At 41.3% G+C, this 248,325-nt stretch overlaps 6 protein-coding genes across 19 annotated transcripts; 3 read left to right on the top strand and 3 right to left on the bottom strand.

Annotated features, from left to right (window-relative positions):
* Nucleotides 1-33,815: 33,815 nt before the first annotated feature.
* Nucleotides 33,816-40,011, bottom strand: MSTN (myostatin). Its single transcript, XM_051787818.1, has 3 exons — nt 39,530-40,011; nt 37,322-37,695; nt 33,816-35,236 (listed from the first exon to the last, which is right to left on the bottom strand). Exons 1-3 carry the CDS (start codon nt 39,900-39,902, stop codon nt 34,856-34,858), a joined length of 1,128 nt encoding a protein of 375 aa, XP_051643778.1. The 5' UTR covers nt 39,903-40,011; the 3' UTR covers nt 33,816-34,855.
* A 19,329-nt stretch (nt 40,012-59,340) lies between these two features.
* CUNH2orf88 (chromosome unknown C2orf88 homolog) lies at nt 59,341-78,474 on the top strand. Of its 2 annotated transcripts, none has more exons than XM_051787826.1 (5): nt 59,341-59,434; nt 65,103-65,248; nt 70,427-70,500; nt 71,093-71,168; nt 74,571-78,474. In XM_051787826.1, exon 5 carries the CDS (start codon nt 74,727-74,729, stop codon nt 74,988-74,990), a length of 264 nt encoding a protein of 87 aa, XP_051643786.1. In that variant the 5' UTR covers nt 59,341-59,434; nt 65,103-65,248; nt 70,427-70,500; nt 71,093-71,168; nt 74,571-74,726; the 3' UTR covers nt 74,991-78,474. The 2 variants fall into 2 exon arrangements, with proteins under 2 accessions (XP_051643786.1, XP_051643784.1); XM_051787824.1 differs by having other exon boundaries at nt 71,090-71,168.
* On the bottom strand, nt 78,461-125,973 carry HIBCH (3-hydroxyisobutyryl-CoA hydrolase). 5 transcript variants are annotated; one of them, XM_051787810.1, is made up of 15 exons: nt 125,903-125,973; nt 121,300-121,392; nt 120,089-120,131; nt 119,174-119,314; nt 117,654-117,738; nt 116,594-116,674; nt 114,511-114,563; nt 99,522-99,600; nt 95,224-95,369; nt 94,239-94,325; nt 92,252-92,310; nt 91,390-91,471; nt 86,574-86,693; nt 85,382-85,415; nt 78,461-80,478 (listed from the first exon to the last, which is right to left on the bottom strand). In XM_051787810.1, the coding sequence occupies exons 1-15, from the start codon at nt 125,956-125,958 to the stop codon at nt 80,363-80,365; spliced, it is 1,275 nt and encodes a 424-aa protein (XP_051643770.1). In that variant the 5' UTR covers nt 125,959-125,973; the 3' UTR covers nt 78,461-80,362. The 5 variants fall into 5 exon arrangements, with proteins under 5 accessions (XP_051643770.1, XP_051643772.1, XP_051643773.1 ...); XM_051787812.1 differs by lacking the exons at nt 121,300-121,392; nt 125,903-125,973 and adding an exon at nt 120,990-121,133; XM_051787813.1 differs by lacking the exons at nt 121,300-121,392; nt 125,903-125,973 and adding an exon at nt 120,580-120,933.
* Nucleotides 125,974-139,710: 13,737 nt separating this feature from the next.
* On the top strand, nt 139,711-168,152 carry MFSD6 (major facilitator superfamily domain containing 6). 6 transcript variants are annotated; one of them, XM_051787800.1, is made up of 8 exons: nt 140,024-140,143; nt 144,827-144,929; nt 148,213-149,808; nt 154,855-154,952; nt 160,329-160,490; nt 161,058-161,156; nt 163,263-163,543; nt 165,944-168,152. In XM_051787800.1, exons 3-8 carry the CDS (start codon nt 148,265-148,267, stop codon nt 166,124-166,126), a joined length of 2,367 nt encoding a protein of 788 aa, XP_051643760.1. In that variant the 5' UTR covers nt 140,024-140,143; nt 144,827-144,929; nt 148,213-148,264; the 3' UTR covers nt 166,127-168,152. The 6 variants fall into 6 exon arrangements, with proteins under 6 accessions (XP_051643759.1, XP_051643761.1, XP_051643757.1 ...); XM_051787798.1 differs by lacking the exon at nt 140,024-140,143 and adding an exon at nt 146,179-146,324; XM_051787803.1 differs by lacking the exon at nt 140,024-140,143 and adding an exon at nt 165,708-165,726 and having other exon boundaries at nt 165,944-166,085.
* A 2,742-nt stretch (nt 168,153-170,894) lies between these two features.
* On the bottom strand, nt 170,895-183,279 carry NEMP2 (nuclear envelope integral membrane protein 2). Its single transcript, XM_051787805.1, has 9 exons — nt 182,303-183,279; nt 179,873-179,988; nt 179,054-179,282; nt 178,807-178,879; nt 177,723-177,816; nt 176,907-177,021; nt 176,049-176,274; nt 173,707-173,883; nt 170,895-171,633 (listed from the first exon to the last, which is right to left on the bottom strand). Exons 1-9 carry the CDS (start codon nt 182,565-182,567, stop codon nt 171,411-171,413), a joined length of 1,518 nt encoding a protein of 505 aa, XP_051643765.1. The 5' UTR covers nt 182,568-183,279; the 3' UTR covers nt 170,895-171,410.
* A 23,567-nt stretch (nt 183,280-206,846) lies between these two features.
* NAB1 (NGFI-A binding protein 1) lies at nt 206,847-231,237 on the top strand. Of its 4 annotated transcripts, none has more exons than XM_051787806.1 (8): nt 206,847-206,966; nt 212,187-213,020; nt 218,602-218,735; nt 219,720-219,771; nt 225,215-225,325; nt 227,658-227,799; nt 228,988-229,137; nt 230,243-231,237. In XM_051787806.1, the coding sequence occupies exons 2-8, from the start codon at nt 212,202-212,204 to the stop codon at nt 230,332-230,334; spliced, it is 1,500 nt and encodes a 499-aa protein (XP_051643766.1). In that variant the 5' UTR covers nt 206,847-206,966; nt 212,187-212,201; the 3' UTR covers nt 230,335-231,237. The 4 variants fall into 4 exon arrangements, with proteins under 4 accessions (XP_051643766.1, XP_051643767.1, XP_051643768.1 ...); XM_051787807.1 differs by having other exon boundaries at nt 206,859-206,970; XM_051787808.1 differs by lacking the exon at nt 206,847-206,966 and adding an exon at nt 207,223-207,553.
* The last annotated feature ends 17,088 nt before the right edge of the window (nt 231,238-248,325 follow it).

The following is a 248,325-nucleotide window of genomic DNA, read 5'->3' as shown; positions in this document are numbered from 1 at the left end:
ATGGTGGTGAAACACTGGAAGAAATTGCCCAGAGAGGTGGTGGATGCCCCATCCCTGGAAATATTCAAAGTCTGGTTGGATGGGGCTCTGAGCAACCTGATCTAGTTGAAGATGTTCCTGCTCACTGCAGGGGGGTTGGATTAGGTGACCTTTGAAAGGTCCAACTCAAACTATTCTGTGATTCTATGATTATGTCTTTATGCCATTAAAGTAGGTTTATCCTTTTCATAAAGAGCAAGGGCACAAGCAAGATATCTTTCCAAGCTCAACAGTGAGCAAGGCACAAGATGAGAATGTCACTGACAAACTGAACACTTGTTGGCTGTAAATGTCACTCAGTGCAGAAGATGTGAATTTTTAGAATCGAAGTGAGAAGGTGGATGGAGACAGAGGAAGGAGGACGTGACTCTTGGCTCCGATGGGGAAACAGGATCCCAGCCGTGCAGTGGATACAGAAGGTTATAGTTTGTTTATTTTTATTCTTGTTGGAATATAAACTGTTAGAGTTTAGAGAGTAGCCATTACAGTGAGAAAAGCCAAAGGCAAGCTGGAGAAGTGAAATTTATCTCTAGTCTAATTTTGCCGGAACTTAAAAGAATATGTGCACCAATTCTAGTCAGTTGGGAATATAACATGTATAATAATGATTGCTGATTCCTTTCCAAAATATAGGTAAGATAGATGTATCCTAATTATACTGATGCAAATGCTAGTATCTTTGATAACACGTGGGTCTACATCAAGTCCCTTCATGTAATGGTAGCATCGCAGAGGACAAGTTGTTTTAACAGGTTTTCAGGCCATAGATTGAGGACAAAGTGATTGGGAAATGAGTATTCACAGGTGCCATGGTGGGTTTAGTTGCTGTGAAATCAAATTAGCATCAGGATTTTCAGTAGGTACAGGTGTGCCAGGTTAGATAATTGGGAGGTGGGTCTTCCCTAACTTCCTTCTTTCCTGGGTGCGTTTGCTGTCCTTTACCTCAAGAGAGTTGCTGTGGATTTCTCCCTTAGGTAGGTGTACATACAGTTTGTTTCTGTCTCTGTGGGGTCAGATGGATTGTTGTGTGGCTGGGTATCAGCAGTGAGTGCTGTAACATGGCTTGGGAATGGTAGGTTGGGGTGTCTTCCCCACCATGGTACATGTGGTTGGGAGTGCCAGCTGAAATTGTGAGATAAACAGGTACTCTGCTGATGGGAGATGGCTTTAGAGATGATGGGTCTCTCCTCACTTTATTCAGTGTTGACAAAAAGAAATGTTACTATTTCCAGAGGTGCTCTCACTGATGCCTCTGCTGATGCATCTGTTTTATGTTCCTTGTTTAAATAATAGAAGTACCCCAGTTCTAGGTTTACAAGCTTAAGTCAAGTGATGCATCTGCTGTAACATTTCTCAAAAGAAAGGCACATCAACTTCCTGCCCCTGAATCAGCACGGGGTGCTACTGGGATGTGTCATTAGGTGGTGAACCCCACGAGGCTCCCAGGGGAGCACACAGAGGCTGCCTGTCCCTGCAGACAGAGAGTCAGTCTGTCCCCAGCTCCGTGGGCTGTTTGAAAGGAAGAGGAAAACCTGAAAAGTTCAATGCTCAGTGGACTGGATTATTGTGGTAGTTGACCTTTTTTCCTTAGAGGAAGGAGCAGCAGGGTAGGCCGTGGTGGGTGCGTTCCCAGCGATGAGTGAGTGGCAGCCACCTCGTTGTGCCCCACGCTGTGCACCCACGCTGCTGCTCCCCCACGAGGGGCCGGGCCGGGGCATTTCAGGGACTTCTCGTATTTGCGCTGCCCTCTGCTGGCATTTCAGTTTTGTACGATTTTGACTAAAATGAGGGTAGACGGGTCTGAGTCTGACGGTAGATGAGCATCCTTCTTTCCTCCCTTTGCGTCACCAGCAGGCCAAAGTGTTATTATTTACGATGCTTCTCGTGGAAGCATGTTCGCTTTCCTAAACTGTGCCTGCTGCAGGTATGAGTGTTCCCTAGGGGGGAATCTGGAGCTTTCCAACTAAAGCATGATCTCATCATAAAACTTACAAAACCTTTTGGTTGTATGTAGCTTTGCCTTTTTCAGAGGGTTGATTGTATGGCAGGTTCAGTTCTGGTGGTGTGTTTGCAGCTCTGGTGTCTGTCTCGCCCAAAGTCTGAAAAGTTGCATATTATTTTAATGGGAAACCATTGAGTATCAATTTTGTTTAAAAATACAGGAAATTCTCATTGAAAAAATATTTTTCTTTAAGTACAATACGAGTATAAACATGAAATAGAGGTAGCACCTCTTATGTTTCTTTTCTGAGTGTAGTAGGAATTTAAATAATCAAGTTTCTGTTTCCTCTCAGTTAAGAAGTGGTGTGTGTAAAGGGATTTGGAGTATTTGTTTGTTTGTTTTTTCCCTTTAGTATGAGTAATAGCAGTTCAGAAAATAATAATAAAACTAGAGAAACACTTAACTTATTTCAGGAGCACTTAGCAGTCATTGGCAACACTAAAATCTATATGATGTAATTTTTAATTTGTTAAAATGGATTCTTCTTCTCCATTTCCATATTCTGGTGTGGGCTATATAAAATATCTAGCAATAGCATCAATACTCATAAGCAAAACTCTCTTTAGTTATAAAAGCACACGTTCCTTGATCTCAAGGGATCACTGCTTTTTTTTTTTTTTTTCCTACAAACATTCTGGTATTACTTTTGTGAAAATAAGCATCAATTTTTGAAAGGGTTATAATATTTGGTCTTCAGGGTTTGTTTTATTTTCTGTAAGGCAGGTCAGGTTTTTATTTTGTAATGGGGTTTGGTTTCTTTTGTTAAATGAACTTCTAGTTCTGATTCAGTTATTTGGCTGCAATAGCAATATGGAAGGATTCTTGAGAGTTTTGTTTGTTTTGTACCCAGCATCTTAACAGGCTGGGTTAGCAATTCCAAAAAACCTAAGATACATTCATTTAATTTTGCAAATGGAAAGCTACCAGAACTTGCTCTTATTCCCCCCCCCCCATAAGTATGGAGTATCATATCTGAAATTATGGAGAGTATAAATGTGGAAATGTTAAATCTTTTGTTAATGGCTTCGAATTAAGCACACATTGTTGCAGATGATTTGGAGGACTTATTTAAAGTAAATATACAATTTCAAGCTCAATTATCATTCATAGTTTAACTGAACATAGTGAGATATTAGGTCTGTGAATTTGATACAGTGTTGCTTCGTAATTATGATGCTTTTTTACAGTAAATTTGATATAGAACAGTTGCTAAAGGAAAGCTGCTGAATAGTGTGACCAACCGTTTTATGGGACACATCTGGTGCATTAGTTCAGGATGTGCAGTGCAGGAGAACAGAGCCTTTTGCCCAGAGTGAGAAGGAAGCTAACTCCACATGTATACGTTTTGTGGACATGCAGAGAGGTTGAACAATTATGAGTTAATTGTGTAAGCTAATAGGAGGGGTGTTTGTAATGTCATTTCAGAATAGCTAAGGAGGAAACGGAGGAGAATTATTGTTTTAAAATCTCAAATGAACGGTTTACACCTGTTAATGTTACATTTAGAACAGCTGTTTCTTTTATTATCAGTAAACAGATGCAGAAAGTAATGGAATGTTTTAAAGCAATATGTTAATCCTGTCTTCCACTACCTAACATTTCCCAATATCATGATTAACTGTAATGCTGCTGTCATCTGCAGCTAAAGATTATTTACTTATTATTTTAATCACATTTTTATCTGAAGTCATAAATGTTTATCTCAAGTTACTGTAATTTTTCATCAACCCAGGCTAAGTCTTTTTGCACATCAGTAATTTTATTGATGATTTCACTGGGCTGAATTACTCAGCAAAGCAACCCCCAACTTTGGTTTTGCCCAAAGGTTGTTCTTGTGTTTATAATTTCACCCCGAAATGAAACAAGCTATGTTTTTAAAGGGAGAAAAAAATTGCTCTTGAGGGCCCAGGGGAACGTGCATTTTAGATGAACTCCATATGAAGTTGATTACAGGTGAAGCTTTGCCAGAACATGCTCAGTTAGGTCAAGCATAGTAATTGGGATAGTGCCAATCAGGTGGTATAGAAGAGGTTCTTCTTTAGTGCACTTTGTGAGAAAGCAGTTTTAGTTCACTTATTTTCTTATGAGAAATGTGTTGTGCTACCAAGGCTTTGAAATAAAGAACAACTATGAGTCTGACAGCCTTGTGGAAAAAAAATCTCAAAACTGCAGATACAATCCCATGTGTGCTTAGGAAAAGACCCCAAAACTAGTATTTAAAGATATTTAAAAATTACTGCCTAAACAGACATGAAGTTTTCTAGAAACCTGTACCTGCCACTCAGATGCTCGAAGGTAGTTTTTCAACTGAGAAATATGTCTGCCTTAATTTTACAGTTAGAGTATTTGTAAATGTTATAAAACATGTAGCATTTCAGCGAGGTGACGTGCGATTCTGGAGCGTTACTGACTCACACTCCAGGAACGGAAGCGCAGAAGATTAATACTGTATAACTGGTTTGGCAGATTAGTTTTCAGGAAATGTAGAGACCAGTAAATATGGCAGCTGCATTATTAAAATACTGTATTCAAGCCCAGGTTAAATTGTTCAGTCATGCATGGAGTAACTCAGCATTAATTGAATCATTACATTTTTTAGATATTTTAGATCACCAATATTCTTTGCTTCAGCTCTTGAAATGCCTGATAAATTACAATATTCACAAGGAGCAAGCATTTTGACAGAGGAATGCTTTATAAAGTATTTATATATGAGTGTTCACTTGTCAGGTCAATGCAGTAATAAAATTGCACTGGTAGAACTAAGATCCTGTCTTAATTCTAATGTCAGGCAACCTGTTTGTGCAGGATTTTAAAGATGCTTAGTCAGGTAAAACTATCTAAAATGATATAAAATAATAAAGAGGTTATGTCTTTTTTTTGTTCTTGTTAGTCTGGTACTTCTTATGTTAGATAAATGAGAGATGTTCACAATGAAAGGTAAGAGAGTTTATTAAAAAGGAGGAAAGGGAGAAACCTGCTCATATCCATTAAGTAGCATTACAAGAGTCCCGTCATCTCAAGAGAAGGGAAATAATTTTTGAAATAATTTGAATTTTTCATACAAAATGGTTTTTGAAAGGCAAATAGTTCCAGCTGTGAGGAGGGAATTGAGGTGTGATTCTTGTTAGAGTTGGGCAAAACAGACTAGTAGTAAATTGATTATTTCAAAGGAATATGCTGTTGGATTTCTGTTCTTCACTTAAGCAGACAGAGTTTGACTATTTAGTGGGTTAACATTCCTGACATTCCCTGACACCTTAGGTGTGCATAATTTAGAAACCTGTTAATAATTACTAAGACAATGAAACTGCAGAAAACTGTTCCCTCATCAGAGAAATTCATATAGTTGCTTCTCCCACAAGGTAGCCTTCTCTGTTGCAGAACCTTTTCATAAAGCTTCACATTCAGCTTCAAAATGCCCTTTTCCAAAGTGGCTTGCCCCAGATCCCATTGCCATTTAGGAGAGCCATACCTCTATGCTTTATTTACAATGACCTTTGAACAACTGAAAATGCTGCCAACTCCTTTAGGAAGTGTGGCTTTGAAACTTCAGTTTTGATCTATGTCTGCAGATAAGTAAATGTGATTATGCATCAATTATAACAGCAATAAAATGGATACTGACCTTTTAGAATAATTGTGTTTTATACTCTTAGTGAGCTTCACTGTAGAACCTGAAAACTCACCACCTGAAAGTGCACCAGCCACTTGTAGATTATAGAAACTGAAGAAACAGCTCAATCAGCCTTAAACTGGATGCAGAGTTTACAGGGGGGAAAAACCCCAATTCTGCAATTCAGCTTACACTGTTGTATTTTTACTGTGATGAGCATGAATCTAATGGTTAATGGTTGTGTGCAGTTCATTCTTGTCTAATTGTGAACTTCTTGTGGAGTCCTCAGGACTGTATAATTTCTGACTGTATTACTCCAAATCATCAGCATTTCATTATTTTCATTATTGTTGTGTCCTGCTTCTTATGAGTTTATTTAGGTACCATGTAGCAACAAACTGTTGTGTTGAATTCTTTAGTCAGAGAAAGTAATGAGGGTTTCAAGCACAACTGGATTTTTTTTGTTGTTTTTTTTTTAAACCTGTGTGGATGCAGGTTTAAAATCAAGTCCATCTAAGGAAAGGCTTAAATGATAAAATATGTTGCAATAATGGTCTTGCCAGTCTTCTGGTTGCCTGTCTAAGTCTTTTCGCTGAAAAATCTGGAGCAAGTATTTTGGCATAGCAGTTTGTTGTAAGGAAGATTTAATAGCTTGTTATGTCCTATTTCTATAAACAGAAGTCATTTAGAGTTCAGCAGATATATTTAGAATCAGCATTTGTGCTGGTAGTTGCAAGCTAAATAAAATAATCTTTGAAAAGATCAATATACAAAAGGGAATATGCAGGTTCAATTTTACCTCACAGCTAATGCTCTTTTAAGAGACTTAGACATTTTCACAAATAGGAACCCACAATATTTGGTACAAATCTTTTTAATAATGAGTTTGTGTTGTGTGCAAATGTTAATAGGTTTAAGAGAACTCTGTGGTTACTGCTGTACAATAGGTCTGTTCCTGCTCTCTTTACTTTGGCAAAATTCCCTCATCTTCATGGAGGGAGATTTCACTGACTCAAGGAGTGCAATATAAGGCCCAATGAAATGGACAGCCAGAAGCTCTGGAGAGGTCTTCTCTACTTTCACCTGGTTGGAGACAAAATATCAGTAGAAGTTTACATTGAGTGATTTGTAATCTAATCTCTGATTTGTTGACTTCAAGGTATGTGTGATATCTGAGAAACATGCACCAAGTCAGTTTAAGTTATGAGTTTTATAGCAAATAGTAAATGAAAACCATAGTGACCTTTTAGTCTTGCTGATCATGTGTAACATCATGAAGATGTTCATCTGTTGACCTGTACTAATCACAGTAACAGGGCTTTTGCTCAGGGAATAGCAGGCACAAACTCTTGTATATTTGTTCTTCTACTCTGTCTTTTTATTGAAAAATATCTGCAATATAGTGCAATTTTTGCATATTCTGTTTTGGAAAAGATAAAAGTTCTTTTCTTACAAGAAAGGTTTTACTTAGTGGTACAAATAGACATCAGTACCCTAGTTCAAGTTTCAGTTGTTTTTGTGGCCCTGATCACTGGCTCTGACCATGTTTGGTGTGAAGTCTAATAATTTTTGTTATATGATATCTGGTATAGATTTTCCCAAACACTCAGGAGTTTGAAATCTACTAAATAAAACCATAGTAGATGTTGCACTTAAATATATTTTTCCTCCTGTAATTTAACTGTTGTAATTTCTTTTATATTGAGTGTCCATGCTTTCAGCATCACAAAAAAAAGTCATCCAATCACGTGATCACACCACCCTTAAAGAAGTATCTTGCAAAGATTGTTTTGCAAATGACTAAAACCTTTGTTTTCTCTTCTCATGTCTAACCAGATCATTATTCAGTTTTTACCATGTTTGAATTCTGATTGTTTCAGTGACCCTAAGAGAAGTTTCCATGTAGGTATGTTTTTTTAAAATGTCAGTAGTGAAAAGGGAAAACATGAGCACATTTTTTTTTCTCATTACTTACAGAGATCATAAAATCATACTTTACAGTGTTGGTACCTGTTCATCCAAGTGTGTGAAGCATGAAGTTTTATACACAAATGAGTCCTGTGATGCCCCTTTGTCCCCTCATCAAACTGGAGTGTTGAAAAGAGGGCTGGCCATGTGGCTGGCTGTTGGCAAATCTGGGAGCAGAACCGAACATGCTGATAGAGTTTCCCCACTTTAACTGCACTGGGACTCTACTTGTGGAGAAAATGATATGCTGGTACCAACTGATGCATATGATGTGCAACACAAAAGTTTTCCTGTTTTCATTTTATATGACATGACCTGTGGGCTAAGTGAAGAAAACATCTCTGAGAAAGTGCTACATCTACAGATACAAGTGTTCCTATTGATACGTTATTTTTCTAAGATTTTGCTGAGTAAAGCTATTTCCATACATAAGCTTGTTGGCCATCTGCAACTGCTTGTCAGTGAGCCTGGTTTGAGAACACTGGCCGTAATTGTAACCTCAGGAATGTGTGACCAGCTCGCGGCCAGCTGTGCATGCCCTGACTTTTCCCAGGTGTTAAGATACATGGCCACTTTTGTTCGCCTTAACCAAAGGGGAAAATACAGCCCTTGTTTTTCCCCACCTTGTATTAAGCACAAAAACTGCTGGGTTTTGTTATTTTTTAATAGGTCATAGCAAACAACTACGTCAAGTTGTCCATGCTGTTTAATTATTGGACATATGTGACGCAGGACGTTGCATCTGTATGATAGCATGTATTTAGAGAAATACAAAAAGGGTACTCAGAGCACCATGGCCTGGCTATAAATTAACAGGGCTGACCCTGCAAATCATGTAACTGCTCTTTTTTTTTATTGTTGTTGTTTGAAAAAGATTTTACTTCTGTTTCGATAGCATAGATATTTCTGCAGTTCTCACTCTTTGACCAGAGTGAGTTTTGCTGCGTTTTCTTATTGATTTTATTTTAATGTTCCATTTCATGTTCATAGGAACACTTACTAGCTGCCTTTGCATGGGAACTCCTCCTAAAACCAAAGCAGAGTTGTCTGCATAGGGTGTTCTGCATTTTGTCTTTATCTGTGAAGCACTTTCCTTACTTGTGTAGCATTTTCTGTATTCAAGGTGAGGAATGAATAGCTTGAAAGCAATATGTATGAGCACATACATAATGCTCTCCCACTCCTTAGAGGTGCTGGAGTGGGAAAGCATTTCTAGTAATCACGAGGACAAAATTTGCTCCATGGCCTGTGACACTTGTTTAATCAAGTAAAAAGCAAAAACATGGCAATAAGTTATGGACATGATTTGCGCAGTGTCAATGTTCTAGAGGAATAAATACATGTCTCAAGTCACTGGTGTTGGCTCTAATTTGCCAACAAGTTGACATGATCTCCACATGGTAGATATGGAAAAGGAGTTAGTTTTTAACTCAGACCAATTCTTTATATGGTCAAAATGACACAGGTTATCCCTAAAAGTAACCTACCTCTGGGGATCAGTTTCTATGTCCGTGGAATGAATTCAAGCCTCAGAGCAGGTCTGTCTTCTGCAACACATTCTAAGTTTTTGAAGTATGAATTTCTGCCTTTTATGGCTGTTCAAAGCCTGCACTATTGGATTTGATCATCTTTGAACAAAGGAAAGGTACACATATTCTAAACCAATGCTGGGCTTTTCCTAAATACTCAGAAGTCAGGAAGGAGCACGTGTGAAAACTTTGCATGTGCCTAAATGCTTTTAAGAATCTAGTTCTTTAGAGACTCAAAAACACTCGTTGCTTAAGCCTTGAGAAATGTGCCAGAACTGTTTGGGGAGGAGGTGAGGAACATGCCAATCCAGTGCTGGGACCTGCTTAAACGTGAACTTTTAACAAAGCAAGTTCTCCCTTACAAATGCAGTGCTGTGGATCAATCTTGTGTGATGGTCTTGCATGAAAGACTGAATTATGTGCTTTTTCAAGGGTGTTTTTGCAGTTAAAGTCCTGGTCTGTGAATCCTCTTTAGAAAGCAGAGACTGTCCACTCTTCCCCAGAGCACATGGAAGAGCTGATAAGTCCTGGAATAAAACTACATGATACAAATCACTCATGATTTGTGCCTCTGACTGACGTCTCTCCAGTGAGGACTCCCAGATATGTACCAGCATTGTGAGATTCCTGTAACCACTGGTCTTCGGTATTTCCTGTGAAACTTAAAACTAATGTTCAAAATCTGCATCAGCACTGAACTATTCTGTCCTTTGTTTTCTGTTCGTCAAGGTGGCTTTTCTCATTAGCATAAATCACAGAGCTCCTGCAGCAGGAGTGTTGTCCACTGCTGTGGCCAAGGAGTATTTACAGCCAAAAGATACTGCTTTGCTTCAATTGGTGAAGCCTTTCCTTGCTTCTCCTTTCAGTTTCTCATTATAAGATGAAAGAAACAAGGGGCTTTAAGAGAAAATAATGTACAATACCATGATACTTTTACTATAATGCATGTCAAAGGCAAATTAAATGCATCCCTATGGACATTCAGAAGTTAAAAAACAATGGAGGAACAATATCTCTGGTGCATTACATTAGACTATAATAAAGAGCCTAAATGACTCTAAATTGTGTGTAACCTAATTGAAGAAATAAGACAATTTTGTGGGGTATGGATAGATAAGGTAAACAATTTCAAAGAGTATTTGGCAGTCTCCTGGAATTTGCTCCAAATGCTTTTGGTTCAATGGGAGTGAAAAGCTATGCTCCACTATGGCCTCACTTGGTATTTTATTTTGGAGGAAGGAGACTTGGAAACAAGTCTACTTTTTTCTTTTTTAAGCTGCTTAAAGCTAACAGTGGAAAAAAAAAAAAGTAAGATGAGCTGCATGCTTATGTTTCTTCTTCCTACTCATCTTTCTTATATTCATTGTTGCCTTGAATTTGGTTTTACTTAAGCCAAAAGAATTAAAATGCACATGCATATATATATATATATATATCTACTATCATAAGATATATTAGTAAGAGTAATTGGTGACAACTGCTCACTTCATGAATGAAACAAGTGCTGTAGTTTCCTGCTCTTTCTCAGAGCCTGATGCTGGAGAAGCAATAGGTATTTCTGATGTCTTCCTGTCTGTGTATCCTTATAGTATTTATTGTTAGACTGGCTGAGATGACCTTGAGCACTTTTGTGTGAGGACTTTCCTACTCACTGGAGCAGGAAACATTTTCTTCCTCTGTGGCTTTTGAAAGATCAGTAAGAATTGCTCCGATTCTGTGCAGCTTTCAATCATGTTGCCTTGTGCAATGTTTTCATCAGAAGTTGCAGACTAAGTATTATTAATCTGCTTAGTAGTTGGGTGGAAGCAGGGAACAACTAGGAGCTGATTTTTCCCCTCTTCCCGCAGCAGCGTACAGGCCAGTTGAGTGGAGCAGTTAGCCTTGCTCCTCAGGGCTAATATAAATTAAAGGTCCTGAGCACTAGGGGTTGTTAAAATTCTCAGAGGGCTCTTTATAACATGTTAACCCCCGTGGTCTGGCCAGGCTCCAAATGGGGTAATTACATTCTTCCTACCTAAATTCCCCCTGCAATTGCAATTTGATGTGCTGGTATTCCTCACTTCCTCTCCTATGCCATGCCCCGTGGAACAGTTGTTGCATTTCATCCCAGAGGTACTTGCTTTCGGTGACTGATGGAGTGGATAGAGCCCATAAAGCATTTTAAAAGCCTTTTGGATGAAATGTAATTTATGATGCTTAATTTTTTTTTTTTAATTATCTGCTGTTTAAAATGAACTGGGTTAATCTGAGCCCTGAATGCGTGTGAACTGCGTGCAACAGACCTGGAATGAGAGAGTCTCAACAACTGTTCTCATTCCTTGTTGAAGTTCTTCCCAGGATTTTTTTAGCCTGAAGGAGTAACAGATCAAGCTAAAAATATAGGAAGGTTTTCTAAAGGGTTCATTACAAAGTAGGAAGAATATGAGCTATATAATAAGGTAATGTGATTTTTGCCTCAATTGAAGTACAAATTGAAGTGAATATATAACATCCCTTCTGCTTAGGGATTCTGTTGTAGGCTTAAGAGCAGTGTCTAAAAACTTATGTTTTAGAAGTTACTTTTTTTCTACCCCTTTTTGTACCAGAGAAGCTTTTTATTATAAAGACACTATAATTTTTACTAAGGTATTACATCCTAGTTTTAAGTAGAGTCACTGTGTATAAATTGAAATGTTGCCTATAAGGAGACAGACATGTAGTTAGCACTCAATGTTTAACAAAACAGTAGGGAATATCTGGATGTGCCAAATAGATGGAGACTTCAAATACAGTCTTCTCTAAATATGGGATCTACTTGTCGTGTATCTTCAATGTAAATAGGATAAAACCGTGCTGGGGGACATCTTTCTGTTTAATTTAACATTAAATCTCTTCACTCTTGGAGTGTTTCATGCTAAGCCTGACTGTACTACATAGGAAATCTTTGTACAGACACTAGTCTGAAGGAGCTAAACTCTTGTTTCATGAGGTCACTTAGTCTGGTCTGTTGTGTATGACAGGCCATAGCATTTCACATGGTATTAGTATCAAGCCTGAACAGTTGCTTATGTCAGATATTTCTCTCCTAGAACATCAACAAAGAAGCTACAGGTAGAAACAAAAGATCACTGTTGATCTGTGCCATAATGTCCTCACTAATTAAGGTGAGCTACTCATTGTACTGCAGGGGAAGTTGAAGATTTTGAAGGTGACTTGTCCCTAGCACAAGAAGTGTATTTCCAGTCCCAGATGGGAAAAATCAATGTATGACCCTGTGCAGGTGAATGTGATGCACTGAGCTCCTTGAGGGGATTCTTTGTGTTACCTTCTGAGTCAGTGCAGATCTCCAAGCATCCTGAGCCCTGTATCAGCTGGTCATTTTCTGGTGCTTCTGAGCAAAATTAAAAAAGTAAAAATAATCAATAAACAAACTGAAAAAAACTTTTTTACATTAAAGAAAAAAATATATGTCTAATACCTAATATATGTCTAATACAGGAAGTTTGAAAGCCTGAAGCTTAAAATGTCCTTGCAGGGTCTTCCATTGTGTGTCAGTGAAAAACTACACTATTACAAACATAAGGTATCTTTCTCTCTGATCTGTGATGGAAGCTGGAATAAATTTAAATATTTGACACCAAATTTAACTTGATGTGCTCTACTGTTTGTTGCTTATAAAGAAGCCTACACCACCTACATAGCCAGATGTTCATATGAGCTATACCTATATAATTCTGCTTAGTGTGGCTTTGGTGGATTTTAACTTGGAATGAGAAATTTTCTCTCACCTATGATCAATTCAGACATATTCTTACTTAAAAATGGTTTGCCATTTAGAATTGAAATAAACCACTTATATAGTTTTAGTACTGTAACCTTTAAGAATGCTCATTTTTAATTGCAATGCTTGATAGTAAATATCTGCATAAAATGCAGCTGGGCTCAGAAGCATTTCTCTTATGATCATTTACAGTTACCAGTACCAATGCAGTTTAAAAGTACATTTAATTTGTAATTGTATTGCAGAAGGAAACTTGTTATTTTTAATTAGTTTCTGTGTAAATAGGTAATCTGATAGAATAAAGCAGTAAAGACTTTATTTAAATGGAAGATGATTAATAGCTAGATATTGTAGAGATGCATACCCCGTAATTTTGTGCATCTGTGATCTTTCTAGCTCTTCTTGTTTGCATATTTTCTCCTTGCCTGACACAGTGATGTAACTTTTTAGGCATCTGTTTTCCATTAGTTTAAGTATCAAATTTAATTTTTCAGAAATTAATGTCAAAATCCAATGTATTAAATTTGTCTGTATTTTGAACTATTTTTATTCCTGATTTTCTCTTCTTTCAGCAGATAGTCTCTGCTGTTTGTGCTTTCCCCCCTCAAAGCTATCACACTTTATTCTTCTCCAGTAAATTCTCTCCTTTCCTTCCTTGCATCCTGCTTCTTGCATCTTCTCCCTCTGAAAAGGAGGAATGTGTTCTTTTCTTGTACTCATTCATAACTTTCTCACTGTCTCTTGCTCTTTCTTTTTGTTACCCACAACTGTTTGGGTGTTCTTTTTAATCTCTCGATTTACAGCTTCTTTCCCCTGTAGCACTCTCTGCTTTAATGTACTTTAATTAGAAATGCCTTTTGTTGGACTATGAATTCAATTTAGAAGAACTTTTTGTATGTAAGATTGAAAGAAAAAGGTTTTTTCCTATTTCACCAGTTTCCTACCTATTTCTTCTCTTTTTTTCCCTCATTGATACCATTTTCTTCCTCAACTTGTCTCTTTAGTACTCCAAACTCAAAGATAGCCTTCTATGGCTGTATGTAATTAAAGATATATTCTTAAAGATATATTCTAATGATAATATTCTAATAATATGTACAGAATTCAGTGAATTTATATTAAGTTTTTTTTAAATAATTTTCAGTACTAGTGTCCTGTTCATTGTGGGAAACATGCTCCAGAAATTTCAAAAAAAGCATTAAAGCGACTTTTCTCAGAGCCCCATCTCCTCATATATAGGAGATTGTGTTGTCTCTCCAGGATAATAAATTATTATTGCAATTCATTGGAGTGAAACTGTAGTAGTATCTGTACCTTCTCCAAAAATTGGTCATTATGGGATATTGTCTTTAATGACTGCTCTAAATTCCTTTTCTTTACAAGTATTTGTTTAACTTGGTTGTGGAGACAGGTGGATATTTACACAAAAATTTTGTTGTGCTCTATGGGAAACCAGCCATACCAGGAATAGTCACTTGAACTGAAATTGGGAGAAATAATTTGAGGGTGACTTACTTAAGGTTTGAAACAGTTAACGCTCTCTTAGGAGTAGATGAGGAGTAGATAAATGGTGAACAACTGGGAAGCTGGCTCTGAAGGACATGCTCGTGAATTTGGACACCGACTAATCTGTTTTGGCTGTTGCTGGCACAGCAAATAACAGCATAATGCAAAACCTTCCTGTTTCTTCCCACTCTTGTTTTAACTTTCCACCGAGGGCAAGCAGCGGCCACGGGCCGAGCCCTCAGCGGCAGAAGTGGGAGCAGCAGCCTCCCTCTCTTCCCTGTGGCTCTTCTGGCTCTTGTGCTGACTGATGCACAACAAGAACACAGATTTGGGAGGTTTTATCACCTCCTGGCCAGCCTGGGGTCAGTCTGTGACATCAGATGGAGCATATGACCCGTGAAGGGATGTAAGCTACAGCCACAGGGCTCGTGTGTGCCCAGGAGCAAAACCTGTAACTGTGTTAGGTTGTACCATCGTCCCTGTTTGCCTTGGCAGAGCTGTTGGACTAATAAAATTCCCTAAAGAGAATTGCTAATGTGGAGGTGTTACTATTCAGGATTGTCTCCTGCTCTTTTCCTACTAGCTTTTCACGCTATTAAGTGCTGTCAGATTTGGGGTTTTTTTTCCTACCTTTTGATTATGTATAAAGATGATGAGCTATATATGTGACTTCCTCAAAATGTTCTAAATGACCTTTAAATTACTTATGTTGGTTCTCTTAGAAACCTGACCCTTTGCTTTGTTTTGGAAAGAAACCACACTCCTCAGAACTTGCCATGAATTTAGTGATACCAAGTAAAACTTAGCCTACAGTTTCATCATCTGGTTCAAAAGTTATTCTAGCACTCTATCTCCTTTGAAGTATCTTTTTTTCTTAACTGATCTAAAGTGAGTTAAATGTAGCCTTGACTTCTTCTTTTTTTTTTTTTTTGAAGGCATCAATAAAGAGGAATTTATCCTCTACTTGCTCCTCTCAGATGTCCCAGTTGTCCATTTTACTGTAGGTTGTAAATATGTGGTAAATCACTCAGTTGCTGAAGTATTTTATTTGCTCTCTATTTGGTTCCTGAAACTAAAGTGTGGTTTGTTGTTGAGGTGTATATTTGAAAGGTAATACCACCCTGTTCCTTGCATCTTCTTGAGATTCCAGTTTATGTGTGGCTTCAAGGTGATGTGGCAAGTCTGTGACTCAAGAGTGTGTTGTGATGCTCTTGGAAAATATGAAATAAGTAAAAAATATGCAGAGAACTTAATAAATATAATGTATATAATATAACAACACACACTTCATCCTGGAAATATGGAATTTCTTGTGTTAGTGTATGTGCTAATATAATTTTGGGTGTGTGAGTCCTGCAGATGTAGGGTGTAATGCTGCCACCACCTGCCCTGTGGGTACCCTCTTCACTTCTGTAGCTGAAGAACTAAAGGTAAGTAGGATCAATGCCATCATCTTCCCCTCCTCCAAACCACTTTTGAGTATTTCATGTTCCAGACTAGAAAGAATATTATAGCTGCCTTGCCCTCAGGTCTGGTCATCTCCTTAACAGTCCCATTCTTGCATTCATCGGCTGTTCTGGCTCCAAATCCCTTTTTAGCATTTCTAACTCTCTTGGCTCTGTCCCACAAAGCATCTGAAGGAAATGTTCCCTCAACAGCATCTTGTCTTCCATTCAGCCTGATGTGGTGGGGTTTTTCCTGTTCTGTTCAGTGTAGGTATAGGACAGAGTCCCTGCTGTCCATGTCCTTTCTGGGTGCTTTGGCAGTGCACCATCCTGTGCTTCCCATGGCTACCCTCTGGGAAGCCACAGCTCCACCTGAGTGGAGCCTCTCTTGTCTGTTGTATCCTTGGACCCACAATGAGGAAACACCTGCTCAGTACTGGGAATTGTAAATCAATAAAGCCTTTTGTATGGCTATTGCTTCAACTGGAAGAGGTCATATGGAAAGGATCTTGTGGAGAGTACCTTGTATCCTATGTTGCAGTAAGATTTAGGTATGTTCTTGAGTTTCTGTAAAAGGTGATTTTAGACTTTCAGTGTAACCAAATGATTTATTTTGTTTTTCTCCTCAAAGCCCATGTTTTATTCTGAACCATGCTAAATTTCACACTGTATGGAAGGATATTTGTGGTTCAATGTAGAGAAAAATGAATTGTTTTCATTGTTTCCTAGAACTTTTTCATACCCTCCATGTCTTTGTGCCTGCTTCATAAAAGTTTTAGGTTTTAGCAATCCTGCCTTAATAAATTCAGCCTTCATCTATTTCAGACTCTTCTAACTATATTAAGACTAGCTATCAAATAACGAGGAACATGTTGAAGACCTGTTCCTCTGAGGCTCAGACAGTCTATGCTGCTTCCCTGGGACCTTTTAGCAGTTCCTTGGGGTTTTTTGGGTGTTGATATTTAGAGTTAGGTTTGTGCATCAGTTTTTTATGTCTTGATGCAGAACTGTAGAAGGGATTGGTAGTCTGCTTTCCTCAGTCTTCAAATAGCACTTTTCTATCTAAAGCTCAACACAGATTACTTTTGAATGCCACAGATGAGAGTTTTTGGGCAATTATTTGGGGAATAAAATTAATTTATGCTGAAACATGTATGTACCTTCTAAAGTAAATTTATGTATAGTTGCAATGATTGTTATTCTGTCACTCTTCCTGCTCCCCACCATCCCAATTAGCTGAAGAAATACAAATTAAAACTAAAGTCTAAAAAAAGTCTGTCTTGTTAAAAACCAACCAACCCTGCTGACACGCAGTTAAGGCTCTGCTACCCTTATAAAGTAATAAGGAGAGCAAACAATGTACAGTCACACCTAAAGGAACATACCTGCCAAGAAAATCCAGTTGCATATAGCAAATATGCAACTTACTCAGATGACTGTGGGCTAAACATTTTCAAGATATATTTCTCTGTAAGTATTTTTTTATCACATTCCCTAAGAACAGGAGACAGTCTGATAAGGGAAAATAGATTAACCATAGCTGGTAATTGGTCACTGAAATTAATCAGTCTTGGGCTGAAATTCATACATTTTCCTTATGGTCCTATTTGCTTCTCAAACAACCTCCTGTATTTTTTTGTTTTAGCAGTGATGTCCAAGATTCTGGCAAAGTTTAACGAAAGAACTGTAATAATTTTAAATTTTCCCAGTAGTTCCTTACATCATATTATGGCTCTAAAATAACTAAATATTGTCATCATGTTTGGTTTGTGCTTTTGATTTCAATTCCCATGTTGCATAACTCTCAAAATGGTTCAAGCCTGACTCAAACTCCTGGAGCAACTGGAATACAAAAAAATGACAAGAGGGATTGGTGAGTGTTTTCATAAATAAAAATGCCCTTTGCTTCCACTGCTGTACTTGGAAGGATGCTTGTGTAAGTTACTGAAGCTGAGGAGTAAGATCAGAAGCAAAAGACAGTCTTCAGTGATGAGGTGTCTGTTGGAAAGGGGCATCTAAGAGGAGTTTGCTTATGTCTGTTTGGTGCAGGTCAGCAGATGGGTGGCTTCAGAGATCTTCAAGGAAATGTTGAATGAAGGATTTCTTTAAATCACAGAAGATTTGGTTTGCATGGCAAGGTTTTGGTAGTGGGGGTGCTACAGGGGTGGCTTCTGTGAGAAGCTGGTGAGACCTTCCCCTGTGTCTGAGAAAGCCAAGATGGACCCACCGCTGGCCAAGGCTGAGCCCATCAGCAGAGGTGGTGGCACTGCTGGGATAAAGTATTTAAGAAAGGGAGGAAAAAAACCTGTGCAATTGTAGCTGGAGAAGAGCAGAGTGAGAATGTGTGAGAGAAACAACTCTGCAGACACCAGGTCAGTGAGGGAGGAGGAGGTGTTCCAGGTGCCTGAGCAGAGATTCCCTGCAGCCCATGGCGAAGACCATGGTGAGGCAGGATGTTGAAGTTGAGCCCTGGAAAGAAGGGAGGGCTGAGAAAAGGTGGTTTTAGGATTTGATTTTATTTCTCATTATCCTGCTCTGATGTGATTGGTAATAAATTAAACTCATTTCCCCAGGTCCAGCCTGTTTTGCTGGTTACAGTAATGGATGAGTGGTAGCTCCCTGTCCTTATTCCAACCCATGAACCTTTCATTACGTTTTCCCTCCCATGTCCAGTTGAGGGAGGGGAGTGATAGGGTGGCTTTGGTGGGCATCTGGCATCCAGCCAGGGTCAGCCTTCCACACTGATGCAGGAAGGCAAAATGGCAAGTGCCTTTGGAGTTCCCTGTCATTTACAAAGTAAAGACTTAGAGTGTAAGAGGGCACTGAAGCAGGCATAAAGTCTTGCATGAATGTATTTAGTCAGATGTAGAATCAAGGTAATGATGGATAATGACTAAATACATTTGTAAACAGGTGCAAAACACTTTTTTCCCCTGCCTGGAGAGCTGCCACTGTTATGTGATAGCTTAATATTTCAGCTAGAGCTGCAGCTGGAAAGGCAATGATATTGAATGATTTTCATTATCCATTCTGTGCTGCTGAAATGAGCATAGCCATGTAAAATAATACTAAAATAAACTCATCAAATAGACTTTGCAAAAAGCTTTACAAAACTGGATTTTTGTTTTTCTGTAAGTAACTGTATATTTGTGGAAACCCTTCGAAAGAGCTGTGGGCTGCTGACTGAATTTTCAGGTAGTTTTTTTAAACCTGTGTTACTTAAGACTGAGCTACAGCTATAAAAGACCTTACCCCTGACTTTGTCACTGCTGCTGCTCTCTCATGTGTTGAGTGATGTTTGAAAGCGGATCCCACTTGGACAGTCTGGTAGCAGCTTCTGATAGTGTTCCAGTATTACTGTTACAGCACTAGGACTCTGGAGATGCTGCATGAACTTGCAGCAGAGCTGCTATCCCTAATCCAGGACAGCTAGTGACAGTTGCTAGACTAACAGTAATTAGAAAACTAGCAGTAATTTGTTTTCAAACTGCATTTCTTGGCTTCACTGGGTTCATGCTATAGATGTTCGATTTTGGTGCAATCATAATGTGACTTGATTTTTTTAATGTACTGCCTTATATTCAGAGCATTTATGTTTATGCATCTAGCATCTATATGTCTTATAAAAACCTGCACAGCAAAGATTGTAATATTCCTTAGGCTACAAGGAGAGCAAGAAAGGAAAGGATCACTGGCTAACTGATGGTTGTTATTTTAAATTCAGTATGGCTTGCATAAGCAAACTCGAACAGGACCATTTGGCTTAAAAGTCTAAGTAAAGAAAGGTTCTTAGTAATAAACATTTCTTCTAGCCTTGGACTTTTGGACTTGCAAAAGAGATGAATGTGCAGCTGCTAAATACATAATGTAGTTTAACTTTCCACCAATTTTTTTGTTTCCTAGCTGTTTCTAAATGTTTGGCTCAACATGTTATAGTGTGAACATATCAAACGTAAACAGCATCTTTAAAGTGCAGTATATTATCTTGCCTTAACTGTGTTGTCTTTCTACTTGAGTAGTATAATAATACAGAGAAAGCAGGATACCAAAATGCAACTGACCAATTATCCAAGTATTTAGAAAGCTCTAAATTTTGTAACAAAAAATGTATCCAAAAAGCTTGTGTCAATAACAGCCATAATTTATTAGAAAACCCTAAATTTTGTAACAAAAAATGTATCCAAAAAGCTTGTGTCAATAACAGCCATAATTTATTAGAAAACCCTAAATTTTGTAACAAAAAATGTATCCAAAAAGCTTGTGTCAATAACAGCCATAATTTATTACCTTGGAAAATCCATTCTGTATTTTAAATGGGATTACCACTGGATTCAGAAGGATGAAAACCACTGCTGAAATGTATCACATTATTCATGGCCCATAAGAGAGCTGTGCACTATGGAAAAGCAGGTGTCTCCTTTCACTAGGAAGGCTTCCCATTACAGGAATAGGATTCAGAAGGACACATGGATGCCTGCAGAATCCTAAAAATTTCTGCTTCCTTCCTCAACAACCATTTGGCAAGATGAGGCAAATTTGTGTTTACCTGAGTTTTGTACTTGCATAGCAAAATTGCATTCTCTTTCAAGCAATTTTATTTGGGGAGGCTGCCCCTTACCATTGGCAACTTAAAAACTAATGCGTTTTGTTTTTTTTTTTACTATCACTTCATTAATGCACAGAGTGTAGTGATAAAACCAGGCAAATTCTTCCAAGTTAACCATATTCAAATAATTTCTGCAACCACTGTAGGTATTATATGAAAAAAAGCTAAAAGCAGCACATCACTGTTGAGTGCCCATCGGTGCTCAACATAAAACAAATTGCAGGTGTCTTTATGGAAAGGCAGGAATTACCAAAATCTGAAGGTCCTGGAGGAAGGCTAAGAACCTGGCAGCTGTCCAAATCATACCTCGTGTTGCACGGCTGCTCTTCGTGAAGGTCATGGGGGTCATGGCATATTATCCATCCTTGTCTCATCAAGGAATGATTCATATTTTCTAAATATTTTCCCCTTTCTTCTTTTTTTCTGTTTCAGAATTAACGTGCATTTTGCCCTAAATGCAAGTGTTCACCTGCAGAGCATAGCTCTTTGCTAATGTTTTGTTCTGAAGTGTTTGCAGTTGGTGTTCTTGATGAGCACCACTAAGTCTCTGCTATTAGTAGGCCACTGGTGACAGTGTCCTTCAAACAGTGGGTTGCTTTTTATCACCTGGTAGGTTTTTAGCTCTAGGGGTGGAAATTGAATTTCCAGTTGAATGTAGGATGGTGATCACCTGGTGACAAAGAGCTGCAGAAAACAGGATAGATTGTAAAATGTTTGGCACTCTGTGCTATAAGATTAGGTGTTGACAGCATTCTTTTGAGGTGATGTGGAGTCTCAGTGAAAACACCCTGGCAGCTTTTTATCCAGATCACAAAGGAGTGAAAATCCTGGAGGAATCTTTGCCACAGTATGCTCAGAGTAGATGTATCACTTCAAGGTATGGTATTGGGCTTGCCCCTGCTGTGATTTAGTTACTTGTTTTGGAAGTTGGACTTCCACAGCTGGGGTTCCTATTGCACACCAGTACATTGGCACTACAGAATAGGCTGTTGTAAACCATATTGATGGTGGAGAAAGGAGGGTGGGGGAAAAAAAAAAGAAAAAAAAAGAAATGTTTTAGAGTACTGCAGTTTCCTACTGCTTCTCGAGTCAGTTCACCTTCTGGAATAGTACTTTCAAAAGCAAACACTGTATTCCCATCACTGATGTATCCTCACTGAAACACTTAAGATATTCTAAGTTTCTCATTCAGTAGGGATTTTTTTTTCTCAAAGGCATTCAGTGATGTAGGATCCTTCTGCTATAGCAGTGTGTGCATCCAGTAGAATGAACCTAATTTAGTGAAGTAGAGAGCTAGTCAAAGCTCACAAATCTTAAATATTCTCGAAGTGCACATAGGAGTTGGAGAAATTATTTAATTTTTATTTCTCTAGAGTTGTATAAATTTTGTGGTATTATTAAGTTATACTGTGTGAGTGTGGTGGGTTGACCCTGGCTGGACACCAGGTGCCCATCAAAGCTGCTCTATCACTGCCCTCCTCAGCTGGATAGGGGAGAGAAAATATAACAAAAGGCTCGTGGACCAAGATAAGGACAGGGAGAGATCACTCACCTGTTATTGCAAACCAGATTGGACTTGAGGAAATGAGGTTTTAATTTATGACCAATCAAATCAAAGTAGGATAATGAGAAATTAGAATCAAATCCTACAAACACCTTCCCCCAGCCCTCCCTTCTTCCCAGGCTTAGCTTCTCTCATGATTTTATGTCCCTCCTCCCCCTGGCAGTGCAGGGAACGGGGGTTATAATCAGTTCATCACCTGTTGTCTCAGGGAAACACTGAGTGTGTTACCACAAAATGCGGGAAGATGAGAGGCTGCTTGTGTATGCCCAGTGTCACAGTCACCCAAAAAGAGCAAGTCTGGAGCATGGATTATCTTCTAACCTACCTTTCACCATCCTATGGTCACGACAATTTCAAATGTTTTTGTGATTTAGTCTTGAAGGAAGACTTTTGCATAGTTTTGTTTTAAAAGTTAGCTAGGAATCAAAGTGTGAATTAGGGTAACACAAAGGTTGCTGCTTCAAATTTCATAACTCCACTGGTGGGGTTAAGAACAGCTGCCATAGCCAGAGGTACATTTCCAGATCTCAGCATTTCGTGCTGGGTTTCCTGAAAAGAGTGATGGAAAAATCTGTCGGTGACTGTACCATTAGTATAGGGTTGTCCTAATTTCATTGTGAAATCTTCAGCTGGATACAGGAGCTCTTTTACACTTCACTTTTTCATTAAGGTTATTTTTGTTAGTGCCATCTTGTCATGGTGATGCATACTTGTATCTACAGTACACATTTAGTGAGGATGGACTTTCTAATTTCTGTATATGAACCAAAATCTATGTATCTAATATTTTTTGTTTTCAGCGGGGAAATGGATTATTATTGTCAAATCAACTCTTTTAAATTATGTTTATATTTCTTTGTACAGTACTTTGTGTGGCTCTACTGTCATTAGTACAAACCATCCTTTAGCATCTGGCAACAATCTGGAGCTTTTGAGCAGTGGCACAGAAGATAACAGGGTATCCCTTTGTCAGAGTGCATGTGTATCCCAGTCTGTGGCAGTCAGAGTTCATGCTCACAATGATCTGAAAAATATATCCTTGAAATACACAACTAATTATGGTTTTGATTAAGGAGTAATCATTCTGCTATGTGATAGACAGTTTTAGTGCAAACGAGAGTTGTGAGTGACAAATGCACATTATCCTAATTTTCTCACAATGTTTATTTAAGCTGATAAGATGTGTCTTTCTCATTTCTTTGTTTGTGTAGCACTAGTTAGGGTAACAGGAACATGGGTTTGTTGTGCTGCCCTTTTGAGAGCAAGCCTGCCCTGCACTGCTGAGTGAGGCCATGCATTAGCTGAGAAAAATCTGCTGTACTTCTCAAAGGTGCCAGGTCAACAGCCTCATGATAAGGTCACTTAGTGCATTGAACAACACAGGAGTAAAACTGTCAGAATTCTGTAGTCTTAAGTGTGATTTACTACAAATTATAGCCTGCTCTGTTGAACTCTTAAGCAGGAATGAGGCCATAGAATAATGCTGAAGTCAAAGTTTTATGTTAAAGCCACTTCCTCACCTAAAGGTTTATGCGCAGTCAGATTGTCCTTTAATCACAAATATGTGAAATATAAGAGTATTAAAAATTTCTAACTAAAAATTTGAACTTCGAGCAGCCAAATTCCACTCTCTTCCTAAGAGTGAGAGGGAAACTTCTGTTGTTAACACATATAGCCAAAGTCAAAGGAAAAATGGGTAAGAACATGTATACAAAGAACTCAAACCAGAAATCTAGACTTCAGGTTTCTGAATAGCAGTTCAAATAAATGTTTGTGTTTCCATCCATTTGCTCATGTAGGTTTCCTGGTATTCCTAACTAAATTCCTGGGATAAAATACATCTATTTGTAGTAATCTCTGTAGTGTGTTAAAGCAAACCATCATAATGGCAATATTCTCTTACATTCTTTCCACATGTATAGAATAAAGATGGCTTTGAGTATTTTAGCACAACTGAAATCTGGAATTGAAGACTTCTGTCTCACTTACAAAATAATGGTCATGAAATTCAGATTCCAGTCCAGGATTTTGTTATTGAGTCCAACGGGATTTTATTCATTGTTTTATTCTTTGCTTATATATGACCATCTGGGCAGAGGGGAAAAAAGATAATATTTCTGTGACTTTTTTTTAGAATAATAATGCCAATAATTCTTCCAGTTATTCATGCTGGTCAACCAGTATTGTAAAAGGTTAAATATTTTTTAAAAAACCAGCAACAACCAAAGAAAAAATGATTGAAGAACATAGTTAAGACTTCAAAAAATTCACTGAAACATTTCAGTGGGGTTTAAAAAAAAAAAATTACATAACTTTCTTTATTGTCTGAAGTCCACACAGCTCACAGAGTTGGGGGACTTGTTGGGAATCTCATGACTTGCATCACTGATGAATGGTGAGAGAAGACTTAAAAATTAACTTGAACAAAAGATGAAAATAAGATTCCTCCTGCTAGCTGGTGAATGAGGTTGTACCATTCTCTCATTACCCCAATTAGTATGTAATTATTTATTCATATTAGGTAGTAGTACTTTATCAGGAGAGTTATCCCATAGCTTGAGAGTGCATTCTTCCAGGAGAAAAGAAATACAGAATTTAGAAGGCTTCCCCATTTTTTTTTTTAAATAACAAAAATGCAAACACATGCAAAAGAAAAATCAATCAAACAAACAAAAGCCCCAAACCAAAACAAAAACCAGCAGTACAGCATAGTTAAGTAAAAGGGAAGAAGGACCAAGAGAATTTTGTGTTGGGTAGTTATTCCTTTGTAGAACAGATTTGATGTTGTGGTTTCTGACACAGAGATGTAGTTGCTTCTGACTGGCATCTATGTGTTAGACTTAACTATCTAAACTGTCTGTTTTCAGTTTATTCAACATTTGGGTTGAAGAGGGTGCTTTCATGGGTGCCTTTTTGAAAACATTAATGCACTGTACCTCTTTCCTGTAGTTTACAGTAGAGAGTATTAATGCCAGGAGAGTTTAAAAGATGCTGTTCCATCCATATGTCACCTTCTCAAGTCCCAGAGGAAAAGTTACCAAGTTATTGGTGTTAGTCTTCAAAATATCATCCTGTTGGAGATAGTATGTACCTGATTTTAGAGAAATAATAATTTTAGGTGCAAGGTGGAGATTGGTTTTCCCATTGATTGATTATACTTTTTTCATATGACCTTCTGGATATTATCTGTAGGATGCTTACAAACTTACATTTTGTGTAGAATGTAAAATGTATTTCTCTATTGAATACAAGTTTAAAGCCAGATGCTTCAGTGCAGTAGGAGAACCAGTGGAACAGGGGCTTTTCAGATCCAGTAAAAACTTATTTTTCTGTCATCATTGCAGTAATAATCAAAAACATTGGCAATTCAAGGTGCCTGATTCTGATTTCCATCTTAATGCTACATAACCTTGATTTTTGCCAAAGCTCTACAACCCTTTAGGAAAGCAAGGGTTGATTATGCTGTGCTTTGATTTGGGTGTTGATGTGGGTTGGGATTTTTTTTCCCCCTTGTTGTTATGGTGTTTTTCAATTACAGAAGAAAAATTCACCTTTATTTTTCCACAAAACTGGCTATAAGTGTCTACATACCTTGTGATTTGTGAAATAAAAGGTCTGATGGTGGTGAAGGTTATAAAGGCAATACTGTGAAGTTGAAGGGATGCTTTCATGGAATGAGAACTGTGGGATTTGGTGTTCTGATATCATCCTGTCATACTTGCATGGATGGATGGGAACTGCTCTAGACATGAAAACTTCATGCTTTGGCTCAAGGAAGGGACAGAAGGTTGTCCTTGAAATTATTCCCTTTGAACTTATCTGTTTCTAGCTGAATTTTCCAGTTTCATTCTTGTTTCAATTTGTATAGCACTCTTGAACAGGTGAAGCACATACAAAACAATACTCTAACAGAAAAGTTTTAAAATCATTTCACTGACTTCAAACATCAGTTTTGCCTCCTTGAGTTTGCAAGAAAGAACCCAGAAATTTTGCAACCAAAGAAACAGCTGTCAAAATATCAAGTTGCCTTGTTTGTTATGTGGTTAATTTCTGTTTTGCTGTCCAACACTGATAGTAGTAACTCTTACCTAATAGAAAATTCCCTTTGTGCAAACTAGGTGGGATAATTTGCAGGTTGTGCAGAGATTGTCCTCAGGGATCAGTGAGTTCTCTTGGGTCCCTTCCCCTATGAGGGCACCGTTACACCATGATCCCACCAGTCCATTGATGAAACAAGCCCAAAGCCCAGGGCTGCTTTTCTCTGTTATTTTGCTTCCCACATTCCCCTTGCCCTACTGTCTCATAGCCATAGGATCATAGAATGGTTTGGGTTAGAACAAAACAGTTATGCTGGGTCATCCCACTCCTATCCAGGTGTGAGTAGCAGAGCCAGCAAAAGTCTCTTATGTTGCACATCCCACCCCTGCCTCTGCCGTCGTCCAGAAATCTCTAGGATTGCTGGTGCCCTTCTAGCAGGTGCTGGGGGTGGTTAAAGTCCCCATAACAACCTGGAATTGTGAGGTTTCATCTAGTTCTTTAAACAAGGCTTCCTCATTTTTTGGTTCTCTGTTCCATAACAGATACCCACCATGATGACTCCCTTAGTGGGAGACATCAGTTTCATCCCAGTGGCTTTGCAAATGCCTGGAGAATCCTAATTCCTCCTGCATGTTTTGCACTAGATATGGCTTTGTGTTGAGGCACTTTTTATTGTGAAAATGCAGTATCAGGTATAGTTGCAAGAACTGTCCCAAGTGGCACAGCATCCCACCCTCCCTGACATTGTAAAGAGCAGGATCTAATATGGATAACTCGCAAACTGTGGTATAAGCAAGCTGTGGGTGAGCCAGAGACATTGGTGTTTGCTGTAAGCTGGTGGAGAATGTGTTGCTAAATCTCTGAGTGAGATCCATGGCAACACTGCCAAGGAACAATTGGCTTCCAAACCAGAATTAGGGTCCGTGGGAGCGGATCTGGAAAAGCCTCGCGAAGGCTGCGTAGCCAAAACTGAGTAATTGCATTTTGTTGTAACTAAGCTCCTTCTTAATCACAGTCAAGAGAAATTCGTGGAACCAATTTTTGGTTGTTTTTCAGCTAAAGGTCCGAAGTTTAGCCATATCTAATCCAGACAAAGGATGCTGAGGATTGTACTGTACCTTCTATAGGCATAATTTTTTTTGGAGATGCACTCAAAATGAGGGGGGGGAAAAAAAGATGATTGTCATCTGTGTTCATGTGGTAGTAACAATTACTGCAGCTCTAGTCAGATGAGATGTTGTACAAGTGCAGTGGGAGATGTAAAGAAGGGGGCAGTCAAGGACAGCTACAGATTTCTGAAGCGTTTTATAAGGACCAGTGGTCTTCACACAAGCCCACTAAAAGAAATGAGGTATGAGGAATCTCAGTGTGGTGAGAAGAAAGTTGTGGTAAAAGGCAGCAGTTGGTGTGGGATCTGTTCACAGACCAATACCTTGCTAAAAATTGTGGTTAAGATGGAAAAATTCTTTTACTGAAAAATACCTTTTCAGATTTTTTATAAAATGTTCCTAAGACTGCTATTTTAATATATGAATCAGTAAATCCCTTCAGAAGTTATTTTTTATGAGGATAAAGTACTAAAACACTATGTTTTTTTTCATGAATACTCTTTTCCTTGGAATCCAAAAATCTCTGTGCACTATTTTAACTTTATCGTCAAAGTTTTCATGAAAAAAAGTAGGAGCTTTTAAACTCTTTTTCCTTCTTTTTTTTTTCTTTTTTTTTTCTAAATAACAGAAGTAATTTCTGACAAGCACAGAAACCTAAGGTGATAGTCACCTTTGGGCTTAGTATTTGGTGGCAACTAGAGCTTGAGTCTGAGTTGATAAGGAAAGTTGAGACAGTTGTTTGGGAACAAGAAGAGTAAGATGCTCTTAGAAACCAAAGGAGTTCTGTGAGGATGCTTTAATAATATTTTCAGTTTTGATAAGGTATTGTAGAACTGAAAATACATCAGTATGAAATAGTGGATTAATAAATGAATAAACCATAAGATATACATTAAAGGTAACAAAGAAAAAGTGAGGTGAGTATCCTGAGATTATGTCAAAGACAACACAGTGGCCTCAGAAGAAAATATTTTGGGTAGCTGCCTTTTCTATCTCCCTAGGAAAATGGTGTAACTGTAAATGGGATGTGCTGTCTGAATGGGTGCCAGGTAGCAAAAACCAGGTTAAATAAATATTATTAGTTTGATGTATCAAGTTTGTTGGCAGCTGCTGATATATAGTGTTGTGAGGACTCAGATCTGTGAGATCTGACTGCAGGTATGTGTATAAAACTCCGATGCTGTGGCTGCAGGTTGTGATGTGGTGAGAGGGAGGCTTCTGCATTGGGGAAAAGCCCAGTTTTGATGTGTTCTGAGAATAATCTCTCTCTAGAAGACTCAACTATGATCAGTTTATGCTCCTGTCAGTTGGAATAACCCATGCTCTTGGTACCTCTGGGCACACAGTGGTATGAGATTGTTGTCCCGCCCTGTGATGGGTGAGCAGCACATCAAAACAGAAACCTGTGGCCAACCAGCAACAAACTGTGGTAGGTGTCACCTACAGCAGTGAAGCGATGGGCGTTTTTCCCTGGGCTAGTACCTAGACTGTGCCCTGCACATGCAGCACATCCAGTGGGCAGCTGAGCTCAGCCTGAAGGCATGTGTGTGACGTGCCTTCCGCTCCTCCGACCACCTGGCGCTGGGCGCGAGGCGAAGCTGCAACCTGATGCCATAATGTGTGACAGCCAGGTGTTCAGCTTTGCTCTTTCCTATGTCAGCGTGGCCAAATTGGATGAATAACAAAACATGAAAAGTCATGATGATGATGATGATGGAAATGCTAGTAGGAGAGCAGATTGCTGTTTGACTGAAATCAGAAAAATCTCTTAGTCGAGTGCACTGATGCTAAAGCCTAATGAAAGTCTTTGCTCTTTATGCTCTGGTGTGTGATCCTTAAGAAAGAGCATTATTTCAGGGTGCTTTATGGCATTGAATTGGCAGTGCTATCTCCCTAGTACTGTTGCTTGGTTGGGAAGATAATTGCTTCTCTCCTAGATGAAAAGTTGATAAGGATTTCTACAGAAGGAGTTCATGAATCATGAACCTTAACTGCAACCTATTAGCCAAATCATGAGCAATTATATTTTGGATTGCTACATATTCAGATTATGATGCAATATCTTATGCTTAAATTAGGTTTACTTTAAAACATCTTTTAATTTTGGCAAAGAGCAGAATTTTAAGTTTAAGCATTCTGAAGGTAGAGAAAGTAAAAGTTCAGCAAATGCCTCCAGTATCATCCTGGGTTTGGGAAGATAAAATCTTTCTTGCTGCCTTGGTTTCATCCTATCAATTATTTAACTCCTTTAAGTTTTAATTTTTATATTATACTGGTCTCCTTGGAACACATAGAAGCAGACCATCCTTTGCATAACTACTTTAAAATGAATGTTATACCTTACATGATTTCACTATATTTCACCCTCTTGAAGAGGGTTTGGCTTTACTTTTACAGGCTCATGGTAGTATGATAAATATAAAAGAAAAGCAACAGGTTTGAAATTAAACTTGGTTATTGACTTGTAAGTGAAAGACATTTCTAGAGGGAGAAAAGGTAATAGCTTTAAGGGTTGCTGGTTACTTTTGATGCATAATTAGATACAGAGCTTGGAGAGCCTCTAGGTTAAGAACTGATGCATCACAGGTTGACTCATGGACACTAAGCTATTTTACTTTCTCTGAAAAGTATTATATTGAAAGCATATGCAGTGTGAATTATGTTGACTTCTGAAGAAAAGGAACAGTCTTTTCTGTAGCCTCAGAAAGCCTTAGTGGCTAATGCTGGTGAAAATCACCCAGATTTACGCCAACTGTGAAGCTTGTTGCTGATCTTGACACCTCATCTACAGAGAGCTTCAAGGTTTGTTCTCATCTATACTTCTAGAGCACTGAGAACAGACAGTAGAATACCCCCTGTAGTAGTTCTTCATCCCTTAAGTTCACCCTGTCCAGCCACCGAAGAGATTGATTCTGCTTAATTTATCAGTACACCTAGTGATTAATTGGAGTAGTTCACTGTTGAATCAACTGCATGTTTGCACTTCTCCATTTCTTTTTTCTGGAAGATTGCTACAACAGATGTTAGCACTATCACTTGTTTTGATTATTTAGAAGGAGCCAAGAGTGAACAGAGCTGTACTTCTTGCCTATTCAAATTCAGAAGTTGGCCTGCAGACTTAAGTTTTTCTTTTGTATCTCATCAGGGCTTTTATAAACTAGATAGGAGAGAGAATTTGTGCTTTAGTGTTTCTAGAGCTTGTTAACATCTTATTTTTATGAATTTAAACGTGTTACACTTGCATTTCAAGGGAGAGTTATGGTCTTAGTTCTTACAGGGGAGGACTGCACAGAAAAGCAAATGCATTTGCATTATAATTTACTGAGTGACTCTTTGCCAAGATCAATGTATAGGTATCTACTTTCTGTAGATAACATAGTTGGGAGAAAGCTAAAGTGCAAACACGCAGCTAACTTAGGTCAATTAAAGCAGATAACTAAGGTTTTTCATTACATTTTTGCTGAATTACATAGGTAAATTGTTGTTTTGAAAGACACTTGTTATGTAAAGCTTCTAATTAGTGCCTTCTGTAATATGCTTATTATTAACTTTTTTTTTAATTAATATTCACTGAATTTATAAGTTGAGGTGGGATAATTTGGTTATTAAGTTTGTCCATCCAGCACTTCAGATTATACTACTCTGCTTTGTTTTGCTGTAGCTTTAACAAAATATCTCTGCCTGGACTGAACTGTCCAAGCCTAGTCTCAGGGAGATTTATTTTTTGAGACATTTAGCCAAAAGAGATCATTCAGATCCAAGAATGAGTCAATTCAATAACCCTTCTGATTAAAAAAGAAACCACCCGAAAAACCCTTCAAAAAAACCCCAAACCCCTGAAGAACAACCACAAACCCCAAACCTAGACTCTACAGAATTGAGGAAAAGCTACCTACAGCTATGAATGAATTTGGCCTTTGGTTCTTCCTTTTGAAATCTGTTCATGTTTAGCAAAGCAGTACATCTGTGAAAAATTGCAGTGCACTTAAGCTTAGTGGTGATGACTTCTGTGTTCTGCTGTTAAATTCCCCAAAGGCAGCATTGAGCATATTGGAAGGTTTCCCCTTTAACCACAGCATCCAGCAGAAGCAGGATGCTTTGGATCTAATTAAAGGGCAGGAGAGCAATGCTGCAGGGGGGCTGTGGGGCGGAGCATGGAGCGTGCTGGGGATGGACATTGGCTGGGATGGGGTGGGATGGGATGGGAAATGCTGTGAAAAATGGGAGGGAAATGCTGCTTGAACCACAGTGTAACTGGGACTGGGTAAGAGATAGGGGTAGAAGAGCACTGGAAAAGAATTGGCTTATGTTGGGAGGGAATGAACTGCGCAGTAGAGACAAGAGGAAGAGCATAAGCAAAATCGAGATGAGGGACTGCCCTGCTGCAGGTGTGCATATGCATCCTGGGGCAGTTGAACACTACCTTGAAAAGCTGGATTCTACCTGGTTCATTCCTGTGGGATTCTTAGGATGCCAGGCAGGGAAATGATGCTGTTTATTACTCAGAAATTATCCTTATTGCCTACTTTCATTATTCTGAATACAGAACCTAACAGTGAGATTTGAAAGCCAGATGCTGCTGAAGTCTCTGGGACCAGAGCCTTGGAAATATTAGGATGCAATCATAAGAGTAGGATGAATCATTGACATCTCAAATTGATTGTCAATAGGCACCTATGTAATTCAGCAAAAATGTAATGAAAAACCTTAGTTATCTGCTTTAATTGACCTAAGTTAGCTGCGTGTTTGCACTTTAGCTTTCTCCCAACTATGTTATCTACAGAAAGTAGATACCTATACACTGATCTTGGCACGTAAAATCAATAAGATCAAAGCCCAGTACGTGTTTTGTGAGTAGCCACTTGTATGTGAGGTCCATATTAAAAACATGGGAGCCAGGACTGCTATATGGTAATTTCAAATTTGGCAAAATATAAAGGACACATACTGCGTAAAATTTCCATGGAATAAAATTGGTCTGTACATCGTGATGGAATGCTGGTTGGAGTAGATGCTTTTTGGAATTCACACTACTTATTTTCTTGGGTTTGGTTTAATTTTTTTTTTTTCCCACTGATTCCAGAAAAAAAAATAATTCCATCTTTTATGCACTGCTTTTGTGTGGGGCACAGTTATTACTAGGCAGCCAGTGATGTCACTTATATGGGGGTAATTGAATTTGCATTAGCTTCACTTTAGCTATCATGAGTAAAAATAATCCTGCAGGTGTTGTAAGAGGACTGTGGTGCAGACTGGGAATACATTTTGTTCGCTATCAACTCCAAAATTCATGCTGCTGCACCTCTGCAGCTGTTGCTATATGAACTGACCCAATTAAAGCTAATGAATGTCCTGCTACAGGGTATACCATGGAAGTTAATTTGAAGTCTCTGAATGGTTGAAGAGCCTCGTGTAAGGAGATGCTATTGATAGTTCATGTGGCCAGGATGGGACTACTTGGTGCCTGAATGTCACGAGTTAAAAGTCAAAGGGTAAAATGCTGGTCTCCCTTTAAAGCCAGTGGAAGTTTTGCCATTAACTTCAGCAAACGTAGCATTTCTCCCTTAATTCTGTGACTTTGTCTTATGGAGAGGGGAATTGTGTTGTACTTTTACTTCTTGTGGCTTCACCAAGAGTGTTCATTCTACGAGTTTTTAGATTTTTGTTTAAATTGATGGTGTTTTGTGGGAAACTAAATTGAAAGTGTATTTAAGGGCCCCAGAGACCTGCTCTGATGAACTGCATCAGGAGAAGTTGAACATCTGCTTCATGCTCGGACACAGCTTTAGCAGAACTCCTAATCATTCAAAAGAAATTGCAGAAAATCTGTTTGCTTTCAAGTTTCAAACCTCATCGCTCAAACTTTGTTTTAATGTCCTTACATACAAATTAAAAAAAAGTAAAAAAAAAATCAATACAAAATATTTACGACCTAGGCAGAAAATATGTAAAAGAGGAAGGGAAAGAAAATCAAGCTTTTTTGCAACTTTAGGGTGGTTTTACACAAAGGAAAATTCAAAACTGAATTTTGGAATATAACAAAAACGTGCATCACACTAACATGAAGATGTTTTAACAGTGGTTGTGTTTTCTTAACAAACACCTGGTTTATCAGTTCTATTTCATATGTAAAATGAAATGGAATTTATGGGAAATAGATTTTTTTTTTTAATTTCAATTAACTATTTTTTACTATAAGGAAAATATACAGAATTTCTGTGGAAGTCCATATACTATTTTTAGTCAAATACAGAAAATACTTTGCTGCAAACTTTTAAATATAATAAAATGCATTTAATAGCAATCTTTTGTGGTATCATCATTATTTATGAACATAACATTCAAAGTATGGAAATTCAGTTGTGGATCAAAATGACCATAAAAACAGTAACCCAAAGAACCTTATAAACGTGTCAACACCCATCATTTATCACAGATGGCTCATACCAAAGTAAAAAAATTTATAAAATGTAGTAATTCTCAGCATATGGTTTACTTTACTGCATTGTTCCTACATATTATTTGTGTTAAAATCCAGAAAATTATATTATGAAAAGAATATTGGGTTTTTTATTAAACTAAAGTACAGGTTAAAGTCATTCTTTTCTTGTGATGAACATATACCAACAGTGATTAAAAAATAAAAATTTATTTACAAAATATTGATGCATACATATTACACAAGTCAGTTATATCAAAGTGGTTTTTTTAAACAATATCTGTAGCAACCAAATATTTGCATTGGTTTACCATAGTGCAAATGGTAATGTTGCAAAGGCAGGTTAAAATGTGGGATTGCAATTTGAATGTTGGACTTCTCTGCTGCCTTCTGTTTTACTACATCTAGAAAACTATTCCTTTTCATTTAAAAAATATCTATTTCTTGCGAATGTTGAGTAGTGTACCTGAGGATAGGGCAAATTCATTATTAAGCCTAAATCCTTTCAGTTGTATACCTATCTTTCTATTTACTCAGCCTGCTTATGTAGCACCATTGCCATTGATTACTAACATACTAATGAGAAAAAGGAATGGAAACACACTAAATACACTATGCCATCCCTAATTTCAGGATTTGTCCATTTATGTGGAATTTCATCTGATACATTTCACGAGTCTGCACTATATATTCAAGTGTTTAAGGATGATTCTGGTGGTATTGTGTAGTGGTGTATAGGTTACCAGTATATATTTTCCTGTAAATACGATATTAAGTGAAGCTGTGAAGAAATGAACTTAAAAGCCCACTCCTTCCGTCCTCAGATGAGAAGGAGCTTGCTTTTGATTACCAACGTGTACTGAAACCTGCATATAAATTTGCATCCGAATAACTGAATATTGATTCCCTCATAATGTAAGAACTTCCTGCATTAAATCCGGTGATTTTGATTGTAGCTTTTCTCTTTTGCTGGCTCAAAACCGGCCGTCAGGTAACTCTATAGTCCTTCAGTTCACGTTCTGTAGCTGGTGCTGCACTAAATCTGTACGATAGCCTATCATACAGCACGCAGGAGGTCGGCAATGCCTGGTGTACGTAACTTCACAGTTTGAAAGACTGCTGAGGGGGGGTATAACTTTTTTCCTTTTTTTCTTTCTTTCTTTCTTTCTTTTTTTTTTTTTTTTTTTTTTTTTGGGGGGTAGCTTCCACGATTTCTGAGGGTCTGACGAGGATCTCATGAGCACCCGCAGCGATCTACAACCATGGCCGGGATCTTGCCGTATATGATTTGTTCTTTCCCGTTGAAGTACAGCATGTTTATGGGGGACATCTTGGTGGGCGTGCAGCAAGGGCCTGCCGAACCTCTGGGGTTCGCTTGGTGTACCAGGTGGGTGTGGGGGTATTTTTGTAAAAACACAAATTCGCATTCTCCGGAGCAGTAATTCGCTTTGTATCTCTTAGGGGCAATAATCCAATCCCACCCGAAAGCTTCGAAATCCACGGTCAGCGGGTAGCGACAACATCGGGATTCCGTGGAGTGCTCATCACAGTCGAGACCGAAATCTCGGCGGGACCGTTTCGGTGTGTCTGTAACTCTGACCTCTAAAAATGGGTTCTGTGAGGAGAGGAGAAGGAATTGGAATCATTACCGAGGTAAACATGAGTTCAGTAAAAACACGCAAATAAATAGGATTTCAGGTGCAGGCGTATCAAATTAATATTCTGAAATCAAGTCTGCAAACAAAACTTGGACCTCCTGCAAATGTGTTACACTTATCTCTGCATTTTCCTGCTATTTCTTTATAAAGAACTTTAAGACATATTTGTTCCTGAAATCACTATTATCTCAGTACCAAATCACTTCTGTTACCTGCTGTAGGAACATTTCAGAAATTTGGAGGATGCTGGATTTTTTACATTTAATGCTGGTTTTGTTTGTTTGTTTTAAATTTCATAATAAGAGTTTTAGTGAGTCCTTCTGAAATTCTCTCCATTAAAATCATATTGAATTCAGGCTTTCTGGATATCAAGGAAGGTTTCTTGTTGAGATCACAGAAGACAAAGTTTACTCCTTAATTACTGGCATGCTTGAATGACTGAATGAATTTGGAGGGGCACCTAATATTTTGACTCCTGGAAGAGTCCTGTGGCCAGGAATGTGCTTTTGGCAGATCTCTATGCCACATGCTTCCTACTGGAGGTGTGTTTCCACAGGCACCAACTGAGACTATATGGAAATTGCAACCTTCACAATCACAAGTTTGAAAATTTTCCCAAAGTTCCTCCCTTCCACACACTGATTCCAGCCCCATGTGTTGGTTTGGCACGAACCAGGCCATCCCACGAAGACCATTCCTTAGTGGTACTTAATGGCCCAGCTAACTTTGTTACACAGGTTTCTCTCTTCCAAAATACCTGCCCTTACAGCTGCAAACTGTGAAACGGCTGGAGACACTCCTCCCAAAGGGAAATGATACGGGGAGGTGGTTGGTGAGAGGAACATCCCTGTAGCAGGACCTGGAGGAAGGAGAAGAAAAATTTCCTCTCCTGTTATCAGCTGTGCTTTTAACCCTGCTCTGCCACTGAAATGCTGTTTTATAGATGATGGTAGCCATGGGTTACCCACAGGTATCATCATTTGAATGGATGGACGTGGTGAGGACATTCCTCATCATGATATCCACCTGGTCTCTCTCTAGTGTAGGAGATCCACATCTATACTGGATGTACGATTAAGATATCACAGAATTTTTCTTTTAAGTTCTTTTTAATTGCATTATACTGCTGTGAAGTTAAACATTACACAGCTACATAAATACGGATGCAATGGTCTTAAAGGTCTTTTCCAACCTAAATAGTTTTATATTTCTGTGATCAACAGATTCATCCATTGCACAGAAGTAAAAGTAAAATAATATTCTTTATGTTTTATTCAAAAGGAGAAATTACTTGGTTGTGGTAAGTTTAGGAATTTTTATATGTTGTAGATGATTAGTGATTTGCAGGAACAAATAGCAAGGAAAATGCTGTAGTTTAACTGGCACACTTCAGGTTTAGTTTGTTCATCTGTACTTAGAAAAAGAAACCCACTTAGTTCTTTTAGGCTTTGTCATCACTGTTTATTATATCAAGCAGAATTTATCCATTCAAATATTTCTAATAGGTGGAATGATGCGATCTATCACGTACTGAAAGGTACAGAACTTAACATTATGAAGATCTATTCTCACCTTCAAAAACATATAGTTCTTGCTGTTATTAATATAAAATACAAGCATAGACAGTAGGGAGAAACTGCCTTGCTTTCTTAGCAGTATTGGAGGCATCTTTCTTATCAGTGAAAGAATACAATGACTGTTCTTTTAGCTTTATATAAAGTAACTGCTTATTAAGCAGTACTTGCTCTCAAATTTGAAAACAATGTTGTTTGTTAGTACCATCCACCAGTTATTACCAAAACCTTTTCTAGTTAATGCCTCTCAACATCCCTCTGAAATACTGCAATTTCTCTCAATTTTTTTAAATAAGGAAACAGAGGCAGAGGAACACTATTGATTTTGGCATGATCAGAGAGCAAAGAATGAAAGAATTGGATATACAGAACTTTTATCTTCCATTCCATAATCAATGCATCCATTTTATCCTTAAAACATTGCTTAAATGCTTTTCAATAAAATGAGATTTTTCTAAACAAACTTACCAATCCATCTTCACCCGGTCCTGGGAAAGTTACAGCAAGATTTCGTCCATTCTCATCAAAAGCTTTTATTTCAATGCCTAAATTGGATTCAGGCTGTTTGAGCCAATTTTGCAACACTGTCTTCACATCAATACTCTGCCAAATACCGGTGCCTGGATTCATGTCGAGTTTCAGAGATCGAATTCCAGTATATCTTGTACCATCTTTCATGGGTTTAATAAGTCTCAGGATCTGCACAAACACCGTTGTAGGTTTTTGGACTTGCCTCAAGTATATCCACAATTGTGCCTTTACTACTTTGTTATATTGTATTTTAGAGCTAAACTTAAAGAAGCAACATTTTGGTTTTCCCTCCATTTGTACAAGAAAATCAGCTATAAATGAATGGAAAGAACAGATTACTGAACAGGGAACAAGAAAAAAATGCATAAATAAACCTGACTAATTTCTTCCAAACTGTAGAGGAAATATTACAATATGTTGTAAAGAGTACCAGTAACAAAGTGGATTTAACTTAATTCATTTTCTATGGTTTACACTCTACAGCAACTTTAATGAATGTCAACAAAATTATTATGCTATCACCTCCCACCTACTCACTTCTGCTAGTCACATCTTGAGGACCTTCATAAAGCATGCAGAAGAGCAACTTTGCATAAGCTGACTCAACACGTGTGTGGTGATCCAGCTATTTCTGATTTACCACATAGCCTCAGTGTGCTGCACAGCATACAGCACTGGGCAAACTGCACAGACACTTAAATTTCGTTTCTCAATGGGAAAAAAAATAATGGAGAGGATTAACATAAGGATCATTTTGTTTTCATTTGAAGAATGTTATAGGAAAGTCATGTGCAGTGCTTCGTTCCCCCTTCCTGTAGCCTGTGATGCAGCTGTCATACCTAGTCATGGCAATATCTTTCCATGCCAGGATAAAATGGGTAGCACTAATCCTAAATGGTGCAGGGCTTTGACATTCATAAATCTCATCACTTAAGATACCTGTCTCTTTAGTGCATTTAAAATAGCTCAAGGGCTTTTTATAAGAAGTAGGAAATGAACTCAGAGCAATGAAATACAATGGCTTTTCTTCAGTCACTGTAATTATGTAGCAGTTTGACTAAAAATAGTTATAAAGGCTTGGACATAATGGGCTGGAATAAAATTGCTGGCAGACCTCAGCTTTGTGATAAGGCTGCAGTAGTATAATGCTATTAATGCTCATCTTATTAATAATAACTTGAAAAGTTTCACTGAAAGTTACTTTTTCATTGATGAGTATATTTTCAGCTGGTGAGAGCAGCTGATATTATTCCAGTGTGCATAATGTAATGATATCTGTGACTGCTAACATGCCTTATATGTCCTGTCATTTTTTCCTTTTTGTCATCATATTCATAAGTGTTATTTAAAAAAACAGCTGCCATAGCCAAATACTTTAGCTGATGAAGAACATAAGATACTATAGTATTAGCTGTGCAAAAGATACTTGATAGGAGCCATAGCAGATGTTTAGCACTCAGAAGATAACTCAGAATCTGCTCATTCAGTAAATGCCTTCATTCTTCCTTGGCACGACTACGTGAGCTGATTGCTACAGCTACAGCTGATTGGACATTTTTACATTTAAGGCTGTTACACACATATTTGCTTTAAATATATAGTTTTAACTCTGAGGTGGGTGGTGCTAGTTTATGGGGTCAGCAGAGAAGCAAGAATTTAACTCTCAGCTTGCAAATGCTATAACATGTTGCAGTTAGGTAGGTCTAGTGCTCTAAGCTACATTTCTGCTGTTTTCTACTGCTTCTAAAATTACTGGCCAGTGAAACCTCCCTCACAAAAAATATAGCTCTCTCATTTGCTGCACTTGTGCTTTGTATTTATGATAGGAAATGCCCCGGGTGCTGCAGATAACGAAGTCAACTAAACTGCAGATCTCCCTTTGCTTTCTAAGGCATTGGGCAAATCCGAAGTGCTACAGGGCACACACATTATAAGGAGCCAAAAAGGAACAGTAAAACAAAAGCTCGTAACACAGTCATCTGAACCTGGCTCAAATTCTTTAGAAATAACTCTCTCCTCCCTCCCTCCAGCAGACTTCAGCCAGCAGCCTGTTGGGAGAGCCCGAGGAGGAGTTGTGTGGCTCTACAGCAGGGAGACAACTCTCTCGGAGGAGCAGTGGGAGGCGAAAACAGCAGGGTTACTTACACTCCGTAGGCATTGTGATAATCGTTTCGGTGGTGGCATGATAGTCATCATCTTCCAAAGAGCCATCACTACTGTCATCTCTCTGGACGTCATACTGATCAATCAGTTCCTGTAGTGGAGGAGCCTTGGGTAAAAGTTGCTTAATAACATCCCTGCTAATGTTAGGAGCTTGTTCCAGGCGCAGTTTGCTGAGGATTTGAATTTTTATGGCTTCTATTCTGGAAGATTTTGTATTCTGTCTCCACGTACAAGCATTGCACAGTCCGTCTTTTTCGGCGTTCTCTGTGGGCTGACTACTGTCATCAAGAGCCACTGGATCAACTGAAATCAGCATGAGCAGGTAAATATAAGCATAGAGCACTAGCTTTTGCATGATCTCACATTCAGTGCAGCACTTTTCCCTTCTTTTTTTTTTTTTCCCCCCTCCCCCTTTCCCTTCCAGTACTAAACAGATCCGTGAAAGCAAATGCAATCTGAGAGACAGCTTGCCACACTGGTGTACCTTATATATTCCAAGGGGGCTTTTTATACTCCAACTTTGATTAGGCTCGTGTCGTCAAACCCGACGATTGGTTGCTGTCCCAACAATGAATCTGGCTGTCAGAGGGTAAAGCCCTGTCGATCACAAGTCACTAGACAGCATTTAGTTACAGCCAAGGGTGGACTGATTTATCTGGATACTTCGTAGAGGATATGTTCTCTGTATTCTGAAAGGATATATTTCCAAGTATTTTGGGCAGCAGGACTGAAAGACAGCACTGTCATTCTTAAATATTATACCAACCATGTACTTGTACTATGAATTAAAATAGACCTTGCTCTAAAGCTGCTTTAGGCTTCCACCAGTCTTTTTGACTTGAAAGTTTGTTCTATTTAAAAGAAAATCCCAAGTGGTTACTGTTAGCAGGCAGGAAAATAATGCTTTTGAAATGCATTGCAAAGAGTACTGATTTATGTTATTCAACAACTAATACATATTCAACAGTTTCTATTTCAGAAAACCTTAGTGGTTTTTCCTAGGTACTAGTTAAAGCAGTATTGCAGATTTTGTGCATATATGACACTGTGCAAATGCCAATCTTATTTGTTTGTCCCTTTAGCATATATCAAAACCCACAGAACAAATCCTCTACTGAATTCACAGTCAGTTATGAAAAATAAGTGTGTCTTGTCTTCATACTGTCACCAGAATCCTGGGCAGTAAATTAGGTATCAAGAGATCTTTAGTAGCAAGGGTATTTTTGAGGAATATCTTTAGCTACTCATTCTAATATTATACAGGAATAGTCCATTTCACTTTTTTCATTATTAGTGAAAGCATTTAAAGACATAACACATTTAAATCTCCACTGTGTATTTATCTTCTTTTTCCAGGTAAGCTTTTCTTTCTCTTCAAAATATTTCTGTATTATGCCAACTTAAGTGATACCTTTCTGTGCTTTCTTTTGCTTTCTACTACTCAAATACTTAGAATTCTCTAAGTCCTGCTTATATGTTAAGAAATACAGTTTTAATATGCTTTCTGCATAACAGAGATACATCCAGATGTGATTTTTATACATATAGGTTCTGGCTTACAAAATCTTCAAACAATGCAGTTCACATTTGATGTGCTGTTAGCAAGAATTATGGAATTCACACGTAGTGGGGAGGTAGGGGGGATTTACTGGTCAACATAGGCTGTATGTCACAGGAAACAGAAACCCTAGAAGTGGTGTGTATTATATGTATTTGTATATTTGGAATCTGTGTATTAGAGCAAAGGGAAATCCTGGAATTTCATGCAATATGCCACAGTTTGCTTATCTAAGCTAGGACTGAATTGTCAGTTTCTCACTGAGTTTCTCTTCTTTTTCCATTCTCAGCACACCTAAAATGTGTCAAACAAGGTGTTTTGCATGTGTTCATACAGGAAAAATGTTGGTATAGGGAAAGGTGTGGGACAGAACTCTCAAAGATTTTTTTTTTTCTGCCTGGTCATTCATATTCTTTTTGTATCACGTCTCCAGGGCATGCAAATTCATTGTATAGCACAGAACTGAGCCTAATGTTCAGCCTAATGACCAGTGACATAAATCACAACTATTCCATTGAAATTGATTGTCCTGCCCTGGTGTAAATTTGATGCAAGTAATAGATGTGTCACTCATACATTCCAAGCATATGGCTTCAGGGTCATATTCATCATCCTGATATTCTGATTTTAGCCAAAATCCACCTTTAAAGCCAGCAGTGTGCTGCCTTAGCTCCTGAGGATTTGCTTTTTACACAGGATACCGATGCAGCTACTCACAACACGAGGTAACATAAATGGGCTTGTGGTTCACTGGAACTAGAAGGCAGGATAGATCTGACTTTGCACTGGACACTGCCTGTCATGCCTGTAACATATTTTAAACAGACTCTTAGTGCATGTCAAGTGCTAGAAATGTATTTTTATGAGAGGTGCACAGGATGATTCACAGTAAGAATCTTTTTGAAAAACACTGACCTGTTGGGGAATTTTGGGGGGATTTAAATTGGGGTTTGTTTGTTTACTATCATGACAGTGAATGTCATACTAAAAGTATTTTTATTTTTTTGTTTTAAACTAGAATGACTTAACCATGTGGCTATGAAAAGCAATCTCCCATCAAGCAGAAACCCTGACAGGTACCAGGTTTCACACTAGAAACAGTTTAAAACAATGATCCATCAATAAACAGGTGGAAATTATGATGCAGTCATTAATAGGAAAGTAATGAAGTGTTTTGGCAGACAATGGCTATAAGCCATCTGTGAGGGAGAGGGGCAAGAGATGTGCTCAGCAAAGCAATGCCTCCAGCACTGTGACTCCTCTTGGCACGTGCTCTGCAGCCGCACTGGTACCTCGCCTGCTCCTTCTTCTTCAGGGTCTTCCCACTCTGACTGGCTCACTGTGAGCAGGCAGAGCTTCACTGTTCTTTCTCCCTGCAATGATTCCATTAATCTGCTACAAGGGCCCCTTAGCTCCCTGCAGCATTTGTTTGTGACTGTGGGACCAAAGCCCTCTCCTGTAAGCCTGGAACCCCAGTGAGCTCCAAGCAAGAGCTGAGCTTGCTCTCAACCACCAAGCAGCTGCATTACTTTTCCTCTTCAAAAAGTCTATGTAAAGAGCAGTATTTTTACTTTTCCCTCATAAAATTCACTTCATATCCATCTATCCTGAATAACTCCAGGCCGTTAGTAGAATACTTTTCATCTTTTGTTGTTGTTGGCTTTTTGTTTTTCTATGAAATTTCAAGTGTGTGGAAAAGAGCACAAACAATTGCAGTTGAGCAGGAGCTATTGAAGGATCAGATTTCTTTGATCATAAAAATATAATGTGTAATTTGGTTTTGTGTCTGACTTTCATTGTAGTGTTTTTGGAAAGTGATGACTGCAGAGGTAGATGACAGAGGTGAGAAAAATAAGTGATAAAGTGACCAGGTAAAAGTTGTTTTAAAATTTATTTGGCAAAAAAATAATAAAAACAGCAACACCAGGAAACTCCAACACATTAGCAAAACTAAAGAAGAGTTAAAAATGAAATGCACATTTTACTGAACTTTATGGCATTTTAATATTGTCTTTGGGATTTGTGTCATTCTCCCCGTTGTGCCTGCCAATAGTGAATAGTATTCCCAATTCTGACTATGCAAAGATCATGGCTCAGGTCCCCAAGATCAAGTAATGAAAGAATGTTCTTTTCTAAAGGAAAAAGGCACACGTCTGTCTACCTGGCAACTTCTCCTTCCCCCCCCCCCAGCCTGCACCAGGAGCTTTTGTACTCATGGGAAAACCTTAAAGAAAAAAAAAAGAAAAGAAAGAAAAAACCCAAACCCACCCCCTACAAATTTGACTGATATAGAGGTTTCAAAAGGCACTGTTACTGTGAGTTTTATGGAAAAACAGTGACTGTGCAGAGGAAAAGGAGATTACTAATGCCCTCCCTGAGGAGAAGGTAAACAGAGCCCAACCATTACCCATCCTTTTTGGCAGCCTCTCATCAACCAATCAGCTTGTGCTCCTCTGGCATCACTCAGCACGCTGAGAGCTCTGGACAGTCCACAGCCTGTCATCCTGTGCCGGGCCAGCGACCCAGAAAACACAGAGAGGGAGCAGGCTGGGAGTTGAGCTTGTTTTGGGGGTGGACCAAGTGGAAATGGAAGGGAACCAGGACATTTCTGAGAAAAGGGAGAGCTGCAGGAGTATGAAGGAGCTGCTTTCCTGGCAGGGAAGGAAAGGGACGTGGGCTATAACCCTGCCCAAAATCAGACAACTTCATCCTGCTCTAGGCTAGATTTTCAAACACTTTCTTATAGTCTGCAGGACCAGAAATTCACTTTTCTTTATTCTATTGTTTAAGTTAAATGAAATAGTTTGTATAATTTATTCACCTCAGGAGGTAGAACTTCAACAAAAAAGATAGGCATTCTGAAATGCACTGTAAGTCTGTGACTGCTGTGCTCCTTTGATGTCAAGTCCTACCTCTGAACCAGTTGGCTTCTCTCCCTGGTTTGCTTATAAGGAAGAAAGAACATTCCTCCTGAGCTGGTGAGGAAGATAGTATTTGAGTTACCTTTTCTCTCACTTTTGTCAACACGAAGATTAATTTCTAGAATAGCATATTAAAATGGATAGAAAACTCCATTTTAATTCTTTTTGGACTCATCTTTCTCTTAGCTTCTATAAGCTGTGAATAATGTTTGTGAAGTTATTTTTGGTTAAATTTAAATTCAAAAAAACAGATATTAAATATAATTGAGTTAGTGTTTTAAGTGCTTAACTATGATCCCAGCCTTCTTAACTCACCAGATCCTTGCTCTTAGCCACTTGAATCACAAGATAAATGCATTACTTTGAACCTCAAAGCAGATACAAGGTCATGTATGTAAAACACCTAGAAAGAACTCTTAAAATGACAAAAAGCCTATAAAAACATCATCCCGATCACATTATGTAAATGCAGCTACTGTAAGGGAAAAGTAAGCACTTTTAAAGTTAAACTTATTACCATGAGGTAAAATATGAAAGCTGTAACTAGTGTGAATTCTTGCTCTGTAACAAATGTCCTGAAAGAGTTTGTCCTCTGCTATGTTCTTTTTTTTTTTTCTTAAAAATGTAGTTATACATAACCTTCTAAACATCGTGCTGAATCAGCTACAGAAAGTCAACTTCATCTTTGTTGATGGTATGAATAATTAATTCCCCAAACTTACCAAAAAAGAAATCCATTCATCTTGGTTTTCCCATTTCTGAGTTCTGAGTATCTTATTTCACACAGGAGAAGAGCACACATGGTGCAGGGTATGGATGCCTTGGTACACTGGCATCTGTGTGGGGTGTGCTGCAGCTTCTTCTCAACTCCTGCTGTCAGGTTGTTTTCCCTGAAAAATCATGATATTCAGCAATTTGGGATTTTAAGTGGTCTCCCCCAAGGTGTACTTGAGTCTCTGCAGTTTGAGTACCAAGACAAAGTGTTACTCTGTCTGGCAGGTGATTTCCTCCGCTCAGGAGCTGTGGGAGACACTAGTGAGTTCTGCCTGCTAAGGGGTGTCTCACAAGCCATGGTATGTAAGAGTGTAAAGGCTAAATGGGGGAAACAGGTAAAACTGGTGGCTAAAGGCTGCCGTGACCATTTCAGCCCGGGATGCACCTCCCAGCTTGCCCAAGAGATGCTGCTGAACATGGGCTTTGGGGAAGTCATATGGAGTTACCTTCAGCTTCTGACCATCTCCTTCCCTCCAGCAGCTTTTGTTGTGCATAACTGTACCTGTGGGGTGGGCCAAAAATGCCCTCTTGCTTTTTTCTTTTCTATGTGTTCCAGTACATGTTGCTCCAGAACCAACCAGATACACCAGTGGCAACTCTGTGAACAGATAGGGAGCATGTTAGGCTCATTAAAAACATTTAAGGAAGGATGCAGTTATAGTGAAAGCTTCCAGTTTTTCTGAGTTCTTTTGTATTCAGGATTTTGTTCTGTAGCCTTTGCTGTGGTGTCTCTGTATCTTATAATAAATCTTATAAAAGAGCCCCGTTAAATACCTACTTAATTCTAAGGGTTCTGCCCTTGTTAAAGGATGCTATTTTTCCTTTACAGTTTTAGCTTTTATGCTTTTACCAAAAATTCCTGACATTCATCCTGACTTTCATCTTCAATGTCTTTTAAAATAGCTGTGTCAGCTGCATCTCTGATGGGAAACCTTGAATTCCTCTAAGGAGTTGTTACCATGCTTGGAGAGGTTTCACTTGTGCATTTGCAGAAAGTACTTGAAATACCAAAAGACTTCGTCTCCAGTTATGAGAATACTTGTATTTTCTCCAAGACACAGCTCTTCAAAGGGGATTTTCACCCCAGGAGGTCAGTGATTTTATATGAGTGGCCTGTCCTCTGCTGGGTTGTTCTGGAATGGCATCTGCTGGGAAGGGAGTGCCACTACTCTTTTTCTTTCCTTTTACTCTTCCTGCTTCTCTTTCCTTCCTTTTTTTTTTTTTTTTTTTAATACATAACAGGTTAAGAGCTAATAGATGTTCCTGAAAGAATAGGGAAATGCAGCTTTGCAAACTGCAGTGAATTTGACTCATTTAATATTCCCCAGTGCCATGGACTGAATTACTCAACTTTTTTGATCAGGAGATAGCTATACATGGGGTAGATTTCGCTCCTCCTATCAAACTATCCTTTTGATGTCCTCTCTATGGCCTGTGTGTTTCCTTTGCTTTGGTCCCACTCCATGATTTTTCCTCTACTGAATACACAGGCTGAGTGGGAACAGCCTGTAACACCTGATACCCACTTATCTGTAAGTGATAAGCAGAATCACAGCAGTACAGTGATATACAGAGGTAAGAATAACTTTTTTTCCCCTCTCCCACTCCCATAGGCGCCCATCAGGTCCATTGCCTCCCCTCTCTTAGGGCCATCTATTACCTGGTGTAGGAAGTTATCCTCCATGCACTCCAGGAGTCTCCTGGATTGCCTACAGCTCACTGTGCTGCTTTCCCAGCAGATGTCGAGGTGGCAGAAGCCTCTCAGCAGGACAAGAGTCTGTGAGTGCAATGCCTTCTGTAGCCAGAGCAAGAGGGCTTCATCAATGGGCTCACCTTCATCAGGCCTGTAGTAGGCACCAACCACGAGATCCCTTGGCTTGGTCTCTGATTCTTACCCTTAAGCTTTCAACCTGCTCGTGGCTATTCTTTAGAGACAGCTCTTCACACTCTACCCATCTCCTGATGTAGAGGGCAACCCCCTGGCCTCTCCTTCCTTCCCTGTCTCTTCCCCGCAGCTATCAATAGCTGTACCCCAGTCATGTCATTCGTCCCACCAAGCTTCAGTCATGTCAAGCAGGTCACCGCTTTCCAGCTCCTCTGGTGTAGAGGCTCCTCATCTGGGCTGTCTGAAGTATTTCACTGGTGTTTCCCTCTTGGCTCCAATTCCTCAGGAGCCCCTGGCTCATCTCTGTAAGATTTCAAGTGTGCTCTGGCGTAGCCAGTGTTGGAGCCACCGGCTGAGGGCCCTCACTTGCATCCCGTCCCTCTGACCTTGGTGGGTTGTCCCACAGCTTGTCACAGGCAATCCTGATATTATCCCCTCTCCCTTCAACTCTAGTTTAAAGCTCTGTCAATCAACCCTGCTGGCTCACGAGTAAGGACCATCTTCCTCCTTTGAGAAAGGTGAATTCCATGTGATGCCAGCAATAAGATGAAATTATGGGGTGGCTTCTCCTTTCCTTTCTGCCCTCTGCTGATCTATGGTTAGCTTTGGACAGGTTAATTTGAGGCAAATGATTCTATGATTGAATGAGAAGTAGTGGCAACATTCTCAAAGAAATCAAAGAACAGCATTCAGATCTGCAGTCATACAAGAAGGCCTTTGAATCTGCATATTCATCAGCAAATGAGTTGTTTCATTTACAACTTAGAGCTAGGCTACCTGCTTTAATCCTGGTGTTAAAAATGCTGGTAACATAAATTTTCCATAACCCCATAGAGGAAAAAAAATAATCAACTAATTTTTTATGATGAAATATAACATATTAAACCTTTTGAAGTCATTCAGTGTCATAAATGTGTAATGACAAAAAGCAGGCACAAAAGGCTGCAGCTTCTGAGGAAGCTCCTTTGTTTAAAGTAAGACTCCAAAAATCAGGTATTATCTGTGGAAAACCCTGTACAAAGTAATGCAGAGACAGGAAATCATATTATCTGCTTTAGGGTTTTAGAAGAAAAAAAGCACAGATCCGAGACTGAGTAAAACTTCTTGATGTATTTGATTCTCATTTGGAGGAAAAGAACATAAATGCTAAGTTTTGTAATAGGTACCTTTGGAGGGTTTTCACATAATTAGTGCAACTGTTTAAAGGTTTTGAAGCATCCAAGGGAAGAAGAAACCCAGATTTTACTCCCTTTCCTTTATTTATATCTTTCCTTATGTGTTGTTTGCTCCCTGTTGATGTAGTAAAGATGTTTCCTATTTATGAGCTCCATTATGAAGCATCACATAAGAGCATCAACCGAAGAAAAGCTGCCTATACTGACTAAAGGATTACCTTTAGTGCCCTTTCCTCTTGGGAATTGTCTCTGGCTCCTATAGCAGACACTTCCAGTTCCTTACAGTTTAAAGGCTGATACTTTAAAAATTTACAAGTTTGCTTGGGACTTGCAAGTTTTCCTCCCCCATCAGTCTGCTAATTCCCAGCATTAGCCAACTGGTTGATGAGAAACAAGGATAAACCACAAAGGAATTGACTCTTTGGGGGGGGTTTCCTTCAGTAACAGATTTTCAAGCCCCTTCTCTCATTCTGCAGAGATATAAAACTACTTAGGAATTAACTCTTCACAGTCTTGTAGCAAAGAGCCTGACTATCACTGTATCCATGGATATATGCCCTACACTCATGGAAATGATGTAAAGATTTCATACTCTCTATTGACTATGCAAATAATTGAAAGGATGCTTAAAAAGAGAATTCACACAATGACTCTGAAGTATTACAGTGGATGTTGCTTCAGAGTTTAGTTTTAAGATGTCCTAGCACAGATCCAACTGGAATAAGCATACTCTTATTAATGAAGGCTGGTGAATGGCTTTTAGTGAGTAGACCTGGAAGAGTTAATAGAAAAAAGTATCCCATGGATACCCAGATTAATAGAAACAGAATTACTTGTTTGCTACTGATTTTGTGATAACTACACAGAGCTTTTTTTATCTCAAGTGAACTTGGTACCAGGATATTTTCAGTACACAAATCTGAGATACTTCAAGCAGTAGTTCACAACTGCTTCTGAAATTTTAAGAAGTAAAGAAAAAACTCATGCTGCATACAAAAGGTGAGCTTATGACCAATTAAAAATATAATAATCTGACCAAACTTTAAGGTTTTTCATGCATGTTGATTAAAAGAGATTGATAGTACAATTAGGAATGCAATGCAAAATGGAAATAAAATTGCTTCAAATTACCTTTTTATACTTCCTACAATTTACCAAAGTAGCTCAACATTAAGAAATTGAAGCATTTTGTCATTTTGTCCAAAGCCTCTAGAACAAAGGAAAACTAATTGTTAACTGTTGAATTGTACAATTGACTGCTTTGCTAATTCTAAACTTTAATTGATGTATCTAATGATTTATATTAATAACTCTGAGAAAGCGGTGTGGTAAATTTTAATATCCCAATAATAACTTGGTAGAGAGAAATTACTTCACTAAATCCTAAACTTTGTTCAAAATTACTGTGTTTGTATATATGTAGTTACGAGGAGGGGGGATGTGCACACAAACACACACACATATATATACATATATATATATATGTTTTAATTAGACATTTAACCAAATGAGAGGTTTTCTGCTCAAAAGCTTGCTCATTGTTACTTACAATTGGTTTAGGAAACGTGATTGCCTTTCTGTATAAAGCTTTCCTCATGTCAGTCAATCAGGCATTAGCTGGGGGACCATAATGTCACTAAATATTTTCCACAATTGTGCCACAGGACGAATGGTGTATGTTTCTTAAAGAAATACGTTTCTTACAAGAAGTAAGGCAGGGGATGGATGAGGAGCTGGAACCAGCTTGCCCAAATGCACTGACACTGTCTCATCTCAGCTAGTGTTGAAGGCTGTTTGGAGAAATGGCTAAAGAACTGAATTGGTTTTGTCTTACTGGTTCATTTGCCTCCCACAGCAAAGGGAAATATCCATCACAGTTTGCATCCAGACACTCTGCTCACAAATTTCCATGGCAGCCGCAGTAGCCGTTATAAAATATTGTGGGTTTGGTTTGGCTTTTTCCTGGAAAACCTCTTTTGGCATTCTACAAATTATCACAGTAAGAGCGGGTGTTTTAGTAGAGAACCACAATAAAACACAAATCTGGCTAAGGATTAGTAATCAACAAGAAAGCTGGTGGGGCTCGGGGCAGTTTTTGTGAGTGACTGAGGAGGCACATGCCTCCAGAGCAGGCTTTGCATCCATATGACAAAACCCTTCATGAGCCAAGAATTCAGGTTGCTTTCATTATAGTTCAAACAAGCCTGGTAAGCTTTCTCTGCTTTTTTAAAGATGTCATGCAAATATCTTTTCAGTATCTTGCTGCTGACCCTCAGGGCTAAATTCTTGGATCTGATTTAGCCAGTTAGTGTCTTAAGCAATAACATTCAGTTTATTTACATTTCTGTGCTTACTAACAACTAGTGCCATAATATTTATGGGCATCTTTTTCATCAGATTCACGTGACTTTACCCAGAGGTGTGAAGAGAAACATGGCTACAGGGAGTGCAAACTGCTCCTTGAACTGCTGTTCCCTCTTTTATCTGTCCATTCTTGCCTCTGTTTTTCACCAGTGTCTTTTGTTTTCCAGTGCACCTGTCTTTAAGCTGCGTGTTCTGTCAAATAGGTGCTTTTCTGTTTAATTAATAATCAACTCATTTTTGTTGAGGCTGTGAAATCAGAGAACTAGGTCCTTTAGGTCTGCTATAAAATTCCCTTTCTTTACCAAAATCATGGGTACTAGGAAATTGTACAATCCTCAAGAAATCTCAGCAAGCCTGCAAAACAATCTGCCACCTCACAGCTCTTTACCTTGAACTCTACTAAGGACTGGCTTCAGTGTGAAAGCATGAGATCAAAAATTTTAACCACTATGGAACGTCTTTCCTTTGCATTCCATTATATGGTCTATTATACCTTTTTTATTTTTATGAGAAATCAGCAATTTCTCATTTGCTTCTTCTGTTCCATGCACACCTTTAGATAATTTATCATATTCTTTCTTTTCTATAGTAAATAGCTCTGCTTTTTCAGTTCTTCAGCCCTGTACCATTTTTGTTTCCCTTCTCTAGGGCTACTTTGTGAGGAGTTCCTTTCTCTGAAGATGGAATAAACAACAATATTCTGCAGATGTCTACAATATTTCAGGCAAGGCAATATATTGATTATACAGTTGTGGATAATACAGTTGTCTGACATTTACTCATGCTCACACCAGTATTTGGAATTTACAAAAACACCTGCACGTTGAAGAGAAGTTTTTAATTCAGCTATTCACAGTGGTGCTCTCTTTGAATTGTAACAGTTTTTTTAAAGAATAAGAAACATAAAACCATATAAGCTTTGCAGTTCCTGCTGGCTGACTGTGTGTTCAGTACTCCCAGCTGAACAGTTTGCTCTACACGTCTGTCTGACTGGAAGGCAGAAAAAAAGCATTTTTCCCAAAGCATTTCCAGTTTAGCTGTGGCCAAACCTCAGGAGAACTGTGGCTCTTAAAAGCAACACCAAATTATTTCACTTTGGGGGGTCCTGGCTGCTTCTGTGACATGGCAGTTTCTTGCATCTCAAAAGAAGTTTGCACGGGTTAAATTTGCCTAAACAATGCATTATTAAGATTTTTTAAATCGTGTCATAGTTTTAAATACTGCACTTGAGTTTAAATGGGCTGATAATTAGAATACTAAATCCTTTCGTCAGTGACATCCCTCAAATGTAATTTAACAGTGGATAAGATCCCAAAGTTTCTCAATGGTGAGATTGTACCACAGAGGCTTTGATTTTCTATATTAGTTCTTAAATCTACCTTTCCTTACAAGGTGAAAGTCTGACATTATCTTTACTGCTACCCAGTGGTGTAGCATACACCTGGTGTATACACCACTACCTGAGATATTGCCTGCTGCATGCTCAGCCTTCAGGAACTAAGCTAGAATAAATTTACTTTCCATCTTCTATATGCATGAATGTAGGAGCAACATAAGTATATTTAAAGCTAAAGAGAAAAAAAGAGTGTTTTGCAGCTTAAATAAACAGAATTTTTTCACTTTGATGACACTCAGTGACAACTTACAGAAGTGTCTGAGAACCTTCCAAAATGTCCTTTCCTGACTGTAGCACTGAGTCTGTGGGATCTTGGTTTTGGGGTGAGGGTGGGGTATGGATACTATTGCAGTGTGATAGCATCACCATCAATGTGCCTATGTAAACATTTCTAACACCATCAAATCCACTGTGGAGGGGAGCACAAAATCTTCCTTCTACTTTTCTTCTCAGACTGAGAAGCTGTATTGAAATCTAAAGAGATGTAAATGTTTTTTTACTAAATTCTTTATTCATGCCTATAATACTGACACAGAGTCAAGCACAGAGATTTTATAGCATAAAGTGGCTTTCTTCTTTCAAAGGATGAAATAACAGTGCTAAATTTGAAGTGTAATAATGGTTCAGAAAAGTCGCAGTGCTGGTTGTAGAGATCAAATCTTGTGTGCAATTCTGATCTTTAACAAGCACACACACAAAGCCGTGAGCAAATACTATTTAAACCTGGCAAAATATTACTAAAGACATAATATTCCAAAGGCAGTGGTATAGGAACCCTTTGAAGCTGAATTAAAAGATCATATGGACTTACTGTGTGGATCAGGCCCCAAGAGAAGTCAACTCTTCACTGTAAGTTCCAGTGGCCTTTGACCTTTTGCATTAAGCAGGAGCTTCTTCCAAAAATAATTTCCTGAATGCAAATGATCTGTTATAGCATTTATTACTTGGGGTATAATGTTTGAAGCAGGAGTGACCCTTAAATTAGTTGACGAACACATATGAAACTTGCAACTTCTAATAATAGTGAGACAAGTCTCCCATATGTTGTTATAAATTTCAGTCCAAGATGATTAACGTGGCTCACAGGCTACTCTTGTAAGATGATAGAAGAGATATTTTTGCTGCCTCTCCTGAGAGGGGGCTAGTGTTTCAAATTATTTCCAAACAAGCTTCTTCCAAGTGAGAGATGGTTCTCATTTTTTTGTCACCTTAATAAAAAGGTGATGAACGCTCTCTTCTTAACTGTGTCCTTATATGAACATCAAACAAATATCATGACAGTATGATATGATAACTGTGTGTGCTATCCATGAAATAATATGTTATATGCATAAATACAAGTCTTTAATTTATTGTAGCTGTCATGTTTGAAATAGAGTGCTTGTTTTGTGAGTGTGCAGGGAATCTCAGAAGTAAATTCAACAGATACATCTTCATTCAAAGTTATTTTTACTTGTAGTAGGTCTCTATCTAGTGTATTTTAAATCAATTCTGTCCAAAGACTTAAAAAAAAAAATCTTATTAACTTCTTTATTAATTAAAATCAAGCCAGTAGTAAATTGGGCAGCAAGTTGTTCACAACCATAAACAAGAGGTAGTGGCCTAGGATCTTTCTTTTGGTATAGAAAAATGTAACTGATGAATCTCAAAGGATCAGTTCAGGCACTGAAGAAAGGTTATTTGGTTTCAGAATCTTAAAACTTGGGTCATGGCTCTAGTGAAATAATTGTTAATTCTGTCACGCAAATGCGAATTACTCTCTTCATTATATGAAATCTTGCTCTGTGAAGTGACTATGACAAACTGAAGGGGCAGTTTTCTGGTTCTACTCTCTAAGTTGCTTGGGTGACCTTGGACAAATCAGTGTTTCCAACCTGACACCAATAGCAGTGAGAGGACTAATTGTTCAACAGAGACCTTATTCCTTCTCCCACTCCCAGCAGCTCTGCCTGCCTGGTTGTTGGCCATGCCTGCACCCACAAAGCCACGCTCTGCTAAGGCACCAGAGCCAACTCCAAGGGAGGTGACACATCCCTGCTGTCACTGCAACACAGAACCATATGGCACAGAATAATTACACATGTCCAGTGCAACACCCCGGGTTGTGCAGAGCCAGCTCCATTTGCTCTGCACCCACCGCCTTTGATTGCGCACACACATTGAGCCTACACCTTTTCCAAGCTTCCACATCTGTTCCCCCTCATTGTCCCTCCTTTCCCCACTGTTGAAAGGTAAATCTAATTGTCCACTTGGAGGACAGTTGTGAGAACAGAATGCATGGATTCCAAGAGACTGCCCTGATGATTCCCTTTACATGTGCAGGCAGATGGGTAAGGAGGTGGCGGGTGATACAGGTTGCAGGCATTAAGCAGTTATTTATTTACTGGTAGTATGTGATGCTGTTCATAGATGAGATAGATAAAACCACTGAATATTCTTGTTTGGCTGAAACTATTCATCCTGATTCATCCTCTCTGATTCAGAAGAACTGAGGCTTGAAATGCCTGTCTGTCTGTGGGTACTGTTGACGCTGGCTGAAAAGAATTTGTCAGACCGCGTGTGTTTTTGAGCTCTTGGCTGTGCCACTGAACTCCTTTACTTCAATAAATGCAGGCTTGTTTTGAAGCTAAGTGACACAAGTTTTGCTGTGGAAACTGCATCCAGTTGTTGGCCTCTCATCACAGAGCCTGTATTTGAGTAAATTTTTCCAGCTAGTCAGAGGTCATGCCATGTACAAGTAGGATCTTGAACTCCGAACTGTGCGAGACGAACAATATTTAATTCAGACATTGAAAATCAGACTTCTGACTTGAGGGCAAGGGGAGGAAAGGACAGCTAGAAAGAAAGGGAGAAGTAATTCACATTAGTAGGAATTAAGTTCCAGTATTAAGCTGTAGGGTTGTTGGCAGATCACCTGGGATAGGATGGCCTTCTTGGATTTTTTTTGTTGTTGTTGTCCATTTGTCTCTCAGAGGTTATACTACCTTTCTTCTATTAACTACTTTATCAAAACATAACCATATAACATCATACTGAAACTCCCTTCAAGACACCTCTCAGGTTTATTAGCTATTGGATCATAATTTTGTACTCTAATAATCTGCTCTGTGTATGTGTATACATATATATGTCTGTGTGTATCTGTCCTTGTCAAAACTTGGGACTCTATCCCAAACAGAAACGATACAGGATGTCTGATGCTTCATGGTGCTCTACAGCAGCCAAAGGCTAATCCAGAGTGGTTTAATTCTTACATACTAGTTTATGACATTTTCTCATGTACATTTCTGCTTGGAAACAAGGACAGCATCAGTTAATACTGACCAAGATGTACTCTTTCGTAAGCCAGAGCTTACTGGAAGATGGATGGAAATTGGACCTACCACCATCAAACTTCCAGTAATGGATATTGTAGCTTTGGGATTTTTTTGGCAGGCTTCTATAAACATGTTTTTGCCTTAGATCTCAGTTTTCTTGCAGTCTAAACCTTGTTTGTCTTTGCCTAACGCAATGCTCAGGCATCCCCTCTCAGTGCATATTGGCAGTGCACTGCAGGATGTTTGTTTTTGCTCTAGCATCTGACTTGCCCCAAGCTCCAGCCCTCGCTTAGCTCAGCAGCCTCTCCCAGACCCAAACCTACAAGTGCACCCACCACCTGTCAAAGGTGAACACTCTCTCTCAATCAACACTGACCACTAAAACCAAGGTATTAATCCTGGTGATACCCTGTCCCAAAACTTACTCCACAAACCCTCTACTGGTTCAAATAATATGCTAGTGACGTGCCAGCTCAATTTTTATCTTTTTTAGCAGTAGATCATAGGTGTCAATAGCTTGTTTAGAGTCATACATATTATCAGATCAAACACTTTGAGTGTTTTTACTCATAAAGACTTTTCTACATGTGCTCAAAAATAGTTTTTCTACAAAGCCCTGCCTTAATGAAATAAATGTGTAGCAAGCTTATGCCATCTAACTGCATTTTCCAACTAAAATATTCTTTTCAATGCTATATTTAAGATAGGAATTGATATAATAAAATTAACTAGAAATAGGGGAAAATGAGACTTGAAAGCAGAACTCTAGTCCAAAAAGGCTCCTGAAACACAGTCTCATGCTCTCTCAGTGTACAGTCACCATTACACAGACCATCCATAACTAACATTTATTTCAGTGGAATTGTTCTGCAATGTTGATGATGTCCTCAAGACAGTTTTGTCCCTCAGGATAAAGTACTTGTTCAATGTTAAAAGTTATTTTTCTTCTCTTGAAATCAAATTGCAAAGTCATGGGTATCAGGGTCTATCTATAGAATGAATTAAATTCATTATTTTCTTCTTTGCTATTATGTGGTCACAGATAATATTTCTATTTATGACCTCCAAAAAAGGTCATTGCATCTTGCTGTTTGATCTATATATTGTCATAAATTTTACTGTGTACAAGAGTTCTGATTTGAAGATGGTGCAGCTGAAAATCTCATGATAGAGTGGAAAGGATGTCTAATATTGAATGGTATCTCAGATAAAATAATTAGATAATTTGTGTGTTGAATAATGTCTATGGGTATCAAAATATTTATTATTTGAGGTAACCATGATGACATTGTTGGTAACTTTGGCTCTGATGAAAATTAATTTCAAATTTATCTTCTCATTTCAGTGACAGCTGAAGTAATTTTGTGACTTTATAAAAGAATTTGTTTGCCATTTGTACTGCAAAAACTGATGTTGGTGTACGAGAAAAAGTACAGAGGGCTTGATCTCAGCCAGCAAGGCAATTTAGGGAAATGGAATTCTTCAGCAGCAGGAACAGCTCTGGTTCAGTCACCCATAAATCTCCCCAAGGGATGTGTATCCTCAGCATTTGTATCCTTCAGTCCCCTGTCTTTGCTTTAATGTAGCCTCTGAGGGAGTCACTACCCCAGCTTCCTTCTAAGGCATCTTCTGGCTCATTTCCTATTTGAAAATCCATTTGCTTTGTGCTCAAAGGGAACCAGTGTTATTGCTCACCTCATTAGTGCCCTGACCAGTTCAGACTGCAGCGCAGGGAGAGGCTTTGGTGGTCTCTCCGTGGGCTGCCTGTAATCTCTCTAAAGTGAGGGGGATGCATGCCTGCCCTCAAGGAAGATTGAAAGAAATGGGCCAGGCTCTTAAAATAGCAAGAGCCATTACTGTTGCTCTGGTGGCAACAGGAGTTCACCCTATCACATGTTAGTACTGTTTTACTTCTGAAAGTGAAAAAACTGATCTTATAGAGAGGTGGTTTGGGGAGTTCCTACAGGTGCTAGGAAAAACTCTCCATTCTTAGCCTTGTCCATAAAAACACATGAAGGGCACATTTCAGGGAACATATTAGTTCTTAGGGGCAGGATGATTTACTCTGAACAAAGCTGGGATGAAATAACAGGATGGGTTAAGCCCAGTCAACAGCCAAACATCCTCATGGCTGCTCATGCCCTCCTGTCTCCTGCTAGGTCTGGAGAAGGTAGGAGGAAGGAGAGAAGACTTGTAGATGGAGATGAAGACAGGTGAAGCCAAAGCTAAATGTGAAAGCAAGGCAGGGGAGGATAAGAAGGGAGAACTTTTTGCTCATAATGATGTTGATCTCAATGTGAAAATTTGAAGGTACAGACGTTGGTACAATATTTCTCTGAAACACGTGACTTCTCCCCATGAAGTACATTAATGATCACAGATGTTACAAGAGCAGGAGGGGAGCAGGGTCTTAGTGTGTCCCTGCTCTGCAAATCCACAGCCTCATCTGCAGTGATGTCTGTCTTTATCTCTGCTGGGAGGCAATTTCATGTTCAATAATTAATTTTAGTATTTTTTTTTGGAGTGGGAACCCTGAGAGTCATTTTTATTTTGGAGAAGGAAATGTTATGGGAAGATTGGGTCCTTAAGTTCTTCTTATTTCTCAGTGTTATTTCCTTTTGTGTGGAATTTTTTGTACAGCTACTGCTTTATTGCTGCCCTTGGGGCTCTTTGTTTTGGACATGCCAGTGACCATATTTCACTGTAATTTCTTGCTGTTTTTCCAGATAATATTTGGCTGTCACAAAGCTATAATTTTCCACGTAGAAAGAAGATTACTTTGTTTGCAGCCTCATGTCGCAGGGAAGCCTGATGTCAATTGCAGTGCACATCCCAAAGTTTGAGTTTATTCTGGGAGAGATCTAAATGCAAAACATTTACCCACTTTTTCTCGGTCCAGCTTCTCAGCTGACTGTAATTCTGGTGGGTGGCTTTTCAGTCACAAATCTCTTTCGATCCTCTTTGCAATATTCTAATGCCTCATGTTTGGTTAATCCCCTCGCTGTGCTGCTTCCTGGTGTTTCCAGGGCTGTGGATTTCATGTCTGCCCAGGCTTCATGCTTTAGCGCTGGTAGATATTGATAAAAAAATAAAGAAAAGAGGACTTGCATATAAATTAGGAATATTTCTCTTGCTGGTATACTGCCTTATTTGAAAAAAAAAAAGGAAATAAAATTTGCTTTTTGTTTGTTTTTCTTTTTCCCCAGCACTGCACTGCACAGGGGTAAGGACACTTGGCTCACAAGGAGGTAAGTGCCCGTGTTTGCACAGGCTGGTGCAAACCACACCAGGGCTGCTGCCGGGCCGTGGGGTGGCAGAAGCCACGTGGCCTCTCAGAGCCAACATATGTTCAGACTCACTGCTGCCCTTCTGCCAAACTCAGTTGGAGGTTTCATATATAAACTGAAGCAAAAGCTAGAGCTGCCTCTTCCCCAGAGCTCCTGGGGAGATTTTATTGCCACTGTTTCATCTTTCCTTCATGATGAACGTGCAGTGCTGCTTCAGCAATTTAGTGCTCAGCCTCTGTAAACACCATGGAAGGAGCCACTGTGCAGAAAGGTTTCTTTAGAACAAAAAACCTCTAGTTATTGCTGTGGCACCAAGATCAGCCCTAGACCTGAGGCCAGTGTGTGGAAAATAGGGTGTACCCCTTTGTTAGCACAGAGCCTGGGTTGGGACTCAGCCAAACTTCCTTAGTTGTAATGTTCAACCTCCTCCTGCTGGAAGAAGTTCCACTCTTCTGGAAAATAGTCATCTCAAATGATAATTAATACTCAGAATTCTTTTTAAGGATTTCTTGGCTGCTTCTGAATTCCTCGGATGTCTTTGCTCTGTGGTTATTACTCAGAGACACTCACTGCCCCTGGGGACCTCACTGCCCTCTAAACTCTACTGGGACAGAGTTTAGAGGGTCCCAGGGAATCAGCATCGCCCCCCATTGTAGGGCACAAAACCTGAAAGGGCCCAAGAGCCCAAATTTTGTTTTAAATATTCCTAAAATTGCCCAAATAGACTTCCACTACAAACTTTCTATTATATCTGAATTAATGGCTAACACATATTGAAACAAAAACATCTGACAACTATTACATTCAGTGGGATAAGCATTTGTGCTGTATAGAAATGTGGAATTTATTTTCCCTCTCTTGTTGATGATCTTAGAGGTCTTTCCCAACCTACATGATTTTATCATTCTATTTTCTTCTTTTTTTATTTTGCTGGTAAACATAGTTGCTCTGTGGGAGAAAATAATTAATACCTACATATTCCATATAATTTATTTGAGCAGAGTGCCTTTAGAGTGTAACATTGTCATAACTATCTTTTTAGCATATCTAGACAAATTCTAGTTAATGATGCTGGGTTTTTATGGAAAATTTTGCAAATATGGTGGCTTAAGTAGTTCCAAATGTCTTTGCACAGGTGTTGGTGACTAGATGAAATTAATTACTACAGCTCAGCTCCTACCCAATGAAGTGCTGCCAGACACACTGAAGCGTAAGTACATGAGGGAAACCGAGCATGTTCTTCAAGTGCTGCTGATAAATGGGGTACTTTACCTTTTTTTAAAAAAAAAACTCAAGTCTTTCCTCAAATATCTCATTGTGATAATCACAAAGTGCTGGGGATTCTTTAATGGGTACAAAGTTCAGTGAATACACTAATTTTGTGTTTCTCCTTTGAGATATGGCAGCATATGCGCATCCAGGTAACAACAACAAAAAAATCAAATTAATAGCAGTGGGTTAAACATTATATTTTAAACATTCAGGATCTCTTCATACAAGAAAGTGGAATTAGGCTTTAAATTTATATTCTAAACCTGAAGTTAAAAACCCTCAAACCCTTTTTTGAGAGCAGGAAGATGGGATGTTCCAAAAATAATCATGATCTAGAAATCAATGTTGTGCCCTAAGGTTTGGAGCAGTCATGCAATCCCCACTGTCATGTACTTCTGGTAGTAACAGAGATGAAAACTAGGGCAACCCTGAGTGACTTCCATGGCACGTGCTTGGGCATACTCTAATCATACTTGTCCTTACTTTAATCAACTGATTGCAAACATCAAAGACGTGTTTTAAGAAAATACGAGCTCTGAGCAAAGGCTCTGGTGAACCTCAGTTGTGTGCAGAATACGAGAGCAGTGCATGATGAAACAAGAATTAGGGAAAAAGGAGAAAAATCCGTAGCTGAGGAAAGGAACATCTTTCCCATCAATGAAGTTTTTGAAAATAGAGCCCTTATTTAAGCTGCTGCTGCTTAGTCTATAAAGCTGTTTGTTGCAGTGACACTGTGACCTCCTTTGCATCATGGATTTGATTTTGAAACTCTATTAAAGTACTCTATTGCAAGGTGGTCGTGACATGTCAGGTAAAACTTCAAGGGTTTTGGATTATCAGGAGATTTTAGTCAACAACAACAATCTTTGGGGCTTTCTAGCTCTTTAGTGTCCCTATTGATTCTTCTCAGACTCCGTAACATTTTCCAACCCCTACACAGTTAGTGGATTACTGCTCGTATAAATAGATTTTGTAAAGTCACCACGTGATCGTGGCCATGCTGGGGGGAGCTACTGGGGCAGAGAATACTTGTCCTGGCTTGCCTTTTCCTCTTCAGCTGAATTAGAAATACATGTGTCAGTAAAGCTCTCCCTAATGCTGGTGTATGCATGTATAGTTAAAAAGTTAATTGAGAAACAGAGCGAGGATGAAGTGGTTCAACCAGTGACCACTGACTGGGGTCTGAGTTGTCAGCTGGATTTGGACAGATCCATGGAGTTTTGTAGCCCTTTTTTTTTAAATGCCACATCCCATGTCAATGGTTTCTTAAATTAACTTTAGAAGTGCTTGGGAAAAATAATTATATTTTCTCTGCTTTCTGAAAGAAAGGCAGGGGGAATCTGACCCTGTGTTTGTGGGTGTGTAGGACTGATAGACTGGCTGTTTGGGCAGCACCTTGTCAAAACCACATCATGTGCTCCTTGCTGCTGCCCACCTGGCCAACCACACATCACAGGTCTGAAGATGTGGAAGAAAGCTGGGGTTTCTGTAAATTGGGCACAGGTGAAATGGGAGGAAGCTGAGATATTGCCAAGCAGAAGAGCGTATGAGTAGTACAGAAATGAAAGTAGGATATTGTGGGTTTATAGGACATAGAGGAGGAACTGAAGGCTTGAAGGGGGGGTTGAAGACATGGAGAAACTGTGAAGGGTAGCAGGTGGAAGGAAGAGGATAAGAACTGTGAAATTCTATCAGAGGGAGAGAGAAACCAGATTTCATTTATTCTGTTACCCTTAGACAAACTTGTTAAAACTTTGCCTTCTGGTACAGAGGTTAAAGTGGCAAATTTTAGCCTGAAGTAGTATGTTAGCAGTTTCTTACCCAGGTTTCTCTGAAGCTTCAGCACAGCTATTGTCCACCCTGGTTGCCATTCCAGCATTGCCAATCCTAACACTATTCAATGATTTCTGTGGTTCAGTTTGCACCATTTTCTCCCATAGCAAAGGTATTGATGCAGCATCCATCTTATCAGAAAGTGCTTTTATCACTCTGGGGACATCCAGGCAGTTGTCTCCACTGGGGTAAAAATGTGCACACAAAGCAGGGCATGCCAAGTATGTAGAGGGTTTGGACTATATTATAGGAAGACCTAGCAGACTCTAAATAGTAAATCAGAAAAATATCTAATAGAATAAATATCAGATCTTATGACAACAAAGAGTCAAACTTGCTTCGAAACCATTTTCTCTGGAGGGAGAGTGCCTTCCTTATCCCTATAGGAAAATGCTTTCAGCCACTGACACTGGTGAAAGGGGTGCAAGAGGCAGCATGATCTGGGAAGTTGAGTCCCAGGAAAGGCTTTGATGGCTGTCTCCTCCCAAACCAATCCATGCACAGCAAAGGTTCCTGCACCCTGGCAGGGGGTGGGGGACCTTGAGGCCCCCACAGCCCCACTCTCTGGGCAGCTGCTGCACCTCTGAGGCTTCTGTGCTGGGGCTGAGGCATCTCAGATTTGGGCACTGTAGTTTTCAACATCAGTGTCTGGTCCCAGCCCTGCACACTGAAATGCTTCATGAGCTAAATATTTCATCTCCTGCTGGCCTGTGCCTGGCAGTAGTCATTTCAAATGGATACTCTGCATTTAAAAAGACTGACTGCTTTGCTGGAGCCCAGCGTAATCAGCTGTCTCACAAACTCCACAGCTAATAAAATATTAAATCTGTTTTGGCACCCAGAAATAAATGCTGGCTCAAAATTCTCACCACATGTACCTCCCTCTCCCTAACCCCTGTCCCCCCATCCCCACATTACACTGAGGTGCTGCTGCTCAGAGACAAGGCTTGTTGTCGGGTTGTGACACAGGAGGGTGGTGCAGCCATACCAGAGTATTCTCTGTTGGGGTGTAATGAAGTGATCCAGTTGGACTCCAGCAGTGTGCTTGCAGCCTATCTGCCCCATGGCTTAAAGTAGCTTGGGGGAGCTGCACTCACTTAAGAGCTGAAGTTAAAAGTGGAGCCTTGCATTAGAAACCAGGCTAGAATAAAAAAGAAGAGAACAGCCATAAAACATTACAAAGATATTCATAATTTACTTACAGAATTCTTGTTTAAAAACTGTATATAGTTTAAAAATCACTGTTGTAATAATAATGCTGTATTACTGCAAGGTAACTGTGCCTTTCCAGCACTCTGTCTTTCTTTAATTCTCAGGGCTAAATAGGAGTTTATTTAACTTTCTTCTCCAGCCACCTACAGGTGAACTAAAACAGTAATAAAACATCTGGCCAATATCTACCCAGGTCAGTGGGTCCCAAGTCAAAGCTCCTTGAAATCAAAGGGCATAGTGCCACCAGCTTTAATAGGCTTTGGGTCGAGCTCCTCAGACCTGCTCCTGCACACTTGCATGTGTGTGCTTAGATCCCAAGGGGCTTAATCCTGGCTTGGGAACTCTGAACGTAAAAATCCCACATGTGAGGAACTGGAGCTGATGTGCACCTGAGGTTGCCTTCCTTGGGAACTGCTGCTGGTGAGGAGGGTCAAGCTTTGTCCCCCTGTTGTACCTCAACACCAGAAACTCTCCCTTCAGTCTTTTAGAGGGAGTGTGATTCCTGTTGGAGCTGGATGAAATGATGCAGCAAACACAGTGTGTGCAAACCCTGTGCACAGCACTTGTCAGCAGAATGCTTTCTCTGGGCCCCAAAGGCAGCAATTAGTAAAATTTGTGGGTTTGTAATTCACCAGTGGAGTGTTTACAAGTACTGAGTGTGATATTGTGTGCTGTTGAAAAGTCATGACAACAGCTGTAAGCAGTGATCCTTTTGTACAAGGAACTACTGGATTTTGTTTGTGGAAGTGTACAGGGGTGGCTGCCTGCTCCCTGCCTGCTCTCTGCGCTGGGGAGGAGGGCTTGGGGTTTACAAGCAGTAGAGACCAGAGGGATGTGGTTCCTATTTTCCGTGCCTGTATAGCCCCTGGCTCTCCTGGCTTTGTGCAGTCCCTCTGGGACATGATCACAGCACTGCAATGATCTGGGTCACAAATCTGTGACCCAGCAAGTACATTTACAGTAGCGTTTTTCTTGACTGATGTTACCAGTGTAGTGGGGTTTTTTTGGCTTAGAAAACGCCGCAAGAAATTCGTTGGCTGGCCAATGACTGACTGGAAATACATTAGAAACCTGCTTGACAATTACAAACCTGCTAGGCAATAATCACTGAGGTGCTGAGGCGTGTCCAGAGAAGGGCAACAGAACTGTTGAAGGGTCTAGAAAGTAAGTCATATGAGGAATGGCTGAGGGAGCTGGAGTTGTTCACTCTGGAGAAAAGGAGGCTCAGGGGAGACTACTTGAAAAGACATTTATAGCAAGATGGGTTGGTCTCTTCTCCCAAGTAACAGGAATAGAACAAGAGTAAACGGCCTCAAGTTGCGCCAGGGGAGGTTTAAGTTGGATATTATTTTAGCTTGCTCAGCTCCTTCGTTCTGGAAGCTTTCTTTTGGAGTGCGGACATTTCTTAAAAAGCTTTGGTATAATTAATATTTTTCTGTGGTTGTACATTATTTGCCTGACAGGGTAAAATCAGAGTAGCATCACCCAGGCCTCACCCACAGCCTTTCCCACTGTTTCCTTCACTTTAACCCTCACCAGTCCTTATGTGCTCACCACGCTGTGGCACCTCAGTGCTGGCACAGGGCTGAGTGGAACATGGGATTGCGATGGCCCTAAGCTCTTATATGGCAACTCCATCCTTTGAACAGGCTTCCCCACATTTCACAGAACTACAGAATCATTAGGGTTGGAAGGGACCTCTGGAGATCATCCAGTCCAACCCCCCTACGAAGGCAAGGTCACCTAGAGCAGGTGACACAGAACATGTCCAGGTGGGGTCTGAATGTCTCCAGAGACGGAGACTCCAAACCCTCCCTGGGCAGCTGTCCCATTGCTCTGCCGCCCTCAGTGTAAAGAAGTTCTTCCTCATGTTGAGGTGAAACTTCTGTTTTAGTTTATGGCCATTGCTCCTCATCCCATCTCTGGGCACCACAAAAAAGAGTCTGGCACCATCCTCTTGGCAACCAACTTTGAGATATTTAGATGCATTAATGAGATCCCCTCTCAGTCTTCTCTTGACTGATCTCACAGTCTCTCCTCACAAGAGACATGCTCCAGTAGCTCCTCGTCTTTCTCGTACTGAGGAGCCCAGAACTGGACACAGCGCTCCAGATGTGCCTCACTAGGGCTGAGCAGAGGGGGAGGAGGATTTAAAGGAGGAGAAGCCAATGAGAGGCGGCTTTCCTGCCTGGGTGATTTTTTCTTTTCCCCCCCTTTTTTCCCTTATTTTAAATGGCAGGGCCCATCGCTGCGCTGAGGCGGCGCCGGGGCCGGGGCGGAGGGATGCGGCCGGGGTGGGGACAGCGGGGACCGTGCGGGGCGGGGCGGCAGGTGCCGGGCCGGGGCTCGGCGGCGCTCCCGCCCCTGCGCGCCCCGCCCGGAGCCGCCGCCGCCCCGGGGAGGGCGGGGAGCGCCCGGCGGAGCGGCGGGAGCGGCGTGAGCGGCGGCGGGCGCGGGGGGCCCTCCCGGCGCGACCCATGCGAGCGCCGCGGGGCCGGGCGGGGGTCGGGGGGTGCTGCCGGCATGGGCTCTGACGGTGGGTTTGCGTCTTTGCCGTTCAGGAACAGGAGCCTGGAGGAGGCGGCGGCGGCGGCGGGACGAGGGCCGGACCCCGCGGGCACCTCCGGAGGAAGGGGCAGCCGAGGATCGTGCTGGCGGGGCCACGCTCGCAGCATGCTGCCCGCACGGACACCGCCCCGGCGCGCCGGTAGGTGCGCGGCTCCATCGCTCGGGGCCGCGGTCCTGCGGGCACCGGGGGAGCCGGGAGGGGAGGGATGCGCCCGCCGGCGGGGCGAGCCGTGGCCGCGGGCGCGACCGGCCTGCAGCCTCCTGAGCTGTGGAGGAGACGAAGGAGAGCCTTCGGGCTTTGAGGTGGGGTTTTTCGGGACGGGCGGCGGTCCTGCCTTTACTCCTCCCATCACCTCGTGGTGAGGCTGCCGGCCACGGAGTCCTCGAAACTGAGCTGCTCCAGTGGGGCGCCCGTAGGAATTCCTGGGGTGAGGTGGCACTGTGGACATCAGTGGGGATGATGCAGATTGGGAAGGTAAACGGCGTGGTAGGTCCTCTCCAAGCTGTGTTCCTGCTGCAGGGAAGACGTGACACTTGTGTATTTGCTGGCCGAGGTGGTGTGAGGGTTTGTCAGCCCCTGCCTGTTCTGCCACGAATACCTTTAATAAGCTTCAGCACAAACCCATACAGGGCAGTTCGCCTTCATCTGGCACGTTATAAAAGGCAGATTTAGCAGCGTAAGATCTGCCACGGCAAAAATTGTAAAACATTTAAAAATGTCATATGCTTTCTCATAGTTCAGGAAGTAGGAGTCCAAATTAGGCTCCTAAATATAGGAATTAAAAAAAAAAAAGGTAAAAAAAAGAGGGATTTATACTGTAGCCTTAACAAAGTGGCATTTTTAAACTTCAAGTACATACAAATTAGTTTTCTTCTGAACATTATGTTCTGCTGAACACATTCTTGCTTTGAAATCATCTTGGTTTGTACAAGTTGCACAAGGGGTTGGGTAGAGCCTGGTGATGCTCGTGGCCCTGGGGACAAGGTGTTTTCTATGGGCAGGGCCCTGGGGAGGCTGTGCGGGGCACGACTGCCTCGCCTGGCTGGCGGCCTCCCTGCGTCCCAGGCGCGAAGGCGGCGACTGCTACAAGTAGGAGCTGGCATGTTTGGAGGGATGAAATTCAGGGAAACAAATACCGGGGGAGAGCCGTGAGACAGAGTGGTTTTTAAGGCTGACATAGTTCTTTGTTGCAATTCTGGGCAGCTTTTGTACAGCTGGAGCATCTGGTTGTTACCTTGTCACTTTGTTCTCTTACTCCTCGGTTGATTTCTGCCAATCAATAGTTATGATTTTAAAACGTGGAGCAGTGTTTTCCTGCACCTTCCTGTGTGAGATGTGGAAAAATGGCTTTCCTGTTGCTTTCCTAAGTCTGATTTGCCCTTTTACAGTTGGCTTCTGGAGATTAAAGAACAGAATGGGGTTCTGTGCTGCCTTTCTTGCGCTTTTCTCTGGCTGATCTTGGGCACATCCTCACTCCTTCTGACTTTCATTTGTGTTAATCCAGCAGAGCCTTTGCTTTCCTAAGGGCATCACAAAGCAAGCCAGAGTACCTCATTCATACCTTTTGGTCTGCAGCTCCATATGGTTGTTGTTGAATCTTGTGACAGCTACTACAATAAAGCACGACCCTGTCAGACTGAGATACCGATCCACTGTTTTAGCTGCTGCTGCTCATCAGTTCTTGCTGGCAGGATCCCCAGGCTGGGCAGCAGCCAGTGATAGCAGCAGGAGGGGCTTTCTTGCTTGTAAGGATTTGTGCATCCCTCATTGTCGTCTGCAGCGCTCTGTCTCTGCCTGGCACCTGTGGAGGACAGTAATGCACCTTTACAAACAAGGCTAGATCCTAAGCTTTAGCTTGAGTATAAGTAGCTTGGTGTTGGAATGTATTCCTGAAGAGGACTGTTAATAGGTAGGCTGTGAGTCCACGATTGATTTGTTGGGATGGAAGTTGTACAATGTATACAGAGGAAAATCTCAGTTTCCACTCTAGTTCATTCAGAACAGTGTTACAGCACCGTAATAAACCGAGAGGCCACTTTGTTTGGACCCAGTGCCAGCCTTAGAGCAGTCTAACCTCAGGGTGGGGCTTGGCCAAAGTCTCTGACACCTTTGGTGGTACACCTTGCCTTTTCCCCTGCTGTGGGGGAATGTTTGTGGGGATGGTCTTCAGACTGTGGATTTGCAGCTACTACAGATGGGGGTGGGGGGTGATAATTGCAAGAACTGTGGGCTTTGCTAAAAGATGTGTTGAACCTGTATCCTTACATGTTATGTAGGGCAAGGAAACAGCTGTGCATCTACATCAAAAACTTTATGTCCATTTCTGATATTTTGTTTCTCTTCATTCACCAGTTTTGAGCATTATTTTGTATTTGGGTTCTTGGAGAGTTTTGGATCTTCTCTATAACTAGTAGCTTTCCCTTCCATAGGCATTCCTCTATAGTTTGTGTAGTTGGGTTCCTTTAGTCTTGGCTAAGCTTCCTGCAGATGGGATTTCTGAGAAACTCTGCATCTTCTTCATGCCTTTTCTTCTATAGCCTTGCTGTGTGCTTGCTAAGGAAATCCACTGGTTTGCTCTTACCCATTTAGAGAACAGGCTTTCATCAACAGTGGGCATCCTGCTCTTCTTCACAGAGGGGTAGGTTAAGTTAATATTCTTTCTTGTCTGTGGTCTGGTGGAGTCTGTAGTAGTAAATGTTTGCTTACCTGTAGTCTGATACACTGGGGAAAAAAACCACCCAGCATGGAAAAACCAAACAGAATTAGTACTTTGTAAGTATTTCTGGCCAAATTCGGACATAATGGAAGCATATATGGTTGTTTGGACAACCAGCTTAGTTAAAACATGAGCAGAACCTCTAAGAAGTTTTCAGCATCCTCTTCCCCTCTTGCCTTCAGGCTACTCTGAGCTCTGTGCAGTTCTGGTGAATAAACTGCTGCACTGGAGGGAGGAGGGAGGATTTCAGGACAGGCTGACTGGGTACAGTTTTACTTTCATGAAATTAGACAGCTACCAAGCACAGAGTGTTCTTTGCTTTTAACAAGACTTCTTTTTCCTGGATGAAAAATAACATTGTGGCTGCTGAGGGCTGTACCTGCTGGCATTGCTGTTCTCTGAACTACTGGTATTTTCACCCAAAGGTTTCTTTTGGTACTTCATCTTTGCTTGCTACTTCGCAAAGCTTGGGTGAGATTGCCAGAACAGTGCAGAAAGCACTTGTTTTTGTTCCTGGTTTCTGTGATTGTGTGGCTGGTGGGGGAGGCTGGGTGGGATGGGATTTTTTTTTTTATTTTGTGGGGGGTTTTGCCTTTTTTTTTTAAAGTCAGTACTTGTTTTAGGCTTCCAGAGTTTATCAGCATAAAGACTCATATCAACACAGCTGTACTATTTAACAGCAAAAAAACCCATTCCCACTGTGCATGTAAATCATAAAGTGAAGTAAGAAGAAACATTTTCCTCTCTTCTGTTTTTCCCTCTAATTTTGAGATTTTCATGTTCCTTAAATGCATTGCTTAAGTGCTTGAGAGATGAAATGTGACATGGAAATTGCCTCCATTAAGTAACTCAGTGTTCTGACTGAGAAAGGAGTTTGTAGACAGGTGGGAGTTGATCTCTTCTCCCAGGTAACAAGCTGTAGGTCCTGAGGAAATGACCTCAAATTGTGCCTGGAGAGGTTCAAGTTGGATATTAGGAAAGATTCTTCACTGAAAGGGTGGTCAGGCATTGGAACAGGCTGCCCAGGGTAGTGGTGGAGTCACCAGCCCTGGAGGTATTTAAAAGTCATGGAGATGTTGCCCATAGGGATGTTTTAGTGGTGGATGTGGCAGTGCTGGGTTAACGGTTGGACTCAACCTGAAAGGTCTTTTCCAACCAAAATGATTCTATGATTCTGTGATCAACTGTGCTCTTATTGAAAAGCCTTTTCAAGTAAACTAGAGGTAGTGCCTGATTTTGAAAAGCAAGTGTGTAATTTCTCTATTCACTTATAAACTGGCTTAAAAGCCTGGAAAACCTTTATCAGTTGTGGACATGAAGGGGAAAAAACCCAAGCCTTTGAAATTCCAGCACATATCCTGAGACAGATAACCAGGAGACTTTCACTTACATGCTAATCCTGCACAGCAGTTGTTTGTGGTTGCTGCATCCAGCCCTTTCCAATCTGCAGCTCTTATCTCTTGTTGGCACTGAGCAGCACGAGAGGGAGGGGACAGCCCTGTGAGGAATGAGGGCTCTATTTTTGCTTTTCATTGCCTGAGTTGTTTTGGGATATTTGGATATTTCAGTGATTGCCTGAGGTAGCTGCATCTTCAGTATTGCGCTTGTCTTAAAATAACTGTAGCTTTTTTAAACTTCATTTTCCTATGATTAGAAGGAGTTGGTATAGTAAATGTTGTACAGTGCGTCTCCTGTAGGATTTGCAGGAAGCTGGATGTTAAGGAGAGGCTGCCCTGGGAGCCCTTGCCTGGGGCTGCTCTGCACGGGGAGCCTCTGAGTCCTGCAGCGATGGAGGCGACGCTGTGCACGGAGGGAGTGATTCATCCCTCTGCCATTTGTGTGCCGCTGCTCTGTTCAAAGCTGCAGAATATCCAAAGGCACAGCACCGTGTGTGCTCCCAAGTAACAGCCCACCTTGCTAGGGAGAGGCAGGAATAGGGTGTTCTGGGGTTCTGTTTCTCTCCACTATCGCATGGAGGATGTGAATACTGAATGCGATTGGATGCAGTTCAGAGGTGTGGATGCCTAAGTGCTGCTTGGTTCACCTCTGCTGGTGGGTCAGCTGGGTCACCTGCCCAAATTCAAAGTTTGAATATCTCTGTTACAGAGTAATGTTTGTTGTCTCCGTGCTAATAGCAGTGCTGGGATTATCTGAATGTTCTCCCTGTGTGCTTGGACAGTCAAGGTCCAGGTCTCAGCAGAAGCTCTGAGAGGGAGAAGGGAATACAGGAGAGAACTTTTAGGCTTAGGCAAAAGATGGGGCACATTACCCTTCCTGTATCCTTGCTGAAGTCATCCTTAACTGGATTTGCTGTGAAAGGAGGTTGGCATCCTGCATATAGTCAGGAACCACTTGCCCGAGGAGTGGCCCCACTCTGCGCCTGGGATTAGGTGCTGTACACAAATTGTTGCAGCCTGTCATTCAATCTAATTTATTAAGTGCTGTATCATCCTTTTACCTTTGTCAAAGTCAAGTTCTGTATATTAAAAAAGGCAAACAGACTTCTGCAAGGCCAGCACTACGGATTCACAGCTCTGTGATAACATGTACCTCTGACATCCTGGCGAGCGCTAAGTTCTGTTTCTGGGTTCCCTTTGCAGAGTCCCAGAAGTGAAGGTGTCTGTGCTCTACTGGGGACAAGGGGGACAACCCCTTAGAAGCAGACGTGGTTTTGGTAAGCAGCACATTGAGCTTCTTTTGTGGATACCAAGGGAAAAAACTCAGAGGGAACTGCCTGGAAGAGGGTTACAAGGATGTAAAGGTTTGGGAAGTGAGAAGCTTGGCTCTGTCACAGCAGAGATTACTTGCTGTCTTCAGCTGGGCAAAGCTGCACTAAGCTCTTCTGAAAAGTATGACTGATTTTTAATCTGGTGACTGCTGTAACAGAAAGTGTTACAGACAGCAATTCCTTGCAGTATAGTATTGAACTTCAAGATTTTTTCCGAGGTTCTGGAGGATGGAAAACCTTTAAATGGTAGCAGGAACTTATTTGCCTGGGATAGCTAGAGATGTTGCATAACAGCAAAACTCTTTCCCTTTTGCCTCTCTTCATCATATGCAATTGTATTGAAGAGGGCAGGTGAAACACTTATTTTTTGATAGCTCACGTTTAGCCTTTTTAAATTATTTTTATTGATTATTTTAATACCTTAAGAAGTCTTATTTGTTTAATAAAATGGCGTTGCTATCAGTGCTTTTTTTCCTGTATTTTATATCACCTAATAGTGAATTGCACTCTTTCACCATTGTTTTGTTTCCTTCAGTAGGTTAGAAATGAACTTACCTTGGCAGGAAGCACTTGGCCAGGCTGGCAGAGACAGTGCTTAAGCCCTCACATGCCAGGTGAGTTCAGCTACGTGGTACCTACCACTCCCTCAATATTTTCTCTCTCCTTGTATTACCACAGGGCATACATGTAGTAAATAACATCATAGTGAAACAACACCTGACCTTAAAGTAATACACCGTGTTTGTTGTTTGAAGTACTTAAAAACATTTTGACTGTATGTCGACTGAAACTGAGCACGCCCGGGAGCCTGTGTTTTTGGATAAACTAATTCAGCATTTCCCTTACTGTCTTTAAAATTTACGGTCTTTAAAAAGAGGAGATGTGTTAATCTTTGTGATGGTGCTGCTCTAACTGCCAGTCGAGGGTGTAGCAGAGCAGACTGAGCTCCCTGACCTCTGCCTCCAGCTTGGCATGTGCAGAACTGTGTCTGCAGAGATTTTGGCTTGAGCATCGAACCAGTGGTTTCTGAGACACAACTGGCAACACCTTAAAGCTTGGACACTGAAAGAAACAGGCTCCTATCAGATAATTTTGCCTTGTGCAGTTACTGAATGAAACATCGTGATGGAAGTAAAATGAACTGGTTTACTTGGTTGGTTTTTTTTTTCCCTCTGAGGGTGTGAGCTTTGTGAGGAAAGGTAGAGATGTTAAAATCCCTGTCAGAACACCCTGGAGATGAGATTGAGGCAGAGAGGATTTAAACAGCTCTTCACCACGTGTGTGCAAGCAATGGTTGTCAGAAAAACAAGGAAGCAGTCAGAAGGCTGAGGGCAGCTTCATTTGCAGTCATTTCTGTGCCAACAATTATTAACTCCAGTAGAGCAGGCAAACTATAAAACTTCCTGCAGCAACTTGGAAAGTACTGAGCTCTATAAATAATGGAATCAGCAACAGGCAAGGATTTAAGCTAGGGTTGATAACTTTGCTTTTAAGTCAAAATAATAGTCAATTTGGAACAAATTTGTATTGCATGTCTTGCTGTCTACAAGCTTTATAGCCCACCCTTTCCTCTGTGTAGGACAGTCACACAAACATTTGGTTTAGCCCAAATGAAAAGGCAGAGGTAAGAGGGTGGGAACAGAGGTCAATCCTGCAGAGGAAGATGCTGACCTTAGGGAATTTCTCCCTACCTCACATTCCCTCCTTTCCTCTAGACACTAACTCATCTGCTGGTGTCCCCTAACAGAGATCTCCAGTTGTAGGAGGGAAACATCAAAGCAATGATAAAATACTAACTACAGCTGGCTGCTGTTTATCAGACCTCCTTGAAAAAGCACCCAAAAAAAAAGAAGAAAAAAAAAAAGAATAACACATAAGAGACCATGTCTCCAAACTTGGACTATTCAGATTTGGATTTTTTCATCTATTTTAAGTAAAGTGGCATGGATAAACTCTGATAACAATAAGCTGTTACCAGTAATGTAGTGAGAAGGAATTGGGCAGCACACCCATGTCCCTCCCAGTGAAGCTGTGTATCACCTTGGCTGGCTCAAGACTGCAGCTGACAGGTAGCAGCAGTGCTGGGTTGTAGCTGCTGTTAGTGATTCTTTGCCATGTTGTAGACTTCTAACTACCTATTTATCCAGAAGAGCAAGTGGAAGTTATTTTTATTAATGTTTTATTAATGGTAAATATTGAAATTAGACATACACAAGATATTACTATTAGGAAGTTTTGAATTATTCAGGTATCTGAAGTGCTTTCAGGTTCTCCTTGGCATCTGGTTTGCTCAGTGTATGTGGTGGATAGACATGGGTACAAAGCTCATGGGTTTTTATAAGTGTCCATAGGGATAAATGGAGTTTCTTGTGCAGTGAAGGGAATCCTGCCTTTTACTTGTCTAATGACAAGTTATTAACCCTGCCTTTTATTCGTTTAATGACAGTTATTACAATAAAAATCTCACTGACATCTTAGCTCTCCTCCGTGTTGGGTAAAACCACGAATCCTGGCGCGGTTTATGTTACAGGCTTGTTAACTGTGCTGCCTCCTCTAAAACACATTGGCATGTGCTGCAGCATCTCAGTAGGCACAAAAGGAACTTATTGAACTTTAATGAAGTGTTTTACAAACGTTCCTCTACAACACTGAAATATTCTGATACAAAGCTAAAGGTATTAAAGCATTTGTAGGGACTTTGTGGTTTCAGAAGCCCTTTAGGTCTGACTTTCTGCCAGGAACACCATCCACCCCTTCTGTGTGCTGGCACTTCAGCCCTACAGACAGGTAGTGAAGGTTTTTATGAACTAGCTAAAAGGAGGAGAGGAGCTTGTCCCAAGGAGACTGCTTCTCCTGAGTCAGCTACTGGACTGGGTAAGTCCCATCCTACCTGTGAAGGACCATTTGCCTGCAAATGGGATTGATTCCTCTGCAAATATTTGCCTGTGGTCAGGTTACTGGACTGGAGGCTCTATTTCCTCCAGTGTATAAAGGATATAAATAAGGCTTAACATCTTTGCCATGGTTATATTTTCAAAGGCTATTTACAAAAAAAATCTTTAACTTTGGCTGACCTTAGTACAGCGTCATTGGGTGAAGCTGTAGGGAACAGTTGGTTTCTGTGCAGCACAGTCTTTATTTTGGCTGGCAGTCTGTTAACTCTGATAAGTGGGTAAGTGCATGCCAAGCAAAGTCAGGCATATCGTGAGATTCTGCTTTGCCTGGGGAGAGAAAATAGCCCGAGAAACAGCTTTGTAGGCTGGTAAACAAAAACATACCAGAATTCGGAGTGGGCCAGTTCTGGATCTTGAGCAGTTCAAAAGAACCCTGTCAGGTGTTTTGTTGGTCACTTTCCTTTCTCCAGATGTAGAGTTGTCCTGCTTTAGTGAGAATGGTGCTCTGGCTCTGCTGGATCTGCCTTGATCTCAGCAGGCTGCTGCTGCTTTCCCTGACCTCTCCAGGGAAAAAAGGAAAACAGCTCTTGTTCCTTGTGAATAGCGTCTGGTGGCTGTGTGCTTGAGCCTCCTTGAGCAACAGCAGAATGACACTGGGCATTAGTGTCACCCTGCCCAAAGGGCGTGTGATGGCCACGACACAAGGCTCTGGTTATGCTGGTTGTGTGGTGCTTCTGTGGGGTGGTTTTGGTGTTTATTTCCTGCAGCAGCAGCAGCAGCAGCAGCAGCCCCTGGAGTTAAACACATCCCTTTGCAATTTCAGGAAAAGAGCAATGCATTGTCAGCTTGGAAGAAACTGGCTTTATTTTTTTCCTAAGACCTTTACATTCCTAGATGGCTTCCATCCTGTACTGGGAGTTGCATTCAAAGGCAGCTTGAATTCAGGTCACACTTTCCCTGCTCGTAGTAGATGGATGTTGCTGATAAAAACATTTTACGCACACTGTGCAGAGATTTATTTAAGCTGCTTCTACAGGCATCTGTAGTGAATTTAGCTTTCCTTGGAGCTCACTGACAGTGGTAAACTATTTATTGCCTTTCTATGAAACGCTATTTTGACAGATTTCTTCAGAAGCACAAAAGGAGATGTTCTGTTCTTTGAAAATAACTGGAGCCACTGGCAAGAAGCAGCAGCACTGCATCAAACAAGGAAAGCATCTCCAGGTTATCAGAACATGCTGTTGAACTGAATTTTGCAGCTGCGTTTTCCAATGTACCATGGGATGCATCAAATCCAAGGCTGCCTGTCAGGGTTCGAAGGCTATCCCGGATGAAAAGATCGGGGGAGGCACCGAAGGATGCACTGGGGAGAAATCCTCTCTGCTAGCAGTGAAGGTGGATGAGAGGGGTCCCTCGAGCACCATAGTGCTGGACTACGCGCAGCGCCTGTCCCGGGAGATCCTGGAGCAGGCGGTGAAGCAGTGGGCAGTGACCGAGAGCAAGTACAGCGACATCCCCTTCATCGAGAGCGACGTGCCCTGAGCCCCTGAGCCCCTGAGCCCTGAGCCTGGCAAGGGCCGGCCCCAGGGAGCGGCCTGGCCTGTCTGTGCAGCAGTTTGTACGTGGTACTGGTGCAAATAAAGCACAATCAGCTGTGGTTTGAGGATATTGCCACTGTACGGATGGGTTTGCAAGGAGAGGCTGAAAAAGGTTTGCCTTTTAACCTATACTGCTAACAAACTAATTGGATCACAGTAGAATCTGTTCATCGAGTGTCATTTGTTATCAGCTGTATGTTGAGTATATTCTGTCTTTGTATGTGTTGGATGTGACCAGAAATTACAGTTAAAAAGAAGATGAGAGGAACGTGGCTGCCCTCCACCTGTACAAGCAGTGCCACAGAGGCCCCAGCAACACTGAGTGACAAAGTGTGGATTATTTCTAGGTACTGCATAAAAGATCAGTGGCCTGTTAGCAGGTGAGAAGAACTCTCTGTGCTTGGTACATTTGTCTGCATTTTGCTAAAGTGAAACCAAGGTCTGCATGTAGCAAAGGTAACTGCTGCCATAAATTTTACTTTGATTCTTTGACCTGGCTAAATCTATAATACCACAAAATAATGAAGGTGATGAGAAGCATTTTATAAAACCAAGTGGTATTCAGGGAACCGTATGGATGATAAGACTATTCACTTTCCATTCTGAGGTGAACCAGTGAGAAACATGACAGTATTGACAAAACAGTGCATTATAATTAACAGATGCTTCTGTAAATGCATGAAAGCTAGTCTGTCAAATCCTGCAGTAAGGTAGGTTGATGACATCTGATCACTGTGTTCAGACCAAAGCTGTTTGGTTTTGGGGTTTGGGGTTTTGTTTAGGTTCATTTTCATGTTAGGGTGCTGGTTTGGGCGGGATTTGGTTTTGTTGTTTCACTGTAACCCAGACAGGTGTGCAAAAACTACTGATGTTAACTGGTGAAATGAACCTTCAAAGGTGTGACAGTGTTTTAGGACAACTTGTTTCATGGGAACTATGGCTGTTACACTAAAATTCCTCTCTAAAGTAGCACCTGTGGGACAGGACATCTTCCTGCAGCTTCTGTGGGCTCTTGCTCATCTGTTGGTAAATCTATGTATGGTGGTGCCAGTAAGAGCCACAGGAGCCCAGACCCTGAGCAGTGCCCTGAATGCACTGAGTTAGTGACTAAGCCTTAGGCCCAAAGTTCAAGGGCTGCATTCTTCACCCATTTTATCTGGCTTTTATGCACACACTGCTCCCTGCTTCCCCAGGACTCACAGCTTGACCCACTGTGCTCATAACTAGTGTTTGACAGATCAGGAATGGGATGGATTGTATTAATCTTAAAGGGAAGTTGTTGCAAAGTGAAGGCCTTGTAAGCAGCTTGGTGTTTTACCACCTCTTTGTTCCTTTTTCCTGTGATGGCCAGTTTAAAAGACATAGTTCTTTTTCCTAGATCAAAGTGCTTCCCATTTTATGTTTTCATTTTATAGAGTAATGCTTTCCATACTGGCAAAAGCTGTTACTATTTTTAAAAGGTACACATAGTTCTAGTGAATGATACAAGGCATGATTTTTCAAGCAATGGGAAGCAAGCAGAGAGAGGACCATGTCAACTGTTATTTTTAGTTTATTCTCAGACATAAGACAGTCTATGAATTGAGCTGTTTTGCAAACATTGAGACACAAACTTAGTTATTTTAAATTCACCTATATTGGGAAGTGGTTTTATCAAGAGTAAAGAGTGAAAAATGCTTGTGGCACAGCACAAGACTGCTACTAACTCCCAGTGACCAGACTGGACCATGCTATTAAGACTGTTCTCAGCTTTTGCTGAAAAAGGGAACAAAATCAGCTTATGCTGTAATGTCCTCTTTGAAGTAACATAGTTGTCTTCAAAGCCATATGCAAAGTGGGACTAAGGTATTATGGCTCACTTAAATTCTACTGCTAATAGTGATGTTCCTTGAAATTCTACAGCATAGAAAACATTAGATCATACCCTATGTTTGCTCTGTCTAAAAAACCTCTGTGTATTAGGGTGAGTTAGAAAGCAAAGCCAAAACACTGACGAGGTCAGTACATATCAGTTGTGCATTGTTTAACCACAGTATTAAACATTCCTGTTCTTACTATAGCTAAAACAAAGCTTTATTACAGAAAAAGGCCAACCACTCTAACATGAGTCTTGACTCAAGAATGTTAACACAGCTAGCCACAGTAATTGAAAAAAATAAATCCCAAGCTCCACAGCCATTCTTGGCCAGGCAGGTGAACAGCAGATAAAAAACTGCCCTCCCTTTCAGAGTAAAATTCGGTGTATCTGCCTCGACCCTGGTACAGACACCTTGGTGGCTGCCGTGGGGAGTTGGGTGTTGCAGTGCTTTGCTGTTGCCATGTCTCAGATCCTTCCTTTGGATGTAGCCTTAGCATCTGACACTCTTTGGGAATGTCAGGTGCACTTCTGAAAGCAGCTTCTTCCTTGGCAGGCTGCCACTGCACGGTCCAACAGCAGGCACAACGAAAAACCAGCCCGAGGTTACATCACAGCATCCATTCTGATAAATACTCAGAATTTCCCCAAAGGAGAAAGCTACCCAAGTGTAATTAAACATGCACCATAGACTGCTTCCATTTGGACAGCCTGCTGTGTGGGATGGTGGCTGTGCTGCTTGGTGGGTCCAGCCAGTCACTCACTTACCTGCAGCCCCAAACCTCGTCTTCCCTCATTAATGCCTGAAGATTACAGCAGCTTCAGTATGGCCTGAAGTGCAATTCCAGCTGGTTTATGATGCTTTCCATGACACTGGCACTTCAGGGAAAGCATGCAGCAAATGGAAAGCAAACAAGCTTGCAAACAACAGGGAGGCAGCTTCTCACCAGGAAAATCATCTCTTTTACAAGACGCTGTCCTTATAAATAATGCACTTATCCCTAATAAAAAATAAATAACACCTGTTCAGTACCACAGTCCAGTGAGACATCGAAGGAGATCCCTTTCCAGAGCCCTGCTGTACATTCAATAGGCACAATACTAATACATAATAAAAATGAGGACTTCTTTACCTAAATAATACCACGACTGTTTACTTACCATTAGATTGTGCTAAGCTGTGCTACAGTTCTATAAAGTTTATAAGCCCACGTACAGTGGGTTCCCAGCTAAGTTGCCATTGATTTTTTGACTTGATGGTGTGAAATAAAGGCACTTGAGTTTGGGACTGGCAAACTCTGCAAAACTGTTTACTTCTGTTTAGGAGTTAATAATACTTTTGCTTTCTATTTTCTCCAGGAAACCTAAGATTAGTCTGAGTGGATATGATGTGATGGACTTGATATTCTAATACTGGTTCAAAACACATTAACTGCAGCACAACTTTGTAAAATTGACATTTCTGGAGTAAGACACATCAGTATTCCCAAATAAAACACACTACAATATATTTTTACAATATTTTTTGTGGAAAATATTTTCTTGTGGACCAAATAAAATTCAACTTACCATCTGCTTGTATGCCTTTTATTTGATAAAAATGCACAGATTGGACAGAATCTTGTTACCATGAGCCTGGGATATTTCCTGTTCACATAAATTTTGGAGGCAACTGAACATGCAAGTCAAAGTTTATGAATTGGGAAGTATATTCTTGCTAAAACCTTGTAAGTCCTTTACAGTCAGAGAAGGCATGACCCCTACTCCCTGGGAACTGTTGTGTTTTTCATTAAATGTAGTCACTGAAGACTGCTCCTTTTGTACAAAAATAATGAAATTAACCAATCTTTAAAAAATAAATTAAAAATAGGCATTGTTTAAGAATGTAAAACATATAAAAACTTTTAAAAATAAGGGGGGGGGGCTTACACTTCTTACAGAACCAGCCTGAAGGAGAAATTCAAGTCATATTTTCAGAATTGCCCTAAGGGTATTAATGAAATCTCTCAAGTACATTTGGAAGTAAACTCAAGGACATAACAAATATGTCCATGGTAACCTTAACTCGCAGCTGAAATTTTAACAATTTTATCTTGAAAGATTATAGCAACAAAGCAAGGTGCCAATTTTTCTTGATTTTGCTCTCCAGTTGCTCACCTCTGATTTTTTGAAAGTCACTCTGGTAGTTCACCTTGCTGCCTGAATTTCCTGGACTTTGTTTCCAGGCAACAGCTCCTGGAAAGGAAGGAGCCTTAAGCCATTGCAGACCATAAGTGTTAGTAATAAAAACTGCCCAATGTTGAAAACTCCATTATGGTTCTGCTGCAGCTCTGACTTTTTGATTCCCCATTGCTGGTTACTGACTGTGTTATTTAAACAGAAGTTTTCTTCCTTTAGCCTCGGTGGTTCACCATCAGAGAAGCCAAAATCTGTTATTTGTGACCTGCCTGTAATTGTAGAAACAAGTAGGAAGAAATACTGATATGTGATTTGACAAACCTTACAAAAGCATGTAGGAGTAATGTTGAAGAAAGATTAGTAGCTGTGTGTTGCACACCCAGTAGAAAAAATAATCCCCCCACCAAAAAGAGATTATACTTTATCAGGGGGCTCTGGTTATGTCATATATAACTTCATGCATTAGTATCAGAACCCAGCAACCTTTAATGCACAGGAAATGTGCTGCTTGGTGTTCACAGAAAGGTCTGAGGCAGTAGTTTCTTCAGCACTGCAAGACCAAGAAAAACTTGCAAATTTTTGCAATCATGAAAAACTAATTATAGAGTTCAATCAGACTTAATAGCATTTTAAAAAATGGGCTATACCATCAAACAGAAGTGTGCTCTAGGCTCTGGCAATATTATGGCATTTGAACAATGTTTAGAGCACATAGCAAGGCTGAATAATGACCAGATGTTAAATCAATAGAACATTTTCTTGTTCTCAGACTAATAGTATGTCAGTCTGAGCTTTAATTTAAAAGGCTACTTAACACCATGAATTCTGTCTTCCACTTTCCTTTGTAGCTCTGACTGTTTTAAAGCTTTAAGTATATTTTATTTTCATTGTATGGAGAAGAATCTGAGGCACAACTCCAATTTAACAGATCAGTGACAGAACCAAGAACACAAGAGGTCTCCTGACTTCTTGCTTATTAGGTCACCCCTTAACTGTGCTCTCTTCCCCAAGGGCTCCTCCTAAACTAAGAGTTGATGCAAAAAAATTAAATGTTAATCATTGTGTAAAACAGTAAAAATAACAATTTGCCTTGAAGTGATTTTTCCCATTACTAACCAGAGATACAATTATTTCCTCATTATAGAGAATATTCCTGAACACAAAAAATTAGCCTTGTGAATGTCAGGCTAGTTAAAAGAGTCTTGTCAAAATTTATCACACTACTATTAATTTTTATATTACAGAATTAGAGCAGATATATAAGATGTCAACAGGCTTGATCTTTACAACTTGAGATCGTCGTTTCCCAGTGGCTTAAAACAGTTGTCCACAAATTCATCACTGACTTCTTCTAGAGCAGATGGCTTCCATTTTGGGGAATGGTCTTTGTCAATCAGCACTGTCAGGTGGAACAGAAAGACACCAAAGTTACCTGTAAACTTCCTCTAATTAAAATGAATTAAATTAAATTAAATTAAATTAAAAAGACTGCATCAAGACAGATCACTGCAGTGGTTACATGGGGGAGAAAAATCACTGTGCTCTGCAGAAGGCAGAGTTTTTGTAACATACATATTTCTACTCTAATAAAAACTCTTGAGTTGTGACCTGTCTAGAAACATATTTGGGAGTTGCCTGAAGATACAAGGAACGGTGAATCACTTCAGATAGACCTGCCACTCTTCCCTGACATCTTTTTCCATGTGAACCTGGGAACAGTATCTATGATGCTCCTTTTGGACAAGGCTTTTCACACCTCTGTGCAAAATCTGACTCTTTGGAGAGTGTAGGAGATGCCTCAAAGTGCTGTTAAATGCCTAAAGCTAATTTAAACACATTGTGTAAACTAATAATAAAATAATTCATGATGAAAGAGTAAAGCAGGGTATCTTTGTGGGAAGACCAAGAATGATTATTTGTAAATACCGTCAGATACTGCAGATCTGTGTAGATTTAACTGTGACAATTTGAATAATCTGATTATATAGACTTTATGCTGTATCCTGGGAAATAGATCAGTGAATGAATAACATATAAAAGTATAACAAGAAAATATCAATTCCCAAAAAACATTCCTTGTATCAGAGGAAAACTGAAGACGTCAGCAAGAACAGCTGCACTAGCAAACAATAAGAGGGAGTTAATTTGTGTCTAAAAATGATCAATATGAATGGAATTTCACAACATCCTTCCAAACACCTTTTGGGCTTTAAGAAACCCATAAAGATGCTATTCAGAATGTGAAATTTTTGTAATTTAAAAAAGAACAGCTATAGGAACTGTGGCTCTCTAGGATGCACTAACTGCCCAACATCCCTCACAACACAAATTCCCTTCAGGTGAGTGATACCAGCAACTGATTTGGAGATGCACCTGTGTCCTGGGAGACCTGCTGACCAACACAGCCCACAGCACTTAAGAGAGGATGGGCAGGAAGAGGAAGCACCTCTCAAGTTCTTCTGTTGAGAGCAGACTTTGTTTGTTTGTTTGTTTGTTTTTCTGAGATAGAGTTTGAAGTAGGATGGTTCTAAAGGCACGTAAACAGAAGACATAGAGACCCCAAAGTTTGAAGAATAACAGCTGGTTTTTTTGGTAAGTTGTCATGTCTTTCTAAACAAACTTTGTTCTTACTGAGTAAACTAGAAATACCCATGATGAGAAATGTGTAAAGGGGTGGGATTTTAAGTTCAGTGAAACAAATGCCTACCTAAAGACTGTGCCTTATCAAAACACATGGCCTGTTTACCAGTTTTTAGTAAAAAATGTGACTTGAAAACTTCTCTTTAACTTTCCCACTTTACCCAACACTTGAGAGTACCTAGAAAATAAATACCATTCAGATGACAACTGCACTGATTAATATTTTTGTAGCTGAAGACATACAGGCATCACAACTCTAGCTTACATTTTCAAAGAGAAAGGCAAATCAGAGCCCTATACCTGTTTACTTACAAACAGAGGACTAAGGACTCCCTAGCAACAATAAACACTAATTTTAAGAAGTAACCAATTATATAGATAGAAGCTGCAGTTCCACAGAGAACAGAACCCATGTGGGCAAATACTTAAAAGAAATGTTCTGTAGAAGAGTGATTTTACTATGTTATTTAACTGAGTAACTTGAAAAACTGTGATCCTCCAAGTTAATTCTAAACATGGTGATGTGAAAACATTGATTGGTTTGGATCAAAAGACATAACTGTCCCACTGGTGTAGGACTTATCTACTGATTTTCTTCAATTTTAGTTGAAGTTCACAATCTGGCCAAAATAAACTGTTATCCACAAAAGCCAACACTTACAGGAAAAAAGTCCATGTGTATGTCACTACAGCTTCACCTCTGCCACACTGTAGTAACTGCTGCTAGTTCTCCACTCCAGGGAACTGCTGTCTCACCAAGTTCATCTTTGTTTGGATTTGTGGCCAGTTTTACTCTGGTGGATAAACTGAATGCTCATAATGGTCTCTCCAATTAAGTCTTTAGTCTTATAAGTTAAAATATTTGTTTTCTAGTACCATCATGAAAATATTCCCTTTCTGCTTTAACTTCTGTGTGTTCTGTATTTCTCCAGCTTGAGATGGATCACCACAGGAATGGAATAAAAATTCTGAAGACTTCTGAGGTAGGCTAAGTTCATTAATATAAAAGTAACTGAGCATGACATTGTGTTAAGTGTTTATTGTTGTGTTTTACCTTTCTTAGTAAAAATCCCAAGCCCCTCTGTTCAGTAGCCATGACTTTACCAGGCTTCAGTTGGTGTTGGTGTTGCTTAGCTTCCTTCAGCACAGCCAAAACACTGATATTTCTAAGCCCCTGAAGTTCTCTCTGCCTGCTGCAGGGCCCTGGGGTGCCCAGGGTAAGGCTCACATCTGCCAGCTCTGCAGGAGACGAGGCAGAAGCCGTACAGAAATAACGGCTCTGCAGCATCAGCAATATGTGGAAGACCTTTACAGTTCCATTTCAAGTGCACATTCCTGCACAGTTAGGAGGGGAATTGAACAGATTTTTGTCCCTGAGATTTGCTGATGAGCTCGTACTCTCCCTGGATGTGTCTGAGCACAGACTCCAAAACCAGCTTTTTCTTAGGCAGTAAGAATTTAAAAACAGACCTATATGCATTTCTTAGTTTACCTCTTGTTTTACAAATCAAAGTGAAAAACTGATACCTAGAATGTTCAAAGTCCACATTTACCATAATGTGGGAAAATGTTGATGAAATATGATTTATGTGGTTTATGCTTTAAGGCTTTAGCTTTTCTTTAATAGCTCCAATCACAAGAATCATAAAGGGAAGGACTGTTTGCCACAGCAGATTTTAAGGTTGAGAAAACTGGCTGAAAGAAAAATGAAATTCTGACCTCAGGTCAAAGCAGGTTTAAAAAGCTTTTAAACTACTTTCCTAGCATGCCTATTAAAATTATGGTTTGAAGCAGATAAAAGCTATTATTAAAGCCTGACCTTTGGCCATTGCTGCTGAAAAACAATCTTAAACTAAAATTTGGTTGTTTTAATTCAACATTATTTCGTGGTAGATCCTTTTGTGGTAGACAGGGTCAACAGCTGGCTCTTAAATGCTTGAAAGGTAATGCTTTAATAAAGAAAAAGCCAATACATAACACCTTATCATTTTTGTTCACTAGGTTGATCCTGTGAAGTATTTAATAATCTCACTTCCTATTAAAAAGAATGCTCAGCTCATTGTTGGATAATGATTTTTATGAAATTAGACCCAACTACAAAAATTATCTTGAGTCAGATTCTAAGGCAGAAAACCTGAGAACAATATATATGCAGTAAGCAGAGAACAAAAGTGCTTCAAGAATGAATTAGCAGTAGTAGCAGTATTCCCCTCAGTGCAGCTGGATCTCTGGTGGGTGGTTTTGGTTTTTTCCTTCCCCTGATACACCTAAGCTTTTGCTACATCATCCTGTGCAAAAGAGAAGTTTCCCAACTGCTGTTCTTGCAGCCTCTTTCTGTACAAGCAGTTTGTGTATTTGCTGGCCATACTGAAAGGGATTTGCTCTGTACTGTGCTGCAGTCCCGGATGGTTTCGTGACCTTGTGCCTTACAAGGAGGAATTCAGTTTGGTGTTCCTCTGACTCTCAGACTTTTGAGTTTGTCACTTCCTGAGTAACTACATTGCAGCAGCTTATATGCCAATTTAGAAAATATCCTAGGAACAGTCTTTTTAAGATCTCCTTGTCGCCATTACCAACACTATGAACACCACGTACTTCTCAATGTGTGTGGTAAATTCTTCAAAGGAGTCTCTGCTAGTAAGTGCTAAAGACTAATTAATTAAAATCAAAAACTTTTTCCATGCTATACAAACCAACTTTGTGTCTCTCACCCCAAGCTATCTTTAATACAGTGTAACTAATAGCAAACACTCAAACACTAATATCCATTTCTCAAGTGGATTTTAAACTACTTTATAAAGATAGATATAAAAAATGAGGAGGAGGTGATAACACATACTTGACTATATATCTCTGTGAATTAGAAGTCCAACCCAAAAGTTATCCATCCAAATGCCTTGTACCGTAAGCTCCTTGGCAAATGAAATGCCTGTGCTGTATTTCATCTTGTACTGAATAGTACATAAATAATTGCTACAGTTCCCAACAGATGTGACTTTGGGTGTGACAAACTGCACAGTGAATCAGCAGTAGGATCAAGGACAGAATTGGAGTCTGTCCCCCAGATGAACTTGCTGAGCCACTGCTCTACTTTTACCACTACCTACCTTGACCAATGCCTTAAAATGCTGAATTATTTAGCATCAAGTTTACAGATACGCTTTTTTAATAGTAAGACACCTCTATACTGAGATATTTTGGTACATGGGGGGGGGAAAGTAAGTCTCTGTTCTAATGGTTTTCTAGGCAAAGAGTTGTTCTTTGAGTCTTAAACCATCTTATAGCTGGCTAAACCAGCAATGTGGCAATGTTATTGTGGGCACAAATGATACACGTAGCTACTCACTACTGTCAGTGTTATATATATTTTGAGCTTTCACAATGAAGTGGTGAAACCAAGTGGAGAAATAATGTTAGGAAACTGAGATTACACAAAGGAAACAACACAGCTCTTGTGCTTTGGAACAAATAATAAATTTTGGCCGTACAGGAGTCCAATAAGCAAACACTGTGGCAAGCTGGGAAGCGTTCTCTGGGGTGTTGCTGCATGCACTTAATCTAGTTTAGAGATTACTACTAAACTAGTAATCTCCAAAGAAGCACCACAATAGTGGATTTGCATGTTATTAAGTTTGAAAAATGTTTCTGGTGTGCATTCTTACCTGCTCGAACCCCTTCGTAGAAGTCCTGGCCTTTCTGAAAGATCATTAAAAAAAAAAACAAAACACTTGTAACATGACAGATTCAATCTGTCAATTTATCTCATCTCCCCCTACCCCGCTTCTGCTTGAAATGCAAGTTCTCAAGATCCAGTTAAATCCTGCTTGTACTGTTCTTTTCTAGGCTTTCTCTTTACTTATTAAAGAGCTCTACACCTCCTTGCTTAAATGCAGCCACATCTCTTAAAACCAGTCTGTTGAGCTGGAGCTGATCAACCAGAGTTCCCACAGTGCAAGTCCTCTCTCTGTGCTGCATCTCTTTTTCTAAAGAGCTTTGCATGATGGGGGCTAAGGTGTGTCAGATCAGAAATTCCTCTGAGAAAAGCCACTCTTCAGGAGCTGTGATGTATTCTGCATACTTGGAACACTTTGCAGTTAAATGGAATCCTGTAAACATGCAGTTATTTTTTGATAAAGGTAAATATAAGACTTAATCCCTAGCAGTGGAGCAACAATACTAGTTTCAGGAAAGCTATGGCAAGGATACTGTCAGGCATTACAACACATCAGAATTAGATAGATTTTTTTACTTCTAAGCATTTACTTTAATCACCACAAGTCACTTAATTGGATATATAATATATATTTTAAAATGTGACAAGACTAACAATAAGGCTGCCATGGGGAAGCTCTATAAGGTATTTGTTCAGGTAATTCAGTTAGCAGCTCTGTTCTACTGAAAGGATCACTTTCTTGTGTGTTATCCAAGCACTCAGTCCTTAGTGCAAATACTACTAAAATCTATTGTTGTCTATAAAAAATTTATCACAGCACTCCTGAAAGGCAGTGATAAACAACTACTCCCATCCTTCTGCTGGAAATTGAGGCACCGAGGACTAAGTAATTTAAACAGAAAATCTGTTCAAGAACACCAGTTTTCAAATTATGGTCCAAATACAAAACTATCCATATATTAATATTCTCATAGTTTTTTAACAGAAGCCCTCTACCACTCCCACCTGACCATCATTAATGTAGTCTCTTTCAAGGTGCATATAAAGCACACAAAGATGATACTGAAAATTAAAACCTGTAAACTATGATCCCTTGATGTAATCTACATAAAACCCAGTCTCTGATAAACTGCTCCTCCCCTGTGGCTGGCAAGGGACAAAGGGCACAGCTACTTGCTTACCATGCATGCTTGGCTTAGTCTGTATTCCATCCTGAGTACCTCTTGCAAGCTCATGGAAGCTCCTTCTCTGAGCTGTCTGAGAGTCAACTTCAAGGATGTAGGTGACATCTTATTAATAGTCTGGGGAAGACATTAACAGTATTTTTATTCTGTTCAATTTAGACACATTTTAAAGTCTGCCACACTTTAAACTTTGTGAAGTAGATGATGGCACTCTTTTCCCTGAGCTCACTTTTGTCACACCTATTCCTCCTACTCCCTCCCACCATGCTGTTACACTAAATGAACTTCCTTCCATAAACTTTTATCAGCAAGAACTCTAGGATGTGTAGCATCACTCATGGAAAGAACTCCTGAGATTGCATAATTTTTTATCAAATTACTACTAACCAGAGAATCTAATGCAGTTTGAAAGCCATTTCCAAACCATCTTTTGGTTAAGTGAACGTGAGCGCTGTAAGCAATTATACTTCATTTTTGAATATCATATTTATAGTCTAAATTGCTCTTAGATGTTACTGATATTGTAGCTGATATTAGTATTGCAGAGTACTTCAGTTTTATTAGGTACAATAGCATAGTAAGGTAATAGTAGTGAGATTGGCAACAAACTTTACTAGTTGCTTTGTGAACCTTTAAAAAGACTACACAATATGCAAAGAAGAAAATTTTGGAAGAAAAAAATATTAAAATAAATCAAACATAAATGCATATTTATCCAAGCTGCTTATCTGGCATCAACAGATACTGCAGTAATTCAGCCCTACATTGCTTTGTTGATAGGAAGCCTGGAGGTCTGGCCTCCCTTCTTTTGACAGAACTGCAGGCTATAAATATCACCCAACACACAGGATCTGTTTAAGGCACACAAACAAATGCTGGGAATCTGGCTCTCATGAGTATCCTTCGATTAAGAGCATGCCAGTCAACAGTAGGGGGAAGTGGGGAGAAAGACAGAAACCTAGTTAAGAAAAAAGAACTGAGCTTTAAAGCTTTATGGGTTGTGGGGAAAAGGAACTAATTCTTATTGTTGCTCATCTTTTTTTCTTAAACAAGACTCTTCTTCCCTGTAAATCCAACTAATAGCTCTTTATCATTCCCAGTACAATAGACATTTCCTCATAATTAGGACATTTTCCCCACTACTGAAAAGCGGCAGATGGTAAGATTTGCCTCTTTACATTATTTTCATTGCAGACATTAGGCTCCTTACCACAGACTGAAATGGCAGGTTTCCAGTCATCAACAGTAACGTTTTTGCTAGCTTCCAATTACCCTTCATCCCTCTCCAGACACCAGCTGATACAGCAGTGACCCATTTTGCCTAGTTAAGCTGGAAAATATGCAATTGCTATACAAACAGGAGGCCTTAAAAGCACTGGTTCTGTTGTTCTGTTGCTTGCATGTTGACCACTGTGTTTGGGAGAGAAGCTGGCCAAGGAAGAGCCAATGCTGGCTCCCAGTGCCAGCTGTTCCTGAGTCCTGGTCAAGCACTCTAACAATAAGCTGCCTTTCAGCAGATAAAGAAATCTGCTACACCTCTCATTACATCATTCTGTAGTTCTCAGATGGGTGGCAGCTCTTCACTGGTCACCTTATTTCCTGTAATATGCTCTTGCTGGCTTTACCTTTCAACTGGACCTTTCTACCTTTGAGTTTCACATTCTGTCATTGAGATCAGACCAGGCTAAATGGTGTGCACAGTACAGCCAGATGGTTCGATGGGTGAAATGGCAATGGCAAGTTCTTTCTGGTCAAAGAAAGCACTGGAATGGGGAAGATCTGAAAACAGCACTTAAGGCAGCTGCTGGATGCACTAGACTAGTTATCTTGGTGTATCAGTGAGGTTGAAGGTGGAGGAGGTGCTGGTATAAATCAAGCTGAAGGAAGAGGAACTAGGCAAGAAAATGGGTAGGTGTAATTGCAGAAAAATGAGTCACCAGTGTATCTATAAATAAATTCTCTGTACAAAAAGGAGGGGATTGGTGCTAGGGAACAAGCCTGAAAAAGAGAGAGGATAGGCTGAAGAGGGGAGTACTAAAATGCAAAGAAGTCTTCAGAGAAGTATTTGACATCTGATTCAGTACCTTTCAGACCATCTTGGTTTTGTCATAATGATCCCAAAAGCTACAAGCTGAATTTACAGTAGACCTGAATGCCAATAAGGTACTATCAGAAGGTGACTGAATTAAGTGGCAGTGGCTCAGTGGAGTCCCTTACAAGATTAACAGGAGGCATAGTGACTTTCTTTCACTTAAACAAACAAAAACCTCCCAGAGGCCCAATACTTCACTCCCCTTGCAATAGATGAAGATACACATCTCTTAATTCAGTTTTTGGTTTTATGAATCTTTCACAGAAGAAATTAAGTATCTGATCCTACAATCTCACTTAATCCTACTGTTTAGCACAGAATGTATGCTGTTAGAAACTTGTCTGTAACATGTATTTGTTGACACTAATAAGTCTTGGATCTGGAGAAAATGTGGGATTTGTTTTGTGGGGGTTTTTCCCATGGACTTCTGTATGGACTGAAGCAACTCATACTGACGTAGTCTTATCTCTTGAACACAACAGACAATTGTTCAGAAACTTTGGTCAACTCCAAGGACATTCAGTTATGAATCACATGAAAGAAAAAAGCCACTATAAAGTCCTATTAAAAACATGAAATAAGAAAACTGAAGAAGCAGCATTTTTTTTGTTCAGGAATAAAAAAAAATCAGTTACACGAAACTGTAACTTTGAAGTAGATGATGAGGTTTTAAACTATTTATTTAAACTACAACTAAAACTATTAAACAAATGTACCCCACTAAACAAGGAAAAGGAACAGGGTTGTGTGGGTTTGGTTTGGATTTTCTTTTTTGGGGGGGTTGTTTTTCTATATGTATAATAAGGCAGATCTGAGTTATGAGGCTGCAAATGAAGGAATAAAGTTGAGCAGGTTTGGGTAACTACAGCAAACCTGGCAGAGCAAACCATCTAGTTAATGTATTTCAGTAACAAAGTGTTTCCAGACACCTTGTATCTTTTGTAGTAGAAACTGTATTTTGAACAAAACACCCTGTAAGGGCTATGGGCTATTTTAAAATAAATTCCACTAGGTCTGATTATGTTTTAAAGTGACATAAAATGGTATGAAATTAACTTAGGAAAAGCTACATGCAAATAATTCTTGACGGTTTTCAACCTCCACTGAACCTGATCAATATAATACTCCTGCAGAATTATATCAAACGTTATAAAATCTACAAATAAAATACTGTCTTTTAACTCAATACTATAAAGAATAAGAGCCACCAGAAGTGACTACTATTAACATGCTATCAAACTGTCTCAACCAACCTTAATGTAGTTATTTTCCCTGCCATCTATAACAGAGAGGAAAAAGTGAAGAACTGAATCACAGAGTCTATATGGGTTGAAGGAAAATGGTACAGTTCAGATTTATAAACACATAAAATTTTTATTTTGGCACCAGCTCATTTTACTGCTTTATCCAATGAAACCTGAATACAAGGGGGAAAAATGAGCTTTCTCTTTTATTCAATTTTGCTTTTATAATACATGTGCTAAACTTCTTGCAATGTACTAGGCATAATGGTTGGCACAAAGATAATGCTAGAACTTCCTTTCTCAAAAACCGTTTGACAGTTCCAGTGACAAAGTGTTATATCTTTAATTAAAAACTAAAAAGTAAAGTATATCTATGACAGGATGTCTAATGTTAATGATACTACCTTCTAAAATTCCTTCTGCCCAAATGAAGGTCAGAAGATGATGGCTGTTTTATTTTATTAAAAAAGCAAGATTTCTTAATGACACTTTTGTTGAAGAAATGCTAGAGTTCTATCCAATTGCAACTAATATTTCACTAGTTTGAAACCAAACTTTTACAAGGCACCTGAATACAGATAATTCAAAGGAAAAAAGAAAATACACACATTATTTATAAATGAATATAAGTTGCTTCTTGCTTTTGAGGCTGAAGTATGAATTCTGTGTAGTATTGCTGTACATTTTTTGAGTAGTGACTATGTGATTCTGTGAGCAGTGACAGGACCCAAGGGAATGGTCTCAAGTTGTGTCAGGGGAGGTTTAGGTTGGATATTAGAAAAAGGTTCTTCACCCTTGGGTGCCCCAGGTTGGGCACTGAACAGGCTCCCCAGGGCAGTGGGCACAGCCCCAAGGCTGAGAGACCTCAAGGAGTGTTTGGATGATGCTCTCAGGCACATGGTGTGACTCTTGTTCTTGGGGTTGTCCTGTGCAGGGCTAAGGGTTGGACTCAATGATCCCTGTGGGTCCCTTCTAGCTCAGCATATTCTGTGATTCTGTGATACATCCAACACTCAGGAATGCATTAAAAAGATCAAAAATACTTTGTGATGATAAATTTTTTTGCTGTTTACCCAAATGAGGTATCTGGAATGGAAGAAAAAGAACAACACTGTTCTGGCTCTGGTTTATTCCAACCCTTGGCAGTAAAATGAGAAGCTATAAAAGGGAATGTTTATCCCCAACATCCCCTTGAGGGGGAAAAGGGAAGGGCATTTTGGGTTTTTACTAATTACAATTTTATGCACCACATGACAATACTCACATTGTGTAGTTTTACAGAGTTTTGCTCTTGTCTGAACAGCACTACTGAGAATCCCTCAGGACAATATGGGAGAACCTGAGGATCTCAGTCTAGTGTCCTATTGGTGTTATGCAGTATTAGTTATGTTAATAGGGTGAATAAAGTCTACCCTATGATAAGAAAATACACACCCAAACCTAAAATTTTTAACAAAAACAACATAGAAGACATTACCTCCAGCTGCTTCATGGCAAAAGGAGAACCATCTTGCTTTAATTTTTTGACAATTTCTTCCATGCTATTTGCTGAAAAAAGACTAAAATTAAAATAAATTAGTCCATGAACTGCTTCAGCCTTCCACTTACCTATGAAGGGTGAGTAGCACTCACATTACAAACAGTGTAACCAGTTGATTTGGCTTTTCTTAGCAATGTGTTCCATGATGTTCCCTTTCAAGTAACTTGGTTGTCAGGCATCTCCTCTCCCTTTACAATTCTCTAGTGTTTCAATAAACCTCACTCACAAACTCTGTTATTTATCTATAAACTTCCATTACTCCCATCAGTCTTATCTGTATTTTTATAGCACATCAAATCCTTAGCTATTAGCTCCCTTCTACCAGTTTGGTGTCAACATCTTTTGTCTCTAAACCTAGTTACTGCCATCCTTCTTCAAGAGTTTTAGCTGTTTCTTGTCACTCTCACTTATTTCTCCTTCCTTCTGTGATACACAGAAGTTCCAAGCAGTCACAGAAATGGCCTTAAAACAGTGAGTATAAATGTGCTACATAACATTCCCTATTCAACTTGACAATTTCTCTCACAAATCCCCATCCAATTTCTATAGAAAATGTTCATCCTAATGTGCCATATGGTAGTTGCTTAATATAAGGGTGCATGACTCAGGCAAATATGCTCAAGTACTTAATATACTGATAAGTGAAATACTTAATGAGCTTCAGATAAAGCTCTCTAAAGACAAAACAGTTATTTAAACTTGGATGTCATTTCTCTCACCTTATCTGCAGAATACTGTTACTTGATTTAACTTCACATTATCTATCCACAATAATAAATGAAAAAAGATTGCTAAATACCTGTTAATTTTCTCCATGTGCTCATCAAGTACAAACTTCTTTTCTTGATCAACTGTGCACTATTTAAAAAGCAAATACCTGTTTTACTTGGTTATTTTAGACTGAAAATGTTATCAGTACTGAAAAATTTCAATGCCTTGTGTTACAGAAATATCATAAATGAACAGTTAATATTCATAAGACAGTGACATTTTTAATGAATTACAGTTTTGCAGTGTGTATAAATGAAATTGTCACTTTATTCTGTGAATGTTAAAGATGTTGCCTCATAATGCAGTGCTTGCTCTGAGCTACTATGTATGCATATTCGACTGGGTGGCTATCTTGTACACAAGTAATTCTGATTATTCTATCAAAACATTTATATAAAATGCACTAAGGAAGTCAGTATAGATAAATCTACCCAAAAGCCTGAGATAGTTTTAAAAGAAAGCTTCATTTTCTTAAAAATATTCAGACGTATATTTAGGCATTTTTAATGACAAAAAAAAAAGGCATTTCTCTTCCTTATCTTTTCTATGTCATTTTGCAAAATTTTAGATAGCTGAAGTGTGTGAAAGACCCATTGGCCTTATGTGGAAAGGCTGTCAAATGTCTCACATCTTCACATTAAGGGGTTTAGGACATAAGCAGATGTTTCAGGATCAGCAGCTGAAGCTGAGAAAGATTCCCTGTCATTTCAGCTCTGATAACTAAAAATACACAGCCTCCTTTTCTGTATACTGCAATATATAATCACTCCTATTTCACAGCTTTCTATTTTGTGAGAATAATCAGTAGTGCTAGGTTAATTAGCTTATCCCATTTATTTTTCTAATTAACCTTAATATATTAACTCAGTAATTCTAAAATAGAAATAACAGGAGTAGACACTGTTCATTTTAAAGCCAAACAAATTAGTTAAAAACTAGTTAAAACACACTAGAATTGAACAAACTAGTTTAATTCTAGAAGTTTTCTTTCTATTGAAATAAAATTACAATGCACATCAAAGCAGTTAAAATAGCCTCTGATTGTAAAGCCAAAACCTTTTTGTTTTTTATGCTCATTGTTACACAGGCCCAACACAAATACTAATTATGTATTAATACAGTTATATTCACCTCCAAAATCACAACAGAGCACCATGCATGGGTTAGTCCACTGAGAAAACAGCATCTTTCTCCCCCTGAAAATACTGCTTTCAGGTGCTTTTCCTACAGTGTATCTGCCAATATTGATCCTATTGATAACTGCTGTGCTTATTCAGTCTTTCAGTTGCCTCAAGGTTACAAACATATAAAATACTTGAGAAGTCAAAGGAACAACTTAAGCCTTTAAATTCAGGCTTCAAATCTGGACTGCAGATGGTCTGCATCAAAATAATGCTCCAATTTATGTCATTTGCATCAAGCTAGCAAGACATTTTTCAGGTTGATATAGAGAACTTTTCTGGGATGGAAATACAGCATCCCTTTCCAAGTGAACAGTGCAGCATTTAATGGGCAGAATAACTTCTGCAGCCTCTGGATTAGGCCAGTAGTTCCACCCTTGTCATTTCTATTTGTCAGAATCCCTGAATTTCAGGGTAGCTCCCCAGATCACATTTGTCATCATGTCCAACCTCCAGTCTGCTCGTGGCTATCTATTTTGCCTTCTGCCAAGTGTGCTAGAAATCCAAGAATAACAGGGGGGAAATAAGGCAGCAATGTATTTTCTGCCTCGTCATGCTACTGGCTGGAAACTGAAGTACACACACAGAGATTGAGCTGATCACAGTAGGAATTTTTGGGGTATCCAAAATGAATAAAAGGTGAAGCAGGACTTTTCAATTCTGATTTTGACCACTGTAGGCATTAGTGCTACAAATTAGTATTTTATAAAGGGCAAAGAGTTTGGGAATCCATTATTTTCAACTGTAAAAAAAAAATTATCAGTAGCACAGGTAAAAAAGAATGTCTTTATATATATAACAATTTTGCTTGATTTCAATAACTGATCAGATTACCTTCTTGTGGTAAGAGTTCAGTAAGTCTGCTATATTTTCTTTTGAAGGCGATTTCAGTGCTATCAGGTCTTTCTCTAAGGCAGGTAGCTATTAAAAATAAGATTTAATTACAAGTAAGTAAAACAAAATCTACTTGAATTATTTCTGCTGCTGCTATACTACTGGTAATAGTAGTATGCACGTATAAAAACACCCCCCTCACCCTCCCCAACTTTCTGACAGATCTTAAGGAGGTACTAAGCAAACAATACAAGGAGCCAGAGTTCATTTTTCAGTGTTGAACCATCTGGATTTAATTATGTCTGCAGTGATCAGCAAAGAACTCTTCTTCCCAAGCAGACCCCCAATGCAGTGCTACAGATGCAGCAGATAAAGCAAGGCTACACCAGTCTCAGAGGAAAGAGCAGGAGTCTGGCAACTGCTATCCTCAAAGCAGTATTTTGCCAGCTCCACAATGACAGTCAGGAGTCTTCATGCAGAGAAGGATCATTGTTTCTCCTTCATTTAAGTCCACTCCAGTTACTCTGACTTTATGAAACGCTCTAATTTTTACACTTCCTTACAGGCACTGTAAGAAACAAATACCTGTTAAGCAGACTGATAAAAACCACATTAATTTAATGGAGTTTTACCTTGATTGAAAACTCAGCAATTGTATAAATCTCTAGTTTCATACACAATTGTCTTGAACTGTAAAATTCTGTAAGCAACTTCCATTATGCTGAGTAGATCATGCCCTTCCAACAGCAGAATTGTGAAGACAACAACATTTGCTCTTTGCTCCAAGCAAAGCTGTCATTATCTGGCAAGTGTTAGAATGACAGCTTGAGAGTATCTTACCGTCCTGTTCACAGGGCATGGCCAGCTAATATAACTGTGCTGCTGCAGACACTCAAGTTGGTAAAAAGTATACTGGGCTGCTAAACCCTCCAACCTGTCATGGTGGTTGTAGGCTGTGCCCCTGCCAGCACTGTCAGCATGTTACCTTTTCGGATTCTACAAAATGTGTAGCGATGCCAGCTCTGAGTACATCTCTTCCTTTCAGCCTGTATCCTGTTAGTCCCAGGTAATAGCCAACCCTTCCTGAGAGCCTTGGCAAGAAATACCCTCCACCTACATCAGGAAACAGGCCTGCAATAGACAACAAAAACAAAAGTGAAGGGAGAAGAACTTGTACTAATCATCACTTAGTAGCTACTTCTTCTTGTCTGACTTTCATCTCCCTGACAGGCACAGAACTCTGATCGAGTTTCTCCTTGACTTGCTTTGACATTTCTCTGTCATCAAATCCCTCCCTAAAAGCAAACTCTCAAACACCTTCCAAACTGCATCCTTTCCACTAGCACATACTCTACAAATAACTACCAAAAAATAGTATTTATTCTATTTGCCAATAACTTGAGATATTTTTAGGTGCTTGAAGAATTAAGTGTGTTCTCAGCCAAGAAACAGAAGTGACACAAAGAATTGTGAAATAATTTGTGCAAACTCAAACTGGATGCTGCTTTTTCTCTGAAATCTTTTATTATGATAAAAATATCAAACAGTGATGGAGTTTCTCTTGCACAGCTTAATTTGAACAAATTTTGGGGCTGAGAATTCAATAACAGATCAAAAATATTGACAGGGTCTTCCTGAAGGTGGGGGTGCAAGAGGCTGAGCTGGTACCTGGCTCTTTGACAGGACTATGACTAAGCTGAAAGTAAAAAAAGATTTTTAAACTTTCCAGTTTAGTGACTGTCTTACATTTATATGTTTTTTAAATCAACAGATTAGGGTAATTTTTTAAAGTTTAAAGTGTGAATAAAATTTAAAATACTTTTAAAAGTTGTAATTGAAAGATATCTACCTTCTGTTATATACATTGATCACCAAAACAAATTCAGACACTTTTTGTAACATACTTAAACTTAAGAAAATTTTAGCTTAGCTGTATCAGTTTCAGAAATCTGAATGGATAGAAGCAGTGTCCAGTTACTACTTTGAAATCATCACCAGTGGTGCATTCATGACACTGAAAGTCTTTTTAAGAAATGAAAGGTGTGGTGGTGTTTTTTCACTGTGAGAGGAAAAATGAAAAAACCAAAAATGAATACAAATGAAAAAGAATACAAATGAGCAGTAGGAAACTCATAAACACTTGCCAAAGCAGAGATATTAACTGGGAAAATTCAGATGTACATAAGGAGTTCAAATGGCATTCTGATAGAAAGTGGTAATTTTTCACTTACAAGCAATTGCTTTCAGTCACAAAAAGAGTCAGTGGATGTATTATGGAAAAGATCCTATCACAGGTATTTTAAGATGTGGGAAATCAGTGATCCTGGAAAGGTCCTCCCCCTCAGACAGAATTGAGGGGAGGTTTCTTTCAGACAGCTGCTCAGTGTTTTCCTCTTAACAATCTTAACATCAAACCCCTATCTCAGCTTCTCCTCTGATTCCCTCTTGGTCCTCCCTTTGTTCTGCTGCTTCCAATACAATGAAAAGATGGTTTTAGGAGTCACTTGCTATCAGTTAAAGTTGTAGTATTTTACTCCCACCGATGTGTGTGCTGTCATCAATGGATTTATTCTTCATCCCACAGGCTACTGAGACGTACAGCTCTTCTCCTGAAATGCTGAATGCCTTGCTGACACACTTTAAAAGCCCAATTAACCCCAATTCATCACTCACCCTTTTCATCTGTACTCACATTCTCAATAGTCTGCTCTACATTTTACATTCTCATTTTGAGCCATCAAAACATTGATGCCAGGACTTTTATTTAGGTTTATGTTTCTATTTATCTGTCTTCCCTTGGATATCCTACTACTGAAAAAAAAAAAATTCCTCATTTCAAAGTGAAACCTGACTTAAAAATGCCCTCCAAAGTAAAAAGGCAATTACATTATTCTGTCCATCCACCAGAACTGCAACAGCAACAATCTTTCTTGGTTTTGCTGTAATTAAATTAGAATAATACCGATGCTGGACCACTGTTCTCCCCATGCTCCAGTAAAATTCTAGAGGAAAGGACATCTTCCTACTGGGATCCATAATGCCCTTCCACTTGACCATACACAGGGAAATCCATTCTAAATAAAATGTGCAGTTGATTAACTTAAGTTGCTTCAGAGGAAAATAAACCTAAATTGAATGAAGGTTTAATTATTAAGGAATTTACAAACAGGATTAGTGAAGATGTAACTAATCCACTTTAAACTTACTTGGTTGCCTAAACACAGTCTGCTATAGTTTCTGTATCTTTTTCAATGTCCTTGTCTTCCATTTTTGTTATAATTTTACCCCTCTTGTCCATGTTCTACATATTCCTCTTAATTCTCTCAACAATGCTTCCCATATGTTTCTCCTTGCCACTGTGGTTCCCTTAATGTGTTCCACTTCTTTTGACAGTATTTACCAATTATTTCTCAAATTCCTACTTGAATAAGAGAAGAACTGTGTTACTGCTGGACTGACCAGGCTATAAGCCTATGCCTGTGGTGCTGACTTGCAGTCTGTGCTCTTTGCTGTAATCCCAAAGGTACAACTCTGCATTTGCCAAGCATAAAATAAAGGCAGTGCTACTGCATTCTTACCTTGTCTGTAGAGGGGGGTGGAAATTTATTAGTAAATGACTTCTAGAAAGCTAAAAACTTAGGAGGGATATACATGAAAGTATCCATTATTAATATAACATTATCTCAAAGCCCACCTCTTACAATATACTTCCTTCTTTTGTTCTTCTCACTACTAGTTTTTCCACACCCTCCCACATCTAAGCTGCTTTCCAGTGCTTTGTATTATCTGTGTCAAACTCCTACAGTCTACAACTGCCTTTTATTTCTATTTTCAAAGTGGCATATTTATCTCTATCCTTTTATTTATGGTGGTGTATAAATGCAGAATAATTGTGTGAAAATGTAGCAGCTGAATGAATGCTTTGTTTTCATTTCACAGCAAAGGTGTCATGCCTACTGAAATAAGTGAACACTGAATGAAAAAATCAATTAATCCAGTGTCTAGAGAGCTAGACATTTTAAGAGAACACACAGAGATCAAAAGAGCTAAGCCTTTAAATCCAAACAGATTTCAGTGGTTTTACTTCTAATTGATCCTAAAAAGGGTTTAATTACTTCCTTTCCTAAGCAAGTTCTAAGCTTTTCCTTTACATGTCTTCACAGTCTATTTTTGTTTAAGTAAGTCCTTGGCAACACAAGAAATTTATGTAAAGAACAGAATTTTTTATAATATAAAACTACTCATATCTTTACCTTTGAAGAAGAAAGTGAAGGTACTTTCATTATTAGTATAATTTTATATGTCAAAGAACTTCTCTGTTTAGTTTTTAAAAAAATACAAATACAAACTGTTTCCTTCAAACGGCTTTCATGTACAATAACTGATTATGAAACTCAGAGTTTAGCACGTTCATGTTGTATTAATGCTTGAGATATTTAGTTTACCAAGTATTCCTTCAGCATAAAAAATAGTTGGAGGTCTGCAATAGCTTTTGCTTTTCTCATCTCAAATTTGCTTGTTCAGAAAAATTGCATTAGATTTATCAGCCAGCATGAATTGCTGTAATTTTTTTTTTCAGGAGTTAAAATGATAATGAGCTTCCTTATATTTGGGTGGTTTACTGTGCTTTATTTCCCTTGACACTTGCATCAGGAGGGTTGCCTTTAATCTGACTGACTTTTCTTGAGCCATACCTCCATCTTCATGTAGCTCTGAGCTACATTTTCTTTTGTACATCTCAGAGTTGACAAAAAACCTGTAGGATCAAACATTAGAAAACACAAGAAGTGTGTTGCTGTTTAAAAAAACAGACACTACTGAAGACACTGTGATCTCACCTAGACACAATCTCTGCACAACTGTAATGGGCCTACATTAATAATCTACAAGAAAAGCTGGAATTTCAAAATCTGTCTCATTAACACTGCAGAGCAGCTGTGTAGTACAGGCAGTTGGACTCACAGAGTCCCCAGGGTAAAGCTGAAGTAGCTGCACTGGGATCTTCAGACTCTATCTGCCTACAGCTGTAGCACAGACTTAGTTCCTTGATCTGCTTCTGTTTCTGAAATATTGTATCAGTCTAGACAGTTAGGAACCTTGATCAACTCCCAGAATGTAGGTAAGTTTCTGTTAATTTAATAGAAAATACTTTCTATATATGGTCATCTCCAATTCCCTTTTAAAATTCTTTCATTACCACCACAGCTTTCAGTCAAAGACGTTTCATCCTGATTACACAAACAGTGAAACCTTAGACATATTAACACGTGATAAAATGCTTACCTATTGCTGTTTCTGGCATTGCAAAAAGTGTCTTTTCTGTAGCAACTCGAAAATGTCCATGAATTGAGAGGCCAACTCCCTGTGCATGGAGCAAAGGACACAGTTATAAAATTATTTTTACCAGTAATCATAACCCTGTGTAACACACCTCTTGCTTTGCTCTACCATTTAAATAAAAGTAGATTTAACACATGCGTCTCAAGAAAATATTAAAAGATCTTTCACGGTTCAAACACTAACAAAGCATCATATTACCTTTATGATTTGGCTGAAATAGCATTCTGTGCTTTGAAAGACTGATGAGTCACACAGAGATTACCTTCAAAAACCCTCGGGTGACAGCAACAGAAATGGGTGACCCTGTTATCTCCACCAGCCCACTATGAGAGCTGGTATCCCTTTGCTAATGTCACCCCATCTGTAATTTTTGCATGTACCTGAAATCACTGACAAAAAAAAGCCAATACACAAATTGTACAAATTTGTCATTCTAACACTTCTAAAAGAAATAATAAGTAACTATTCTTCTAATGTGATAATTGCCTATGTTACAAACACAGAAGTGTTTCCCAAATCTTCGTTCCCGAAGCCTAGCCGTGAAAACACAGAAGTATTTTAAACAGGAAAAGCCTTCAGCATTACTGATTAAAATTCAGAGTATGTGGTTAGAAACCCACTGTTTAACCTGAGCACTGGTGTTCACCAAATCAGAAATGGAATTCACATTATTAAGTATCTAGCCTTCTTCTCTAGCAGCCTGTCCTGATGAGACACTTCCCTCAAAAGCAGAAGAGTTTCTGGTGGTGTCTGTCACATGTTTTCTGATTTAGGCAGTGAGCAGCAGCAAGGCCCAATAAAAAAAGTATTTTCACACAAAAGTAATTTAATTTAGAAAAATGTTCAAGAGGCAAATTGGCAAATATAAAGAAAAATGGTAATCTGACAAAGTTACTACTACTTAGTAATAATATTTGAAGTAATCCAAGTATATTTAGATTACAGGGCATTAACCACAACATACATATTGAGGTCTCACTTCTCAAAGCTTATTTACATGATACATGTTAATAGAAATGCATGTTTGAGTGTATCTGGAGACAAAAACCTCTACTGAATATTTCACAAGAAGTTTCTTCATACAAATATTATCTTTCTCTTCCTTTCCACTGTTTACTTCTGTTCCTCAGAACAGAAGTTAGATTTCCCTTGGTTAAGTCCTTCTACCTATACATTTTTTTATGTTCAAACTAAGATATCTTAAATATCATTGGCCAAAAGAAGTCAGTGTCTAATGAAGCAATAAGTGCTTAAATACTAGAAAAATAATACTTTACCCACCTAAGGCTACTAGTTTTCATAAACATCTTCATGGATTTCATACTTTTCATCAAAACCAGTGGTATTAATTGGGTGATATTCTCTTGGGTCAGCAGTATATATCTGATAGGCTTTTAAGGTGAGAGTAGAACATCTTTTTATTTTTCTTATTACAGAGATCTTTGGGTGGGTTTTACATTCAAATTTTAAAAAGTTATCTCAATTTCATATAAATTACATTCATTTCCTTCCATGGCCTCTCTTACAATTCTGCCCAGCAAGAAATTAATTGTCACTGTTTATTCCATTAGGGTCACACACGATTAAATTTGAAAATATCTTGGAATTTTTTCTGTAAAATGAATATCTGCCAGTCTAGTGTTTTAATATAGGTGTATGAAGTTTTTAAGATTCCAGTTTAATTTCCTGAGAAATGCTCCCTTAAGGCAACTGGTTATCATACTGGATTTTATATTCAGAAACTAAGCCAGATGTGTACACATGAAGTACTGCTTTTCCAAGGAGGCAAATGGGATTTGAGCAAACATCTGAATCTTATTTGCACAGGGTACCATGTTCTGTCTCATCTGTCCTTCAGCCCTTTCTCTTGAGGACTGGTCAGAGGCTGCACATCTCACCTGAGCAGCACCAAGAGCAAGGCCCCTGTGTTTAGCTCTCTTGCAGATGCAAAGCTACATGTAAAGCTACATTCACTCCTAGAACAGCTCCAAAAGTCTTAAGTTAAATGGAAATGTGACTTCATAACTTCCAAATGTCATAATAGCATGTTTTTACTGCATTTAGTAAGGCCTGTTGTTATTTTTATGCATGTTCAGCAATAGTGATGACCTTTATTTATAAAGATAATGAAATTAAAAAATCATGCCCATTATGCTCTAATGCTTAAATTAATTTTTGTTCTAATCCCATATCTAAAAACACAAATACCATCTATGATAAAGCATTTTTTCTGGCTTATTTTCTAGATAGTCTGAATTTTTTATAAGGACTTACATTTTTTTAGCTTGAGTATTAAGTAACAAAGACTCGAGTGTGAACTCCATAAAGGGAGCTTTTCTTCCAAACTTGTTCTTTTTTTTTTTTTTAGAGTGATAAAAATAACTGTAAAGTTTTAATAATAGAAAGTTGAAAGATGTAATTTTCTTTTGAAAGAAGTAATTAAATCAGATTTCACTTTCTCAAGTGCTTAAGCCATAATTGGATTTGTTTTCTAGACAGCCTTCAAAGTTTTATAGTACAGATAACAGCCTTATTTTAGATGTATGTTTAAAAGATTGAAACTATATTTTCTTTTTATCCATTATAAAGAAAGCAGTGCAAATATGTCCTTACTTCTTTGAAGATCATTTCTAAATAATCTAATGTTACAAAAAAATTAGGAGAGAAAATAAGTTAATGCTTTGAGGGTACAAACCCCAGTAACTTATTTAACTGGTGATCATCATATGCTTTTTTTTGTTTATTTGCAACTTCCCAAATCATTAACATATTCACTGTATGTGTCTAACCTTCTAGATCTAATACAGATGACAGATATTTATTAGTTTAATATTCTGTAACCCTAAACTCTTCCAGTCAGAAGTCTAAATGCGTTCCTCCATTTCTGGATTCTCTAATTTTGTTTCTTTAATTTAACTGAAATCTTACATATGTAGAGTCCTACCTAGGAGGCCCTTCACACTATTAAAGTATCTGCAGTTGGGCTGTGTTCACTTCACCAGATAGTTCCAGCATTTACACGTACAAGGCTTGGTGCTATAATGTCTTTACTAAAATACAGTATATCCTGCCTTGTCAGAGTCCTACCTTTTATGATCTTAAAATATATATACTGAAGCTAATATCTTCCTTTTGACTTTTCCAAGACAATACATCCTCGTGGTGAATCAGGCTTGTACTGGCTGGGAACTTTCTTTTTTTACTGACAGCTGAATGTTTGAACTTTGTAAAGAATAATTAAAGAATGAGCCTAGAACTTAAGGAGAATTAAGAAATGAACAAGCAACCAATTCAAACTACTGGGCTGGTTTTGGCTGGGATAGAGATAAATCTCTTCACAGTAGCTCCTTCACAGTATGGGGCTGTGTTTTGGATTCTGCTGAAAGCAGTGTTGATAATATGGAGATGTTTTTGTTATTCCTGAGCAGCACTTGCACAGGGTCAAGGCCTTTTCTGATTCCCACCCCACCAGCGAGGGGGCTGGGGGTGCACAAGAAGTTGGGAGGGGACATAGCTGGGACAGCTGACCCCAAGTGACCCAAGAGATATTCCACACTATGCTCAGCACATAAAGTGGGGAGGGGGAAAGGAGGAAGGGGCCATGTTTGGAGTAATGGTGTTTGTCTTCCCAACTCATCATTATGTGTGATGGCTGGAGATGGCTGAACACTGGGAAGCAGTGAATTAATTCCTTGTTTTGCTTTGCTTGTGTGGGTGGCTGTTGCTTTACCTATTAAACTGCCTTTATCTCAACCCATGAGGTTTTTCACTTTTACCCTTCCCATTCTCTCCCAATCCTGCTGGTGGGGGAGTGAGCAAGCGGTTCTGTGGGGCTTAGTTGCCAGCTGGTTAAACCATGACAACTACCTTTGTGTAGGGTTTATTTATGAATTAATTAGAAACATAGATAAGAGCAGAAATGGTGTAAACATCTGTTCACATACAGAAAAGTAGACCCGTGTCACAGCAAAACCACACATCACACTTGTCTATTTACTAAATAACCAAACTCAGACTCTGAAGGAATCACTGCCTAGGAAAGCTTAAGTGACAGAATAAAAGACACACAAACAGAAAAGGCCTTCAGGAATGTTGCTTGTGTCACCTTCACTAGGTTGATAAAGAATTTTCAGCTGTTCAAGCAAACACCTTTCTGATAATACTGATAATTATACTGTCTGCAGCTAAAGTCCTGTTGTAACAGTTCCATCCAGTGATTGCACTCATTTTTAACTGCATGAGAATACAGTTCCTGGTAGGGCCAGAGCCACAAGAGAAATGTGGCAATCAACAAACAAACTGAGCATAAGACAACAAAGGGCAAATATATTTGCATACAGATGTGAAAGAATAGCCAAGGTGCAGTAAAAATGTTTTCCAAAGCGTTAGTCGGCAGCACAGTAAGTGAGTGGAGTTGATTCAGGAAGCAGCAGGAGCTTATAGCTATGTTAGATCAAAAATCATGGATGTAAGAGCATTACCCCCTGCATCCAGACACAACAAATCTTAAACTGAATAGAAATTAATCTACGTTCATCATTAATGTTATGGACCACTCCAAAGAGTATAATCCATTTTTTATCTGGAGATACTAACAGAGAAGACAACACAGTGAACCAGAGCAGTGCCATGTAACAGATCAATCTGGACCTAGAATATCATTTTCTTTGGCTGATGACACGTTAATCAATTCTGTGCAAGTATTTAAAAAATACCATTAAAAACCAGTGGGGTTTGTGAACTTTTCAATCATTTAGTGTGGTATTTTAAAACATAAAATATTAATGTAATATGATTAAAATATAAAATATTAATATCCATATACAGATTACATATTAGAGATTCTCAGTCCAAATTCCTACAGATACATAGAAGCACAATGAGTTGACTGGAAACAGATTATCTGTAATGATACCTGATGTTTCAGTCCTGTTCTTCTGACCCCTGAGTATTTAAACAAACTTGATCCAACTACTTTAACAGTAATCATTTAGGTCAGCTTCTTCTTAAAGTGAAATTTGGGGGAAAAAATATGTAGGCCATTCTGTGCACCAATGCTGTCACAGTGAGTGTCCTCTATCAACAAAAAAATTTAGACTGAATTTTTAGAAGTCCTGGTTTGATCTTTCTGCTACCAGCCTGAATTTATCGGTGATCTCAAACTGGTTTTACTAGGGTACTTATCATAATCTGCACAACTTTTTATGGACACAAAACTTGTGCTGCAACAGAAAGAAAACAGAAGATATAAGACCTAGATTTGAAAAGCCCATAGCAAAAGTAATTAATTACTGGCAAGTGCAATTTTTCCTAGTGTTAAATTTGAAAGCATTCTTTTTATCCCAGAGTTGTTTCCTTATACATAACTGGCCATGTGTGTTCAGAAAGACAGTAAGTTTGGCATTTTTATTGTTTCTAAAATTCTAGAAGACAGCTCTATCCCTTTGTTCCTCTGTATCACCTAAAAAATGTAGGTACTGCAAGAAATTTCTGTGTCCAACTCATGACATCCTAATGTCTGCAGGAAGGGCAGACAAGTGGGAGGGAACCTGTTTCAGCAATTTGCATCAATGCATAACTGAGCTTTTAGGTTTCATCTTAAAACTGAAGAAACACTTCTTGTTCTTAAAGACAGGAACGTGAGACAGAACTTTTGTTTAAACAGCAGCACAGTTATTTGGGATGACAGGAGTGAACTGAGGGGATTTTGTAATGATGCTCTATTTCCCTGGAGAAAGTGCTTGGAAAAAGTGTAAGACTGATTAAAACAAACTCAAGGAGAAAATGAGCATTCAAATTCTTCTGGAGTTAAGAAAAATGAGCAGAAATATGAAAGGATGGAGAAGCAGGCAAAGATAATTCTCTTCAGAACTTTTATTCCTTGATCTGTAATAAAGGGATGGAGAGGGAAATAATGAGATAACTCTCAATATGTGACTAGGCATGTACAAGAAGGTCTAGAATGAGAGAAAAATAGTGGAACTTTTAGCAAGAAATAGTCTGATTGTTTCTAGAAAGAACAAATCTGTGCAGAAGCCAGCAAAAGTCTCAGTTGTTGTAGAGTTGGAAGAGGGGAAGAAGAGTTTTTCTTACTGTACCAATACTGACCCATAACTTAAAATACTTGTTTTCAAGACAGTGCTTTATGATAAACCCTTTGGGGAATAACATCAGGCGCAAATCCTTGAGCCTTCAGTGGTTACTTTTTGTTGATGTCAAGAGCTGCCGCTGTTATAGTCCGATTAGCTACAAAATGCAGAGCACCGTTTATCCCAGGGATCAGAGGGGAGGGCCCAGCAGGCAGAGCCAGGCGCCAGATGGTGAACCCACTGTAACAGCAGCACAGAGCCCTGTCGGTATTGCCTTAGCACTGCTTGCAACATCCTACCTTGCAAAAGCTAAGTGGTGCACAAGGCAGTCTCACAACGATTTGTTTGCACTTGCAAAATCTGTATTCTGTTTGACAGCAAAAGCTGCCTTCGGCTTTGAAGCGCTGGCACAAAGCAGGCCACAAGCTTCTGTGTGGTTCACGGGCATGAATTACCAGAGGGAGGGGGAGAGGCAGGGAGAAAACGGGAAAGCAGCTTATCTGGGTTTAGTATGACAATTACTTTTACTTCAGGACAGATTTTAGAGCATAAATTAAAACAAATCCAAAGATGTTCAAGTTTCAGAGCATGATGGCTGACAAGAGGCATGACATATTTATAAAAAGGAAGAAAAAGAGTAAAAATTGGGAGAAGTCCCAAGGAGCACTGACATTTCGGGGTTCCAGTTTCCTATCTATAAAAAAAGTTTAAAGGGGTAATAATGTCTATTACAGTATAAAGGTGCTATGTAAAATAACAACTTTTCATGAAGTCACCCCAAGCCATTGATATGTACATTAATAACTAATAAGCAAAATTTCTACAGTTTGCAATAAAATTTGCATCCCAAATTAAACCACAAATGAACAGCTTTGTTCTGTGGGCAATATCCACTTGTAAATACACATTCCTCTAATTAAAAACTGTATCACAAGTGGGAAAAAAGTGCAATTTTTTTATATATGGTTAATTCTAATGTTTCCTATTTTTTGAATGTTAGTCTCAAATGCTTCTCTCTACAGTTCTAAGTAAAAGCTATACACACACAACTTAAATGAATACATCCTAAAAGCAAATAAAATAAATTAAAAAAAAAAACACAACAAAAAAACCAAAACCAAACAGTAGATGGGAAGACATATTACAATGTGAAGGAAAATGGGAAGCTACCCCCTCTCTTTCATAGTATACACCTGAGGATTATCAAAAGACACCTAACTTAAGCATTTATGTAGTAGCTGCAATGATTGCAGCCTATCATATTTGTCTGGCTTCTTTTTCTACAGATTGTCTATTAACAGCTCATAGTTCAAGGGAGATCATAATGAAGTAAAGCAGTCTGTTGTCTTTACACTTCCTACCTTCTTTCAGCCTTCAATCACTTCAGCTAAACAAACTGAAGTGCCAATACTCAGTGGTTTACGAGATTTTGAGTTTGGTTTAAGACACAGGCTCACAATTTTCATTTAAATACTTTTTATGGAAAAGAATAGGTGAACATCAGGCATTATGGTCACAATGGTTTGCTTTCACTAGTCAGAAAGAAGAGACAGCAACGTCAGGCAACTTGCTCAGAAGGAAAGATTCCGTGTGGTCGAGGTCCGTACCTACAAACGGCACAGAGGGCGAGGGCAAACCCCTCCTTGCCTCTTACATCACAGGGAACTGCTTTTGGGAGTGGGCAGGTTCGGGCTGAGGAAATCTTTGAGACATTCCCTCCCTTTCTTCCTCCCACTTCCTGCAGCAGTCCAGCCAGTTGTAACCCAGAGCCTAACTTGTGATGCCTGGAAATACAGGATTTTATTTGTGTAAGGTGTGTTTTTCCATATGCTGCTTTGGTCCTGACTACAGATCATCAGGCAGTCAAAGTACCAAATCATTCCATTTTACAAGTATGTAATTTAAATACAACACTGATGTCTTTTTAATAACTTTTAAAAACATATTTTAGAAGAAACAAGAAAAATGTTATTTGCAGATGCATGTCAGAAATTTTACATGTATGTTGGTAGTGAAAGGAACATTCCTAAAGAGCTATACCCACAATCTGGGTAAAAATGAGGCAGGATAAGGACAGCTATTGGTCAACACCAGCTCCTTTGTGTACTAAAATTCAATTGACTAAAATGAGTGACATAAAATCTTCTTATGACATCACTGCTAATTTACTTGATAAGAAATATTAATATAAAAAGAATTGTTGACCAAATCCTCCTAAAGTGTAATTTCAGACATTTGTGACTATTGGTAGATGCCCCGTGGTACCTATAGCAAGTCTCTAACAACATTGCTCAATAAAACATCATTTTAATGTAGCTGTTGGAAGATGTTCACAGTGAATTACATTTCTAGACTCAGTGAAGTCTTCAACTTGTACTGCATACGTAACACTCATTTTCTTTGATGAATGTGGTCCACATCTCTCAGAACAGTCGTATATGTTCCATAAGGCAACATACATACATGTTAAAAAATAACCAATATATTAAGCAAACAAAATACTGACTGAACATCTTCCCCTCAATAACATTCCAATTTAGGAGTTTAGAAAAATGCCAGATGAATTCAATATTTTGAATATTGAATTGTAAAACTTTTTGGATGTTTTTTTCTACTAGAATAAGCATTAGAAAAAAAATGTTACAGCTTAAATTACGTGCAAGCAGTTTGAAGTTAGAAATACTTCTAAAACACTTCTGAAAATTGACTTTATCTTTTCTTCTAAGAAGTTCCTCTACTTTAGCAACTGGCCTTCTTTTCACATAATTCTTATTTCTGTGACTGAGAATGATTTCTGTTAGAAATACTGATTCCTAAAAAAATGTAACAACTTCATGTAATACCTGTGGAGCAAACCCTCCACAGCTTTTGGCCATTTATTCCATTCAAGAACCTCGAATAGCTAAGAAACGAGCAAGTTTTCTTTCCATACAAGGCAGTGATGGGAAGCAGGCCAATTCCTATTGTAATGCCAACACACTCTTTGGGCAGTAAGCATTCCTAAATACATGTAAGAGCACAGGGGATTAACTTTTTTTTAACCACTTTCAAAACCTGCTGATTGATTTCACTACCACTTGCAGTTAATCTAATATTTTGCATGTCAGGCGTATACTTTTGCCTACTGAAAATCTTTGCTACCAAGAAAAATTACACATATGAGGTAAATCTCTATCTAGTCCTTCCCCACAAGTCTCAGAACATTATTATAAAGAGTTAATGCTGGAAATACACAAAGCATTTCTGAACAAACTCGTATAACTATAAAACCTTTTCAGAACATTGTGAAGTAAAATTTCATAAATATGCCAGGCTAAAATTGAAAACTGCAAACTCACTCAAAAAAATTCTTAATTAAATTTTTGACAAGTCTTTATTGATTAAAGCAGAGTAAAAGGCTTAAAAAAAAGTGAAGAGGATTCCTAAGGAGGGTTAAAAAATCATCCTTCCCCAAAAGTCAAATTCTTCTTAAATCATTACTAAGATAAAAAGATTTTACAAGATGCAAGAGAGAATAATAATACAGAGGAAAAATGCAAACTTCAGCTAAGCAAATTTAGGCCTCCAAGTCCCTCATATCAGGTCCTGAGATCTGATTTACAATCTAAAATGTCAGCATCTGGAAAATTGCTGAAAATTAAGTGGCACTAATGTGAAAAAGAACTAAAGCTAAATGTTAGGTACTTAAGTCACTCTTCTACTGCAACACAGACAGATGCAGTAATTCTGATTCTGTATTCCAGAAGTGATGCACAGGTAGATGCACAACAGAATGAATATTTCCAAACCATAGAGTAGGTTCAGGAATTTGGCTGCATCTGTTTCTCTGGAACACCTGCATAAGGCCTTGATTAAAATGATGTCACTCAACAAGCAGCATTCTGAAAAAGCTTTGTGCTTTGAACTGCAACGTTTCTGATGCACAGGTAACAAGGCAGGGAAACATAGCCTGGATGGTATCACAGGGAAATCACAGGGCACCATCCTCTGAAAGAATATTAAGAGTTACCAGCAGTTTGCCATCAAATTGAGAGGGCACCCCAGCTGAGGTCATACAGAAGCTACTCCTTAATGACACTTTATTTGATGTTTTCATTATCTGCCTGGATGATGAAATAACAAAGATTTCTATAATTTACAATTTCCTTTTGAGTAAGGCAAACACTTTGAAGGGTAAGATTCAAAACAATCTCACTTTGGAGAAACTAACATACGAAAAGAACTACACTTGAGAAAGCCAAATCAAATGCAGAGATGACAAGCGTGTTTTCTATGGAACAAATCCCTAGGCAGTTTTCAGGGGTTTACAGCAACCATGAAATCAATACAAACAATATAATGCTCTTGTGAAAAGAGCTACTGAAGGTATCACACTACAGCAGAGTCTGTACCAGCAGGCAGCCAAGGGCTGAGGTGGGAATCTGCTCAGCTCAGATTCAGTACACCTGGGCAGCCTTATCAGCCCAATGCCACCTGATATATGGCACTCAGGTTTCTTGAAATCCAGAGAAAAGGAGTACTTTTTTGTTTCCTTTGTAGTCTCTGAGGAAAAGGGTAGCTCTGCAAGACAGATTCTTTGACAAGTGAGTTCAGTTCAAGGAAGAAGATTTAAAAATTGGTAAAAGGTAATGTAAAGAAATAAAGAAATGTACCTTGATGGAAGTTTATGTTCTGCAAGGAGGAAAGAGGTAAGAGTAATAGTTCTGAGAATAAACTAGAAGTGGTGGCCTCCTAGCACAGGATGCTTTCAGAAGCTGCTATTTACATGGACTATTTGTGCCAGAATATCTCAGTAATATAGGAAGGATAATTATTCTGCTCTACTTGGTGCTGATGAATCCTCCAGCTGAAATATTGTCTGGTCTCTGGCAATGAACTGTAAAGTACACAAATGGGAGAGATTCCAGAGGACTCCAGGAAGACCAAGAGACTTAATCTATAGTAAAGGCTGAATAACTATCCTTATCCCTATTAAAGAGAGATGGCTAGGAGCAAGGAATGTAAGTATCTCAAAATGTCCACAGAGAGCTGTGACTAAGACAGAATATATTGATTACAGTATTAAAGTATTAAACAGTATTAAGTATTAAAGACTTAAATTATATACTAGGGAATCTTAGCTTGAAAGAATAACAAAGCACTCAGGTGGGACATCTAGAAAAACCAGGATTGCTGCTGTTGGAGAGTTCTAAGCACGTTAGGTGAAAATCAGCTAAGCAGTCATCCAGCTGTACTTAACCCTACTGCAAGTGCAAAAGAATAATCCCAAGGCTTCTCCCAGCTCCCCACGTTTGTGTAGTCTAAACCTTAACATATTTCACATTACTACACAAGAGACTAACACTCACACAGTTCTTAAAAAAACATTCTACTGTCCAATAGTCACCCTAAAGATATTCTATGTAAGTAACTTAGATGTAGTGTCTTGGTTTAAGTAAAAGACCTTGCCTAAAAACACCAACTTCCAAAGTCCATGCCCTGATTTTCTCTTTTTTTTTTTGGCTAGCATATATTCACCTTGAATTCTAAGCCAAATCATTGGAAAGCTACCTCTTGAATCTGTCTAGTGTGCTTTATTTGGCTCTGAAATAGGTTTCAAATACGTTTTTATGAATCCTTTTAGTCTGTTAGAGAGTATCTGATGCAGTAATATATTTTGTGCCAAACCCCTATTTAAAACCCTAGCTTTTGACTGAGCTCATAAAGTACACTTCTATTCATCTCCAAAGAACTCACAGTATAATTGGGACTTTTCTAGAACCAAGATAACCATTTCTGGTCTTTTGTCATTCGCAGGATGTCATTGGCAGACAATAATATAAAAAAAATACCCCTCTGCCTTTCTTGTCTACTGTTCAGGTATCAAATTTCAAGGAAATAAAAAAAATCCATAGATATAAATCAACTAAAATAATCTGAACAGTAGTTTTTAGCAACATGAGAGTACGAGTCCAGTACATTCCCTTCAATAATATACACCCTTTAGCAGTAAATGTGGCATTTATAGCCCATTTTGCTATTTTTCATTAAAATGCAGTCATCTTTGCTTCACCAAACAAATCTGTCACTTGAACTTAGTGCTCCGAATAAGTACAAAATAAGTACAAAAAGACGAAAAGATACATTTATACTGAATATCAGTTTTTGATGAACTCCAGGAGCCCGGGGAGCACTCCATGTGCAGAGAACAAGCTCCACAGCCCCATCTGTTGGCTAACGAAGCGCTCAAAGCTATCTACCAGCCCCAACCCAGCAATGCTGAAGGGGAACCAGTTCAGGTTTTGGATGAACAATTCCCGGTCTTACCATCACAGATCTATGGTATCCGTGCATCAGTAGCAACTTTTACTACCTAAGCACATAAGAACTGAGTTTCTAATACACTTATGGGATTTTTAACTTCTTTTTAATTAGAACAACAAAGCACTCTGTGCTTAGTGCTGCTTTTTTGAGCAAGGTTGGGACTGGCTTGCTTGCATTTTCATTCATAGATAAATGGTCTATAGTGAAATTGTAGTATTTAAGGAGTGTCCCTTGACTTATAAGCCCAAGCTAAAATTACTTGCTTTTAAAGCCAAGGGCTTGAATGTACATTTTTAAAGGCATTTACTGTAGTTTGTAAGTGACAAATGTTCCCAGCTCCTACTGACTTGTAGGGACTAAGATAGCCAGATCTTGAGCATATGGAATAGATGAAATATGACCTGCTTGTGTTAAAAATACAGAACCCAGTGACTGAGTGATTTTAAACAAAGCATCTCCTTATGTAATAAACAAAGTAACTCCTTCGTATGACTGCAGTTCTAATGAAGAATTACAGTAGGACAGTTCTTCTCTGCAGCAAGCAGAACAAGGTGACAGTATGACTGGGACAAGTTCAAGGGCTTTTCTAGAAGTTCTAACCTATAAAAACCCACTGCAGTGAACCTATTTGTACCACACTAGAAAACTGCTGCTGCAAGCTTTAAGTTTGGTTAATGTCAGTTGTGATGGGGCTCCCAGTGCTGAAAATGGCAAGAGAAGAGGGTGGGGGGAAGGTGGGAGCTAATGCACTTTTCTTATGTAAGCATTGGTCCATTCAGAGAAATGAACACAAATCTGACAGACAGGAGAGGTGGCTGAAAGGAAGAAGTGTAGCAGATAACTCAAAACTAACATAAAACACATACATAAAAATCAGTCAGTGTTGAGAAATACTACTGCTGACCTCCTCTGTTAAATTATCAGTAGAAGCTCCCATGTACTGCCAGTGGGGGGGGAAGAAGTGTGTTGATGGTGCACTCCTGCAGGAAGTACCTTATCTCAGAGTAAACTGCAGCTGTATTAAGAAGTGGAAATCAAACAGCACTCAAGGATAAACAAACAAATAAAAAAGTTCAGAAGTAGTCTGGAACTTGAGACCTACCTGCTTTCCCCCCTAAGTCAGGCTGCATACTTGCTCAACCAAGACTTAGATCCCTACCCATAAACAAAGACAATTGCTACCATAATATGAGGATAAGCAAGTAAACTTTCATTCAAACCCTAATGACAATTACTCTGTCAAAGTCCCACTGAAATGTGGGTATCCTGTACTAAAATCTGGTTATCCAACTAAAGTTTCAGACTAACTGCTGTCTTTTAAAAGCTCTTTAAAGGAAAGAGAACTAACAGAGGATCTCAGTAACGCAGGATCATTTGACTCCATTATGCTCTTTTCAGTCCAAAAATATACTTTCCTTTCAAATGACAAAATTCTATTCTTGCTTAGGGCACAATCATAACGAGCAATCTACAGGACCTCTGAAAAGACATCAGCTGCTGAGCAGTTTGGCTCACTCATAGCTTTCCTCGCTGTTATTCAAAACTCCATAAAATAAATGGACTCCCTATCTCCTATTCACAAACCTTCAGGTCTCCTATGGTCAATAAAACACTTTTCCTGCAAGAAGAGCTACAAAACTAGGCTCCTTTATGCTGGAAATGATGTATGTACACTACACTGGGAGGGAATGGCTCTCCAGCCAAAATCTTTGGGGCTTGGTAGCAAAGGAGAAGAAAGGCATTGTGTGTTTAAATTACCACTGTCAAACTCATTCTTGAAAATAATTTAAGATTATTGTATTCTACCCCCTGCTATATATCCAACAGACGTCAAACTGAAGAGAACAGCATTTCAGCATGTAAAAAAGCATGGCATTGCCCTTTTAAGTATCTACTTATGATGTTTAAAGCCAACAATTGCTGAAAAAATTATTAACACCAAGTATAACTAGCGACGTGATTGAGTCTTCTCCATGTTTATTTACTAATAAGGTGTGACCTTAGGCAGGGTGGGGGGATTGGAATTGGGATTCTATAACTCATGTTTTTTTCACAGAGGTGGGAAAGTAGATGAGATTATTTGCTGGAAAAATATGGAACTTATGAATGCCTTTTAAAGTGTAGCTTTGTATGATATTTTCCCAATTTTTCAAAGAGTTGTCCTTTACCTGTATTTTTACATAGTTCTATTTTTTAATACACCTTGACTGGAAAATTCTTCTCAGCTCTTGTATGATCTACAAACTCCCATTTAGTACTTTGAAAACATTTGTGAGGGTTGGTTCCTGCAGTGAGGGGATTCTGCTCTTTTCCTCAGCACAGATCCTCAGAGAAAGCACTTGTATTAGCTATCAAAGAACAGCAGCAGCACTAGAAGAGCAGCAGCACACCCTGACATGCAAGAGACAAAGGTTTAGACTATGATTTTTATTCTTGCAATGTCTGAAATGTCACATGTGCGCTTCATTCAACTCAAGTACAGAATATTACATTACTTTAAATAAACTATGCCAGGTATTGCAACAAGGTACATAACTTACCCCTCCCATTGTAATGCCATCAATAAGTGCCACATATGGCTTCTTGCAAGTGCCTGTAAGAAATGTAAAGAAAAACAATCATGCATCTTTTTCAAGAGTGGACCTGTGGCTACCTGCCACATGACACGTTTCCCCATGTCTTACTTCAGCAAGAGCAACAGAAAGTAAATGGTAATTTAAACAGTAAAACATCAACTTATAATGAAGATTGTTCATATAACTCTTAAAGAAACACCAGTTACTGACTTACTGCATTGTGAGTGTTGTAAGAGAAATCATACAGCTATGAAATGTCAGACTGTTTGCTATGTCAGTACCTGACAATTTAGCTATTATAAATAGCTTGGTAGGACATTGGGACACAACAGTTGCCCTTTCACCCCCTCTCACAGCCTGGCTTAACAGCACAGTGTGTGTCAGCCCTTCAGTGCTTTGCTACGAAGCCACATGAATTGGCAGGTTTCAGTCAAAATGGGACAATGCAAACACGTTCTGTCTTGCCAACTCTGTTGGATGTTACAACCCTTGAATGTGGTGCAGGAAGGTCGAGATGATAATGTCCTGAAGTACCACAGTATCAGCTACCAACTTTATCTGTTGGGGCCTTTAAGAGGCATAAAACCAAAGCCCCGATGCTTTCAATTACCATTCGTGGAAAGATTCAGATGTTCACTGAGAATGAAACAGCTGCCTTTGTATTCAGTGTTTTCAGGTCCAACAAAGTTCAAAAAGATTGCTGATACAGATATCCCCTGCATCCATGCTGCTAGTTTTTCTGTTACAACTATAGGTCATTGTTTAAGAAAAAAAGTATTTTAAAAGGCAGTTCAATCCTTCAAATTAGTAGTTAGAAAATGTAGCAGAACTGTGTTTTTAACTTTGTTCTTGCATGAACGTACAAGCTAATGCATGGGCTGTAGATGCTAGCCTTTGAACTAAATTTCTATAGCAGCATTCTTTTCCCACAGCAATGCTGTGAAAGCAGCTCCCCTGTGTATTTTTAAGTTGGAGAATATAAGGTATAAACAAGGTAGAAATCTCGGCCTTAAAGGAATAAAATCATACTAAAGTTATCAAAAATCTAGGGTTTGTAATTATATTTATTATATATTGAACACTCTAATAATAATAAAAAGACCAACAAGAAAACAAACAAAAAACCCACACAAAACAAAACAACCCCAGACTTTTAAATTAAGTACCCTTGCAACAGAATCAAGTCCAACTGCCATAGTAATACTATGTTTTCTCCAAGTATGTGAAACCTTAAACTATTTTCCTGGCCTCCTGTTGGAGAAGGCAAGGTACATAACAAGCATGCTCAACCTAGAAACTCAAACAAAGTAAAAATAACCTTACTTTGTAAAAAGTAAAAATTACTCTAATAACTGTGCTCTTCTGTCAATGTAAGCAACACCTTCACCTCTCCTCCTGTAGGGACTAACACTGGATATAGTATTTAAAATCTCAAAATGCATTAAGTATGTTTGGAATAGTTTCTTCTCACCAAAATATTCAACTCCTGAGTTTTATCCTGAAGAGTTAATATCCTTTCTGATTATCTCTTACCCCTGTAAACTTCATGCAGTGTCTTTGCTGTTAGTTCTTTGCAGTAAGCTAAGCAGGTAACTCCTGGCCTCAGTTATGCAGTCTCAGTCTTTCATGCAGTCTATTTAAATGGAAAGCCTTAACATGATTTGATCTTCTGACTGAATGTTAATGATTTTCCACATATCTATTTTTAGCTCAGGTCTTTGAGGCAGATCAATGATACTTACCACAGAACTGCAGTGTCTGCAGCCAAGACTTAATTCTTCCATAGAGGAAATATAACTACCCAGAACAATGGGATGGGATAAAGCAGCTGTCACAATAGCTCAAACAAAAGGAACAAATTCTGCATGCAAGGTATAAAAATGCAATGTTACACTACTGGTACTGAAACTCAGTTAAAGAAAAATTAACTACTACTTCCATGATGTTTTCACAGTCTTTAATAGATTAGCAAAGAGAGAGAGTAAATTTACATTCAAAGCCAGTGTTATGAAAACTGTAGTGCTTCAGAAACTGCTATCAAACATACCAATGGCGTTGTTCAGCCTGTATTCTCTTTGGAAGAACTCTTGTACCAGTTTACCTCCAACTTTTCCCGCCTCTGTGATGGCTTAAGAGAAATAAAAATTCTGAAGATAACTAAGTTTAATACAAATAGAAGTAATAATTAATAGAAGTAATAATAGAAATAATAATTAATAAAAAATATAAGTAACATTAACAGAAAATAATGTCACATAAGTGGTTTTTTTTTTTCTACAGCAATTAAACAGAAGTTAATCCTGCTTTATTATATTGTAGAAAATTTGCTCAAACTTAAATATGACTGTTCAGTCTCAAGTTAAGTCTCAAGTTTGAGTCAATTGTATTTTGCTGGAGACTCTGTCACGTACTTGTGAGAGTGTGGTCCCTTTTCTATGCTATGGAACTCCTCCTAATGTCTAGTACTCTTGTTTCTGATATTTTTCATATCAATATATAGAACAGTCACTTCAAATTGATTAAGACTAAATACTAGGAATGAGAAGCCAATTAGAGCAGGACATAATTTAACAATAACCCGTGCTGCTTGTTTACCTACAGCTTAGAACAACTGCTAATTTTCACACTTCAGAGATTTCCCACAGTTTATAGCTAAAAAATGATCACAGACACATTGATCACCACTGTCAGTTCTGCATCTAGCCATCTGAAACATCAGACACACATCATCCAATGCTATCACAGCTACCTACTAGGACCCTTCAAATTCTTTGTGAAGAAGCTGTCAGTAATGAAAATCTGGGAAGAGAAAGGTAGAGACAAGAACCCTCTCTCCCCAGGAATGACTGGCTGCTATTACCAGTTATTCATAAAAATGTTTATGAATAGCAATTTTTACTCTTTTATACAATGTCTCAACAGCTTTCTCCTGACAAATAACTTAAGTAGTATCTGCACATCAAGGTGTCATAAGAAGTCAGCACAACTAATCTCTTACTGTTGTGTAGCAAGCCTCTGTTTACCCAAGTCACAGTAAACAAAGGAAATAAATGCAAAGTAGCAAGTGACAAAGATATGTCAAATGTTTAAGTGACTATAGTCCTTACCTCTGATGTCACCTCCAGCACAAAAAGCTTTTCCCCCAGTTCCCTTTATAATTATTAGAAAAGTTTCAGGATCTTGCTCCCATGTCTAAAAAGAAGTAAAGGTTTCCGTGTAAGACTTAAGTGTGCAAAAAAAAGGCTTTCTCTGTATACTGTCTATAATTCTTATTTTACTTTAAAAAAAAAAAATCAATCCATGCTTTAAAATAGTTTGTCTTAAACTGAAGTTTGAGAGTTAAACGTCTTTCTGCCACCCCGAGCCCTTATCAGCAGTGACATCCGAGATCAGCAGAGCTGCCTCCTGTATTTCAGAAAAACAACTGTGCAGAGCTCCCAGCCCCTGAAGAAAGGCAGCACCTCCTGAAACAGGGCCTGACATCAATCCCAACGGGAACACAGGGCTGGGGCAGAAAGCTGGGAGTATTGAAGATGGATAACAATATTTCTGGCCAAATCGTGAAAGCTGTGTAAATCTAAGATGCCTGGCAAAGAAATCAGCATTTAAATTTTTGATGGGTTTTGCCAAAATGACTGCAGTCTACACCAGTGAAGGAATGGATCAAATCCCTTTGTCCACATAGGTTTTGTTAGGTATAAAGACTATGGGGTTTGGATTTTTTTTTCTCCTCAATTAAATGCACTGATACCTGACTTCAGCAGAGGTGCAGCTTTAAGAGAAAAAGATGCCTTTTTCAGGCATTCCACCATCCCTCTTAAACTGTTTATATGTCACTTAATTAAGTGAACCCAGATAAAAGAGAAACATGATATTTCTGTATACCAGCAACTGCACTTAAAATTATGACACCTTTTAAGGCTGTGCTTCAAACAAAGCAAGGTACTCAGTACTACAGATTAAGTATTTCTTTCTTTAAATATTCTCCAAGGAGTGCACAAATTTGCAACACAACCACCTATTAAAATACCAAAAGGCAACTATCCAACTGGTATCTAATGAGTTTGTGCACATGATAAACAGTACCATTAAATTAAAAAGGACTATTTGCATTCTTGAAATCTCACAGTACTTCACTAGCTTGTGGAAACAATGCCTGTAAATCCATGAATTCCTCATTTAAGGAATGATGCTGACAGCACCTTGCTTCCTAATGGTTTGTACCTTTTATTTCAGCCACACAGCCTCCCCAAAAAACATGCATCCAATTAAGAGGCAACACCACTGTATAGACTGAAATTTGTGCATGCCAACTGACCAGCTGGGTGTTGCCTAAAGGAACATACAAATGCTTTTTTTGAATTCAGTTCTGGTACTAATATGGATGTTCATTTATCCACGGAGATGCTAAATTTAACTTTGTCTGACAGCTTGTTTCTTTGACGTTTTCTCTTTCTAACTTGCTTGAAACTGTCTCTTCTCATCCTATAAATTTGAGCTCATTGGCCAATGCACTCACACAGACTTTCATTCTTTAAATCAGTATACTAAGAAGTGTCAAACTGTATTTTAGAATTGGTTTCAAATAAGATATGTATAGTGGATGGGGAGAAGTGGAGATACTAACCTTTAGTTGTGGGTAAATTTGTTGGATCATAGGAAGATTTAGTGCATTGAGAGCCTTGGGTCTATTCAAAGTTATTATGCCTGCACCTCCTCTCTTTTCCAACAACACTTCAGCTGTTGAATCTGTTTGGTTTGACATTTTCTGTACATGCAAAACCAAATAAATACAGCAAGTGTCATCAGTCAGATAACTTGAGTAACATACAAAAGTGTTTATGGAAATATATTCTTAAAATTCATTATTTAAGATCATAAAATATGCATTTTGCAATTGTATACTAATTGTACACTTTCCCACTGTGCTTCAAGTTTTATTTGCAGTTCTTTTGAAACTGCTTCATGTTTGAGGCCTTCAGAGTAATAAATCTCAGGCAACTTTTTTGGCCACACATTTTTAACAATGACTTTTGAGATAAGTGAAATTAAGAAAAACAACCAAACAAAAAACACCCAAACATCAATATAAAACCACAATTCCTTAAAACTGACATTCTGAAAATACCTGCAACTATTAGAACAATGACAGTGCCATGTGTGCCTACTGGCAGTTTGACACTCAAACATACACATTGCTTTGTAAGTAACTTTTAACATTTGAAAACAAATCAGTGAACTATTTTCACAATTGATTTCAAACTCACAGTGGGATGATATTTAAGGAATTTACGGAAGCTAACACAGAAACTATCTATAAAGGTAAGTAAAACCAAAATAATTAAGCTTTAATTTACAATATAATAGAAACTTTTAACAAAGTGCTCAAAGATGTGGACAATACTGTGCCTAAGCAATAAATGACAGCTTTCGGAGTCTGACAGTGAGCAGACACATTAGAAGCTGCATTGTGCTGTCTGTCTTGAGGGAGTTAAGGAGTCCTGAAAGCTTCCAATTCAGTCAAACAAGATGCTGTCCTTACCAAATGTTGTAATATTACTTGCAGTCTGTTGACTGTCTTCAGCCTAAAACAGAAATATTAAAAAGACAGATAAAACCATAAACCAGCCACACGATCCCCAAATATCTGGCTGCTGGGTTAGGCAAAGCAGTGGCAGAAAAATTTCTGAATACAAGTGTTTTACATTCTCCTTTTTAAAACCAAGCAAATTAGGATACAATTTTGTTATCCAAACAGTTGCAAATTCCTTGCTTACTAGTAAATAGACAGCAGATACCAATGTCAGCTACTAATGTTTTCAAGTCAGGAGAACCTGGAAAGACAGAGGGTTTGGGGGATATGAATGATAGTTAACAGTGTGTGTCCTTTAAAGATTTACTGCCTTTTTCTGGATGTTTAAATACTGGCACTAAAAAAAACCAAACAAACAAACAAAAAGAAAAACTAAACAAAAAACACAAAAACGGTCTTGTCAAAACCTTGTGTATTTCCAAAGGTTCCATTGCACAAACCTGCCCTCATGTGTACATGTATTTACACAGTTTGTCTAAGAGGCTCGAGTTTCTGTGGGTGACAGGAGAGATCCAGACCAGGGCATTCTGTGCCCCTGTCACTCGTTTTATTTCTTAATTGTCACTGAGGAAGGCAGCTATCGATGGCGCTGCCCAGACGCCAGACCCCTGGAACGAGGAACTTAAGCTTACAAACCCAGCCAACTACAAGTTATATGTTAATGCCCCGGCATCCTACGCTGTTTTTAAATCGCGTGCTCGCTTTAGCACGGGAAAGTCAGCCCAGGCCTGGCTAACCTAGGCCTAAGTCGCGAGGCACAGCAGCTGCGGGGCCGCGCTCCGCCGGCCCGTCCCGCCCGCCCCCGGCTGTCGCCGGCGCCATTTCCCGCCCGCCGGGGCGGCCCCGTTACCTGGGCAGCGCGCGCAGCACCCGCCCCGCCATGGCGGCCCCGCCGCGGCACAGCCGGCACCGGCGCGCGGCGGCCCCGGGGCGGGACGGGCGCATGCGCGGGGCTCTGAGGGGACGCCGCCGCATCCCGGACCGGGAGCGGCTCCTCCAGTCCCGGGACTGGCTCTGAGGAGCGGCCGCCGACCTCTGGTCCCCTTACCCCGCTCGCCCTCCCGCCCTCGCTACCTGAGGGGGGAGCCCGGAGGTCGGCGGCCGCCTGCGGTCCCCCCCCCCGAACAACCCCTTGGCACAGGTAAAGGCAGGTTCCTTACCTGGAGTTTTCCTGCCTGTTCCCCGTCCGGAATGAGGGCGGGAGGTGTGAGGGCGCGAGGTGATACAGTTCCTCTGTCAGTGAAGCAATGATGCTGCGTGTAGCAATAACAAACCATGCTTGTTGCTGCCCAAAGTGGGGCAAGCTGGCGTTGCCAAACTGCCTTCAGAGCTCAGCTTTGTGGACTGAGACTTTATTCTAGTGGTTTGTTATTTTCAGCAGTAAAACCGGTTTCTTAATTTCAGGCCTCCTGGTTTCTCTTCATCCCGTGTACCCTGTGGACACACCTGGGCTATCCCACACCCCCAGCTACTGACACAGGATAGCGAGTGAGGTGGGATTAAGGAGCTGCTCTTGTGACCTCGCACTAAGAACTGCTTGTAAGTGAAGGTGAATATATGGATTAAGCACTAGCATGGTTACTGCCCTGACAGCAGCTCAGACAGCTGTGAGCTCAAACACAGCATGTGTGTGTTCTGCATAAATAGACTCAGAAACTGCAAATGGGAAAATTGCCTCTTTTTTTTTAAATTATTATTTATATTTAAAAAAAAAAACAAACAGAGTATTAAGCCACTTGAGAATTTATGGCCGTCATGTTAGGAGTTCATAGTGCTAAATTCACTTTGATTTCCATAACTAAGACCATTCCATGAATTTTGTTTCTCAGGCTTGACATGATCAGCATGAGACTGATACTGAAAAATGTGACGAACCATGGAATAAATGACAATAAAGTGCACTAGGCAGAAACGTGGGTTCATCATCTCTTGGTGTAGCAAGTTCTTAGCACCAGCTGTCTTGACTCACGTTAGTATTAAAAAAATCCAAACAATCTTAAAACCTTTAAGCTAATATATTTTGCTGGAACAAAAAAATCCCAGCTCTCAGAAGCACTTCTAAAAAAGTCCCCAGAGGGCAACCTTGCTCTTCATTTCGAGAAATGATTCAGCCCCTGCTTAGAGCAGCGTCATCTGTGTTGGCATTTCCATTGTAATGACTCTCAGGCTGTATTAAATTTGGTTGTAAAAGTCTTAATCAAACTAAATATGCATTAAAAAAAAAGATACAGAACATTTGTGTATTAATGCAGTCTCAGTTTTCAGTCTTGCACGCTCTGAACAAAAAATAACTGAGAACAGGACATGAGGTGCTTTTGCAGTGACTGGGAGACTACTACAAACTAATGAATTGCATAATTCATTAGGCAATCCAGACTATTAAAACTTTCACCTAAAGGTTATATGATAATCAATGATGTAGCTTATTAGAGTCATCTTGAGTATATACAGCCCTGTATGCTGCTTTACACCAAGTACCATGAAATTAAATCTAAACCAGTCTAAAGGACACCAAATTATCCCAGTTGCCAAACTTGAACCCTGACTTAGATACATATTTTATTTTATTTTTTTTAGGATAGCTCTACATCTCTCATCCAGGCCTAACCAATAACGGGGAGTCTGATAAGCAGGTAACATTTTTGTTCTTCATATCCTATGTCTGAAAGTCTATGCACTTCACAGACAAATAGAAGTAGAACCTTTCTGTCAGATAATCTTTTTGCTAGCGGTGGTGTGGAAATGAAGAAATGGGTGTGGGGAAACTAACCTTGGGTAAGAGCAGGTGGAGGCCGTCTGAAACCCCTGGAAATCTCTTAACAAATCCCATTTGTACGTGGGCAAGGCTGTGATCAGGACCTGATTTCACAGGGTGTCTGTTTCAAGGGTCCAAAATAGAAGTCGGTGATCTGATTCTTCTTTTACTTATGCTGATTTAAAACTATTCCCCCTCTGAGTTCAGTATAAATAATGGTGTAGACCCTTTCTCTGTGGTATTCCAGCTGTAGGTCTGATTTAGGGCAAGAGCAGGGCCTACTCGTTTGTAAGCAATGAAGTAGCAGCAAGCACTGTCTTGCAACAGCTGCTGATTTCTTTCCATGGTGGTGACACTGAATTTATGCTCAATGTTTTCTTAAAAATCCTTTCCTTTTTTTTTTTTTTAATATAAATTGCTTTCAAGAAGAAGGGGTGGTGACAGAAGAGCCATCTTCTTTGAGCTTAGTGTTCTTCATTTTTAAACATGCTGGTGATGGCTTGAATTTTCCTATAGTTTTTTTAGGGGGGTGCTAGGTGTTAGGAAACTGTGATTTTATCACAGATGGCCATTTAGTTGACTGCAATCCCGTCCAAAAAGTAACTTGCATATCATTCTGCTTTTTCAGAGTTCTCCTGCACACCCCATTTTTTGCAGAGAGGAATATCAAAGTGAAAATGTTTTCTAAAAGATAAAAAAAGACTTCTGTAAGTAGAAATAGGAAAAAGAGTGAAAATAATGGAGTTGCATGAGAATAAGTGGAATGAGATGACCTTTAACCTGGGAGTTTATGGATGATTTAATATTGGCAAAGTGGGTTGCAAGAGACTGGATATGCTGGAGGTGAGCAGCACACCTAGTAACCAAGCCAGGAACTCAGGGAGTACAAGTGCCATAGCCAGAAGGATAAGCAGGTTGTAATTCCTCCCCCTGGAAAAATTTCCTGGCAGTGCACTCAGCAGGTTTGGAAAGAGAAAACAACTTGCAGACTGTAGGAGGACTTCAGAATTGAGCAGATGTTTTCAGGTTTTGTTTCTGGGGTTTTTTGGTTTCTTTTCCAGAAAAAAAAAATAACTGCAGAATGCGGGAACTCTTGCTCCCTAGAAGGATTCCAAGAGCAGCTCAGCTGCTTTCTGTGTGCCACCTGCATATCCCTAGTTAATCATTAACTTGTGCCTCTCAGTTGGCTCTGAGAGCTCCCTGTGTACTTGACCAAGACCAGATAATAAATGGTACAAGTACTTCATCCTGTCCCGTGCTCCTGTGTCCAGGCTTGCTGTGAATTTAATCTTTTCCTCTGCTGGTCTAAGAGCTGGTACCTAATTGCTCTGAGTGTGGGTAGCAAGTGCATCCTTACAGCGTGTGAAGGTAAGGAAAAATGAGTCTGTGAAGGCTTGAGGAACAGAATGGGAAAATTTCCAGCTCATCCCTGCTAACTCGTTATTACTGTGCTGACAAACAATCCTCACATTGTTATTTCTCAGTCCAGTCTCAGTTGGCAGCACTCTAAAGCACCTCCACAGGTGACACAGGCAGAAATTTCCTTGTGCCAACTTGGATGCCAAATACTAAAGCCTCAGGTCTGCAGTGGAGAGGCTTCCAGTAACGTCATTGAGAGCAGAAGTAGCCTTAAAATAAGCAGAAAACTAATCTGTTCCTCCACTCTCTAACAGTAGGCCAGCCCAGGGAGGGACTGAAACACCCAAAACACCTATGAAATATGGAGAAGGAAAATTTTGCTTTTGTCTGTAACATGAGTAATCTCATTGTACAAAGTGTCTTCCCTGGGGCTCCATGCAACATCTGAAATCATAGATTTGGACTGAGGGCACAGCTAATGGCATGCAGGAGTAAATTCCTCCTGTTACAAGAAAGTGTGTGAGGAAGGAGGGGGGAAAAAAAATCAACTTTTTTTCCCCCCCTTTTTTATTTCAGCAGTTAATTTGCATCTTTTCAGTGGGGAACTAGAAGTGTTTGGAAAAGGATGAAAGCAAATCCATAATGAAGCTGTGTGAGCGAAGTGCTTTCCATTTTCCTTTGGCCTCAGAGGGCACCGGGGGAAAGTGTGGGGGTGGCTGGGTGCTGCTGCAGATGCTGCCGTGTTGATGAGACAGGGAGGGCGGATCCGAGCGAGGTCCATCCACCAGCGAGTTCCTCTCCTCCCACCAGCCCGGCTTAGACATACCACTCATGCTGCATCCACCCTGCCAGTACTCCCTGGGTTAGACGGGACCCTGGGCAAACACCCGCCTACATCTTTCTTCCCTGCTGCCACAAGCAATCTGTCATTCCGCTCCTCGAACCACCCTCCACCTACGTACAAAGCCATAACTGTGAGGAACGCCCTCCTCCCTCCTCCTTTCCCTCCCCACGAGCCTGTTCTTCGTGGGTGAAAAATGCTGTCTTCCCAGAGATCTGGTCACCCCCGAATTTGGCTTTGAGACCCAAGCTGTTTGATACCTTTTAGGACCACAGCTTGGAAAGCTCCGCTTGCAGATCTATTGTATTAGTTTTTCAATTGCACATAATTGCACATGTGCAGGTGGGAAGGGGCTATTTGCTTCCCACTTGCTCTGATATGCCTCCTTCCCTAAGAGGGCCGCTTCCTTCCCTCCCTGCTCTTGGCTTCCCACGCATTCAGCAATCAGAAATGCTGCAGAAAACTGACCAGCTACCAACCCGCCCACCTGAGGAGGAGGAGCACTAGCAGCAGCAGCACATTTCTCTCGCTCTCAGCTTTTTAAACACAGTTAAAAAGAGCTGTGGCGTGGGTGAAAATAGCTGTAGGGAGTGTGTGTGGGAACGGGGCCAGAGGAAAGTGAATTTTCTCTTGGTAGGACAGTTAACTTCTAGTGGACCAAAAAAATCCCCCAAGGATATCTTAACTGCTGAGGGTGTCTTTGTCTGTATAATTAGTTCTTAAGGTTTGAGTTTCCCAGGTCTGGAAAGAATGCAACTGAGTTTCTCTCTCCCTGGTAGTGCAAGTGATGGCAGGGAAGCTTGCCTACCAGACTCCAGGAGTCTGCTTAGCAAATGATATCTGTATTGCATCCCGTTGTGTCATCACGTCTGTTGTGCTGCTCTCGATGTGTGTGCTCGATTCTGTGAGAGTCAGAGCTGCCTGTATGTAGGAAGAGAAAAAGGCACGTGGTTTTCACACAGTGTGGGTCTGTATTTCAAAATACCGTCCCTGTTGGACCTCTTGAAATAGCACTGTCCCAGAATATCAGTTAATTCAAGATTTATTCTAAATGTGTGCTTCTAAAAGAAATTAAATTCAGGCTTATCTGTGTTAACAGGATGTTATTTGAGGTGTTTTGCTGGTATTAAATGAAAATAGCAGTGGAACTAGTGTAGGAAAGCAGAACTTGTAAGATTAGTGGTATAGAGTGCAAAGTGATAGTGCTGTTTCTTGATAGACTCCAAGAACTAAGGGTCCTCTTCAGCTTTGACATTCTGACTTGTTTTGACTTATCTATCTGACATACAGGTTTCACAATATGTGTTCCTAGTTATAGTCATCCTAGCCTGAGTTAGTTGCGTGCATTCTTCTCAGTCCAAAACTCTACCCATACACTGATTTTTGACTAGATTTCACACCAGCATCAGACTTTCCATATACGTTACTGATGCAGAATCTTATATCAGGATGTGGTCTCTAATGGTTCAGACATGCAATAACGGCCAAATAATGAAATTTGACTTTGAAAGTATGGGAGATCTAAAAAAAAAATATTGCACAGGGCCTGTAATTTTCTTCTTGTGAGTAGAAACCTCAAGGCTGGGAAAGGGGCTCGCTGACTTCAGTGCATGTCCCCCACCAGTCTGTCTCCTGTGGCTCTGGAGATTTAACCCTAGGGTTGGAAGGAAAAACGTAAGCATAATTTGTTCCACTGATCAGCTCAGAAACAAAGGGAGTTATGAATAAGCCCAATTAACACATTTGCATGTGACAAAACAGATCAGCTGATGGACTTATGTTAGCAAGAGCTACAGCAGTATCAATGGAGATGTAACCTTAATGGAACTAATTATCCTGGTGTTTTTAAAGTCTTATTTATGAATGGTGATTAATATTTTTAATATATCTTCGTTACCTTCCACTGAATCTTATGTAACTCATAATTATAATCTGCTGGAATTACATACCCAGCCTAAGGAGGAACAATATTCCAAATAGTAAGTTCATGTCACTTGACTGATTTACTTTAAAACATTGCAGTAATTCCTTTGTCAGGAGCATTTTGAAGCACCATTGGCCCGCTTGTAATTCTACCTTGCATTTAGCATTGGTTCAGTTAACTTTAAAGGTAGTGCTTTTCATACCTTTAATATCAATGAATGTACATCATATTTTAAATGCAGATTATATACTTATCTTGCCAACTACCATTAGCCTGAAATTCTCCTTGTACGATCTATTGTAGTGGAATTATATTATTCAAGAAGCAGTAAAAAAAACCCACAACCCAAAACAAAAGAAGAAAAAAAAAAGAAAAAAAAAACACACCAAACCCTAAATACTTAGAATCATTAAAAATTATTCTAAATCAGTCCTGTATGTAAGATTCCTCTTGGCCTCCCCATTTTGTCTGTTGTTCAGCTGGAATGTCACGTGATGTGGTCTTCAACCATCTGCTTCCCTCTCAGGGGTCACAGTGAATGCCTAGTTACCTATTTTGTTTCAGTCAAAATCACAGTGAATTAAGCACAAAAGCATTTGATGCTAATTAGTAGCTTTCTGACAGACCAGGAATTTGAGCACCTCAGATGTTTATTTCAAGAATTTGTTACTCTAAATTAAAGTGAGGCTCTTCAGCAGGGCAGTTTGGCTGACAGAGTGACAGTATCTTATTTAAATGGATGTGGTGTATTCAAACCTTTCCATGTTTCTCATCTGACACCTCACACAGGTATTAATTTTCCCTTGAAAAGATCTACATTTGATTTTAGAAGTAAATATTAAGAATATTTTTTAAAATTTCTTTCTGTTATTTCATTCTGGAGTACAATGAAAACTGTTCATAAAATAATGAATTGAAGAACATTGCCTAGGGAGAGATATCTCATTTATTGCCACAAATGATGGAAAGGACAGCAAAGCAAATTGCAGAACTTAGAAATGAGGGGAAAAATATAGATCAGGAGAATAAATAGAGGCCTTTAAGCTATTAGGAATAAGCATATATCATTCACTGCTGCAGATATATTCTGTTTATAAGTATAAATTATCAGCATCCAATATGGGCTAATAATGAGCTTCAATGCAACTCAGTTTACCAGCTCTGTGTATAATGATTAACCTGGTGGAAAGGATGTGTAGCAAGTCAGAAGGAAAAGTGTTTGTTTGTATTTTTTTCTTTTTTTCTTTTTTCTTTTTTTTTAAAGAAATGTGGTCATCGTGGATCATAACCAAACCTGCAATGGCAGTGACAGGGACAAGTACTTGGTTCCTTGAGCACTTACTGAATGGACATAGTTCCCCAGGGATATTACTGCCCATTGAAGAAAAGCAGTGGCAGCTGTGGCAGGGCAGAGTAGAGATCAAAATTGTTCACAGGGAAATACATGGTCTCCATATCATTAGTTCCTCTCTGTAACCTCACTCTTGGATTTCCTGATGCCACTGGTTCTCCTGTGCAGACCCAGGCTGTCCAGCTCTCACTGTGTCTCTGCAGGCTGGAATGGAGGTGCATCCTCCTAAGAGCACTATATGGGAATATATATAATTATTTCAGAAATAACATGGAACTCAATGTGATTTAGTCATACTTTGACACACCTCTGTCTGCCAAGAAAAATGCAGGCATTCCCTTATAGAACTGTTGCTAAGAGCACTTCTTCAGGCTCTAGGAGTGAGAAGGTGCTTTATTGTGTGGTTAACTGCAGGAGTTAACAGCAGGGTTTCAATCTGGGACCTGCCAAGAAATAAAGCATGTAATTACAGGCTGTGCTTCTGCCTAGGAGATGTCACACCATGTCGAATTAGTCTGGGACATTATTCTGTAAATTTAAGACATTTTGAAAAGTGATTTTACTGACATTTTTGTAAAAAAAATAAAGAAGAGAGTTCTGGCCAGCACCAAGAAGAAACATCTTTTGTTTGTTTTATTCTAAATTTAAATGACTTTCTAAGAAAGCAGAGACTTTATGTTTAAAAAAAAATAAATCCATTTTCAATCTGAAATGTTAATGGAAATTTTTTTTTTCCCATGACTGAGCAGAAGAATCATGAAACATATTTGGTCTGTGCTTTCCCTCTCCTGTGACAACACTAACATCCCTGTAGCTTCTGTGAGCCCTTCGGAACATTCACTGTCAACAAGTTACCCTCCTAGTAAGAGACAGCTGAATTTTGCAGGTACAGCTGTCTGACGTCTCAATTACAATACCAACCTGCAGTTTTCAACATATTTCAAATAGTCAGAAGAGGCAGACATTGAGAAATAACTTTGTAGCTTTTTCACTATTCTGCTTTAGTTTTCACTTCTGTATTTGACTGTCTCATTGTAATATCAACATTAAACTTAGAGCTGAAACAGAAAGATGCAATACACTGGTGATAACAAATCTTTTCATTGCTCCTATTATTGAGCTAAAGCATAAATATGGTTTATCTGTATGTTTGTGGTGCATATGCCACAAAAAAACACATAGCACAACGACCCAGGATTATAGGATCCAGAGGAAGAGGATTCAGATGCTTTGAATTTCTGTGTTGCTTTACAAATCAAGACATGGAATATATTTTCCACTTCTTTAAGAAAGAAAAGCTGTTCCATAAACTGTTATAAACAGATATCCAACGTTCTATATATGTTAGAAGGGACACGTGCTTTTTCTTTCTAAGCATATAATTTGACCGTGGCTTTACATGTGAACCTGTAACACTGCCATCTATCAGCTGCTACCCAGTTCTGCAGAAGGAAATGAGCCTGTTTTTTTAGCACAGGACAAACAAATCCACAATGTATTAAAATGCACTCACTCAGCCACACTCCTTTCCTCGGGAGTACTTCAATTATCTTTTTTTTTCTGAGATAAATAAATTTCCCACCTGTCTAAGAATTTCTCACCGTCTTCACTTTTTCAGTTTAAAAACCCTAGCATTTACAGAAGTAAGAAGCCTCAAACTTTGCCAGGTCCTCCAGTATGCAGTTTCAGGAGGTTGTAGCGTGTTTGCAGAAGCAGTCAGCTGCCTGTTACACAGGAACCGTTTGCTTTTGTTAGTTATTCACAATCAGCAGTCATAATGCTTGTAGGTAACATAATTACTCACCACAGAATGACTGCAACAATGGACTGTGACTTCCTCACTGCACAGTAACAACCAGAAGCAGATCTCTCAGGAATATGTGGTGTTGTTTCTAGAAGGTGTAGGAAAACATCCTCCGTAGAAGGTGCCACTTCATGTTAAATACCTGAAAACGTGTTTCAAAGACTACAGTGATCCCCACTGTTTAACCTTCACCTTTCTTGTTTAAGAAAGGGAACTGTTTGCAGATCCGTGACAATGTTTCACACCTGTCTAGTATGTAGGATGTGGGCACTATTTACTTATCTCAGAAAAAACTACAGCTCAGATGTGCTTTTAAAGAGTCTCACCTGAGGAAACAGCTAAATTGAAACCGTAGTTCACTTTCAGTCTTGTTTCCCAGAGAGGCCTGGGTTAATTAGTAACCAACTTTCCAATACCCATTTCCTCCTTTGTTGCCTTTTCCATATAAACCATGTATATTTGTTCAGCCACTGCTGTTGCAAGATCACCCCCACCCTGCTCAAGTCCAAAGGTTTACCAGTTTTGTTTAGCTTATAAATATAAGAAGGAGTAAGATAAGACAGGTTTTGTAAACAAATTATTGCGTTCTATTTTAGTGATACTGCATTGACTTAAAACTTGGTGCTGTTGGGTCAAAATTTAAAATATATTGCAGTTTGGAGTCTTTGAAATTCTTCTCTAGTATTACTATTTGGAATGGTAGTTTATGCTTAAATTAATAAGCTAGAAAGTAAGAGGTACAAGGTAGATGGACAACCTATGTGTTATGTACATTTGTGTCTATCCACGTTTTCATTTTTGCTAACAGAAATTATAAATAACACACTTTACTGGAGAATTTTCAAGATCAGAAATCTTACTTCTCAGAGGGCTGTCTGAAGGGTTTTGAGGCATCAGGAGGGCTGACTCACCATTGTGCTCCATAGTGCTCAGTTTAATTGTTTACCTTTTTTATTCCACTACAACCTGAACAACAAAATCCCCCTGTGGTTCAGAGCTGATGGCATTTGCACTCTCTTTAGTGATATTATTCAGCACACATGCTACAAAGAAAGAAGGAACTGAGACCTTAGGCTTTCCTTAACATTTCCTGATGTTGCTGCTGTCAGTGGCCAAGGTTTTGGAAGACACAAGGAACACTTGAGTACTGCTTTTCTGGCTTAGATACAACTGATGACAAGATGGGGCCAGCTGCTCATAGTTTGGGCTGGCTTCTTCTCACTCATATACTAATGGACCTGCACTAGTAGGAAATGCTACTGTTTTAAACACATTAGAATGGCTCTGCCATTCAGGAATAGGAAAGATGCCTTCCCAACTCAGTACATCTGTAAACTATTGTTTAAGGCAAAGTATAAGGATTAGTAGCAGTTATTACAAGGTGGCCCAAGGAACTAGAGGGCCCATGACACCAGCAGTGGCCCAAAGGTGAGCTGCAAAACCAGACCTAGTGTTTACATGAAACATTTAATTATAAGAATGCATGATATTTTGAAAAACTGAAGGGAAAATAAACTGTGGTACAAAATGTTAGAGAACTAATAATTTATTGTTATTCTATAATCTTTTAATTGTTCCCCAGAAGATTACAGGTTTTAGTAAACAAAAAGTCTAGTAACCTGGGGATTTCTCTTCTTTGCATGTGTCCAGTCTCCCCCAGAATTTGACAAGCTTTTGGCATCCACAGTATCTTTGCAAGCTTTTGACAGGTCTCCTACCAGCTTAATTTGATTTTTCCTATTCCATGTATGAGAAGAAAGAGTAAATGAATTTGCTTTCTCCAATCCAGGACATCATAAATCTGCTTTATCCCTGCTAATTTGCTTCTTTTTCTGACTGGTGAATACTAGACTACTCAACTGTTCCAGGCAGAGGAGTCACTCCAAGCTTTTAAGCATCCTCTCTGTACCTTTTCCAACTCTAAAATAGTATTTTTTGAAATGAGGAAAACATCCTGATTTTTTTTCCCTGTAGTGTTTATGGGATCCATGCCTGAATTTTTCTGCAGGTAAAAAAAAAATCCATATATTATACTAAAACAGAATTATTTCTTACTTTGCAATTGGTTTTGTACATATTTATTTTTTCCTCCCTCAGAAGTGCTTTGACAATTTTGAACCTCCTGGTAACAAACAGTTAACAGCATGTTGTAGCAAGACAAGAAATCCTCAGGGAGCTAGGTTGTACATCCTAAAAGCAGATAAAATTGTCCAACCAACAGGCAACAGACCTTTTTTCAACTATTTATAGAACAGGGGGAAGAGAAGGGAAAGAAGAAAAGGAATTAGTAAATGACTTTAAAAAGCATAGGTACTTAGAATTCATAGTTGATGTGCTGATTTAGGAAGTCAGGAGGAATGACACAGAAAAAAAGGTAAGAAACATTAATACTGTTACATAGACAAGGACTATTTTTTTCTGCTTTTGTCACCTTCCCGTGTTTTGGGTTTTTTCTTTTCCCACCCCACCATTTCAAAGGCATATCCTTAGAATGACACATCAATTTTCTGTCTGCTTGAGGTTTAGAAATAGCTGAGTTGTTATAAATAGATCACAATCTGCAAGAGACAAAGAGAATGCAAATACTGTAAAAGCTTGGCTGAAAAATTTAGATGTGGATTGAGATTTCGGCTGTCTCCTGGAGTAGAAGCCCTCGGTCTGAAATGCTCTGTTAACCACAGCAGAGGAGCCCGTGCTCTGTGTGCAGCAGTGGGGAACAGCCAGGTGGAGTCAGGCAGCGCTCCTGGCCACGGTGCCAAGCAGAGAACGACGGTCCCGGGAGCTCACAGTTCCATGACGTGGGAAGGAGGTACCTCGCTGTTCCTTATTGCGCAGCTAAAACACAAGAGGCAGTTACCCCTTTATACACTGCAGAGCCACTAAGCCAGAAGGTAGAACTTTGACACCATCGTTTTTCTGGCAGTACTCGTGTACTTTGAATCGGTAGTGTTCCTCGAGTTTGCTCCCTCTTTCCACTTTACCTCCAAAACATCTTAATTTTAGTGAGATGTTGTAGCATATGGTTGAAACCCTGTCTTTGTCCAACAAGACAGTGAAAAAATAAAAACTGGGAAACAGTTGAATATCCCTTGTTTTCTGAGTACTTCCCTTTGTGAGGTCATTTAGATCCTGCTGACGCTTTCAAAGAGACTTTGGAAGACAAGGAGTTGCCCTGTACTGAAACCTGATACCTGGGAGTGGTACTATTCCTACAGCCATATACAGACAGCTGAAGTCCATTTTTTTTATCTTCGACTGTATAATTCTGTTAGAAAGCCTGAGAAAGATGCTTTGGTGACTGTGAGTAAAATAAGACATTAAATGGAAGGGACAAACTTTCTCTAAGATTTTTTTCTGTTTTGAAGAGAAACTGCTCCCTGAAACCAGACTGGGTTTCACAGTAGCTATATCATGGCAACAGACTTGACGTAAGCTATACATTCTAATTCTGTGCCAAACACAATGTCACACCACTAATGCAGGGCCTGGTCTTGCCCAAGTCTGTCTCTGTCATTGGTTCTAATAGAAATTTAGGCCAATACACACTGCAGAATCAGGTTCTTCAAACTTAAATTAGCATTCTCTTGAAAACTAAACATATGTTGGGTTTTTTTCACTGTCAATAATTTTGTTTCCAGGTTTGGAAAAGAAACATTGCTGGGGAAGAATCCAATGAATTTATTAATGAGCTCAGTAAGTATGGAACTATTAATATCCTCTGAGATTTTGTTTGTCTTATTTTTATCTTCAACTTCAGAGTCTGAAGTAAACAGCTGTTCTGAAGCTTTCCACTGAGAATACTACAGTATGCTGTCTTAAATACATTGTGATTATTTGGGTGTTGTAGGAAAAAAGTAAATAGCTGTGTACAATATTTCTGAAACAATTTGTACCATTACATGAAGTCTTTATCTCACGTTACACTGATAGCCAAAAAGAAAACAAAAACATTTAAAACATTTCTTGTATGTTATTAATGATTTTTCTTTCCAGCCAGAAATCTGAATACAAAAGTGGGAAAAAAACCCAAAAAACCTTTATTTTCTAATGCTATCAGAGAACGTTTAATCTGCTATTACCATTCCACGGCATGACTGGCAATATAGTTTACCTGTCTTTAACATATTTTCAATAGTTGAGTGCTTCTATTTGTCTAAAAAGCATCTATTTATTTCCTGATCACTTTGATCAGAGATACTGCTTTGAGTCTCAATGGAACTGAAGTCTGTGGCACTGACGTCCTGACACTTAAGTACTGAGGTCCTTTGTTCTTTACACAGAGGAATATCCTCTCGAGAGTTTGAGAAGGGCATCAATAAGTTGCTCATTGTTTTTACACTGTGAGGAGGGGGAACTGTTTGAAATTCACCTTGAAACTAAATTCAAGTGCCAGTATCACGTGGATGTCCTCTCATTAACCAAGACATTAAAAGAGGTTAACCCATCAGTTATGCTGGAGGTCATGGGATGAAATATAGAATAAAAAGATCAGTATGCTTTTGGGGGAAAGAGGTCAGATGGCTAACACTGACTCCCTTCTGTATGAAAAGTGACATTTACTGCTCTTATTTATAATGAGACAAACTCAGCTCTACAGTGAGTTAGATGTGAGGCCTCTGAAGTCAGCAGCTAGCCTTGGTCTGAATTTGGTGCCATGTGTCCCTCAGTACAAAAGATTTTTTTCAATGCTTGTGTCACACGAGTAGTTCTCATCAAAAATCACATTTACATGTACTAAACAAAAATGCCTGTCTTAGTCTTGGTCTAGGTTTAGAAAGCTACACTGTAGAAGACCTGCATTTAATCAGAATCTGATTTAAAAAAAAAAACCAAACCAAAAAAAAACCATGTCAGGTAAAAAGTACTCGGAGTTATCACCATGTTTTTAGACATATAAATGGTGAGAATCCTTGTATTAAATGAGAGGAGTATGTAGTGCTGTGTAAAATCAGGAATTATTTTCTGCAATAGTTTTTCAACCTGTAGAATACCGAACCTCAATTAAAATTTGTTTTGGCCAGGGAATATTTTGCTGTGCAGTGGCATTATATCTCCTTTAAAAGCTATTCTCGGAAATTTAATTTAGTCAAAAAGCTGAGAACTCAAATTCCCATTGACCTGAAGTCACTGACTAGCAATTAGGAAAGCAGGGATATCTGACCCTATATGCGTTTCTTTTGTGGATGTGAAGGACAATGATAGTAAAGAATTTCTCGCTTGAATGCTGGTATTCACTCCACCCTGGGCTCTCAGATGGGATAGAAGGAAGTTCCTAGGGATCGGAGAGAACTGGTCAGTTTGTTGTCCCTTGGTCATATACCTGCAGCTATTAAACATGTTAGACATAACAGTTACTGAGCACACTCAGAACACAGCGTAGAAGACAAATGTTTGTGTTACTAAAGCCCTGGAGAGCAAGGACCTGTTATGCAGGATGTGCCTGGCAGAGGAGACGGGGGTATATGTCATATTTTTAAGTACTCTGCCTGCCCTGGTCATTTGCATTTTTGTTTTAACACTTGTAGTGTTTATTTAGAGTAAGATGTATGTGCATGGGGGAGCTATTTCTTTAAGTTTCAGTTGGATCTTTTCTGGGGACCCCACCATAAGAGAGGGTCTAAGTGGATCCTTCTCAAAGCTCTGGCTGGTTAGGATTCCCTCCCTCCAACTCCATCAGTGCCAGCCACTGCTGTTCACACTACGTTTTAAGAATTTAATATTTGTGAGACTGTCACTGCACATCAAATTCAATACTTGCCAGTGGATTCAAAGGTTCTTGAGCTGAGGAAAGGCTGACTACTGTATAAGCAGATACCACACAAACACAAATCTAAATTTAAGGGGGAAAAATAGAGGAAAAAGGTCTATCCAGTAGGAGGAAGTTTGTATATACACACACAATAAACACAGTCAGGGTATACACACTTTCTGTACTGTTTTGTGCATTGCTTTTCCCTTCTCTTTGCTAATGAATGTAATGCTTCCAAAAGTATTTGATTAAAAATTAAAGGAAGGGAGTTCTCTGCTTCCCTGCCAAACCAGACAGATCACTGCAATGGCTGTCTCACTGGCTGTGAATATTTTGTCCTTGGTTACCATTAACATTGCTGCAGCTGTGTATGATTTGCTGATTCACTGGGAGACTGTTCTTCAGTTCCTCTGTTGGGATTTTTCTCTTACTGGTGACATAGTTGCATTTAGTCTTTGAAACACTAGGAAGAAGTCACATTTTTCCTTCTACTGACTTAGAGTCTTCCCAGATGTACAAACTGTTGTGTTATGAAGAACTTCCTCAAGAGGAAGAAATAAATGTCATAGTTCCCTTAATGTAGCGCCTCTCCTGGCAAAGAACTGACTAAAAAAATTAGTTTTCATGTTATGCAAAATATATTAAAGGTCTGATGGAAATGAAAGCTTTTCTGTTTTCTTTATTTTACTCTGGGGCAAGTCCTAGCAGCATAAATCTCACCTTCAGCTTATCTTTCTAATCTGACTGATGTAATTTTTTTTTTTGGTTTTGGCTCAGAGTTAAAAGCTGCTAAAGGACAACAGAATATTTTGGGTCAACCAGAAATTCTTGATTTCAAAGTACAGCTCCAGCTCATGAAAGAAACCTGTAAGTTTTTCTATATGTTAAAATTTAAGCTCCTAGAAACGATTTCCATAAGACAGGGATCACATACTTTACCTTTGTCACTACTGCAAAATAGCAGAAGCACAAGATGCTCGTATCATTCATAAAACCTACCAGATGTTTTTTACATGACAGTTGTGTGTCTTATGCTATGTTTGCTTTATTTCCCCTCTAACCTAAGGAATAAGCCATGGAGTCAGCTGACACCACTGAGTCCTTTTCAAGCCAAATCTAATATATGCAGTCCCAGCAGTTATTTGTACATACTTTTGTTTATTTTGCTTTTAAAAGGTAACTAGTTTGCTTTAATTTTTCAGTTTACTTGGTGCTTTCTTTTGACATTAAATTTGGTTATTTGGTTTTTAAGCTATAAAGCATTGGTAACTATTTTTGGCAAGCATTCTCACCATGATATATGGTAAAGTCATATGGGGAACATGAATAGAAATCTATATAAAGTAACATATGCATTGAAGCAAAACCCCCAGGAAAACACAGGCATGGATAAGTTTAATCCAGTGTGGCTTTACAGTACAGAGTTGATTATATGGCATGTGTATATTTATGTTGTTATATTTATGGCATGTTATATTTATTTTTAAAAGTATTATTTCTGAATATTCTAATATGCAGTGGTCAGGTACATATTTATTAATGTCACTCTATTAGCTAAGAGTAAAAGATTGTTGTTTGGTATGTCACATTTATATATCACATTTTACTGCAATTCAGAGCCTGAACCAGAGGTCTTTGAAGAAGAGATATTTCAATTAATTTAAATAGATTTTACACTTGACTCAGCTTTTTATTTTGTTTTATACTAGCAACTATTTTAATAGAAAACTTTATACTTCAAGTAATTGTCAACTACATTTCCTTTCCTCTGAACACTGCTTTGCCTAGAAATATCTGTGATAAAAATACATTAGGACAGTTTGTGTGCAGAGCAGCAGTTTCTCCATTTTTGTTAACCCTCATTTTTCATAGCTGAAAGAACTTTCTGAGCAAGTGTAATAATGTGTAACAGGGTGTAATACAGATCTTTACACACAGCCTCACTGAAAGATATAACCATGCAGAACCCTACTATGTTCAGTTTTGCTCAGGCTAGAGTAGCTTGTTCTGTGGTCAGGCTTTTCACAACACTCCTCACACTGCTGGATTGGGCTTTTAAACCCAGTAAGAAAACACTTTAATATATAGATATTAAAAATTACATTTTTATAGAATATATTTAGTACTTATAATATATAGGTTTCTATATCATATAAATAGGATTTATATATATATATGTATGTATGTATAAAGAAAACATATCACTGTCTTAGTCATATTCTGTACTCTGGTCCTCAGCTGTAACTTCTTGTTCACATACCTGGTTATGCAGCTGCCTTCAAAGAAATGTTACATATTTTGTTTTAATTCCTCTATTGAGAGAGCATTCAAAAATAAATTATTATTTTTTTTTAATGTCCCTGGCTCCTCCAAAGCCCAGTAGAAGGAAAGGGAATGATCAGGATGCAAGTCTTAAGAAACACAGCTCCAAGAAAAGGAAGAACAGAGCTGCAGAAGATGGTCACATTTTTAATGTGTGGTGGGCAATGTTGAGTTATCAGAGGTTAGGGAAAGACTGCTTTTATGGCTCCAGTAAATGTAGTCCATGATTACAAAGATCAGCTTTCCCTTTTCAGTTCACAAACAATGACTGGAAATTATTTGAAATACATGTTCTCCCTAAAAGCATTTCTAGTAATTTGCCAAAAAAGTCTCTATTAAGATTAAATAATTTCAGTTGGAGCAGAGATCTGATTTATTACAGTAACATTTTGTAATAAGCCCCCCACTACAGGAGCTGATGGTTGCCTGTCTGCGTTTTGCAAGATTACAGGAGGCCTGTGCTCCTGGTCTCAGATGTGGCTTCTCTTTGTGCTTAATTAGCCACAAGGGAGATACTCAAAGATGAAGAGTTCTGAAAATCCTTCCAGAGACAGATGATAAACAAGCCTTCTCCTGCCCCAGGTCATCTCCCCTAGGAAATTCAGCTTTGGTCTCCTGCCTCCTTCACGAGAAGCCTTTACTGTAGAGGTAGGCAAGATTTTAATGGGACAGTGTCCTCAATGGCAGGTGTATCCATGTACAGAGATCGTGCCCCATCAGTGTGTCAGCGTGGCAGGGGAACAACCTGGAGAGAGCATTGCCTTCCATGGAGTCTGGAAGCCCTTCCACTTCGGTGAGGACTCCAATTAAATGGGTTGAATGCCCATAGTGCCCCTGTTCCTGTCTGTCTGCCTCAATCATGCAAACTTGTAGTTTTATCTCAATTTCTGCCCTTGGGCAAAATAATGCAATTTTTTTTTTCCTTGAGGAAATGGGGATCCTCCCTCAGAAAAGGGAGGTACAAATAAGAAGATGCAAGTAGTAATGTGTTTGTTCTGTGGTATCCCAGTGAATGATATCTGCAGTCAGGTCAGTGTCCCGGGCAGAAGCTGCCTGTGCTGTGCAGCTGAGAGGGATGGCCAGTGGAGTTTACTTGCTTTATTGACCTGCTTGGACTAGGGCCCAGTGTGCACTCTTGTGTAAAGAACACCAGCACTTGAGCTTAATCCTCAGACAGCTTCAGTACCTCCAGTTCAGCTCAGGGCTGATAAACACCCTAAATCTCAGGATGGCCTTTCACTTTCTGACCGTTCCCTTTCTTTAGCTCAACATCGCTGACCTTTTGATATTTCAGCACGGCTCAGCTGTTGCTCAGGAGTCACTCTGCCTTTTTCTGCCTCAACAATTACGGGGAGCCGGGGGAAGTTTATGTTGTTGTTGTTTAAAACATTTACGTAATTTTATTTGACTGTTAAGTCTAGAAACAGTGCCAGCGAAGAGGTGATGCCAGTGGGGTGATGCCAGTGGCTGCGAAAGGCACTACAGGTAATTAATTCGTTACGCTGTAATACGCGTAACGTAAGGGCACTTGCGAGGAGCAGGAAGCGCTAACGAATGTCATTTGGCCGGCCGGGGCCCGCAGACGCTCCGCAGACACTGTTTTAGAACCCGACGCGTCCCACGGCAGGCACAGACCCTCGGCAAGGCAGCGGCTGAGTACGGGGCTCCCCCGGTCGGGCCGGGCCCGAGCCCCGCGGAGGCGGTGCCGGCGGGGGGCGGCCCCGCCCGTGGCTGCCGCCCGTCCCTCCCGCAGCGCCCCTGCGCGGCGGCGGCGGCGGCGCGGCCGGGCCGGGGGGGCGGGAGGTGCGCGGAGCCGCCGCCCGCAGCAGCAGCCGCGGCGGCAGGAAGGGGCTGCGATGCTCCCGGCCGAGCGCCCCCCCGGAGCCGCCCCCGGGCGAGGTGAGTCAGCGCAGCCCCGCGGTGCCCCCGCGGGGGCCGGGCCGGCAGCCAGGGCCGCCCGCCGGGGCGCCGCCGCCTCTCCTGCCCGCGCTCCGCGGGCACCCACCGGCGGGCCCCGGCCCCGGCCGTGGCGCACCGAGCCGGGGGGAGCCGGGCGGCCGCCGGGCCGGGGAGACTGTGCTCCCCCGGGCTCTGCCCCCCGGTACCGGCGGGCCTCGTCCCCGCGGCCCCCTGGGATGCTGCCGGTGGGCCCCGCCGCAGCCTCTCCCGGCGCTCCCTCCTGGAGGCGGTTCCTGCCGCGCCGGGGCCGGGGCCGGTCAGCTGCGCCTCAGCGGAGCCGGGCGGCCGGGCCAGCCCAGCCGGCCCTGCGCGGGGAGCGGAGCTCGGCGGGCCCCGGCCCCCGCCTCCAGGAGCTGGGCGTCAGCCCCCGGCCAGAGCCCCCGGCCCTCCCCGCGCAGGGTCCTGGGCCCCGGGGGTGGCCGCTGGTCGGGCCGTGTCCCGCGGGAGCTCCTGCACAGGCATCCCGCACTTCTCCCCGCCGCCAGCATCCAGGCGTGGCGTTACGTGTGCCTGTCACTCGGATCCAGAGCACTTATATCCTTAAAAGACCAGCGGCTTCAGCAAGCGGGTTGTCAGTTGTTCTTCTGTTTATTGAGACAACCGTAGGAATAGATGCTTGTTTAGGAAAACAGTGCTGAAGGTGCCATAGCTGCTACGGATGCCTGCTATGTTCAAGTTTGACGGAGTTTAAAACCCACGTTTGCTCAGCAGCTCTGAAGTTTTAACAGCAGGCTTTTTTTAAATGTTGTGTTAATGAAAAGGGTAGTATTGAGGAGTGATGAACTTGGAGTTTAGGGGAGCGGATAGTGGCTGTGTGAGCATTACACTGAAGTATTTCGGTAAAAATTCACCCTAGACATTATTACATTACTAAGATACATTGGCTCTTGTCCATTGTAGTTAGTAATGTCCAAGGAAAGAGACTGTAAAATGCTGCTTTTCTAGCTTGACTATTTTTATTGTGTGTTTTTTTCCCTGGATAGAAATAGTAGACAAAGGCGACATTTACTTTATTGTTTGCATTCTCTGAAGACCCACTGGGGAACAGGGGAAAAGAAACCAATTCTCTCTTCAAGCATAGTGTTTGTGATAGCAGTCATAAACCCAGGGAAAATCCTGAGAAGACTTAAAAAGATTTCAAACAGGTGAAATGAGAGCAAAGGCTGACGATGTGAGGAACCTGTGGTTGATCACTAATGTGGCTGGTGCTAGGGCAGAACTTAAACACCACCTAAAATTCATCTTAATTTTAAGCTAGAGCACAACGGGCCTGAGTTTATATGGCAGAGTGGGAAAGGGAACCAGTGACAGCCGGTGGTGGTTGGTCCCTGAGGCTGGGAATTGACAGGAAGGCCTCTCTGTTTTGCAACAGCCCACTGCTCCTGCCAGGCTTGGTGGGGCAGCTGGGTGCCTGTGCCCCTCCCCAGCGCTGGCAGCAGTGTGCTCCTGGAGTCCTGCAGCTCTGAGCACTTGCCTGGTCTGCAGTTGAAGACACACTTGTTATTTACCATCATTAATCAAGTGTAAACCTTGGTGGTGTGGGTACGTAGTTGGCAAAGTGAAAACTGGTTAAAAGAACTGGAGACTAGTGCTGACTAAAAATAAACTGTTTAGCACGTAGAGTCTACCGGGACATCTTAATGTGCATGTAGCAAATGGAGAACAAGGTTGGAAAACAGGAATCCTAACATGTGGGTTTAATGGTTTTTCTTTAACATGAGGCTCTGATAGTGTTCTTTTCTTTAATCTTAATACTAAGCACTGTTGCAGCAACTTGGCAACTTCAGACCTATCATAAAGTGCATTAAACCTATTATAAACCTGATCTTGACATACTTCAGGCATACTGTTGTCTCTCAGTGTAATTGAGTAAATGTGTCAGTGTGTAGGGTTTTTTATGCATATTGAAGAAGTGGAAAAACCTATAGACCAACACATTAAGTAAATGCATATCAGCAGCACAAAATAAAGCAATTTCAGGAGTTAAGTGCTTTAGAAGGAGGTGGTTTCACTTCATGGAAACCCTGACTATTGTGGTTAACGTTACAACACTTGTGTCTTGCTTCAAACTTGAAACAAATACATTTCCCAGCACCTAAGTTAATGTGTGAGTTTTTCCTTATTTTATAAATTCAGAGCCAGGTGTCCATGTGGTGGCCTCTCAGGAGGAACTGTTTACCTTTAGATAACAGGGGATGATGTGGGGCAGGTGGGTAAGCCCGTGGGAGTTGGTCTGTATGGCTTGGCAGAGAACAGCCCCTCCAAGGGCTCTGCCTGCAGGTTGGCTTCCCTAGGAGAGGTTTGGGAACGTGATGCAAGAATAAATGAAGTCTGTGCACTCCACTGACATGATGTAAGTTGTTTGCATAACATTCTCCTTTTTGGAATGGACACAGGCGACAGCACCAGGCTGCTCCTTAGGGATGAAACTTGCTTGAAAATGGAAAACATGGTCTATTATTCATGTCTGTTGCAGTGGTGCTGTGTAGGCCTGCTGGATGCAGGGCTTGGTTCTGGAGTTGCTGCACAGATACTGTAGCACAAAAGACTTTGATCCAAAGGTTTTGTAGCTTAGATCAATGAGACAAGTGGGGCTGAAGAGGAGGTGGTGTGCTTGGGCAATATGATGGATGCACTTGTGGTAGTTTCACTGGCTGAGGGGTGAGCGAGGTGAGCTTTCTTTGAAAGATGGATGGTTTTTAAGTCTACTTCACTAGCACAGACCTGTTCTGAATCAAACAGTAATTAGGGACTGGAAAAAAAAAGGGGGTTTTGAAGAAACATGTTTTCTATTAGCAGATTTAAAGATGTTGGTATGAGAACTCCACGTGGAATTTAATGTGTTTGCTACAAAGTCAGTTTTCTAGTCAGTGGAATTCTGGAAGGAGTGAAAAAAGATGTGTTGCCAACCTGGCTGGCTTCGATTTATCCACACAAGCTAGTCTGCTCTGTTCTTACAGCTACATGTTGTTTGAGAGATTAATTGATGATTCCTGTTTTAAAATTCTACTCTTGGAGTATGTTTTCCGAGACTGTATAAATATAAATTTTCTACTGTGAGTCATTTTGCTACGTATTTACTGGGTTAAGCCTCTAGATCATTTGCACTGTCTTCTGATGAGCTGTCATGGGGGTTTGTTTGTTCGTTTTTTAACATTCAGATACATCCAAACCTGGATTTTGATGCTCTGCTTTATGAGTCATTATTATACTTTAATTCTCAAAGCCTAGTGAATGTAATATTTACGCTGAATTAAACTTAATTTTAAAACAACAGTACTTTTCACCTCAAATCTAACTTTTTGTTGGTTTGCAAGTGAAGTTTCAATGCCTGATGCTGTAAGTGCCGTGGTATTTTCCCTGAGAGGTTTAGGGATTTGCTACCCCAGTCTGATCTGTTGATTGGCTTTTTTTTAATTATTTTTTTTCCCCTGAGATACAGTATAAAGCAGGTGTTTGGTTGGTTTTTTTCCCAAGGTTTTGAGAAGTGACTCTAAGGAGAGAGCTGAGTTTTTAGTATACTGTTATTTTTATTTTCCTTATTATAATTTTTCTCTGTTTTATAAGAAACTTCTTGTAATGTCAGGTTGTCTTGAATAGATTAGCTTTTTATCCTTTCTGATCTTGAAATCCTCCTAATTATTGGGAGAGCCAGAGTAAATGAGGATCGATTTAAGAAATAAAAAAGGCAAGAATGCCAAGATGATACTTAACTAAATGCAGAATACCCATATTTGCCTCTTTTTAACTACCTGCCAAAGAGCCTCCTTGCAGTCATTAAAATGACCCCTGCATTGTCATCAATGAATTCCTTGGGACAAATTGTTTTTCCTCCGTTCCTCAGATAGTTGCTCAAAGGTACAAATCTGCAGGGAAGTTGCTGTAGCCGTTTGCAGAAGATGACTGGATAAAAAGCGTGTCATAGATCTAAGGGTTTGAAAGCGGATTTTGACTTGCTGGAGGAGTAGATACAAAATCAGGTGGCAGGAATCTGTATCAGGAAACTTAGAAAAAAATCATAGGCTCTACTTACGTAAAAAAAAAAACCTTATCTGTCCAAATCTCGAAGGGAGAATAGCCTTGTGGTTAACAAGTACGTTCTTTATATCTGAAGAGAAGCACATGCAGTTGTGCATAAAGAGGCTCAGAGCACATGTGATCCTGCAGAATAATTCCCAGTCTGAGGGAGCTGGGTGGGCCACGAGCTTCCCGTGCAGCTGTGAGGGACGTACGGTCCCAGGCCGGTACGACGGGGTCATGGGCTGGGGGGAATGGGCACTTCAGGTTTCAATGAGCTCTTTTACAATTGTAGCCCTGTCAGGGGTGTTGGGATGGCCAGGAAACAAGGCTCGGTTCCCTGTTCCAAGTTGTGTGGTGGTTTGGAAATGTAAACCTGTGTCAAGATAAAAGCTTGTTTGTCTGCCACAGGACCAAAGTGCTCTCTTGTGATGTACGTCTGATGTGCTGTGCGCCTGCTATGCCTCTTCCCTTTCCCTTTGCTGGGCTTTCTCAGGATCCTTGCAGAAGTTCCTTCCAATTTGCATGTTAGGGCTTTGCTGTGTGTTTGTCCACTTATCTAAGTTTGAGGAAAACAGCCTTCAAACTGTTACTCTTGTTTTTTAGAGTGATGGTATCACTCAGAAACCTCTTTGGTCTCACTTGTCACGGCTGAACTGATGACATTCAACAGGCCTTTACCAAAGCTTTGTGCTCTCTTCAGCCTCAAGTGAGTTAAAATTTATATTCACTCTAAAATCCATTCTGTGTACTCTCTGAACCTTCCTTCCTGTTCTCTGTTGTTCATTTTAAACTTGCCAGTAGTGCTTGTCTTTTGCCCTCCTACCATCTCGTGGGTCAGAAGAAATTTTTGCAAAATGAAGATACAGTATTTGAAGGCTGTGGTTAAAATAACCAGCAGACTTTTCTTACTCAGAAGTACGTTGTTTTTTATCTGTTTGGTTTGCTGCACATTCAATCCCTGACTGGCACGGGGGTTTTGTCAGTAGAAGGAAAACCCTGTAGATACAGGGTTTTTTTGGTAGATTTTTCAGTAACAATACCCATTTTTTCATTTTGTCATTTTCACTCATTTATTTTTAGAGCTTAAAAAATTGCTCAATATCAGTTTCAAAAACCTGACTCCTAAACAAACTAGTGATCAAAACAATAAAGAATGCCATATGGCTCCTACTAGTCTTGATGCTGTTATATTTCTGAAGAATATATTCTGTGTTATTAATAATATTCAATGAAACACTCTCAGTGTGGGAAAATATTTACTGAAATTGTCATGAAATATACTTTTCATAGCATTCTAACCCAAGATGTTCTAGTCAGAATACCAGGAGTGTATCTTTTGGATTAATCCTTGCACACAATATGCTAGAAGAAGATGGATGCTGAGGCTGATATAAATTATTGAGGGGGGAAGAATATGCAGCAACCAAACTGTTTAAAGGTTAACAGTATAATAACTTGTAATATACCCACTATTCATACGGCATGCGAAATTTCAGTTCCACTTCAGTAGAAAAGGGAAACTAAATTAAAAAACATTGAATGCTAATTGATCTGAAAGCCTTTGATATAACTTATATGAAACCACATGGGTCAGAGCTCATATATAGGAATAAGGAATATGGCTGTGTTGTTTAAATCAGGGTAATTTCAAGTCATATGCTTGCGAAGAATATGTCCTAAATTGTTTGTCCTAAAATATCCACATGGTTAAAATGTGAGTTCTATCTTGTCATGATAGGAGAGGGAACAGGGAGGAAATCTATTCTTCAAAATTAAATGCTGTCAAGCTCTGATGGAGCTAGTAAGCAAGTTGCTGTAAACAGATGAGTATATACTGAAAGCTCAGTTACATCCCCTTGACAGAAGTGGGGCCCTGTGCAAGTTCTGGAGTCTTTGTTGTCAAAGCAAGGCAAGGCATGAAGAAAATAAGAGCACTGATCCAATTTTCTCATTAGAAGGGCTTGTTTTCTGGATATAGAAATGAGCAAATAACCCACAGTCTTTCCAGCAGTCAGGTGGATGTGGCTGGCTGAACTAAAAATTGCAGGAGCTCACTAGACAGCTGCTGGTTTTTGGTTCATGTGGCTTTTGATGGTAGCAGGTAAGAGCAAGAAACTGTGCTTTTACATTTGATTGTTCTAACAACTTAATTAGGACTGTCTAATCTTTTGACACTTCAAATGCCTTTTTTTATTTTTAAATCTGATTGTCTCTGAAGAAACTGGATTAAGAAACAAGGCTGTATGTATGTGCTGGCATTGTTTTTAATAACTTCTGACCTTGAATACATGAATATTTAAGGTTCCAAGATTTTTGTGCGGCCTTTTCTCGTAAGTGAAACCGGAGATCCTCATAGATAGTATCCCATAGAAATGACATTTAAAAGCAAAAAACATACACAAAGCTTATCAGTGTTTGGGAGTTTAATGATGGTATTTTTAGACTTGTCTATCACTGAACTGTGTAAGGTTTAGGTTATTTTAATGAACTTTTGTTTTTAGAAATACCCTTGGCTTGTTTTGTCAGCCATTATTTGTTTTTTGAATCAATAAGAAACAATTAACTTAACATACTAGTGAATGTTAGTCTCTTTTCTGTTATTAGCCTTGTACCAGTTTTCAAATGCATTGTCAGTATTTAGATAATGAATTAATTAACTTAAAGGCACCGAATATATCAATGCATGACTAATTTTAAGGGGATGATACTGTGCTTCCAGTTGAGTTTTGAAAGACTGTGATTTCATTGTGCTCTTCTTCTTGGAATAAAGTGCAGACCTGCAAAAAATACTTATAGAATTATACAATATCCTGAGTTGGAAAGGGCTCACAAGGATCATCCTGTCCAACTTCAAATTCTTAGAGAAGGTCCAGGTCACAAATTGAGTGCTCTTAGAGAAATTTCAAGTTCTTCTGAAATAAAATGCTGTTTTTAAATATTGGTCTTTCAAAAGGTTCCTGTGTGATAATAACACCAGTCCAATGAGCTAAGCTTCTTACATTAGATTTACAGGTACTAATAGAGGAAAAGTAGTTTTCAAATAATGATTTTGAGCTGATACTCTGCTGACAGAGCTGGTTTTTATTCCTTGAAAGGGAAGCTTTTCTTAGCTAGCCTAGCTTATTGGAATGAGTTGTTGTTTTTAACTGTGAAAGCTGGTTGGTCAGCTCAAAGTCTTAAGGACTGGTGAATTTATTTTTTAGCATTGCTTGTCAGTTTTGTACGTTTTACTTCTGCAAAGGATAAGCGTGGGGAGCTGCAGTGCAGTTATCTTCCAATCCACCCTTCTTCAATTTCAGAATTTGACTTGAAGATACCATGGTAGGGCCTGTCTCTGTGTTTCTTTGCTCCCAGCTCTTTGATGTCTTTGAGGTTGTTATCCTAATTTCAATCTCAAAGCCCCATCCTAATTCCCACCTCTCTTGCCATGCAGCCTAGAAGCTCAAGCCTCCCACTGATTTCTGCTGTGGTTGGTTGTGGAGTGCTTAAAAAATCATTTTTTGAGAGGAGACTGATGAACCTTTTGAAGGCCATCATGAGGCTTTGGATAATAATTTGTTTTGATGATTAAAAATACCTGGATATATATGTGGCTGCATTATTTAATTACGAAACCATGGCTATTGTTTGGTATAGTGGGGAATACTGAAAATAAAGCAGTTAACCTTGGGGGAGAAAAGACAACTTGAAAGAAGAGACTTGCAAAGGCTAGCACTTAATTGCCACAATTACTCTGAATATATAAATTATTCTCTGTCCTAAACATGAAAGATTTTTATTGCACAATATTAAAGCTGCTGTTGGGAGAACTTCACAGAATTGGTCATAAAACACGCTACCATGTACCACTAGTCCAGACAAATGGCCTTCCCCGCCCTGGTACTGCATTTATTGCTCAGGAATGTCACTGATAAAAAAGAATCTGTCTTTGTTCTTGATGGCTGTTCCTGTGTGGTACCTTAACCATGTTATGTTTCATTTGTTCACAGGGTAGCCCTCATTCCTTGAGAGTCCACCAGGTACTGGATGCTGTGGTGAACCATGGCAGCTGATGATAAGGTTGCCATTCTAACTGATGATGAAGAAGAACAGAAGAGAAAGTATGTGCTTGCTGATCCTTTTAATGGCATTTCCAAGGATCAAGACTTGCCACCCAATAATGAATCCCCTTCGACGGAGACAACCACGGTCCCAGACGAAGAGCTGGATTGGTTAGAAAAGCACTGTGTCAAAATAAACAACGATCTCCTGATCTCAAAGGTCTTTTATTTTTTCTTCTATTCTGCATATGGCTCTCTCTACCCCTTGCTGCCCGTGTATTACAAGCAGCTGGGTATGTCACCCAGCCAGAGTGGGCTTCTGGTGGGCATCAGGTACTTTATTGAGTTCTGCAGTGCTCCCTTCTGGGGAGTGGTGGCAGATCGCTTCAAGAAAGGCAAGATCGTCCTCTTGTTCTCGCTTTTGTGCTGGGTTTTATTTAACCTGGGGATTGGGTTTGTGAGACCAGCCACCTTAAGGTGTGTACCAAAGGGCCTTCCCCCAGCACACCCCACCAACGCAAGCAGCCTTTTGACAACAGTTTCCCAAAACACCTCGATGTCCTCTCTGCTGACAACAGTGAGTGCTGCATCCCCAAACGTTCGCAGGAAGAGAGACCTGCTCACTTCCAGTCCAGTCACTTTGGAAACAACAGGGACAGCTAATCCTGAAATAACATTCCTGTCACCTACACAGAGCGGCGATGTGGATTTTATCTTGGAAAACAGTACCCGTTTGATTTTGAAAAACACCACCACTAGCCCAGCCTCACCAGGGAACGCAACTCCGAGTACTACCCCAGCTGCCATCACCACAAAGCCAGCGCCTTCTGACCAAGCTGTGCTCGTTTATGATCAACAAGAAGTAGAGGCCATCTTCCTACTCATTCTGCTGGTTGTCATAATAGGAGAATTTTTCAGTGCTTCCTCTGTTACTATTGTGGACACCATAACTCTGCAGTACCTTGGCAAACACAGGGACCGGTATGGATTGCAGCGTATGTGGGGGTCTCTGGGCTGGGGGCTGGCCATGCTCTCCGTGGGAATTGGCATTGACTATACCCATACAGAAGTTAGCATTGAAGGTCAAGGATGTAAAGCTCCTGAGTACAAGAACTACAGGATTGTCTTCATTGTTTTTGGTGTCCTGATGACGATGGCGTTAATTGTGGCCACCCAGTTCCGGTTTCATTATGCGCACTTCAAGCAAGATGAAAATAAGAGAAAAGAGGTAGAAATCTCACAGGTAGACAGGAATGCCTCCAACGAATCCTCGGATAACACTCCTACCAGTGTGAGCCAGTCGCAGTCTTTCAGTTTTTGGGACCTAATAAAACTGCTGTGTAGTATCCAGTACGGCTCCGTGCTCTTCGTGGCATGGTTCATGGGGTTTGGATATGGCTTTGTGTTCACCTTTCTGTACTGGCACTTGGAAGACCTGAATGGCACCACCACTCTCTTTGGAGTTTGTTCCGTGCTCAGTCACGTGTCTGAGCTCACTGCCTACTTCTTCAGCCACAAGCTCATTGAACTGGTTGGTCACATCAGGTAAGATGGTAGCAATCATTAAAGAGCTGTACAAAAAATGGTGATTCTCAGGCTCAGCCTTGTGCTACAAAGTGAAATTCAAGCTAATCCTTTTTTTTTCTTCCCTTAATTCCAAATCCTGTTCGACTACGTGGCTCATGTGATGGAGTTTCTGTTATTTTAGGAGTTGAAAATGCTCTGACATGCTTCCTTTGTGTTTGAATTGCGTGTTAGTATGTGCTTTATGCCTGGCATCGTAACCTCTTGCAGATGGTTCCAGGAGACATCCTAGTTCCCCAATGCAGTGCTGTGTTAGAGGTCTTTACACATTGCCACCCACTTAAGGGTTGTCTGTTTTGACATATAAATACCATTAATTTTTCAGGTTTTTTCCCGTGAGTAGCAGCATTCTGGACACCTCTGCTTTAGCCTGCTTCCCCTTGCAGGGCAGTTCTTTGCCCCCACAGTAGCCTGGAAAGGTGTCAGTTGCAGGCTGAGAGGGGAGAAGGATGAGAGGAGGAAATGAGGTGAGCACCTCCTGTGCACGTGGCCTGGTAATCAGACTCAGGGTGTTGGCAGAATGAGGTTGCAGCCTGGCAGTGTCACTTACCAGTTCAGGGCTTGCTGTCGTCCTTTAGTTGCAGCTACTGAAGCCAGATGGCTGCAGGGCTCCTCCTGTAGTTTTTGCCTTGTGTGAGTGAAACTGAGTGCTTCCAGAATGTTGTGAACGTTGTTTTCCACTAAATTCACAATTGACTTAATTTCCACATGTTCTAAATCTCTTCACGGCTCTTTAAAAAATGCTCAGGGGAGGAAAGCTAGGGGGGAACTAAGTTGATGAAGTCATAAAGATGGGGTTTTTTATATTTACTGAGGTGCTTCGTGCAACTGAGCACAGACTTCTGTGTGTTGTTAGCATCATACGCTTTCCAAATGCCCAGTTTATAATTATACACTCATTGAATTGTGTGAGTATTTTTAAACTGTTTGCGCTCTTCTTTTTGTTCATTTTGTTGTGTGGTTTTTCTCTTTGTTTTGCCTTTATTGGGATTAATTTTTTTATTCATTTGACCTCTACTAAAAGTGTTTGAGATGCTTAGCACAGTAATTTGAGAGATTGCTTAAACAATGTGGGTTTTTTCCTTACTTTAAACTGAGGAGGAACTCTACTTTGAGTCAGTCTTCTAATCTCTGGATTTGACAATGATTAGTAACAGAAAATGGCATCTTGCATGCAAAGACTGGAGGAAGGATGTGATGATGAAGAAGTGGTGAGAAGAGATCACAGTCTTGATAGCTAAAGATAGCTTGGGTATGCTCTTCCAATGTATATTGTTATAGTACAAAGTTCAGGCTTAGACTTCAACTAAAGAAAAAACAAAAACCAAAGACTGATATGGTTGTAAATAAGATGAAATGGAAGGGGTAGGATTGTTGGCCAGTGAAAGGAAGGATGAGATATGGGATTAACTCTCCCTTTTTCTTTTTTTTTTTCCTCGCATTGTTAAATTTATGAAGTCAAGACTGGATTGAGATTAAATTGTTCTGGTCCCTATTTGCCATGAAGCAGCGTTCTTTATACCTACACCTGGGAAATGCACATTAGTCGTATTTTAATGTTATCCAATGCTTACTTGTATTTAGTCATCACAGTCTGAGATATCTCCTCCTTGTTGTTTCTGTTCTTGTACTTTCTGAACCTCATAGAATGCATGGTGTGTTGAGAGGAGGCATATTCTTTGACAGTTCTGTACATGTCTTGACTGCTGCCTTGTAGTACAGGTATTCATCTTCCCAATAATAAGGGCCAATAGCCTCCAACTATGTATCCTTCTTGGAACAGTCTTAGCTGAAGCATTTGGGATCGGTGTTCTGTTGTTTGGGTGGGGTTTTTTTTGTTTAATAGCTCAAAATTCCTTTCTTCTGGGTTGTTAAACTGGATGTAGACAGTCTTTCTGCAGTATTTACTTGAACATTTATCATTCAGTCTTTCTTTCTCGTCCAAATTGTTTGAAGACAGGCATGAGTATTAGAATTGCATGCACTGTCACAGTAGCAGAAGAAAGCTGTTGACTGTCCTTTATAGAACTAAAGAAAATAGTCTTTACACCTTATCAGACAGAAACTCAGTTTCCCTTTTTGAGCCTTGTGAAGCTTTCTGTTTCTACCATTGTATGTGTTGGCACATAAGACCCTTAAAACAGTCTGAAACCTATTCTGTTTTACAGGTTTTTTTAACTAACACATTATTGTCCAAGCATTTTAAGCATGACCATATTAAATATGTGTTGATTAAAATACCCAGTTTCTGACTTCACTAGCTCTGCTGTTCATACACTTGTTAACTGAATATGTGCATATTTTGTACATGCTTCTAGTGTTTCTTTGAGAGGATGTTAGGAATAAATTCTTTACTGTGAGGGTGGTGAGGCTGGAACAGGTTGCCAGACAAGCCCTGGATGCCCCATCCCTGGAAGTGTCCAAGGCCAGGTTGGATGGAGCTCTGAGCAACCTGGTCTAGTGAAACATGTCTCTTGCCTGTGGCAGGAGAGTTGGAGCTGGATGATCTTCAAGGTCCCTTCCAACCCAAATCATTCTATGATGTTATGATACTAGGACAGAAAAGTGTACAAACCTGGCTGTCAAATATTTAGTCCCCATTGTTGAATGTCACCATGTAGAAACACTCAGAAGAACTGCAAGTGACTTTAGGAAGATGATGTTAAGCTCTGAAAATAACCTCCTACTTGAGGTTAAGCTTGAATGTGTTTGTCTGACCGCAATTCCAGCATGTGTTTTTATGGGAAGTAGAGACTGGTAGTCATGGCTGTAAACAGCTTAGTCTCCTTAACTTAAATATAGATTCAGTGCTTTAAATGTTTAACGTGGAATTGAATATGGTGTCCCTATGGATACTGCATTTAGGGTTCATAAGGACAATCTCTTTACATTTTCCATGTAGGTCTGATAAAGAGTCTAAATGATTATTATAAATACATTTTTGAAAGGACTCTCTAAATACACAAAAATTTTTGTGACGTACCCCTCCAAAACCATAATTATAGAAATTTTCATAAACTGTTATTTACCTGAAACTCTGTGCATATTCTGACAAATTAAGAGGCAGAAGTTGACTAAATTGCCACTCTTAAACTTTGAATCCAAATCTTTCTGCAAATGTAACACGTCAGAAAAGCACGGGTAGGTGAGTGTGTTAGTAGTGATGGAGAAACTGAAGCAGAAGACCACTTCTTTGGTCTAACTGTGATAGGGAACAGCTCAGATGGGAAGAAAGTTTGTGGTGAAAAGACAAAGTTTTTGCTAGATAAAAGTGAAATTAAGCTGTTGAGAATAGGTCCTTAACAGAGCACTGGGCACATCTGTGCTGCTGATGAGGAAAAACAAGTGTTATGAGTACAAGTATTTGTATCCCCAAGAATGTGCATCACTCTGGGCCTTTCTAGTAGGGGAATGAAGACAGGACCCTGCAGACCTTACATGTTTGGTTACTTTTGTGGCCAGTGTGTGTCCTAATACACTTCAGAAATGTGGTTGTACATAAGAAGTACATTAAGTTGTGGCTACGAAAGGAACCAAGTTATTTGTTTGGAACAGAAAGCATTAATTAAAAGATGAGATGAAATTTATGATGCATGGCACAAAGAACAAGTTTGTTCTCTTTACTGTATAATAGCAAACTTTTTCATGGCTTCCCATGTTTTCTTCCATGAATGCTTGGGCTTGTGTTGCCTAAAGGCAGCTTAAACCAGCTATTCGTGGACCTCACATGTATCTGGAAGCAGCAGAGCTTGGTTTGATGTGTGACTGGGTGGGGACAACTTCCTGCAAACTCACCCCACTTGTAGAAAGTAAATTCATGTTGTTGTGAAACGCATGGACCTGTCTCTAGAATTTTGAATGTTTTTGATATCACTGACATGATGAGAACTGTGGTACTGGTTTTTTTGCTGTCAACACGTGTATTTGTGTTAACAAGATGCTGCATTTTTGTGATTGTATTTCACTCTAGATTTTCAGTGGCTCTGCACAATTGAATTAAATTTGTCTACCTTTCTAGAATAAATAACTAAAAAAGCAGCAGAAAGAATAATGAGCCCTTTCCCAGTGTCTGTGCTTCACCTTGATTATCAATTGGATTTATTTCACTTATGCTGAACCACAGGTCAACCAAGAAGCCATGTTTGGACAATAAATTATCCTTGTCCCTGAAAAAAATCTTTAAAGATTGCAGTAGCATCTTTTCTCAGGCTGTAAACATGTTTTGAATTAAGTCTTTGTTTCCTAAGATCCATCTAAAAATAAGAGAAAGATAGCTGGATGAATGAGCACCCTGGAGGGAAGCTATGCTAAATGGGCAAACTGGAAGGGAAAAGTCATCAGGTTAAATGTACAGTGGGAAATGCACTGCACAAATAGTTTTTGTGTTTCATTGTTAAAAAACTGTTGTAAGAGCTTTTTTTTCCTCCAGATTCTGAGATGCAACATCTGCTGCTTTTCAACAGGATGGTTAAGTTTTATCCTGAGGCATGTTGTTATAAACCATATTGCTTCTGTGGGATGTGTTTTAGAGTAGTTCTGAGCAGCTCTCAGATACTGGGACTAAAAACTTATATTAATTGGGGTAAAATTAATTCCTTTAATGCAAACCTGCTCCAGGCTTATATTGAAATGGCAGAATGAATCTCTGGATGATTAGAAAATAAGATTGTTTGGAAACGAATGCACTTAAAAATGGTCCCTCTGAAATACAATCCTGTGCAGAGCCTGGCATGGAACTACAGAGCTTAGTTAAAAGCTCAGTGGATCTGCTGTCTCTTTGATTTTATTTTTTTTTCCTATTAGGATTTTGAATATGTGTTTGGAGTGGGCAAGAGGAGAGTTTATGTTTGGGTGTAGGACATAAGGATATATTTTGTGTTGAGCAAATGCTTCAGACTGGCAAACTGCACACATGCAAATAACTTCTGAACCAGTAAGCTATATTATAACATGCCAGAAAGGGAAAGTGCAAACTGTCCTGACTTCTCTTTTCCTTACTTCCTTTAGAGTGCTTTACATTGGTCTTGCCTGTAATACAGCACGATATATCTACATCTCCTATCTGGAAAATGCCTGGACTGTTCTTCCGATGGAAGTACTTCAAGGTAAGACAGCTCAGTGATGACCTCCCAATATAATGTGATGTGCTTCCATTTATCTTGTTTTCAAGTGAACTATACTTAAGTAAAAAATTCAGTATTTCTCTATTTTTTTGGCCACATGTGTCCCAGAAGACACATGTTCATAAAGCACATAAACCATTACTGTTTATCTTGGGAAATATTTGACGTCAAAAGGGAGGGTGTGCATTTGATTGTGCACAGTTCTCTGTTTATTCAAACAGAACTGTGTGAGACCAACACACCCTTAAACTAAACAAAGGGACTGCAAATCCTGTTTGGTGATAAATTTGAACTTCATTAAACGTGAAAGGTTGTGGTTCTTGAAAGGATGCTGTTAAAAAAACCCGAACATAGTCTGAGTCGTTGTCTCTCTTGAAATATTTTGTAGTTTTTCAGTGGTATTGTTCATCAATACTTGTGAATTATAGATTTTTTTCTTTTAATAGCTAGAGTGGAATTTCTTTCAATAACTTTCTTTGTGCTAATAGAGCTTCTCTAAGATAGTTGCCCTTTCACTGTCTTATTTAGAAGGACAGAGGTGTGGTCTGTGAAAAGTAATTTGAGCCCTGTTGTCAAGTCCTGTTGTAGAAGTCTGCAAAACCTTTGTTGCAGTGTTAAAGAATAAATTATTCCAACTTAGATTTTATGACCTTTTTTTTTTGTCTTTGAGGTGGGTACCACTTCTGAAAACCATGGAAAATCATAACTATTTTACTTTCTGTTTCTTCAGTATTTGAAGAGTACCATTTTTTACCATCTTTTTTAAGCCAGTATTTTGGATTTGTGCAATAATATTTAGAAACTTTTCTACAGATTATGCTTAGAAGTTTTATTCTTCTATCTGCAGCACAAGTTTAATATTTTTATATTTACAGAAGTCTTTGTAAGCTAGATTTTAACCTGAGTTATAAAATGCCATTAGAGAGTGATATGTAGATCTCTATGTACACATAGAAAGAGATGTGTTTGTGTCCTGACTCCTTACCCTCCCAGTTAATAAAACAGTTTATCATATTAAAACTGCCACAACATCAAGCTTCTGAATTTTTTTATTAAAAAACTCTTGAACCACAACTATTGAATTGATACTTCACTGTTCCTACCAAGTGTTAAAATAGGAAAATGTTACAAAGAACCTGAAGAGTGAATGTGTGTTATACTCTTGCCTGCTTAAACATCGAGGGAAAACAAATGATGAATACAAAGTTTTGGATGTTGCCTTCTAGGTAATCTTGTTTTAAAGATATCCCAACTCAAAATATAGGGGGGAAAAATTGTGGTTTCAACAATACAGGCATATGCTTGTGCCTGGAAGCATCCTGTAAGTCATGGCTGGGAAAGAAGTTTCTTTAACTTTGAATGTGGTTTTTATTCTGCTGAAATTTCAATATGAGTTGCACAATACGTAGGTTTGCCTTTACAGCAAGGCTGTGAGGGAGCTGTTTTGGTGGGGTTTTTGTGTGGCACAATCTTGAGTAATTGAAATTCGAAGAAAAAACTAAGGACCTTCCAAATAATCCTTTCTCATAAATGTATCTGCCAGACTTTATCATATTTAACCACTGCTGAATCATGTACTCTGGTTAATCTGACTATTTGCAGTTATTTACAGTCAGCAAATGAGAAAGTTCAAACCCACACACACACAGACAACTTCCCCCCTCCAGCCCCCAGGTCTCTGTGTTCTGTGTGCCCTTTCAGCCTGCAGCAAACATCACTTGTTAGTGTCCACGAAGTCCACAGGTGCTCTGTATGTGTCTGACCACTGCCACTGCATTTGTTAGATTCCAGTCATCTCATTCAGTGCTGGCAAATGGGAGATCAAGGTTATCTTTTTAGAAGTACTGCTGACTTCCCTCCCCTTTTATTCATTTCCCTTCCTGCTCTTTCCAGTTTTCATCTGTTATTGATTCATTATTTCTTTTGCAGCAGTTCCAAATCCTGTTTCTTTGGGCTCTGCTCTTCTCTCTTACATAACCGCTGAATATGTTGTTAGTGATAAGAAGTGACACCTTAATGAAATTTGGTGAGGTGGAAGCTCTTATTTTTAAGTGAGCTTGTTGACAGAGGGAAGTAATAGTTGTAGCTGCTTTCCCTATGTAAGGATTAGAAGTATTTAAAAAACAAAAAAAAAGAGTAGATTGTGCAGACCATGTGGGAACTACGTGGGCCACATGGCTGCATCAAGTTGATGGGCCTTTGAAATCCCTCAGTGAAGTCCTTGTTCTAATTGCACATAACTTTTTTCCAATAAGCTGTCAAAATCTATGTAAATTCCAGTTCCATCAGCTCGAGGGGTTTTAAGGCTAAAAAAAGTTTCAGCTGACTTCTGTAAAAAATTTATTTTTCTTTTTAATATGTTTCTGCAATACAAGCAGGATTATCCCCATGTGCTGTGCTGAAGGGCATGAGGCATTTCTGGAAGATGACTCCGCAGACTGCATGTATTGATTGTAATAGGAACCAAGCTGTGTCTCAGCTGCTCTCTGTAGTGGGGATGGGGACAACTCCTTAAGTGCATTGCACTCTCAAAGGAGTAAATGAGGAGATTTAAACTCCCTTCTTAATTTAGAGTTTTGAACCACTGTGCTGTATGGCACAGGCAATGTATGAAAAGAAACGCTAAGGCCGAATCTGTAATAACTGTAAATTTCAAGTCATCCTCGTAGGCAAATATGTGCAGTGTATCTATCTGTGTCATCAGTCTGCAAGCACACAAGCAATCTTGTTCATTTTGCACCTAGATGATGAAGTTTTGTTACTCTAGTTAGCTGCAGCTTAGTGTTGCAGAGCACTGGTCTAGATTCTCTGGTAACAGCTCTGCTAGCACACCAATTTGCATAACAGGAATTTTCTAAATTGCAAAACTATACTGTTAACCTGAAAGTATTTGGTGTTTTCACTTGGCAGTTACTCAGCAAACTCCAAAACAAGTACTATTCTAAGAAGTGACTCCTACTGATGCTCCAGCAACACAGGGATGCCTAGAGAACAAAGAGCTTCAGCCTTTAGCTGGCAATAATTATGGTACATATTTATCTTGAAATAAATTGGGATCCCAAAATCTTCAGTTCATGGTTTATATATAAATTATCCTAAATTTGTTGAACATTATAAGCATAACACTAGGATTGTTACACCTTTTGGAACTGTAGTCCAAATGATGAAATGGTGGTTAGTGGTTTTAGCAAATAATGTCACAATACATATGCTGCGAGCAACTTCTTTTAAAAAGAATTGTGGTTAGCAGTAATCTAGACCAGACTTCTTATACAAGTTGTTGTAAAAACTGTTCCAAATAGTCACTGTTGTATAAATAATTATAATAAAAATCACATTAGTAATGTACACATAATAAAAAAAAAAAAAGGCCTTACCTTTAAAGACAAGTGAAGTAAGCTAGCTTAAAGGTATGGACTTGTTTTCAGAGGAACTGGGAACACTATGTTCTAACTAGACTGCCTAGAAAAGGTGGAAACATCCAAGAACCTGTTGGTTAAGTTATGGCCTTTTGTGTTCAGACAAACTCAGTGGTATTGTGCTTCACGGTTCAAATCATTTCTGATATGTTTTTGATTTGCCTGACTTTAAACCTTGACTTACTCCTAATAGCTGATAAAACCGCATATTTTATGTTAATTGGTGTACTTTCTAAACTGAAATCACTTTATCTATTTAGATTAGCTTTGCCTTGTTATTGGGGCAGTTCTTGGTTGCTTTTTGCGATGTGGGCATGGAACTGCATTTAAAAAAAAGTAGATACTCAGTGAGTTTTAAAACTCCTAAGTCTTTTGAAAGGAAAGTCTGTGACTTTTGAAGCCTTAAACTTAAATGGTAAGGTAATATACACTCACCTTAATGCACACTTTTTGTTATTCAATGAGGTGATGTACGATTACCAAAACACCCCCGTATCTCTCATCTTTACAAACTCAAGGCTTGAGAAATTTTGATTTGGAATGAAGTTGACCTGTACAGCACTTCATATAGTGCTATTTATCATTGTACACCTAAGCAAAATCCAAGTTATTTTGTGTGTTACAAAATTATGTTTTATTGCTCTTAAGAGTCTTCAGCCTAAATGCCAAAATAATTATTGAGTGTCCAACTGTTCACTTAATAACTGAAGTACAGGGGACAGAAGCACGTTGACTGAATCACCAGTTGTGCCAACATTTTTTTAAAGCTGAGGCAGTAGAGCTTAGGCATTGGTAAGCTGTGATGACTATTTTTAATACCTCTCAAATAAGAAAAAAACATTCCCACTCAATCTGAGGGTGGCAAAATAGTTCAGGCTTATTTTTAATGTGTGATGAACTACAAAACTGTTTTGTTTTTCCAGCTTCTGCACAATCCTGCCTTTCCCTGTCCAGTTATTCCCCAGTCCACAGAAGCCCCTCAGGCAGATGCTCAGAGGCGAGGGCTCCACCTGCAGCCAGTCTCTGCATGCTGAGGGTCATGTGCTGTCCTTCCCTTAGCTCTCCTGCAGGAGGGAAGGGTGTTCACAAACCTGAATGTGCCAGGCATGTGCTGGAAGGACACCTCCAGCATCTCTGCTGAGGAGCTGGGGCTGTCTCTGGTTCGTGGCTGTGGTTGATGAGCGAGGAGCCCCGGGCTCGGTCCCGGAGCGGGAGTGACGAGGCGGAGGCGGCGCGGTGCCCACGCAGGATGCAGGATGCAGTCACAGCGGGAGGGAGTGCTCGCCAGCTCTGCCTCTCAGCAGCAGGCGTGAAAAGCAACATCCTTGGCCTACTCTGAGGAGCCTGTGTGCTGTTCTCATCCGGACCGTTCAGTGCTAAATGCAGAGCGTGTTGGTGTTGAGTTCAGAAAGAGTTTGCTGGGAGGCGATGGGTTTCTGGGGGGAGTGAGAAGGGTAGGAGGGGATTCATTCTTGCTTGTGAAATGACAAAATGACGTAGATATCTCTGATACAAGTTTGGATTTTATGACCTTTGTGCTGCCTTCGTTGTGGCAGTAAGGACACTGCTGAGAGATATAAATGCTTTAATTGCCTGCAGCTTGTGAAATCAGGACTGTGTTCCAAAGGCCCTGGGCCGCTTCTGGAGGCAGAAGGAATCTGGCAGAGAAACTTGTCTTCCTATGGACTGTGTCTCAAGAAGAGTAGTGAGGTCATCTTAGAGGGAGAAAGAGCTATTGCCAGACTGCAGAAGGAGTTGTGCTGTCTCCCTGTGGCTTGGTTGCCAGTATCTCATTGCCAAACACTGATTTGTACTTCGCAGACATTTCTCAGGGGATTTTGTTTTTCTCCATGTGCTCCAGCTGATGAGTGCAGTGGCTCAGATGTTGTGTTGGGACACTCTGGGCCTGGTTACTCTCCACAGTGTTTTCTCTCTGCAGGTGTCACACACGCGGCTATATGGGCAGCTTGTATTTCGTACCTCAGCGCGGCTGTGCCTCCGGAGCTGAGGACGTCGGCCCAGGGAATCCTGCAGGGTCTCCACTTGGGTCTGGGTAGAGGATGTGGAGCCATGGTTGGAGGAGTTTTGGTCAATTACTTTGGTAAGGACAAACTGTATTGAAAAATTTGATTTTATTTGATTGGTTTTACCGAACTATCGGCTTTAAACTTATTTATGCTTTAGGTATTGTTATACTTTAAAGTGTAGTACACTTTTTATGAATCACAGTCATAGAACTGCTCAGGCTGGAGAGGGTCCTGAAATCTCCAGTCCAGGCCCCTGATCAAAGGAAGGTCAGCACTGCATTCAGACCACAGTGCTTATGGCTTTGTCCTGTCAGTGTTGCAGGTTCATTAAATATGCCTAGATATCTTTAGTATTGTGAAAGCAAATCTCCAGCCTGATCCATAAGTAAGATGAATGAATCCTTTGTGAGAGAATAGGTTGATGCTGTAAAGCCTCTCGATGAACAAATGAGAATCTAATTACTTGGTTAAAAATCCTTTGCAAAAATACTTGGTTGAAGCAATGTTGGGGGAGGAAAATGTAGCAAAACAAGCTAATAAGAGTCTACATGAGCAATATATAGCCAGGGAGCACATAATGCTGACTCATTTTATTAAGTAAGTAGGTTCTCAATTTAGAAAAAAAATACATCTCATTACAGGTCCTGCTGCCACATTCAGAGGAATAGGGATGGCTTGTTTAGTGATTCTGCTTCTGTTTGCCCTGATCCAGTGGCTGTTGGTTCCTGATGAAGAAGAAGGTAAATGTTCATGTCACCGAGACGCTACAAAACTAGAGCTAGTGAAAAAAGATCTCTCTGAAGCTGCTTCTGCAGCTTTCATTTTGTGTGTTTGGTGTCTTGACTCAGATTTTAACAAAAGAGTTTGTTTTCAAGTGGGGAGTTTTTTCCTGAACAATGAAGAAACTGATGTGCTGCTGCTGTAAGAAGGGCAGCACAGAGTTCTTGAATGTTGATAGAAGGAAAACATGATGTATTTTTCTGCCTGTACATCCTCTCAGTTCTTGGAATCCCTTAGGTTGGTCTTTACAGCTGTACTGAGTCATTACAGTTGCATCCGTTCTTTAAGGTCACCTCGATCCCACTCTGTGCTCTCATGTTCTACCAGTTGAAGCCACCAGCCAGAAATTGTAGAGATGGCTTTCACAGGACACAAACTTCTATGGGTTTTTTAAACCTGAGATATCCCCCCTCTGGTGGAACTCGAACTTTTTAATCTCTACCTTTATTAATATAAAGGCTAACCAGAAATAAAATACTTGGTGCAAACTTAAGGAACTAGCATAAATAAGATTCTTACAAAGACAACAAAACTCTGGCAAGTTCTGAAAGGTCATGGATTTTTGATCTGTTTTTACCCAGATATTACTTTCCAGTATGAGCTTTGAGTATGACAAGGAAGTTTTTTTTTAGCTGAAATATTAAATTAATTCCTCTTGACTAGTTATCAAGTTCCCTGTACTGAAGTGTTCAAATATTTATTTTGCTAGTATTTCTTCACCTCTGCTCAAATAATAAGGGCAAAAAAATGGAAAGCAAAAGGGGTATTTGCTGCTTCAGTTTCCCATCAGCATTTACTTAATTACATGTGAACCTACAAAAGACCAGGGTGTTCATAGGGGCCTTATTGTGTTTGTTTCTGTCTTTGGGTTTCATTAAATACTCGCCACCCATCTGAACAGTGTGTGTGTTAATTTTAAGCGTGACAGTAATTAGGCTGCTTTCACGCAGACCAGTTGGATGAGTAAAATGAAGCATGTGGTCAAGTGGTCAAGTGTGTGCAGGATTAGTCTCTTCATTTCTTCGCTCCTAGGGCACACCCAGCCCTTGCTTAAAATATCCAGTACTATCTAGGCATTTGTAAACCAAATACGATTTTATAATTTTGAAAAAAAAAAAAAAGTACTTTTAATTAGTAAAATATTTTTATTTGGAAAAATATTTTTTTCAAACTTTACATAATGTGTTGTTTACAGAGAGCATAGCTATTACTGAAAACATCCCTCAGTTTCTAACAATCTGCTTAATTACTTTTTGTATAGAAATACTCTGGCTCTCTGAAGCTTTAAAGCACATTGTGTGGGGTCATGACAGTCGTTTTGTGAATGACATTTCAAGACAGCTATGAAAACTATTACAGTTTATTGGAAGACCTCAGATGTAAAGGTCTCTTTGGAGGATTTCTTCCTTTACCTGAAACTCTTTGACAGATACTTCGTCTCCTTCATTGTGTCACTATCCTTGTTCTTTTCTCATGAACTGTATAACTCCATAGTAACTATGAAGGGATATTATTTCCTTAACAAAAAAAGGTGGTGAAGATGCAGAACAGTTTTTTCATTCAGATCAGTATGTTTAGAAGTTTTAAGATCAGTGATGATGATGTTGGCCATGTCTCTTCACTGGCTTCCTGTTTGAAGCCAGTGTTTAATTATGAGTATAGGTAAGTTGTAAGATGCAGGCTTTATGCAGATAAAGAAGTTTGCTACAAGTCTAGAAGACTTATTTTCAATTTGCATGTAACATGAAAATTACTTCTTCCATGTAATGTGAAAACAGGAATTTCTAGTGACTAGCTGAGAACAAAAGGACTGTTCCACACTCCTCAGCCCTCCAGTGTGGGCAGACATCTGACATCCCTCAGTGGCACAGCCCCTGAGCCTGTGAGACAACAGCCACGTTGCATGTCCCTGACTAGACTGTGGTGTGTGGCTCCTGGCTGCTTTCAGGGTGGTGATGACCATAGTGTGAAAGCAAGAAACACTTTGTGTTCATTGTCTGCATCAGGGTTGGTTTTTTTTTTTAGCTTGTTGGCCTTGCCAGTGATTATTTTGTTTTAAACTTCAGAAAAGACAATGCTGGCAGAAAGGATCCCAGTGCCTTCCAGTCCTGTTCCCATAGCAACTATTGACCTTGTACAGCAGCAGTCGGAAGATATCATGCCTCGGACTGAGTCCAGACTTCCTCTAAAGAAAACTAAACACCAAGAAGAGCAGGAGGATGTGAACAAGCCTGCCTGGGGCATCAGCTCTTCTCCGTGGGTCACCTTAGCTTATGCTGTCTACCAGATAAAAGAGATGGTTAAACTATCCAAAACCAACCCAGCTCCTGAGAATCAGCCTTTGCAGGTAATCTTTTAATGTGCAGGAAGCACTTTTTAGATGCTTGAACACTGTATAGCTATGTAAATCTGTTATTACCTGGAAGGTATTTTCTGTCAGCTTGTAATAAAGCTGGACTTGTGACACAGTAGTTAAGATACTGCATGAAGTAGAGTTGTTTTCTGTGTATAATACAGCAGGAATAACTATTTCTTGCAAGTTTTATCTTTCTGAAGATGGGAGGAGAGGAAGAGACATAGAAAGAGGCTTTGTTTTATGGACTCATATAGTTGAATTCCCTTAAAATTTACATTTCTTTTCATATTAGTTGGAATGTGTGAGTTATGCGTTTTGCAAAATTTACAATGTGATAATTGAACATGAAGATGCACAGCTGATTAACAGACTGTAAAATGATTTTTATTTAGTTTTGCTTCCTTGGGTGATGCTGTCAAACATCTGCATGGTTGCAGAAATAGGTGTTTCAGACAACTCCTGATGGGATACAGAGCCTTCTTTTCAAATAAAGTTAATATCTTTTTTTATCTAGAGTACTGCCACATAAGAGCCATCTCAGATAAGACTTAACATGTCTGATGGCTGGTGCTTACTTTACACCATTCCCCTTCTGTCCAGTCTCACCCAAGAAATGCTGTAATAGCTTCATCAGTGACTGGATATGCTTGGATCTTGAACTTGTAATGCTCTGGCCCTGCCTTTCAGACTGGAGCTGAAGCAAAGTAGGGAAGCACTGTCCATGGAAGTTCTAGAACAGCATGGTCACTGTCAAAACCACTGTGATTACTTGTCTGGAAGGAGTGGGTGAGGTTCTTTCTCATGCACCCGGTAGGCGTAAACACAGAAATGCTTCTTCCATAATTGCTGTCTTTAGAAATGGGTAATTTGGGATAGGAGTGTGAATCAGCAGAGCAGAGCGTGTAGGAATTGCACCTGGTCAGTGATCTCCTGCCTTCCTTACTTGACTTTATTCTTGAAAATATGTTACAGCCTTGTCTGCTTCAGGTTGGCTGGGTTTTTTTGGTTAGTTTTGACCTTCCCAGAGTCAAAGAATGTGAATTTTTTAGTAGTGATACTGAAGATATCAAAAGGTCTCATGATATCACAAGCGCATCAAAGTAATTTGCCCAGTTTAATTGCTCTGTTTCCCACTGTAAATGTCCTCAGGGTCTTGGTTAGTGTAAGCTGCCCCCTGATGAACCAGAGAAGTCACATAGAACGTAGGCAATTCACACTGCAGGAAAATACTGTTTTGCAGGTATGTGGTGTTTGAGAGTGACTTATCCAACACTACTGAACAACACCCAGCCCCTTCCCTGAGAACTGTGAAGAGACCAGAAGGGCTTTAGTGCCTGTTCTCTATGGCACATTATTCTTTTCTTCCTGTAGAAATACAGTGCTGATATAAAAGCACTTCATGTGCCAAAATTTAATGCACCACATTGTATCATTTACTTCATCACCTCTATTCTCCAAAATCTCTTATCCCTGTTTCAGGTGCCCCAAGATGACAGACTTGCTCCAGTATATTTCAGGTTTTGTACTCAGTCATTTATTTTAGGCTGATGATATTAAAATACTGAAACTAGGAAAAAAGGCTGCCCAGCTTTCTTATTAAATTTGTTAAATAGCTTCCTTAAAATGAAAATGAATCATTTAGAAGGAGGGTCAGTGCACAGAGAATTAGTGATGAAAATTATTCCTTCTTATTCCATTAAGATTTTGGATTGATTTTACTTCTGCTTGCTTAGACTCCTTCAAACAAAGGGACATGCTGGCCATAATTTCTATGCTTCAATGCAAAACAAATAATCATAGGTAGTGTATCACCTTCTAATGAAATGTATTAGCACGAGCATTGGCTGTTTCAGTCCTGGGGAATGTAACCAGTGTTCAGATGTGCACATGTTCCCTGGTAAGGCCTGTTTGAGGAGATGGGATGGAATTGTACATCAGTACTGCAAATGTTCTGCCAGTGAGACAGTCTGAACAGTGTCTTGGGTGGGGAGGGACCTATTGAGAAAAGCTATATTTAAGGAGCATGAAAAAAAGTTATAGGCTTGCTTGGTCAAAAGAATTATCTTGTCTAAACACTTTGAAGTCCAGTTTATTGTTTTTTTTCCCCTTGAAACACAACAAGTTTGTTTTTTGCATGCTTCTTGGGAAAGTGCAGTTAGGAAAAGAGATGGAAGGTAAGCTACTGTCTGCTTGCTGTTACTGTCATCTGGATTTAAATATACTGTTTTTGCTTTGCTGCTTTAAGTTTGATTTGTTATGTTGCGGGCGTTCAAGTAAGTGCTTTGTGAATTTCCAGCAGTGCCTGAATGCATCTGGGGGGTGTGCCAGTGGGGACAGTGTCCTGAGTGCTTATGTTGACTTTTTCCATGCAATCCTTTCCCCTCTCTTTAGAAAATCAATGAGAATTGCAGTGCTTCATCAGCCAGCTCAGCAAGACAACCCCAAAATCCGACAGATTCTGGGCAGTCCGGAAATTGTTCAGCACCAACACCTACAGCAACATCAGATTCCCAAGTAGATGGCAGCCGTGTTGTGTCGGATCATGATGCTCAGCCTGCTGCTGCAGGGCCCTGAGATGCACTCATCTTATCAAATTCAGTGCATGGAATTCTGCTTCTCACCTGGGAAACGCTGGAGTAGGAGCTCAAAAGTAGGACTTCCTTCATCTTAACAATCATAATGTGATGCAGTGCAAGCTTTTAACTATATAAAGAATATTCATATGACTACACAGAGCAACATGAGCAGGGGAGCCAAAAGTTCAGAATTCTTGAGGGAAGTGATGTTGGCCAGATAGAATGGTAGGAAGAATTCTTGGCTGCTTTGCTAAAGCTGAGTCAAGTGCTATGAGATTTCTTTGCAATCTTTAGAAAAAAAGGAGTTCACTCCTCACTTGCTGATGCACAGTGTGTCTGACTTGACTGGGTAATTTTCTTCTTTGAATTTATTCCCAAATAAAAATGAAGAGACTTTTTAAGAGAGAAACTGAGTTTCCCTGAATAGTCTATTAGAAAATACTAGATCCAATAATTATAGAAGTGTCACAAAACTGGTTTTGTAAAGATTTCTCAGAAACAGAGTAGGTTTAGGAAGTGCATCTTAAGGTTATGGTGACCGCACACATATTCAAAGAATATGTTTTTGAAGCCGAATTTCTCTTGTTTGAGATAAAGGTTTAGTTCTGCAAAGCAAAGGTTTTGAACTGGCATTTTAGTGAAACACAAAAGCTGGAGGAAGGCTTCTGAAGTTACTCTCAGCACTTGCAGCCGTGCAGTTGGGCATAGGTTGTGTGTGTTTGGGGAGTTTTAGGTTTGATGTTGTATTGAGAAAAGAATCTTTGATCAAGATTGCACAGCCTGAGATTGATCAGGGGTTTTGATGGACATGCATTCTTCTTGGGTTTTTATTTCATCATCTATACAAGGGTTTATTTAATGCAGTGTAGTTACTATTGTTATTTATTAAGAAAACAGTAAGCTTTAAGTGCCTAGGGAAGGTGGGGGGTGGTAGGGAGGAATCACCTTAAAATCTTAATGTTTAGAATTATAGGGGCAAAGTAGTTGATGCAGAAATCAAGTAGAGTGAGTCTCAGGAGGAAGCAAATGTAACTCAATTGCAGTATGTTTAGGAAGTTACTTTGCCCAATGTCACGACACTGGAGGACTTTGGATTATGTTTTGTTATGCTTCTCACTACTAACTGCAGCCAGCTTGCGTGCTGGTGCATGGTGAACATTGCTGCTGGAGGGAAATCCTCGGGCTCAGGGAGGAGTCAGGAGGGGTTTAGTCAGGATAGTGTTTTGGCCCATTTTCTTAGATTAACAGCTTGTTCCTGGGGGATTCTGAGCACTCAGCTCCCAAAGGATGGAGGGAGCCCTGCTCAGGTGCCCTCCTTGAAGTCACATGTGCGTGAGATGTCAGGCCTTCTGTGAGGAAGGTGTGTGCTGTGGGAGTGTGCAGGGAGCCGGAGGCAAGGCCAGCAGACCAGGGGTAGGGAAAGGAAGATGGCAGCAGCTGAGCAGGAAAGGGGGTGCACAAATTCACCCACACTGACATCTGGTGAGCTTGACTGAAGGGGTGTCCCGTAGCTGTGCTTTAGCTGTGCTTTTAGAACAACCCACGTTCTGGCAGTGCCTGGGACCAACACCACAGACAATAAAAAGAAACATCAATGACTAGCCACTAGTTACTTTTTTTGCACTTGAACCTAAATGTACTGTACTCACGTAAATCCTCATGACTTGTCTAAGTGTCCTTTAAAATAAGAAATGTATTTATTTTATGTTTGTATAAGTTGGGGGAGAACTAAAGACTGAACAGGTGACAGGAGAGAAGGATGCTAAAAATCATCTTGAGGCTAACCAACCATTTGTTGAGTTCATGCTGTACGGTGTTACCTCAGCTGCTACTGCATAGCACCTGGATTGTGAAGTGAAGAGCTTGTACACTGTGTTTACACTTCAGAATTGTGTATTTGAAATGCCTGCTCTTTTTGGAATTGTATAGTCATTCTATGTTGCAAAATGGACATGTACATCTGGATTTTGATATTTGTGGAACTCTAAAAACTGTGGTAAGAAATATAAAATATCCATAACATATTTAACAGTATCAACCTGAACTTTTATTTCATTTGCTCGTATTACAGCGTCAGCAGTGAACATAACCACCTGAACTGAAATCAATTCAATGATAATGATAAGGTCAGTGGAGGATACTGAACCAAGAGCCTGGGAACTCCTGTGTTAAAGCAGTGTTTCATAATAAAATCTGACTGTAGGCACTAATTCCCTTCTATGGGTTGCAGGAATGTGAGGGATGCACACTAATGTGCATCATAAAGTGGCTGGTATGGAAGTGTGCAGGGCATCATTGTAAACACCGTGAAACAGAAGATAAATGTAGCATCCTTTGTTAAGGAAGAAAGGCTTTTTTAACAGGGCAGTGGATTAACATCTAGATTCTCTTCCCAGATTTTCTGGCTGAACAGTGGACAGTACTTAACAACTGTGTTTCAGTAAGCCTGGGTCACCTCCACGTATCACAGGAGCACTGTGCAAGTGAACTCACTGTCAGCAAAGGGCTTCAGTGACAGCAGCTGGTTTGGGTGGGTTTTGTTTATGAAATGCTTCCAGTGTTGGAACAGGCTTGTGAGGATTTTTAAGGTTAGTATTAGATATCCACTAAAGTAGCCATCATCTTTCCCATGTTGCTGCATTTCAGCAGTGCATGCGTTTAGTAGTTTCCTGCTCCACTTTGGATGGTATTTACCCATCCAAATGATGGATCTCACAACTACACAAAACATGAGTTGATTTTATTTTCTTTTTAATTTTTCCTTGTTGAAGTAGGTGTACCTGGTATTGCTCTAAATAATTTAGAAAAAGGGACAGTGTCTGAAAACATATAATTGCCTGAACTGGGGGAGCTGTTCCATTTAATATATTGCTTAGGTAAAATACTACCTTGATGCATAATCTGGGCTATTGTATATAAATACATATTATGTACTTATATAATACAAATATGTACTTATGTACCCCCATATTATGGAAGGAAAATCATTACCACCTCAGTAAAGAGAAGACATCCAGAAAAACTGTGTGTTTAAGCTTGGACAAATCTGATTCTCCCCCTTGGCCTCAAATTGCATGGATGGGAGTTCTTGGCTAACTATGAAGTGCACTGAAAAAACACCTGTGTACTTAAAAAACTGCAAAAAAACATTTAACAGTGACATCTCTTCAAGTATCCTTTGGATAATCTCTAATAATTTTAAGTACTCCATTTTCACAATGGTGACACAGACAAAGGTAAAATACATCTAATTTAGTCTACTATGCCATCAAAGATAATGAGGCTTTCCTCCATTTTTGCAACAGCTTGTTGCTAGTGCCAGAGCCTCCATCCAAGCTTGACTTCCTGAGTGTGGATGGCAATTTAGCTGTGGATTTGGTAGCAGCAGCCTCTCTTTAGGGGTGAGTCTTGCTGCTAGTGGCCTTCCTGAACAGAACTCCTGCTCTGTTTTTGAATGTTATGGACTTAACAGTGAGTATATTTTGGATCACCTGCTTGACTGGGCTTCTGTCTGCTATACATGCTATAGATTCTGCATTTATGGCACTAAAGGGTGTGAGGTGTCTCTTTACTGTCAAGTGGACTGTTTGTTCCTTGTAAAGTGAAGCAAGGTGAAGCAATATAAAGGAGGAAGAACCATGGAAGTAAGGCTTTTGAGCACCAACTCCGAGTCCTGTGTTATACAAAGGAGCTCTTGGAATATGGTATGGCTGCCACTTCTTAGCACTGTTAGAGGTAAGAGATTGTCTTCCTTGTGCAGCGATGGACAACGAGAAGCCAGGACAGCACATGCACTGCTGGAGTCACACTGCACCATGAGGCACATTGCAAAGAACAGGTACCCCTTCTAAAGCAAATACATCCCAGTCTGACATACCCTTCTGGAGCACTGCTTCCTACTGCTGGCAATTCCTGGTGGGTTTGTAAGGTCAGACAGTGACAGAATTGATGGTCTTTTGTTTTCTGCAGTTTGGAAGACAGTAAAGGAAAACAGCAAGGTGAGAACATAAGAATACAGGGATAGTCTAAAGAACAAAAGAAGGAAATGACCTCTGCAGGTGGATGAACTAAGGGCAGATGCTCTACTCCTCAGCCTAGGACTCTGTAATCCATAAGCTGAAAGACATTTGACTGCCTAAACTTCTCCCCCTGTTCTGTCTTCTGCCCACACACCACCTGTGAGAAGTCCCACAGAGGGCTGAAGAAGGGGAGGTAGGAGCCAGGTATCATCCCTTGTTGTGCCAGGAGTGACTTTCTGTTTCTTACTGAATGAGCAAACTACTGAGTACTCTGAGGGCAGTGGAGCTCTATGTGGCTTATCTTCATTCCTAATTACATGGTCACAGCAGCACTCTGGCCCTGCTGACAGCAGTTTCTCCAAGCAGCTGGAACAGTCTCAGCCTGTGTGGCCTTTTCTGGGCTGTTGAGAGGCCTGGAATGGGCAGAGCACCTGCCTGAGGTAAGGTGGCACTGAAACTGAAGGCAGTAGTAAAAATACCTTTGGGGATGAAAATCCTCTCCTAAATCATCTGCACTGTTAGAGATGGAGAAGCAGAGGGCTGAAGAGAGGTTTAGCAGAAGTATCCATAGAAGAGGGAAGAATAGTATGTAAAAAAAGACATGGAAAGAACAAAATGCAGTATTAACTAGAGCAGAGAACAAGAACGGAGCAATACAGGCAGAGAGTGAAAAGTCAGGCAGGGTTTTGAGTAAGGGAAGCTTAAAAATGGAGAGGCAGAGTGAAGGTAACAGACAGCAAGCCCAGCCAGAAAAGCAAACCAACCTCGTTCAACTGCATTAACTCTATGAAAAGTCTCACAATAAACACAGTTTATCGGCACTCTAATGGCATTAATAAAAGTGTTGACACATAGTGTACTTAATAAAAGCAGAGTATTAAAAACTGGTTCTTCTCCCTCTAGTGCTCAGCACAGAGGACTTGAGGATGGAAAGAGACAAAACAGGTTCCCCGTTTCCTAGAGGTAGTATCCTTGGTAAAACAAGGCATCCTGGTGGGACAGGCTGCTGCCTGCCATGTTTGCTTCCCCAGTTAAAATACCAGTAGTATGAGATTCCTCTTCACCTGAACAGCCCCGATGGTTTCTCTGTTGCTCTAACCAGGTAACATCAGTGATACGGGAAATATTGTTTTAAAAAATCCTCGTTTGTCCACCAGCAACCACAAGAAATGGCCAAGTGGGAGTTCTCAGTCTGTATCCTTCCTTTCTAGGACAAACGTGTTTTCCCTCTCTTTTTTTTTTTTTTTGGTTATTTCCCAAAGCTCAGAGCAACTCAGTAGCATATGGAAATGAAATTTGTTTATGCCTTTCATCTTCATTCTCCTCATCTTCATGGATGGAATTGGCTGGATCATCCTGCTCAGGCCGTGCCCTTGTCTCAAAGAGCTGCTCCTCCAGGAAGGAGCTCCCAATGCCGTATTCCTCATCATGTGCCTTTGCTTCTGCAGGTGAGACGTGGGGAAATCCCAGAACAAAATCTGCAAACCTGCCAAATTTTTAAAGGGAGAAGTGATCAGCTGAGAAATTTAAAAAAAACAAAACAAAAACAAAACCACAACTGTAAATGCTGGGGATACTGCTGTTTAAGCAGAAATGTTTTAAGGACATGCTTACAGGCAGTGCAGGTGAGGGGAAGTTGCAACAAGGGATGGCAATGACCCTTCAGATTGATTTTCCTGCCTCATCTTTTCAGTCTTTTCTATAGAAGTAACTTTTGCTCTTCTGGAGGCCATCCTACAAGGTCTTGTGACTAAGAAAGAAGACCTAACTTCCATTTTCTCGTCTTGTCAGTGCTAATGGGGTAATGCAGAGTAAGTATTTGTACAGTTGGATAGGTGGTACTTTAGCTTCTAAAAATAAATTAAAGCTTTAGCATATTTGAGACAAAGGCTGTAAGAATTCGAGTAAGTTGGTTTTGCAAATGAAAGGAAATATGGTGAGAACTCTGCATTCCTGTATTGCTGTGCAGTCACCTTGCTTCTGGTGCTGCATGCACACTGTGGGCAAGCTGAGCTCAAGTCTTGCCAAGGAATTCCTGGAGCTACAAGCTGGGAATTCTGCAGCTGCTCCAAGTAAATGCCAAAGCGGAGGTCTGGCAGAAGAAAGCTTAAAATCAGCACTGTCCCTACATTTCATTTGCCACAAATCCTGCTTTCAGTGGACAACTCCACTGAAGAGAGAGAATGGAACTGGAGGTTTCTGGCAAGCGTGTGGGAACAGACGGCAGTTCTGACACCTGGGTAAGTGTCGACAGCATCAGAGGGATGTATGAAAGAGGATATGCAGCTACATTCTGGAGTTCTGGTAAACTGATCAATAATTTACATTTTAGACTTAACGTTTCTGTGAGATGAATGCTGTCACCTCGCTGTTCTTGGAACCTCTGTTAGTCTAAATGGGGAACAGCTTTGGGCTGGCTGGTTTACAGGTTTGCCTTGTGATGAACTGCCGTCTGATGCTTAGTGGGAGCTTGATGGGGGACTCAGCTTCAAATCTTTTGGTTCTCCTTTTTATTTTTGTATTCTTATCTAGTTAACAGTTTCTAAGAATTGTATTAACAAAGTGATGTCTAGAAAATACATGTCTCCATTGCTTGTTCTGCGCATTTGGCAGTATTTGGTTGTACAATACTGCAGTAAGCTTTCACTTTTTTATTTCTATCATGCTAGAGAATGCAAGCAGCTTAGGAAGTAAGACTGTTTAACTGTAAATCTATAAGATCTGGCAGAAAGGCTGTCTGTCTGTGTGCCCATGCAAGGAAGATTAAGGTTCTGAAACTGGTTTTACCTGGTCACTGATGAAAATCCAAGCTGGCTGGAGCTCCTTTAAAATTGTGACACTTGGTTCTGTGGCAAGAACTAAGTCTTTGTGGCTGGCTAATATGTGAAATTCTGTTTCTGACATCTTAAGTTTTGGGTTTGATGGGATAACACTGTTATGATGATTAATTTTATATTCTGCAAGCTTTTCTGGCTTCATTTGCCTGACCCTTCCTGACCTATATTTGTCTTATGTCTGTCTCTTAAGCTATACATGGCATAGCTCTTCCACCTGTTACACTTGCTAGGTGCAGGCATTGATTTCTTTCTCTGTATTCTTAGTCTTAGTGATACTGCAAGTAATAGGATTCCCTGACTGTCCAGGTTTGCAGTTGGAGAGCTTAACACAGGTAATATTTATGTATCTTCAGCCTGCCCAAATTTTACACCACAAAAAAAGTGCACTGCTCTAGAACCTGAAGGAAGGCCATTTCCCTGGTCAGAGAGCCAGCCACCAGCTCCTACAACCAAACTGTAGGAGCTTACAGAGGCACTCCAGGAAGGCTGGAAGTTTTATGACTGTCATTTAGCTGTGAATGTCTGCAAACTCTCAAGAGTAATTTATGGTCAGGGAGGAACAAACAGGGATTTAATACCACCAGCAAATAGTACCCTTGGGAGGTGTGGCTGTGGTCTCGAGCAGGATATGCAAGATAAACTCACCTGGAACAGTGCCTGAAGTGGCATTTAGGTCTGCTGTGCAATGAGTTTCCTGGTTTAGAGGAGCTAGGTTTTCTTACCTGTGTGGGGACCGCAGTTTGGATACAGCTATCCATGATGGGAAATCGGGGTTCCTGCAGAACGAGCGCAGCTCCTCCAGAGCTCTGACAGTTTCAGTTTCACCTTGTTCTCGATACTCCTCTTCAGTCAGGTATTTAAACACTAACTTTTTTGATTTAAAGTGAGTCTTCATTTTTCTAGAAAGAAATGAAAACAACTGGTATTTCGAAAGTCTTCTGGCACATAATTATTATCTGCCCTTTTTCTCCATTACCTGCTGTTAACATGCATTAATAATTCTATCCTTTTAAAAGGACAAGCTACATTTTTGCATTTGAGTACGAGGAATGTAATGTGTGCTACCTCTTTACCCTAGGTCTTAACTGAAGCTATAATATTTCACATAATTACATTTAATGAGCTTCAAATGAGCTTTGGATCAGGTCCTTATTGTGTATGCGTGGACTAAAATCTCACAGAATTAAATAGATGGCTGCCTGCTCAGCCATTTTTAGGTGCAAAATGCAAAATGTGTCTGTGCAGAGACAGGGGCTGAATCAAAACCCAGTCTGCATATGTTCCCTTAAAGATAAGCGATGCTCTAAGCCTGTTGTGAGTTGTTCATGTTGTTTACTAGATTGCTTCCCTTAAATCTTGCTTTAAATTACAAAACTGAGTAGTCTGAGGCCAAAATGTTTACAATCTGATGTTTTTTTAGCTGCTGCGTAGCGATGTATAATATAATTAGATATAAATTAGAAAGTGTGCCATGTTCCGCTCCCTTCTGTTGACTGCTTTCAATTTAAATGTTGTGATGAGTTAAGATAAGCAAGGGCTGGATGCCCATAAAACTTTCAGCTCTGCATAAAAACACCTGCTCCAACAGCAGCATTCAACTTTCCTCCTTATTTCCCTCTAAAGCAAGAGAGAACTAGCCATTGTTCAGGTCAAATAGTAAGGGTCTTGCTGGCTCAAATAAAGCAAGATTCTGAGTTACTTTGATATATTTCCAGCTCTGAACTGTGTATCTGGCATCATGGCCTCACAGTTCAGTGCTGTGGCCTAGTATTTTTAAACAGAAAATCATTCTCCTAAGAGATTTTTGTAGAGCTGTATTTCTTTATAGAAGCATCAGTTCATGAAAGCCAAAAAAGAGAACCACATGACGAATAAACTCCAGCGTTCCAGGGTAAAACAGGTATGTTCTGTGAACTTGTGGCCACACCACACTGCTTTCAGAGTGTGCTGAACCTGCTGACGTCAGGTAACTATTGATGTTGTTTTTGAAACAGCTGGAGCTTCTCAGCTGCAGGCAAAAGCTGGTCTACAAATGATAAATTCTACCTAAAATAAAAAAGTTTCAACTCAGTCCACAATTCAACATGTAGAAAGAACACAGGAGCAAAGCAGTATGTTCCTCAAAGGGAAAAAATGTGTAAAAAAACTAAAACCCAAATAATTTGGGTTTTATTATTTTGTTTATGGCAGTTCTAGCCTTTGCCTCTTTGCAGTTCTCTGTGGTTCAGCAGAGTCCACAGCTACAGAACAGTCTGCACTAAGGACGCTGAACCTGGATGCCATCACTGAAAATAAAAAACAGATGTAAACTGGCAGGGCTTTTTATAATCTTCATCTGAGTGTTGCATTTGTGATAAAATGTGCTTCAAGTCCAAGGCTGAGCAAACATGTTGTTCCCGTATTGCTGATGAAAATACTTAGAGAACTAAGGTTCTCTAAGAGAACTAAGCAGTTTCCATTCCAAATGGCACAATGTAAATGGGGCCTAGGAATAGAGGGGAATATCTCCATAGTTCTAATAGATTGCTGCCACAAAATAGAGAGTTAGGTATATCTCAGGTAATAACCTCGGAAAACTAAATGGAAAACATTCTTTTTGTGGACACGTGGTTTTAGTCTCTGAACTCTGCTACAAGTTACTTTTGAACAGCTGCTTCCTCGTTGATGGTACTGTTTTATTCCATAAGATTCCATACAAGTTACCTGCAGGTTCTCTCAGTACATGTGAAGCCAAGGCACTACTGCTGCAGTCTAATCAACCAGACAGAAATGTTCTGATTACCATATGCTGCAGACTAAAAGGTGCTACATTTGTCCTTAAGAGCACAGTCACGTTTCTCCATCATCCATAAAACAAAACTCATGCTTAGAACTGACAAATAGAAAGTAATTCCTGTCTCTCAGGGCCTTAAACCTTTTCTATTGCAGTTTTACATTTGGCAAAAATATGAACAAGTACTAGGGATTCCTAAATCATTACTGAAGTGTAGAGGTTTTTTTCATTATCAGCCTCCAATATTTCCTGGTGATCTCGGGACCTGGACATTCACAAATAGGTACAAACCTGGCTATATGACAAGCAGCACCAAGGGGATAACACAGGCCTTTGGAGCAGAGACTGACTGCTATCACTGCATATGCAACTTGAGGTATGGTGACACCACAGTAAATCAAGACAAAAGCTGTTAATTGCAGTGTCCACGTGAACAAGGTTATGCTGAGTTCAGTGGTGAGTGGCCCGTGCTGATGGCAAATGGCAAAGCTGGTGATCCCAACAGCCAGAAAATACCCTGCAGGAACAGAAAAGTAGGACATGGAGAATAAGATGCAAACTACCCCATAAAGTTCATCAGTTTGCTTCACAAAGCTTGCAACTGCTGTGAAGTACAGCTCAAATCTTGGGTTGTCTTATAGATACCTGCACTGTTTTATGTGCTTTTTATTTCCAAGGTGTGCAGAGGTCACAAGGTGATCTATGAACAGCCTTTAGCTGTGACCTGCACACGAATTCTCCTCATGTGACAAGGTCGAGGCAGATGCAAGATCAATAGATTTGTCAGCCCCTGCAGCCACCTCCAGTTGGCAATTTATGCATCCAGTTTCCACATGTAGTGAAGTACAAAGCAGAGGAGCTGCCCTTTTGCTCTTACAGGAGGAGTATGTAATGGCAAATCAATGAACAAGTAATACAGGCAAAATCTGCTCTTAAAACTTCTAGTCCACTACATCAAACTCTTTATTTAATGATACAATGTAAGTGCTCATTTGAGTGGATTAGGAACCTTTGGAATATCTCAACATCTGTAGCTTAGGAGAAAAATGTACTCCATAAGTGAGTCACTTTTCTTTTTTATGGGCAGGTATTCATCCGACCACTAAATTAAACCAAAATCTGCAGCACATTTTTTGATAATTTTCTTACCCAACAGGTAGTTTCTGTGTTCAGACCACAACCACTGCATATTCTCTTTGAAGCAGTAAATAAAATAGAGAGAGGCCATCCAGCAGCCACTCATTAGGATCCAGAAGGTACTGTGCTGAAAATAAACAAAAAAAAAGTAAAAAAAACTTTAAAAAAATCAAAAAATTTCAAGTCAGAATCAGGATCATTATTTGCAAAGGAACTCAGAAGCAAGAGCAGATATGATATTCTTTAGACCTACAGGGCTTATGATTCACACTAAGACTTCCCTTGCACAGCCTCCTGCACGCCAAAACAATATCAATGCTAAGTGGAGCAACTGCATCTCTATTTATGTATCATGTCACAGTGTCACAGTATAAGCCTATTCCTGTGTATTACCAATTAACAGATCTCAGTAATATTAAGGGAATGCACAGGCTTTGTAAAAGTAAAGCATAAATTCACATCTGCCTTGCAATGAATTGCCTTTGGTGAATGGAAGAGAATCTGTCCCAGTTGCCACTAAAACTGTATTTTTATTTAGATTAATTCATAGATTCAAAAATAAACTTAGCTCCAGTCCAGCAAAAATAATTTATGTTTCAGAATCAACATCTTGTAAATCAACAATCTTCTGTTCAGTTTAAACCCAGGAGGAAGCTAACTAGAACTTGATTCTGACCTAACTATATTTACTTGATGCAAGCAATCCTCCAGTCATTGCAGTGCAGTCACCCAGCCACAAAACCAGAACAAGGTCAGAATCTGGCTCTGTACTCTCACTTCCTATATTATGATAACTATTATTATTTTGTTTTATAAATGTAGATTTACCCTTGGAATAAACCTTTTAAGTGTCAACAGGACAAGGACTAGCAAAGCAAGAACACCCAGTATTATTCCAGAAAGGTAAAAGAATTTGGTACTCCTGTAAAGAGAACAAGAGAGAATATGGTGAGAAGTGTAATTTGTAATTGGTTAAGATGCCAACATTTGTAAAAACAGCAGTGATCTTCAATAAGAACTTAACACAGCTGAAAGTTAGAGTTGTACTTATATGGTTAACAGGCCCAGTTCAGATATTAAATCTGTGGAAGGAAAAATCCCCAACAGATGCTAAAGGTCACTGGAGTTGTTATAAGGTAGGAAACTGTGCTGGGCTTTTTTAAAGCTCACACTATTTCTGATTTCGTTGATCTCCTAGTCTTTAGTTATTTCATTTTCTTCTATCTACCAATATGGTTCTGTACTGCATGAGAGGTTTTATTTTAATTTAGAATGTAAAAAACCCTCCACAAACCCACAGGCTTTTTTTCTAAGCCTGTTTATTATAAAGCCTGACTTAATAATTCACAGTTAACACTATAAAACCTATTGCTGCTCTGCTTGTTTTAGAGGTGCCTCCTGACAATTATTTTGTGACTCATTTTGCTTTGAAGTCATGGGCCACGTATTTTGCTATAACAATTAAGTATCCTCCCTTACATGCTATGCAAAACGTGATGGGGAATGGGTGGCACAAAAGTGGAGGCAGAAGAGGCCCCAGATGGCTTCATCTTAAGCATTTCTCCCCAGGAAGGCATCATTGCTAATATGCAGCATTACTTAGCATTCAGCTAACCTCACTGGTCTACAAAAGGGAGAGAGGGTTTTTCTGAATCCACACAGCTGCTCACTGTCTTGGTGTCACCCAGTGCAGGAAGCTTGGATACCAAAACCCTAACACAGCTAAGTGATTAATGGAGTGCAGCACTCCAAGGTGTGTCACAATCTGTCCAAACACAAACGGTATGAAGAAGTTTTAAATATACGTTCAGTTCCTTATTTCACTTTCCCAAAGAACCGTCTCTTTAGCTTAGCAAACAGACCAAAGATGCACAGGCTTTGGGAAAGAAGGTCAAAAGCAGCTTGTACTCACCTGCTCAGGCTGTTTGCAAAATGGAACAGAAAAATTCCAGCTACAAACAAAAACAAGAGCTTTCCATCTAGCACTAAAAAAAGGAGGAAAAAAATAGAAATTGACTTTAGACTAGTTCAATCTGAATTGCTGATTAAATAAAATATCAACAGAAAAGTCCCAAGCTTCTTACAGCAGAGGTGGCACATCCAGTAGCATTGGCAATACCAAGCTATCTGTAATCTAAACTGAAAGCTTTGGTACTTACTTTCTCGTTTCACCCTCACAGTGTACGGTACAGTTTTGAAGGGCTGTATTTTGAAACAAACATCCTCTCCATATTGTTTTATGCTCATGGAAGTTTCTGTACATGTCTCTGGCTTCCAGAGGATTTGAACAGCACATGCAGCAAACTCAAAAACAGTTTCTGAATTCCGACAGTTGCTTTTTTCTGAAATAGGCTCAAACCTGAACTTTTCTCTGCTGTTAACTTTTACCTGGAAACAAAGAACAGAATACACAGAGAAGTAGCTCAGAATCACTAAAAGGTTTTGTTTTTCTGAGCTGTATAGCACATAAGCCATACATGTGGTAATGAAGATCAATCTTAGTTGTTTAATATTGGTTATTTACATTATGCAAAGCTTAACCATGTACAATTAATCACCTTACAAGGTGATTTAGAGAACTCATCAGCAGCAAAGTTCAGTGGAGAGGCCTCAGTCCATCCAAAAGCTCACTGAGTTTGGATGACACTTGCCCACACACAGATTTCTAACAAAACCAGTAGTATCTGACACAGTGAGTGTGTCACAACTGCATTTTCTCTTCAGATGTACACATTCTATAAAGGTGTTTGGTGATAAGCAACAGCATTTGTTGCAGAGGTTAACAGAAGTCCATCACTGGAAAAGGTGTGCAATAAATAATAATGCTGCATTTTTACCGTGGTGTGACCTATACACCATTGAAAATACTAATTACAGAGAGATGCTGCTCTGATCTTGCTAACTGACCATGCACTTTGCTGGTAAAAGCTCACATGAAATGTGCTGCATATCTGAATGATCCCCACATGGCCTCTTACCTGAAGAGTTGACCACAGGTACTGTAAGTGAATGGTTCTGTTTTGCACATAGCAGTAACAGTTTTCATCCTGTTTCTCGATGACATCCATTTCCTGCAATAAGCTACAGTTTCTTCCTGGGGAGGAGAGGGCAAAGATGTTAATTTTAAGCATGAATCAAATTCAAATGTATCATTTTAGTCCATTCCATTGTTATATATGCTGAAACAAGTTCAATATGATTTAGATGAAAATTCAAATTAGAATTCTAATCAAGTAATTTAGGCTCCAAAATAAACTGCTACACCTTTGAAGGAAAAAAAAAAACAAAACAAAACACCAAAAAATTGTATTCTAGAAACTCTTGGCTTTGATATCAGTGTTTTGATGGCACTGGAATTGGGCCTCTGGGCCAAATTCACTGCTGGCACGAGTGGGCATAACTCCAGTGGAGTTGCTTGTACCAGTGGTGAATGCAACTGTGGGAGTCTGAGCAGGTAAACAGGCTTACATATTAAAATAGTCATTGAGCACATGACACAGCTGCTGAGCGCAGAAATCATACTCCTCTCCCTCAGAAATGTTCCTAATGTTAAATAACGCAACTTTTCTTTTTAAAACTTCTTTTTTTCCTGATATAGTCCAGCCATGGCATATAACAAGGGAACTGCACTGATAGCTCACACTGAATTAGGGATGCTATTTGTTCTAACCCTCCTGAAACTTTAATGAGCCCCTGTGATCTTCAGAATGAAGGTTGCACTTTTGAGCAGAAATGGACCTAAAGAATTTACAGAGCAAACTTTGAATAACATACATTCCGATCCATATACACGTGTAAAGTATACCCCACAGCGCATTACTGCAGTGTTCCAGGAACATAATTAAAGAGAAGAATAAAGGAAATAATTACAGATCTGAAGAGAGGGACTCATCTGGCTTACTGAATAAAAAAATGTAGGTCTAAGCCAAGCTCGGTAATAACTGCTAACACAGTCATACACTCAGAGCAGCAAAATGAGTATGTGCAAACAGTCTCAATCTGGACAAGGAGATATTGTTTGCAGGTAAAAACCTGGTGTGTCTCTATAAGGAAGCTGAAATTAGGCTAAATTATATTTTAACCAATTTAATTAAGCCAATGAAAATTACCATGGATGTTCTTTCGTAAGTTTATTACAGCATTCCAGAATTAGTGTTCACACATGATCCTGCTAAATTGGTTTAACCTGAAAATTTGGGCATTTTTATTGTGGAAAAATTAACCATCTGATCCAGTGGGAGGGAACACAACCACTCAGACAAGGGCTGGTTGCACCTTTAGACAGGCACTTCCACAAAGGTCATCAGATGAAGTTGCAAAAGGATTCATTTGTCGCTGAGGTGCTGCCGACTGACGCAGCAAGGTGGCGAGGCTGGGCACTACCCAGGGCTAAAACCAAGATAATCCAGTAACAGGAAATGGCAATACCCTCCCAGAAGGACAAAACACAGCCCCGAGTGCCCACGCCTTCCCTGCAGGGTGTCTTAGGATTTTCTGCCACTAGAGATAAGCTATCCATCCACGTCAGAAGCAAGGTCATCCATATGATGACTAGCAAGTATTTTCTTTCTCCCCTTCGTTTTAAGCAATTTTTCTTGAGAAAAATAATCTGCTTGAAACATTACATCAGCTCCATAGAGTGAAACAATCATGTTCCAAAAGGAAAGATGCTTCTGAATAGGTGACTCTTGAGATGGCGGGGAATTTTATCTACTGTGGGGACATACAGGTGAGGTAACTCTCGAATTCTGAGATTACAAAAAAAGAAATTTGAAATTATGAGCAATCAGCGTCTGCTGCAGAATCCGGTGGATGCCCAAGGCTCAGGACGTCAACGCACGGAGGAAGCAGGTTCTCGAGTTCCGTACTGCTACTAAAACTGAGCACAACAGCCTTCAGGGTTTTGACTGCCCTCAAATATGTTAATAAAAGATCAGTTCTGCATCAAATTCCCCTGACCCTGAGAAGGCCAGATGGAGTCGCACAGACAGCGAGCTCCCAGCCCCGCCGCCGGGGCGGGACGGACGCGCCCGCCCTCTGTGCCCCGGGAGGCTCTTTGTCCCTGCGGGCACTGCCGGGCCGGGTCCCTGCCCGCCCGTCCCACCGGGGACCACAAGGCACAGTCCTGTGGAAACTGAACTGCGAGGGAACACCAGGAGCACAGGGCAAAGCGCCTCAGGGCCGCGGCCGCCCCGGTCCCCCGCAGCTCCCGGCGGGGCGCAGCCCCCCCGACCGCCGGGCAGCGCCATGTTGGGCGGGAGCGGGACCCGCGGGGGCCGAGGGAAGCCGGGGAGCGGAGCGTGTCCCCCGCTCCCTGTTACCAAAGGGACGGCGCTGGAGAACCCCCCAGCCTGCGACCACCCGCTCTGCCCCGCGCAGCCCCGCGGGCGGGAGGGGACGGGCAGTACCTGCTGGCGGCGCCTCCCCGCTGCCCGCGGCCGCCCCGGGCAGCGCCAGCCGGAGGAGGAGGAGGAGCAGCCCCGGCCCCGGCCGGGCCCGGCAGCGGGGCGGCCGCGCCGGACCCATGCGGCGGCCGCCGGTGCCGCCTCGCCGCTCCCGGCCAGCGAGGGCGGGGAAGGGGCGGTGCGGCCCCGCCGGCTGCGCCCCCCGCAGCGCCGCGATCGGCCCGGGGCTGCGGCTCCGCCCGGTGTGTCCCAAACATGTCCCAAACATGTCCCAAACGCCTCGGGGGGGGCCGGGGTGGCCCGTCTGGGGTGTGACCCCCACCTTCGGCTTCTCGTAAGTCTCTGCCTTAAAGGCTTCCGTGGGGCTGAGAGGGTGCGCTTGGAAAGAAGGGGGGAAACCATCGAATGCAACAGCTCAGCGAAAGCGTGTCCTGGGATTGCGGTCCCATCAGCCCAGCTGACCCACAGCGTTGGCTGCCTGGTCAAAGTGTAGACTGGTTCCAAACCAAAGGCTGACGTGAACAGCTGGTGACACTTCCAAACCTCAACCAAGGCGGCCGAACGGAACAGTGAATTCTGGCCTCCTTGTGCACCCTGTTCCCCAGCCCCTTCCCCGCCCAGCCCGAGGCAGGGGCCAACTCAGGTCACCAGGGTGCCGGCAACCAGCGGTGACTGAGTCAGACACTGAGCAACACACATGGATCAGTCCCTCTGCCCACCCAGCACTTCCCTGAACGGAGTGTTATTAGATGCTTTGATGGAGGTGAATGTCCACAGCTTTCCTGTATTTCCTAGGCAGCCACAAGGAGAGCCTGGAGCAGGTTTCATCATTCCCTTGTCAGCTCACGAGCAAGGTCCAACTCAGCTCAGTCCCTGCTTGCTCATTGCAGTCATTTTAGATCACTTGTGAGTCACAGTCAGCAGTCAGGGGTGGAAAGGGCTGGAGTTCTTTTTCCTATTCTATGAAAATCAATAAACACAATTTTGCCAAGGCATTCTGGCATCACTGTTGTCTATTTTTATACCGAGCCCTACATTTGGCTTTTCCAACCTACTTGCTTTGCTACGACGGGTTCCCTTCCATGTTCTTTAAACAATGCTATTTGTCTGCATGAAGGTTGGTTGTCGTTTTATTTTTTTATTGTTTAGGGCTGTATCCAATTCCTGGGGGTGCCAGGATGGGCTTTTTTAGCACCTGAAGGGTGCTGCCCACTGCCTCGCACCCTGTCTCGGCGCTTACATCTGCAGGGAGTGGGCGGTGCAGGGCTGCGGCTCTCCTCGCCTCACCTCCTACGCCCGCTTGGCGCTGGCTGGGCTCGCATCTCACTGTGGATTTTTCCTTGCAAGTACTGAGGAAGTGGAGGATAAGGGCAAAAATAGTTGGGATTTGATAGCGCGTGCAACATCTGACAAACTTCAGTCTCCAAAGGAAGCTGCGATTGATTTATATCTTTGTCTTTATGTAATTTGGGTGTTGTCTCCATGTAACTTTTCAAGCACTTTCTCTAGCAAAGTTGATGAAGAAAGAAATACTTGTGTTTGTGCTTCCCTGGTTCCCTGATAAACCCTTAGAAATATGTTACCTCTTGTTTGTGTGTCTACACAGCAAGGGACCATCACGGCCAAGTTATCAGAGGAATCCCTTTCACATTTTCAATTTGCAATATTTTTTCAGTTACGTTAACCTTCTTGACAGTATTTTTTCTGGGAAGGGAGAAACTCTGTGTTCAGTTCTTGCTTGTATTTTCATTTCTAGAGCTCTTTCCACTTCACCGCTAATTAACTTTCAATAACTGTCGTAGGGTTACAGTCAGCCAGCATGAATCAGACAGAAAATGTAGCTTTAGGGGACTGCACTCTGTCAAAAACTATTAGAAACCTGTGCTTGATTTCCAAGGAGAATATACTCGCTCAAGCAGGATACAGCAGCTATTAGGCAGTGTTCTACCTCAGTGAGAAAGCTTCAATAAAATGGACTCCAGGGTTTTGGTACAGCCCTTCTTTCAGGGTGGCTCTAAGTAATTATGCAGAATTTTCCTTGCTTCCCGTTTGTTTGGTTTCCTAAATGCTGGTGGTGATGCTTAGGCCAAAGTTTGGGTTCTGAGCTTGAAGGCAATGTTTTTACCTATTTGCTCACATATATAATTTGAAACGGGGGAGAAGGAAGAGGTCTCTTATGGGTGCAGGTCATCTTGTAGAAGCTCTGCCTTTCTGGGGTCTTTTCAATTGGGGAGAGGTGAGTGAGCACAGGTTTTGGCTGGGAGTGCTCAGGGAAAGACTTGGCTGTGGCAGACAGCGAAGCCCATGGTACCAGGAATGGGTGACATTCCAGAGATGTAGCATGCAAAGCTCTCCAGCTCCATGCTTTTTGACAAATTGCCTGTTTAGAAACTAGGAAGGAGGCAGGGGAGAAGTGCAGAGCCACATCCACAGCATGTGTTTTCCTCTCAGGCTTTTGGAGCCCTGCGTTATGCCACCCCATAGACTCTGACCCCTAAAACACTCCTTAATATCTTCAGCAATGCCCTTGTCTAGCTGCTTAAAGGCTTATTGCAATGTTAGGTGTGATACCAAATTCTCTTTGTCCTGCTGAATCCTTGTTCTTCCACAAAGACCCCAGGTACTCACTGCTGATGATTGATTTGGCCTGTGCAGCCGTAGGAATAGGCCACAGCTGTGTGAGTCACTGATGGGGAGGGAGCTCCTCTGTGCTCCCCAAAGCCCTGCCTGCCTTGGGCTCTAGTGCAGTTGGAGGCAGCCCCTCTCCCCTGCAGCATCTGCAAGCCCAGGCTGAGGACAAGGCGTTCAGTTCCCACCCCACGAGGTGATGCTCGTTGCCCACTTGCAGCCTGCTGTTTACTTTCTAGCTAGAGCTAATAGAGACTTTCAATTTCCAACCTCAACACGTTCTCCGGGTGACTAAGGGTGGTTTATTTAATTTTCATTTCCCCCCCTTTGCTCTCCGTTCCCTCTTCTTACATCAGCAGTGGGTATAATTTGTTTGCAGAGTTACAGGGTGTTTTATCTTTCTTTGGCTGGCCTCAAGTGCATGGGGGTTTGTTGAAGCAATGGCATTCTTGATTTCTTAGAGCTGGTATGTGGGTGTTGGATTGTGTCATTCGTAGGAGGTGAGCGTCAGAGGAAAGTGGGATCAACTGCTGGAGGAGGTGTGTAAGCCAGGTACTTAATATTTAGTTTCCTGGAAAAGCAAGGAAAAATAGCAAAACAGGCAGCCTTTGTATCTTTAGTTTTCCCAGGTAATCAGAAGAACACAATACCAATACATGCTTAAGCACAGTTTGGGTTGGTTTTGGTTTCGTTGGGTTGTTTTTATTTTGGTTTGGTTTTATTTTTCCCCTTAGTTTACTCAGGATGGAGAACTACTATGTTTTTTTTAAATAATTTCACATGTTTTGGTGGGTTCTGTTGAATGTTTATTCCAGGAATACAAATAAATTCATGTTCTGTAAGTGCCCTCACAAACAATGTGATTTGTTATCAGGTACATTATGTTGTCTTTTTATTTGATGTAAAATGGCGTCTTAGGGTTAAAATTAGACAGAAGAGCCATTTGAGACTATTTTGTTCATCTCCAACTGTTTTTTCAGAAGTGCATTAGTCTGAAGTATTTCATGGGCAAAATACTGAGTTATTTTGGGGGAAGAAAAATTATCTATAAAAGAAAAGTATAGCTAACTTCTTTTTACAGTAGTTTTATGATAATCACTATTTTATTTGACAAGTATAGATATTGAGCTAGGTCGTACTCTGCTAGGAATATTTCTTTCTCTTAAACTGCTCTAGGTAGTAGGTACCTTTTGCAGTCCTTGCTCAGGCTAAGCATAAAAATTAAATAGAGAAATTAATTTTTAAAGGGTACCTGTGTCTTATCTTATGGATTAGGTAAAAGGACTATAGCAGCTTTCTTGGTATTTAACCCTATGCTTATTTTCCCATTGTTATCAAAGGGATCTGTAGGTCAGGAGAAAGGAAAGCTCAGCCAGCTGACAGTGAAGTGTTCAGGGGAGGACTTGTCTGCTATTGCTGAAAACACAGTCCTTCCCTCTGACTTTAGTGAAGTATTCTGGTGTAAATTTATGGGTCTCATTGATGTTATTCCTGATTTACACAACAGCAAGCAGTAAGTAAGCACAACAGCAGGTTAAGTAGCAGTGGGCCTTAAATATTTATCTGGTTTATTTTTAGAATGGCAGTCGCAGCTATTTATAGAGCAAGGAAGCAATGATATAAATCTGACTGGATTCCTCCTTTGCTTTGAATCTGCAATAGAGAAGCAGTTGGGGTTTTTTGACCGTGAGTTCTTATTCACTATGTTAAATTTGCTCTGATTAATGTGTTATAGACTTCATTTTTCAAGGACCTCTTAAGCCCTGCTTGTAAGCATGAGGGATCTTGTTACTTCTCTGAAGGAGAATTGATGCAGCCTTAAGAGTGGCTGGGTGATTGCCCTGTGGTGCTGTGCAGGCACTAATACCTTACATGGATTTATCATTGGGAAAGGTCCCAAGAGAAAACTCACTTATGGTTGGTCATTTTCTTGCTAATAAAACCCTAGAATAGGATATATTCTCCAATGATAGGCCTTGCTGGATGTAGGACGGGCAGGTGGAGTTGCTGCTGTGAGTGAGCCTGTTTCTGTGCCAGTGTGGTAGGGAAGGGCATTCCCTCTGAAAAGCAATGTGAGGGATAAACTAGGCTGGTGGATGGAGATGCCAGAAAAGAGTGTGTGGTTATATGTGCTGACTCAGAAATTAGCACTTTTGGCTCTTAGGCCACTGGTTTATATGTGGCTTAGCTTAAATCTATTGTTTTCTTTTGATTCCAGATGGTTTGTGGTAAGTAGATTGGTGATCCCAGCCTGGCCTTCAGTTGGCAAAGAACCATATCACAAAAGCCAAGCCCTACCACTAATGTTGGCGTCCTGACTGATAGTCTCAGACATGTACCCAGGGCTTCACTGCAGCTGAACAGCACTCACCACGCACAGACAGGCAGGCCACCACCTTGCAGGACTGGTTTTGTTGCTGCATCCCTCCTGTGGAGAAAGGTTTACCCACTGCCATGAACCTCAAACCATTATTTAATTTAAAAACAAACCTTGAGAGCCTGGGAAGGAAAGAAAACTAACAGAAGAAGTCAACCCACCGTGTTTGCTGTGAGAAATCACAGGAGGTGATATAGCTTTGTCAGGAGGCCATGGGAGCTATGTTTTTTTTTTATGGATAAGCGTATGACTGTCTGTCTTGTGCTTTCAGATTTATCTTTACACTGACTGTTGTTTCTTGTTACTATGTTTATGTAGTAGTCTTTAGTAGTTTTCCTGGCTTTTGATGAAGTACTTTTGGAAGAATGAAGTGCTAGCAGCTATAAACAAGTGTGAAAAGAATTATTCTCTTTCCAACATTTCTTGAAGTTAAATTTTAGCCCCGATGTGCTCAGCTACATTCAGGATTAATCTCTGTGTTGTCAACGGAGCTTGTCAAGCTCTTTCACATCAAAAGAGGCCGTTTTGTATTAAGAAGATTCTGATAAAGTCTCCCAGCTCTTGGGTACAACACAAAGGCAACCTGTGGCTCTCTACTTCTGCTCAATCCATAAGTTTTCAGGTGTCTGGCAGCTTCCTATTTTCTTCTACATGTGTGCTCTGACAGGTCCAGCTTCAGGCAGGTGGCCATTAGCAGAACCATAAGCAGGCACTTCCAAACTATTTAGAATAATTCTCCCAGACTGTGTCTGGGTTGTTGATAGTTTCTTTTCACAGCTTGCTGTTGCTTACTGATGCACTGCTGTACACCTGCACCCACATGAAATCCACTGGTGCACAATTCCTGTCACTGGCAAAGTGTGCCAGCTTGGCATCCCCTCCCTTCCCAGCATGCCTGGCCTTTTTAAATTCCTGCCTTTCCTGCTTTCAGACACAAGTCCTCCTTCACTGTACAGTTTCTGTGCACTTCTGAACAGGCTGCTTAACAACTTCCTTTTTTTTTTTTTTCTCATCAATTCAGAATTTTTTGACCGCTGCATTTTTCCTGTTCAGATATAAACATGGGAGAGACTAAGAAATAGGTGCTATGGAATGATTAGGTGGAGATATGCCAGTGGCTTTGCTTGATTAATGGATTTACATTGTACATTACCCAGAGGCAGCTTTCCAGTGTCTTTCTCTAAAATAAGGTAATTTGATTAAAGGGCTCTTTTTTTGTAAAATACTGATAGACAAGTGATGCGTGTATAGACATCGTGGATAGGAGGTACAGTCATTTCGCCCCTGCTAGTCACAGCCGCTCCTGCAGGCACTTGAGGAATGCAGGATGTGCCCCAAATAGATCTTTACAAATATTCCCTGGTGGAGTCATTTCAGCCTTTTCCGACATCTGTATTAGCTCTTGCTGACAATAACAGGATTTTCGTGATGGTGACAAATGCTTTTCCCCTTTCATGCCAGCCAGCAAGTGAAGGTAAAGACTTGCTACGCTGACTCAGATGAAAGGTTGAACAAGCCCAGGCTCCTGCCTCTGACAGTGACCAGAGGATTTTCAAGAAAGTCGAAGAACAAAACAAGCAGTTTTCCCTGCTTCATCCTCTTCACCAAGTGAATGTTTCCAGCTCTGACATATTCTGACAGGATAAGAAAGAATAACTTAAAGAAATAGTGTGGCAAGGTGAGGAGAAAGGCATTCTCTTCAAAGCACTGGCAGGGTTTAGTTTTCTGATCCGGTGCCAAATGCAACAAAGGTACTTGCCAAATGCCCTTGCAACAGGACTCATCCAGGGGCTTTACAGCTTTGCACCTCGCTGTCTGTGTCCTGCTGTTCTGCTTCTCCTGTAGTCAGTGGGGATCCTCTGATGCCGAGGCTGCTGCTGAACCTGTGTGAAAATCCTGCTGCATCTGGCTGCAGAGCACGTCTCCAGAACATGAAGGAGCAGGAGAGCCCAGTCTGTGCTGTTAGCAAGGCAAGCCATTAGTGAGAGCTGTAGCTTCCTCTTGGCTATTTGAGACTGGGGAAGGACTGCACTGGGAGATGACCTGGCTTTACCTACTGTCTAGATTATCACAGCGACCCATGGACTAGAGACCACCTTCTGAAAGTTAGGATAGATGCTAGGCTGGTCCCTGTGATTCCTGCCATCTCCTCGTGACCATCTTGTACCATGCTCTCATTTCCTTGGCATATGTTTTTTACACTGTAGTAGATTCTGTTACAAATCTACTAAAGGTTGTGGCATCAGTAGCAGGCTCCTCTGAGGCACAGGTGCCTGGACAGTCCTCCTGCAGGATTAGGGCTGGGGGGCTAAGTATACATATAGTGCAGAAAATGCTTGAGAGATGGAGGCACAAGAGTGACTCCATGTTGAAAGCTAAAACTCCATTTCCATGCAGTGCCAACCTTTTTTAACTGCACGGAGGTCCTCTGGCCTCTCTACTTCTATAACACAGATATAAAAGCAAAGGGATATTTTATATGTCTGTCTGTCCATTTTTATGTCAAAGGGTTAAAGTTAACTGGAGACTGAGCTTCTGATTTGGATGTTTTCTTTCTGTCCTAGAAAAAATCCTTTTAAAGCTTTGAATTTCAGAAGCAGCATGGTCTGGAAGCATCCACTTTTCCTTCTGTGTCATTAAACCTCAAGTCCATTCCCAGAACTGCAATTCCAAAGGAAAGCATCTATAGGCAGGTGTTATTTGCCAGCTGACTTGGACCTTTGGCAGCTCCTAGCTCCGAGCAAGCTTCCTTGGTGTGGAGACATGCCACAGAACTGGTAACCTGGCAAAGACTGTTCCCTGCTTCAAAGAAGTTACAAGTACCAAACACACCAGGGGATCCTGCCAGGTCCATAAGCCAAACAGACTGCAGTCTGAGGAGGTCAGAAACAACTTAGACACACCTGGAAATACTCATAAAGCACTTGAGCCTTGTCTCTATTGCTCAAGGTGTCCAGCACTCTGCAGATGTTCAAATGATGTCTGAGTGAGGCAGGTGTGGCTTCAGCAGCTTGGATGCCCAAAATAACTCGGCAGGCTACAGTCACGTAGCTGATGCTTGTCTGTTTCTTAATTTGTTCATGTCTGAGTCTCTATAGGCTTTGTAGGGAGATAAGATCCTGGCTTTTCTAGGTATCCACACTTAGAAAGGACAGGAATAAAAACATCCATTGTTGGGTGGAGGGGAAAGCAATGCCTGCTGGCATCAGGCCAGAAGAGACTCAGAAACTTCCTACCCTGCAGACAGGTGGCCACTGCCTGTGGCACAACTCTGCTCCTGCCCTTCCCATCCACGCTGCTTGTTGTCAACCACTGCATCTTCCAGCCCAAAACACCCATGTTCTCTAAACTGATCTTGTGTGGCCGTGGGATGCCTTTAGAAAAACATTAATTTTAGAGGAGTACTGCCACTTATTGGGAATTAAGAAGTTTTTAAACATCTCTAAGTGACCAAAACTTGCAGTGCTCAAATTCATTGGCCAATGTTACATAGGCATGTAATGCTCTGCAAATGTTTCCCGTTGTTGGTTTTACTTCGAAGCTGTGCATTCAAACCAGGTGCTATATTAGTTTCTTTTGCTGTGAGTCATAGCACTACAGCCCTGAGAGACATCATTGCTACTTCCACAGAAGATGGAGACTTCAGACCTTTAAAGAATACCAAAAAAATGGTAAGGTTGTGAAGGGGCTGCCTGTCTTACGAATAGACCTTGACAGTGTGGGGAAACAGCAACAGGGAGACTGCTCAGAGCAGTGGCTGGAGTGTTCCTCAGGCTCCTCCAGCAGAAGGGTGGAACATGTTTGGGTTCACTGTACTCCCTTTATTTGAAGGATAATTAACTGCTGAGCTTTGAAGTCTTACCCACATGTCTAATGTGTGGTTGGGATGCCCAGCAATGGGACTGAGTGCCAAGATGTCCCACACCACTCTGGGTTTATGCTGTTGTGCTGCTGCAGCTGGGACCAACTTTCAGTGGGGAACTGGACCGGCTGCTGCTGCTGCTGCTCTTGTTCTGAGTGCTCATAAATAGAATTTCCTCCCTCATGAGAAATACTGATGAGATTTAAATTGTTGTGATGCAAAGCAATGGTATTAGAGACGTTATTTATTTAGTAGTATTTGTACTTTGAGTGTGGCTAGCAGGTAGCCAGTGTAAATCATGTTGTGGATTGCTTGATGTTCCTCAGAAGCAGATGTTCTTTGGACAGAGTTTCTTGTTCCCTGATGCTGCAAGACACGGTGCTCTTTCCAGTGCAAAGGCAGCATTCCTTCTCTATTCACAACTGGCATCTGCAGGAAAGAAATTCTTCATTTCCAGGCTGAAATAATTCCTTCCCTGTGGTAACTGTATGCTTTCATTGTATTGGAAGCAGAACATCAGACTAGAAATGGACCTTCTTGCTAAACTGGCTTTAGAAGGGGGCTCATTGGCACTAACCAATGACAAAGTTGAACACCACCTTGGCAAAGGAGTTATTTCACATTTAAGACTTGTGCTTTTACAGCTGGGTCTCTGTAGTGTCGCATCCTGAAATACTGGTATCGTGTGGGAGGTGGCACGTGGATCTGCAGGACCTTGTTTGCATTAGAGCCAATTAGAGCATCTTGAAGGTCCTAACTGGGACAGAGGAAAGCTGATGCCAGGACTAGGCAGAGTGAGGGTAAGGCAGTGCAGTACCACCATGGGTGGCATACGAGTGAGCTGGGCCTGAAGAGTCTTGGTTTGGCTATTGGTCCTCTTAAGTGAGGCTTAACCACGAAATTGTGAACCTCAGGCAGCGAGGAACTGTGATTTCTTGCTTAGAGATGGTATATTCCCTGCCACAGCAACTGCATTAACTCCTTTAGTGACAGTTTGTACCACAAATCCTGGCTGTTTAATTGGATTTATCGTGGCTATTGGGAGAATAAATGTGTTTACAGATTTGTTGTGAAAGCTTTTTTGTGTGTTTTTCTCATAGCAAGTCAACTTCCATGTGGTGCAATTATGTTCAAGATGTTCCCTGTAGCTCTGGGATAATGTCAGATTATACTCTGTGTGCATGTTGTTCTTCAAAAGGATTTTATCTGAGCCACGATGCACTGTAGCAGAAGGAGAAAATGAGCTTAATTTTTATTAAGAGAGGCATACAAAGCTTAAAACACAAGAAATTCTGTCAAATCCTGTTTCCTTATTATAGGAAACACTTATCTCTGTCTATTGAAATGTGAAATTTTTTTCCCTATTAACTTCCTTCCTGTTCCATCCAACTCTGCCAGAACTCCATCCATGCAGCTTGATACTCTTGTGCTGCAGCCTTTTCAGCATTGAATGGTTGAAGCAAACACAGCAAGACGTTTCAGAGACAAGAGTCTAGGGGAAATCAAAAAAGGATGACTTCCACTTAGTTTTGAAAGCCTCTTAGTTTTTGTTTGGTTTATAGTTTTGCCTGGAAACTTGCAGTGTGCTTAATGCAGTTGTACAGGAAGCCCTCCTGAAGCTTGCTCATGTTCCCAGACATGGAGCTGCCACTGAAGGGATACTGTGGCACAGGAACCACTGTTGGGTATCAGGGGCTACAGCTCTGGTGAGGATGGAGCTTGGCCCTGGTGCTCACTGTCAGATTTGTCTTATTTTTTTTCTTTTTTTTTTTTTTTTTTTATTAACTTGGATAACAGTGCAATTTAGCAACGCAATTTCCTGTCTAATGGCAGTTCAGGTATTAAATGTCACATCTGCCTAATACCTTCATTCTTAGCTATGACAAGTTTTCCTAACACTTCTAAAAGAGACAGTTGTGGTATGTTTCACTCCCTGCTGCAAATTTGTTCCATAACCCATTATTATCACTGCTAATTGTTATTAGTAAGCCTTGTAGAGCAGTAACTTGGAGGAGCAGCACAACAACTCTCCCCACCGTGGGAAAGGTCAGGGTTTTCAGATGTCACCATTTACAGCCTGTAACCTATTACTCTGTATGTCAGTCACAGCTGGTTTTTTCAAAGTTGCACTGAAGGACAACTTTCAGGGACATGCCTCCACTCTCCCTTGCTGTCCCTTAAGTCCATCCCCTCTCCACAATGCCTCTCTGTCCAAGGCTAAGCTGCTGAGCCCTTGGCTGCGGTTGGCAGTGCAATGAAGGATACAGGCATTTGAAAACTCCTGTTTCTGTGACTGAAGAGATGAGTGGAAAGATCAAAGAAGAGGACATGCAGCTTGGGAGGGTGTAGTGGGCTCTGGCGCCTTTGGAAGCGAACAGAAGTCAGGCTTGGTGCCTGTGATGCACAGAGCATTGCTGCTGTGCCACAAAAATGCGTATGGAAAGGCACGAGGAGCTGCTGGCTGTGCTTAGTCTGCCTCTCCTCGAGGAGCTCCAGGCAATGGCTTGCCTTTCTGTCATAAGCTCTAATGAGGTAAGGGAGCAGGAGAAAGGACACAAACAGATCAGAGCTCAGTGGAAAGGAAAATCCACATGGCAAAGTTGCACTCTGAAAATAAGGATGAGTGATCCCTGGCAATCAGGTTTCTGGTGGCCTTACGCAGATTCACACCAGCTGAGAGCCTGGCCCCAGCGGCAGCAGAGCTGAGAGCAGAGTAACTGTGTGCAAGCTTCAGGTAATGGTTGGCTTAGCAAACCCCAATCTGCAGATCTACTTTGCCGATTGAAAATTTGGCCTTGATTTTAAAGAAGGAGGAAAAAAAAAAAAGAAAAGAAAAAAGCCTGAAGGTCTGTGCAGGTATGTAAGAATGTACTCAAGAATGTAGAAACACACCTTTGTGGGCTTGATCAGGTAGGTATTTGCCAAATTTTTCAGAATAGTTTGTACGTTCAGGAGGAAATCACCTCTAAAAATCAGAAAGTATACTTTACAGAAGCTTGAGGTTCAGGCCATTTTACAGAATTCAGGTTTTTACTCTGGTTCAATCAGGTTAAAAATCTTGAAAGATGAGCTGTTTTGAAGTATTTCACAAGACCCGTGAGTCATGCAAAATCCTATCACGTTCTTCCCTCTGGTTGAAATCACAGAAGTTATGAATGCTCAAAGAGCTATTAGATCATGAATAAAGAATGCTGCACAATGGGTTGGTGAAAATAAATAAATAACCCCCCCTAGTTTTCCTTCAGCTTCTAATTCCCGGGGGAAGAATTTTAGAGGCAAGAGTGGAGTATCACAGCTCACCCTCAAAAAGGAGTGGCATGCAGCTGCATCCCTTGCAGAGTTGCTATTCCTTCTCTTGGTTTCTTTACTGCTCCAGGCAAATGGAGATTTTAATACCTCTCCTTTATCTAGCACAGTTAATTTCCCCGCCCTGTACCAGCTCAACTTCTCTGGCAAGTATGTTGGGGGATGGTGGACCCAAGCTTTCATCTGCTCCCAAGTCTTCTGCTAACAAATTTGCCCATTTGTGATCCTACAGAACCTGCTCCATATCCAGAGAGATCCAGGCAGTCAGGTCGAAGGGGACACTGTGTCCTATAAATCAGCTCTACCAGTGCTGCTACTTCTGTCCTGTTAGCATACCTGTATCCTCTAGATATTTTTGTTACTAGAATGAATCCTGCCTGGAACTACTGCTGGAATCTGTGGGCAAGTGCTAGGCTGGCCTTTCAACCCTTTTCCCCCATATTTATTTCTTACTCCACTGTAACTTCTGGAATCCTTCTCCTTTTAGTTTCTTCTCCTTGAAATGTTGTGGTCAGGTTTCCCAGATACATTTCTTGTTGACCAGGAATTTCTAGAGGCCAAGAAGGGATTGCAGGAAAGCACTAGTCAGTGGTTCCTGTGTGACCATAAACCATAAAAGCATTTGATCAGAGGAAAAGTCTCACCTTCTATTTCAGTCACTGTTTATTAGAGCACATATTGGAGGTCAGAAATTACTTTTGGCACAAATAAAAGTGAATTCAAACAATAAGAGAACCATGTGCCATTTTTGTCAGTATTTTGTGAAAAAAAAAACCAAAACCAAAACCCAAAAACAACCGAGGAGAAATAATTATTTTTTATTGCTTACATGGTTGAAATCTGTATGATTAAACTGGTGTTTGATGGAGGGAAAATAGTGTAGTTCAGTGATTTTGCTTGTGGCACAGAGAGGAATTATTCTGTTTCTCAACAAACCCAAAAGGTTCTCACTATTGAAGAGATTTCTAATGACCTCTCATTGCTACTTTTTTCAGGTTTCCATTTTCACATATTTTTTTTTCTTTCCCAGAGTCATTTCATCCTCTCTCTAAACGGTTCCCGATGGAGAAAAGACAATGGAAAAAAGAAAGGAAATGCAAATCTCTGTAAGTCATGAGGGTAGAACTGCACACAGTGTTTTCCATGACGTCCCTCAGAGCTCAGTCATTGCCACCGATGGACAGCAGGGAACCCCAAACCCCAGTTAAAGTGGTGGGGGGCTCAACAAGCACAGCTGATGGGCTCCTCCTCCAGAATCTTATAGGGGTCCATCTAGAGCCTGATCCCCTTCTCTGTGCCGTGTAAGGGGAGGCAGCAGCAACCTTTGGGCATTCAGCTTCTTCCTTATTCCCACCATGGTGTAGGATCTGCATTTGATCTTGCCTTTAGCAGTACATCTGAAGGGTCAGTAACACCCTTGAAACATCCTTCCACATAAAATTGAATGCATCCTGCTTTCAGGCAGGTGCAAAATTCCACACGTTGTAACGAGTGGTGATACTAACTTATTGCAAAATCCTTCGTGCATGTTAATGAGCTGGGTCTTGCCAATGCTAAAAATAAGCCTCGGTGTAGAAAAGGCTTACAGAACGAGCAAAATTGCTCATTCCCACAAAAATTTCATCTGTTGTCAAGAACATCTGATCGTGCAACTTCTCTAGCTCTCTGTTTCTTGTGGAGTAACACCAGACCTACGTACCCCTACTCTTGCAGGTAGCTGGTCTAGAGAGCAATTTTATTCTCTTCTATAGTGAGGATACTAATACAGGACTTCTGAAAACAGACATGAAGATGCATTGATTTTATAAAAGCAACTCAAGATAAGTGCCTGATGTGGAAAATTTTAATCCAAATGATTAAAGTTTAGCAAGAAGGTTTCATTACAGGAAATGTTAGGTAAGAGATGAAGCTCCCAGCCCTGCTAGTATTCATCACTTCGAGATGGATCAGCACCTTAAGAAGAACATATGTTTTTCTGCCTTTGAAAAGCTGGCAGCAAATTTTGAGAAGAAAAAAGGCCTATACAGTGATTATTGGAGTCAACCTTGCAGCTCTCCACACATTACTCAAAGGTGACCATGTCCTTTCTGCTTTGCTTCTTAGCAACCCCCTTGAAAGAGGTTCTGTTCTATGTGTATTTTATTGTGTTCAATACTTGCATGTGACCTTTCTCATTGATGTCAAACTTACACAGAACACAGAGCAAGCCACAGGCTTGGGTTTTGCTTGTGTGTCGGTAAGCCCTAGATCTCACATACCTCTGTTGGCCACCAGTCATCTTCTGACAGATCACAAGGCTAGTCTTCATTCCCATTCATCCCGCTGTCACTGGTGCTCTGCAAGGCACCAGCACCCCGGGTTGTATGTCAGGAAAAAGCACAGTTTGCTGCTCTACCTCAAGGAAGCAGCTAGAAGAAGGAAAGAGTGGGACTCCTCACTCTACATCCAGTGGAGGTAGCCATGAGACTGTTGGCAGTTGTCAGAGCTGGTGATGCTGTGATGTGTACTTCCAGCTGTCTCAGAGGGGTTTGCTTTGATGCAAGGATGTGAGGGGATCACACATGTTTTGGTGGATTAGAAAACTGTCAGTAGCACCAGGATATCCCAAGTGTGGCTCAGAACCCCATGGTGCTGGATCCCATTGACAAGACAACCCCAGTTTTAGGAGATGGGAGTATGCTGTGTGAATTCAGCAGGTACAGATGGTGGGGATCAGTTGGATGAACAGATACAAAGTTTAGAAGGGAAAATAACATCCTCTGTTTTCCAAGGAGAGCAATTTGTAGGCACTGTGTCAGGACTGCCTTAAAAGACAGCAAGATGCCTGCTTTGTAGCTTTGGACTGATGTTTTGCCACGTGAAGAGCACCCTCTCTGAAATGTAAAGTGCACTTTTCTTTGGTTTTGTGCAGTGGATTTTCCCTGTGCTGGCTTGTCACCATGGCACTGGACGGGGGAAACTGATGATCAAAAGCTTTAGGGAGCTGTATGGCTGAATTGTTTCTGCTTTCATCATCCATTTAAAAAATCTAAATGGAAGATGAGAACCTGCCTGCTTTAGGTTCATGTGGAAGTAATTTTAAGACCAGGCAGCAGCAGGGTAGTTTCTCGAAGATGAGTAGATGGTTGGGCTTCTTCAGGAAATCTGCAGCAAACAGTTCATTCAAAAATAACTTTCTGAGGTTACGGGAAGTGAGTGAAAAGAAGTAGCTAATCAAAAGGAGATAACATTGATGAAAGGAAGCGTTTTATCTGATATCAGAAACTGTTGGCTTTCATTCTGATCTTGTTGGTTTTTTCTGTATATAGTTTTAGAGTCTTCTCAAAAGGTTATTGCTTTTCCAGTGGCATCAGAAAGGCTGAAATGATATTTGCAATGAGGGTAAGTGACTCTCTTGAGGTTTTGGTACCCACAGCTCCAGATTAACTGGAAATGCAGGCATTTAGTAAATTTGAAAATCAGTGCCTCTTGGCCCTTTGCACTCCTGAGAAACCAACTTAAGTTTTGTGATTAGGACCAAGCAGGAACACAATATATGCCACTCAAGGGACATATGTCTGGAAAAATAAGCTGCCCAGAATGAGTGCCAGCTCATAAGGTGGTGGCCTCCATTCTTTTTGTCCAGACTATCCCAACCATGGAAGTCTGGGAAGCCCTGCTGCTGGTTGCATTGATGGGAACAGCAAGACTTCCCTTTCTGGTCTTAGTTTTGGCTGACCAGAGATGTAATTCCTACAAATTCCTGTAATTTAAAATCACCTTGGGTTTTGAGTTTCTGAAGTAAAAGAGCTCCATGCAAGGTCTGGAGTAGATTAAAGCAGCAACTGCTAATCCACAACTGGTTCTTGAGGTGCTGCATGAGTAGGGAGATGGCTTCAACCATGATGAGGTGAAAGGCCAGGGAGGACCTGGCAATCAAAAAACAGCACAGGAGACAAAAGGATAATACCAGTGAGGTATGTGTATATATAGTCCCATATACACAGCTGCATCTCAATTGTACAGAAATGTTCCCTGCCTCACCAGCAGTTACTAACTCACTGTTTTTCTTTCAGAAAGTAAATCCTTGACAGACTTGAAGTGATGAGTAATGACCCCACTTTCTTCCATTCCAGCTGTCACACAGGCAAGAATGTTGGTTCCTCATTGACACAGAAAATTTGATCATCTTACCCTTTTCTTGTTGTCCCCTGTCTGCCCTATCACTTACTGGTTGCTTGCTGTTATGGTATGGTGGGCTCATCTTCTCTCAGTAGGCACTGTAATTGGTTTTTACAAGAAGAAAGAAAATACTGATAAGCAGTGGTACTCATCAAGGGAAAATGTCAGCACTTAAACCCGAGTCTTGATTTTTCCCTCTGAGTTGTCATAGCTGGATCCTCTGCCCTTCCTTACAAGTGGGTTTGAGGAGGTGGTTGTTTTGGCTGGAATTGCAGAGGCACAGGTGGTACCACCAGCTGTAAATTGGAGGAGGCACTTCCTGATTATGACCACTGCCTACACACAGATCACTGCCAAGAGAGGAGCTGGAAGGCTCAGAAGCCTTCTCCTTACTTGGAAAAGGAGGGTAGTCATTGCTCCCCTCTCCTGTAGGCTTTCACCTGTAGGCTTCAGGCTTCTTTGTGAGTGCTTGGCTTCCCAAAATGCTGTGATGTGAATAACCCTCAGCCACCAGTGAGAGATGGATAAACCAAGGCACAGGGTATTTAAAAGGGTATTTAAATTCATGCATCTAACATTTAGGAACTCAGGTCTGTACAAAGACACCATCTGCTCAGGAGATGCAAGTGCATGGTGCATTTGAAATCCAGCTTACTCTTTTAAAGGACTTCAGCATGGATTCAGATGTCTCTTTAACCACAGCAAAACAAGTGGTGAGTAAATTCGTGATCTCTGCAAGGTCAAGGTTTTGCCCTCTGACTTTAAATGTCAGTGTCAAGAGGCTTGTACTAAGCTGCAGAGCAAGCATGCACCAGCCTTGCCTGTGAGGAGTTTGGGGTGTTGCTCTGGGGGGTAAATTTCAGAGGGCAATGCTGGTTACCTGCACAGGCAGGACTGTTCTGGTCTCAACTGCCAGCACACACCACCATTTGCACTTATGTATTTTTATTGCCAGGTTACAATTTTTTAATTATTGCCTAGTGCTCATGTCTCTACCTTCACATAGTGGAGACCTCTGTTTGCTGGCCCTGACTTGCCTTGTATTGGGCAAAATTGGGGTGCTTTGCCTCCTCGTGCATTGAAAGCCCTTTCCCTGGGATGATCCCTTGGCCCACTGCCACCTCGTGGTCTTGGTTTTCATTTCTTGTCCTAAACGTGGGTCCCGGCATGGAGAGCAGCAGGTGAGGGAGAGGCGTTGGAGGAGCACTGTGTGCTCCTCACCCACGTGCACGAGGAGGGAGCCAGATCAAAAGATTAAAGTTACAAACTGAAAACCCCCTTGGGCTACCCACGAGATCTGAGTGCCTGGCTGCGAAGCCAAACTCCCACTCCAGAGATGTGGTGCCGTGCACGCTGTTGCTCACACTGGAGCCACAGGTTCCCATCATCCCCCCCTGCTGCCGGCCCTAGCTGGTTTTACAGACCAAGAATTAAATAATAAACCAGTTTTGCCCTGGAGGACGGTCTTGAGTGATGCCTTGGCAATATTCAGGGGCTTAGGGGATGTCTTTACGCTCTCCCTCATTGCACACCTGAGCCTTATTTCCTCGGGTTGTGGGGGCTGGATTGCTTCACTTGGGGTGGCAGTGATGGCCACTGATGGTGGTAATCATATGGGGAGGGTCACGATTCCTTTGTTGCCTTCCAGTCCCTTCTTAGAGGTCTCCTACAAGCCTCACCCTAGCAAACCTACCACTAGGTGTGCTCACAGTTAGCATATTTTCTCTCTGTCTTCCCCACACACACGCACTTTATCTTCATTAGGACTGGGCAAAGAATAGCCTTTTTGGAATTATGGCTGAAAGGCACAGAAGTAAAACTGTCCCAAAGCACTATTGGTGTGCTTCTGTCTGTATTTTTTATTTGACCAAAGCAGTGAGTCTGAGCCAAAATGATGACTCCATCATCATGACAATACTCAGCATATTGAGCTCTACAAAGCAATTTTACACTGGGATTTTTTGTTGTTGTTGTTGTTGTTTTGTTTTTTTTAATGTTGGGTTTACATTTTGGTGTGCATTTTTATTAGAAACATGTCGTTTCAAAGCAAAAAGTTCAGCCCTGCTCTTTTGAAAACATTGAAATGGTATATTTTGGTTTCTCAGCATTTGCTCCTCCTTCTCCTCCTTGTGCTTTTCAGATGAAGCCCTTCGTCAGACAGCAGCTGAACCTGTGAAGACATTCAGTTCCCCCGGAGCTCTCTGTTTCAGCACATTTCCCAGCTATGCTTTCCCAAGTGCTCAGGTGCCAGAGTGGAATGCACACCAGTGCCTTCTGGCCCTTGCAAGAAATGGTGTGGGCGTGTGTGGTGGCCAGACAAGCAGTTGCAGTCTGCTCATCATGCAACCCTTCCCCACCTTCAGCTGTGAAAGCATGTGTCACTTGGGGCTGTGCCTCGAGGGAGGACAGAAGCACTACCTGTGTTTTCCAAGGGACTCAAATGGGTGGGCATGACTAAAATACCATGCAGGCACAACTCGGAAATGGAGTAATTTCCAGGTCCATGCCTGTTTTGAGGAAGACTTAATGCAAAGTTTTAGCAAAGTCTTGTTTTATGAGCTGTATGCTCACACAGGTCTTTGTGATGGATTTATATCCTCCAACTGATTATAATTAGTGCACTGTTTTATTTACATAGGATTAATGTAATTCAAATGACTAGATGAAGTTCTTTGATCTCTAGTGTACAAGAGGTGAGATTATGATGACTGATTATTTTAAATAGTTGCCCCTGGCCATAAAATCTATTCATTTGAAAATCAATAGAAAGATATCACTTGCCATGTTGATGAGATAATTTCCTCTGCTACTCAGCCCTGACCCCGTTCTCCTGGTTTTCACCATCCCATCGAGTTTAAATGCCTTTTTCTTTCTCTGGAAGCTCTGCTCCACCTCATCCTGCACAGCCCCTCTGTGTGTCTGGGGTAGCCTCCTTTTCATTTGAAGCCACTTTTTGATTTATATGTTCTTCTTCAAAACTCTTTTCCCAACCATGCATTCAGGTGCTATAGCTGCCAAAAATACACCCAGCTCCGTATTTGTTCTTTGTTGCACTGGTTGAATTTACAGGTATAGTGTTTGGAGACTGCAAACTTTCTAATCTCTAACAAGCACTGTTGTCTGTTCAGCAAGTCCTGCCCGTTGCACAATGGTATGAATATTTATGATGCTAAATCATAATCCTTGCCTCTGACCCAGCACTCTTCATCAGCAGATCTAGTATTGCTTCACTGAGGAAGCAGTCAAATCATTATCCTAATTTCCAGATGGGGAAACTGAGGTGCTGCAAGGTGAAATAACTTGTCAGCAGAGGAGAGCTAGAAAGGGAATGCAGCTGTCTCTGGCCCCAGCTACATGGTCCAGCCACCAGAGCCTGCAGCCTCCTCAGTGACAGCTAATAAAAGTTGTCTTTATGCAATACATTTTCCTCTATTAACAGCAAACAATTCCAGTGTTTTCTTCACAGGTATTAATAGCCTTCCTGAGAAATACGTTTCAACATGCATTTTCAGTACTACTTGAGCGTGTGTTGTGCCCCAGCTAGCAGCTGTGACCTGCTAGAAGGAGCCAGACAGGGGCGTGGTTGCACCTACGCCCCTGTGCTCCACTCCTCTGCTCCACCATCCCTTCACTCCTCTAGTGACTGTTGGGGAGGTTGGGCACTGACCACAGAGACGTTTCTGCATACCAGTTGCTGTGTTGGCAGCCTTGGAGTTGCCTCTGGGTCTGACTTACCGCCTTGTCTCCTTCAATATAATTGCTCACTGCTGATTTATTTTTTTTTCTTTCCCTTTGATTCTGTAGCACTCGTATCCTACTCAGATTCCTCATCAATCTTGCAATCTGGGGAGCCTGAGGAAATAAGAGAACTGATCATCTGCAGACTTCTTCTGTACACTGTGAAAGTGTCCCTATGCCATGTGTGATTCTAATCTTTTTTTTTTCTTTAATCAGAGAGAACATCAGAGTGTCAGACTATACCAGTGAGGTCTGTGTGCTGGGCGGGGAAGGAAGGAGATGCTTCTGCAGAGGTACTCCCTGCTACCGGCTCCATAGAGGTGACAGCACACCTGTGGCTTCCCCCTTTCTAACCCCGTGCTTTACCTCCCCATGGCCCACACTGCTCAGCCTTGCAAATCTTCTATGGCAGGGCATGTTCTCTCCCTCGCCAAGCCCGCTGGGGCACGGCTGCTTGAGCAGGGATGGCTGCAGGGAGTCTTTGAGGAGCCTGGTAATCTGCGTGTGCCGCAGATGGACCCATTTCTCCGTATTTGGAGGTCTTGAGGAACCAAATCACTTCATGGAATTGGCCAGAATTTTAATGCTATCTACCCAGCTACCTTAGCATGGTGGTAGAAAAAGCACGTGTAGGAGGTTGGGTGGGTTTACTTGGGTGCATGGGTGTGTGTGCTCTTTGTACATGATGCTGAAAGTTCATCACAAGCTTTTCAACACTCTGTAGAGCCTCTGTCATGAATATCGGACTAGACGGTCCACACTGGGCAAGGGTCGTTAGCATTTATTCCCTAGCTTGCAAGCATTTTAGGAAAGAAAGGAGATCTGAAATGGATGTGGTCTGAGCTGAAGTTCTGCTCCCTCCATCACTTGTTTACTGATTTATTCACTTACTTAGTGTTACAATTTCTTGCTTTCACCTACCTACTCTCAGTGCACTACAACCATTTTAATATCAAAATATGAAAGCATAAAGCAGCTATAAAGCTACCAGAACTCTTTCCATCCCTCTCTCCCTTCCCATTTGTGCAAGGCAACATCTGAAGCACACTTTTACCTCCGGATGTCAGGACGTTTGTAAGAGACTTGGTGCTTGTATGTCCTCTGTGGGATATAAGCAGAAACAGTACCTAGACAGGAAAGTGTTTGAATGTTAATGATAGGACAGTGCTAAAAAACACTTTAAAAATACTTCCCTGCTTTTTGCTGGGGAAGTCTCAATTTGTTGGCTGCCTCTGGCTTTTTGCCCAGTATCCTCAGATCTACTGATGAAGGGAGACAGCAACGCACGTTTGTCCTATTCCTCTTCCCCAGCATGAGATGCCAGACTGGAGCAGATATGCCACCATTCCTGTTCTTAAGGACACACCACAGAGGGGATTACAGTCTCCTCGGCCCTTCCCTACACCTGCCCTGATATATTCAGTAGCCCTGGGCAGGGCTGACTTACACCTCATTCACCAGCAGCCATTGGAAGCACAACTAAGTGGTGTGAGCATCTCCACAAATCCATTGGAGCGCTCCCGAAACAGGATACACATGCACAGTTAGTCCCAGGCGTGCAAAATCCCTTCCCAAGTCCCAGCACAGCATCGCCCTGGGTGGACTTCAGAGATGTCCTGGGAGCTTCTTGCAGCAGAAGGGATTCGGATCGAGCATCCCTGGTGAAAATTTGACTTCCTATCTTGACATGCACTGTTCCTGCTCCTTTTTTTTCATAGGAGTGGCTGCATTTCTTTTGCACTGGATGCATGGTATATAAAGCATTTAGGACAAAAAGTCTATAGAAGTGTGATACTAATAATATTTTACAGCTTTAATTACCATGATTGTAGTGCCTAGAGGCGTATGCAAAAACATTTTGAGTGGGAGGAGAGGAGGCAGCGCTGTGAACATTTTTGTGGTTTTGCTGGGCAATGTGCAATGGAGTTTTCTCATGGGAACCACAGCATGCCAGGGAGAAAAGCTGCCTCTGCCTCCTCATCTGCTCCATTGGGATACTGGATCACACCCCAAAGCTGAGGAGACAACCACATCATTCCAGTTTTAGGGAAAAGCTGGGCTGACCGACACTCTGCTTTGTAGAGGGGCTCCAGGGGCAGGTGCTGCCCTTTTCTGCAGGCAACAGGTATTTTTCCTTAGGCAACATCCCTCCTGTACAGCGAGCAGCAGCTTCACCTGCAGGATGATTTTAGGATTGGGCAAGTGCTGATTTGGGGCACAGATTTGCCAGCAGCCTCGGGAGCAGCATGCCTGTTCTTGGCCGGGGCGTGCAGCGCAGACGGAGCCCTGGCTCCCGCGGGCCGCCCACCCGTCCCTGCCGAGCCTGCGTGGGCAGGGGCAGAGGGGAGGGGATGGACAGAGGGGCCTTGTGCCCCACGGCAGGCTCCACTGTCAGCAGGCTTAGAGCCACCAAGCGTCACAACTAACTCAGGAACAGGAAAATACGCTGTGAAGGAATGCAAGTTTTTAAAAGTTTGGGTGTTACAAAATAAAAAGGGTATAAAATAAAGCCACTTGCGTTTCTCCAGCTTCTGAATGCAGTCCTGAAACCTTAGAAAACTTTTCTTTAAACTTTGTGCCTAGATCATATATTAATTTTTAGAGGTATTTATGTAATTTTGGTGATAGTGATTTGCCATAGGTTCCTTATTAAGATGCTACAAAGCCAGCAGCCTCCAACTGGAAAAACTGAAGGAGAAATTCAATTTTGTCTGACATGGTTACCAAAGAGTCAGTTCACAACTCTGCTTCCTGCCTGGCAGGACCCTGCTCAGACATACAGCCAGGAGGTACAATGGAGTGTTCTGATAGCCAAGGTATGGATGGGAAGGCAAGGAAAGCGGAAAGTAAACCCTGTGTGAAAGCCATTCCTGGCTCTGGGGATGGATATTGGCCTAAAAGACAAGCATATTTTATTGAGGCTTTTTTCCCTCGCTTACTAATTTTCCTTCCGTTTATTCCTTTTTTTTTCCTATTGTTATCTGCACTAAATATGACTTAATTTATTAGTTACTACTTAATTTACCACGTGTGACTTAATTTATCACTTAAATATTACTTACTTAAAAGCTGGCAGCTTAATCAACTCTCCATCCGTAAAATAAATACACGGTATCACTTCTCCCTGCTTGAATTGATACCTGGTGTTTTGCACCGCTTTGTGTACAGCTGTGTTTTGCACCCCGGGCCGGCCCGTCCCGACACCGCCCCCGGGGCCGTGTGCCCGCAACCCGGCGGGGTCCGCGCCGCTCGGTCACAGCCCGGCACCGAGCGGAAAGTTTGAAACGGCGTTTTCCCGCGGGGGCGGCAGATCCCGGGGGGTGTCCCCGTCGGTGTCCGGGGGGTCCCGGAGGTGTCCCAGTCGGTGTCCGGGGGGTCTCGGGGGGGTGTCCCAGGGGTGTCCCAGTCAGTGTCCGGGGGGTCCCGGGTGATGTCCCGGTCGGTGTCCCGGGCTGTGTCCCGGGGTGTGTCCCGGTGGGGTCCCGGGGTGTGTCCTAGGGCTGTCCCGGTCGGTGTCCCGGGGGTGTCCCGGTCGGTGTCCCGGGTGTCCCGGAGGGGGTGTACCGGTCGGTGTCCGGGGTGTCCCGGGGAGGGTGTCCCGGAGGGGGTGTCCCGGTCGGTGTCCCGGGGGGGTGTCCCGGTCGGTGTCCCGGGGGGTGTCCCGGTCGGTGTCCGGGGGGTCCCGGGGGGGGTGTCCCGGTCGGTGTCCCGGTCGGTGTCCGGGGGGTCCCAGGGGGGTGTCCCGGGGGGGTGTCCCGGTCGGTGTCCCGGTCGGTGTCCCGGGGGGGTGTCCCGGGGGTGTCCCGGTCGGTGTCCCGGGGGGGTGTCCGGGGGTGTCCCGGGGGGGTGTCCCGGGGGGGGATGTCCCGGTCGGTGTCCCAGGGGGGTGTCTCGGGGGGGTGTCCCGGGGGTGTCCCGGTCGGTGTCCGGGGGGTGTCCCGGGGGTGTCCCGGTCGGTGTCCCGGGGGGATGTCCCGGTCGGTGTCCGGGGTGTCCCGGGGGGGTGTCCCGGTCGGTGTCCAGGGGTCCCGGGGGGTGTCCCGGGGGGGTGTCCGGGGGGTGTCCGGGGGGTGTCCCGGGGGGTGTCCCGGGGGGTGTCCCGCTCGGTGTCCGCCGGGGGTCGCTGCCGGTGCCGGTGCCGCCCCCGCCGGGCGCTGCGTCACGCGGCGGCCGCGCGTGGGCGGTCGGCGGAGCGCGCGCGGGCTCTCCCCATGTGACCGCGCGGGAGGGGGCGGCGTGTGCGGGGGGCGGGGGCCGCTCCCTCCCTCCCTCCCTCCCTCCTCCCCCCCTACATCCCTCCCTCCCTCTTTCCCTCCTTCCTTCCCTCCCTCCCGCCGCCCGCTCGGCCCCCGCGCGCGGCGAAGGCGCGGCCGAAGGCGCGGTGCGGGTGCGGCGGGGCGGCCCCGCGCCCCCCCGGCGGCGGCGGCAGCGAGGCGGTGGCGGGGACAGGCTCGCCCACCCGCCCCGTCGATGGGAAAGGAGGAGCCTGGGCGGGGGGGCCGCGGGCAGGAACTTCGGCGGGGCTGAGTCTGCGGCCCCGGGACGGCGCCGAGGGGAGCCCCGGGCGGCCGGCGGCGGGAGCTGCCCACTGCAGAGTAGGTGCGGGGCGGGCGGGGGGCGCGGGCAGCCCGGCCCCGGCCCCGCGGGGCACGGCCGGAAGGAGCGGGCGGGTCGTGCGTGGGTGATTCCCGGAGAAATCCGGCGCGGGGGGGGGGGGTGGGACGGGGACGGGGGAGTGGGCGGAAAGTGCAGGAGCGTCCCTGCCGTGTGTGCGGGGCGGGGGGGGCCGCGGGGCGGGGGCGGGACGGACGGGACGGGACGGGACGGGACGGGACGGGACAGGCGGAGGCGGTGCCGCCCCGCGCGGGGCACCGGGAGCGGGGGGAGGCGATGCGGTGCCGGCCGCCCCCCGGGCTGTGCGGGGCCGTGCCCCTCCGCCGCCTCTGCCGCCAACCTCCCCGGGTTGTCCGGGCGCGGCGGTGCCGGGGGGGCCCTGCGGAGAAGCTGCTCCGAGGACGTTCCTGTCACCGGGCTCGGCGGCTGCGGACTTAGCGTGGGGACCGCAGCCCCCCGCCCCTGCCCGCTGTGCGAGTTTCCTTCCACTGGGCTCCATCCCCCCTGGGGGACCCCCTCCTCGGGGCCGGGCGGTGGGAGACCTCTCTCTGGCCGTACGGGAATCGAGGTATTTATGCTCTCATTTCGTCTTTACGCGATGGTGGTGTTTTTGCACGTTTGAAGTTTCTCATTAGTTAGCGGCGAGATACGGATCTGTACGTGAACGTGGAGTTCACTCAATCGGCTGTATTTTGGCACATCTCAGAGCTAGACAAGACTATTTAATTTGCAAAGTCTCGCTTCTGCAGCTACATGTAATTTTCTCCTCCTGCTAAAAGTCCTTGGAAGCGCTGCAGAAATGTAATGAATATGCAAAGCAGCCAGCTCTCAAACCCAAATCCGGTTTGTCTTCAGAGACTTTTCAAAACGCCCAAAGTGATCAAGATATATTATGAAATAATCACTTTTGCCTAAAATACAGGGATGTAATGTTTCACACTTTCTCCTTGTGCGTATTCCTAATTTAATTGGTGACAGCTCAAATAGAATTCACCTGAAATAAAAATCTCTAAAAATCGGTTAGAGTTGCTCAGTTGCTTTTACTTCTGGTGCAACCTTAAAAAGCAGGAAAGCTACTCTTTAAGTCCTTGTCCCATGCCTACATCTCACAGCTCCTGAGTTTTCCTTCTCCCAGTACTTCACCCACGTCCACCACCTGCCTACTTCAGCCGCGTATCTTCCTGCCACCTCCGGGAAGTGTGCAGCTTTGAACTCGGAGCAGGCAGAACGGGAAGGAACGGGTGTTTTCCCGTGGTTAAAGATGTTGAGAGGGGCTGCTGCTGCCGCTGCCCTTGTCTTGATAGAGGGAGCAGGAATAGGTTGTGATTCCTGCACTAGTTGTTTACAAATATTTAAGAGTGCTCTGTGGTGCCTCTGTGGGTTTTGTTTTCCTTTTTCCCAGGAGTTATGTTTGTGGTCAGAGTTAAAGTGACATCCAGCGTTTGGAGAGGAGGGCATGGCATGTGGGGTGATAGGCTGTGGATGTGAATGAGGTAATGTGGAAAATCAGAATGCATGGTTATGGGTTGCAAGGGCTGAGTGAAAAATCTAACTAGTGATTTCCTGGTTCTTCCATGGCTATAACAGTATGCAGCCTTGCATATATTTTAAACAGCTTTGTCTGCTACAGGGAGCTTCCTGGCTTTTTTGTTTGTTCTGTATGTGAAAAATGTAAGAGGTGGCTACTCTTCCCCGTGTGTTCCCACACTTCTCACCGGTATGGACAATGAGCAAAGAAGGGGGAGAAGTAGCAGCTCAAGTGCCATGGCTGTATTTATGCGTTCCTGCCTTTTGCCAGAAAAAGGGTTTGTAGTTGCCCATACCTTAGATCTCTTTGCTCACTCCTGAAGTGGCAGATCGTTCTTGTTGGCTTCTTAAGAGTTTGCCAGAGGGCATGACCACACTGTTACTCCTGAACCAGGTTGGTTTGGGATCTCAGATTAGAAAGCCTAAGACTTACCGAGTAGGCTGCAGAAGAGGGGGAGCACCCGTGGTGTCCCAGGGTCTTACCGAGGTGCTCTGCCCAGTGAGGAGGGATACACAAGTCTTCTGGCTGTGAGCTCGCCCCTCGTCTTCTCGTTGTGTAACCTCTTCTCGTGCTCACCCTTTACCCCGAAAGCACGGTCCCTGATGCACTAGGAAATGAGAACAGCAGTGGTGGAAAGCAGTACTTTAGGTCTCTTAGATGCAGCTTAAAGGTCACCCGAAAGATGTGGGGCGCTGAGACTTGAGTGGGTGTGCTAAGGCTTTGCGTAGGTGAGCAGAGCCAGCAGCGGCAGCAGTGCCGTGTGTCCTTCGGGTTAACGGTCTCCTCTGATTCAGGCAGTGCTGTGCTACTTCCTCAGCAACCCTTGCTTCGTTGCTTGTCCTCTTCCTAAGCCTCATCTTACTCCTCCAGGTCGACTAGCATACCTGCTTTTCTGGCTTTGTAGGCTGTGAGCTGACCGAACCAGGGCACTGGACCGGTAATGTCTGGAGAAGCAGGGAGGTAATGTCTGGAGGGAGCCTTCCCCTTGTAGAAGTTTAGAAATACTTGAGATGGTGTTGAGGTGAGTGCTGGAGGAGCTCTGTATAAGGCAAGTAGAAAAGAGGTCAAAAGGAGGAGTGTTTGAAAATGCCTTCTCTGCAGAAATCAGTAGCAGTCGTAAATGGAAAATTTGCTTGGCCCTCTCAGGAGTCACTGTACTGAATTTGAAAAGCAGAATGGGTCTTTAAAGTACAAAACAAAGGGATTTCAGTCTTGCTGTAAATGCAAATCTCAATGCAGTCTGAACCATGGACTCACTACTGACGCCTCCATAGTACATATTAATCCAGTTTTATCTGTCATGAGGAGATTTGTTGATTAGAAGCCTCTAGGTAAAGGCTGCTTGTGGACTGTTTCTGCTCTTCCAGCCTGTGGGCTGGAAAAATGAGTTTAGTTCCATGGCTTGCCTGGAGCTCCTGGGCTGTGTGTAATTTCACTGCCACCATCCTCCCAGGATTCAATTTAGCTCTCTGCACAAAGTCCATTTATGTAGATTTATGTATATTTAGTGCTAAGATGAATGGCTTTCCTAGGAAATGGGCCTTTGTTTGAAAGTTATATAAGTTAATTTGTGGTATTGATGGTGAAAACTCAGCATCATTTGAAATGAGAGGGTAGGAACAGCTTACTGAAATGCCAGTAAACCATAAGCTGTTAGTTTTGTTTGTCTTGTCAAAGTTTTTGTGGAATGGGAGGATTTTTCTAAGAAATTCTGTGAAATAAGAACAATTTTTTAAAATATTGAATTATATGCCCTTGAAAGGGTTACTTTTAAGTGATTTTCCTCATTTTCCGTGTTTCTTCTTGTATCTTTGAATGTTGACAATATTTCTGAAGTTAACTGTTATTTTCAAAAGTTAAACTGTATTTCTAAAATATGTAGCTCTTAAATGTTTCCAGCTTCACCCTGAGTTCAAAAGTGTGTAGTTTATTAGGTCATAAGCTCACCAGCAACTCCTTGAGGTAGCTACTCACATCTGAACAACTATTGCTGTCCCTTCTGTTTTACAAATATCAGTGTACAAGGAATTATATGTTCAGCTGATGGTTTGGGGTTTTTGTATTTTTTGTGTGTTTTGGTTTTTTTCCCCCGGGGCTCCTATCTCTCTTCCTGAAAAGACTGATTGTAGGTATCTTGTTGCTGCCATATACATTTTTGGAAAGTTTCTGTTGGCCTCCTAATTTTATTTTTTGTCTAGTAGAGTTTAATCACAGTTTTGTAGCAAAAACTTGATCTTTCAGATGCCTCCTGAATAGAAGGTGAGCTCTGTTTCTTACATCGGTATGTTTATTTTGAGTTGCTGAAGAAAAGGCTCGTATTGTAACAAAACAGAAAACAAGCAACAAACCAATACAGAAAAGTACACACTGTAAAAATAATTTGTCTTAGTTATACTTTTGATTACCAGTCTCCCACTGCCCCATAGCATACGTATATTCTTGCATCACAGTCTTGGATGGAGGGGAGTTGCACATTATTAAAATAGCTTCCCCCCAGTGTGTGCAAATCGTTCTGTAGGTGTTGTTTTTTAGGTTACTACTGTGTGCTTTTTCAAGTGCAATGCGATAGTAGAGCCAGAGCAATGTTAGCAGACCTGCTCAGTGTTTTAGTTTTGCTACTTTCCCAACTAACTATAAATTACATGCTTTAGACCTTATTGATTGGTGGTTTAGCTTAATACAGTAATACTGGAAATTATCCGCTTGTGGTTGTGAAAGCCATCGTAGAGCGAAGAGGTGTGTGTGTGAGAGGTCTGAGAATTCTCTGAAGAGTTTATTATTTGTGGTATAACTGGATAACAGGGCTTATGAAGGTGAAACTTGTGCAAATGTTTTTTTCCTGCAGCTGTAAGGGTAGAATACTGCTGCGATTTGTCTGTTGGGAGCCCCTAAGTGCAATTGCTGTATTGCTGAGTGGTGTTTCATGTCATAAGTGTCAGTGACACACAGCCCTGTTAGCAAATGGAATGGGCAGGCAAATTCAAAGTAAGGGGTTTTTTAAAGTATATGTGTTGGAATCCATCAGTATTTTTGCTTTGTCTGCAGCTGTTGCTGCCATAATTAAAATCAGCATAGGCATTAGATCCTTTTTATGTCAAATGGGGAAAACTGTAGAAATACTTGGTTCTGAAATATCCTTTTACTGGCCCAGCTTCGTTAATCTTCTGGGGTTCTGTGAAGCACTTGTTCTTCTTTGCTTTCCTTTTACAGCCCTCCATACTGCTACAGATGAAAATAATTTGAGAATTAAGAATTGAAACTGAGGAGCTTTTTTCTTCAAGGAACCAAGTATTCTGTAATTCTTCAGATTGTTTTTTGTGATCATTTTGATCTGATGATATAAAAGAGAGTTGAGTAGAAGCAGTGAGCAATATTGACTGACATTCTTGGGAGCAAACATGAAGTGGGAATGTTGAAAACAAGCTGGCTTCATGTTTGAATCATCTTTTTTGTAGGTGCATTGCAACTATCTGCTGATTTGTTTTTTCACTAATATTTCCATTAAGTTAACTAGTCAAAAAACTCCTTTTTCATTTCCATGTGTGTTGTTATGATGAGAGAAAGAAATCCTGTCCTCCGAGTTGTCAGCCTTACGGAAATATGGGCTGTGGGGGTAGTGCATCCAGATGATGGTGTTTGGTGCTCATCTCCTCTCTGTTTTTACTGTTTGCAGGTTCTGTCCTCCGTGATGGCGTCAGCTCTACCCAGAACCCTTGGGGAATTGCAGCTATATCGAATACTACAGAAAGCAAATCTCTTATTCTACTTCGATGCCTTCATTCAGCAGGGTGGTGATGATGTCCAGCAGCTCTGTGAAGCAGGTGAAGAGGAGTTTTTGGAGATAATGGCTCTTGTAGGCATGGCTAGCAAGCCGCTTCATGTCCGAAGGCTGCAGAAGGCTTTGAGGGACTGGGTCACAAACCCTGGTCTGTTTAACCAGCCTCTCACCTCCTTGCCCGTCAGCAGCATTCCAATATATAAGCTGCCAGAAGGGTCTCCTGCGTGGCTGGGGATATCCTGCAGCAGTTACGAAAGGAACAGCAGCACCAGAGAGCCTCACCTGAAGATTCCAAAATGTGCTGCCACGACGTGTGTGCAAAGTGTGGGCGCAAGCAAATCCGATGTGGTGGGGAGCTTATCGCTGCAGAGCGGCAGCGAACCGAGACTCTGGCAGGGACACCACACCACAGAGAGTGAACACAGTCTTTCCCCGGCTGACCTTGGCTCTCCAGCTTCACCAAAGGAAAACAGCGAGACCCTGGATGCCGCTGCTGCTCTGTCAGTTGCTGAGTGTGTAGAACGTATGGTTCCCTCCCTGCCCAAAAGCGACTCCAATGAAGTCAAGGAGTTACTGAAAACAAATAAGAAACTGGCAAAGATGATTGGTCACATCTTTGAGATGAGTGACGATGACCCTCACAAAGAGGAGGAGATCAGAAAGTACAGTGCAATATATGGCAGATTTGACTCAAAAAGAAAGGATGGCAAACATCTCACCCTCCACGAGGTAAAACACCTTGGGCGACACTGGGCTTCCTTCCCCTATTCCTGCACCTTCTATGAGATGCTGTTCACAGGGTGCACTTCTTGTGAGGGCACTTCTTGCTGGATGATGAGACTTGTATTTTGACTGCTGTAGGCAGGGCTGCCCTGGCACAGAAGCCTCGGGTGCAGTACAAGTACCCTCCTGTGGGTGTGTGTGTGCATGTGTGCACTGATTTCAGCTTGGTGTCATCAGACTGCTCGGCCGCCACTGCAGCCTGTCAGGCAGAGGGTTTAAACAGTTTGGCACTGAAATAGCAAACCAGTATTGCACTGAGCATGGCCCTTGGGGCTCTAAACATTTGGCACGTTTTCAAGGGGGTCCTGTATTTCCTTGCAGCTTTGAGAGTAGATTAGTTGGTTGGAAGATCAGTAACTAAAATGGCTTGTGTCTGGTGTGGTTACTACCCTCTGCTGTCTTTCCTCACCTCGAGACCCTGCTCTGTAGCTTGTGCCCTTGAGGCTAAAAGGATTCTGCCAGTGAGGTTCCTAAACCCAATGTGGTGGGGTTTTTGGGGTTTGAATTGGGATGAAACTCACCTATACAGCCTGTGGGGTTTTTTGGGCACAGTGGTCGTAAGCCAGTCCAGTGAAGTTCCTCCTGTGTGAGGAGGAAGGGGAAGGACTGTCCCCAGTATTGATGGATGGCTGTAATTTGAAAGTTTGTCCTGAGCAGCATCTCTTCCCTCTTGTCCTTGAAAGTCCACGCGGGCCTCCTTCGCTTCTCTTCTGGCATTCTTGAGGCTCGCACTGCATATGTTGTAACACAATAGGTGTGTCTGTGTGGGGAATAGTTTCCTAGTGCCAGAGTACAGTACAAGAGGAGAACAAACATTAACTCGAAGCAGTGCCAAAACACTGTTGATATGAATGCTGCATCAGCATTTTTACAGTTAACACTGATTGCAAAATTTCAGTTGGATTTAAAATTTGGCATGTAAGGCTTAGCTCCCAAAAGGAAAGGCAATGTTTATGTTACAGGAGTGCCAAAAAAACTGTACTGGCTTTAGCCTTTTTTTGCTTCAAGAAGAAGTTTTGTAGGTGTGTGATCCATGGCATAAGACTGAGTTCTCTTTATGTTTCTGAGTAGAAGGGCAGAAGGCAACAAGGCGTATTTCTTTACATTTTTGTTTATGTATTTACATTTATAAGGCAACTGCACATCACCGGCAGTGACTTGACAAGGGCTTTTACTATAGACTGGGGAGACACTTCCACAGTAGTGAGCCACATTTCTACCACACAGTTCTAGTTGTGCAGCTTTCACTTAACGTGCTTTGTGGCTTTATGTTGAACACCTATAATTTGTGAATTCATCCAGTGTACAAAACCAGATCTCATCTTACTCCCCTGACCTTGTGGAAGTCTCGTAACAGAACAAGTTGTGTATGAGATGGAGGCAGGATTTGAAAGGATTGATTGTGTAGATGCCCTCTGCACGTTGCTGCAGATTCAGGATTTGGAGAAAGGGGGTTCTCCCCACCTGGGCACGGACACAGTCGAGGTGTACAACGTGTGCAGCTGTGTGCTTTCACAGTCTTTCTCTGGGGTGGTGACTGCAGAAAATACTCTGAAATCTGGGCAGACTTCTTGTAGGATAATTTCCTGGAATCCAGCGGTGTGCTGGGAGGTGGGCTCCAAGGGCAGCTTTTGTGTCAGGCATGTGGTAGGCTTGGGAATGGCTCTAGAAAGCTGGAGGAATGAATACTGGGTTGGTAGTTTGAAGGAGCAGGGTAGCAATGAACTGGAAGAAAGGGTGACTGCTCTGCCTTGTCCGTTTTTTTGTTTTTTAGTATTGCACTACAGATCTTTACTACATCATTGTAAAACCATGTTTAAAAATGGAATGAGAGCATGGTTTGGCTTTAGGAAATATTTCTATCGCTATTATGATTAAGGGCACAAGATCAAAGGAGCCTGTGGTTGACTTATGCCTCACTTACGCATGTGGGGCCTCACTGAACTTGATGGGAACTGCACACATGCAAGCAAGAAGAATTTGCTCATAATTGGTTTACTGTTTGCTTAAAGAGGCCGGATTTCATGAAGTTTTGTCTTGAACAGTTTTCATTTCCATTTTAAAGCAGAAAAAAAGCGGAAAACATACAAATAGCAACAATGAGACTTTTTTTTTTGTTGTTTAAAATCTGCTAAACCAGAGTTTGCCTTTCATAAACTCAACTTCAGTGTGTTTTTGGGTTTGATGGCTTAAACAATTTGCTGCTCAGAAGGAAGGACCTTAAACAACCAGGGAGGTAAGTTTCTGCTTGTCCAGAGACTGTTTCTGCACGTGTTAATACATTCCAAGGCTGTCATTGTGCCTTGTAGTTCAAGGTTTTTCCTTGCAGCTGGCAAGGAACAGCTGAATAAACTTCACTATGAATTTAAAAAGCTTAAGTAGGGGTTAGCTTCTTAATGTAAAGATCAGAGTATCTCTGGCTCCTCAAGCACAGTGGAGTTGCATGCAAATTAAAATCAAACCTGATGGAATTATTAGTGGTAAATTAGTGAGAATATTTCACTTCAGTATGAACACTGGAGTGTCTCTGAGGGCTTGAGCAGCCATTAGAGGCCTGTGAGAGCTGCAGGCACTGAGCTGGTTTGGATGTGTGTGCTACTGGTAGGAGTATTTCCATAAAGCACTAATCTGACATAAAATCTGATGCAGAATCTTTCAGAGACATTCCAAAACTAATAAACATGCTGTTCTTAACCCATCCCATTGTCTATTACACAGCTTTTCAAACTCTGGAAGCACTTGATGTTGGACTGGAGAAGGGATGAGTACGAGGCATGCCCTTGAACTCAGCAACCCGAGCATGTTTGAGTCAGATTTGTAATTTCCCTGTTAATATTTCAGTACTTGTCTCAGTGCCTATAAAACAAAAAAAAAACCCTGTTCAGTAGTGTGAGAGACGGGAATTAGAAATACCAGTAATAAATTTTGTCTGGCCTAGTCTCTTCCTTTTCTTTTGCTGACTCACCAAAACAGTAGGGCTTGATGTTTAATTAAGTGTTTTTAGTGGGGGAATATGTGAACCCCGTCAGATGGGAATATACCCATCCCTCTCCGTACAGTCTGTATGGCTGTGTGCTGCTCCATATCCTTAAGGCTTCCACCAAACAGAATCTTATTTTTAGGCATGCAAAGCTTTCTATCTGCGGTATTATGCCTCCTGAAAAGGCAGGAAGCCATGATGCACTTCAATTCAGTAAGTCTGGATGTGACCTCAAAGAGGAAACCAGGAAAAACAAACAAATAAACATTTGGCTTTTCTCGCATATTAGGATAAACAGCATTTGCCTACAACTACCCAAAGCATTTTCAGTCATTTCAGCTCTTTGCAACCTTTCAGCACTTTGAGGGATAAAAAAAATATCTCAAATTATTTTGTAAGCATTAGCCATATTATTCATCCTTGGCAAAGTAATAGCTATCACTGTTACAGAAATTATTGCCTGCTTTGGATGGTAATTCTTTTCATCAGTGTTGTATTAATCTTTTATTGTATCTTTTTTCCCTCTGTGTTTTTGTCTGAAAAGATAGACATTGTAGAATAACTGTTCCTGTCTAGGGAGTAATGGTTTGTTGTTTTAGTACCTTGTATTGTAGGAGCATAGTAACCTGTTTCACAGATTAAACCTAAAGTTCATGCCCTTGTCCATCTGATCTCTGTAAGATTATTTTTTTGTCTCTACAGAGACTAAAGGATCAGGCAACATATTTAATTTTCCTGTTAAAGACATAATTGCGCTCTGATTAACATTCAGATACCATAGGAAATGCTCTACTCAGATCACAGGATTTTAGGCTAAACACAGGAAAAAAGTTGTTATAAAATATTAGGAGCAGCAGTTCTGTGTGAGGTTTTACTAGAAATAGTGCAAGGGCACAGGCCACTGAGAGAAGCTCAGCTCTTCTGACAGGTTTTTGTTTTTTTAACCTTCCTGGAGAACAGGTGTCACTTTGGGCAAAATATATTTTTTAATTTGGATGCCATCAAGCCCCACAGCGAAGGACAGTGTGGTTGTATGTTGTTCATGTCTTATGACAGCTTCCATCCTTCAGGGCTGGAGTGTGCAGTGTTTTGGGTGAGTTGCTGGCCTCTGTGATTTAATTCACAAATAACATTCTGCAGTGTGGTAGACAGCAGGATGGAAGAGCGAGTTTCTTAGCCTTCTCCCAAGAGACACCCTTTAACTGCAGCTCTGCTGGTCTGTCCTTGGCTGCACCTTTGTCTGCCTCCATGAAAAGTGCTTCTTGTAGGAGCAGTGTTTTCAGTGTCTGAGGTCACATGTGTGGTCCTGCCCGTCCTCGGCCACGTCCCTGTGCCCTGAGCTGTGGCTGTTCCCTGCACTGCCAGATCAAGGGCTGGGCATGGCACATCTCTGTCAATCGTGAATGTGCTGACTGTGCCCTGGAAACTGAGAGGCTTTGTAGTATTCACTAGCCTGAGACAGATGCAGAACACACTGTTGACAGTGGCACCAAAGCAGCTGTACTCCTTTACCCAGAAGCCAAGCCTATTTAGAGCACCTTAATTTCTAGAAATAGAAAAGAGGAGAAGGGTTGTGGGCACTTTGGTAAAAACACCTGTAGTATTCTGTTGGCCTCTTGCTGTTATGCCTCATTACATATGCTGGCTGTTCTTCAGCTGAGAAAAAAGTGAAATGTCTCTTCAGCCCCTGCTTCTTAGGGAAGGAGCGTGGATTCACCTCTCCAGCTTCTCGATTTGTGTCTCTCGTTGCATTAAGAATTTTGCTGTGTCCATACTGCTGACCACAGGCTCTTCAGACAGCAGTATTGTAAAGCTGATATAATCCATGACAGTATCACCACTTCCTGAGGCTTCTGAAGAGCACTGAGCCTTAACTTAAGGAGGTTTTTTTTCCCCCTCTTTGTGAATCTACTGCCAGCAGCACAGGCACTAGAAATGTGTCCTGGCAGGCTCAGGAAAACATCCTTGAAACAAGTTACATTTGATTCATGTCTGAAGATAGTCTTCACAAACACGAGGGTGAGAAACATAGCTAAAAAAAGTTTAATCGTTTCTTAAACCATCACCTTCTACGGAATTTATTCTGTATTCACCAGGGAAAGCCATCTGTACCCACACTGTCAGGGTTTTTTCTCTCTTTTTTTTTTTTTTTCCCCAAGTCCTGGGCATATTGCATTTATAAAAATAGTATTCCCTGTAAACCAGGCTTTGGAAGCCAAACACTGTGAACGTTCAGTGCTACTGTTTTATACTGAGATTTAATTAATGCTGGGATGAGGCACAAGCGGTGCACACCGAGACAGCCTTACAATAATGTTTTACTTTCTGCACCAACTACGTTCATATCCTTTTGTCTTCCCAGAGGCTTACCTGCTTTAGTGAGGGGTATAAATGTACTGAAGAAACCCTCCAGGGTTTAGTGTACAGTTACAGGTAATTTAATTGCAATCGAAATTTTTTTAATATTTCAGGAGAGGTACTTTTACAGGCACAACAGGTGAAAAGTATTCAGAATCCTGAACCCCTGTGTTTGTGTTTAATTTCCAGCTCACAGTTAATGAAGCAGCCGCTCAGCTGTGTGTGAAAGATAACGCGTTGTTGACCAGGAGAGATGAACTCTTCGCGCTAGCTCGGCAAATCTCTCGAGAAGTTACCTACAAGTATACTTACAGGACCACCAAGTAAGGCTTTAATTAACTCAAAGCTTTCAGAGAGCTAATCAGCCTGATAGCATTTCTTCTTGAAGCGCTAGAGACACTTTATTCTTGCTCTTCTGAGCAAAGTGCTCTTCTGAGGAGGGTAGGAAAATGCTATTTAAGTCAGGAAGCTTTTAAACTAATAAGATTTAGCTATCTTGAATTACCTTTTTTATTTGCTCTTTAGTTTTCCGGATATTTTGATGATGGTGCATGTTGAGAGGCATCTGAGAGATTGGTATTTCAAGCACATGAGGCATTTGTGTATTTTAAGGTTAATGTAAATAGGCAGAATAGCCAGAGATGTTCAGTGTATCAATTGCCTTTTTTCCATATACAGGTTTGGCTTGTTAGCCAAAAAGATAAGGTCATAGAGAGTGGATTACAAATTTGCTTTAAAGGAGGTGAAGCCAAGTCCTAATTTCAGTTGTTACTGTTCTGTTAAATGAACTGCTGTTATGAAACAGTGACAAAGGCTTAACACCTTTTAAATACAATTAAAACCCTAGAATTAGTAAGTATGGTTGAAAATCTTGACGCTTTCTTTGTTTTTTAAATGTTAACTCCCTTGCCTGCAATGCAATATCCTTTCAAAATTCATTCTCCTACACTTCTGAGAAGTTTGCCTTTGCTCCCCTTTCTTCCATAGTGATTAATGTAAATATACATCCATTCTGGGTAAGCAGTGCCAGAGGCATTTCTGTAATTCAGTGTGCTCAGGTAGCTTTCCTTTCTCTTTGGAAGAGGAATCCATGAATCTCTTGACACTTCTGAAAACAACAAAAGGTGCTTGTATTCCTCTGTACTTGAGTGAGATTCACTGCCATGTCCAAGAGAACTGGGGGCTTTCTTTGTGCATGTCACCTGTTTGTCCCTGATCTACTTTATTCCTTGAACCTGTTTCTCATTATTATTGGTAGTCAGGGTTAATGTGCTGTTCACTGACAGTGTATGTGTCTTCTCTTCTAGATCTAAGTGTGGAGAAAGGGATGAGCTGTCACCAAAGAGAATCAAGATGGAGGTACAGTATTGTGACTCCTGTATTTTGACCTATGCATGCTAAAATTCACTTTTGTTTTGAAGGGATCTGTCTTAAGGAAATTTGTCAGAAAAACATTTGATAGACAGGTGATGGATGTGAGAGAGAGAGGGGGAGAACATCACCACTGTCTCTGAAAATATAAATGCTTGATGGAGAAACCTGTAGGAGCAGGGAAAAAGAGTAGGATTTGTTTAATGGTAAAGTTACTCTCAGTGTTTTGCACTCTGAGTGAGTAGGAGGGGAGGAATGGGACTGACTGACTTCCTGTGGTGGAATAAGCTCGAGCACTGTAGGAAATGTCTTCCCATAAGGCCTCCTGCTTTTAAGTCAGTGTGAGGTGAGGTTTGCCTAATTCACTTGAGTCAGCTCTTGATCATGTCCAAAATCCACAGTTCTGGATTGATGGTATAATATTAACCATCTCTCTCTAGATTGTGACACTGATCATACTGAAAAGTCAAGAACTAAAACTAACTAAAAGCTCTGTGTGTCAACACAAATGGTTGTGCCTGTAGATATTAATTTACAGGTTTTGGATTGAGTTTTGTGTAAAATGTGCATGTATACATGGCTGATATATATACCTGCACAAGCTGTTGCTTAGAGAGATTCTGAGAATTCCTTGTTAGTAGTGCAGGAGCAGCATATATGTAGCTTACCTTTTTCTTCAGTTACCACTGTTGGAAAGCAAATTTGAGACCTTTTAAAAAGATACTTTTAATTTAAAAAAAAAAAGTATGCATATATATATATACCTCATAAGAGTAGCAGATCTTCCTTTTTAATTTATATTTTAAACAAATTACTGTTTCACTGTTATGTGGGTATCTAATTTATCCTTAGCATTGTGGGTGTTTTTTATTGTACTGTCTGCTCCAAAAGGTGTAGGTTAAATGTGTATTATAATGTAAGCTAGACCTGAGCTAGATTTGCATGTGACACAGATGAGGGATGTATTCTTGAAGCGTAGAGGAAAATTGCAACATATTCTGAAGGGTGTTTCTCATGTAACTCACTCTGTGATAAGTGATGTACCGAATGTAGTAAGGCTTTAATCTTTTTTAGTACTGTGATGCTTTTACCTGTGCAAAGGCTTTTCCTGAGAGGCAAACCCTGGTGACAGCAGTTAGTTTTGAAAAGGCAGTTATGATTAATAAATAAGTCCATCAGTCTGTATACAGTCGTAGTTTGAGTTTATATAATGCAAAATATACATGTGCATTGAGGATTTACTGGTAGCTTTGATAAGTCAGTAATGTCACTGACATGTTGTTAGGATTTGCTTTGACATGTGCTGGTTCTTCGATCCACAAAAAAGAGCAGGGAAAAGCTGCATTAAATGATTTTATCCAGCCTCACCACTGTCTGCCTTGACCAGCATGTTGCAGGATGGTTGCTTGAGGTTCCTCTCTTTTGTTCAGTCTAGCTCTAATTTATATGAGCTGGTGGGGAACTGCTACTCCTCTGCTTGAAGTAGTATTTCAATGACTTAGATTTCAGCATTAGGAAGTTTTTCCTTCATTCAGTAATAATTGATGATGAGCAAGTGTCTAAAATGACACACTGCAAGGGAGGTGCTGTTTTCTGCAGGATCTTCATTGAAAGAAGGTGTAAAATTTAAATAGTGAAAAATAGAGGCAGAAACTCTGGAAGGTCTGCTTTTTAGTTCAGTAATTCTGAGAATTACTTTTTATCTTTTTATCTAAAATTACCAGCTGTATTTTAAAATTCTTGTGGGAATTTAATGTCCTAATTGTATAAATCACTATTTCAGAAATAGGACATTTTTCCAAAATAAAAAATTGAAAATTAAATTCAATATTTTTGCATTTGATAGCACAGCATTATTATTTTTTAAGTGACCAGTGTTGTTGTCAGTATAAATGTCTGTTTTCCTCACGAGTTTGAGAGTCTTCAAAGGAGTAAACCATTACTTTAGTGCATTATGATTCTGAGATCTACTGTAAATCATAGATTTTTCCTCAGTGAAATGTAAGAAAGATGCAGTATTACATAGTAGATCACTGTTACATATGGTGTTTTGGGTTCTTGGGGCACGCATTTTGGAAAAAAAAAAAAAGGTCATTTTTGGTAATATGTTTGGGGATTTTGGGGAGGTTTTTTGGGTGGCTTTTTTGGGTGTGTTTTTTTTGGTTTGGTTTGTTTTGGAAAGGTGAAGGTAAAAAGGGAAATGGCAGCAAATGCTGCAAATTTTTCCTTTTGTTCTGGATAAGAATTCCTTACACTGTTTTTGAAGCTGTAATGCTTCACTGTGGCTCTGTCATGGTAATACACAGAGGATCTGAACGTGGGGGATTTTTTTTGCTGTAACTAGGTCTTTTTCTTTTTTTTTTTTTTTTTTTTTTTTTTTTTTATAATGCTCATTTTGCTTTCTGTTTTAAGGCTGAACTCTGTATTTTGATTCACCATTCCCTTACCCATTAGTCATTAATGTCTCTGTAAAGCATGGTCTAAAATACTAGGGCTTCAATTTGGAAAGACTTCACAGCCTCTTTGCATAGTGTAAAAGATTACTTAAAAAAAAAAAAAAAAGATGAGTTAATTTCCTGAAATATAATAACACTTTAAAAAGCCTCCAGAGAGACTCTGAAGGTCATCCTTGAGCAGAGCTGTGTGTGCAAGCTGCAACATTGTCAGGCTACAGCCACATTGTAAATTTATCCTTTTCATGAATATGAAACTCTCACAAGCATTACAAAGAAACAATATGCCATGAATTACATCAAATTACCTGTAAAAGCCTTTCTCTTCCCCTGCCTGCTCTCCCCCTCTTATTCGTAGAGTGGGTGGGTGAGCTGTGGGAGTGAAGTGTAAAGAGGAGAAGGGAAAAAATTCCAGGCAAATGACAGACTAAAGGTGTGGAGGGAGTGAAAAAGGCAGTGGACTGAATTGGGATTTGGAAGCAGATTATAAAAAAGGGGTTGTAGTTCCTAAACGTGCTCTGGACAAAAAGCAGGACAGGCGAACAGGGATGGAAAGGATGTATCCTCCTGCAGAGCAAGGATCTCTCCTGCTTAGGTGCAGCGAGGTAGGGGCATCCCTTACCTTGTCATCTTCCGTGACTCAGTGCTGGCACTGCTCAAAGCAATGAGCTGTTGTGGCACCAGCTAGAAAACAAAACAAGTCACAGGTGTATCACACAGAATTCATGGAGAAGGGAAGCTGCTCATTGCCATTGGGGTCGACCAGGTTCCCCCTCAGAGTCAATGGGAACAGCCATGAGAACAAAAAGAGAGTTTTTAAAATGTTCTTGCTGTCTGTAGTATAAAGAAATTGTTTTGTGTGTCAGTGTCTTCATTCAGCTGAAAGAGAAGGGTGGTAAGAGCTTTCAAAAGCTAATTTCCCAAAGCTCAGTGGGAGTCAGGGGGCACAGGCAGGAAGACCTGAGCGGAGGCTGCAAAGAAGTGTCTTCCCTGGGTGCCAGTACAGGTGGAGGATGAGGAGGGAACAGGCCCACCTCTGCTGTTGCTGAGAAGGTTGAAAAGAAAACCAAAGTGTGGGATTTGTGTTTTTCACAGAAACAGCAAAAGGAGTAGAAGCTACTGTTTTCATAGGAGAAATGTCATTAGAGGGAGCGAAAAAGCACATGTGGGACTGGGAACATCTGCTGCATGAAACCGCTTGAAAAACAACTGAGCAGCAGCATGGCAAAACAAAAATGCTGCACTGCATGCAGCAGGACCTCCAGGCAACCATGGGGCAGAGCAGGTACTCGCCTGGCACAGCGTGCTCCTTGTCAGCCCTCACTGACGGGGGGAACAGCCTGTGGTGGGAAGGGCTCTGGGAAGGTGATCCAGAACCACGTCATCATCCGAGAATTACCTGTCTGACTGATGGGTGACAGACACAGAGTCAGGCAGCCAGACCCACTTTTGGGAAACAGCCTTCAGTTTTGTATAGGCAGGCGGTCACAAATACGTTATAAAAAAACCTGTTACCTGTTACGTTGCAAAAATAGGATCCTGAGTGATAGGTTTTTTTGTGCGTTCAACTCCTCATCTTCCTACACATGATCATTCTCGTCTCCCAAACAAATTCAGGTCTGACTGTGAAAGTGGTCAGTGCTCATGGAAAAGTGCTGCAAAGCCTTTATTTCTAGTGGATGAGGCTTTGTGGCAATTTACCTGGCTATGAAATTTTTGCATAGCTCTCATGTTTATTTGTTCCATGAGGGATTATGTTGGGTGGATAAAAGCAGTATACAGTGTTCAGACTGATTTTAGGTTTTTTTCCTGAGCATGAAGAATAGGTCTATTGGCATTATGTTGCCCTGAGGCTCTGGCAACCTGCCGTGGGTCAGAGCACAGCTCTGCAGGTCAGTGGGCTGCCTGCCAATGGCAGGAACCTTCTAGTCCTTCCCCTGTGGTTTTTCTGAAAGATCACTTTTATTGTTCTTGAGCTGTAACCCTTTTGTCCAGCTGTTATCAAAACTATAATTATTGACATATATCTGTCTTTAAAATCCACAAGGAAAATATACCTAATGTGGCATACTTTTGATACCCAGTTCTGCAGATCCTCAGTGGCAGATGTCAGTGTTCTCAGATTTGGGTCTGTCTTAAGATCTCTGGCTTCCTCTCACATTTTGACAGTGTCATCTATGCTGTGCTTTTGTAAACATTTCTGGATGTTCCTCTAGTGTACGTGAGCTTTCCTTTTATAATACTGAGCTGGATAAATTCCTCATCTTGAACCTTTGCTTCGATGATTAATTTATTTTAATGGATTCTGGCAGGCTTTCACAGGAACTTTATTTGCTTTATTGGTACATATGCAAGCTGCAGAAGAGATTTGCATGTCATAAGAATTTCAGGCTGGAAGAATTATTGAATCATGGTTTCCCATAGTATATAAATTCTCTACCGTACTTTTAAAATAGTGATATTTCATTTTGTGGTACTAGTGAAGGTTCTGTGTGAAATATGTTGAATTTCAGGAGGCTTTTCTCAGTTTCACAAGGTTAGTATAAATTCTTGACTACATATAAACTTGATTTCTTATGAGTGACAGAAACCACAGGCCTAAATTTGCCTGGCAAGGCTGAATGCAAACTAGTTTAATGTCAGTAACAACGGTAGTCTGGATTCACAAAAAAATGAGAGATGAGATCTTCTGTCTGTGCCATTTTAGATACATATAGCAGTTGTTGTAGAGGGGCTGTGTGTGTTTAGTGCACAAACTTAAATGGAGTGGAGAGCACGAACATATAAATTGCAGTCCAGAATTTCATAGAAGTTCAGGAATGTGGTTTTTGATTTTTTGGTTCAGGTTGTTTTTTATTTTGGGGGGTTTTTTTGTTTTGTTTTGGGTTTGTTTTTTTTTTTTCTTTTGAGGTATGGAGAGTGTGAAGAAAAATTAATAATGTACCCCTCTTGGTTTGGTTTTTTCTTATGCTCAATAGGATGGTTATCCTGATTTCCAGGACACAGTCCAGACACTCTATCAGCAAGACAAAATGCCACTTGCTTTGGCTAAAGGAAAGAGTGAAGACCCAACAGCTCTTAATTCCCAGGTAAACCAACTACACTACACTGTGAATAACACACGCCACGTCTCTGCACATTGGTTTTGATGTGTTGTTTTGATGACTAAATTAATTACCATCAGTTTTCAAAGGCTACCGAGCTCAGCTGGAATTGCATCACTCTTAATTGGGGTTTTACCTTCTGAAACTGTTCTGACACAGTACTGTGGCTTTGCCCTTGTTAGTTCCAAGGAGGTAGGATCTAGCATAGTAGGCTTGACAATCTGTGGTTGCCTGTTGGGAGCAAGTGGGGTAGTATTGGTACAGTCTGTGCTGTGTTACTTGCGTTATTCGCTATAAATGGAAAGCTCAAGATACTGAGTCTAGAGGAATAGAGTAGGCGATCTTGGAGTCCTCAGTTCTGACACGTCTTGTAAGAAGAAAGGCCAATATATTTAGGAAATCAGCGAACCTCTGGATCTGAGAGGAAAAATTGGCCTTCTAGACAACACCTCCTCTGCTGGAAGTGCAGTATTCTTGAGCAGACAGAAAGCTTTGTATAAATGAAGACTGGTTTCCGATTCTTTCTTTGTCTTTTCTGTAGAGTATCCCAGCCTCGAGGCAAAATACGCGTCTCCCACTGCCAGTTGTTGGCAAGAACGGATTTCATGCTAAGTTGCAACAAATTTATTTTGTATAACTGATTTGGCCAAATGTAATCACCGAATTTGCACGTAAGATTACATTGAGGAGTTCCCCCTGTTTTCTGAGACTGGATGTGTTACCCTCTCATTTACCACCTTCTATTGCAAAGCAGTGCTTGGTCATACAAATCTGTTCATTGTGATACGTCAAAAAGCAATTATGCTACGTGTTCTGATGTCACAGAATAATTAAATGAACTTGATTTTTGCAAGCTTATTTTCATTTAGTGTATGCTTTAAAGTTTGGTCATTGCCAAATAACAATGGACTAGAGATTTAATTCAAGCTTAAATGTATCTACAACTCTACAGATTTTTCTGTAGTGATCAGAAGCATCATGGCAGTTTAAAATTCTGGATTTATCCCAATTAAACAACGAAGATGGCATGAATCAGAAATACTCTTTTTTAAAATTACAGTTGAAAAGTTGGTAACAAAAGTGACAGAATAGCAAAGTGAAAGCACACTTGAAAGTGAATTATTTGAAAATAGTTTTTTACCTACCTCCTAAGACCAAGCTTGAGCTATCAGTGGTCTTCTGCAAAACCTGATGAGCTCTGAGCCAGAGTAAGTAAATACTGGTCATGTTATTACCCTGCTGTCAGGGTCATCACTGTGCTGAAAAAGCACAGCGTTTGCTGGTTTGTTATGCTGTCATTGTATGTGTAAATTACCTATCTATGCTGAATAAGTGGACTTTTGTGGGAAGTCAGGGCTTTCATCATCTCCCAAGAAAAGTGAAGTGGTCTGCAATGAATAAGACTCTGTACTAAATGAACCAATTATGGCATTACCTTAAAGACAAATTATTTTTTCCTATCAACTGTAAATGTTAAGTTTGTACATTTTCCAGTCTTATGTTCATTGTGGCTCTTCTAAATCAACTTTCTTGACTTGTGATTTTCTTTTTATTTTTGCAAGATGCTTATTTACATTCTCTCAAGAACAAGATCATAGTGAAAGTTAGAATTCTCTTGGCATTAAAGTCAATGACAAACATTCAGACGCCATTTCCTCCCACGTTGCACTGGATTGTTTAGTTCCACTCTCTAGAGGTGTATAGGTCTTGTTCTTCTTCTAGACAGACATTTCACACCTTTATCCCCCACAAACATACTGTCATCCTACACTTTCAGAATGGCAGATTTTTAAGCTTGTGTAGTGCTGTTTCCTAAAATAAAGATTCCAAGATGTCTGGTGAAATCTTGGCATAAGTTTTTAGCAGATGTTACCATTGCTCTTGGAATACTTTCTGGAGTACTTTGAGAAGACACGTATTTGAACAGAGCTAACTGGATAATTAAGACGTTCTTATTTGCTTTTCTTGAGATTCTCTTCACGTAACCTGGAGTCCTAAAGTGCAGAAAGTGATTTTTGTGTGTTTTTGAAGAACAGAATTTAATGTAGCGTTTCTGTGTGGATGAACTACAACAGCTTGCATTTTAAGTATTCTTGAGTGACTCAGATGTACATTATGAAAATCTCTATGGGTGCAAAAATATTTTGTTTGCTTCATAGTTTTGGAGAAACCGTAAAACACACATCTGTACATATGAGTCAACAAAAACCTCTATCTAGGCTGTTAGTTTTATCATCTGATATTGTTTTTCCCCCTGTGTTTTGACTTGCTTATATGTATGTATATATAGAGGAATTTTTTTCTGTTTTATTTGCAGTCGGAAAAGGTGATGGCAAAACAGATGGAGTTTCTTTGCAACCAGGCAGCATTGGAGAGACGCCTTTCCACAGGGTGTTACAGACAGAACTCGGAAGAGCACAGCCCCAATGGCATGTCATTAGATAATGCTGATGGACAAGGTATGGTAGCTCCCAGGCACGGCGTTGCTGCCAGCAAATACCTTTGGTGTTATGCAACCCGTGTCAGAGGTGTCGTTTATCTGGTACAGAACCCTGAGCACTGAATGGACAAGACAAGATCTCTGCCCTGAAGTGCTTACAGTCTCAGTAATGCAATCAGGTGTATACTCAGGTTCTGCTCTGTTACTCTAATGTATCTGGGCAAACTGCTTTCCCTCTGGATGATGTGGGGAGGGAAGAAGGTGGGGTGCATCCCTATTACTGAGAGCAGGACTTGGCTCTGCCTTTATCCTCGGTTTTGAAAACAGAGCAGAATGTTGCATTTCATTTGTGTCCTGGTTTTATGGAAATTGAAAGTAAAAAAGATAATGTAGTTGGTACTCCTTTTTTTACCTGTTTGTGCAGTCTAGGAACAAAACCTGAGGAGCTGGCTGTGTAAATTACTTAGAGCTAAGCAGATTCTAATGATGATCTTAGTAGCTTGTTATTCTTCAAAAAGCTTTCAGTTCTGTGGTTCTCTTTGATTTACCAACTGGCTATTCCTTAGCTTGAATTAATTTTAGGAGTGTTTGTTTTGTTGGAGCACTTTCTGTTTGGATTTCTTTTTGTACTGTTGTGAAATGAGACAAAATATTACAAACAGAAGAAATACAACCAGAAGTTCTCATGTCTGTTTTTTAGAAGCTAGTTTGTTTAAGGGGAGGCGAAGAGGAGCAGTAGAGGGAGGAACTAAGGGAATCAATACAAGTAAGCAATAAAACATGTTTTCATTTGTATGTATTGGTCAAGCAATGAGGTACAAAAGTATACAGGAAGATGAAGGTGTGTGGATCCAGCTTTCCTTGGCAGAGCAAGCTTTTTTATACCCTTAATCCATTGTGCAGGGAAAGTGGGAATTTTTAGGATCTCAGAGGGATTCTGAAGTGGAAGCAGAAATTTTTAGTATCTCAAGGGGCTTTTTGAAAGAATAAAGAGATGTTACAAAAAAAAAAAAATTCTATGGCTGAGTGTCTTTTTCTAGCAGTGCCTGTGGAGTAGTCTGCAAAGCAGCATATTTACATAAGCCTTGTTTTGCTGTGAAACTTCCCTGAGCAGCTGGAATTTAGGATGCGCTTTTGCAGATGGAATTAGTATGTCTATAGGTCTCTACCTGTTTTTTAATATTGCTTTTCTTTTAACAACCTGCAGGTGAAAGGCCGCTGAACCTCCGGATGTCCAATCTGCCAGGCAGACAGATGCAGCACATTTCACTTGATGGAGAGCAGCATGTTGGAAAACCCTTGTGCAGTGATTTGATCCGGCTTTATCCCGGTGGTGAGGCAAAGTCCCAGTCCTCAGGTTAGTGCTGTCCTGTGGAAATTACCCACTCTTTCTTACAAAGCCTGTGATAAATTTACTAATCTGTGATGTCTCTGAGTGGAGCAGCTAGCAAGGTAGCCTGGCATGTGCTGTGTGGAACCATGCAGTCAAGGCTTTGGTGAAAACTTCAAGAGGAGTGTTACTTGCTAATCTGGAATTGGATTGAATATGATTTGGGAAAAGCTTTGGGGATGCAGTAACTAGGTTCAGATAAGCAAGTTCTGGCATGTGTCTGTCCTCAGTGCTGTTGACCCAAGCTACTGCTGTTAAATACTTAAACTGCATTACAGTCACAGCAACATGATTCTAATATGGCTTCATTCTGTATAAAGGAATGAGACTTTTTATAAAAACACCTCTTTATTCTGGTTTATAAGGACCTGCCACTGTTTCTCTACTGTGAACTGCATGTCATGCAGTAAGTCTTTTCTACCTGGGTTTCGTATTCAGTGACCTCTGCTCACTGGCAATGTTGTAATTTACCTCTGGCATTGTGGGGGCCACTCTAAGTTTGATAGAAGAGAGCAAGAAACCTTTGTGAAATCTCTCTGGGTGGTTTCAGTTTAATACTTGGTGGACTGAGATGAAGACAGGAATTCTGGAGACTCTTGTAATTTTAGGGCTAATGATAAAATATCACCTGAGTTTGAAAGGAGCTTATTTGAAAGAGAAGGTGCAAAAGTTGTTTTGAAGACTGAGCAGAACCTTGTCTTTGGAATACTGGAATCTTAGGCTCACCTTTTTTGCAGATTGTCTCAATCCCACTGATAATACACTTAGTGGAGTCTCCAGCTGGGGAGTTTTACCAGTTCCCTCTCAAAATGCAAGTGCAGAGTGCATCTCCATTAGCCCTGCTCCTGGAGAGGACTGAAGTAAATCTGTGGTGCTTCCTCAGCCATCACTGCAGTGTAACTGAGGTGGTTCTAACCCAGCTGGGTTAAAGCCCAGGATGAGGAGGCAGAATTTATTGCTTCAACTCTTAGTATCCATATGGTTCTTGGACCTTTTTCTTGATTTAAAAACAGAATATGTTTGTTTCCAAGCCGTGTTTTAACATCTTCCTTTCTTTCTTTTCTCAATGCAGAAGGCCTTGGTATTTTAAAGGATTTTCCTCATTCGGCTTTTAACAACATAGAAAGGAAGGTCATAAAAACAGAACCTGAAGACACAAGATAGTCATTCTGCTCTGGAAAACAGTGTCATAGTAAAGAATGAAACTTCACAGGAGAAAAAAAAACAGCCTTAATAACCAGTGTTGCCTCATTCAAATAAGAGATTTCAATAGCCAAAGCCTAAGAACTGGTACAGTAATCTATGGAAACAGGAAAGCAAGAGACACTGCAAACTCAAACAGTAATACAGGTGGATAAACATTCCTGTAAAAGTGGTTTTATAACGTGGGAAGATTCACAAATTAATATTGTGGGTCTTCATTATTTAAGAATGTATTATGTATTTGTATAACTTATCAAAGTAAATCTAGATGTCGGGACGTGTATTGAGTCCAGTAGATGTGGCTACAGTTCATTTTACTTGAAATTTCAATGTCTACTTTCAGTGTACCTAGCGTAGATATGGTTGTTAAACATTTGAATTTAAAATCATTGGAAAATTAGGAATGCAAACCTCGTGACACAATTAACAGCAAGTTTTCAACAATATTTATAGAAAAAGGAAAATGCATAAAATATTTCATGGTTAAAAATGTTATGTGGATATAGCATTTGATAGACCTAGACCCTGATTCTGTATCATAGCAGACATACTTGACACTTAACTATCGCTACATCACTTTCAATGGTTTCAGCAGCCTTTGTGTAACACTTTTATAGCATAATACCTACCTACAAGTCAGGAGTATAGGAAATGCCAGTTAGAGTATGGAAGAGTCCATATGATTGGCTCCCATTTCCTTGGGAAAAACTGGGGTTTGATAAACCGTACAATTACTGAAACCTCATTTGGTAGGAAACTCAAGAGACCAAGTAGCATGGACAGGGCTGCAAAAATTGTGATTCGAACCATTATAACTTCTTGGACTTCTCTGTGAATCTTAAAAAAAAAAAAAAAAAAAGAAAAGCATCCTAAGTGTGGCAAAGATGACATACGATGCAGGATTTATGCATCAGTATAAAAGGTTGCACTTGATATCCAGAAACCATAAGATTTTTTGGGGGAGAGAGACAAGGAGTCATGTCTTTAGCATGTGACTCCTTATTAAGTGCTGTCCAGCCCACATGATTCTATGAATATACCGTATACTGCATACAGTATGCCAATACGTTTCTTTATATATGTGGTTAATTAACATCTGTATTCTTTATTTATTTGACAGTTTTTATTTTTTGTACATGTTCACTTTTGAAGATGTCATTTTATCTAAGGAGAAGTAAGTTGGCATATAACTCTGGAATTTACCATGGTGTGTTTGTGTGCATCCATTTCTCCACTGTGCTGCTCTGCAGTCAAGATGGTTGTATGCCTCAGTTTCCAAATCCAGGTTTTGCTTATGAGGTGTTCTGGAGGTGAAAGGGATAGCTGAAGAAAGTTAGAATGCCAGTGGGTAAACTTCCCTGTTCAAGTATGCACTTCATGTCTGCAGTTTGCTCTGTGTCATAGGTCTGTATTAACAAATCAGTCACAGTCTCTGTTGTTCTGAAACGCTCAGCAAAATGTGAGCTGAAATGTCTACACTGCAGTCTCTTATCACTGTAAACATACCTAATTATTTTATCACTTGATTTGTGGAACAAAGCTTTATAGTAGAAACACCAGTAAAACAACTTTTTATACTATTAAAATGTTTGGTTTTTAAAAAAAAAAAATGTTTCTTGAACTGTATGGTACTGTTTCACTTACTGAAGTATCTTAAAGCAATGGAGTTCACAGCTTTGCTGTTAGGAATAAGAGATTGAATGTGTAGTTATATTTCCTCTTTCCTGTTGTGTGAGCTAGTAGTACGGACGTTTCTTAAGTTTGTAACATTAACCAGTGCCCTGGTTAGTATCTGAGTAGCTTTCATGAGACGTGTATGGAACTTGTTAAAGGACAGCTTATGGTTTGAACTGTACAGCTTGAGCAATAGAAGGTACCAAGCGACAAACCTTTAGAGATGCAGGAAACATTCAGTTTTCTCCAACATCTAACACCATCAAATGTTGTGTGGATCACAGAAGAAGCTCTTAAGCTTACTGGTCTCTTCAATTAAAGCAAGAGGAAGGAAGAAGAACTTGCTAAGCAGCACGCTGTTTCAGTCGAGTCCAGATTTTATTTTGTAAACACTAATGTATTAAATTTGCTATAAATTAAAGTATATAACAGTTATATTTTTGAGTTGTAAATACAGTACTTTGTGTCACGACCAGTTGGTTATCTCCAGAACAATATTTCAGTTTATAGTCCAACAGGCCATTTCAGTCTCAATAAGCTGGAAGCAACTTTTTTTACTGGTTTGCAGCTGTATGATTTGGATTTTTTTTAACCTGGGGGGGAGGTGGGAGGTACATTCCGAGATTGCACATACGTTTGGTAATAGCAAATATTCAAGCATTGGTCTTTCCATGACAAAGGTCTTGGTGGACTGCAACCTGGCTAGCCTCTGGAGTCGCAGGTAAAGGCTTGCCCTCATCTGCTCGTGAAGGGTTGCTAGATCCAGGGTACTCTGGATCAAAGGCCAGCCCTGCAAATGATGCCTGTTTTATTCACATGTTTATATTGTTGCTTACAAAATAAAATTCACCGTGAGAACTCTTTAGTTTCCCCAGGGTTTTTCCTTCTTTTCTTTTTTTTTTTTTTTTAATTGTATTTTCTAAAAGGAGATGTTAATTTTGGGGGGACAGGGGAGGAGGGAATACCTTGAACTGCAGCTCTCATTTGGAGGAAGCCTTTTCCTGCTCTTGTGGTTGAATCCTCATTTACCTTCTGTGCACAGCCTGCAGGGCTCAGTGGGCCCAGGCAAGAGGGAGGAACTAAAACCCTGGAAGGGTTTGGAGCACAGCACTTATACTGAGTGCCCTCCCCACCTTTCGTGTGTGCTCATATTTACACAAGATTGCAAACAGCCCAGATCTGCTAGGAGGGGATGCCAGGCATGTCAGTGGTCTTTGGGAATTGTCTAGCCTTAATTGCTGCTCTCCACAGTGTCCTGGTGATCCACCCTGTTTCAACTTGCTCTCTAAGCAGCAGCCCATATATCTGCTAAGACTGTTGGAGGGCAGAAACTGGATGAGAGATGGGGTCTAAAAAGAGAAGAGAAACAGAGCAGGGAGCAAAAACAGCAAAGAGAAGTGTGTGTGTACGGTGGGGAGCCCCTCTAAAAACCTTCAAAACATCAGGTTGCTGAGCTGATGCAGAAGTCTGGAGTGATTTGACACAGAGATGGGGGCAGAGTAAGAGTGATCTCCCTGCCTCCTCCCAGCCCAGAGGAGATTAAATGTGGGAAATCAGAACCAATGGCTCAATGTTTGCAGGCTTTTGCCTGTACTTCAGTGCAGTCTTGCCCTGTTCTGAGAGAGGAAAGAGGAGAGGGAAGGAGCCAAGCACTGTTGTGTTGAAGGTGCAAAGATGGGGCAGAACAGCCCCAAGATATTGATCTATCAGACTGCACACAAGGATAATCAGAAAACCTTTAGACATTTTTTTAACTTGACGTGGGCTGAGCAGTGACTGGCCAAAGTTCAGTAAGAACACAATGATGCTGGACAGGCACGGTGGTGCCAGAGCCCACTGGCTTGCCTCAGGCCCACTAGATACAGTGTCTCATCAAGTTGCTGTGGAGCTGAGTGCTGTGAGGTCCTTGGGTTGGAAGGTGCTGCTGGGTGGAACAACTTAGAGAAAGGTCCTTAATGTTTATGTGAAGTTGCAAGAAGTGCCTGTTTCTCATGCAGCCAGAAAAAGGTAATTTAATTTTTTATTGTTGGCTACCTCCCTAAAGCTCCTGTGTCTTTTTCTAAATAAGTAATTGATAAGAAGCTCAGCCAGGAAAGCCTTCATCCATGGCTGAACCTCTAGTCATGGCGATGCCTCTGCCCATGATGACAGCTGCAGAACTCATTTACTCCCCGTTCTCTTTTCAAAATCCAGAGAACTCATACACAACACCAGTATCAGACCTGGTGGAAGCATACTCCAGCAGCCCCTAGTTAAAGCATAAAGGGTTGTAACTGTGGCAAGTGGGGTTTGATAACACTTTGGCTTGGACCTGGGCTCCTGAGGCAGGATACCCTGCTCTGCTCCTTTCCTTGGGTGTAGAGCCATTTTCCAGCTAAACGAGCTGCAGCATCCCAGGCACCTCCATGCAGGCATCAGCCAAGCTGGGCTGTGGTTTTGGGGTGCCAGCTGGCAGAAGGAGTGGTGTGTGCCCCTCCCAAGCCTGTCCCACCGGGGCTAGGAAGGCTTGTGCTGTTCCCAGCCTTGAGCTGGGGTGCAACTGGGTCACAATGTGGAGCTTGCTGGCTGTCTCCTTAAGCAGGAAAATGAGGAGAAATGCCATGAGGCTCTTTTGTGCTGTACAGAAGGGTTGAAAAGATGTTGTGCTGCAGTGATTCAGTGGGGAAAGGATAAATCCCTCACATACACCTACACACCACCACGAGAAAGAACTCCGTGGGCAGAGAAGGAGCAGAACATGAAATATGAATTTCCTCGAGCTGCTCAGGAGGAATGGCTTTCCAGAGCCCTTCCCCCGGCGGCTCTCCTCTCCCACTGCCCTGCTGTGCTGCGATGAAGGCCGGCCCCTTTCAGGGAAGGCCCCCAGGTGGGGCTGCTTGCCCTGCCCTATCACCTGCACCTGCAGCCCCGGGGAAGGGCGAGTCCCCTCCACACGTGTTTTTGGGCTGTGGTTCTCACCCAAGGGGAGGGGTCGAGGCTGGCTGCCCACCACTGGGAGAGTTGGCTGTGCCAGCAGGCAACAGCTCCAGTGCTGAGGGAGACAGTGGAGGTGGCTGCCACTGTGGAAAAGCTTGGGAAGCCCTAATGTAGGCTACTTCCAAGTCCTTGGGTCATCAGATGGTGCCCTAGATACCTGCGCACCCCAAACCTGCCCCTTGGCCAGATTCCTGATGTTCCTGTCTCCCTGTTCTTTGAGTAAGTCCACAAAGAATACTGCTTTTGCCCATTTAACAAAATATTCAGAGGTCTTCAAAGCTCGTTGATTTGAGGTGTGCACTGTCTGTGACGGGCTCTGGAGGGGCAGGGGCCATGTAGAGCCTGGGGCACATATTGAGGATGGAGGCTCCTCCCAGAGGAGCTATGGCCTCAAAGATAGTCATTGCTGGTTTGGGTAGATTTAATTTAAATTGCAAGAGGTTTTATTCAATTTTATTTGCTTTCTTATTTTATATTACTTCTCAGTAAATTTGAAATTCTCCTATGTCTTTGGAGCATATGTGGATGCATTTAATTTCCTATTACCTTGGGGATTTCAGACAGCTTCATTCTCAGGGCTATTTAGAAAATTATTTAATCACCTTGGAAAATCCTATGTAGCCAAAAAATCTTGTATTTACTTATTACTCAGTTGTAAATTTGTGGTGCAAAACATAGCAGTACTGGGTTGTAAAACTGCACATAAGCCTTCATTGAAATCCAGTGCCAAAAAAAAAAAAAACAAACCAAAACTAAAAACCACATTAACTCTCTGCATGCAGTGACACGAATGCTGATGATTTTTTTTCATCAGAAGGTTGGGCAGGAATTTCCGAGGTTTCTGCGGAGCAGAGTAACCCCGCAGACACAGGGTAGCTCGTTGTGACACACCGAATTAGGATGTGATCATATTTACGCATTTTGAAACCCCGTAATGACTCATTCCTATGCCGTTAGAAGTTTGCACTTCGTAAATGTGTCTTTGACTGCTGCGAAGGGGCCATGTGAACGCCCACGGGACCTGGGGAAGGCAGCCCTTCCTCCCGCCGCCTCCGGCAGGCAGGACACAGAGGCAGGGATGCTGTCTGGTGGTAGGTGGCTGCCTGCGACCTCAGGTCTCCTCCCACTGGTCCCCAAAAAGAGATTTGCATGGACACAAAGCTGCTATAAGAGGGGCCCTCAGCTTCAGCATCGCCATACAAAGAGGTGTGAACTGGTCCCTCCCTTAATACAGAAATACTTGGGGACACATTCTTATGTTTCACAGGGACCTGTGGAAGTCTCCCATCTCTGTTTTGGCACCGCAGTTTACTGGACCCAGCACATATATAGGAACCGCCCTATTTTTAAGGGACAAAGTCTAGCTTTTTCCCCCCGCACACGAAGTGAAGCTGCCCGGGTGTCTGGTGACCCCACCGCTGAGCCTGGGAGGGGGCACAGCCGCAGCCCAGGGGGTGACGTGGCCGAGGGCTCCCGCTGGTTTTGGTGGAGCAGTGTCAGCCTGACGCCCACGCGGCAGCCTCGGGATCCGCCTCGCGCTCATTGAGGAGCCGCAGCTTCGCTGCCGCGCACAGACTGAGCTCAGCAGCATCCCTCCCGAATCTCCCCTCCCGAATCTCCCCTCCCGAATCTCCCCTCCCTGGCTCGCTTCCAGCCGCTCCGCGTGCGCCCGGTTATTACTGTAGCACCCAGCATGTTTAACTTCATATTCATCTCTCTTGCACATACCGGCCCACTCACGTATTAGATCTGAATCTCTCCACCCCCCCCCCCTTTTTTTTTTTTTTGCTTGTTGCTCGACAAAGCGGTGAGGCACGACACGCCGCGTGTTGTGACATATCCTGACAGGTCTCGGCGGCATGGCGTGGTACGACACGGAGCAGATGTCTCTGCTGCACCCTCCTGCCTCGCTGGCCGGACACACTGGCTCCCACCTTCGGGGAAGCAGAGGAGGGTACTGGATGCTGTGGGTGATGATGGCACCAAAGGCCTCTTGGCTTTTAACGTACCCCTTGCCAAAGCAGGGAGAGAAGCAGGGAAAACCGCAGCCACTGGGTGTGCCCAGAGCCTTGCTTTTCATTCTCACAGGCGGTGGTGGCCACGTTGGATGAAGGTGACTGCGTAGGACCGGTCGGGGCCGTGTTGGGTTCCCTACTGTGTTGATAGCTCTGAGAGGTGAAAGGCAAGAAATAGTGTGAATGCAGAGCTTTCAAAGGGTTTTGGTGTGTTAAGCACGTGGCCAGCTTTAAAGAGCCATCACTGTACTTCTCAGAAGGGTAAGCAAAGCTTTTGAAGCTTGATAGGAGCAACGAATTGCAAAGGGGAAGGAGAGTGGAGCTATCTTGCCGAGGAGCTGCCATGAGCAGCTGGGGAAGGCAGCACCAGTGCGTGGCTGCAGGGGGCTGGGGGCAGCTCTGTGGCTGGATTTGCCTCTGTTTTGCATCTTCTGAAATCTCGTTATTTGATTTGCTGATTTTCCTCTTCTGAAGTGACCTACTCAAAAGGCTAAAGAGTGCTTCTGCTGGCTGGTGGAGTCTGGATTTTATTTAAATCTTCATAGGAAAAAAGTTGGAATAATATTCAAAGTGGCTATTCTAAAGTATATATCCACTGCAGTAGATCCCTGATGTAGCTGTGGATGTTTTAATTACGAGATAGAGGAGAATTCATGTCAGTGCTTGAAACCAAGTTTAAATCTCATCCTCATGAAAACACCTTTCTCTTGGTATCTGAAACACTAATCTCTTGGATGCCCACGGAGTGGGGTCCCATCTCACTGCCCAAAGTCTGTTGGTCTCTTCCCTCAAATAGAGCTGAGCTGGCCTGGAGAGCAGTGGACACCATGGAAATTGCCTTGCTGGCTCTGCACTCTCTGCAGCTGTTTCATTCCATCCTTTGCTGTGCCCAGCAGTGGCCAGACAGTACTGGGTCTCAGGCTGGACAATTGTTGAGATGGATTGGGTTTTTCTCCTATTTGTATGCAACTGGGGGAATTCAAAGAGGATTGATGTGAACTCCACAGCCAAGACAGAGACAGTGGTGGCAAGCCGGCATTGGGTGCAGGGAGGAAAAAACCTGCAAACCAAACTGAAAGGCTTTTAATTAAAACAAAAGATTAGATCAACGAGGTATTACAACAGGTGGTTAAATCCTGCGGCTAAACAGTCCCTGCTTTGTTCTCCGAGTCTGATGCACGAAGAGAAACTTTCTACAGGGCAAACAAGGGATTCTGAATACGTGGCATTAAAAGTTTATTACCGGTAACACAGCAAAACTGGCACCCGCCAGCTTCCACAGGGAGAGAGCAGAGACATGTAAATGCACGGCTCACATCAACAGGGCCTCTCGAACAGTGTCAAAAGTTTGCGTTCCCATGGGATGGAAAGAGACTGATTTGTTTTGCTCCTTTTGCTGTGGCTGTGCTGGAGCTGCTGGTACCCCTGTGCTCCCAGGAGGTGTGTGCTGCTGGCGGGGGACACTGGGGGATGTGGGTCTGACATTGCCCTGTTTCCCTGTGTCCTGTCCCTGGCTGGCAGTGAGGATGTCACGGCCATCGGTCCCCCTGCCATACACCCTCTTTGTTAAATTAATGTGAAGTGTTTTGCTGCTCATGGGCTGTGGTGTTTGCAAAGCACTTTGATATGTGTGTTGTTGGCAGGGGGTCTGGGCAGTTCTGCAGCCACGCTGGGGAAGAGGTTGGATGTGTCACCTACTTCTGCTGGCCCTGCTCCTGACCCTGTGAGGTGCTGCTAAACTGCCTACCAGAAGTGCCTTGTTTTATGTGGATGAGCTACATCTTGATTTTCAGAACTGTTGAGCTGCATTTCAGTCTTCTAGTCTGGCACACTTAAACCTCAGGATGTGGATCTGATAGAATGAGCCCAGAGTAGGGCTGTGAAAGTGATCAGAAGACTGAACCACGTCTCTCACTGAGAAAGCTGGGGTTCAGCCTGTAGAAGAGGAGGCTTTGTAGCAGCCTTTCAGTATCTAAATGGGCCTACAAGAGAGGCAGAGAGCGACTTTTGACAAGGGCGTAGTGACAGGACAAGGGGGAATGGCTTCAAACTGACAGAGGACAGGTTTAGATTAGATATTAGGAAGAAATTCTTCACTATGAGAGGGGTGAGATGCTGGCACAGGTTGCTCAGAGAAGCTGTGGCTGCCCCATCCCTGGCAATACTCAAGGCCAGGTTGGATGGAGCTCTGAGCAACTTGGTCTAGTGGAAGGTGTCCCTGCCCATGGCAGGGGGGTTGGAACAAGATGACCTTTAAGGTCCCTTCCAACTCAAGCCATTCTGATTCTATGATATACCTAGAGGGAGAGGTGATGATGATGATGAGCTGTGTGCACCCAATGGTAGATGCATCCAGTCTTACAACCATCCATGTAAGCATCCCCTACAGCTTGTTGCTTTTCAAAGCTGCAGATAAGAAGTCTCCTGAATCATGCTGGACAATGTGCTCTGCATAACAGAAGATGCCTGGGCCATTACCATGCTTCCCCTTGACCATGGGCTGGCAGTAGGTTGGTACCCTCCTGAAGGACCTGTCCAGATCACATCCTCCCCATTCCAGAGCTGCTGCAGAGCACAAGTACCTGCCGTGGCAAACACAGATAGGGCGAGGGCAGGTGATCCACAGGGTGTTGACAGCTCCAGGGGATGTTGCCAGTGCAACAGGGACATGCCCTCACTGCAGCTAAGCAGCACAGACCAGCCTGAAGGCATTCCTAACACTGCTTGTGAGTCCTCCTCCAGTGGTGCCTGAGCATCAGGACTTTGGAAAACAGGTGAATGTTCTGCCTGCTCTCACAAACACAAATGATACCAGGAGAAAATATCACTATTCGGAACTGTTAAAATTTTCCTTTTAGTTAAGCCCAGAGGGGAAAAAAAAAGGAAAAAGAGACCCACCACTGAACTGTTTTGTTCCTTTGCTCTACAGTCTGCATTCAACAGAATTTGGAGGAATGTCTGTCTTTCCAAAAGGCAACCTTTCATCAGAGAAAAGTCCAAAACAAAACCCTCATTCAAATGTTCCAGAGGGAAGAATTGGATTAGCTATGGCTGTGTATTGAGGAGAAAAAACCCTGAGCTATCATCTGATGCTTTTAAAGTGTTAGCTCAGACACCATTTAAGGAGGCAGGTAAGTATGGCAGGTCTCATAGCAGAGATGCAGCTCTCCTATAGAGTGGGTACCAGCAGGCACAGACTCAGCCTGGAGTGTAGCTGCCAGTGCAGGAACCCTGAGAAGTGGTGCCGTTCCGAGGCTCGGCACCGCCTGCTAGTTTTTGCAGGATGAGGAAAGCAGTCTCGCCTGACCTGGGGGCTCCTTCCCTCTGGGAGAGGACAGATGGTCTCCCGGTGAAGGTGTGGGACTGGAAACTGGGAGCTCTGGATGCCTTTCCCGGCTACATCAGAAACTTGCTATGTGGCACCACCTACTTCTGCGCCCACGTTTCCTCCTACTCCTTCCCTCTCGCTCGCCGCTTTTTCCAGACCTTTCACCTCGCTGCTGGAATGTGTTTTTTCCTTTTGCAGAGTGCTTTTCGCAGACTCAAAACCCTCCTGGCGTGCTGTCACCAGTACCTGGACAACACACCCACTCCTGCCCAGGCTTCTACCGCCCCCTCGCCCTTCCCATCAATCCCTCCCTTCCCCTTGCAGAGCTGCTGCTGTTTGGTGTCTCCTCCAGACACTGCTTGTGGCCAGAACTTTTCCTTGCTCTACTTTTGGAGCATCAGTACCAGTTTTCTGTAGTTGGTGTATTTGTGGGCATGGTGATGTGGGTGCCAAGGGCAGGGCTGGCAGCAGGCAGGCTGTAACCCCCACTTGGGCAAGCCTGCTGGCAGGAGTGCTGGGAAACCTATGGAAGTGACTCATGGCTGAGCAACCTGACTCAGCTTATGCATTTTCTGCTCTGGACTGAACAAAACCCTCAGAGCTGTGTCCTGCTCATCTTCTTGGCTGTGTTTGTTCCAAGGCTCTGGGTTTTGTTGTGGTTTGCTGCTTCACGGTGATGTTCCCCGTTTTTGGCTGGAAGTGTGTGCTTTGTGGAACAGTCACTGCCTAGCTAATAAGCCTGGGGCACAGGTTTGTTATTCCTCAAAGATAATTTCTGTGACATGACATTGTACCTCCCCTTCCCAAGGGCTTCACTTTCCATGTTCTATCCAGGCTGTGGCTGTCAATGTCAATTGATTTTAACTGACTAATCACAACATGTATGTTTATTTATTGCTGCCTCAAAAGGATGAGATGCCCACTCCAAAGTCAAAACACCTACACGATTTCTAAAGTCAGGTCCAGCCCAGGCTGCCTGACATGTGTTGCTGCTCCTGGTCACCAGGAGGACGGATCAAGGTGACGAGCCAAGGTTAGCCGTGCCCAAGTGTCAGTGGTGTCAAACCCTTCAGCAGCATCCTGCATGGTTGCTGTCACAGCTCACCACCCACAGTGAGCACCAGGGGCAGCTTGGGCCTCCACTGGAGGCACAGCCATCATTTCAGTGCTGTTCCCACTTGGGATGAAATTTGGGATGAGACTCGGGCTCGCTCCTGCTCCAACCCGTGTTGATGCAGCTCGTGTGCCTTAGAGAGCTCTGTCCTGGCAGCCCCGTCCCTCGAGGTCCCACTCACTCAGTTTCTGCCTTGGGCACGCACAGCAGTGACTCCATCCCCTCAAATCCTGGCAGAAGCCTCCCTGGATGGAGGGAGCATAGCTCTGCTGGGGCACAGCAGTTGCCCAGTTAGTTTGGTATTGTAGTGGTGGAGTGTGGAAATGCAGTAGATGCCGTAGTCCTTGTCTTCAGCCAGGCTTTTGATGGGGTCCTACTTGGCAGACTCATAAAGGAGGTGGCAGGATCTGGATGCAAATGCCCAGCAGGTCTGAGAATGCAAGAGGTCCACTCCAAGCAGGAACATGCTTAAGAATGGAGACCAGAAGCATTTGCTAGGACCACTGACCCTTCCTCCAAAACACAAGGGTGAGGAAAACTGGCTGATCTAGTCTGAGAGAAAAGCTGGGGATGAGGGAAAGAAGTGATGCCATCAGGATAAGGGGATGCCAGGATACAACCCTTGAACCTACAGCTCACAGCTTTGGTTTTTCTGGAGTAACCCAAAGGTGGGACGAACCTGGTGGTGCTGAGTGTCAGTGAGGTCTGACACTGGTGGCATCCCCACACACTGCAGAAGAGCACGGAGAACTTGGGAATGTGTGGCAGAGCAAAAGGTGAGCCACAGGACTGGTTGAAAATATCTTTACTTTTCATAACCCAGTAATCCGTCTTACATGTAAATTAGGTGTCTGACGTGTTCCCACCACCATCAGCAGGATTTTAATCTGCCTGCAAAAAAGGGAGCTGGGTAGAAACCTTGTGTTACTGAATAATCGCGCAAGAGGAGAGAATATAAGAACTAATTAAATTAAATCGTGTTTAATACTTGGCTCAGGGTTAGGATGGTAATAAAAGAAGGGAAACTGTTTCCTTGTTGTAATATGGCAGAGCATTAATTAAAAAAAAAAAAAGGCACAAAATGGTTGTGATGCCAAGCTGCACTAATATCCAGCTGTTGTGCTTTGCATCTGCTGGAGTGCTGAAACAGTCCTTTAAAATATGCAGCTCTGAGTTTGCATAAATAAAAGCAATGATCAAGGCTGAGGGATGGCAAACCAAAGGGAAAGCAGAGATGCTCTGCAGTGGAGGGGCAGGAGGCAGAGTTTCTTGAGGACCTCCAGAGGAGAACACAAACTTCTGGTCTGTCAGACCTCTCCTGCTGCTGCTGCAGCCTTCAGCAAGGAAACATTTCTGCACAGCAGAGCTGCTGGGGCTTTTTCTTACCCTGTTCAGCAAAAGAGATGGTCTGTACAGCTGATGAGAAAACCAAGGGAATGTTGTTTCATTCCTACACTTGTAATCTTATAGTCTAGAAATTGAAGATTCAGGAATGTCTTTTTAAAACTTTATACAATTCATACACAAACGTTTTCATCAAAATATTTTTATAATTTATTTTGCCATTTTAATTTATAAATGTATTGTAAATTTTAAGGAAAAGCTTAGAATATTTATCTTGGACCTTCTTGATGAGACTGAAACGTTCCTTTGAAATGTTCTGGATTCAATAAATCTTTTTTTTTTTCCATGGAGGTCTGCTGGCTCAGAAAGACTTCAGCAAATTTGTGTGGAAATACATTGTTATACGAATTAGGCATTAGCAGACATTATTTGAAGATGATGTTTTGGAAAGCCAATACATGACAGACATATAAAGTTCATTGGATTTCAGTATTATTATGGAATGTCACAAAGGAAAATAATCTATAGCTGCTGAATTAGAACAAACCCGAATATTTTCAGTTTTTCCTAAATTGGAATATTGGAACTTTGGAGGTTTTTTGGGTTTTTTTTTGGTTTTGGGGTTTTTTTAGAATTTTAGACTTTTTTTGAGGAAAATTTGGTTAGTGTGTGCATATGTTTTGCCATTCCAATTTTCCATGTCATCCCTGTAGAGGCAGTGTGTTAAGTGCCTTACAATTACTGACACATCATAGTATGACGTAAGAGCTTCAGCTACTCGTGTTTTTTATTTTTTAATTAAGAGTGGTTTGGCTTGATACTGATTAATCTCCCTTGCCTTTGTCTCTAGATCAAAGTGGCTCATGTTCATGTTGTAACGAAATGGTTTGATGGCTTTACTGGGGCACAAACAGGAGCCCCTTTGATCTAGAACAAAGAAAAGATGTCTCAAACAGTACCAGATAACAGCTGCTCTTTGTGATTGTAATGGCACATAAAAGGAGAATATTTCAACTATTATTCCTGTCATAATATGACATGATTCAGTAACTACTTCTGACATGTAATTTAATAGGTAAAAATAATATTATTAGAAGGAAACTCCATAAAATAAGAATTATTTTTTTTTCACGGAGAATCCTTCTTTTATGAAGTGGCAGTTTTCATCAATGCGCATGTTTCATCAACAACTGAATTCTGTTGCAAGTGCCTTTGTGATGGAAAATATTTAGTTTGACCAGAAATTAAGAAACAGATGTTATTAGCTTGGGGCCCTCGGTGTGCAGCCTCCTGGGATGGAGAGATGTTCTTGCAGATGTGCCCTGTGCCAGGAGGCAGGACGAGCTTTGCTCTGCTGGGACCAGGAGCAGGATGCTGACCACCATTGAAAAGTGGGGAAGCTGCAGAATTTCTTCCCAACAGAGGCTGACTTGCTCAGGCTTTTTCCCAAGTTGAGTGCAAACAGCCCTTGTGGTCTCAGTGTGTGACTTTGTGACCTCACTTCACGGCTCTGAGTAACATCTCACTGTTTGGCAGAGAGCTGATGTGGAAGCTTAGCCCTGGGGTTTCTCTGTCCTCCCTCCAAACTCAAGGACTCTGCTTTGCTGACAGCCATGGTGTTGTATGGCCATGACACATCCAACATCCCCCCTCATCCCTGGCAGGTGCCAGGGTGGGCAGGGACCAAATGTGGCCCTTTCCCATGCCCTACAGCATCCCGGTCCTGCAACCTACCCACCAACATACCTGGAGGCACAGGCAGGACCAAGGAAGCTTTCTGGGATTAGGGGAAAGAGCCAGAAGTCACAGTCTGCTCCAAACCAGCAGGCAAGGTTTGCTGGAACTCCAGGAACTCCAGGTCTGCAGGGTTTCTGGCCAGCCTTATCTGCAGGTGCTCCAGTGAGGAGCAGCAAACAAAAACTTAATTATTTTGTGTATGTAAATTGTCTCCTGAAACAGGCATTTGGCAACCCTAATGGTTTCCTGCATGCCGGGGTGTAGCCAGGCACTAAAATAAGTTAGGCTGTAGGAGGGGTGGGAGGTGGGAGATAGGGAAAACTCTTTTTATATTACTCCCCTTGCTATATTAAGAGGCACTGTTCCCTTTCCTGGCTTGAGAAAAAGCTCTCCCTCGCCTTGCAGACAGTCTCCCATCCTCATTTAACTGCTCAGAAGCCAGGATTTAGAGATCCTTGTCCTTGGCATTGCCACTTGCATCCCTACAGGGATGTAAGGAGGTCCTAGCCAAGCCTGGCTGCAGGGAAAGGTTGTGGTAGTGCTGTTAGCTGACACCAGGGTTTGGGGTCTACCCTGTGTCCTGACTTGGTGGCCTGAGTCCTGGCAGGTAGAGAAAATATGGGGAGCTGGGCATTAGAGGGAGGTCCTGCTCCTCCTAGAGGAGGGTGGGGTGGCCAAGAGGGTTGCTTTTTGCTTTTCTTCCTTTTTTTTTTTCCTTTTTCTTTCCCCCCACAAAGCTTGCAGCTGGGTGTTGCTGGGGGTGAGGCTGACAGGGGGTGGATGACCTCGGGTGCACGTGTTTTAAATCATGGCGCTGAGCCCAGAGCTTTTTGGAAGGGTGCCTCCTTAGTATTGTGGAAATCCAGGGAAATAAATAACAAATAATTGATTTTGACACTCAGTCTCTGCTCATGGCTAGCTACTATTGGTGAACTTCATCCCATAACAACGACAGTTTGCAACCTCTTCAGGCCCTCTTTAACGCCCGTCCTTAGAAATGAATCAATAAGATGTTTAATCCGTGACCTCCCTGTATCTCTAGAGGTGTATCTGCTGGGCTGACATGACTTCTTGCCTCCCTGGCAGCCCGGCGCTGCTGGAAGCCGACAGAAGTGAGGAAGAATTGAGAGCAGGCTGTTTTCTTCCTGGAATGAGTGGGAGTAGGGAGTGGGTGATGCTGCTCCCCCGCTTGTCACGGCTGTTGTTTTCCGCTCGAGTGAGGGAAAGAGATGCAGACGTGGAGGAAGCTGGATTCCACCAAACTGTTGTTTCTCCCCCGCCCCCTCAAAGGCCAAACCCATCCCAATCCATCATGCTGCTCAGAGTAGTAATTAACGAGTGTTACAGCTCAAAGAGAAAAGTCAGGTGAAAAGTGGAGCAGGAACAGTGACAGCCCTGGGTGTCCATGCAGAGCCTGGCATGTTTGGCATGGCTGGCTGGGAGCTGGGGACCCCCAGGCTCCTCACTGCAGAGGTGACAGGATCAGAGGCTGTGCGTGGGGTCAGGGAATGCTGGATAACACCCTGCCCCAAAGCATTCCACTGAATGTAAAGATTTATTGTCGTTTTTCCACAAAGACTAAATATTGAGTTTCAGTGAAGGTGACAGTATCTTTTAGTTCACCAGGGATTAGCATAAAAAGCAAGTCAGGGGAGTGATCCCATGGGGTCATGTGCCTATTCATTCACCCTACTCAGGAACATTGATGTTTGTGGGGTAAAGTCCTGAACAGAGCAGCTGAAATTGCACTCTTTGTCTAGATATCACTATTAACATCTACCTGTAATGACAGTGTCTTCATTCCTACACAAATATATTTCTGTGGAGAAAATGCAGAGGGTTCCTGCAGGAAGAACTGTGTGGCTTGTGAGCCAGTTGCTCAGCCAGAGCCAGGCTCCAAATTCCACAAATGCCCTCCTTTCCTTCAGTAGTGCAAAGGGAATAAAATGTGAGGGTCAGGGGGCTCTGCAGTTCATCCTTGTACCAGGATGTAGTGGGAATCCTCTCCTCTGGGGTAGGGATGTTGTGCTGATAACAGGACTGCGAGGAGGAGGAGGGAGCAGGATGCTCTGACTCTTCCCCGTGGAAGTGACAGCTCTTTGTCGGGGCTGTCTGCTACGATACATCACACCTGGGGCTGGTGTACACACAGTCCCTGTAAAATGATGGTAAACTTCCAGGAGTGCAGGAAACACATTAAGGAGCTTCAATCAAGACTCAGTAATGACAAATTAACTTTGTAAAACAGGGCTTTTCCAATGAGCTGATTCCTCAGTGGTGTTTAGGGAATTTCCCCTTTGTGTCTCATTGTGTAAATGCTGATTTACTCAGGAAACCCAATGCATATTTTATAGCCTAATAAGCATTGTATTGACTTTGAAGACTAATTCCAGAAATGATCCATTCCCATTATTGGAACAAGACCCCACAAATTTTTCACCATAGGGACCATGTTTACCTTGCGTTTCATATAAGAACAAGGTGTCCTGTAGAGCCTCCAATACTGGGAGACAACTGCTCTGTTTTTTTTCAACAGAAGTGTTTCTACAGGTAGCAAGTAAGCCATTTGTTAGCCGTTACATCTATGTAAGTGTCATCCTGTATTTTATTCCCTTTTTCTTCCTCCTTTCCTCACTCACTCACTTTTTTTTAAGCTCTTTAGAAACAGCTCTCGATGCTATATGGGGCCCCAGTCTGACAGTGTGACTATTGAGTACGTCCAAGATTTCTTCCTGCAATATCAGGTGTGCTTTGCGGATTAGACAGCAGAGTCCTCACCAGACGCCTTTGCTGTAAAGCCTCATGAAATCTGCTCTGATAGGGGCAGGCGATCCCCACACAGAGCCTGCTGACAGGGCTGCCTGCCTTGTGATGCTCAGCTTTATTTTTGGAGCACTTGGAGTCTTGAATGTGTTAGCTTCTGAGATGCCATTTTCCTTTCTCCCAAAATAAATTCACAGTCTTTGTGGTTGAGGGCAAAAATGACAGGTTTTTATTTTTCTTTCCATTGTTAATCAGAAAGCAGAGTAACTATCCTTTAAGGTTAGTCTTTATATTTATTTCAAAGAACACAAAGCGCGAGGTCCTTTTTGATTCGCAGATCACCTTAGATTCCTGTTTGCCATTCCTCCACCACCCTTTTGGTCCTTGGCGAAAGGAACCAAAATTCAGTGACTTTTTTTTTTTTTTTTTTTTTTAACGTTTAGCTCCAAGCTGAAATCAAAGAGGTGGTGCTGGTACAGCTGGGAGTGGCAGCAGCTGGCCCCTGTTTCGCAAGGGCCATGCTGATTACATTTCCTGTGGGCAGGGTAGGATGCAGCCTTTCCCTCCTTAGGCTCCCACTTCAGGGTCTCTGCTAAAATTTCTCTTTCAAAATGAAGGCAGAAAGCATATTTGAACAGTTTCTATGTTTTAACCTCTTTTATTCTTTGCTCTGTTGAGGACTTTCCTTGGGAAAGATGGAGAAAGGAGGATATAAGAGGATGGATGCTACCACAGTCGCTCAGGTGAGATTAAAGCCTACCTTTCTGTTACTGGAAGTTGTCAGCAGAAGGTGAAGGTGGGTGACACTGGCTTTTACTTTGTTGCTTTTGTGAGCTTTGCCTTTGTGAGGCTGATCTTCAGGTCAGCAGGACATCAGCAGTCCTGTAATGCCAACTCGGGCTCTGTTTGTGGCAGAGGGTACCTAGCAAAGAGAGTTGTTCTCCAAGTTGAAAATCCACCTAATTTATTGTAGGCACAGCTGGGTTGTGAACCGTGTCTAC

This window comes from Manacus candei, unplaced genomic scaffold (assembly GCF_025592945.1).
Source record: "Manacus candei isolate 608988 ecotype Guabito, Panama unplaced genomic scaffold, ASM2559294v1 h1tg000023l, whole genome shotgun sequence".
Taxonomy (NCBI): domain Eukaryota; kingdom Metazoa; phylum Chordata; class Aves; order Passeriformes; family Pipridae; genus Manacus; species Manacus candei.
This window is presented reverse-complemented; position numbering and strand designations above follow the sequence as displayed.

Coding starts and splice junctions, on each gene's coding strand:
- MFSD6 (XM_051787799.1), top strand. CDS start 148,265: ATGGCAGCTGATGATAAGGTTGCCATTCTAACTGATGATGAAGAAGAA. Junction 149,809..154,854: donor GAACTGGTTGGTCACATCAG/GTAAGATGGTAG, acceptor TACTTCCTTTAG/AGTGCTTTACATTGGTCTTG. Junction 161,157..163,262: donor GGTTCCTGATGAAGAAGAAG/GTAAATGTTCAT, acceptor TTTAAACTTCAG/AAAAGACAATGCTGGCAGAA.
- MSTN (XM_051787818.1), bottom strand. CDS start 39,902: ATGCAAAAGCTAGTGCTCTATGCTTATATTTACCTGCTCATGCTGATT. Junction 37,696..39,529: donor TATCACAATGCCTACGGAGT/GTAAGTAACCCT, acceptor ATTCATTTATAG/CTGATTTTCTTGTACAAATG. Junction 35,237..37,321: donor GACCGGGTGAAGATGGATTG/GTAAGTTTGTTT, acceptor CTCTCCTCACAG/AACCCATTTTTAGAGGTCAG.
- CUNH2orf88 (XM_051787826.1), top strand. CDS start 74,727: ATGGGATGCATCAAATCCAAGGCTGCCTGTCAGGGTTCGAAGGCTATC.
- HIBCH (XM_051787810.1), bottom strand. CDS start 125,958: ATGACACAACGGGATGCAATACAGATATCATTTGCTAAGCAGACTCCT. Junction 121,393..125,902: donor AAGCAGACTCCTGGAGTCTG/GTAGGCAAGCTT, acceptor TGCTACACGCAG/CATCATTGCTTCACTGACAG. Junction 95,370..99,521: donor AATGCCAGAAACAGCAATAG/GTAAGCATTTTA, acceptor TGTCTATTGCAG/GCCTGTTTCCTGATGTAGGT.
- NEMP2 (XM_051787805.1), bottom strand. CDS start 182,567: ATGTTTGGGACATGTTTGGGACACACCGGGCGGAGCCGCAGCCCCGGG. Junction 177,817..178,806: donor TTTGCAAACAGCCTGAGCAG/GTGAGTACAAGC, acceptor TTCTCTTTACAG/GAGTACCAAATTCTTTTACC. Junction 173,884..176,048: donor GCTGCTTGTCATATAGCCAG/GTTTGTACCTAT, acceptor ATTTCTTTCTAG/AAAAATGAAGACTCACTTTA.
- NAB1 (XM_051787806.1), top strand. CDS start 212,202: ATGGCGTCAGCTCTACCCAGAACCCTTGGGGAATTGCAGCTATATCGA. Junction 218,736..219,719: donor TATACTTACAGGACCACCAA/GTAAGGCTTTAA, acceptor CTTCTCTTCTAG/ATCTAAGTGTGGAGAAAGGG. Junction 227,800..228,987: donor AGATAATGCTGATGGACAAG/GTATGGTAGCTC, acceptor AACAACCTGCAG/GTGAAAGGCCGCTGAACCTC.